Below are 288,358 nucleotides of genomic sequence, written 5' to 3' on the forward strand. Positions count from 1 at the left end.
TAAAAATTAAACACAATCCTTTTTTTACAATGTATAATAAAACATTTTACAGAGAAATGCTGTGTCAATGATGCCAGAGAAATAGCTCTACAAAGTGAGGATTTGGCGGCCTCTAGTGTTTGAGAGGCAGAAGGAAGAAAACTCAAGACAGCATTTTATCATTGTACTATTGCATATAATTCTGTGTTTATCCCCTGTAAATTGATTAAATACCTAGTTAAAGTCAGCTCCAGAGCAGCAATGCATTACTGTGAGCTAGCTGAACACAAGTGGTGAGCCAATGACGAGAGGCACTGTGTCTAGCCACCAATCACCAGCTGGCTCCTAGAAGTGTAGAATAAATACATATTCTTTTTAACAAAGGATACCAAAAGAACACAATACATCTGAAGATGAAGTAGATTTAAAAGTGTCTTAAAATTACACGTGCTTTCTGAATCATGCACGTTTCGTTATGACTTTCCTATCCCTTTTAATATGGAGTCTGTCAAAACAAGCTCACTTCATCCCTCACGCTGACCTCCTAACACTACTGACAGAGTTAGAAATAGGCGAATACCTATATTTTTATGTTCATTCGACAGAATAAATGTTCCCCTTGACATTTTGATGTTTGAATCTTTAGTTTCAACATTCAGTGAATTGATTCCCATACACTTATACTGAAGTCTATTCCAAAAAAATGTATTGTATAAAAAGATAGATATTTATTACCTATTCCCCAGTTTTGCATAACCACCACTGTTATATTAATATAGCTTTTACCTCTGTGATTACCTTGTATCTAAGCCTCTGCAGACTGCACCTTGATCACATAACTATTTATTTATTATCTATGCACTTGCATTTTAGCCAATTAGTGCTATGACAATTATCTATTGACTTGCATTTTAGCCAATTAGTGCTATGTCCTGCACAACTCCACGGTAGAGAGCACAATGTTATCTATATGGCCCACATGAACTAGCAGTCTCCTGTTGTGAAAAGCTAATAAGAAAGCGTGTGATAAGTGGCTGTCTGTAGTGGCTTAGAAACAGGCAGATATTTAGAGGTTTGAAGTTTATAAAGTACATTAATTTATTAATGTTAGTTGTGCAAAGCTGGGGAATGGGTAGTAAAGGCATTATCTATCTTTTTAAACAATAACAATTTTAGTGTTGACTGTCCCTTTAAACAAAAATCAAAATTTATTTTCTACAATTGAATCCACATCATCGCCTGAAAAATTAAAAACTTACAAATTGTTGAAATAACCACAATTACATAGTATCCGTTTAGTGTGTTTTATGTGAGATCGGCATTATTTACGTGCTCATGTATTTCTGTAATAATGTAATTTGATCCACCAATATTCCTGCGTAGTCTCCTAGCAAATTATATATAATATTCACAATGAAAAGAGATTGTATATAATCATTAAGTCTGATGAAACAGCCACCGGTTGGCTGAGAAACGCGTTGCTAGTTTTTATCTATTTTAATAAAGTACGTTTTTAGACTTACCACCTGCTGCCGTACACTTTATTATCCTATTTATCACTTGGTACTTTGACCGATTGGAAGTTCCTGTTATACCGGGTGTCAGTCTACTGGGTGACTGTTTGATCCCAGCTCGCCCGTGATGCACCAAGGGAGGTGCTCTACCAAATGTGAGTGCAATTCTACTACATCTTCTGACGTATCCTAACAATACTAGGCCATATTGGCGTTTTCTTGTGCTTACATCATTCACAGATTGCTGAATATACACCGGAGGTCAGTCTGCTGGGTGACTGTTATGATCCCACCTTGCATCTTCTGCACCAATAGGGGTGCTGTATCAATGTGAGTGTATTTACCCCATAACATTTGTTATTTATTTAAAACAATATTGGGCCATGTGGCGATTCTGTCTTCTTTTGTTGTCTATAATATTCACAATGTCTAGGTTATTTTTATGTATCAGGCATCCATTTTACTCCTTGGAAAAAACAAATATCTAATTAGTTCTAGAAAAAAAGCAGTTCCTCTCTTCTCATTAGGTAATAAAGTATGTGTATTTTACCAGATTTTATACTATACAGTTAAAAGGACAGTCAAGACAAAATTAACCTTTCATGATTCGAATAGGGCATACAATTTAAAAAAAAACTTTCCAATTTATTTGTATCCATATAGATTGTGCTCACCCCAGTGGAGTTATTTATGAGTCTGCACTGATTAGCTAAAATACAAGTCTGTCAAAAGTACTGAGATAAGGAGGCAGTCTGTAGAGGCTTAGATACTTAATCACAGAGGTTAAAAGTGCATTAATATAACAGTGTTGGTTATGCAAAACTGGGGAATGGGTAATAAAGATATTACATTTTCAAGTAGACTGACCCTTTAAATTAAATTAATACAAATTTAATTCAAATACAATTTGATTATGATCTAATTGTATTTTAGGGTGTTATCTTTAGCATAAATAGTAGTGTAGTATAATGTGTCTCATGGATAATCCTGCCATTAGATACCAGCCTTCCATATAAAAAAAAGTTTGTGCTCCCTGCTCTAAGGATTATTTTAGTTGTATTAAAAAAATAGGGAAAATAGGATGTCTAATTTAAGTTATTTGTATGATATAGCTAGAAAAGAAGAGTTTAAATGTAGTAAATGTTTCTGTGGATTGTGCAATTTTATCACCATAGGGTAAAATTATTTTTGTTCTAATATTTCTAAAGAAAGTTTTGAGATCACTATTTAATTTACATACGATTTCTCATTTGATTTTTACATTTCAGAGTGTGTATGTGGTACCAAGTATGTAGGGAGAACAAGTAGGCAAATTAGGAAAAGATAGGAGAAGATTTGAGGAATTTAAAAGTAAAAAAAACTATTTGTTGTGATAAAGAACATATCTTTTAAAAAAGGGCCTGTCCCTGTGAGGGTGAGATCTCTGCTACATAAAAGTTTGCAATGAAGGACAAAGTACACAGGGAGAACCTGCCCTATGTTTAAACTTTTAATACAAATCAAATTACGCTTTTTCAGTGCACTGTGCCTTAAAACCATTGTTTTTTTCCATATGAATGGGTTTTCTTTTCAGAGTAATTAGTGTTTTGAGTATTTTGATAAAAGCTTGCCACCTTTTAATTTGCGAGAAAAAAGCTGTAATCGTAGGGCAAAAAAGTTTACAAAATTACGCTAGGATTTGAGAGACATTTTTATATACACCCATGTTCAGCTGATTTCAGATAAAAAAACAAACAAAATTATGCTTTGTATTTTATACTTATACGTACGATTTTCTAAGTGTTTTTGCACATCCAGTGTACTCAAATTATGATTTATGCTGAATGTATTTAATACAATCTGTTCCTGTGCAATTTAAATACAATTTTAAAGTTTTTCATTAAATATCTTTTTTTTTATGCACCTTATCAATACAATTTGTGTGAATGTTTCAATTATTCTTTTTGTAGGATGTTTAAATTACGATTTTCATTGTACACTTTTGTAATGTATGTATCACCCTCCCATAAAAAATAAAGAATACGCCTCTTAACAAGACACTCTGTTTTGAGGGTAAAAATTGGCTTTATAGAATTCCACCAGGGAAATAGAAGTACTGGTAAGCATTCTTAACCCCTTACGCCTTTTGGATGTAGGTACTACACCACAGAGTACTTTGCCCAGCATACCGTGTTGACGTAGTACCTACCCCCAACCTTCTGGCTCATGCTGCGGTCCCCACTGTCAGCTTTGACAGGAAGCATCTGCGTTTATATGGCAATGAAGAACTGATCTGTGTAACTGTTTGTATTGGCTTTCAGTAATGCCATGGTCGTTAAGAAGGGAGGTGGGTGGGCAGTGAATTGTGGGAGGGTTCCCTATGCTACAGAAAAAAAGATTTGCTGGGGGCGGGAGGGTTCCCTATACTACAGAAAAGTGTAATGGCATGCTGCAGGGGGGTCCAGAAGTGTGATCGCATCAAGGGGAGGGCAGATCGCTACACTACAGAAACACTTTTTTAAAAAATTAATAAATATATATCTTTTTTTAAATGTATATTAACTAGGTACTGGCAGACAGCCATGATAGCCTAAATATAAAAGTTCAAAGAAGTAGCTACTATCCAAATATAACATTCTGTGAAATGCAAAACTCTATCCAGCACCAAAGTGGTTTATGGGTGTGCATGCCAACAGGTCACTGCAAACCTGGAGCGTCAATAGAAAGTCCAAAAATAGGCAGCACCGCTAAACATTGTAGATAAACTATTTATTCCATCCTTCAGGAGCAAGTACAAAGAAGCAGACTACATTTCGGGTTACATACCCTTAGTCATGACTAAGGGTATGTAACCTGAAATGTAGTCTGCTTTTTGGTGGTGCTGCCTATTTTTGGACTTTCGAATATAACATTCTGTAATTTGCTTATGGGGGTAACTTACCCACCACCAGCTTAAAAGACAGAGCTCACAACTCAGATACTTGTCTATCCAAGGAAATGTGTAGCTAAATAAGCATTTTTCAAGACAAAAAAAATGCAAGTCCAATGAGTGCATGGGCTCTAAATAAGGTGACTCAAGAACCTTCAATTCCAAGTTAATACTCTAGGGGGAGTCAGGGGTTAAACAATCAATGCTAACTAATTCTGATCAAAGGCTGCACAAATACATGAACAGCTGGAAGATTAGCAAATCTTCATGTGGACAGACAGTGCTAAAAACTAAGTCTTCAAGGAGTTAGCTGACAAACATTTGTCCAAATCATCTGAAAGGACATTCAACAGTACCCTTAAAAGGCACCAAGACAAGTAAGCTCTTCATACCTTGTGAAAAAACGTCTGTGAAAGCCTGTATATTTTTATCCATGGAATCTTTCAAAGGCAATACTGTCCTCTAAAGGAATGGTTGTACACTTGTCTAAAGTAGAAATAGCAACATTCACTGTAGGTTTCCCATTTCCCTAAAGTAGAGGAAATATGTCTCACCTCTACAGTGTGCAGCAAATTCCCTTAAAAGAGCATGCATATGCTCCAACCAGAAGTTAAATGATACAGCCTCCCCAGCAGCAACAAGAGGGGCAGTCTGGGACTCAGGCACTAACTCCTCTACCATGAAACAGAAGCTTGTAATGTAATCCACCACAAAGGACACTAGGATTCAGAAGTGAAAACTATCCCAGAAGTTGGCATATGCCTGTTCTTGACCTGGGGAGGCATAGCAGGTAGTAATTCAGCCACTGCAGACTCAATATAGAACTCAAACACAGTTTGGGAGTTCTACTATCTCTCAGGAGTTCTCCCCTGAGAGGCCACAGACCCCTGGACCCGGAGACAAATAATTAATTTTTTTACTGTGGCCCTTTCAAGAAAACAGTTGCTCAGGACATCCAGTGCATAATATGGACAGGATAAACACTGACACAAATATTGAAGAAAGCATAAAATGCTTTATATTTATACAATATTAACTCTGTCAAAGTGCTGTAAAATGTGTCTATAATAAAGTATACCCTCTGGCTACCTGATTACTAAAATAGGTAGTCAGGGAATGGACTACAACAAGCTAAAGAAAACACTTTACGTTATTTACCACAACAGCTGTAGTCCTTATGCAGAAGTGCAAGGATATATTCCAAAGATATATAATAAGATTGGGAAATTGGTGGTCCACATTTTGTCCTGGGGGAATGTGACATCTCCACATCTCATGAACTGGCTAAACTCTCATCACCACCCTAGCAGAACCCTCTGAGGAGGATAATAGGTATTACATTGTTTAGAGAACCTCTATCAATCTTTTAATCCACTGTAGCAAACCAAGTTTCGCCTTGTCCTTGTGGAGGCAAAACTATAACTGAGGCTAGTGAGAGGGAATATTGCTAAGGGAGGAACAAAACGCTGCAATTTTAGAGGTGTTTTTCCTCTTACTGCTGGGCAAGAACTAATGTCCCACAAGAGACTGGCTGTGGACTTTCACCATCTTATGAAAGAAAATCAAATATTCTATGTAGTAATATTAACAGCAAATTTTTATAATTATGAGTTCAAATTGTTTATGTGATTTGAGTTTAAAGTGACATGAAATCCATTTTTGTTCTATCAGGATTCAGATAGAACATACAATTTTAAACAACTTTCTCATTTATGTCTATTATTAAGTTTGCTTCATTCCCTTGATATCTTTTGCTGAAGGAGCAGCACTGCACTACTGGGAGCTAGCTGAACACATCTAGTCAGCCAATCACAAGAGACAAATGTGTGCAGGCACCAATCAGCAGCTAGCCCCAGTAGTGTAGGATATGAACATATTTTTCATCAATGTACCAAGAAAACAAAGAACATTTGAAAATAGAAGTGAATTTAACTGTCTTAAAATAACATGATCTATCTGTATAATGCAAGTTTAATTTCTGGGTTTCCTGTCCCTTTAACTAATAATGTGCCTATGTACAGGAGTAAAAATTATTTTACTAGAGATGGGTCCTCAATACTTTCAAAACCTTGAAATCCCTTAAAGGGACACTGAACCCATATTTTTTCTTTTGTGATTCAGATAGAGCATGCAATTTTATGTAACTTTCTAATTTACTCCTATTATCAATTTTTCTTCATTCTTTTGCTATCTTTATTTGAAAAAGAAGGCATCTAAGCTTTTTTTCTTGGTTCAGAACTCTGGACAGCACTTTTTTTATTGGTGGGTGAATTTATCCACCAATCAGCAAGGACAACCCAGTTTGTTCACCAAAAATGGTCCGGCATCTAAACTTACATTCTTGCATTTCAAACAAAGATACCAAGAGAATAAAGAAAATGTGATAATATGAGTAAATTAGAAAGATGCTTAAAATTTCATGCTCTATCTGAATCACAAAAGAAAAAATTTGGGTTCAGTGTCCCTTTAACAATCACGGGTATTGAGATTGCCAATACAGTAAACAAAAAAAACTAAAATTTGGGAACATTTCGAAAACATTTCAACCTATTTTAATAATCATAGGTTATGTTTAGAATTCAAAGGGAAATAATTTTATAGAACAAATGTTAAAGGGACATGAAACCCAAAATGTTCTTACATGATTTAGATAGAGTATACACTTTTAAAGAATTTTCCAATTTACTTCTATTATCAAATGTTCTTCATTCATTTGGTATCCTTTGTTGAAAAGCATACCTAGATACGCTAGGGAGCAGCAATGCACTTATTGGCTCATGCCTTATTGGCTCATCCAATATGTTCAGCTAGGTCCCAGTAGTGCATTGCTGCCTAAGTTGCTTAAATTTATGTGGTCTATCGGAATCACAAAAGAAAACATTTGGGTTTCATTTTACCACTCATATTACAAAATGATTTTTCCATAACTTTTATTTATTTTAAAAGGACATTCAATAACAAAACTAACCAACTTTAATTTGTTATAGAGTATGTCATTTTGCATGAGTAAGATTAGATAGCTGTGTGTTTAACCTCCACAAAAGTGATTGGTAGAGTTGTGGGATTACTGCTTTTGATTGGTTTATAGGCCCTGTCCTGCTCAAGAGCTGCTAAGCTTTTTGACTCCCTAACTGGACTTCACCTATGTGTTTAACCTCTTTGCAGGAATTAAACAAACAATAATCTAGAGTCACTACTGCAAAAATAATAAATTAGAGCATGTAATGCAGTGGAATGTCCCTTTAACACTGGAAAATGCATAAGAATTCTGATTCTGTAATTATCTGGTTAAGAAGATTCTAACTCAAAACAGATAAGTATCGAGAAATTGTGGTATTTTTAATCCTGTTGAAAAAAAAATCTGCATTCATTAGGAGTTATGCGCTTTCATGTTACAACTTGTTCACACAGGCAACATTTTTGTTGGTGGAAGTTCAATATCTTAAAAAATGTAGATACTGTAAAGCTGTGATACATTTAAAGGAATGGTAAACACTATTCTAACATTGTTTACTAACCATTAGTTTGTCACTGAATCAATTTCCAATCCTATTTTCGTCTAATGTAGTCTGTAAAATATAAAGATAATCTATAATTTACCCCTATGTTCGCCACGATCCCCCGCCGGCCCCCCTGGCAGCAATAAATCATTATCTCTGACACGTCCAATGAAAATGCATGTCTACGGGCGTGTTTGCCCACGTCATTATGGGAGACAATAGCGTTGCAGTTACATATGCGCATGAGCAAACTAAATTCCTTAGCCGCAGGTTATAAATAACAAGATGTTATTTATACACAATGCGCGTCCACAATTTTTTTTGCGCATGCGTACTCCGCTTAATCTAAAATGTTGTGCTTTCATTGCTCATTTTTGATAGGGGGAACATAAGTTCAACAGCGTTCTTGTGCGCTATCCGTGAACGAAGTAAACAATTAATCTCGTGATTCAATGTTTACTTTGTTCATTGACAAATTGGAATTTGCGCATGCGCTCTTTAATGGCCATATCGGGAGCGCGCAGAGGCCGTGACGTATACAGCAGGTGGGACTGCTGCACACGTCACTAAGATTAAAATTAAACCCAACATGGGGCGGAGTTGTAACGGAGAAAGATTAGAAGAGGCGAATAAAAGATAGTGCATATATCTAAAAAAATAAACAACCTAGCGTTTGAACTTGCATTGAGATATATTTTGCATTGATGCATCGCAAATAGCATTGACTTTACCTAAGGGATTAAATGCCCTACTTTTCTTGAGTGGCTGACCATAACCTTAAATAAGTAATAACTCAATAACTTAGCTTAACAGCTGAACTTAATAACTTTTGTCAATAAAGACTCAACACATTAGGTGGGTGAAAGACCTGTGGGTCGCATTTATTAATACCCAGCAATGGGAACTGGTGGCGGCAATTGGGGCCTAGATAACTAATTATATAACCCCTTCTAGAAAATGGACAGGGGACACTGCTGCAGACCACAAGGCGGAGATACTCTACGCAGCTTTTGTCTTAGGGAGTTCTCGGCCCATCTTAACCAGCCAGAGCATGCCCAAGCTACTGAGCCTGGGACATCACCCTGACTGCAATGGCCGTCACTCAAACCTCCTTCCAGCCTGCAGCCGTGATCCTGACCACCCACCAGACTTGGGTGCCATCAATGGAAACTCCAAACCAGTAGGTCCAGCCTTGACGAACAGCATGTCAATTACTGGGGAGCTCAAGCTACCATCCGTGGACTTAAGGAAGTATTTCAAGTAACCCTCTTCCAGCCTCAGACAACCGAGTCTCATATAGAGATGCTAAATAAATCGATTGCCGCCTTTACAATAAAACATAACATTGTATAACAGGGATAGGAGGGTGGGGAAAGAACTTCCAGGGATCCACCGGAACAAAGAGGAAGTGGACTCCCTGCACATCCCATATATAAGGTAAGTAAACCCCTCCCAGCACAATGCAACATTGTAACAAAACACACACACAGCAGCAGCACTCACTCAACCAGGCTTTAACCCTTAGCTACGCTCCGGGCTAATCGCCCTGAACTTCCTAAAGGGATTAAATGCCCTACTTTTCTTGAGTGGCTAACCATAACCTTAAATAAGTAATAACTCAATAACTTAGCTTAACAGCTGAACTTAATTACTTTTGTCAATAAAGACTCAACACATTAGGTGGGTGAAAGACCCGTGGGTCGGACTTATTAATACCCAGCAATGGGAACTGGTAAACGACAGGTAAAAACACGGGTGGCGGCAATCGGGGCCTAGATAACTAATTATATAACCCTTTCTAGAAAATGGACAGGGGACACTGCTGCAGACCACAAGGCAGAGATACTCTACGCAGATTTTGTCTTAGGGAGTTCTCAGCCCATCTTAACCAGCCAGAGCACACCTAAGCTACCAAGCCTGGGGCTTCACCCTGACTGCAATGGCCATCACTCAAACCTCCTTCCAGCCTGCAGCCGTGATCCTGACCACCCGCCACAAGAGACAGACCTGCAAATTAAACGGTCCAGACTCTTGCCGCCACCACACTACAACCTTAGGAGTAATGCCTGCCTGATGTTCTGAAGGAACAGATCTACTGAATTTCTTCTAAATGAACCCCATCCTACCTATATAACCTCTTATGGGCTGCTGAGATGTTCCCATGCTCTATTATAAAAACCCTCAAGGTCCCTAACTTGCTTCCTCAGGTCCCTATTGATCTTTTTGCGGGCCTGAAAAGCAGCTTTGTGACACGTGTCTCCACCTCAACCTAGGGATCACATTCGACCACCCGATTCGTACACCTGGAAACCAGAGTTTAAACTGTCGTAGATCCGCCTGCATTGCTCTGATTAAATCCAATGTAGGGATGGCCCCTACATCGTTGCCGTCAGCATGCAAAATCAAAATGTGGGGCTTTTCCCACCTTCTTGCAGCATCTTGCAACAATGCAGGCAGATCTGCCCAGGACAAATCCCTGCACCCTAACCAGCTGTGGACGATGGGTGTCCTAGCTGTTGTCCTCCTGGCATAGCCGCAGCTCGAATTGCAGCCCAGTGGCCAACGATCCACACAGGACCTGGACGTGTGCCTGAAAAAGAAAGAACAATTAGCTTGCAACCATATTGGACCTGACCTCAAGCTTACCTGGCCAGACCCCTTACCCACCATTCCAAAAACCATAACACATGGGGACCCCCGTTCCAACACTTATGCCACTAAGAATACAACGGCCTGACGTAAGATCTGTACTGCTGTGATCTCCAGCGCCCCAATGAGCGAATACGGTCAGAGGACCAGCTAAATTCCGCTGTCGTCGTGGCTGCCCCCACCCTGAATGAGTGTGGTGCAATACGCGAACCATCAAGACCAGCCCGCTGAGCTACTCAACCCAATATTTTCCTGAATTGTTATTGCATCAACGGATCCCTGTGTGCGTGAATAAGAAACCTAAAAGATCCTCCTGGTCGCACTTCCAGGTATGAAGATACCAACCGCAACGGGCATCAGGTGACACCTGGTTCCCCTGATAGAGAAAGCCAGGCTCCCCGGCCTTCTTGGTCCATCTTAGACCTAGGAATAAAAAGAAGCACCAAATCATCCATCACGCTAACGTGATTGTGCATGATCCCCCCGCTTACAGCTGCCTTAGAAGGCTGAACTAACTCCCCCACTCTCAGCACGCCATGGAATGCCAGCCTGAAGGCCGCCCCGAAAAGCTTGACCTCAAAAGGCGAGGAACAAATTGCCGGCAATACTTCTAACAATTTTACCAGTCGATCCACTGTGATTGGTTCATCTCTTTGCGGATTCTCCAAACGCCCCCAACCCGAATGATCTGTTTCACGAGAAAGGAGCGGGACGCGTCCTGAAACGCGTACAGCCTGCAAAAGTAAGCGACTGTAGAAAGCCTGGACACCACTGCCCCCTTTTTCACCTGCTTACCTCTCAGCTAGCCACTGTAGTAGGAAGCGCTGCTCACCCTCGCAAGAAGGCAATTCATGGAGGTTGCAAAAGCTCACCCATTCGCTCCAATACCTCACAAAAGCCGTCCAAGTAGCCGGTGCCAGTGATGCATGGATTAGAGGAATCAGCCGCTGCAGTCCATCGCCATCTGCCCCATGAAATGAAGGGCAAGGAAGACCATTAAGCCGGAGCCACGGCCCTGAACACCTCCCACTGGAAGCTGGACAAAGCATCTCAAAACTATATTCTGCACCCCGGGTAACATAGTGAGCTCTGAAGTCGATATTCAACTGCAGGCATCTCAACACCAAGTGCCGCGGGTAATGCACCACCACAGGCGATGAGGCCAAAAGTCTATTGATAGCGAAAACCACACTGAGATTGTCCGTCCAGAAAATCACAGCCCGGTCGCGAAAGAAGTGACCCCACAGCTCGATTGCTACTATGATGAGAAACAACTCCAGGAAACATAGGTTGCGTGTAAGCCCAAGGTCTGCCCAACCATGCGGCCAGCAATCCGCACTCCATGCCCCATCAAAATATGCACCATACCCGAATGCTCGGGACCCATCTGAGAAAAGGTGCAATGTCTGATTAGACACTGGATCGCCCCTCCACATGCATATGCTATTAAAGTCCTGCAGGAATCTCTCCCATACCTGCAAGTCCACCACCAGTTCTCTCGTGATCCTGATGCGTGAAGATGCTGTCTTGCTGCCCCCCAACTGCCTTTCAAGCCTTTTACTAAAAATCCTACCCCACGGGATGACTCTCCCTGCAAAGTTTAGCAGGCCTAGGAGCGATTGCAACTCCCTCAATATGCACAATGCTGCCGTGGCCATTGCTATAACAGCCAGTAACATCCTACTCACCTTATCCCTGGGCAATCTACATTCCATTGCTACTGAGTCTACATTCCATTGCTACTGACATGTACAAGGACCTTCTGTCTTATTCTCGGCTAAAGGGACCCCAAACCTGGCCATCATGAACCTCATGATGTTCATCAAGGAGGCACATTCCGATGAACTGGGAGCTCCCACTAACAGGAAATCATCCAAATAGTGGGCGATCCTGTCATTTCCTGCAGCTGATGCTACCGCCCAGTGGAGGAAAGAGCTAAATGCCTCGAAATAGGAGCAGAATATGGAGCAACCCATGGGCAGACACCGGTCCACGTAATAACCCTCTTCGAACCAGCACCCCATCAACCTGAAGAATACTGTAAATTGTTTGCCAGCATTTTGAATAAATGCTCCTACGATCTGATGGTGCTCACCATTGAGTTTTTGAAGCAAGAGATTTCCAAGCAGAAAAATGGAGGTGGCCAGGTTGAAGGATGAGTTACACAAATCTTTGACTGCTGATGCATACAGTACCCTGATAAAGAATGTGGAGAAAGGGGAAGCCGAATATCGTAAAGTATTGGAAAGTAGGAAAAGAATTTGATTCCAGAGGGATGCCGAAGATTATGAGACTGGATTGGTCTACAGATGGTCATGTGACCGGGAGTCGGGTCACCGCCCCCAGACCGGAGAGATGTGTAACCGATGGCGTCCGAGGTACAAGCAACAGGGTGAGAACGCTGTAGGGAGTGAAACAGACTCCTCAGTCATTTTTTTAACCGAAGATTCGGAAGGAGAGTCCATCGGGGTGGCCGCAAACACAAGGGTCACAAGAAATACGGCACCACAATTTCATTCAACCCGGAGGGCTTCAAGGAGACCAGGTCGGGGCCAGAGGTATTAAAGGGAAATAAACAGAACTTTAGGGATTGTGCATCTATTCCGGATGATGGACTACCGATGAACAATCTGGTGATTAATATATCGGACTATACACTCACTGAGGAACAGGTATCAGCCCTTAATAGGGGCTTATCTTATAGCCCTGCACAAAATATAGATTTGTTTAGATTTGAACAAGATTTTTTTAGGTTCTTCAGGTCTATTAAATTGAAAAGTTTTTTTGCGAATAAATGTGTTCAAGATGAAAACATGAGAGCTGATAAACTAAATCTAAAGAAATTTGGCCTTAGAAATAAAAGAAATTTACACTAAGTAATATGAATCATAGCGTCAACACCTATATAGAGCTGGTCAAAAGAGATTTAGATAAGATTCACAAAAAGCTTACAAAAGAACACCAAATTTGCAATATTACTAAGAAAGAGAAAGAGACATTGAAGTCCTTAAAGGACAATAAGAACTTAATAATTAAAACTGCCGATAAGGACAGGGCTATAACAATCATGAATAAGTGTATGTATATCTCTGAAATTAAGAATCAACTGTCTCAAAAGGAGGTATATAAGGAATTAACCTGTAACCCTATATTTTCAATTCAAAAGGAGATTAAATATGTTATTAACATGGCTTTGCATATGGATTTAATATCCAAAGAAGTTTCTGATTTTTTGATTGTAGACTATCCACGTATCCCGGTTTTTTATACTTTGCCCAAGGTGCACAAGCGGTTAGACAATCCACCAGGTAGGCCTATTGTGGCCGGTATAGATTCAGTGTTTTCCAGAATAGTCATATTTTTGGATCAAGTATTGCAGCCACTTGTGCACCTGGGTAATTCATATATTAAAGATACTGGGGATTTCTTGGAGAAAATTCATAATCTGAATCTTAACAGTGATAAATGCACACTTTTCACCTTAGATGTTAGCAGTTTGTATACTGCAATAAGACATGAAAGTGGGATTGCAGCAGTTATGAAAGTACTATGGGCAAATAATGAATATACTACAGCTCAAAAAATGTTTTTTGAAAATCTATTGAGGATCGTATTGTATCAAAATTACTTTCTATTCCAAGATACATTTTTTTCTCCAACTACAGGGCACGGCCATGGGTTCCAATGTTGCCCCCACATACGTGAATATATATATGAACGTCTATGAAGAGAGATTTGTATATGAGAACAACTTGTTCCTCAAGTATGCAGCGGCTTGGTGGCGATATATAGACGATATATTCGGTGTGTGGTGTGGCGACATTGGAACCCTGGAAACGTTTGTAGAAGAATTAAATAGGAGTACTGATCAAATTTTGTTTAACTGCCAGCGAGGTGGAGGTTAATTTTTTGGACACCACTGTATATTTTAAAGATTCGAGGATATATACTGATTTATACACCAAACCCACAGACAGAAATAGTATGCTACATTACCAAAGTTATTACCCTAGAAACACAACTAAATCACTCCCCAGAAGTCAATTTTTGAGAGTTCAACGTATTGTATCAGATGAAGAAAGACATAATAAAAAGGTACAGGGATGTGGCTAAAAAGTTTGAAGCTAGGGGATACTCCACTAACCTTACACAGGGAGAACTTGCACGAGTACAGGCTCCATTATGTTCATCATCAAAAAAAGAAAGCAAACGTTTGATAATGGTGATGAATGAAATAATGAAGACTGCTAGGAAACACTGGCCAATCCTTCAGAATTGCCACCCAGGAGTGGCTGAATTCAGTTCACCCCCAATGCCGGCCTTTAGAAGAAGGAGGAATCTTAAAGATGTATTAGTCCATACTGATCTGGGCAGTGAAAGAGTGTCAAGACAAGGTGTATTAAAGGGGGAAGAGAGACAAGGTTGTTATCCATGTTTAGCATGTGGTAATTGTAAGTCGATGATAAAAGGCCCAATTTTTGTACACCCACTTACTGGAAAAAAATTCTATATAAGGGGGTACTACACATGCAACACCAAGTTTGCAGTGTACCTTATTAAATGTCCATGTGGGAGGGTTTACATCGGGGAGACCACCCGTAAGGTCCGTGAATGAATTGTACAACACAAAAGTAACATTAGGTGTAACAACCGGGAGGCACCTGTCTCTAGCCATTTTTTACAATGTAGACAGTCAATCTAAGTCAAATATGTTTTCAGATAATTGATGCAGTACCCCTGCCTAGGCGGGGAGGGGATAGGGAGTTGTTATTAAAAAAGGAGGCATTTTGGATACACAAGTTAGATGCCATGCAACCGCAGGGGTTAAATAAAGAATTAGATTTTTCTCTATTCTTATAGGTTTAATTTCCCCACCAATATTTGATTCTTTGGTGTTAAAAAATCATGTTAAAGTGCTAAGAAATCATGTTAAAAAAAATCATGTAAATGTAAAAATTATGTGGAATTGATATAACGTTGATGGTAGGTTCCATATCTATATGTATATTTGCTATAATATTGCTCATATTGTTTTTTTAAAATATGTTTGATCTGCATTATGTACGTCAAATGTAACAAAGGTGATGGTTTGTATATCTTGTCATTATGTTACCACTAGGTGGTGTTGTACTAAGGTGTTTATTGAACACCTGAGTGTAGGTGGGCCTATAAAAGAACACACTTGTAGCTATGTATGATTAAGGGTTTTTACCCGAAACGTCACAATTTGTTGTAATCCTGGTATGATAAAATAAAGACTTTATCTGTTGGAAGGTGCTGCCGTCTGTGATATTACTGATTGCAAAGGTATACAGTGCCTTTATATTGGCGTGCACCTGACAGAAGTGCTGTGCTACTGTGAGTGTTTAATCAACCTGAAGGAAGACGGGTGAATGGGAAGGAGCCGGAATGCGGACTGAATGTCCATTTTCGCCATCAAGGCTCCGGGTCCCACTCCCCGCATTATATCCAGCACGTCGTCAAACAACTGGTAGTGCACCGATATCCTTCGGGTAGGATAGGTGCTGTATTAGCCTGAACTTAACAGTCTCCTTCTTGGGCACCACTCCCAGTGGAGATATCACCAAATCTGGAATCTGTAAATCCGGAAAGGAGTCTGCGACCCTGCATAAAGCTACCTCCTTACCTAGCTTTTCCCGGACCGTCTCCGGGAACTGAGAGGTCGACTTCAAATTCCTCCTAACCCTGGACCCTAGCACCTGGCCCACTACCGGAATAGTGAAACCATAGCGCAGACCAGAGTCCAGCAAAAGAGCAGCTGCTCTGTTTGGGTACCTGCTCAACCACTTACCAATGACAGGAACTTTAAGAGGAGAGTCCGCCCTTACCTGCAGCACTTCCCATGGACCTAAACCGTTCAGTTTGGTAGTCCCACTTTTTTGAGCAGTCGACGCCAGGGTGCTGCCCACTACAGAACTTGCACACGTGCTTGAGCATGCAGGACGCACCCTTCTCACACGACTTATCCTGAAAACCCTAGCACACTACCCCTTGCCGCTGTCGAAATCGCGGGGGCTGCCTAGGCCCTGGAGCAACAACCCCAGGGGCAGCCTGTGCCACCCGTTCCGGGTCGAGATGAGCCCAAAAGGTGAAGATCCAAGGTGCCAAAGTCAAGCAATGGGTTACCCACCTTTTTCTTCCTGTAGAGCATATCATAATCCCTCCAGGCTCCATCTGCATATTTTCTCTGGATGGCATCAATAGTGTCTATAGGCTTAAACAGAGCAGTACCTAGCTCTGGGTGCTTTTCTAAATAGCATGTAGCGTACACCCTAAAGCAACGATGCCATTCTTCAAAGGTGTCAGGCCTTTTGAATTTTTTTTTTCGGGCCCGTCCCGTCTTCCGCCATTTCTTTGACCTTAAACGCTTCAGAGGATAATTCAAACATATTGACTTACCATCCTGTATCCGCTTTACCATTTTTGACTTCAGGTGGGCGTGCAAACTAAGCACCGTGCATGAGTATGTATCCCCACGCAATGCCGCCTTTCTGTCCATGGCCTGTGGTGAGCCCACCTGTACCCCTGGGGGGTCGAGATACCTGAGCCGGATAACCGACATTACCCTCCCCAGATTTGCCCCTACTCATTTAACTCAACATCCTGTACATTCTCCTATGGCTTTTTGTGTGCAAACCCAGGGATCTATTGATCTCTGACCCAGACCCAGACCCACTAGAGGTAGATGAGTCATACCCCCCCGGGACAAATCAAATTGACACTCACCTGAAGTTGATGCCAAAGGTTGCGTTGCCGCCGCTCTGGAAACAAGAGCACAAGACCTCTGAGGTGCAGCATCACTGCCAGATGAAGACGCCATGGGAACCTGAAACACAGAGGACAAGAAGGGAGTACCACGGGAAGAGCCAGCCGTCTCCTCCCTATCCTCTCCAGCTCCGTATTCCTGACCATACTCACAGTCACAACAAACTGCAAATTTGGCTCCTCATCGGTGCTGGCAGCCCTGCTACGCCCTTGTGTGCGAGTCGCCCTTACACTACACTCACTGCCCGCTAAACCCTTACCTGGACTGGCGCTGATCTTAGCGTGCCCTCTCTTAACTGCCCCCCTTGTTACCACTTGCCCTGACCCATCCGCTTCGGTTCTGCTGGGCGATACCGAACCCTATAGGCCTGCGGCTTGCAATTCCTGGAAAGCGGCCCCGCTACTCTGGGTTGCAGTTGCTCGTGACCCCCTAGGCCCTGCTCGTGCAGTGGGGGACTTCCCCTTACTTTTTGCCACAGCGCGCGAAGGGGCCGCCTTGGCCTTGTTCACCCCTGATGTAGGCCGCAAGCGCAAGGAGGGGGCTCTAATGGCTTCCCCTCCTTTATTGCCAGCCATGGCAGAAGCCCTGGTACAGACTTGCGATCCACCCGCGTTGCTACCCAGATGCCCTTTTTTCCCCCGCATCTTGAGCCCAGATTGCCCCCTTTTGAGCCTCTGCCATGACCCCCACAGACTTCCTATGGACCCCACCTGCCTCCTGATGGCTAACGGGCATACCCCCTAGAGCGGGTGTCCCCGTCCCTGTGGTGCTCCCTTATTACCTACGGAGACCGAGGGGGGACGATCCACTCTGCTTATTGCCCAAGTTCCGACTGCCGCGACCGGCAATGACATCACCGGAAGTGACGTCGGACCGCGCAACGTAACCGAAAGTCGACGCGACGGTCATCTTGGATGGGGAAAACACTGATGGACCGAGGCCTGCGCAACACATGGAACTGGCACCTGGGACTGCGCCAACGCCGCACTCGATGAGGAACCCCCTGCAAGTACCGACGCTAAGGATTGCAAGAGCGCCACCGCTGTCGTAACGGATTCGGTAGAAAGAACCAACGCAGGTAAGGCCTCACTGCTCCCACTACCCACACCACTGATTAATGGGCCTACCGAGCCCTCGACGGTATGAAGCCCCGAGCTACCCTGGGACCGCCACCTAGCACCTACCACCTGGGACCCCGGCCTACCGCCCGCTCCCGAGCCGTGTACCTCAGGTCCAGTACCCCCAACGTAATGCTGCTTCTTAGCATAAAGGCAACGCATGTGCATTATCAATATCGAAGACACGGATGCCCACAGTTCTTTCTATATGGAGCATCATGCATATTTATAGAGAGACCCGATCTCTACATCGCCATGCTAGAAATAGGAAGTAAAAAAAGGGGGCGGAGCGTATCTATGCCGCAGTATAATATAAAGCAAGTAATTATGCAATATTATATTTAAAAAAATATATATAGGGGCCTATCTATCAAGCTCCGAACGGAGCTTGATGCCCTGTGTTTCTGGCGAGCCTGCAGGCTCGCCAGAAACAGCAGTTATAAAGCAGTGGTCACAAAGACCGCTGCTCCATAACCTTATCCACCTGCTCTGAGCAGGCGGACAGGAATCGCCACAATTCAACCCGATCGAGTACGATCGGGTTGATTGACACCCCCTGCTGGTGGCCCATTGGCCGCGAGTCTGCAGGGGGCGGCGTTGCACCAGCAGCTCTTGTGAGCTGCTGGTGCATGGTTAAATGCGGAGAGCGTATTGCTCTCCGCATTTAGCGAGGTCTTGCGGACCTGATCCGCACTGTCGGATCAGGTCCGCAAGACCTTTGATAAATAGGGGCCATAGTGACTACAGCTATCGCAATACTTTGTCATAAACCGTTATTGTAATTTTAAAAAATACCATCACTTTAAGGGCAGGAAAGTCACAATTAAACTTTCACGACTCAAATAGAGCATACAATTTTAAACAACTTTCCAATTTACTTCTATTATCCAATTTGCTTTTTTCTCTTGGTATCCTTTGTTGTAGACTAAAGCTAAGTAGGCTGATTGGAGCGTGCACGTGTCTATAGCATTCTATGGAAGCAGTGTTTGTAATTATGTATAATATTGCTATAAACATTGTTGCTGCCAGACGTGCACGCTCAGAAACTCACATAGGTCATCACTCATCTTTAACAAAGGATACCAATGGAACTAAGCAAATTTAGTTAGAGAAGTAAAAATCCAATTTGTTTGACATCCTCATCTTTGGAGTTGTAGAGAAGTTAAGAAACAGTTTGTAAAACAGTTACTTCTGAACTAGACGTGTGTATTCAGGTCCTTCGTTAGGATTTGAATGAGGAAGACGGTGGCCGCTAATGGCATTCTGCGCTTTTTTAGAGCCGGAATTATTCTTCTGAAAGTTCAACACAGTAAGATCGCTGCAAATCAAGATCTTAGCGTGTTAAACTTTCACAAGAATAAATCTGGCTCCGAAAAGAGCCGGATGTCATAAGTGGCCACTTTATTTTCCGCCTTCTAATCCTTACAAAGGATACAAACGCACATCTGTTCTTAACTTTCCATTGCAGGATCGTATCTCTCATTTATAAATTAAGGCTCAAAAAAAAAAAAAAAAAAGACCCTGTATGTTTCACAGACTGCAGCAATGGATAACACAGATTTATTTTCAATGCAAACACTTATAGAGATGGACACAGAGAGACTGACTCTGGATGATACTTTCATCAAACAAACGGAGACCCTTTCAATAAGTGATGTCTTTGTGCTACTGGAAAAGACCCTTATAAAAGAATATCGAGTATGGTGGGATAAACGAGCACTTGAAAAATATCAACTTATGAATCTTATACCTAGAGGCCTAAGGCTCAACAAATATCCTTCTTTCAAAGTTGATGATCAGGACTTTATCAGAGACTGGAATATTGTTTTGAGTGAATGCTCACATAGGTTAATGGGTTTAATCATTAAATATAAGGAGGGTGAGCTCAGAAAAACCAGAGAGGAAGTTGTAAATATACAGAAGCACCTTAACACCTTCACAGATCACTCTAAATACACTGAGTTTGATAAGATACTGCAAGAAACAATAAAGAAATTTAGAATTGAACTAGATAACTTAAAACTGAGGAAATACAACAGAGATTATGCAGATCACACAAACAATAGAGTTTATACATGGCATTTACGTTATCAAATTCCAGGTCAAAGATATAAGAAAGGGAAGTCTAAATCTGGCTCTAGCCAACCATCCAAACAAGGGAAATCAGAGAAAAGGGTAACTTTTTCAGATAACGAGACCTCAGATGAGGATCGTTCTGACAATGATACCAGATTTGATTCAAGTGGTCTGTCTGATGAAGAAGTACAACTACCCAGACCAATTATTAAGAATATGAGGACAGATCCCGTTGTCACAAGAAACTCATATAAAAAAAGACAACACTAGTACTAATTTAACCACTAGTGAACAAATTAATAATGAGTTTCTAAATGACAACGGGATGGACAGTAGACCCAAAATTCCTGTAGCACCTTCCCATAACCCGATAGGCACGCAGGGTTTTCAGGATGCCATCAGGGCCACCGAAGGAGGAGGAGAAAGAGGGTCAAGAGGCAGAAGGGGAAGAGGCAGGGGGAGATGGCACAAGTACACCCTATAAAAATTATCAATCTGTCAAATACGGTTTTATCCGAGTCTGAGATGGAAGTGCTGAGTCTAGGTCTGGGCTATGTACCAAGCAAGAAATTTAATCTCTTTGATACTATAGTTGATGTCAACAAACTAATAAGAGATTTAACTTTATAAAATTCTTTTGGAATAGAGATATAACAGACCAGCGCGTTCCAATCTCAGACACAGCTACAACCCAAATGGAGTTACAGACACATGATATAATTGACTTCCAGGAGGCATGTGATATTTTGAGTTTACAGGATTTAGAATATGAGTCACATACAGCATCACAGGGTTATAAGGCTTCTCATAGGGGTTATAGACCCAAATCAATTTTTTACCCGACACGAGAACGGGGGCCATTTTTAGAGGCTTTTCATAAAAGGGTCGAGCAGGATTTAACGGAATTGTTTAAAAATCCAATTAGAACATATCCTAACCTCACTATGGCACAGAATGAAGCTTTAACCAAATTGAAATCTAGAAATGACATTACTATCAAGGACTCTGATAAGGGGGGCAGTATTGTTATACTAGATCGAACATACTATATAGCTGAAGCCCACAGACAGCTTTATGATGATGAGGTATATAAAATACTGAAGTATGATCCAACAGAGGATTTTAAGAAGAAATTGTGGAGTCTCTTGGACGATGGCTTGGAGGAGGGAATTCTAGACCAAGAAACTATTGACTTTCTATATGTAGCTAGACCTGTGGTACCTATCTTTCACCACCTCCCAAAGGTACATAAATCCTTGGAGGTGGTGAAGGGTAGGCCTATAGTCTCAGGCATAGGCTCACTTTTTGAGCATTTATCTAGCTGGGTTGAGTCCCTCCTCCAGCCCATTGTACTTTTAATTCCCTCATATTTGAGGGATACTAAACATCTCCTCAATTGTTTAACCCAGGTAGAATGGAGTAAGGATTGTTCATGGGTAACCATTGATGTGGTAGGACTCTATTCAGCTATACCGCACCATCTAGGCTTACAAGCAGTAAGGTGCCTTTTAGATAACCTAAGTAACTATGATGAGCCCCTCAAGGACTTTGTGGTAAGAGTCTTAGACTTTCTTTTAAACCACAACTATTTTAAATTTGAGGGTCAGTACTTTCTCCAGAGACGTGGGACCGCCTTGGGTGCTAAATTTGCACCCTCATATGCAAATATTTACATGGCTTGGTGGGAGCGGTCCCACGTCTATGGAGAAAGGAATCCTTATAGGGGCCACATAAAAGCTTACAAGAGGTTTATAGACGATCTCTTGATCGTCTGGACAGGCAATGAGACAGACACGACTGAATTTTTGGCCACGCTAAATTGTAATGACGTTGGACTCAAGTTCACATTTGAAACTGACAGAATACAGATTCCATATCTAGACTTAAATCTAAAGGGTGACATAGAGACAGGAAAGATTACCACTAGTCTCTATCGTAAACCTATCTCATCTAATTCAATTTTGCATGCTAATAGCAATCACCCTAGGCATACAGGGTTTGGTATAGCCAAAGGGCAGTTTATACGCATAAAGCGCAACTGCACTAACGAAGCAGATTTTGAGGTTAATAGTGAGACTTTAAAGACACAACTTCTAGAGAGGGGTTATTCTAAGAAAACTATAAACAGAGCACTACTGGAAGTTAGACGCATGGATAGGGATGAGATGCTGTTGACGAAGGACCAGAGAGATTATGGTCTTATTGACCAAAAACCTATATTTGTAACCACTTATAGTCCTCAATATAGGCAAATTTGTAGCATCATAGATAAACATTTACCTATTTTAACTGCAGAAGACAGTTTGAAGGATTTGGTGCGGTCTGGTTGTAAGTTTGTGGCAAGGAAAGGTTGCACGCTTGGCAACATATTGTCACCAAGCATGCTTAGGAAGCCTCCGAGCACCAGTAGTTGGTTACAGGCAAAGGGACATTATAAATGTCACTTTAATAAATGCATAGCCTGTGGCTGTACCAGAACAGCCAGAAATTTTCAATCTATGGTTACACAGAAGGTTGACCTTTTAAAGAATTGCACCAATTGTCGAACCCACAATGTTATCTATCTGGTAAGTTGCACCTCATGTAGGAGGCAGTATGTAGGTTGCTCTACCAGAGAGGCACGGACACGTATCCGTGAACATCTAAACAACATAGATAACAGTATTGAATGTTCTGATCTAGCAAGACACTTTATCCAAGTACATGATAAAAATGTACAGACTTTTCAGTGGCAGATAATAGAACAGGTCAAAACCCCAGAAAGAGGGGGAGATATTGCCAAAAAATTACTCTATCAAGAAGCTTATTGGATCTTTCAGCTAAGAACACGCAGACCTGGGGGTTTCAATATAGAAGGTGATATAATCAACTTCTGGAAAAAGGATTAGTCAGAGGTTTTTCTGATATCCATACTCTATTTACAGGGATTTATTAAGGCATTCCGTTTTTTGCTAACTCCACAGATTGTAGGTAAAAAACAAATAAAAAATATAAAGGGTATTGATTTAAAGTTAATAACACACATATTTGTAGTAATAGATAGTTATTTGGAATAACAAGATAACAGGAAGAAAATTCTGATATTGTAACTTATCTACTCTATTCAAACACACATTTCCCAAATATGCCTCCATTGCCAATATACTCACATTATGTAAAAGTCAACATGAATAATCAGGAGGCCAACATAACATATAACTTTGAAAGAAATGACTTGATTCAATTTGTTATTTGTTAGTAAATAGATTGAGCACGAGAGGATGAAAAATAGAGAGTACTAGTCACGATAGTATTATTTTATCCTATTTAGAACTATGCTTTGGCTAAAAGGATTTTAAGCTAATGTTTTGTATTCGTAATTTTTCTTTATAAAAGTAATGCTCATTCATATCTGATTAATTTGAGTTTTATAAATGTAATTGGTCGAGTTGTGCCACTATATGTACATATCATCCTCATGCGAAAAGAGTTTGTTTGACAGTTGAAACTCTGTTTACATTGTCTTGTAGTGTTACCATGACATTTAAATATATCCAGCTGGAGCAGCTGATAATGGAAGACACTGGGCTATTTAAGCACGGTGCACACCCATTTCAGTATGTCTATGAGTAAGGCTGACATCAAGCCGAAACGCGTAAGACAGTACTGCTCCAGCTGATCTTATGAAAATATACTGTTTTTTAAGAAGCATTTATTCACTTGTTTGTGAAGAGAAAAAGAAAAAACCTTGTTTATAATAAAGCTGCAAGAGTTTTATTCAAAATATGCCTTGAGACTCAACCGGTTTATTTTGCAAAATGTTTCACAAACTACCAACCCTGACAAACATTTAGCCACAAATAAAGTCGCTAAAAAAGGGCACTGAATTACTCACTCAAGGCATGTATACAAACAATATATAACAACTTTGCCCATTCTATAGCTGAGAGTGTCTTATATAATAAAAGTATATACTTAGCGCTGCAGAATCTGTTGGCGCTCTACAAATAACCGATAATAATATATATATATATATATATATATATATATATATATATATATATATATATACACATACACACACACACACATATACATACACACACACAAAACACGGAAGGGAACTACACTCTCATACTGGACCGGGTACACATCCCATGACCCTGCAACATGCTCAGCCCTGGGTGCCACTGGCACTCACAGGAAGCTGTGCTGTTCCCAGAGTCACAGGCAGTTAACCCCAGTCAGGTCTGGGTGCAAGAACCATAGGGAAAATTACAAAACAAATTAATACAACACACAGAGAAAACCCAGCACACATGATTTTTCAACATGAAACAAGCAGATCAACAAAGATCAATTATCAGCAAATTGCAATTGTTCTTGTTTTCTCCATTCAAATTTATATATTCATGCTTCATTTATTTTTTATTTCAACCCCTTAACCCTTCCCTTCAACCCTAAAACCGAATCATAAAACAAAAAAAAGTTAATTTTTTCCCCCTTTTATTTCTACCCCCCACTCATCTCTCACTCCAATCATATCAACTCCTACTTCCTACCATATTCCAAGAAGTACTGTCTCCGTGTTTCTGAAAGGAAAGATTAGCTGATTTTGTTCTTACTGGATGGGCTCTAATAAACAAGGACCATTTTTTAAATAACTTCCATACTTGCCCTTCCTCATGCTCTATTATCAACTGTTTTTGATAATAATAATACTTACCGTGTAAGACACTCATCCACATATAGCAGACAGCCAAACCAGTACTGAAACATATCAGCAGAGGTAATGGTACAAGAGTATATTGTCGCTCTTTAAATGGAGGCAGCAGATGAATCCCAGCGACCGATTTACAGAGAGCCTTATGAAAAGCTTTCCCATAGGCGAAAATATGGTGTCATCAGGCAATACTCCCTTCACATCCCTCAAACACTGTACTTAGAGAGGAACTGGGCTTCAATATGCTTAGAAGTGCCTTTCACTGAAGAAATCAAGAAGAACATCATGCGTCACCACCTTCTATCGAGGCATAGTTTTTAAAACTGAGGTACGAGTGAGGTGAATTTATAGGCAATTGAGGTTTGAGAAACTTTGCCCCAACCTGGTAGGAATGTATATCCCATCAGTAACTAGCTTGTGGACTCTCGCCACCTATATAAATGAAATATCACCCCAATAACTTCAGCTGTGTGGCTGCAATTTGATAAGGTAAAAGTACAAAATAATTTTCTTCTGCTTTTTAGTAGTTAAAAATGTGACCTAAATATATTCCGATATTTGAATTAATGTATTAAAGAAAAACAAAATGTTTTGTCCAATCTCTTTATTTAAATTTTGGTTAAAAAACAAAACAAAAGAAACGCTTGGCATTATGGGTAGGTTTCCTCAACCGAGTCACAGTATCCACAGATCAGTGGTATTTTTTTATTTTTTTTAAACAGTGCAACATGTTCAGAAATTAGAGCAGATTACTTGCGTCACAGAGAATTCAGAGAAAAATAAAAATAAAAAAACAGTGGAGAATCAATTCTTATCGATTACAATTGTTCATATCTATATAAGGAAATATGAAGTCTTAAAAAACCCTTCGTAAAACAAAAAAAAAAAACAGTTTTTAAAAGTTCATAGCAATAGTTTTTCCTTCACGCATTTCGTTAGCATCAAATGTTTGAAACGTGTCTTTACGGAGCGACTCACAGTGGCGTTCTGCATTATCTTATCAAAACTAGATTTTGTTTAGATTCCTGCAGTACAATAAACTTTATTTAAAAGGGACAACAAACACAGATTATAAAATTCTTAATTATGCATAGTAAAACAACTTTGTTAATTACTTACTAAAGGGATATAAAAAAAACCCCAAAAAATTCTTTCATGATTCAGATAGAGCATAGATTTTTAAACAACTTTACAAGTTCCTTATATTATTAATTTTGCTTCATTTGTTTGATATCTTTTTTTGAAGGAGCAGCAATTCATTACTGGGAGCTAGCTGAACACATTGGTAAGCCAATGGCAAGAGGCATATGTGCAGCCACCAATCAGCAGCTGGCACGCAGAGCATACCTAGGTATGGTTTTCAACAAAAGATACCAAGAGAACTAAGCAAATTAGATACTAGAAGTAAATTGGAAAGTTGTATTCTCTGTCTAAATAAGGAAAGAAAGAAAAAGTGTGGGGTTCACTTACCTTTAAGTTTATTTATTTAGCCCAATTTTAAAAAAATCTGTGGATTTTTAAGTACTTAAAGAGCATGTGGCAAACTTTACAAGGCTAATCCTGCCACATATCTGCCCCTAATTTGTGGGATGTTATTTTATAATTTTTTTGCTGACGTCAAACAATGGAGATTTGGTATACAAAATGACAGGGTCAATTCCAGATTGGCTCCACTAATTAAGCAAAGTGGAGTTTGACCTTACAAAAACAATTGCAGCAAACAAGGTGTTAATCTGTTCTAATAATGATCAGACACATTCTGGTATGTTAATCTGTTGGAATACTAGTAAAAAAATACTGTAACTGCAAGTTTCTAACTGTCCCTTTAAGGTGACCGCAAAATTGTATGTAACTTTTTAACTGTAATTAGAATCCTGTTGCACACAACTATGAATTTATTGTGCAGACTTCATGGTGCAAATCATAGTCCCACCAACAGTAACATGAGTGTATATATTTGTTTACTCCATATATAAAAATGGCATATCACAACATTTGTAGGATTGGTCTTTTTATTTGATCTATAAAAGTTGTATTTACTGCAAAGCAACTGTTTACAATACTAAAAGACCAGTAAATACAGAAGATTTGCATAATATACAAATGCATGATAAAGACAATGCAATAGCCCTTAGTCTGAACTTCAGATGAGTAGCAGACTTTTTTTCCTGACACATTTCAAAGTTATGTATATTTCCCCTCCCACTGCATCATGTGACAGCCATCAGCCAATCACAAATGCATATATGTATAATCTGTGAAGTCTTGCACATGCTCAGTAGGAGTTGGTGACTCAAAACGTGTAAATAGAAAAAGACTGCACATTTTATTAAATGGAAGTAAATTTGTTTAGAAAGTTGTTTAAAATTGCTGCTCTATCTGAATCAAAAAAACGTTTTAATTTTGATCTTGAGTGTCCCTTTAACAAATTGCATAAACAATTACAAGTAACATTTTATATATGTGATATATAGAGATTATATATATATATATTTTATCCCATTTATTTGTAAACGGTGGTACCTGAAATGGATCAGTTTAGGTGTCCCATAATCTGTCTTTATAAGCATTTAACAAAAACAAAATCCACTTTTCTAAAACTGTCACAGTCGGTGTTATAGCTGCAGTTGGGACGGTTAGATAAGCCTTGGTTTAAAGCCACTGTTCACTTATAGTTTAACTTCCCACATGGTAGAACTTAAATGTCATCAGTTGTCACGGTCTACTTTTTCGCTTGTCCTCAAAAAGGCTTCTCAACATATACACTTGAACAGCCGACACAACAACCATCACCACCAAGTTGAACACGGACCAAAAGTTTACTCTGTCTAAGTTACTCTCTTGAACGTTCCGATCACGAGCTTCGAAAGCTTTCAGTAGAGTTTGAAGCTGAACGCTTTTGCTTAGCCGACCTTTGACGCTGTTGATAGTTTCCTGCAGGAGCAGAAGAGAAGAATTATTATAGAATATCAAAGTTATAAAATGAGGTCTTGCAGAAATAGCGTTAACATGATGCTTAAAGGGACATTGAACTAAACATTTAACCCTCTATAAATTAAAGGGACAGTCAACTCCAAAATTGTTATTTGTTAAAAAGATAGATAATCCCTTTATTACCCATTCCCCAGTTTTGCATAACCAACACAGTTATATTAATACACATTTTACCTCTGATTACCTTGTATCTAAGCCTCTGCAGACTGCCCTCTTATCACGTGGCTATTTATAATCTATTAACTTGCATTTTAGCCAATTAGTGCTGTGTCCTGCACAACTCCACGGGAGTGAGCACAATGGAATCTATGTGGCTCACATGAACTAGCAGTGTCCTGTTGTGAACAGCAAATTAAAAAGGGTGTGATAAGAGGCCGTCTGCAGTGGCTTAGAAACCGGCAGAAATTTAGAGGTTTAAATGTTAAAAAGTATATTATTATAACAATGTTGGTTGTGCAAAGCCGGGGAATGGATCATAAAGGCGTTATCTAACTTTTTAAATAATAACAATTTTGGTGTTGACTGTCCCTTTAAAACAGGTACAAATCCCCAATTCCAAAACCTGGAATTATTACAAAACGCAGAATTTTCTTTATTAATGTTGGTAAAATAAAATTAAAACTTACTACTTTTCCCACCAGCAAGTCACAATCTTCCCTCTCTGTGTCTTTGTTTTCTTTTTTGTGTTCTAACATGAAATAGTAGTCTATATTAAACAACCATTACCTTTCTGATTACAGTACTGTAATATCTTTACAACTAAAACTACCTTTAGGTTACATGTATGAGAGAGAGACAGAGACAGACACAGAGACAGAGACAGACACAGAGACAGAGAGAGAGAGATACCTAAATGGTACACCCTGTCCCATTTTACAGAAGCAAATATACAGCTATTCCAAAATCCAAACTTTTTTTACCAGTCCCAAGCAGTTTGGATAAATGGTTTTCTACCTAAACGTACAATAATATGTTCTAATATATCATTATCAATCATTTATAAAGTGCAACATATTACACAATGCAAAGAACAATAATCAAGTTAAATGAACCATAAAGGTATAGTCCATGTCTGTAAGTCACAGATGATTAATTAACTAAAATAAATAAAATTACTACATTGTACCATTTAGGTATTTCTCTCTCTCTCTCTCTCTCTGGCATAATTTTTTCCATTCCTCCAGTCAGCCTCATATCCGGAACAAATTCAGAATTACAAAAAGGATATAGAATTATTTTTTATATATTTCAGGAAATCTGCTGACCGCTTCTGTATATTATTGCAGTAGCAGATAAGGGGTGGGGCCAATAAAAATGTACTTGGGAGTTGCCTTATGGTCACCAATTCTTCAATAAAATGACCTGTTGGTGGCGCCTATTTTTACTGTCCATTATCACATAAGGTAATATAGTTCTGGACGATGCAACGCTTTTGTACAAATAGCACAAAAAATACGTGAAACACGTACCATGATATCCTCCAGTTTCATGTCCAGCAGATCGGTACCAACTATGTAATTTTTCCAGTCTTCTTTCTCATTTCCATCATCACCTACGTGATCCAGAATTAATTCAAAGAAAATCACCTTCTCTGATACACGGCTGAAGGTATTGTCAAAGCAGAACTGGTAATCTCCGTCTTCTGTTTCCACTCTGCAAGAAAACAAAGTTTTGTGAATTTTAAATGGTATATAAAGTTGGAGATTTCAAAATGTGCTTATATTTTCATTTTTCATATTGTATATTTTTATTAGTATATATTAAATAGCAAAAGAATGACATTACATATAGTGATATACTGTTAGACCATCATAGACACAGGTTAAATTTGTTTGCAAGCCAACTGCATTAATGATTTTCAATGCATATTTGTTTGTCCATAAACCATGCACAAAATAAGAGGCAAATAAATATTTTAAAAAATAAAATAAAAATAAAATTGGAATAATATATATTTGTGAGCTTCAGTTCAACAGCAAGGTGCTCTACCCCTTGTAGTATTTGGACACAGTAATTCTTTGTGTAGTTTTTCCCATTTTAAAAAGCATCACATATAAAGACAGACACTTGGTTTCTCATAGAAGCAGGTGAAATATGTTACAGATACAAAAGATCTTCAGTGATTTGTTTTTGCTTAAACCATGCACATAAATCTAATTAAAAAGGTATAGAAAGGTCAAAATTAAAATATACATTGGCGTATTTAAAGTTTAAATAGAAGCATTTTTGTAATATACTTCCATTGGGAAATTTTGTTCTAGCAAAAAGATATCAGTGGTTTTCAGATGCATACACACATATGCTGTAAGGGCCTGTGCACTAGTATTCAAAAACTACATTTTCTCAAAGGGTTATCTTTGTCTTGCATGATACAAATTAAAGTCTTCACTGATGCAATACACCCCCGGCCATCTCTTTGAACTTGAATACTGGTGCAAGGGCTCTCACAGCATATGTGCGGATGCCACTGAAAAATAGTAATGACATTTACTAGAAGCAGTTTTGCTAGTGGAAGTATATTGCAAATTTTTTTTATTTATTTTTTTATTGAAACGCAGCCATTTATATTACAATATTGAGCATTCTATCTCTTTAAATACTTAATCTTATACATTCCCTGTAGTAAAGTAAAAAGCTTTATTAAAGTTATAAGAAATCCTTTTCACTTTAAAAAGCTTTTTTTTATTTGCACTAGAAAGAGCCTTTAATACCGATTTGTAATGCTGTGTGCTCAGTCAGTGAGTCAACCTGTCAGGCAGGCGAGATCCCAAACTATAAATCTCAAATACAATCAGATTAAATTTACAAGATCAGCATGAATTCCAAAATCAATATAAGCTGCAGATAAACATAGCTTTAGTATCAAATTCACAAGTTATTTTAAAGGGACATTAAGCACTTGTTGCTTTTGTATAAAAAAATAAAATAAAAATTGTGTAACCTAGGTTTTCATAATTCTGCAAACTTCCTAAACCAGCTGTAGCATGTGCAGGTTATAGAATTTGTGCTTCAGCCTCTCTAGGGAGCTTGAGAAAAAGGACAATTTTTACACAAAAGCAAGAGGTCACCTGTGTATATTATAAAATTACATTTCAGATGATTTTTTATTTCTCAAGTCACAGAAAACCAAGTACTCTGAAGCAATGCAGTGCATAGTGAAAAATTGCATGCTCTGATCCATTAGCATGTAATTTTATCACTAGCTACCCTGCGATTCTATGTGTTAACCCCCCCCACAAACAAGTTAAACACATAGTTAAAGTACCAAACAGAGCCGCAGAGAACTGCTGGTCTTGTGGTCCTGTCCCTTTAGTTTTTTACTACACGAGGGTCCAAAACATTATAGCTCTGGTTTTAGAAAGATTAAAGAGGCTGGAAATTTGCTTTCATAGATTCATAGATATGTGGATGAATATGGCAGCTCTATTGTTTCGTGTCAATCAATAGCAACCCAAAGCTCATCCGACTTACGTGTGAACGCCATCTGACTGCCTTTCCTCAGCTACAAGGGTTTCCCCTTCTGGAGATACGAGGTAAAAATCAACGTCTAGACCTGCTCCATCCAGTACCTGCATAAAGAAGCAAAAAATATTGTCTAGAATCATAACAATGCACAGCAATACTTACTGCAAAACTATTCATAAAAGAGTTAGAGAAATCACAGTTTGCATGTTTTATAAATTGAAAAAGCTCAGTCAATGGAATGTTTACAACCAAAGGGTCTAAATATTTGAATGTATGTTTATGAGAGGGCTTTTCCCTTGGAGAAATATACTGTATGTGTATGTATGTATGTATGTATGTATGCATATATGTAGTAGCAGGTCCAGCACCAGTATGCACAAAAGCAATTCAAGCCTATATGTGAGTGCACGTCTGCCTGAGGTTCCTGCAACTCCTCAAATATGTACATTCAAAGGAACAAAGATGACGTCAGCACTCTTCAGTAAAACAAAATCTTTATTGTGACACTTGAAGAACAGCAACATTTCGAGTCCCACAGACCCTTAGTCATGCTATGAAACACTGCCTTATATAACACCTGTGTCACTTACTAATCATTAACCCTTTAGGCTCTTAAATTCTATCATATGACATTATAATACTGCTATCTGCTGGCAAGAAATAAACATAACATCTAAAGAAAATTATTATCTCTAACACAGATTATATGCTAGCAGAGAGTGATGCATAGCAAGAATAAAATCATACAATATAATTAAAATATTGCAACATTTAAAAGAAGTTACATAAAGAATTATTTATTAAAAAAAAATGGATATCATAATCTTTATTAAGACCTATCGGATGCAAAGTTTTAAAAGGTGTTGAATCCACCAAGCCTCTCTTTTTTTGAGCTATAGCTCCCTTTTACCACCTCTCCTTAGTTTTGGAATGTGGTCAATTATCTGAAATCTTGATTGACTGCCCGTGTGTCCCATTTCAATAAAATGTGATGAAACAGGACGGGATTTGTCCTCACACCTAATTGAGGATTTTTGAGCGCTGATTCTGTCCCTAATGGGGCGTATGGTCTCCCCCACCCACATAGCCCAGCCCACATGGACATTTAAGTAAATAGACCACATAGTCAGTGTCACAGGTATAAAAACCACTTATTTCATGCTTCAGGATATTCCTATCCTGAAGTTGTGCTACAAACTGACCTTTTATTATTGCATAACATTGAGCACAATGTAGACAGGGATAATAGCCCTTTTTTGGAGTGGTTAAATAGTTAATTCTTCTAGTATTATGTCCACATCAGCTTTCACTAATACATCTGATGTTTTTAGCTCTTTTGTAGGAATGCATGAGGGGGGGGAAATTTTGAATTCTGGTATATGTGGATTATATTTATTTAAAAGATACCAATGTTTTCTTATGATCTTCGAAATAGTGTCACTATGAGTGTTATATTCAGAGGTAAAAATTAGTTGTTTATTATCTTTCTTGCTCTTTGGACTGGCATTTGTCAATAGTTCCTTTTTACACTCTGAAATAATGGAGTATGGATATCCCCTCCCCCTGAACTTTTTGTCTTTAACATTTCTCACATTGCAAATAAATTGGCTCTTGGGGATGGAGGAAAATATTCTTTTAGAATGGTGACTGTTGTAATGAAGTAGTGAGTTACAGTTCGTTGGTTTAACATATAAGTCAGTTACAAGTGCAGAATCCTTTTTGCATACAATAGTATCTAAATAATTGACTGAGGTATATGAATGGCTAGTGTAAACCTCAGACTGTCAGTGCATGCAATAATTTCCTCTACAAAACACTCCAAAGATGTTATAAGGCCCCACCATACGCCAAACACGTTACCTATATAGCAAAGCCATATTTTACATTATGTCTGAAATGTAAGATTGTTGTACACAAATCTTTTTTCAAATTGACTGACAAAGATGTTGGCGTATGAAGGGGGCAATTGCGGTCCCTTTCTTTTGTAAGTAGAAAGTGTCTTGAAAGAGGAAATAAATGCGATACAACAGTATGGTCAGCATGTCCTCAATAAAATTGCAATGGAGAAAAAATAGTTTCTTGTTTTATTAATTCTAATGCTGATTGTATACCTGCCTCATGGGGGATGCAAGTATAGAAGCCAACAACGTAAAGAGTATATCACTATCCTTGCTAGATGTGTGTGTTAGTGTCTCCAAAAACTCCCCAGTGTCTCTTAAATATGATTTTTGGACAGATGCCAAGGGATTGGGGATTTTATCATATATTATTATTATTAATTTATAAAGCGCCAACAGATTCCACAGCGCTGTCCATGGGTAACAAAGATAAAAGGACAGTACAATATGAGACACCAGACAACATTTAACAAACAAATACAGGGGGAATTTAGGGCCCTGTTCCTGTGGAAACTTACAATCTAGATGGGTAGGAGGGTGAGAATCAGGAGTTGGGGACTGCAAAGGTGGGAATGATGTTAGTGTGGAGTTAGATGAGGGCAACTATTAGGCAAGTGAAATATATGTATGTGCCGGGTTTTCTGTGTGTTGTGTTGATAATGTTTGTAATGCTTCCCTGCGGACCTGTCACCCAGGCTGCTCTGGGGTTAACTGCCTGGGTTGCTGGGAACTTTGCAGCTGTCTGTCAGTGTTCAGGGCTATGGAATTTAGGGTTGCCACCTTTTGCCCAGAAGATTCCTGGACACTTTATAAATGGGGTGGAGGGGCGTGGCTTGGGGCATGCACCACAGTAGGAAGAGGTCCTCTGTGCTGTTAGTTATGGGAATGGTCACCGGCTGCACGCACCTCTGAACCTCTGCCGTTTGACTGTCTCGTCTCCTCTGCAGCTGTTGCTCCCGATTCTGAGCACTTCACAGTGCTAATGGCGCTAATCTAAGCATCACTCACAGCTGCGCAGCGCAGGCTCATCGCATAAATAGACTGACGTGCACAAGACCCTCCTCTTGCTCCCTCCCACATACTCCAGCAGGCAGGCTCCGTCTCTCCTCCCGCCGGGCTAAGAGCTCCCCAGGCCAGCTAATTTTCTTTCCATCTGAGCTCACTGCTGTGCCAGCCCCAGGGGAGCTCTTAGCCCAGGGCATTTGACGGCAGTTCCGGGACACGGGACATACAGTCCCAGACTGGGACTGTCCCGGTGAAACCGGGGCAGGTGGCAACCCTAGTGGAGTTTGCTGTGGCTTAGGATGTGTACCCAGTCCAGTGTGTGAGTGCGGTCCATTCCTGTGTTTTGTATTTACATAGGGGAGGTTACAAAAGCCTGTTTTACCCTGTGAGGTTCCCAGTTGGTTTGTCTTGAAGTATTCGTTGTGTGGTTGCTGGTTTAGGGTCCCAGGAAGGGGGAGACTTTGCCGTTGTCCTGGCTTGATCCTTTGGCGCCAAATGTAACCGACTTCCCCCAGTTTTGCTTTTAAACATTGCTGTGAATCTGCTGGCGAGTGCTGGGTTTTCTGTGTATATATATATATATATATATATATATATATATATATATATATATATATATATATATATATATATACACACATACATATATATATATATACATACATACGTGTGTGTGTGTGTATATATATACACGTATATGTGGCACGCTCTTTCAATCTTTCAAGCACACAGCTAGATTAAAAGCAAAAATGGAAGAGATTTGGCCATATAGAGACCATGTCAAGGTCTCTTCCTCCCTGAAATTTTTAAATCATTATATATTTTGACAGGTTATAGCCACATTCAGGTTAGGTAAAATCAAAATGGATTATTTTTTTTTAAAGAGATTCAATGATCTAAAAGGTAGCATGTGATGGTTACAAAACTGTAAAATATAACACACATATTTACATTTTACTTTGTTTAGCTTAGGCAATGGAATTTGATATTTGACCCACATTTTATGCCAAGAAAAATCAAGCTCCTTCGGTACATAAAAATTAATTTAGCACAAAGGGTAATGATTTACAAGAACAGCCAGTGAAATAAATCTGCATTTTCTATCTTCTTGTTCAGTGATCTAAGATCATCCGCACCCCTCTTTATCCTCTATTAAAAAGGAACACAGCATCTGATTGTTATTTGATTTTTTTTTTGCGTGTAAAAGCTTAAAGGGACAGTTACTCAAAAAATGTCTCCCTTTTAATTTGTTCCCAATGATCCACTTTACCTGCTGGAGTGTATTAAATTGTTTATAAGTATTTCCATTGCCCTTATATTGGCATTTGAAATAGTTTATGTAGCCTGTGGTATCCACACCTATCCTTAAAATTTTTGGCCTTGAGGCCAAGTTGTGTTAAAGAGACACTGAAACCAAATTTTTTCTTTTGTGATTCAGATAGAGCATGCCATTTTAAGCAACTTTCTAATATACTCCTATTATCAATTTTTCTTCTTTCTCTTGCTATCTTTATTTGAAAAAGAAGGCATCTAAGCTATTTTTTTGTTCAGAACCTTGGACAGCACTTGTTTATTGGTGGGTGAATTTATCCACCAATTAGCAAGAACAACCCAGGTTGTTCACCAAAAATGGCACGACATCTAAACTTACATTCTTGCATTTCAAATAAAGATACCAAGAGAATGGAAAAAAAAAAATAGGAGTAAATTAGAAAGTTGCTTAAAATTGCATGCTCTATCTGAATCACGAAAGAAAAAAATTGGGTTCAGTGTCCCTTTAACACAGCCAGTAGAAGAAATTACACTCCCAGTGGGTTATTGAAGAGATAAGGTAATACAATGTTAATTTTCCATTGTTCTCTCTAAGTATTGGTGATTGGTTTATGGACAGATATAAGATAAAGAAGCAGGTATATGTACACAACAGTGACGTGCAGTGACGTCAGAGGATGGTGAGGCAGGGGCCTTCATTCTTTAGATATCCTTTGTTGAAGAAATAGCAATGCACATGGGTGAGCCAATCACATGAGGTATCTATGTGCAGCCACCAATCAGCAGCTACTGAGCATATTTAGATATGATTTTCAACAAAGGACATCAAAAGAATAAAGAAAATTAGATATTAGATGTAAATTGGAAAGTTATTTAAATTTGCATATGGGTTTCATATGGGTTTCATGTCCCTTTAAATGGTACTACACAATGTGATAAAGTAATGAGATCTGATTATACCTACAGATATAAGATAAAGAAACATGTATATGTACACAATGTGATAAAGTAATGAGATCTGATTATACCTACAGATATAAGATAAAGAAGCAGGTATATGTACACTATGTGATACAGTAATGAGATCTGATTATACCTACAGATATAAGATAAAGAAGCAGGTATATGTACACAATGTGATAAAGTAATGAGATCTGATTATACCTACAGATATAAGATAAAGACACATGTATATGTACACAATGTGATATAGTAATGAGATCTAATTATACCTACAGATATAAGATAAAGACACATGTATATGTACACAACGTTATACAGTAATGAGATCTGATTATACCTACAGATATAAGATAAAGAAGCAGGTATATGTACACAATGTGATACAGTAATGAGATCTGATTATACCTACAGATATAAGATACAGACACATGTATATGTACACAATGTGATACAGTAATGAGATCTGATTATACCTACGGATATAAGATAAAGAAGCAGGTATATGTACACAGTGTGATAAAGTAATGAGATCTGATTATACCTACAGATATAAGATAAAGAAGCAGGTATATGTACACAATGTGATAAAGTAATGAGATCTGATTATACCTACAGATATAAAATAAAGACACATGTATATGTACACAATGTGATACAGTAATGAGATCTGATTATACCTACAGATATAAGATAAAGAAGCAGGTATATGTACACAATGTGATATAGTAATGAGATCAGATTATACCTACAGATATAAGATACAGACACATGTATATATACACAGTGTGATAAAGTAATAAGATCAATATACCTACAGATATAAGATAAAGACACATGTATATGTACACAGTGTGATAAAGTAATGAGATCTGATTATACCTACAGATATAAGATAAAGAAGCATGTATATGTACACAACGTGATAAAGTAATGAGATCTGATTATACCTACAAGCTCAACCCATTTTATTAGGTTGTTGCTTCAAAACACAAAATCAGCTATTTCATATACACAAATAAGCCATAAAAAAACAAATCTCATACATTTTATACTCTGCAGCTGGTAAAAAAAAAAACAATTGGAAACACATTAAGGGAAAAACAATTTTATAGTATACTGTCCCTTTAAAGGGACAAGAAACCCAAAATGTTTCCTTTGTCATTCAAATAAAAAAACATTCAGTTTTAAGCAACTTTTCAAATGATTTCTATTATTATTACCATTATGTATTTGTAGCGCCAACATATTACGTGGAGCTACAACACAGGTGCATCATGTCATGGTATTATAAGGAATTCTGTTTTTTTTTTTTTTTTTTTAAAAGGGGGCTGTCCCTGCGAGTTGTGAGATATCTTCCATAGAAAGTTATAGGGCTCGCTAAAAAGGAATCTTTACTGCAGAGTTTGACGTTAGCAGGGAGCACTTAAATTACAGTTTATCCTGCAGCCAAAACCAATCAGATTACTCTGCTTTCAGTGTATAGCATCTTACAAACATTTTGTATGCAGGAGTTTTTATTTACTCTAAGTGGTTTGAGTACTTTAACACAAGTTTGTGCGAAGAAAAAAAAAAAAAACAAAAAAAAAAAACCACAGGATCTGCAGAGGGAAAAAGTTTACAGAATGCGCCAGCCCTGGAGAATTTCAGCTACACCCCTGTTTAGGCCACTAGAAGTGGTGGGGAAACAAAGTTAAATGAAACCCAAAAATGTTCTTTCGTGATTCTGAAAAAGCATACAATCTTTAACAATTTTCCAATTTATTTCTATTATCTTGTTTGCTTAGTTTTCCTAGTATCCTTTGTTGAAAAGCATACCTAGGTAGGCTCAGGAGCTAGCTGCTCATATATGCCTTTTGTCATTGGCTTACCAATGTGCTCAGCTAGCACCCAGTAGTGCATTGCTGCTCCATCAATAAAGGATATAAAGAGAATGAAGCAAAATTGATCATAGAAGTAAATTGGAAAGCTGTTTAATATTACGTGCTCTCTCAATCACAAAATAAACATTTTGTTTCATGTCCCATTACTTTTACAGTAAGGAAAATAATATGCTTTGAACTTTGTATTAGAAATGTGAATTTTAGAGTTTTTTGCTTCTCCAGTGTAGTTATATCACAATTTCTATAGTGCACCTTAAAGGGACAGTCTACACCAGAAATGTTATCGTTAAAAAATATAGATAATCCCTTTAATACCCATTCTCCAGTTTTGCATAACTAACACGATTATAATAATACACTTTTTTACCTCTGTAATTACCTTGTATCTAAGCCTCTGCATACTGCCCCTTATTTCTGTTCTTTTTACAGACTTGCATTTTAGCCAATCGGTGCTGACTCCTAGGTATCTCCACGGCATGAGCACAATGTTATCTATATGGCACACATGAACTAACACCCTCTAGTTGTGAAAAAATGTAAAAATGTCTTCCGATAAGAGGCGGCCTTCAATGGCTAAGAAATGTGCATATGAGCCTCCTAGCTTTAGCTTTTAACTAAGAATAGCAAAGGAACAAAGCAAAATTGATGATAAAAGTAGATTGCAACATTGTTTAAAAATTACATGCCCTATCTAAATCATGAAAGTTTATTTTTGACTAGACTGTCCCTTTAACCCCTTAACAACCAAGGATGTACAGGGGTCGTCCTACAAAAACTGTCCCTTAATGACCAAGGACGTACTTTGTACGTCCTCAGGGGCTTCAAGCGGTGGAAGCGATTGTCAGTAGTGCAATGCTGTCCCTTCAGTAATGGATAACAAGAGAATGAAGCAAATTTGATAAGAGAAGTAAATTGGAAAGTTGTTTAAAATTGTATGTTCTATCTGAATCATAAAAGAAAATGTTGGGGTTTACTATCCCTTTAAAGGGACAGTCAAGTCCAAAATAAAAAAACTTTCATGATTCAGATAGGGCATCTTATTTTAAACTTTCCAATTTACTTTTATCACCAATTTTGCTTTGTTCTCTTGGTATTCTTAGGTGAAAGCTAAACCTAGGTAGGCTCATATGATAATTTCTTAGACATTGAAGGCCGTCTCTAATCTGAATGCATTTTGGCCACTAGAGAGCCTTATTTTATGTGTGTCAGATAGATAACATTGAGCTTACGCACATGAAGTTACCTAGGAGTTAGCTAAAATGCAAGTCTGTCAAAAGAAATGAAATAAGGGGGCAGTTTGCATAGGCTTAGGTACGAGGTAATCACAGAGGTAAAAATTATATTATTATAACTGTGTTGGTTATGCAAAACTGGGGAATGGGTAATAAAGGGATTATCTATGTTTTTAAATAACAACAACAATTCTGGTGTTGACTGTCCCTTTAACTACTGTTTCAGGTAGTTTTCAGTGAGACTGAATGGCTGGGGCTATCGCCGATTGTCAAATGGAGCCAAAATGTGCTCAAAGAAAAAACTGCCTTTATAAAATTAGAAAATGGGCTTCATAGTATCCGAGAGATTTCTCATAGACTTTCACATGCCCATAGATCTTTACAGAATCCGGCCCTAACTAAGGACTTGTCAATCGCTAGAAGTCACACAAATTCGCCTTTACAGGGTTATATATAGACTGGGTGTATTTCTGTAATCTCATTAGGTGCCTTGAAGGTAAATGGTGGGGAGTTTAGAGCTGTTCTGTAGTAATAATGATCAAAAAGTAAATGGAAAAACGTAGACAAAAAAAAAAAACCTGTTTGGTTTGTAATATGCATTTTTTTAGTATTCTGCAAACAGAAAAGATATAAAGTAACATTATACTCAAAAATGTTCTGTCATACATATGAAAAAGCAATACATAAATGTGCTGAAATTATGTTTTGCACCAAAAGAGGTTTAACCCTTTCATGACAGGGTCAATTTGTCTACATCAGAACAACATTTCAGTTATGGGATCGGGTCAGAGGGGCGTCCCTATGACGCTAGGCATGCCCTCTAGACCGCGATCGCATCCAGGAAGCGCCGTTATGACTCAATAGAATGCCATAACGGCATTAAAAGGTTAAGTTAAAAGAAAGTATATGTTTGTGCATGACTCATTTATAGGGACAGATTGGTTATTGGCTGATAAGGACAACTCTTAAAACTATGCTAATGAATAGTGAAATGCCTCAAAAAAAAAAAATTTCAGCAAAGGAATAAAACAAATACAACACAAAAATTACTTTAAATAAACATTAAATTCATTTTTTCTTTGTATTACATTTTCTTGTCGATTTAAAGTGACATATAACCCCAATTTTATTCTTCCATGATTCAGCTAGAACATACAATTTTCAACTTTCCCATTAATATCTAATCTCACATTTGCTTCATTCTCTTTATATCCTTTGTTGAAGGAGCAGCAATGCACTACTGGCAGCTAAACAGATCAGGCGAGCCAATGACAAGAGGCATATATGTGCAGCCACCAATCACAAGCTAGTTATCAGTATGCTTTTTCAACAAAGGATTCTAAGAAAACAAAGCAAATTAGATAATAGAAAAAAAGGGTTTAAAATTGCTGCTCTATCTGAATCGATACCTTTTAAATTTTCTTCTCTCTTAAATGTTCCTATACAGAGAAGAAAGAAAACAAAAAGATTTGTTTGTTTTTATGCTTGTGAGGTAAGTCAACATTGTCCTCCAATAAAGCAGTACCTGCCAATCAGCACTTAGTCCTTAAGAACAAGTTTTACACAAATAACTTCCAAATAAAAATAAATAGCTTTAAAGTAATTAACATGTATAAAGGTTTATTTTTGTATATGTAATGGCTGTTTCTGCTCATTGAAACTACAACCCAAACAAATGGGCTGAGCATGCTGAGAGAAAAGACTTCCTAAAATAACCCCTCACTGTATACACAAAGATCAATACTTGGGTACTAAAATGTAAAATTTAAATTGTTCTCTCTGTCAACCCCCATTGGGAGTGTGATTTATTCTGCTGTTCTTGTTCACATGGCCAATACAATTTAAATGACAAAACAAAGGTAAAAGGAGCAGTGTGTGTGTGTGTGGACTGTCCCTTTAAGACTAGAATGTCCCTTTAACATTTCAGTCTCTATTATCTCTCACCTCTGTCCTCACACGTGTAATTTTCTTTATCTAACTTTACTTTCTGGCCTTTAATGTCCCCTTTATTAAACTGACAAATGTCTGTCCAATATCTTTACTCAAAAGGTCAATCTGACCTTTATTTATTTACGTATTTATTAACTCTGATGTTGGCACAGAAGTGTTCAGTAAGTGTTGATTCTGGATCATCCTAAGCTTCTAATTGGTGTATATGTAAGAATGCACACTGCATATGCACCAATCAGATATTTAGATATTTTTATTAAAATTTAAGAAACTAGAAACACACACTTCAATGTAATCCTAACTTTACTATCAGCAATAACAGAGATTCACAACACTCAGTGATGCTACATTATGCATGAACCAAAATTACTGACTCCTATAACTTCCGGGGTGCTCTGGGTAGGAAAAGTAAACAAATGAAATAAACAGGTCCTGCACTCTCCGCTGTGAAAACACAAACTTCTTTAATTGAACTGTGACGTTTCGGGGTAGTTCGCCCCTTCCTCAGACAGATGAGGAAGGGGCTAATTACCCTGAAACGTCACAGTTCAATTAAAGAAGTTTGTGTTTTCACAGCAGAGAGTGCGGGACATGTTTATTATATATATATATATATATGTTTTTTTGTTGGGGGGGGGGGTTCATGTCCCTTTAAGATAAAATTAGGTAAAGTAATGGTAAATCCTAGCGCTTGTGAAACGCTAAGCTTTACCAGTGGAAAAAATAAAGGGGACTTTCTTTCATGAAGTACAAAATACTTCTTGCTGAAATTTTTTTTTTTATCCTGATGCGCACTGTGTGTGCCTCAGGCAGCCCATGGCAGAACGCTATTTTGCTATGAAGTGACGTTTCCACCTCTTAGTCAATAGGGTGAAAGTTATACGGCTTGGCGCCAGCTGGCCCACACGGCTATTGGCTAAGAGGTGGAAATGTCACCTCCCAGCAAAATAGCGTTCCGTCATGGGCTGCCTGAGGAGCTCAGTGTGGTGAATGCTTTAGACAAATAAAGGAACTTTAAGCATGAAGTATTTTATACTACATGACTAAAAAAAAACAAAAAACTTTATTTGTTCCAATGGTAAATCCTAGCGTTTCAGAAACACTAGGAATTACTATCACTTTAATATTAAATCTTTTCAATGTTTGTTTATTAAATTATCAGTTTATGTTAAATTATGCAATTAATATGTGTGCGTCACGTGATCGGCTTTCCGCCGACGTTTACCACCAGCCCCCTTCCTGCTGTCGGGTCAGTGGCACTGTGGGAGTAAAAACGGAGACGGGAGACTGTTCAGTGGACTGGAATGAAGCAGGGGCGTAATAAAGGGACAGTATACACCAATTTCCATATAACTGCATGTAATAGACACTACTATAAAGAATAAGATGCACAGATACTGATATAAAAATCCAGTATAAAACTGTTTAAAAACCTACTTAGAAGCTCTCAGTTTAGCTCTGTTGAAAAGGTAGCTGGAAAGCCCACTGCATGTGGGAAATAAGACACTCCCCCCACTTCTTTTGCATATGAAAAGACCCTTTACACAAGCAGGAGCAAGCTGGAGAAGGTAGCTGTCGGTATTCTCCTAAAACTTTGGGGCTTGGTTAGGAGTCTGAAAATCAGAGCAATGTTATTTATTAATAAGCAAAACTATACATTAAAAAAAAAACACAAAAAAACCCAACTTTATGGGCTATATAAATAGATCTACAAAACATTTATGCAAAGAAAAAAATGAGTGTATAATGTCCCATTAAGGCAGTGGAGTCACTTAGTGAGTGACCGTGACCTGTCTGAGGCTGAGCACTGATTGCACAAATCAATATAGCAGGACTCAGGAGTCTCTTTAAACTGTTGTTGAGGCATGGGTACCGTTAATTATGTATTTTGGCTTGGGAAACACTGCTGTAGCGCACACACGTTAACGCTAATATCTGCAGGGCAGTTCCATCCACACACTAATAAGAAATTTACAATCAAACATAGATTGACGTGCACCTCCGAGTTCGTAGTTTACGCCATCATTTGTCCGTGTTCCCTATATTATATAGGCAAAACGGTAACCACTTTCAGAGAAAGACTGGCGAACAATAAATCTGCCATACGACAGGCCATCAATAAAGGCAGCTCCAAACAACCAGTCAAAAGACATTTACTCCAAGCAGGACATTCTGTATAAATGTTAAGAGTGATACTCATTGATCATGTTCCTCGGTTGAGACGGGGGGAAAGAGTATTGGCCCTTTTACGGCTAAAAGCCAAATAGATTTTTGATTTGGACACAGTTGCTCCAAAGGGCCTCAACTCGATGATTGATTTCGGGTGTTGGTACAAGTGAACTACCTACGGGAACCTCCTCCATATAAGTTTCTACCTAGTCTCTGGGCATTGAAGTTAGAATACGCTTTGCTCTTTTTGTGTACATTATATCTACTACGGTGTGTACACTGGCCATTTAAACTTTTGTATAGATTGGCATTCTGGGTAGTATATTTTTGTTTTAGCCCTATAGTAGAAATTACCGCTTATCTTAGCATTCTATCCAATTAATTGCTTCCCAGTTATGGGGATTTTCACTTGCGTTGTTTTTTCTTATAATTAATGTACATATAATATTCTGTATATCATTTACGATATACACCTGTAAATATGTTCCATCTACGTTTTGGATGCAAGTTGGAATATCACTAGTCCTCTCGATCGCTCTCCGATCTCGCCAACACATAGCTTGTCCTGTTTACGAACAGTTGTTTACCGTTACCATGACGACCATCCGGCAGCCTGGGATTCCCATGGCTGCGGCTGATGACATCATTGTTATGCACAGTTGCGCAATCAGCTCCTGTAGCGTGTTCAGCCGGCTGTCGTATGGCGGTTAAGTGATTGTCGGGTATCATGCATACATATTTGTAATATTGGTGATTTAGTAGGGTATATAAGGGGGTTTGGTTGGGGACACTATATGTCTTTGATCGGCTTCATTTGATAAAGGTTCAGATTGGAACCAAAACGTTATGGTTAAGGCCCTTTTGTTTTAATCAAGTACCTTATGGATTAAAGGCTGATTGATATAGCATCCTGTGTTGCCTGCTTCATTCCAGTATTGCGTATTGCTACACACCCTTGGCCAGGTTTGTTATACTGTGGACTGTCTGCATTTACCTAAATCAGCCGTGCACCAGGCAGTTGTGTGGATGGTGTGTGCCACTTTTGCTATAACACACACACTTTATTATTATTATTATTAATATATATATATATATATATATATATATATATATATATATATATATATATATATATATATATATACACACACATACACACACATACATACACATACATATATATACATATACATACACACACACAAATACATACATACATACATACTGGGTGTATGCGCATGTGTTGCAAGTCCTAATGAATATTTCCTTAAAACAGTATTGTTATACCCTGACCAAAAATATTATGGTTAAATTCAGCCTAAAACCTGGGGGGGGGGCGCAGCAGAATTTTGAGTGCCTAGGGCAGCAGTAATCCAGTAATCCTAAATATGCCCTCCGTGAGGGACAGGATGCACAACCAATCAGATGTATGGATTCACCGGAAGTGATGTAATCTTGGAGTTTTCTATTTCTTGGAGTTTTCGATAGAACACCATATAGCAATAAAGACACATACACATTCCTGTGCCTACCTAGGTTTACTAGCCAACAAAGCATATTTAATATTAAAAGTACATTTTAAACTATGTTTTACTTCTGTTTTCTAATTTGCTTTGTTCTCTTGGTATACTTTGTTGAAAAGCAAACCTATGTAGGCTCAGGAGCAGCAATCCACTACAGGGAGCTTGCTACTGGCTGGTAGCTGCATATATATGCCTCTTGTGATTGGCTCCTCTGATGTGCTCAGCTAGCTCTAAACAATGCATTGCTGCTCCTTTTATTAAAGGGACAGTCAAGTATAAATTAAACTTTCATTATTCAGATAGGACTTTTAATTTTAATTGACTTTCCGATTTACTTTTATCATCAAATTTGCTTTTCTCTCTTGGTATTCTTAGTTTAAACTAAACATAGGTAGGCTCATATGCTAATTTCTAAGCCTTTGAGGGCTGCCTCTTATCACAGGCTTTATAAATCTCTTTTCAACACAAAGAGACAGAAAGTACACGTGGGCTATATAGATAACACTGTGTTCAGGCACAGGGGGTTATTTAAGATTTAGCACAAAACAATGCTACATTTAAGACAATAGATAATAAACAGTCACAGTCATGTGATCAGGGGGCTGGAAGAAGGTTCCTAGATACAAGGTAATCACAAAGGTAAAAAGTACATTAATATAACTGTGTTGGTTATGCAAAACCGGGATTATCTATCTTTTAAAACAATAACAATTCTATGGTTGACTGTCCCTTTAAGTATACCAAGAACATTAAACACATTTGAAAGTTGAGTAAAATGTTCTATTTGAAAGAAAAATGCTGGCGTTCAGATTCAACCTTCCTTATACTGTTGTAGCATTAGAATCTATAGAAATTGGTACCTTTTCCAATAATACTGTACATCATCAAAGTTGAAAAAGTGACAAGATTGATACAAATACAAATGAATACACAGAAATGAGAGCTCTGCTTGTCAATACTTAGCATATTTCTTAGTCTATTCCAACAGCTGTGCTAATATAGCACAAACATACTATGTAAAGGAAAAAGGTAAGAAGCTATGGTTACGCAATACTGTAAACATACAGGAACAAAATTAAAATGGAAGAAACTAAATTTAATGATTTTTAATAGTCAGATCAGTAGTTACACATGAAAATATTATAAAATAATAAGTATTTTCTTTCACTATAGTTAAAGGGACACTTAACTCAAATGTTTTCTTTCATGATTTAGTTAGAGCACGCAATTTTAAGCAACTTTATAATTTACTCCTACTATCAATTTTTCTTCATTCTCTTGGTATCTTTATTTGAAAAGCAAAAATGTAAGTTTAGATGCCGGCCCATTTTTGGTGAACAACCTGGGTTGTTGTTGCGGATTGGTGGATTAATTTAACCGAGCAATAAAAAGGTGCTGTCCAGTTTACTCAACAAAAAAATAGCTTAGATGTCTTCGTTTTCAAATAAAGATAGCAAGAGAACAAAGAAAAATAGATAATAGGAGTAAATTAGAAAGTTGCTTAAAATTGCATGCTCTATCTGAATCACGAAAGAAAAAATTGGGTTCAGTGTCCCTTTAAAGTCTTACTTAAGATTAAGCTGCAAATAGCCTCCTGCACCTTTTCTATATCGTGCAGCAGGAACAGTAAAACATTTATTTTAAAATGACTATTGTTTCTGGCCACTTTTAAATGGCTGCCAAGCTCAGCCCACCGATGACATCATGATCTGGGCTGCATATGGCATCCAATCACAAAAGGCTCACTAGTTGGATTCAACAGACTGTCAATGTTATCCCCATCAAATAGAACTCCTACAATAAATTGCTGAAATAGTTGTTAATCACTAACAAAAAAATGTTTTGAAAAAATGTTTTGAATCTAATATATAGTTCCTAACATAAATAAATGTCTGTTATTTTCAATAGCTCTAATTAAACCACTCAACTTACCTACACCCCCCTCTAATTAACATTATAATACCCTCATCCTCTTCACCAATATACCCCTCTGGTTCACTCCAAATAATAATAACTATAACACTGAATACCTTAAAAAACTCTATCTATTGATTTTATTATATTTATTGTATATATATCATTCTAGGTCTAGCAGCATAGACACAGATTCACATAGGTCATTTCTCTTCTTTTCTTCTTTTTTTGTTTTTCTGTTTCTTGTCTTTTAAAGAATAAGACTTTGTTAAAATACCGTATGCATTATCTGTTATTTTAGACTGTGAGCATACTATAGTAGGTGCCTTTTTTAGTATAACTGATATAACAAGGAAATTAAATAGTCAGAAAAATAGGCTAAAATAGAGTAAATAATAGTCGATACGAATAAAGAATCTGTTAAAGCAAGATCAAAATATCTATAATAATATACCGCCTAACTAATGTAACTACAAAAAAACTAATTTTAAGATGCTAAGCGCTCCGATTATAATTGCCATCAAATCTACCAATCAAATTGAAGTACCGGTATTAAAAGGCACCGACATAGTAATGCGAGTAGAGCTTGACAAAGGCTTGTAAGCCGAAACGCGTTTCTCCTTTTTTTCCCTGTGAGGATCCGTAGTTACCTGAAACTACACGCTGCCTAAACCCAGACGCTGTCAATAACGCCATCCGGCAAAATTGCATACAAACAGGATTTACTGCTGTGCAAGGACACCCGGGCGGTAGAAAAAGAAACTGGCAGAAGTGTCTGCAAACACCCAACAACTACAACCGGGCTGTAAGAAGAATACAGCAACCGAGACCGGCACCCAGAGAGCTGCTAGACACCCTCCGGTGTAAGTAAAAAGCGTAAATACCTAACCTGAACAATTGATTTGCTTTTGACAAGTCCATTTCTTGTCTCACGTATCCCCATGCATTAGGATTGATGAGCATTGCAGGGGAAATACAACTTTAAATTGACTCTCTTAAACTGACTGTTTGAACTTTGAAGCATATATCGCTCTTTATATCAAGTTTACTACACTGTGTTATTTTGTACACTTGCTCCTATTGCAAGTTGATTGCATATCTAATGGCCATTTAACTGTATGGTCTCCTGTATTTTATCTTTGTTCTTTATGCATCCTTGTTTTTTATGCATCTTTGTTAGAAGCTGTGTTTTTATTTTTTTGTAACACATACTATTATTTTAACTTATATATCTGTATAGAGTCTATTTTATTTATTTTTATATATGAATTTTGATCATTAAAATTAATATTTTAGCCATCTTATCTTTATATATATATATATATATATATATAAATTGGACCACCACTCACATAGCCATTAGTGATTATTTTAGCTTTTCTTTAAGCGCCACAGATTTTTTTAGTATTGTTTGAGTGTCTTTTAGGACTCCCTACAACCTAAATAATTCCCCCAATAGTCTCTCCAAGGTGTTTTTTTAGGAGATATTCACCTTTGTCTGTAGGCTTATAATCATTTTGTATTGCTAGCGCATTCTCCTGCACACACAATGTTATTCAGCAGAGTGCTTAGATGCAGCCTAGGACGTGATTTCATCAGTGGGCTGTGCTTGGCAGCCATTTCAAACTGGCCAAAAACAATATTAATTTTAAAGTGAAGGTCAATTTGGATGAATTAGTGCCCGGTTTTAAATAAACCTATTAAAAAACAAGGGCACTTTAATTCATCAAAATTGACATTTTACTCCTTTTCTTCAAAAACTTACCTTTTAATCCTGAAAGTCGCTCCAGCGATTCCTCCGGCCGTCGGAAGCCTCTTCTTACGTCATAAATGACTAATCCGGCTTCCTCCAATTATGGCTTTCCCCCCGGGGGGGATCATGGCCTGATGCAACGCCGTGATTGGAGGAAGCCGGATTCGTCATTTTGGACCCGCAAAGAGGGCTTGCGACGGGCGGAGGAAACGCTGCAGCGGCTGTCAGGATTAAAAGGTAAGTTTTTGAAGAAAAAGAGTGAAATGTCAATTTTGATGAATTAAAGTGCCCTTGTTTTTAGTAGGTTTATTAAAAACCAGGCACTAATTCTTCCAAATTGACCTTCACTTTAAAGTAACTTTTTTACTGTTCCTGTTGCATGATGTAGAAAATGTGCAGGAGGCTATTTGCAGCTTAATCTGAGGGAAGACTTTAAGATGACTAAGGTGTAGACTGTCCCTTTAACACTCACTACTAACCACATGATCAAGTCTTATTCTGATTATCAATCGGCTCAACCCAACACACCAAAATCAACAGTGAATAACATGATCAGTTTTATTTCTGGCGATTGCCGCTTCAGTCTGAGAAATAAATTTAGAAATGGGCGCATTTTGAAGAACAAAGAAGCGATCGATGGTCTACAAGTGGCCTACTCTAGGTTTAAATATGTGAGTCACAGACGGGGTTAATTACTCACTGCTCTTTGTGTGGCTGAAATGAAGGGTTATTTAGCTACCTCTATATATGGCTGGGGAAGTGTTTATCAAACCCCCAAGATATATGTGGCTGAAAGAGGGTTAATGGATTATGTTCTATTGCTCACAGATGGTGATAACTACCTATTTATATGACAAAAGAGGATGATCAATGCTCTGTTTGTCTGGCAGTCAGGACCTCCCCAGTTGTGACAAATATATGTAAAGCACATATGATACACAATAAGTATGACAAACATACCTGTGCCTAGGGCAGTGTGAGAGGTATGGAATATTGCTTAAGGTCTAGGTGAAACTTGACATTCACTTTCAACATTTTCCTGACTTTTGGATTTTTGTACTATTATCTACTAACACACACCTTGACAGGAACACAAATATAATGTGTGGCTGGCTCCTCAATACTGTGTATTTATTGTAAGACTGACATAAATGTGAGATGATCTGCTGTAGTATACAGAGGTGGTGGTGCAGGAATGTCACAGGAAGTAAAGAATATTCATCACTGTGCACATCACAAAGGTTTGAGATAGGTCTAATGAATGTAACCCTTACTATGAGTGTCCATTCATGGTCAGTAGAGAGCTATGTTACAATGTATGGAACCCTATACAATGTATTACAATATCACAACAAGTTCCTGTTGCTGGTGATTTCACACAACACTGATATTTAACACAACCAGCAAACTAACATTGTGCATTCCCAGCCATTACAATAACTTTATTGACAAATAACAAAACAATAGTGACAATTACCTGATACTCTATCTCAAGAGATGCATCTTTCTTCATGGGCTGGAAGAAACATTCTTTTTGTCCTGCTCGGAGGGTAAAAGTAAAGTCACTATCTACAGACTGAGAGAAACATAAACAGTCCCATACAGTGGTAAAGCTAAAGATCAGAAGGAGCAGTGGAGCTTTCCCCATTCCAGCCAGGAACTACCCAGTTTATGTCTAGAGATCCTGCGTGAGACTGTGAGAGGTAGAGCAGGCAGGGAGTACACTGACTGGAGGAGCATGTGCTGTTACTTCTCTTCCAGTAGTAGGGTGTGTCTAGAAGAGCCAATCGGAGATCTCACCCAATCACACCAGGACAAACAGCAAAGGGCTGACAGTTGCATGAACTTACTGTATGACTTAATCCCACCCACAGATATGACCTATAAATACCACGTGATGCGTCAATGTACAGTACACACGTTTTCCTTATTCTTAAAGTGCTAGGTAAGGATCATGGGAATTGTAGTCATATTGCGGCAACTTTTAGAAGCATGAAGCTAAAAAGAACTAATTTCCCCAGAAACCAACGCGAAAAACGTAACAGGGTGGTGGGAAATGTAGTTTTGTTTACATAGTCCTTTATGAGCTTTCATCACCAGTTAACTACATACATAACCCAAAACTCCTAACACTCTAGCGAAGCATAATCATAGTAATTACCTCTTACACGTTATTGTATACCTGTCTGAAATCCGTTCCTGATGTGGATATATTAATTTAAATACCGACTAATACATTTTCAACATCACTTAAAATGTTCATTTACAAACATGATAATGTTATCAGCTGACCATAATAGTAAATGTAAAAAAGAAGGTTCCAGTAATCGATTATACAACTATTATAGTCCACTTATTACATGTCAATAAAGTTTAAAACAGTATCATGTAATGCGCATGCGTGACATCTCCATAGAGATTAGTTAGGCGTCGCTACGTTAACGGACTTTAGGCTTATTCGTAAAGCTTTTTAAGGCGGGGCAATGACGTAGACGTCTCTCTTCCAATCACAGCCCTATTTTCTGAAGCTTGTCAGTGTGGGTGGAGCTTTTCCTTTTATGTGTTGTGGAGGCTAAAGGGAAATATGGTGTGTGAAGCCTGTGCTGTGTACTACTGAGTGTTTGGTAAGTGATGCAGGTTATATGTGGCCCCTGTAAACATTCTATATTATGCTGATTACTATTATACCTAACATGTTATGCTGATTGCTATTATCTTTAATATTCTATATTATGCTGATTACTATTATACCTAACATGTTATGCTGATTGCTATTATCTTTAATATTCTATATTATGCTGATTACTAATGGGATAGGAAAGCAAAAATGTATCTTGCAAGAATCAGATAGAGCATCTTATTTTAAGACACTTTTAAATTCACTTCTATTTTCAAATGTGCTTCATTCTCTTGGTATCCCTTGTTGAAAATGAATACACACATATCCTACACTAGTGGGAGCTAGCTGCTGATTGGTGCCTGCACACATTTGTCTCTTGTGATTGGCTGACTAGATTTGTTCAGCTAGATCTCATCAGTGTATTGCTGCTTTTTCAGCAAAGGATATCAAGGGAATGAGGAAAATGTGATAATAGAAGTAAATTGGAGAGTTGTTTAAAGTGTATGTTCTATCTGAATCCTGAAAGAACAAAAATGGGTTTAATTTCCCTTTAATATTCCATATTATGCTGATTACTATTACCTTTAATATTCTATATTATGCTGGTTACTAGTACCTTTAATATTCTATATTATGCTGGTTACTAGTACCTTTAATATTCTATATTATGCTGGTTACTATTACCTTTAATATTCTATATTATGCTGATTACTATTACCTTTAATATTCTATATTATGCTGATTACTAATATCTAACATTCTATACTATGCTGATTACTCTTTATACCTCATTTTATATTATGCTGGTTACTATTACCTTTAATATTCTATATTATGCTGATTACTATTACCTTTAATATTCTATATTATGCTGATTACTATTACCTTTAATATTCTATATTATGCTGATTACTAATATCTAACATTCTATGCTGATTACTCTTTATACCTCATTTTATATTATGCTGGTTACTATTACCTTTAATATTCTATATTATGCTGGTTACTATAACCTTTAATATTCTATATTATGCTGATTACTATTACCTTTAATATTCTATATTATGCTGATTACTATTACCTTTAATATTCTATATTATGCTGATTACTATTACCTTTAATATTCTATATTATGTTGATTGCTATAACCTTTAACATTCTATATTATGCTGATTACTAATATCTTTAACATTCTATATTATGCTGATTACTCTTTATACCTCATTTTATATTATGCTGGTTACTTTACTATCATCCTAGCATTCTATTTCACGCTGGTTACATATAAGGACAGTATACTCTGTTTCTCCCCTTTTTTTTTAATTTGTTCCCAATGATCCATTTTATCTGCTGGAGTGTAATTCAATTGTTCACAAATAGCATCTTTACTTTTATTTCAGCATTTGAAATGGCTGAATTTGCCTGTGGTATCCCTATCTATACTGAAAGTTTCTATACTTAAAGGGATAGTCTAGTCAAAATTAAACTTTCATGATTCAGATAGAACCTACAATTTTAAGTAACTTTCTAATTTACTTCTATTATCAAATTTTCTTCGTTCTCTTGGTATCTTTATTTTAAAAAGCTCAAATGTAAGCTTAGAAGCCGGCCCATTTTTGGTTCAGCACCTGGGTAGCTCTTACTGATGGGTGTCTAAATGTAGCCATCCAATCAGCAAGCACTACCCAGGTGCTGAACCAAAAATGGGCAGGCTACTACGCTTACTTTCCAGCTTTTTTAAATCAAGATACCAAGAGAACGAAAAATTAATAATGGGAGTAAATTATAAAGTTGCTTAAAATTGCATTCTCTATCTGAATCATGAAAGTTTATTTTTGACTAGATTTATCCCTTTAAAGGGACAGTCTACACCAGAATTTTTATTGTTTAAAAATATATATAATCCCTTTATTACCCATTCCCTGGTTTTGCACAACCAACACAGTTATATAAATACACTTTTTACCTCTCTGATTATCTTGTATCTAATTCTCTGCAAACTGCCCCCTTGTTTCAGTTCTTTTGACAGCCATTTATTTTAGCCAATCAGAGCTGGCTCGTGAGTACAGTGTTATCTATATGACACACATGAACTAACACCCTCTAGCGGTAAAAAACTGTCAAAATGCCCTGAGAGGAAAGGCGGCCTTCAAGGGCTTAGCAATTAGCATATGAACCTCCTAGGTTTAGCTTTCAACTAAGAATACCAAGAGAAAAAAGCAAAATTGGTGATAAAAGTAAATTGGAAAATTGTTTTAAAATTATATTCTCTATCTGAATCATGAAAGCTTATTTTGGACTAGACTGTCCCTTTAATTAAATGAAACGCGTTTGGCTTTCCAGACGAATGCAGCTTTGGTTTTAAGATTTGCTAAATAAAGAAGATATTTTCCTTAAGTTTGGCTACCATTTCACTGAGTGCAAGTATTTTTTCATTGTGTGGCCCTTTTAAGTATAGTCTACAAAAAAAGCTGTGTAAACATAACCAGCAGAAGATATTACAATCCTAGTGGCAGGTAGGAGAGATAAGTAATAAACATTCATTTTCAGTTGTTCTCTCTTAGTATTTCGCTTTGTTTTACAGACAGAGACAATATAAATAAGCATGTTGGTGTACAGAAAGTGATAAACAAGAATATCTGATTTCACTGCATTTTATTGGGTTGTGGTTTCAAAGAACAAAACCACCAATTACTCAAAATTTGAGTTGGCTGTCTCTTTAATCTACAAAATGAACCTGAAGGATCAATTTCTCATCCATTTTATACTCTGCAGCTGGTATAACAAGGCATTGGAAATACATTAAAGGAATTTTTTTTTTACAGTGCACTGGCCCTTTAAGTGAAACAATCTTACAGTACATTGTCCCTTTCTATAGTATTCTGTACAATGCCGGTTACTTTACTATTATCCTAGCACATTATAAAATGCTGGTTACTTAAAGTGAAGGTAAAGTTTTATTAATTTGAAGACATCAATGCATCAATTAATATTAGAAGAAGCTAATCGCTAAGCTTATTTAATAATCTTTATAGATTTTGATAGTATATATATATATTTGCCTACCGTTTCCATGAAAACCCCTCCCAACCTCTACTTCCTGATTTTCTTTGCTGTGACGTATAGAGCGGTCCCACCCGCTCCATACGAATCTCTAAAGTGCGTTCACGATGATCGCCACTAATGCGCATGTGCGGATCGGCGAATTCTCCAACTACTGCGCATGCGATACTCTGAAATCTCAGTCTTCAATGCGCATGCGTTAATCGCGGTTTGAAACATAGTATTGAAAGAATAACTATACTGTATTCATTCAATACTATGCTTTGCGAGCAAGAGATATTTTTTTTTTTAGAGGTAAAGTGATGCTCTTCTCCGTTTCAGAGAATGCAGGTATTCATAATAAAATCTACTACGCATGCGCAAAACAGGAGCGCGCTTTTATTTCAATATGGAGAATAAAACTATAGCGCATGCGCAGTTTAAAGGCCACCTAACGGCCAGAATTTCAATTGGATGTTTTCAGAACGTGATCAAGTAAAAAAATAAATAAATAAATAACGTGTTGAATTGGCTAAGCTTAAAAATAGATTGATTAAGGCGATAATTTCATTTACCGATAATTTTGAAAAACATGATGAATTAAAGTCATATTTATTTGGGACAAAGAATGTAATTCCAGATCGTCAAACAGGTAACTTTACCTTCACTTTAACACTTATCCTAGAAAAGCTTTCCAATATAATCCTATTATGAAAACATGCACATTCCTTCTATGTGTACAATTTCTGAGGCTGCAGCTCCTACAGAGCATGTGCAAAAGTGTACAGTGTATGCATTTTGTGATTGGTTGTTGGCTTTCACATGATACAGGGGAAGGGAAACTTTAATTTTGATCTTCATTACACGTCGCTCTTCTTCTTCTCCTGCACCTCTCTGCCAATCCCTTCACTGGTTTTCTTTAGCCTTCAGAATTAAACACAAAATTCTATTTCTGACCGTCACGGCCCTCTATGGCACTGCTCCCCCCTATATGTCAGACCTCGTCTCCAGATACTCTCCCTGTCGTCCCCTTCACTCTGCTCATGAGCTCCTCCTCTCTTGTTACCTCCTCACATTCCCATCTACAGGACTTCTCCAGACTGGCCCCTATCTTGTGGAACTCTCTGCCTCACTCAAGACTCTCCCCTAGTTTTGAAAGTTTCAAGCACACTTTAAAGACTCTACTGTTCAGAGATGCATACAATATACACTGAGCTTTTCCAACCTCAGTTCCTCTCCTCCTTAGTTATCTGCTTGAACCCCTTGGCATGTAGCTTAAGAGCCCAGCTGTTTGTAGATCACGTTGATGAGAGCTGATTTACAACAGCGCAACTCTTGGCAGGGTCCTCTATCTACTATAAATGTTACCTTGCATTCCATACCTTTTTGTTTATAGTGCTGTGCAATATGTTGGAGTTCTACAAATAACTGATAATGATAATAACAATTTATTTTGAAATTTGCCAAACAATATTCTATTGCTCGTTTCAAATTCAAAGTATGTGCTATTGGACTGTTAATCCATGTGGGTCATATCGATAACATTGTGCTCTCTCCCGTGGAGTTGTGCATGACACAGCACTAATTGGCTAAAATGCAAGTCAATAGATAATAAATAAATAGCCATGTGTTCAGGGGGCTGTCAGAAGAGGCTTAGATACAAGGTAATCATAGAAGTTAAGTGTATTAATATAACCATGTTGGCTGTGCAAAACTGGGGAATGGATAATAATGTGATTATCTTTCAAGGAACTTAATACATTTATTTTCATGCAGTTTACTGTCCCTTTAATTACAATATTTAAATTGCATAGCTGATATATTTTTTTACTTTTTATTTTAACTAACAGACTGACTGACTTGTCTTTTCCAAAGAAAACTTCCTGCGGCTCAGATGGAATCAAGTTTGCCAAAGTACATAAATCATAAAGAAGAATTCTTAGTAACGAGTGTTGACAAATTAAAGAGCAAATCGATGCAAACAGAGATAAACTTACAGAGTCCTGAGGATCAGCTATCGAGGTATAGTTTTACAGCACATTCCAATTTAATTTAATTTTTTTCTTCCATGATTTAGAAAGAGCACACAATTTTAAACAACTTTCCAATTTATTCCTATTATCTAATTTGCTTAATTCTCTTCATATCTTTTGTTGAAAAGCATATCTAAATAGGCTCATTAGCTGCTGATTGGTGGCGGCACATAGATGTCTCGTGTGATTGGCTCACCCATGTGCATTGCTATTTCTTCAACAAAAGATATCTGAAGAATGAAGGAAATTAAATAATAGAAGTGAATTGGAATGTTGTTTAAAATTGTATTCTCTATTAAAACCATGAAAGAAAAATTAGAGGTTTTGTGTCCCTTTTTAAATACAATACCTCTAAATCTCCCTCTAAATACTATATCCTTGGAAAGGAGAAGAAGCCTGTATTAGGCCATGCATAAAGAAGGTCTTTCATATAGCGTTACTTCACTGGTATTGATACATGACGGATGTTTTTAGTCCATATTAACGCAGATGTTCACAGATGAGCTCTATATACAAATGATCTACTCTAAATCTTTTTCTACTTCAAACAAGGATATAAAATCTGTTTAAACCTTCTACAATTAGTCTTTTATTTATTACAATTACACAGTGACCCTGATATTACTAAACTACATACAGTATTGCTCTTTATACACATGGTAACTGAATACTTTGATGTTGACTCTGTATGATTCATGTAGATTTAAAGGGATAGAGACGTCAGAATTGAAATGTACAGGGGTGCATTTCAATGTAAAATAAAAGCATTTTTGTTACTGTTTTCCAGAAGCATATGCACATATGCAGTGAGGCACTGTGCACTAGTATTCAAATGCCATGTCTGCTTGTAGAGCTGGCAGTGGTGTGTATTGCGTCTGTGAAGACTTAAACGGACAGTCTACTCCAGAATTTTTATTGTTTAAAAAGCTAGATAATTCCTTTATTACCCAGTTTTGCATAACCAACACTGCTACATTAATATACTTTTTACCTCTATGATTACCTTGTATCTAAGCCTCTGCAGACTGCCTCCTTATCTCAGTTCTTTTTACAAACTTGTATTTTAGCCAATCAGTGCTGACTCATAAATAACTCCACGGAGTAAGCACAATGTTATCTATATAACGCACATGTACTAGTGCTGTCTAGCTGTGAACAACTGTCAAAATGCACTGAGATAAGAGACAGCCTACAAGGGCTTAGAAATTAGCATATAAACCTACCTAGGTTTAACTTTCAACAAAGAGTACCAAGATAACAAAGCAAATGGGATGATAAAAGTACATTGGAAAGTTGTTTAAATTGCATGCCCTATCTGAATCATGAAAGTTTAATGACTGACTCTCTGAGAAGGTCTGGTGTTTGAATACTGGTGCACTGGCCCTCACAGCATATGAGCGTATGATGCTAAAAAAACCCACTAATAACTTTTTTACAAGAAGAATCTTTGCTATTGAAAGTATATTACAAAAAAAATTCTATTTAAAGATGAGATGCACCCATGCACCTTTTCGAGTCTGACCTTTCTATCCCTTTAATTTTGACTTCCATAACCTTTTAATTGTTATTTTGCGTTGCCTAAAGCTGTGATATTTTGTATCAGTGACAGCTCTAGTGAGCCTTCCTACAGTAGAGTTCCTTTGGGGCTTACCTTGGAAGATCTTGAGCAGCCTTCTCATTCTGAAGAGAGAGAGATCCCGCTTAGCAGCAGGCGTAAAAAAATGTCCGTGAAAAATGGCGAATCCCTCAGAAGATCCAGAGATAAGGTATATATTGTTCATGGTCATAGATAATTTAACAGTTTCTGAAGGTAATGCAAACGCAAAACAATACATTGATAGTGTTTTTTTTCCATCCTAAACAATAAAGACAGCTAATATGACTCACAATTATTTTATCCATTTTTTTTGGCATTTTTAAAATCAAATGAATTTGTGAGCAGGATGGCCAACGGTTATGGGCCTTTTGCATTACTTTTTGTGGCCCCTTGGAAATAGCAAAAAGAAGAATGTGTGTCATAGTTTTTGTGGCCCCAAGAAAAAGGGGTTCTAAAAATGTGTTTTGATTATTTCAGCTGGGTTAGTAAACAAGGTGACAACTTAAAGTGATTGTAAAGTTTAATGAATAGGTGCCCGGTATCTAAAACGAATCTTAAAAACAGGGGCCCTTTCATTCATTAAACGTTACATTTAAGCTTCTTTTTAAAAATACTTACCATTTCTTTATAGAAAACAGACCGGCGATCCTCCGCCCACATCTCCTGCTGTAGTTAGCACAGCGATGACGAATCCGCCTTCATCCAATCGTTGTGTGCCTCACAAGCTGGACGCCAAAGGGGGCACTCAACGATTGGAGGAAGCCAGATTAGTCATCGCCTTGCTAACTACAGCAGGAGTTGCGGGCAGAGGATTGCCAGTCTGTTTTCTATAAAGAAATGGTAAGTATTTTTAAAACGAAGCTTAAATGTAACGTTTAATTAATAAAAGTGCCCCTGTTTTTAAGATCAGTTTTAGATTCCGGGAACGTATTCATTAAACTTAACAATCACTTTAAAAAGAAACCATATTTCAAGGAGAACAGCAGGTACCCTGCAATTGTGGTCATTTTAAAAAAATACTTTTGTCTGTGTTTAATAAACAAAATTTTATATACAGCCCTTAAAGGGACGATAAACCTTAAACATTTTCTTTCATGATTCAGGTAGAGAATACAATTTTAAACAACATTCCAATTTACTTCTATTATCTAATTTGCTTCATTTTGTAGATATTCTTTGTTGAAGAAATAGCAATGCACATGCGTGAGCCATCACACAAGGCATCTATGTGCAGCCACCAATCCGAAGCTACTGCACCTATCTAGATATGCTTTTCAGCAAATAATATCAAGAGACTAAAGCAAATTAGATAATAGAAGTAAATTGGAAAGTTGTTTCAAATCGCGTGCTTTTTAAAATCATAATATGTTAAAACCTAAACAATATATTGAACAAATATGCGGACAGACAAGAGAAAAGACTATTTATTGGGGATATCAGAGATGGGTAACATGACAACCACCTCTTAATTCATAGTACCCCATTTAAACGTCAGACAAATAAATTAAAAGCAATTGGGCCATGTGAACAGGGGAGAGGGATAGAAAAAGTGCGGCCACAGTGTATAGGGTTAATGAGAGTCAGCAGACATACATCAAAATTTAGACATGCTATGCGCTCAAAGGCGAGTGAAATGTAAATTTTGATGAATTAAAGTGCGCCTGTTTTTAATCAAATTTTTAAAAACCGGGCACTTTATCATCAAAATTTACATTCAATTTAAGCCAGTGGCTTAAATTGAATGTAAATTTTGATGATAAAGTGAAAATTGCACTTGAACAGTACTTAAAGTGAACGTAAATTTCCAGGATCCGCATTAATGTTATACATTTACGTGTTTGAGATAACTATAGTCGCTAAAAAATAATTTTTCTACAGATAATTATTTTAAAGTTATTTTTACCCGAAAATCTCATACCTTTTTCCATATTCACTCCTCCCACCCAACCATTTCTGTATTTCTATACTTTACACGTCAGAGTGGTCCCACCCACTCTTACGTGTTCATTCGTGCGCGTTCTCGTCCGGCTCCGTATATCACGCATGAGCATATCTCGTCAGTCTCAGTATATCGTGCATGCACATAAAACAACCCCGCTTGGATAAATATTGTAACACTGAATCTGTATATCCATTCATTTAACAAGAACCCGTATATGATACGATCGCAAATTTCAAGACTCACGCGTGCGTATTGATAGTAGTGGGCGGTAATGTTATCTGTTGGGACGCCAGTGGGGGACCAATAGAAACGGTCTAAAGGCTAATCGTCATCAAACAAATTTAAAAAAACTGACAGGCTGAGTTACGACGATAGGAGCGCTCGTTGTGAAAGGTAGTTTATAAATGTTACTAATAGTGTTAAAAAAATTATGTAGGAAACTCATACTTATTTTAGTATTACTTGCAAAAGCTGCGTTGCTGTGTGTCAAAGTTTACTTTTCTTTTAAATGCCTAAAAACGCCTTTAACAAGTGAATGACAATTGTAGCAAACTTAGCTGTACCCCTGCTGACTTTTCACATTTGCCTACCTGGTGACTGTCAAAGTTTTTTTCCTATGAAAGATAGACCAAAGGCACAGAAACAGTGTTACGTGGCTTGCAGACAGACTTAAAGGGACAGTCTGCACTAAAATTGTTATTGTTTAAAAAGATAGACAACACCTTTACTACCCATTCCCCAGCTTTGCACTGTTATATTAATATACTTTATAACATTTAAACCTCTAAATTTCTGCCTGTTTCAAAGGCTCTATTGACAGCCTCTTAATCGCATGCTTTCTTATTTGCTTTTCACAACTGGAGACTGCTAGTTCATGTGGGCCATATAGATAACATTGTGCTCACGCCGGGGAGTTATTAAGAGTTAGCACAACACAGTACCAAATTCAAGTTAATAGATAATAAATACAAAGTCATGTGATCAGGGGGCTGTCTGCAGAGGATTATATACAAGGTAATCACAGAGGTAAATAGTATATTAATATAACAATGTTGGTTATGCAAAACTGGGGAATGGGCAATAAAGGGATTATCTATCCTTTAAAACAATAAAATTCTATTGTAGACTGTCCCTGTCACCTTCCCCCTCAACTGATATGCATTTGTTTTTTGTTGGAGTGTTTGAAGGACCACTAAATACAGTCAAATACACAATAAAAAGACAATGCAATAGAACTCAATTTGAAATGAGCAGTAGAATATATTCTGGAAAATGTCAAAGTTAATCCAATGTATCCTCCCCCTATTTTATGTGACAGTTGTCAGCCAATCACAAAATTCACATGCTCAGTAGAAGCTGGAGCCTCAGAAAGTGTGCACATAAAAATAATGTGCATGTCTTGATAATGGAAGTAATATTGGAGCATTTGTTTAAATGTTATGTTTTATCTGAATCATAAAACTTTAATTTTGACTTTAGTGGTCCTTTAAAAACAAGTTATGGACTGTAAAGCTGAAAATAGTTTCCTGTTCATGACCTTTATTATACATGCTCTTGTGATATTCTCAGTCATTGTTTCTATAATTATTTCTCACGTTGCGCTATTCAAGTTGAGGATTTGTGTACGTGGTTTAAATAACATTTTTTTCCCTCTGGCACAACAGTTGTTTTAACCTTTATGTAATGTCTTTAATGATTGTGCAATCTTCTCAGAAATAAGTCATTCTTTACTGTTTGCTTTTGTGCTTTTATTGTAGTTTTTAACTTTGCCTACTGAGGTGTTGAGAAATATAGAACAAGAAAACAAGGAATTAAGAGACAAACTGAGTTCTCTTCAGGAAAGAAATGCGTCACTTGTTTCCCAGAACCAGTTATTAGTGAACAAAGTGGAGATTGTACAATCAGAGCTGAAGAAGTCTAAATCAAGAGTATGTATTTATGTAACCTTAATCCTTTTTCAACTTCCTAACATTTTGAATAGCAACCCTTGCACTGGTTGCAATGGCCTTTGGGAGGAGTCTGTTTATTTTATCGTAGGGTTTATATGATCTAGCTGGGGGTTAGGTTATTCTGGTGTTAGTTGTTTTATTATATGAACAGGGACAGGGTATTCTGAGGTGGGGTTTGCATGCTATGGGTAGGGTTTGCATATATTCTGAGATTGGTTTTATATAATAAAGGAGGTTTAGTTGGTTTATATGATCTGGATGGGGTGATGGTATTCTGGGGTGGGGTTTATATAATATGGGTGTGGTTAGGGTACTCTGGGGTGGGTTTATATGATATGGGTGTGGTTATGGTACTCTGGGGCGGGTTTATATGATATGGGTGTGGTTATGGTACTCTGGGGCGGGTTTATATGATATGGGTGTGGTTATGGTACTCTGGGGCGGGGTTTATATGATATGGGTGTGGTTAGGGTACTCTGGAGCGTGTTTATATGATATGGGTGGAGTTATGGTATTGTAATCCACAGCTGAGTTTTGAGCTGCACAGATTTCTATAATATAATGTACAAACTGCATAGTCACAGGACCCTTAGTGTGGAAAATATTGAGTTCTAGTTTGAGTACATCTTGAAAAATAACTATATATATATATATATATATATATATATATATATATATATATATATATATATATATATATATAATATAGTAATTTATTATATTTTATGTGTTGTTTTGTAGGTTCGTTTATTTGAAACTGCTTTGGGCCCTCGTACATCAAGAATTCCTGAGCTTGAGGAGCATGTTGTAAGTTTGGAAGCTGAAGTTGAGGCACAATGAGAAAGCCTTTGAGGTAATTCTTCATCGTTTTTTTTTTTTAAAATTTGATTTTAAATGTTTAATATATTTATGGGAAGAAAATGTGTGTGTGTATATATACAGTATCCCACAATGTACTGTGCCCCAGTATAAGATGTTGTTGTATTTAGTGTCCCTTTAAGACTTTTCCAATTTTGAAAAGGAAAAAAAAAAAAAAAAAAAAAAAAAAAAAAAAACATTTCATGCACCCCCCTTCTTATCATGGGTACCCGCCAATTTGGAACCTAGGTTACAGTGCAGCTAACTGAAGGAGAGTTACTGCACATGTGCAAACACATCAGCACTGGAATGCAGTGAAAGATCTATTTCAACATGGCGGCCCGCATGACTAGAGGGAAGTAGGGAATAACCTCAATACTATACTTTAAAGGGTAATTACAAGATAGTTCTGTTTCTTGCTTTAGAATAACATCAGCCAAGTTTAACAGTTTTAAATCAAAATAATATCTTGTTTACTGCAGTTGTTTTTCAATAACCAAACTCCACCCATTTGCCTTATTTGGAGGAGCCAATCCGGTCTTGAGTCTATAGACAACACTGCCACTGTAACAATCTTAGTATAAGATACATTATTTTGCAATTCTTATGTGTTAAACCAATTAGGGATATGCATGTAGCAGAGTTAGCCTTGCAAACTTTTACAGTTCAGAGAATTAAAAAAGACACAATATTCAGAGCTAAATTACATGAAAAGGGGGAATATAAATGATCAATGTATATTGCAAAGTTATTTCAATTTACATAACTAAACTGTGTATATTAAAATATATCCTATCCATCTATCTGTGTATAGACAAAGACAATATCATATAAACAATAAAAAGGCTGCATACAACAACCTGCAATATGAATCCTGACCCAACACACACACCTGTTAATAGGGTGCATGGTCCTAATTTCAACAACATTTATGTAATGATTAATTCTTCCCCTAAAGTGGAGAGAAATAAATGAATGTAAGGACCTCAACTGCAGGTTAAATATATGTGTATGATGGGAGATGGAGAGCACTACCTAGGTAGGTGAAATAGGGAAGAATTAAGTGTAGTGCTTCTTCAATCCCCCTTCAGAATAATATGCGGTACTGGCTGTTTTCACACCTGAGATGGGAGAATATTACTTCTTTGCACAGGGTTTAAACAGCTTAACCGGTAAGTGAGTAGAGATTTAGAGTAAGAAAAATAGAGGAATGATCCCCAAATGTACTTGAATGCAAACTAACTTTGACAATCTGTAAGCAAGGTGTTTAAATACAAAATATTGGAGAGATCACTCTGGACGATAGTGCAAGTTGATATCAAGGTTACAGAGTAACGATTTTACATGAATCTTGTTTCCAATTACTAATCGTTAATATGAGATCCGGAATTATTCCCAAGTAAAGTTATTGTTAGGTCGCTTACCGTAAGGACGATAAGGCTGTCAGGGGATGAAGTCCGGTAGCAAGTTGAGAGTTTGTCTAAAGCGAATTGCGGCTAGTAGCAATGCAGTGAGCCGTTGTCGAGCGCACTTCCGGTGGCGTGTGACGTCACACGATAGGTGCTGGGAGCGGTAGTTTCTGAGAGTTTCTGAATCGAAAAAGTTTGAATCTTAAGTGCAGCTGCTGAGAGTAGGGCGGCACAAATACCAAGCATTTAGAAAAAGGTGAGTTCATCTTTATAGGAAAGGGAAAAAAAAAAGGGAGTGTCGATTTAGGTGCAAGGGCAGAGGGAACAAACGACACTAAAGAACAAGCCAGACAGGAAAAATATGACAGGATCCCCCGCCAAATGATCAACTCCGGGGATCAGGACCAGGGCGGTCTGATGGCGGCTATGAAACTGGCAAGGAGACGAGGAGCTGAGAGGGTTAGCAGCTGGTTCCCAAGAATCCTCAGAGTCGGGTAACCCTTCCAATGTATCAAATATTGCAAAGAACCTCCTTAGGAGACTGGGAGTCAAGGATACTGTGGACCTCATATTCATCTGGAGGTAGAGGTAACGAAGGTAGATGAAGGGTCTCGTACCGAATGTTGACGGGAGAGTGCGATAGGGTTTGAGGGAGGGAAACATGGAAAGTAGGATGAGTTCTCATATGAGGTGGTAATGTTAGGGGTCACAGCATTCGCATTAACTATTCTAGCAATAGGGAATGGCCCTATGTAAGTAGAAGAAAGTTTCCTGGAGGGAAATGGCAGACGAAGGTTACGAGTAGAAAGCCACACGTAATCACCCAGTTGATATTGCGGGGAAGGTGAATGTTTCTTATCATAGTGATGCTTATATCTCTCCTTGGCAAGTTTTATAGTTCTCAGTTGTTAAGGAAAAAGCATCCGAAATAGTGTTTACCAGTTCATTCACGACAGGACAGGTATTTTGGCTGGAGTTCTGCCAATGAAACGTGGGATGGAATCCGTAGTTGATGAAAAACGGTGAAGCTTTGGTGGTACTGTGGTACGTGTTGTTAAAAGCGAACTCAGCAGACGGTAGTAGGTCGACCCAGTTGTCCTGTCAGGCTGATATGAAACAGCGAAGGTATTGCTCAATCCATTGATTAGTCCTTTCTGTTTGACCATTAGTCTGTGGATGAAATGAAGTGCTGAGGCGGCTGGTGATACGTAGGGTGGCGGCATTATTCCTTCCACAGCCTGCTGGTGAACTGGGTTCCTCTATCAGAGGTTATAGTGGTAGGGAAGACCATGCAATTTGAAGACATGAGAGAGGAGTAAGGTGACTGTTTCAAGTGTAGTAGGTAGTTTATGAAAGGGTATAAAATGAGCCATCTTACTGAATAGATCTACAACCACTAGGATAGTGTTCTGTTTCCTAGAAATTGGTTAGATCTGACAATGAATCGAGGGCAATCTCTGACTCAGGGGACGTTCCGGAGTGGGTAAGGGTATCAATTTCCCTGTAGGCGAGGGTCCTTGAGAATTTTGAGACAGCACAAACCTTACAATGATTTCACAAAAAGAGCTGTATCTGTCAAGAGATTAGGCCACCAGAAAAACCGAGTAAGAAGTTCTTGAGTCTTGTTGATGCCAGGATGTCCAACTAGTAGTGATCATGAAATGTGGCTTAAGACTTGTTCCCTGAGGGACAGGTGGTACGTAAACCTTGTCCATGATGATAGTATAACCCATCGGGGTAACGGTTTTAAGGCAGTTTGGGTAGGGTGGCAATCTTTCATTTGTTCATCTTTGAAAAGCTTTTCTTGTGTTACAGAGAGTCCTATAAAGCGTTCCAGAGGATAAGAGAGGATTCTTCAGGCTGTAAATGTGGTTGAGGGAAATTGGCGAGACAGAGCATCAGCCTTTTTGTTCTTAGGAAGCAGGTCTAAAGGTGATTAGATATTAAAAAACGGGCAAGGAATAAATTCCAACGCACCTGTCTTGAAGAAAGGGGTCCGATTGCTTTTTGAGGTACTCTCAAATTTTTGTGGTCAGGTATATATCAAGATTGGGGATTTCGGGTACGCCTCGAGTAGGTGCCTCCAATGTTCCAGAGATGCCTTAATTGCCAATAGTTCCTTATCCCCTATGGGGGTAGTTTAATTCGGGAGAGGTCATAACCCTGGAATAAAAAGCTACTGGATGAAGGGGTTCTGTGCTAGTTTGTCTTTGGGACAAAATAGCTCCTAGTGCAAAATTGGAGGCATCTACCTCAAGAATGAATTGGAGTTTTAGGATCGGGGGTATCGTAGAATTGAAGCTCGAGGTGAATGTAGACTTCAGGAAGTCAAAATTTGTTGTAATTCTTGATTCCATATGAACCTTCCCTCCTTTTTAGTGAGGTTAGTTAGCGGTCTGGTTAGGGCAGCAAAATTCTTTACGAATTTGCGATAAAAATTAGCAAAGCCATAACCTCTGAACATCCCTCTTTGTTGATGGAGGGGTGGGCCAGTTAAGGATAGCTGCTACCTTATTACTTTCCATTTGTATACCTTCTGGCGTGATTTCATAACCCAGGGAAATTGATCCTTTTTGAGTGGAAAATACACCTTTACTAATTTCACATACAGAGAATTATCTCTAAGACGTGTCAGGATAATTTTGACGTGCTTTATATGCTCCTCAAGAGTAGGAGATTATATCAGAATGTCATCGAGGTAAATGACTACGAAGAGGTCTAGTAAGTCCCTGAATATATCATTGATAAAATATTGAAAAGTGGCAGGGGCGTTACATAGGCCAAAAGGCAGTTACCGTGGTACTCATATAAACCGTAGCGAGTACGAAAGCTGTCAGCCACTCATGTCCTGATTTGATACGTACTAAAATTATAGGCACCTCTGAGGTCTAATTTTTGTGTAGAAGGATGCATGTTTTAATCTATCTATTAGTTGAGGGAATTAAAGGTAGGGGGTATCTGTTTTTTATGGTACGTTTGTTTAGTTTCCCTATAATCAATGATCGGTCTGAGGAGGACTGATCTTTGTTTCTAACAAAGAATATCCCCGCACCTGCTGGAGAGGTGGAGGGACGTATGAATCCTTTTTCTAAATTTTCTTTTAAGTAGTTTTCAGATGTTGTAGTTCAGTATCAGACAAGGGGAATATATGGCCATATGGAATGTCTACGCCTGGCAGTAGGTCTATAGGACAGTCCATATACCCTGTGGGGTGGTAAAACCTCTGAGTCTGTTTTTGCTGAAAACGTCAGAGAATTGAGTGTATTCTTGTGGAACAGTGATAGGTTCCGTGAGAAGGTAACTGTTCGTGGAAAAGGCAATTGTCTCCTGCAATAAGAGGAATTAAACTGAACGTTAGAGTTAGACCTGAATCCTAAAATTACAGGGAAAAGGGGTGATGGTATTACATCGAAAGTGGCAAATTCGGTATGATGTGTTATATTGGACCAGAGGAAATTTGTTTACCATCTACAAAACGAAGGAGACCTTGGTTTTAACTTTTTAAGCAGTGGTATTTTATTTATGTGTACATAGTCTAGATCAATGTAATTGTGGCTGGCACCCAGAATCAAGTATTGCTTGGGTCTGCAGTCGCTGATGTTCCCACTGCAACAGGAATAGGTAGAGAGCAATGGTTAGTTTGTGAATGTTTTAGGGAAAAACATATTTGTACCCTTCCTATGCTACATTCTTAGTTGCAGTTGGGTACATTCTCTGATAGTATTATCCAATCCTCCACAGTACATGCATAAGTCGTTTGCCTTACGCCTGAGTTTTTCCTGTGGGGTAAAGGGTCCTCTTATAAAGCCAAGTTCCATTGGGATTGATGATGACTTGGTGGTAGATTTGGATGGCACCGTGGGAGTGTTGTAAGCCTGTGGATGTTTTTGTACTGTGTCAGAGTAACGTCTCTCAGTTCGTCGTTCTCTAATACGTCTATCTAAGGTTATAGATAAATCTATAAGTTGGTCAAGAGTGTCAGGTAGTGGTTGTCTGGCAAGTTCGTCCTTTAAGGCGTCAGACAAGCCCAAGCGAAATTGGTTTCGCAAGGACAAGTCGTTCCAGAGGGTATCAGCGGAGTATTTTTTAAAATCCGTTATATATTCCTCGACCTGTCTCTTATTTTGGCGTAGGGACCGCATGGCAGTTTCAGCTGAGAGCTGTTTAAAAGGGTCATCATAAAGTTGAGCCATAGCCTTAAAAAATTGCTCAAGTGAGTAAAGTATTGGGTCATCTGTCTCAAAAAAAAAATTAGCCCATATGCGCGGTTCTCCACGTAGATAAGAAATGGTGGTAAGAACTTTTAAGTGGTCATTGGGATAGGTTTTTGGTTTTAACTGGAAGTACAGGTAGCAAGAATTTTTAAATTCTCTAAATTCATTGCGGTTACCTGAAAAAGGTTGAGGGGGGTTGGGCTGTGGTTCGTGGGTACTTAAAGTGACCTTAAGTGTGTCAATTTTATCATTAATGTACTGTTTAAGAGATGTATTCTCTGTCTGTAGGGCAGTCATTCCCTTAGTTAAATTCTCTACAGTCAGTGTGAGTGCCTCCACATGGGAGATTAATCCTGCTGGGTCCATGGTCAAAGGGCTTGGTATTAGTGTAATGATTAATTCTTCCCCTAAAGTGGAGAGAAATAAATGAATGTAAGGACCTCAACTGCAGGTTAAATATATGTGTATGATGGGAGATGGAGAGCACTACCTAGGTAGGTGAAATAGGGAAGAATTAAGTGTAGTGCTTCTTCAATCCCCCTTCAGAATAATATGCGGTACTGCTGTTTTCACACCTGAGATGGGAGAATATTACTTCTTTGCACAGGGTTTAAACAGCTTAACCGGTAAGTGAGTAAGAGATTTAGAGTAAGAAAAATAGAGGAATGATCCCCAAATGTACTTGAATGCAAACTAACTTTGACAATCTGTAAGCAAGGTGTTTAAATACAAAATATTGGAGAGATCACTCTGACGATAGTGCAAGTTGATATCAAGGTTACAGAGTAACGATTTTACATGAATCTTGTTTCCAATTACTATCGTTAATATGAGATCCGGAATTATTCCCAAGTAAAGTTATTGTTAGGTCGCTTACCGGTAAGGACGATAAGGCTGTCAGGGATGAAGTCCGGTAGCAAGTTGAGAGTTTGTCTGAAGCGAATTGCGGCTAGTAGCAATGCAGTGAGCCGTTGTCGAGCGCACTTCCGGTGGCGTGTGACGTCACACGATAGGTGCTGGGAGTGGTAGTTTCTGAGAGTTTCTGAATCGAAAAAGTTTGAAGCTTGAGTGCAGCTGCTGAGAGTAGGCGGCACAAATACCAAGCATTTAGAAAAAGGTGAGTTCATCTTTTATAGGAAAGGGAAAAAAAAAAAAAGGGGGAGTGTCGATTTAGGTGCAAGGGCAGGAGGGAACAAACGACACTAAAGAACAAGGGCCAGACAGGAAAAATATGACAATTTATGACTCATTACAGTCAGGTTTTAGGGATAAGAACATAGTACTGATGGGCAAAAGACAGGGTTGAGTGCTCAGTACTAAACCTTCTTGCCCTCTGTTACATTTGACACTGTGGACTGTGGCATTTTACTACATTGTCAGCAGGATGTTGAGGGTCTGGGGGGGGTACAGTCCTACAGATGGTTTCAAATCATTTCTATCTGACGGAAACTCTCTGGGTGACATGTAGTAGGGGCTAGCTCAGCACCGCTCCATCCTATCTGCCACTTTATTTGCAGTGTATATGCTCCAATGGGAGATAAAATAAGGTTACATGGCCAAAGTTATCACTGTTACTGTAGATGATACGCAAATGTATATTTCCTTCAAGCCAAACTCAAATGTTCCAATAGGAAACAGTCACTTAAAGGGACAGGTATACACTCATTTTCATATAACTGCATGTAATAGACACTACTATAAAGAATAAGATGCACAGATACTGATATAAAAAATCCAGTATTAAAATGGTTTAAAAACTTACTTAGAAGCTTTCAGTTGTAGCTCTGTTGAAAAGGCAGCTCGAAAGCCCACTGCAAGTGGGAAATAAGACACTCCCCCCCCCCCCGTCTCCCTTCTTTGCATATGAAAAGACCCTTTACACAAACAGGAGCAAGCTGGAGATGGTAGCTGGACGGTATTCAAATAAGACTTTGGGGCTTTGGTTAGGAGTCTGAAAATCAGAGGCAGATGTTATTTAAAAATAAGCAAAAATTATACATTTTTTAAAAAAAAACAAAAAACTTTATGGGCTTTATAAATAGATCATCTACGAAACATTTATGCAAAGAAAAAATGAGTGTATAATGTCCCTTTAATGTCTTGCTGATCTCCTGGGATGGATGAGTGTCCAGTTGGGTTGAAACTAAACCGAGACAAAAATGGTGATGGGTAGTAGATTGCATGATAGTAAACTAGGCTACAGGATGATCTTGGTGTTATGCTTGACTGTGAACTTCCCCAAAAATACATATCAGCCACAGTCCAGAGCCTCATTCTTTAGTTTTAAGAATATAGTGAGGGATCACCCACGCTTTAGTGACATCCTGCTTGGACTATTTTAGTGCATTTTATTATGAGTGTCCCAGATAAATTACTCCAATCTCCTTCAGTTGGTACAAAACGGTGCAGCAAGGCTGCTAACTGGCCAGTCACTATTTTGTCATGTGACACCAATCGTCCACCTCCCCGCACTGGATTCCAATAAAATAGCACATTACTATTAAATATGTGCATTTCAGAGGTTTCGTTCACCTCCAAGATGAGCGGAAGAAGATGGCTCTTTGTGCCGCTCGGGCTATTTTCATTGCTGTATTTATTCTTGTGCAACCACAACACACTAAAATCTGGATTTACAAATATTTTAGTGCTTTGCTGTTGCACAAGAATAATGCGGCAACGAAAATAGCCGAGCAGCGCAAAGAGTCTCTGCCTTCTCCATTTGGGGGTGAACAAAAATTCTGAATGCACATATCTACATACTATTGAAGATAGGCCCTGCTATACTACAAAGCTCTGCACAGTCAGGGACCAATCTATCGAAAATAATTACGGTGCTGTTTATATCAACTCACACTCTGATGCAGTACTTGCTCTGAAGCTAATGTGCCAAGGATTCACCAAAAATGTGGTGTTCAAACTTTTAGCCATGTCGTCCCATCTCTATGGAACACAAACACCGTGAAAGAAGCCACTTCCATAGATGTTTTTAAGCAAAGAACTCAAGATCTACTTCTTTACACAAGTCTTTCAGGACTACAATCTCTAACTTCTAACCCTCTTATGTAAATGTACTCAGGAACAAAGAACAGGAGGAAAAGTGCTATGTAAGCGTGATGGTTGGTTATTATTATATACTTGTGTATATGCAATGTGTCTGATTAATGTGTTGACTTTTTTTTTACTAATTACAAAATTTCTTGACAATTTCTTTTACACTTCATGTTTTCTTACCTAATTACAAATTTCTTTCTAGAAATGTCGACGATCAGTTGGCAGAAAGCCAGCACATACTGGCTGAAAAGAGCAAGTTGTGCAGAAATTTAGAGAAGAGTTGAAAAAGCTAAAAATTGAGCTATATGAATGCAGTAGAGCAATGTAAACGGTAAGGAGCATTTTCATTTTTTGTACTTATTAAAAAAATAAAGCCTTGTCACAGCCTCAGAGTACAGAAGAACCTGATTGTGTACGCTGCACACTCCTGCTTACTAACATGTTAATAACTGGGCATAATAACATATTCTGTGGATGTGATTTCCAGGCCTAGAATGCACTAATTATTATTGTAGGGTTTTCATTTTATAATGTTCCCAGCATTCTTGCAACACTAAACAAGAGGGTACTGAAATATAAAAGTATTCTATCTTTTGCATTAACCAGTGGACATTATAGGGCTAGCTTACGAGTGGAACACTATTTATCGCCTTCCTGTTGGAGAGCAACTAATGGTGCTCGACTACGTTTTTTTTTGCCGTTAGTCGGATACCCGGCCATATTACAAGTTGAAAGCAAACAGTTTCGCTCACAGCGCCAAACCCAACACGTGGCAAAGGAGCCGAAGTTAGAATATCACAACCTGCACTAAGTATTCTCCCATAGACTTCAATGGAGCGCAAAAATTAGAAAAAACCTAACACCCAACAAATCCTGCAAACCTGATCACATTTTCTCAGGTGCGCTAACCCCAACATGAAAATATTAATGTTTCACATTCAATGTTCTTCACATAGCAGAGATATGTTCTCTATATTCATAAATACATATTTCTATATAATCTGGGGGGGGTTTTGTTGGTAAAATATATAATCTCCCCTATGTGAAGAAACATTTAGAATGTGAAATATTTACAGTAAATACCTAGTTTAAACACTTTATTAATTATGATTATTGCTTGAAATATGTTTTCAGCTACTTAACTGCATACACCTTATGATGATTTCAACACATTAATAATTAATACGGCTGCTGGAATTACCCAGAGCGTAAAGAATATGGTATATATGGAGGAAGTATTAGTCCTATGTACAGAATCAGCATAGTATCTCCCAGCAACAATGTAGCAAACGTGCGGACGAAGGACAGAGGTTTTCAGCTTAAACCTCATCTCATAAGTACAAATAATGTGGTCCACAGCACCTTATCTTCAAATAAACTCCTTTATTGGAACAGTGTAAAATACATGAAACTTTTTGGGCCTTTCAGCCCTTAATCATGCATCATTAAGAGCTGAAAGGCCCGAAATATCACCTTTACACAGAATAAGTAAAGCAATGGCCTTTTTCTTTGCTACAATCTGAATTAAGGAGTTTTTTTTCTTTGATGGATTGAAGATAAACTATTTTAAAACATAAATACAGTTGTTTTTTTTTAAAAAGGATGCAGTCAGCACCAGTAGTTGTACAACTCAGCTATGTAACTTGCGCTGCTGAATTGGATACTAGCGGCTGTTTCTGCTCGGAACCAGTTTAATTTTGACTTTCATATCGCAATAAGAGGGTTATAAACATAGATAACGTCCAACTGGAGAGCTGCAGAGAACTTCTGGTCCCAAGCAGGAAACAGTATGTGGTGTCTATGTGAAATCTTGCCAGTCAGCTGGGCTGTGTTCAGCTTGGGAACTGCAGGTGTTTACAGCTCCCAATAGGGACTTTACCTTTGTGTTTACCCTTTGCAGGGGTTAAATACAAGAGTTCCACAAGTAGTGCAAAAATCACACTAGCTAATGAATAAGAGCGTGCAATTTTTGCACAACAGTGTCCCTTTAAGGTCTACTATATAGTGCATGAATGGTATTTTTTATGTGTTATTCTGTTTCTATCCAAAGAGCTGAAAAGCAGAGAAATGAAGCATTACTAGTGCTGAAGACTTGAGTAGAGCTTTTCAACAATACAAAAGAATCGTAGCTGAGGAAACCTGGACAAGTAAGAAATCTGTGCATGCGACTGTCAGCTCTTTTATACAAGGTGTTATTGTTCTGTAATTAGGGGGTAAAAACCTTCAACTGCTGCCACAGTCGTAGCAGTATCATAAAGTGAAAGTACATTTTTTTTTCTTCAATATTGATGACATTCACTAATCTTATCTAGATTAACTCAGTCGCTAACTTTATTTTTTTAAATTCATTCATCTTTTGCAGATATTGATATAGTAAATTGCGCATGCGTAGAGAAAAACTTTGCCCGCAGTGATACATATTGAATCAGTAGATTCATTTTTGTGTATGTAGATCACTGAGAGTATGTGCATGCGTGTCTCATGAGAGCGCATCTATACAGTCGAGATTTCCCGAGACACGCTTGCATATTTTGAATTGTGGACGTAGAGCGAGTCAGTTGGGACGCCAGTGGGGAACCAATCATAACGTTTTAGAAAGATATTCGTCATTTGAAAACATTTTTTTTCTATAGCAGGCTGAGTTACGGCGTGAGAAGCTGTCGGTATAAAAGGTAGATGTTTTAAGTTTAAAGGGCCACTAAACCCAAAATCTTTCTTTCATGATTCAGATAGAGACTAGAAATGTAAACAACATTACAATTTACTTCTATTATTTTATTTTGCTTCATTTTTTAGATATCCTTAGTTGAGAAGAAAAGCAATGCACATGGTGAGCCAATCACACAAGGCTTCTATGGTGTAGCAAACAATCAGCAGCTACTGAGCATATCTAGATATGTTTTTTCAGCAAAGAATATCAAGAGGAATAAAACAAATGAGATAATAGAAGTAAAATTAGAAAGATGTTTAAAATTACATCTCTTTCTAAATCATGAAGAAAAAATGTGGGTTTCATGGCCCTTTAATAGTTAAGCATGTAAAAAATGATATGAATGAAAGTCGTAACTAAATTTTGAAGTTATTTAAGAGGCTGCATAGTGGTACTTTATAGTTAACTTTTCCTTAAGGGTTTATTGTGTCATTAAATATTATTATGTTAGTAAATTAACTAAAAAGCTAATTTTATTTGCGTGAGAATATTTAAAGGGACATTAAACACGAAATAAATGCTAAGATAGACTGATGCATTAAAAGAAAAGATTAGTCTGAGAATAACATGCCAGAGTGTATTTGTTAAAGTTTCATTAGTTGTTTAAATATTGACAGAAATAAGTGAAAGTTTTTAGTGTCTATAAAACAATGGGAGCTGGCCCATTTTGTAATTTAGGTTTCTTTCTCTGCTGTGGCCAATTAGGGAAAGTTATAAATAGGTCACTAGTGTGTAGCCATATGTCTGTGTGGAATATAACAATGTTCTGCACTTCCATTCTAACAGAATGGAATTACAGGAAAAAGGGGGACAAAATAAATAATAAAAATTATACTTCAGAGTTTTTTATATATATGATTTATCATTTTATATTACCATCTCAGTGTTTAATGTCCCTTTTTAAAAGATTTAAATACAGTAGAATTGCATAATCAACAAGTTGCTTATTAAAAAGACAACGCAATAGCATTTACTCTGCATTTTAAATGAGCAGTAGATTTTTTTTTTTTCTAACAAATTTCATAATTTACTTTAATTTGCGAGCCCCTTGTATCATGTGACACCATTAGCCAATTACAGATTTATAAAAGTAAACACTGTGAACTCCGGCACATGCACAGTAGGAGCTGTTCCTCAGAAATGTGTGCATATAAAAAGACAATTTGATAATGGAACTAAACCAGAAAGTCTCTTAACCCCATTGGCGAAATGGAAGTAGATCTATGTCATGTAGTAAATAGCCATCGTACTGCATAACGTAGATCTTGGTCCATACTGCTGGAAGCCCTACACTACAGAAAAAATACCTAAATAAAAAAACTTTATATGTGTGTGTGTGTGTGTGTGTGTGTAATATTATATATATATGCACCCCGGGCAGTTGCTGAATTAAGTGAGTGCAGGAGTTCACTTGGGATTATTATTATATATATAACACACACACACACACACATATATTTATATATAATAGTATATATATATATATATATATATATATATATATATATATATTATGTATTTGTGTTATATGTTGTGTATATTATATATATATATATAGTATAAATATATGTGTGTGTGTGTGTATATATATATAAAATTTGTAAGGTAGTAGACCCACTCAATTTGCAGGCTGACTTCATTACACAAATTATACTGTGTATGTATGATATTACCTCCCGTAGGTGGTAATTATGAATTTAAATGCATGAGAGATTGTTTGAGGATTAACTGAACCTAATTTACCAATAACATTAATTGTTACTATTGTTTAACTTGCAGTGTTTTAATGTTTTTTCATTTTTAGGTTCAGCTTGAGGGAGATCTAGCGAATAAGGAATCTGCTAAATTGTGAGAAAGAGAGAAGAAAGTTTTGCTGGAGAAATGTAACACGTTAGAAACGGAACTTAAAGACGCAAAGGAGCGTTTAAGTATACAGTGGTGTATTTAATTAGCTTTTGTGCTGCCCTAAGGCACTAGGGAATCTACGCCCCCCCCCTCCCCGAGTGCGCGAACTCCGGTTTTATGTAATTTTATGCCTCATCCTTTTCTCTCTACCGGAGATGAGACAAGCAGCAATTTATTTATTTGTAGTAAAACATTTAGAGACACTCCATAGAACCTACCCCTTAAAATCTGCTGCCCCCATAAAATGATACAGCCTTAGGGTAGTTGGCTAAGGCCAAAATACATTTTATGTAAGTAAAACCTGGAGATGGACTGCACTGGTAAACTGGAATGAATAAAATTATGGTGATAGGCACAGGAACTTTTCAAGACCTCTTACCTAGGTCTCTATGCTACAGCCACACCTGCTTTCTGTTTTAAAGTGATGGTAAACTCTCCCCTTTTTAAAATCAGATCTGGAATGTAAGGCGCTATTTTAGATGGGGTTTAATTCATCATGTGCAATGAAGATGCGCTATAACTTAGTTTATAATATAGATATGAAATTCAGAATACCCAACGTTACACCACCCACTTCAAAAGTCAATTTTCGCTGTCAGCTAAGGATTGAATTACTCTCCAATCAATGCTCTAGCTACAACAAAAGTGGCCATATGGGGAGAGTGCTGATTGGACAACAAATTCAATCTGTTAGCTCACAGAAAATGTTACTTTTGAAGTGGGCGGAGGAGCATGCAGTATTTTGAATTCATATCTATAATAAAAAGTAAGTTATACTGCATCTTCATTACAGCTAATGAATTAAACTCCATCTAAAATAGGCGCTTACATTCCAGATCTGATTTTAAAAAGGGGAGAGTTTACCATCACTTTAAGCGAACACACAGATAAAAACACGGGTGTCACTGCCCTAGAAACCACCAAGACCCACAGTTTGAAAAAATACACTTGTTTTAATTCACTGGCACACATACTCTATTACCAGGTAACAAAATGGCCTAGAGACCCCTTTTTTTTTAAGGCCGCTAAGCCCCTCTTAAAATATAATCCTTATATTCATTTTTTAATAGCTAGGTGATACTGTGGTATTGGTGGGAATAAATGGTCACTTTATTTTGCATAGAGGATCATGAGTCCCTATTGTGCAGATCAACGTCCCATAACGTATACCGAAAGCCCCTTATTTTTCTTATAGAGTTTAGGGAAAAATAAAACACACACTATTCTTTATAACCTTGTTTATTAAAATTTTGCATTTGTCTACACTTTTTGCTGCAGATTTCTTATACGTGATGATAAATACATAAAATAATGTTTATTTGAATCTGCTGGGGTAGGGCTGCTGAAATTAAATGTAAAAAAAAAGTATATAACTATGTGTGGGTTTCTCACTGAAAAATTACCTACCAGTAGGGGTTAAATATTAGCAGTATCTAAAAACGGCTCAGCACACTGGTGGAAATGGCTTAGCAATTAAAGGGTTAAACTTCTGTGAATCTGCAATCGTGGTTCATATCGTCAGCCCTGTGACTAAATTTGGTCTCAAACCATTGGTAAGGGGGGGTTGCGTGAGCTTAGTAAGTCTAATGAGGAATTAAAGTAGTGAAAAAATAAGAGAGAGAAAAAACAGACACGGGTTGTAAAAGCAAATAATGTAGATGGATGTGACACTGAATAATGCAATTTGCTGGGAATTAAGCAGCAGAAAGAGATGTAGAGACAAATGTATACAAATATCTGCCTGTGACAATGGCCAGTATTAGACCACAAATTAGCAACTACAATCTTGGAGGACAGAGATCTTTTGTTTGTTGAGAGGAGGAACAATGTACTTGAGATTACAATCCTGTACTAAGGGAAGGGGTGTATCCCAAATGGTTAACAAGAGTTTGCCCCACCCCTGAGCAACACAGCGTAGTTGCCATGGTAACATCATGCTTCAGTATTTTGGCAGCTGTATATCGCCATGAGAGCCCATTAGAACTAAAACTTTACAAGGGACATGAACCGCATAATGTTTCTTTCATGATTTATATAGATAGGGCATACCATTTTAAAGAAGTTTCGGTTTACAATCTATTGTGAAATGTACTTTGTTTGTAATGGTATTATTTGCTGAAGAGGATACATAGATAGATAGTGTGCATGTGCTGGAGAATTATACGCATCAATTTTTACAAGAATGCAGCTGTGTTTGTCCAGTGTTAAAGCTTTGTTGCAAAACTGCTACCATATAGGGTTTCTAGGACACGTCCACGCTCCTCGAGCTGCCCTATCTACTTTTCTACAAACAATACCAAGAGAAATGAAGTAAGTTTGAGAGGAGAAGCATTTTTTATTTCTTTTTATATTTATGCTGCATCTGAATCATGAAAGAAAAAGTTGGATTTCATGTCACTGTAAGTAGTAATTTCAACAAAGAAGACAATTTATTCCTTGTGTGAATTTTTTTTATTAACAAAAGATAAATTGTGAGAAATATGTTTAATGAACTCGGTAGATTTAATTTACGTCGTTTAATATTCTATGTTTGCAGGAATCTAAAGTCAGAGAGGAGCAGTGGACAGGAGAGGCAATACTGTATCGAGAGCAAAAATTCCGAACTGATTTCTCGTTCTTACCCCAATCAATCAGAGGATTCTTAAACTCGAGAGTGTACTTGAAAATAAAGAAAAAGTCCTTAAGGAAAACCTTGAAGCTTTATACGTGAAAATACAGATTGAGAATTCTTGTACAACCAACAGACAGGAGTGGAACTGGAAATTTTGGATCAAAATTTGATAGCTCAAAAGTCTGTACGATATTTACAGGTAAGGGGGAGGCACAAACGTCCGTACCATATTTACAAGTAAGGGGAGGCTCTGGTGGGCTGAATTCCGCTGCCGGAATTCAGCCATTGCACACGAGCGCTATTTTGCGCTTGCGTGCAATCTCGCCCCGCTGCCCCGTGCACAGCCAATCACGTGCAGGTAGGAGCTGTCAATCTCCCGGTTGGAACGAGACGGGTGAGATGGAAATTTGCCACATAAGAGGTGGAGAAAGGTTAGGGAAGCAGCCGTCTAATGACTGCTGCTTGTTAAATACGGACTGCAAGTTCTTTTGTGAGAACCTGCAGTCGGGGTGCAAAGCATTTGATAAATCGACCCCTTAGTTGTTTTACTATGGCCATCAGTCCAACACAAATACAAAATTGCATCAATAAGCATCAATAATTTTTTTATTGTTTTTAAGTCATTTGGAATTATCACTGTTATAGTGATCACTAATTTTATGAATCATTTTCACCAACAGGAAGAAAATCACAGAACAATCCTCGGCCACAAAACATATTATTGAAGAATAAGGTATCACCTGCTCCTTTAAAAAATACTTATAAAGCAAAAAAATCCAAAACGTGCTCACAAGACCAATATTTATCATTTGTTCTCAAAGTTAACACTTAACTACAAACACAGATTTTGACAGCAGATAAAAATCATACAAGTCCCAACAAGTCTGCCCGAAATTACCTATAAGTGTAAGCTTATGTAGTACATAGGGTAGCTTTTTGATTATCCCAGACAGCAATTAGTATGTAGGATAGCCTTATGCTTATACCAGGCATTCATTTGTACATAAGCTAGCCTTATGCTTATACCAGGCATTCATTTGTACATAAGCTAGCCTTATGCTTATCCCAGGCATTAATTAGTACATAAACTAACCTTATGTTTATCCCAGGCATTAATTAGTACATAAACTAACCTTATGTTTATCCCAGGCATTAATTAGTACATAAACTAACCTTATGTTTATCCCAGGCATTAATTAGTACATAAGCTAGCCTTATGCTTATCCCAGGCATTAATTAGTACATAAACTAACCTTATGTTTATCCCAGGCATTAATTAGTACATAAGCTAGCCTTATGCTTATACCAGGCATTCATTTGTACATAAGCTAGCCTTATGCTTATACCAGGCATTAATTTGTACATAAGTTAGCCTTATGCTTATCACAGGCATTAATTTAGTACATAAGCTAGCCTTATGCTTATCACAGACATTAGTACATAAGCTAGCCTTATGCTTATCCCAGGCATTAATTAGTACATAAGCTAGCCTTATGCTTATCCCAGGCATTAATTAGTACATAAACTAGCCTTATGCTTATCCCAGGCATTAATTAGTACATAAACTATCCTTATGTTTATCCCAGGCATTAATTAGTACATAAACTATCCTTATGTTTATCCCAGGCATTAATTAGTACACAAGCTAGCCTTATGCTTATCCCAGACATTAATTAGTACATAAACTAGCCTTATGCTTATCACAGGCATTAATTAGTACATAAACTAGCCTTATGCTTATCCCAGGCATTAATTAGTACATAAGTTAGCTTTATGCTTATACCAGGCATTAATTTGTACATAAGTTAGCCTTATGCTTATCACAGGCATTAATTAGTACATAAGCTAGCCTTATGCTTATCCCAGGCATTAATTAGTACATAAACTAGCCTTATGCTTATCCCAGGCATTAATTAGTACATAAGCTAGCCTTATGCTTATCCCAGGCATTAATTAGTACATAAGCTAGCCTCATGCTTATCCCAATCATTAATTAGTACATAAGATAGCCTTATGCTTATCACAGGCATTAATTAGTACATAAACTAGCCTTATGCTTATCCCAATCATTAATTAGTACATACGCTAGCTTTATGCTTATACCAGGCATTAATTAGTACATACGTTAGCCTTATGCTTATCCCAGGCATTAATTAGTACATAAGTTAGCCTTATGCTTATCCCAGGCATTATTTAGTACATAAGCTAGCCTTATGCTTATCCCAATCATTAATTAGTACATAAGCTAGCCTTATGTTTATCCCATGCATTAATTAGTACATAAGCTAGCCTTATGCTTATCCCAGGCAATAATGAGTACATAAGCTAGCCTTATGCTTATCCCAGGCATTAATTAGTACATAAGCTAGCCTTATTCTTATCCCAGGCATTAATTAGTACATAAACTAGCCTTATGCTTATCCCAGGCATTAATTAGTACATAAGCTAGCCTAATGCTTATACCAGGCATTAATTAGTACATAAGCTAGCCTTATGTTTATCCCAGGCATTAATTAGTACACAGGATAGCCTTATGTTTATCCCAGGCATTAATTAGTACACGGGATAGCCTTATGTTTTTCCCAGGCATTAATTAGGATATACGCTAGCCTTATGTTTATCCCAGGCACTAATTAGTACACATGATAGCCTTATGCTTATCCCAGGCATTAATTAGTACATAAGCTAGCCTTATGTTTATCCCAGGCATTAATTAGTACATAAGCTAGCCTTATTTTTATCCCAGGCATTAATTATTACACGGGATAGCCTTATGCTTAGCCCAAGCATTAATTAGTACATAAGCTAGCCTTATGCGTATCCCAGACATTAATTAGTACATAAGCTAGCCTTATGCTTATCCCAGGCATTAATTAGTACATAAGCTAGCCTTATGCTTATCCCAATCATTAATTAGTACATAAGATAGCCTTATGCTTATCACAGGCATTAATTAGTACATAAACTAGCCTTATGCTTATCCCAATCATTAATTAGTACATACGCTAGCTTTATGCTTATACCAGGCAATAATTAGTACATAAGTTAGCCTTATGCTTATCCCAGGCATTAATTAGTACATAAGTTAGCCTTATGCTTATCCCAGGCATTATTTAGTACATAAGCTAGCCTTATGCTTATCCCAATCATTAATTAGTACATAAGCTAGCCTTATGTTTATCCCATGCATTAATTAGTACATAAGCTAGCCTTATGCTTATCCCAGGCATTAATTAGTACACAAGCTAGCCTTATTCTTATCCCAGACATTAATTAGTACATAAACTAGCCTTATGCTTATCCCAGGCATTAATTAGTACATAAGTTAGCTTTATGCTTATACCAGGCATTAATTTGTACATAAGTTAGCCTTATGCTTATCCCATGCATTAATTAGTACATAAGCTAGCCTTATGCTTATCCCAGGCAATAATGAGTACATAAGCTAGCCTTATGCTTATCCCAGGCAATAATGAGTACATAAGCTAGCCTTATGCTTATGCCAGGCATTAATTAGTACATAAACTAGCCTTATTCTTATCCCAGGCATTAATTAGTACATAAACTAGCCTTATGCTTATCACAGGCATTAATTAGTACATAAACTAGCCTTATGCTTATCCCAATCATTAATTAGTACATACGCTAGCTTTATGCTTATACCAGGCATTAATTAGTACATAAGTTAGCCTTATGCTTATCCCAGGCATTAATTAGTACATAAGTTAGCCTTATGCTTATCCCAGACATTTAATTAGTACATAAACTAGCCTTATGTTTATCCCAGGCACTAATTAGTACACAAGCTAGCCTTATGCTTATTCCAGACATTAATTAGTACATAAACTAGCATTATGTTTATCCCAAGCACTAATTAGTACATAAGTTAGCCTTATGCTTATCCCAATCATTAATTAGTACATAAGCTAGCCTTATGTTTATCCCATGCATTAATTAGTACATAAGCTAGCCTTATGCTTATCCCAGGCAATAATGAGTACATAAGCTAGCCTTATGCTTATCCCAGGCAATAATGAGTACATAAGCTAGCCTTATGCTTATCCCAGGCAATAATGAGTACATAAGCTAGCCTTATGCTTATGCCAGGCATTAATTAGTACATAAACTAGCCTTATTCTTATCCCAGGCATTAATTAGTACATAAACTAGCCTTATGCTTATCCCAGGCATTAATTAGTACATAAGCTAGCCTAATGCTTATACCAGGCATTAATTAGTACATAAGCTAGCCTTATGTTTATCCCAGGCATTAATTAGTACACGGGATAGCCTTATGTTTATCCCAGGCATTAATTAGTACACGGGATAGCCTTATGTTTTTCCCAGGCATTAATTAGGATATACGCTAGCCTTATGTTTATCCCAGGCACTAATTAGTACACAAGATAGCCTTATGCTTATCCCAGGCATTAATTAGTACATAAGCTAGCCTTATGTTTATCCCAGGCATTAATTAGTACATAAGCTAGCCTTATTTTTATCCCAGGCATTATTTAGTACACGGGATAGCCTTATGCTTAGCCCAAGCATTAATTAGCACATAAGCTAGCCTTATGCTTATCCCAGACATTTAATTAGTACATAAGCTAGCCTTATGTTTATCCCAGGCACTAATTAGTACACAAGCTAGCCTTATGCTTATTCCAGACATTAATTAGTACATAAACTAGCATTATGCTTATCCCAAGCACTAATTAGTACATAAGTTAGCCTTATGCTTATCCCAATCATTAATTAGTACATAAGCTAGCCTTATGTTTATCCCATGCATTAATTAGTACATAAGCTAGCCTTATGCTTATCCCAGGCAATAATGAGTACATAAGCTAGCCTTATGCTTATCCCAGGCAATAATGAGTACATAAGCTAGCCTTATGCTTATGCCAGGCATTAATTAGTACATAAACTAGCCTTATTCTTATCCCAGGCATTAATTAGTACATAAACTAGCCTTATGCTTATCCCAGGCATTAATTAGTACATAAACTAGCCTAATGCTTATACCAGGCATTAATTAGTACATAAGCTAGCCTTATGTTTATCCCAGGCATTAATTAGTACACGGGATAGCCTTATGTTTATCCCAGGCATTAATTAGTACACGGGATAGCCTTATGTTTTTCCCAGGCATTAATTAGGATATACGCTAGCCTTATGTTTATCCCAGGCACTAATTAGTACACAAGATAGCCTTATGCTTATCCCAGGCATTAATTAGTACATAAGCTAGCCTTATTTTTATCCCAGGCATTAATTAGTACACGGGATAGCCTAATGCTTAGCCCAAGCATTAATTAGTACACAAGCTAGCCTTATGCTTATCCCAGACATTTAATTAGTACATAAACTAGCCTTATGTTTATCCCAGGCACTAATTAGTACACAAGATAGCCTTATGCTTATCCCAGGCATTAATTAGTACATAAGCTAGCCTTATGTTTATCCCAGGCATTAATTAGTACATAAGCTAGCCTTATTTTTATCCCAGGCATTAATTAGTACACGGGATAGCCTTATGCTTATCCCAATCATTAATTAGTACATAAACTAGCCTTATGCTTATCCCAAGCACTAATTAGTACATAAGCTAGCCTTATACTTATCCCAAGCACTAATTAGTACATAAGCTAGCCTTATGCTTATCCCAAGCACTAATTAGTACTTAAGCTAGCCTTATGCTTATCTCGGGCATTAATTAGTACATAAGCTAGACTTATGCTTATCCCAGGCTGTAATTAGTATGTAGGATAGCCTTATGCTTATCCCAGGCTGTAATTAGTATGTAGGATAGCCTTATGCTTATCACAGGTAGTATTTAGTGTGTAGGCTAGCCTTTTACTCATCTCAGGCTGTAATTTGTATATAGGATAGCCTTCTGCTTATCTCAGGCTGTAATTCGCATATAGGATAGCCTTATGCTTATCCCAGGTTCTTATTTGTATTTTAGTTTCTTTATATCCTTCTGCAGATATGGCCTCCACAACGTCACACAATATTCAATATGAGGCCTAACTAGTGATCTGTAAAGTGGCACAAGAACCTTACTATTTCTGCTGCAAATATCTCTACTTATACAACCGATCATTCTGCTGGCCTTACTCTCTGCAATGTTATATCGTTTACCAAATTTCAGATCAGCATAAAATAATTAATTCCCAAGTCCTGTTCCTCTCTTGTTACTGTCTATTAACATGATTCTAAATTCGTAGGAGGAAACTGTCAGTAAAAGAAGCAGAAAACAAAGAGCTTCAAGCCAAGTTATCAACAAATAATGATGGCGTTGATCAACATGAAAGAGATCATTTGTTATCGTTGCAAGAAGAACCTGTGAAATTGATGCCAAATGTAACCGGTTGGTTGACTTTACTCAATACCTAGACTGAGACGGTTTATGTTTAAATGTATGGGTTTTATTTAGTTATAGGGGTAGATTTATTAAGCAGCCGATGCTCCTTCCTACCACCATTGTCTCAGGCTCGAAAGAAGCAGTGGTCGTAAGACCGCTGCGCCTTAAAGGGAGACTGAACCCAAATTTTTTCTTTCGTGCTTCAGATAGAGCATACAAATTTAAGCAACTTTCTAATTTACTCCTATTATCAAATGTTCTTCTTTCTCTTGGTATCTTTGTTTGGAAAGCAAGAATGTAAGCTTAGAAGCCGGACACCAATCAAGTGCTGTCCAGGGTTCTAAACACAAAATTGTCTGCCTCCTTAGCTTAGATGCCTTTCTTTTTCAAATAAAGATAGCAAGAGAGCAAAGAAAAATTGATAATAGGAGTAAATTAGAAAGTTGCTTAAAATTGCATGCTCTATCTGAAGCACGAAAGAAAACAATTTGGGTTCATTGTCCCTTTAACTTCTCCGTCACCTTTTACGTTACGGACTGAAATCATCCCAATCCCATGTGATCGGGATGATTGACACCCCCTGCTAGCAGCCGATTGGCCGCCGGTGAGCAGAGGCCGGCATTGCACAAGCATTTCACTAGAAATGCTTGTGCAATGATAAATGTCGACAGCATACGCTGTCAGCATTTAGTGAGGTCGAGCGGACTAGATACAGCGAATCATATCCGCTCGACCCTTAGTAAATCTACCCCATAGTGTAAACTTTTAGTTTATATAAAGTGCATAATTAGTACATTCACTGTGCATCACCAACACTGTTATATAACTACACTTTTTACCTCTGTGATTACCTTGTATGTAAGCTTCTGCAAACTGCCCCCTTATTTCAGTGCTATTTACAGATATGCATTTTAGCCAATCAGTGCTGACCCATTCATAACTCCTCTGAAGTGAGCACAGTGTTATCTATTTGACACACATTAACTAGCACTGTCTTGCTGTGAAAAGCTTATAAAATGCAAAGAGATAAATGCAGCCTGCAGATGCTTAAAAACAAGCAGAGAATTAGAGTTTTAAAAGGTTATAAAGTATATTAATATAACAATGTTTGTTGTGCAAAGCTGGGGAATGGGTAGTAAAGGTGTTATCTATCTTTTTAAACAATACAAATTTTGGAGTAGACCGTCCCTTTTAAAATTTTTGTTCTTGTTTGAATGTGTGTGCTTTTGTTTGTTTTTTCAACGTTTAGTTAAAGGGGCATGAATGTGAAAATTGAAACTTTCATCATTCAGATACAGAGCGCAAAAAAAACCTTTCATATTTATTTCTATTATCAAATTTGTTCTTTTGGTATTCCGTTTTGAAGAGCATACCTAGGTACTTTTAGGAACTTGCACGTGTGATGAGCACTATATGACAGCAGCAGTGTTCATAGCAAACACAGCTGCCATATAGTTCTCAAGACCTTTGCACGCTACTGACCTACCTAGGTATGCTATTCAACAAAGAATGCAAAGAGAACTAAGACAAATTAATAATGGATGTAAATTAGGGCTGCAACTAACAATTATTTTCATAATCGATTAATCGGCCGATTTTATTTTTTGAACTAATAGGATAAAAAAAAATTAATAATTTTTTCCTATATTTAAAATAAAATCCACTTACTGAGTGGTACGAATATAAATTTCAGACTAAAACTTTCCAATAACACAACTGTTTGTCCAATTTTTTTAACCGGCAGCAGAACAAATTTTTATAATAAAATGAACTGTTTCAAAAGAGTTAGACTATCACTATTTATAACATTCTATTCACTCTTTCAGAAACATTGCATTGAAATGCAAAAATGTCAACATGACCCCATGCTCCTGGCTGAGGCTGGCTCTCTTATTGCAAGTCATTTTGCCTGCAACAGAGAAGAGGCGCTCAGATGGTGTTGAGGTGCCTGAGATGCATAAGTAGGGTTTTTGACAATTTCACCAAGGTGTGATATTTATCTTTGTTAGCTCTTCACCAATGCAAGGGGCTGCTTAACAAAGTAAGCCTGGACTTCATTCTAACATAAAAATATCTTGAATATTTATATGCAATGGTAAATAACCAGCTATAAGGTTAGGGAAAAAATATCTAGTCCGCTCTTAAAATAAAAGATTTATACTTATAGAGGTAATTAATTAGAACAGTAAAAAAACTAAAAATGGCAAAAGCACTAATGACTATATCAATAACAGGACAAAGCCTTACACATTTATCTATACAGTACATATAATCAGCAATAGCAATCAGCTAATAATTGTGCAAACAGATAATAGCGCACATCAATTCAAATAACAACTCCCATCAATCTAGGGCTAGGTGTAAATAACAAGCTCAGCACTATATCATGCAAAGCATAGTCCCAAATCACCTGATTTAATATAAACAACCCAAATGATAACTGCTATTTTATTTCTGGGTTGCACATAAGCCAGGAGTAGTAGTAAATTTATACTGTCCTGAAAAAGTGAAAAGTAAACGTCTGTAGATGTCTTTCAGGCTAAGGACATAACCATAAACACAATACCATTTGCAGGAGCTCATTAGAGTGAAGCCGCTGGTGTGTGCAGACCAACTAATCGATAATGAGATTCGCTGACAACTATTTTCATAATCGATTATTGATTAGTTGTTGCAGCTCTAATGTAAATGAGATTTTATTAATTGCATCCTCTGTCTGAATAATGAAAGTTTAATTTTGACTCTAAAGGCTGTGACACACTGCAAGCGATGCTGTGCGAGGCAAAGCAGCTGTTTCGCATCGCTTCTGAAGTTCAGATATTTCATCTCTGAGCGCTCAGCTACGCAACCTGACGCAGCTGAGTGCACAGCCGCATCTACACGCTGCACACCGCTCCGCTTGCAGTGTGTCAGAGCCTTTATCTCCCTTTAAGAGTTCTGTCCTGAATAAGAAATAGCATCAACTGAGCATGGTAACTTTGTTTAATATATTATAAAGTAAAGGCTGTTAAAATCTATATTGACAGCATCAGGAAATGCTGTACACCTTAAACCCAACTTTTCTTTGGTGAGTCAGATAGAATATACAATAAAAAAACTAAAAATATATATAATATATTTTTTTTTTTTTTTTCACTTTATCTGCATCATGAATTTCTTTTTTGGGGGGCGGTTTATGTCCGTTCAAGTCACTTTCTTACTGATAGAGTCAACACCCACAGCTGCATTAGTGGATGGGGCACATCTCCATATTTATATAAAATAATGTAAATCATAATAAAATCCAATAAAAAATAATGAATAAACATTTTATAAATTTCATGTTTTAAATCTACTGCATTGTATTGGCTTGTTTTTGTTAGAGGAGGAGAAATCCTTACAACTGGAAGCTGTTTGCAAACAGTTACAAACTGAGAGAGAAAATCTGACTCATCGTTTAAAAGATCTAGAGGGGAAGCTGAATAAAGCGCAAACCGAAGTCGCCAACGCCAAGATCTCTATGGCCCAGAGAACCAGCCAGTTTCAGGCTATACAAAACGAACTGCTGGAAAAAGCTTCAAAAACCGCCGGTCTACAGCAAGACGTGAGTGTTCAGATCTCATGATTACAAATACCCAATAGATGATAATGCATGCTGAATGGGTTAATTTAAAGGTACAGCAAAGGCATAATTCAAGTAGAATTGATTGGACAACTTTCTAATTTACTACTATTATCAGTTTTTCTTCATTCTCTTGCTATCTTTATTTAAAACACAGTAATGGAAAACTTAGGAGCCAGCCCATTTTAGGTTCATCACCCTGGATAGCGCTTGCTTATTGGTGGCCAATAATAAGTATAACCCAGGTTCTGAACCAAAAATAGTCCAGCTCCTCAGCTTTACATTCCTGCTTTTTAAATAAAGATAGCAAGAGAATGAAGAAAAATTGATAAGAGTAAATTAGAAAGTTGCTTAAAATTGCTACTCTATCTGATTTATGAAAGAAAAAATGTGGGTTTAGTGTCCCTTTAAAGGTACAGTAAAGTAGAATTGGTTGGATAAAACACAAAATTTTAAACAACTTTTACAATTTACTTCTATTAACAGTTTTGCTTTGTTCTCTTGGCGTCCTTTTTTTAAAGAGTAGTTGAGCTGAGGTGCGTGCTCAGGATTTAAGCCATCATTTTGCAACACTGTTGCCATAGACTGCTAACAACACTTGCACACTCCTAAGCTCATATCAGCCCTACCCAGGCTTACTCTTCTTCCGTAGAGGATACCAAGAGAACAAAGCAAATTTGTTAATATCTTGGTAGGCCCAGGAGTGCATTATTGAGAGCTAGCTGATGATTGGGGGCTGCACATTTATGTCTTGTCACTGGTCACCCGATGTGTTCAGCTATCTCTTAGTAGTGCATTGCTGCACTTGAGTCTACCTAGGCTTACTCTTCAACAAAGGATACCAAAAGAACTAAGCAAATGTGATAATATATGAAAATTGCAAACTATATTCGTAATAGTGAGACACAACGTGAGACAAGATACTTCATAAGGGTAATAGACTCTTTATGAACTCTGCAAACTGGGCCAAGGTATAGGTGAAAAATCCCAATAATGTTTCTGTAGCGCCCCCTAGCCAGGCTCTAGAGACACCTATTGTTCTATCCAGTTAGATTTACCATAACGGGAATATTTTACAGTTTTAAATATTTAAAGGGACAGTGAAATTAAAAATTAAACTTTATAGGTAGGCTCATAGGCTGTTTTCTAAGCCCTTGAAGACCGACCTCTCATCTCAGTGAATTTTACAGTTTTTCTGCAGTTAGACAGTGCTAGTTCAGGTGTGCCATATAGATAATATTCTGCTCACTCCCATGGAGCTATTTTATGAGTCAGCACTGATTGGCTAAAATGCAAGTTTGTAAATAGCATCTGAGATAAGAGGGCAGTCTGCAGAGGCTTAGATACAAGGTAATCACATAGGTAAAAAGTGTATTAATATAACTGTGTTGGTTATGCAAAACTGGGGAATGGGTAATAAAGGGATTATCTTTTTAAACAATAAACATTTTCAAGTAGACTGTCCCTTTAAGTAAAGCATTTGGAAGCTATTTTTCTGCCTTGCATGTATTGGGTCCCTCATGCAACTACGCATTACCACTAAAGATATGCTCAATAAAACTAGAAGAAGCAAGTAAATCTCTTCCATAATCTCACCTATACAACAAGGCCTTTACAAGCTCGCGAGAGAATCACATATAATGTAAAACCGTTCGTCATCATTTTGATAAACCAGGATCCAAATACTTTACTGAACTTGTAACTAGTTTAGGTGTTACAGCGCTTAATGGGTGTAGGCCAAGGCAGGGTCTCCACCACTCAATATGGTTCGCTAATCTAGTGTTTCTTAGTTACGGTCCTCAAAGAAGCAAGATTTAAAGGGACACTGAACCCAATTTTTTCTTTTGTGATTCAGATAGAGCATACAATTTTAAGCAACTTTCTAATTTACTCCTATTAGCAAATGTTCTTCATTCTCTTGGTATGTTTATTTGAAAAGCAAGAATGTAAGTTTAGATGCCGGCCCATTTTTGGTGAACAACCTGGGTTATCCTTGCTGATTGGACAGCACCCATAAACAAGTGCTGTCCATGTATCTGAACCAAAAATTTGCTGGCTCCTTAGCTTAGATGCCTTCTTTTTCAAATAAAGATAGCAAGAGAACGAAGAAAAATTGATAATAGAAGTAAATTAGAAAGTTGCTTAAAATTGCTGCTCTTTCTGAAATCACCTTAAAGTGATGGTAAATCCTAGTGTTTGTGAAACGCTAGGATTTACCAGTGGAGTAAATAAAGGGGACTTTCAGTCATGAAGTTAAAAATACTTCATTCTGAAAGTTCCTTTATTTGTCTGAAGCGTTCGCTGCGCTGAGCGCCTCAGGCTCCTGTAGAGTTACTTATGAGTCAGCACTGATTGGCTAAAATTTAAGTCTGTTAAAAGAACTTAAATAAGGGGGCAGTCTGCAGAGGCTTAGATACAAGGTAATCACTGAGGTAAAAAGTGTATTAATATAACCGTGTTAGTTATGCAAAACTGGAGAATGGGTAATAAAGGGATTATCTATCTTTTTAAACAATAACAATTCTGGAGTTGACTGTCCCTTTAGCAGTAAGTTTAAAGGTAAAATTAAATTAACCCATTAATAGTATAGTAAAATACTGCAATGTACATTCATTATTTATTTATTTTTTCATTTGTCATTTTTTTTTACCTCTTAAAACTTTTTTTGTTGTTGTTGTATTTCCCAGTAATGCATTGCTGCTCCTGAGCCTACCTAGGTATGCTTTTCAACAAAGGATACCATGTAAACAAAGTAAATTTTATTATAGAAGTGACCTGAGGAGTCTTTTAAAATTGAATGTTCTATCAGAACCATGAAAGTTCAATTTTGATTTATTGCATTCAAATAAAAACTCCCATCATGCATATGAAACACCTTAATATTTTTACACCACTGCTTTATTACACTCTCAATAAATGACCTATTCTTTTGTCAGATTACAAGAAAATCTTTGAAGATCACAACTCTGCAAAAGCAGCTGCAAGAAATAACGAACGAACATTCCGCTTGCGCTGCGAGAACTTCAGATCTGGAGCAGGAGCTCACGGTAAACCTCAGTCATGTGACTTGTGTTGTAAACTAGCAAGGGTGTCAGTCTGGGTACATTATGAGTCTGTGTTAAAGGGCAGATGGTAAACCAAAGGATTAACCTATTTTACCATATTTTACTTCAAATTAATTGTTGTAATTATTAACCCTTTACATGTGAATGGCATATGGTATTCCGCTGCACAAAGTATTTTAGCTTTCAGAGCTCATCAGGGGCCCTTGTTCACTTACCCCGCATCCCTGGTGGTCTAGTGCTCCGGCATTGCTTAGGGAATTTAGGAATGCCGGGGATGTCACCGAACCCCAGAACTGCCAGGCAGGACCACAGGGCATTTGGGAGCAGGATGGGGGGGTTGGTATTCAAACCCCACTACCTCAATTTGGATGAATTAGTACCCGGTTTTTAATAAACCTATTAAAAACAAGGGCACTTTAATTCATCAAAATTGACATTTCAGTTCTTTTCTTAAAAAACTTACCTTTTAATCCTGAAAGCCGCTCCAACGATTCCCCCGGCCGTCAGAAGCCTCTTCTTACGTCAGTAATTACGAATCCAGCTTCCTCCAATCACAACTTTCCCCTCGGGGGATCATGGCCTGATGCAACGCCGTTATTGGAGGAATCCGGATTCGTCATTTTAGACTCGCGAAGACGGCTTGCGACGGGCAGAGGAAGCGCTGCAGCGGCTGTCAGGATTAAAAGGAACGTTTTTGAAGAAAAGGAGTGAAATGTCAATTTTGATGAATTAAAGTGCCCTTGTTTTTAATAGGATTATTAAAAACCGGGCACCAATTCATCCAAATTGACCTTTACTTTAAGCTCTAGAAACCCCCAAGGCCCACGTTTTAAAAGATAATCACTGTCTCTTTCAAACGGTATTTGTATTGGGTTAAAGTTTAAGCACAATTTTTAAAAATGGGAATTCACTTGGTTTAATGCACCTTACACATATATACCATTATAACCTGACCATCAAAAAGGCCCCAAATCCCCTCTTTAATATAAAGCTCCTATATGAGGTTTAATAGCAGGAATAAATGTCCATGTATTTGAACAGAGGCTCATAGAAGCCCATACAGGTACGTGCAGAACTAAGTTACATAACTATACAGAAAAGGCCTTTATTTAATGGGACAGTGTACTCCCAGAAGTGTTATTGTTTAGAAAGATAGATAATCCCTTTATTGCCCATTCCCCAGTTTTGCATAACTGACACTGTTATATTAATATAGTTTTTACCTCTGTAATTACCTCTAAGCCTCTGCAGACTGCCCCCTTATTTCAGTTCTTTTATCAGACTTGCATGTTAGCCAATCAGTGCTGACGCCACGGGACTAAGTACAATGTTATCTATATGACACACATAACATAAGAGGCGGCCTTCAAAGGCTTATAAATTAGCATATGAGCCTACCTAGGTTTAGCTTTCAACAAAGAATACCAAGAGAACAAAGCAAATTTGATGATGTTGTTTAAAATCACATGCCCTGACTAGACTGTATTTTTAAATGTGGATAATTCTTTCATTTTACTATAGAGTTTAGCTGGAAAATGCATTTCTTTACATTTATTTTTTCGTTTTTTTTTACGTTGTGATATATATTCATAAAATAATGGTATTGTTTGAATCTGCTGCGACCCCTGGAAAAATATAAATGTGTAAGTTTCTCACTGAAAAATCCCCCACAGTGGGCATTAAATGTAAACTGAATCCAAAAACTGCAATACAGCACCGCACAGTGGTGGAAATGGCTCAGCTGTTAAAGGGTTAAATAAAGGAAAACCATTGAAACACAAAACATATTTTTGTATCTTTCAGACAAACAAATTTTGAATTGATTAAAGGGACATTGTATTGCAATAATTAAATGGCTACCGTAATTCAAGCATTTTATTATTACATGAATGCTTGTTAGTAACGCAAAAGACATCTATTTAAAACTGATACGTATTCATGCACATTTCAATGTTGCCCTTTCTATCCCTTTAATGTTTTAAAATGTATAATATTAAGCCAATTTTTCATTTTGGTTACTTTTACTTTTAGTACCCTTCTATTCTGCATACTGCAGTGTTTTATCAACCGCGTCCCTCAAGTACCCCCAACAGGTTAGGTTTTTGTTTTAGCTGAACCAGTGCACAGGCGAAGTAATCAGCTGATCTGTAACCATGGTTACTAACCTGCTCTCACCCATCAGCTGATTATTTCACCTGTGCACTGGTTCAGCTATAAATAAAACCTGACCTGTTGGGGATATTTGAGGACCGCGGTTGAGAAACACTGCTGCATAGGAGATACACAAATAGATGCTAAATAAAGCACTGTGACATTTGTTATTAAAGGAGCGTTAAGTACAATAGAATTTCATTATCCACAAATGCACAATAAAAATACGACGCAATAGCACTTGCACTGAGAGTCAAAATATCAAAAATATCAGATAGTTTCTATTTCCCTCCCCACTGGATCATGTGACAGCCTTCAGCCAATTACATAATCGTATACGTTTACACACAGAACTCTTCTTGCACATGCTCAGTAGCAGCTGGTGCTTCAGAAATTGTCTATATAAAAACGACAGAGTACAAATTTGATAATAGAAGTCAATTGGAAAGTTGCATAGAATGAAATGCTCTATCTGAATCATGGAAGTTTACTTTTGACTTTAGTGTCCCTTTTTAAGCTTATTAAACACATATAATAAAAGACGCATGAAGAAGAGCTATGACCCTGAAACTGGTTGTGTGTATTGTAGCTTTTTGTTTAGCCTGAAGTTACATTCGCTTGTATTGTGTTTATTATCTGTGTTCATTTATTCAATAAATATTTCATTAGAGATATGAAACCCAAAATTGTTCTTTCATGATTCCTATAGACCGTCTAATTTTAAACAACTTTCCAATTTACGTCTATTATCTAATTTGCTTTGTTCTCTTGTTATCCTTTATTGAAGGAGCAGCAGTACTCTACTGGGAACTAGTTGAACACATCAAGTTAGCCAATGACGAGGCATATAGGTGCAGCCACCAATCAGCAGCTAGCTCCCAGTAGTGCTTTGCTGCTCCTGAGCCTACCTACGTATTATTTTCAACAAAGGATAGCAAGAGAACAAAGCAGATTAGATAATAGAAATAAATTGGAAAGTTGTTTAAAATGTATGCTCTATGTGAACCATGAAAGAAAAAAAATTGGGTTTCATGTCCCTTTAAATATTTTATATGTTTTATTATTTTTTTAAATTACACATTGTTTTTTTATTGTACCTTTTTCCTTCTAAAGTAGCACAAATCTGTTGCTCGTGTCTTTCAGGATTGTAAAGAACAAATAATACACTTAGAGCAAAACATCAGCAAAGAGCACGAGGAGGTTCTGCTGGCATTTGAGAAATCCAAACTCATTCACCAGGACCAACACGGGGAGCTCAGGAAGCAGATTGAATATGTAAGATTAATAGCGGCTCTGCAGGGGATCTGATTGTATTAGATGCACGTTTGTAATATATTCGTGTTTGCAATATTTGCTTATTTTGAATGTTAAAGGGACAGTAAACAACTTGTGATTTTTTTTATATAAAATAATTTTTGTTATCCATAATAAAACAATTTTGCAATATATTTCCATTATTTATTTTGCCCCCCTTTTCTTGTAATTTAGCTCTGAAATGTGTGGCTTTTCTATTTCTCAGAACTTGAAATATACCCTGCTGACTTTTCAAGGCTAACCCTACTACATACAGTATATGTCCCTAATTGCCTTTAACTGCGGATTGCAGAACAATGCACTTTATACTAACATTATGAGTGTAGTTAGCCTTGTTGTCTGCAGACTAAAGCCCAGACCTTTATATAAGGCAAAACGTGGCTAGAGATTGGCTATTAAAAAACAATTGCAGTAAAAGGATGTTAGTTTGTTCTAAGAATGTTTTGTCATTACTAGGGTCCCTTTTAACACTTCTTCACAAAATACTTGCGCATGGCTCGCTGCTGATACAGCGGTATGTTGTAATCTCCTCTCGTGCACTCTCAGTATACTGGTACTGATGTCACATGACCTTTGTAAATGCCATACTTGTTCTGGAAATAGCTAATATGTTTCTATGCTTTAATCTTGTGCTGCAGTTTCAGTGTCAAATGGATATGAAGAATATGCAAATATCTGAACAAGACAATACTATAAAATCTCTGCAACATGACAACTTATTAAAGCAGCAACAGCTTGAATCCCTGGATCAGATGCTATCAGGAACTAAAATGGTAAGAACGTTAGAATTATTATTATTATCGGTTATTTGTAGAGCGCCAACAGATACCTGTACGTAGGTTAGGAACACTACATTAGGTTAGTAGGACCTGTTAGAGACATGAACTCAAGTTAAAGCATAGTAAATTCAGGCGTCATTTAGAGAAGCACAGAAAGGGTGGTTGATTCATGGAATAAACTTCCATTTGAAGTAGAAAAGGCAAACACTTAGGGAGCCTACCTTAGCTTTCAACAAAGAATACCAAGAGAACAAAGTAATTTTGATGATAAAAGTAAATTGGAAAGTTGTTTAAATTTGACAGGTTAGCGCTGCGGAACCTGTTGGCGCTCTACAAATACCTGAGAATAATAAAAAATACCTGATAATAAAATTTGCATGTCCTGTTCGAATCTTAAAGGACCAGTAAACACAGTAGATTTGCATAATCAACAAATGCAAGATAACAAGACAATACAATAGCATTTACTCTGAATTTCAAATGAGTAGTAGATTTTTTTCTAACACATTTCAAAGTTATGTATATTTCCACTCCCCTTGTACCATGTGATAGCAACCAGCCAATCACCAATGCATATACGTATAGTCTGTGAATTCTTGCACATGCTCAGTAGGAGCTGGTGACTTAAAAAGTGTAAATATAAAAGACTGTGCACATTTTTTGTTAATGGAATTCAATTAGAAAGTTGTTTAAAATTACATGCTGTATCTGAATCATGAAAATGTAATAAAACCTGAGTGTCCCTTTAATTGTGACTTGATTGTCCCTTTAAAAAGATATGAAACCCATACAAATTATGTTGTGATTCAGACAGAGCATACAATTTCTTCTATTATCAAATTTGCTTTGTTCCCGTGATATTCTGTGTTGCCGGGATACCTAGGTAGCATCTGGAGCGCTACATGACAGGATATAGCGCTGCCCTCTAGTGTTCTTGCAAATGGATAACATTGTTGCAACACTCTTGACTTATAGTGCTCCAGACACGAGCATTCTCCCGAGCTTACGGTACATCCCTGTTTTTCAACAATAGATACCAAGGGGTAGATTTCTGTAATGTCGGACGAACATAATTCACTGTGGCCCCCTGCACATTCGCGGACAATCGGCCGCTAGCAGGGGGTTTGATTGCTGTCCGCCACCTCAGAGGTGGCGAATGAGTTAAGAAGCAGCGGTCTTATGGCTGCTGCTTCTTAAAGGGACACTGAACCCAAATTTTTCTTTTGTGGTTTAGATAGAGCAGCAATTTTAAGCAACTTTCTAATTTACTCCTACTATCAATTTTTCTTCGTTCTCTTTTTTTTGTTCAGAACTCTGGACAGCACTTTTTTATTGGTGGATGAATTTATCAACCAATCAGCAAAGACAAAAAATGGAAAGAGGGCGCCACAATAGCGTAATATCGTTTGGTCACATAAATTCGTGTGTTGATAGGTAATATGCTTACCAGAGCGTATGGCACTGTGCTGTGACCAGTGCGTATAAGCTTGCTAGCACTTAATACAGTAGCTAGTACACTGTAGGAAATGTGTTCCTTGGGATCTCCTCCTGGTTGTTACTCGGTGAACACCTCCTGCTGTGGCCGTGATGTCCTTAATTTAAATTGAACAGATCATCTCTGTGTGTTGTTGTATTAGAATACCACGATATGGACAACTTCTCAGATAAAATGGCTTTATTTAATATGACGCGTTTCTCAACCCCAACCGGGTCGTTTCATCAGATAAAAAGCGAATGCAATCATTTACAATAGTATCCAATAGGAAAACATTTAGGGAAATCAGCTGAAAAAGCCGGTTCAAGCTCCCAGCTGTTACATATTAGAACTGGCAATGATTATTGTAATGAACCACAAATGAAGAAAAAACATATAAACAAAAAAGATTATGCAAAATAAAACATAGCTTGGCATAATTCAATCCATTACATTAAAATATCACAATGCGTCCGATATACATCAAGTAGAAATCAAATATCAAATGAACATTTCTACTTGATGTATATCGGACGCATTGTGATATTTTAATGTAATGGATTGAATTATGCCAAGCTATGTTTTATTTTGCATAATCTTGTATGTTTATATGTTTTTTTCTTCATTTGTGGTTCGTTACAATAATGATTGCCAGTTCTAATATGTAACAGCTGGGAGCTTGAGCCCGCTTTTTCAGCTGATTTCCCTAAATGTTTTCCTATTGGATAGATACCCCAGTGACAACTTCCTTTTTGAGTTACACAATGTGTCTATATTGTTAACGCCCTGGTCACAGCACAGTGCCATACGCTCTGGTAAACATATTACCTGTCAACACACAAATTTATGTGACCAAACGATATTACGCTATTGTGGCGCCCTCTTTCCATCTTTTGTTTCCTAACAGCCTTCCCTCACTCTCCGGGACCAAGAGGAGCTGCCTATATATATATTTTATCCAAGAATAACATCATCAACATTTTTCTTGCACAGACACTGACTGTTACGGCTATATCCAGAAGCCGGGTACGGTAGATCCGTTTTTTTGACCTATTTTAAAGTCAGACAATTGACATTTAATTGTTTTTACTCGGTGCACTTTTTATATATCCCCTTCTGGGTTATTATTTGTAATCATATGGGCCGGCATCTAAACTTACATTCTTGCATTTCAAATAAAGATACCAAGAGAATAAAGAAAATGTGATAATAGGAGTAAATTAGAAAGTTGCTTAAATATTCATGCTCTATCTGAATCATGAAAGAAAAAATTTGGGTTCAGTGTCCCTTTAACTTTTGTTTCCGGCGAACCTGAAGGCTCGCGTGAAAACTGCTGCATCCGCAGCATAGTAAATCTACCCCCCAAGAGTGAGAAGAAAATTTGATTAAAGAAGTAAATAAGAAATTGTTTGCTGTATCTGAACCATGAAAGGAAAATTCTGTTTCATGCCCCTTTTAATCGTTATCCTTTTTGAGGTCTATACATTTATTACCACTGAAATGAATATTAATAACCTCTATTAAAGGGACATGAAACCCAAATATTTTCTTTCATGATTCAGATAGAGAATAACATTTTAAACAACTTTCTAATTTACTTTTATTATCTAATTTGTTTAATTATCTTGGTATAATTTGTTGAAGGAGCAGCAATGCACTACTGGTTTCTAACTGAACATATGGGTGAGCCAATCACAGTCAGTATTCATATGCAGTCACCAATCAGCAGCTCCTGAGCTTTCCTAGATCAACCTTTTTGCAAAGGATAACAAGAGAAGGAAGCAAATTAAATAACCAAAGTAAATTGGAAAGTTGTTTAAAATTTTATTCTCTATCTGAACCATGAAAGAAAAATGATGGGTTTCATGTCCCTTTAATGATCAGTTGCTGGTTATATGTTATATCTGAGGCTATGTATTAATCTTCTTGGGAAGTATATTGTTAGACAAATAATAGAATTATTAAAAAAATAATAATTTACAATCTCACTTACAAATGGGTTAAGTCCTAGTAATACAAAAATATCAGATGTCATTATACTGATTTAATATTGTAGTCTGGGTTATAGGAGTAGATAATATTTTCTAATAAATCCATTAAAGGGACAGTAACATAGATTATTCAGATAGAGCATGCAGTGACTCATCTGATGTGCTCAGCTAGCTCCCAGCAGTGCATTGCTCCTCCTTCAACAAAGGATACCGAGAGTATGAGGCACTTTATCTAATAGAAGTAAATTAGAAAGTTGTTTAAAATTGGGTTTCATGCCTCTTTAATTAAATTAGTAAATGTACAACTTCAGTTGCAAAAAAAAGTTTGCAATATATTCTTAAAGGGACCTTAAACACTTTGAGATAGCAATATAAAATGATAAACTGTGTATATAAGAACAATTCTACAGTATACTTTTATTATTTATTTTGTCTTCTTTGCCTGTAATTCCATTCTGAAATTGTGAGCTTTTCAGTTCCTGTTAGAAATGGAAGTGCAGAACACTGTTAAATCCAGCACAACCATTGGCTACAAACTCTAGTGACCTATTTATAACTGACCCTAATTGGCCACAGCAGAGAAGGTAACCTAAGTTACAACATGGCAGCTCCCAGTGTTTTATAGACACTAAAACTTTACACTTATTTTGTCACTTTTTAAACAACTAATGAAACTTTAAAAAATACATCTACATGTTAGTCATGGACTAATCTTTTCTTTGAATGCATCATTCTATCTAGCATGTATTTAGTGTTTAATGTCCCTTTAAGGTTAATAAAAAAAGACTAAACATTTAGAGAATAGACTCGTCTCAAGTATGTGTTGTTTTATTTTTGACTGAAAAAAGTAGTACAGTTTCTTTGCCCACTTGTGCTGTTTGCAAATTGTTTCTATCATTGAAATGAAAGAGCAGTGTTTAAACATGTAGTAGGAAGTATCTATCAGCCAATAAGCATTAGTAGGAAATACACACCTTTTCAGGCTGTACTGGGTTTGGTTTAAACACCTTTTACTTCAGATTATTTCAGGCAAAAAACTTTATCCTTGAATGATAGAAAATGAGTGTGTCCCTTTAATCATGTGCTGTTTAATTCTGGTTAACCATATGACATAAAGAAATTCATAATACGCGTCTCATGGTTGTATATATTTTTTTTCCATTCTAACGCTGTGTAGGGTGGTTTAAGAAACTGCTATTTGACATCAGCCAGTCTACACCCCGACATCGAGAGGTGTGACCCATCATGTTAAAAATAATATTCTCCTCTTTTAAATTAGGGATATTTTGCTTCTCTAGGTTGCAAGAAGACTTAGGGGATGATTTATTAAAGGCTAGGCGAACTGTCTATGTGCTTCGCCTGTAACTGTGCCCCAGCTCGCCTCCGGAGAAGTGCACATGTGCGCCTGAATTTATAAAAAAAATAGACATAACTGCACGTTTTGTAAAAGGAGAGCTGGGGCGTAATAATGAAAAATTTCGCCTGTCGTAAAAAGCATTTACTCCCTATTTATCATAGTACATCCCTATAAATATTTACACCACCATGACTTGATCATTCAAAAAGTGTTTTTCAGGTATCTATTTTGCGCATATTTATATGTCATATCTTCTACATTTTGTGCAGTTGGGTATGGTACCTAATTTAATGTGTTAATGTTATATTTTCTATTTTTGACGTATTTATTAATGTTGTTGCTGTTTTTGCCATATTTTTTTCCTTGTTGACAATTTAAGATCCCACAGATCAAATTAAATAAAACATTATATATATTGAGCTATAATGTGTGTGTGTGTATATGTATGTGTATGTGTATATATATATATATATATATATATATATAAATATATTTATATATTGAGATATATCATTGTCAGCCAAGGCTTATAAAGACCACAATGGGCATGAAAACTCTTGCAACGAGTATGCGCCTGTGGAAGCGCAAATTTCTGGCACTATCAGTCTTTTCTTGGCGCTTAGCCTTGGATAAAGCAGTTAAAAGAAGAAAGTACCCTATTGGCGCAAAGCAATTATAAATAAGAAACTGGGCGTATTTGTAGGTCGGGTTTTGAAATTACGCCTATTACTAATGTATATTGGTGCGCTCGGGAGCGCGCCTAGGCAAATGCAAGAGGAGTGTGAAGAATTTTCTTTCAGATTTGCGCAATTATAGGCGCAGATTGCTTACATAAATATGGAGAGAGGGTCGTATGCGTAGTTTTGGGCGCAATTGTGGGCGGATTACTTTGATAAATCTCCTCCTTAGACTCCTTTACAGACTATTCATAGGAATTATATTCCATAGTTCTAAAAGGTGGAGGGTATTCACACCTTAAAGGGACAGTCTAGTCAACAATAAACTTTCATGATTCAGATAGGGAATGTAATTTTAAACAACTTTCTAATTTAAATTCATCACCAATGTTGCTGTTTTCTTGGTATTCTTAGTTGAAAGCTAAACCTAGGTAAGCTCATATGCTAATTTCTTGAAGGCCGCCTCTTATCTGAACGCATTTTGACAGTTTTTCACAACTAGAGGGCATTAGTTCACTTCACATGTTCCATATTAGATAACGTGTTCATGCCCGTAGAGTTACCTAGGAGTCAGCGGCTAAAATACAAAGTCTGTCAAAAGAACTAAGATAAGGGGGCAGTTTGCAGAGGCTTAGATACAAGGTAATCAGAGGTAAAAAGTATATTAATATAACTGTGTTGGTTATGCAAAACTGGGGAATGGTTAATAAAGGCATTAGCTATCTTTTTAAACCATAACAATTCTGGTGTAGACTGTCCCTTTAACCTTCCATCCTCGCTCTCGCATGTTAAAATTCGGATGTTTTCTTCCCTCCACAGGAAATGGATCTTCAAGCTAAAACCACACATGATGTAATAAGAAAACTGGAAACCCAAGTTGAAGAAGAAACCATGAAGGTGAATTACCAGGGCTAGTTCTGAAAGCTCTAGAATACGTGCAAATTAAACACATACATAAATTATATGAGCGCCACCAAACGTAATGTAATAATCTGTATAAAGAATTATTATACTGTGTGTCTGTTCCTAGGTAAGGCTCCTTGAATCTGCCTTAGCCGTATGTAAGGAAGAACTGGAGTTGTATTTGCAACAATCGGAAGATAACAGAGAGGCCTTTGAAAACCAAGTCAAGAAGAAGTCTGAAGAGGTACTTGCTATATCTATGGGCATACTGGGCATATTTTACGTCTTGTATGAGCTTGTAACCTGAGGGGTCAGAGATGTAAATCCTGCATAGGAAAGTAGTACTGTAATATTTTCTCACCTTAAAGGGACACTGAACCCAATTTTTCTCACGTGTTTTTTTTATTGCCAGTTAAAACGTGTCGTGTTTACCAAAATACTCAAAACACTATATATTCTGAAAGGAAATTTTGATTTGAATTAAGCGTAATATGTTTTAAAACATGCCAGTTTCCCCTTATTTATTTTGCCCTCCATTGCAAACTTTTACCTAGCAGAGAGCTCTCATTATTTGTATGGGAGACATCTCGCCATTTGTATGGGAGACATCTCGCCATTTGTATGGGAGACATCTCGCCACTCGCAGGGACAACCCCTTTTTTATAGAATTTTTATAGAATTCCATGATTGTTGGAGTGGAAACAACATCTTGACCGGTGTTCTAAATTAAGTTGTCTACCCCGTAGGAATGTGACTACCACGTCACTTCCGGTGACGTGAATCAGCTGCTTGAGGTTTGTGGTGCTCACTGCGCATGCGCTAGAGCCCCAACCCTCTACAAACAGCTGATTTACACGGCAGTTGCTTGCACAGTGCACACAGAGAGCTCAAATCAGCAAACAAAAGCAAAACAATCATTATACAAAACCAGTAGACCATTTACAATCATTAAAATCATTAGACAAAATATGTTAGAATAAAGACTGACCTGTTTACATAAGTGTGAGTACTGTACATAGATATTTAAATTGTTGAAAGCTGGGGAGAGGCAAAACACAACCGAATACAAATGCAGTTTAGTATATAAAATAATATATTTGTCGTTAGATCGTGTATTGCATCAAAGGCATGAGAAAAACTGTGACTTTTGTGTCACTTTTAATCTTTTAAATCGGATCCTATACAGAATTAATTGTTCTTTATGCACTGTCTGCTTTTGTCATCCTTAGCACTTTAATATGCCCAGACATGCTGTAACTCCAATAAAGTCCAATGTGATTTCAATTAAAGTGTCAGAGTTATAAGAACATCCCCTAATTGTATAGAGAATTGTCATCAATTAAACATTACACCATCTAACGACAAATATATTATTTGAGTAATAAAGAAGATGAGGAGAACCTTATGTAAATAAGTAGACAGATAATATGATGAGATATTCTCTCCCTTCAAGATCAGCCCATTGTATTGGGTTGTGGTTTCAGTTAGCAGAAACAGCTATTTTATATAAAAATAAAAACCTAAGGAACAATTTCCCATACATTTTGTACTCTGCAGCTGGTATAACAAGTATTTGGACACATATTAAGGAGAAACCAGTTTTACACTACCAGGTACACTATACCTTTAAGTTGGAGATCTGAATGCCTGGGAATTTGTAAATATTTCTTTATTGATATGTAATTGCTGCATTGCAAAAGATATACACACAATACTACCTGTTGTAAAGGCATTTAAAGGGACAGTCTATACCAGAATTGTTATTGTTTTAAAAGATAGATAATCCCTTTTTTTTTACCCATTCCCTAGTTTTGCATAACCAACACAGTTATATTTATATATGTTTTACCTCTGTGATTATCTTATATCTAAGCCTCTGCAGACTGCCCCTTTATTTCAGTTCTTTGACAGACTTGCAGTTTAGCCAATCAGTGATGGCTCCCAGGTAACTTCACGTGCACGAGCACAGTGTTATCTATAAGAAAAACATGAACTAACACCCTCTAGTGGTGAAAAAGCTGTTAAAATGCATTCTTAAGAGGCGGACGTCAAGGTCTAAGAAATTGGCATATGAACCTCCTAGGTTAAGCTTTCAACTAAGAATACCAAGAGAACAAATAAAAATTGGGGATAAAAGTAAAGTGGAAAATTGTTTAAAATTACATGCTCTATCTGAATCATGAAAGTTTTTTTTGGACTTGACTGTCCCTTTAATGCAGTCCACAAGCACGTTTTTTAATAAACCTATTAAGTATGTTTATCTTAAAGGGACAGTAAATACTTTGCAATTACAATACATTTCTGTTGCGCTGCTATAGAATAACATATCAGACAAGTCAAATTAACATCCGTTTTACTGCAGTTGTTTTTCAAAAGACAAAATCCACCCACCATTTGCCTTATGCAGAGGAGCCAATCTGGGTTTTAGTCCACAGACAACAAGGTTAGCTACAGTCAAGAAGTTTAGTATAAACTACTGTTTTGCAGTTCTTATCTGATAAAGGAAATGAATGACATATATGTAGCACGGTTTGCCTTGATAAGTCAGCATGGTGCTTTTCATGTTCTGAGAAGTAGAAATTGCTCAATTGTCAGAGCTAAATTACATGAAAAGAGGGAAAAATAAACAGTGAAAATATATTGCAAAGTTGTTTCATTGCACTACACTAAACATTCATTTTTTAAAACTCAAGCTGTTTACTGTCACTTTGATTTGTAGGTACAGTGTTTGAAGGAGGAATTGAAATTAAGAACTCTGAGTTATCAGGAAACCAGTGAAGAAAACTTACGCTTGCAGCAAACTCTCCAACAGCAGCAGCAGATGCTGCTACAGGCAACAGCACGAATCGGAGATCTGGAAGATACCCAGGCAGAGCTAGAGAAACAGGTAGACAACAAACACCGAAACGTGCATTTACTTGCTGACAAACCTTTGGGTCGAAATCTGGAAAGGTTTTTTTTTTTTTCTTGTTTTTTTTTCTTTACAGATATTAGATAACATTCAGCAAACCATTAGGTGCAATATTCTACAATGAAAATACCTAACAAAACTAGAAACTGGAAGTGACTTTTACCCAAGCAGTAGTGCATGGTGGGAGTTGTAGTCTACAATAGACATACACAGTGTATAATTATCTTGTGAGTGCCAAGTGAAGTGATCACTCTGGAACTGAATAAAAAGTGACTTTTGTCCAAGCAGTGCATAATGGGAGTCGACACCGGACAATGCCTGCTTGTCTTTATATTTATATTTATATTGTGAGTGCCTATAAAGATCATCAACTTGTTACACTTCTTAGAACCCTAAAAAAAATTCATGGGGCCAAATTAATAATTTACCTAATAAACAAGGGAAGTCCAGATTAAAATATTTTAAGGGCCGCAAATGTCACCAGGGCCAATACTTTGAGACCACTACACTAGAGTCATGTGTAAAAAAAGATAAAACACTAAACAACCTGAGTTTTACTGCAGTTGATTTTGTTATCAGCATTAGATATTAGGAAGCATTTTGTAGGCATCACACATCAAAACAACTCTGTGATTATGAGGAAGCTAGGGCAGAACTAAAACATTGATTAGAGAAATATGATCGTTCAGACAGACTTTACCTGGCAGAATCTACAAAAAAAAGAGCAAAAGTCTACTCTACACATGTTCCCAGGCTACTAATACAGTGTCAGACATTGTAATGCACAGGTTTGCTGAACGGTGTGCACCAAAGCTGTGTATGTATTGTAAAACGATCACTAATTCTTTTGTGAAACAAAAATAACATAAACAATGTAGCAATGACACTTTTTAAATGCGGCACCTGGGTTTGTCGAGCCCTGCGGCTCAACAACTAGATAAAGGGATATTAAACCGTATGAGATTGTGATATATTAAACATTTAATTGTGTAGGTAAAAAAAAAAGTGCAATATGCTTTAATTATTTATTTTGTTCCCATTTCCTGTAGTTTAACTTTGAAAATTGTTGGTTTTCTTAATTCCACGGAGTTTATATAATGTAATGGACGCTGCCATTTTTTAACTTAAGTTGCCACTTATCTGTTTCCCCTTCTGATAACATCTAGGAACAGATATAAGCCAGACAATTTAAAAGAGACTGTCCAAACAAGGCTGTCTGGATAATCCAAAAGGGATTACACACAGCGTTGTTTACACAGAGATAAATAGAAAACTAGTTTAAAAATGGTGGCGTCCATTACTTTATAGAAGCTAAAGTACTTTCTAGAAACTAAAGTAATTTATAGAAACTAAACCTTTAGACCTAGATTTTCACTATTTAAACAACTAATAAAATTGTAAAAAAAATACATCTACATATCATTTTAAGGCTAATTATTGCTTTGAATTTGTGTTTCATATCCCTTTAATAGCTAAATAATAGGAAAATGGTTTCAAGGTTTCGGTGCATCTGTTAGGCAAGAGTGAGATAAGCTCTTTATTATGTAGAAAAATGTTTATGGGCTGTAAATCTAGGGCCCAAGAAAAGGTCCAGAAGATGGAAATAAAGCGCATTATACAATATGAGTGGGACATACAAGTGTAATGCTAAAAATGCTGTTCTTTATTAGAACATTTAATTATTAAATCCTACACAAGCATATTAGATAGATGCTGGTTTTACATTAGACTACACATATGGAATATGTATTAGTCTCATGTATTTTCAGAAGTATCACTTTTTAGATGCTTAATTTATCATCTGCAGCTATTAACTCTTTATAATGTATTGTATTGGGTACTTGTAAAGCACGGCTAATCACCCGTAAGGGTCTCAAGGCGCTGCTCATTTTATCAACCTTGGAAGGATGAAAGGCTGAGTGGACCTTGCCGGGGATTGAACCTGCAACCCTTGGGTTGCTACAGAGCTCAGCCACAGTGCCTTAGCATGCTGAGCTATCTTTCCGCAACTATGTTGCAGCTGTGGTATCCCTGCAATCACGCTAGAACTCATGCAATAACTTTAGAATTCAATCACTCTAGAATTCATGCATGCACTCTAGAATTCATGCAATCACTGTAGAACTCATGCAATAACTCTAGAACTTATGCAATAACTCTAGAACTTATGCAATAACTCTAGAACTTATGCAATAACTCTAGAACTGATGCAATCACTCTAGAACTGATGCAATCACTCTAGAACTGATGCAATCACTCTAGAACTGATGCAATCACTCTAGAACTGATGCAATCACTCTAGAACTCATACAATAAATCTAGAACTCATACAATAAATCTAGAACTCATACAATAAATCTAGAACTCATACAATAAATCTAGAACTCAATCAATTACTCTAGAACTTATGTGATCACTCTAGAACTCATTCAATCACTCTAGAACTTATGTGATCACTCTAGAACTCATTCAATCACTCTAGAACTTATGTGATCACTCTAGAACTCATCCAATCACTCTAGAACTCATTCAATTACCCTAGAACTTATGTGATCACTCTAGAAATCATGCAATCAATTTAGAACTCATTAAATCACTCTAGAATTCATGCAGTCACTCTAGAACTCATTCAATTACTCTAGAACTCAATCACTGTAGAACTTATGTGATCACTCTAGAACTCATGCTGCCACTCTAGAACTCATGTGATTGCTCTAGAACTCACGTGATCACTCTAGAACTCATGCTTCCCCTCTAGAACTCATGCAATTGCTCTAGAACTCATGTAATCATTATAGAACTCATGTAATCACTCTAGAACACATTAAATCATTCTATAACTCATGCAGTCACTCTAGAACTCATGCAAATACTCTAACTCATGTGATCAATCTAGAACTCATGTAATCACTCTAGAACTCATGCTGTCACTCTAGAACTAATGTGATCGCTCTAGAACTCATGTAATCATTCTAGAACCCATGTGATCGCTCTAGAACTCACGCAATGATCCAGAAGAATCCACAGCACCAAAGGTAATCTTTAAAATATTATAACAGAAAATCCATGATTAAGGCCAGAAGGGCCGAAACGTCATATTTTCTGTACAATAGAAGTATAATATTTTAAAGATTACCTTTGGTGCTGTGGATTCTTCTGGATCATTATATGGATTTGGGGTAAACCGTAACCACTAGCCACGGGCACCAACACAAAAAAACTGTAAAGTATATTCCTATATAGTGCTGAGCTCATTTGTACATTCTAGAACTCATACAAACACTCTAGAAATAAGTTCAGTGCATTAATGTGTTTACAAATTGTTTTAGTTATTTAGGTTGGAACACAAAGTTCAGAAGGAAAGATCTGCTTCAGAAGAAGATAAGCGGAGGACGGAAGAGAAGCTCAGTGCGGCTCGCCAGGAACTGGATTCCAAGACGCAACAAGTTCATGAGCTTAGCAGCACTATAAGGTATGTATGAGTGAGCTTATAATGAAACTGAGTAATCACAATATTTATTTATTGTTTTTAAGGAGCCCAGTGGATACTGCTGTATCAATAATTATTTGCCTAAATGGACTATTTCCATAGTTCTTTTGGAGGGCAACAATACTCAATACAGACCTTTCAAGAAAATGTTGGTTTATTCATTAAAGAAACATCCATAAATGCACATACATATATTAATGACTTTTTTTCTTATAAGGAACAAAGATAAAATAAATGCAATGTCCCTTTTTACAAGATACGTCTTTGTAGAAAATTCACATAACGCAGTGAAATTCAAAATTATAAGTCCCCTTGTACTCCTCTTTAGAGAGCTGTATGTTGTTGTTGTTAGCTTGCTCGCAAAAGAAGATTTGTCTGCATACCCCAGTAGACGTGAGTGCGCAGAACTCTGAGCAAAAAAGCACAGATCTTATTTGGGGAGAGGACAAGGGGTTAATTTGTTTTTAATCTCGCTGCATTTTATCCTTAAACAAAAGCATTTTTTTTGGTAATAATATATATGGTGAAAAATCTTACAAATGTATTATTACATATAAACAGCATCATTTTTATCTTTAATGTCTCTTTAATCTGATATAACTAAACACAATGGCTTTATTTAATTTATTATCAGGTGCTGTGAGTTTCTTGTGTCATACTTTTTCTGTTACATCTGTATAAATTAGAGACATTATGCATAATTTCTCCTTGTAGAATATAAGTTTTTAGACCAGTTGGCGAACAGTGAAGAACTACAGGCCTTTAAAATCCATCTCCCATCTGGACTAATATCCTTGTTTCCAAAGCAATACCAGGGATAGCCCCAAGTCCACCCCCTGCATTCCCAACCCTGCCCAATAGCGCGCCAGCAACTCTACCGCTCCAGTATTTGCTCCAGCGCACCTTTAGTTACACATTTATTGAATATAATTATAACTTTGTTTTTAGTCAGTTGAGATCTGAGCTGAACCAGTACAAAGACAAACTGGCCCAAATGGAGGAGAAGATAAATTCTCAGAAACGTGACGGAGAAACAAAGTCCAGGGAACTGAACCACTTGGAGATGACTTTACAACACAAACAAGCAGAGCTAGAGAAGAAAACACAATGCAGTAAGACCCTAAATAAATGTTTATTGATTATTGGTGCATATTTGATCACCTGTAACTTCTTGATCTGCACTTTGTTTTGGGAATGTTTCAGTGTCTTTTTAATATTAAGGGGTCAATTTAACAAAGGCTTTGCCAGCCTTTTGCCCCCCTACAACTGCAGGTTCTCACAAAAGAACCTGCAGTCCATATTTATGAAGCAGCAGTCATGAGACCGCTGCTTCCCTAACCTCTTCGCCACCTCTATGGTGGCGAATTTCAATCTCCTCGGTCTCATCCGACCAGCTCCTACCCGCACTTGATTGGCTGTGTGTGGGCAGCGTTTCACAAGAGCACAAAATTGCGTTCTTGTGCAATTCTGAATTCCGGCAGCAGAATTCAGCCTACCAGAAGAAAAGCTGCGGCGGACAGGGGCGCATATTTACGTACCTGTATGTCGCTGCTTGATAAATCAACCCCTTAATATTCAGCTGACGTTATATAAATATGTTTATAATGAAAGGGATATCTGTCTCATGTTTTTTATATAAATAGTATATATCAGCACTTAAACACTGCATTGTAAAAGATCTGCGTAAAAAATGTTTTGTAAGCATTTAAACTTTAATTTTTGTAGAAAAATATGCTTTGTTTTGCGGCCTGAGGAAACCTTTGAAAAGTCTCTAAAGTATTCATACTTTTCTGTCGGTTGTGGCCAATTGGGGTCAAATATAAATTAGCTCCTGTACAGATCAAACAATCACTGTTTAGTATGTTGAATGATCAGGTTGCAGGATGAACTCCAGTCTCTTTGTGGCAGTAGACAACACAACAAAATACAGGAAAAGCAGGCAAAATAAATCATGAAAGTGAGCTGCAAGATTGTTTTGCTAAATAATTATCTATATCTTATGGGGTGGCGTTACATTTTGAAGGCCAGGCCTATTTAAGGTATACTATCATTGTGTTGTCATTATTATCAATTGTTTACAAAGCACCACCAACCTCCGTAGTGCTGGTACCACACTTGACTATAACCGTTATCTTGGATTCTCTTGTTTTTCAGTAGGTGAGTTAGAAGAGAAATTGCTCTTGGCTGAGAAGGATGCTAGGAGAAGTGAAGAACTGGAGTCTGAGCTACGCACCATGCAAGAGGAGTTACAGGATTGTAAAACACATGTGAAGGAATTGCAGGAGATGCTCACTCACGCTAACTTATCTCTAGAGGAGAAGAAAGTGATCATACAGGATCTCACGGAGGAGCTTAGGTGAGTCACATTTGGTGCAGGTTCTAGACTGGAGAGATCTGGAACAGATTTTTTTTTATTATTATTATTATTTGAACCGCGCAGCAGAAGGATCACATAAAACACTTCTGAAACAATCTATAAATAAAATATGAATGGGTGGGTGTGTCCTGCCTTATGCTGCTATTGTGTTAAATTGTGTGCAAAGCTGACGCTCCTATTCGTAAGTCTAGAGGCATAGCAATATCCTGTTCATGCAGCAACATAAATAAGATTTTTAGCTTTTAGATCATGGAATTTTTATACAAAAAAAATAAAGTTAAAAATGTTTTTTTTTTCTATTTAACCCCTTCCCGCCGTTAAGACATTCCATACCATCCTAACCGTGCTGGGCTTTAGCGCCATTAGGACGGCATGGAACGTCCAAGCTGTTTTGCTGTCCTGAAATCATAACCGCTTCCTAACTGGGATCGCGGGCTGGAGGGGTGCCTAGCATCATAGGTACTCCCCCTGACCCAATCCCATCATTTTAAATCAAGCTATCATATGTACGATAGTGTGATTTCAATTTTTTACTTTTTTTTTCATCAGAACTTTGTTCCAATGTAACAAATAAGTACTGGCAGGAAGGGGTTAAAACGTGCTCTTTTGAGCCAAAGCAAAGAGGTAGGTTATAAACATACAGCAGTTATATCAATGTTTTTTATTCCAAAACAATAAACTTTAATAGTATGAGATAATCTTACTAATATTTTACAAACCTTGATAATGAGTTTAAAGTGATGATAAATGATACTAATAGTAAATCATCCAATTGATTTATAATATCCCAAAGCAAACCGCTATATACATCTTCATTTTCAATACTTTGAATACATTTAGTGAAATATATTTTTTTAACTTGTCAATAATGATCCTTCCCTCCCCCCCAAACTGTTTTGTTCTTCATTGTTGTGACATGTAGAGTGGTCCCACCCGCTCTACACTTATTACACGATGCACGTTCCCGCGCATGCACATAGCGTTCCTGTTACATCGATCAGGTAAACAGAGAATCACGAGATTCACTGTTTACATGGTGCCGCAGCATTGAGGACATCCCCTTGTCGTTATTGCACATTTGCTAGCTTCTCATGCACACGCACAATAATGGGAAAAAAAGATTGATATCATTAGCTGAGAGGCTCATGAAGTTCCATAGCTAAAGTGCATGCGTGCTTTCACTTGCTATACTACAACAATTTTGATTGGATGCCACACACAACTATTGGGGGGGGGAAAGAGAGTAGGAAGGGGGGCAGAGTAGGATTGCAAGGAGGGCAGGAGGATACGGTATGTAAAGAACTTTTATGGTACTAACACAAAAACTAAAAACAGAACTACCATTATTTAACCTCACTAATTCTATAAATACAAAGTCATCAGTTCAAGTTTACCATCATTTTAAGTGCCACCAATGTAATCTACTTACAAATTAGGAATGAAAAAGATGCGTTCCCTCTGAATGTTTTATACAGAGCGAGCCCTCCCTTTTCTACACATCTGGTTATGTATATGCTCAGAAGAGCTCTATGTGTAACATTTGGAGTTACATTAAAGGAACATTAACGTTAAAACTGAATTTCCATGATTTGAAGCGTGTGATTTTAACATACTTTTCAGTTTATTTCTATAATCAAATTTAGTTTTGTGCTCTCAGAGACCCCCAAATAGCTCTCCAACCTGAGAGACTTGCATCTGTAGTGATCACAGTCCAGGTAGGACAAGCAAAAGAAGCTCCCTGAATAATAAACTGATGATCCAGCCACCAAGTTAGAGACTGACTTGTACTGGGATCCAAAAATATATTTTGAGACAGCTGAGTATATTCTCTGCACCATTGATGAAGCATACAAAGCTGCAATTATAAGACCTAGAACTTCCATACAAAGATCAACAGAGGGGAAAGCGAGAGGCTGAAGGTTCAGACAAGTTGACACAAATCTTAACCTTTTCTGCTCTGTTAGAGAAAGACTCATGGAGACTGAATCAATTTGAAACCCCAAAAAAGTTACCTTTGTTTGGGGAATCCAAAGAACTTTTTGAAAAATTGATCCCTCGACCATATTGTTGAAGAAACAACAAGAGTTGGTTGGTGTTAGATTCTGCTAAAGGAAACAAAGGAGCTTGAACCAAGATGCCATCCAGGTAGGGAAACACTGCAACACCCTGATTTCTGATCACAGACAAAAGGGCACCCAAAACCTTTGTGAATATTCTTGGAGCTGTAGCCAGACCAAATGGTAGAGCAACAACTGAAAACGCTTGTCCAGAAAGGCAAACCTCAGAAACTGGTAATGTTCTTTTAGAATTGGAACATGAAGGTGAGCATCCTTTTAATCTATTGTGGACATAAACTGACCTTGCTGAACAAAAGGCAGAATAGTACGAATAGTTTCCATTTTGAAAGCTTGAATTCTTAGACAATTGTTCAGAGCTTTCAGATCCAGAACTGGTCTGAAAGTACCTTCCTTCTTTAAAACAATGAAGAGATTTGAATAAAATCCCATCCCCTGTTACTGCAAAGGAACTGATACAATCACTCCCATAGCTTCCAAATCTGAGCTTTTAAAGGACCATTAGACAGAAAAAACCTTCCTCTGGGAGGCTTTCTTCTGAATCCTATTCAATACCCCTGGGAGACTATATTCAGAACACAGGGATCTGGACTAAAACTAAGCCTTCTGAAAGAGGCTTAACCTACCTCTTACCAGAACCTCTGGAAAAGGGGGCCGCACCTTCATGCAGATTTGGTAGTAAGAGAGAGATTTCTTAGCCTGCTTTGACTTTTTCCAGTTAACACTAGACCTCCAGACTGGGCAAGCGGTGCCTTGCTTCTGAGCAGAGGCATAACCCTTTTGTTCCTTATTCTGACAAAAGGAACGAAAATGATTGGAAGCTTTGGATTCCCCTTTTCACTTCTTGTCTTGAGGAAGAAAAGCCCCTTTACCTCCAGTAACAGTAGATATAATAAAATCGAAATTGGAACCAAACAGTTTCTTTCCCTGAAAGGAAAGAGACAATATTCTGGATTTTGACACCATATCAACAGACCAGGATTTAAGCCATAAGGCTCTCCTGCAAGGACTGCCAAATACATGCTTTTAATATTAATCGTCATAATATCAAACACATCATCACAAATAAAAGAATTAACATTTCTTTCATGTAATTAGCAAGAGTCCATGAGCTAGTGACGTATGGGATTTAACATTCCTACCAGGAGGGGCAAAGTTTCCCAAACCTCAAAATGCCATACAAAATACACCCCTCACCACACCCACAACTCAGTTTTACAAACTTTGCCTCCCATGGAGGTGGTGTGAAGTAAGTTTGTGCTAGATTCTACGTTGATATGCGCTTCGCAGCAGGCTGAAGCCCGGTTTTTCCTCTCAGAGTGCAGTGAATGTCAGAGGGATGTGAACATTCTAGGGGGATCGATTTATAGGTTCTTCTGTTATCGGTCGTAGAGATTTCTTCTCCCTACCTGCCTTTTTCAGATCGACGATATACTCTTATATACCATTACCTCTACTGATTCTCGTCTTCAGTACTGGTTTGGCTATCTACTATATGTAGATGAGTGTCTTAGGGTAAGTAAGTCTTATTTTATTTATGACACTCTAAGTATGGTTGGGCACTTTATATGTAAAGTTCTAAATATATGTGTTTTAACTTATATTTGCCATGATTCAGGATAAATCAGTATTCCTTCATTCAGGACTGTCAGTTTCATTATTTTGGATAATGCATATAAATAAATTTTTTTCTTACCTTAAAAATTTTTCAATTGGCTTTTTTCCCCTGTGGGCTGTTAGGCTCGCGGGAGCAGAAAATGCTCCAATTCATTGCGTCATTCTTGGCGCAAACTTTTTTGGCACAAAATTTTGTCATTTCCGGCGCCAAAATTGACGCCGGAAGTTTGTTCGTGGTTGCGTCATTTTTTGACGCATGTTATCACAGACGTTTTTTTTTGCGCCAAAAAATGTGGGCGTCGTTTTCGGAGTCAGAGGATGTGGCGTCATACTTGGCGCCAAAAAATCTGGGGGCGTTGTGCTTGGCGCCAATAATGTGGGCGGTCATACTTGGCGCCCAAAAATGTGGGGCGTCATTCTTGTCTCCACTTTTTTTCACATTATTTAAGTCTCACTTTTCATTGCTTTCTAGTTGCTAGAGGCTTGTTTATTTTACCTTGTCCTTTTGTGCCTCAGGACAAGGTAAATATAGGGCTGCTAATCGTTGTCGTTCCTTTCGTCAAAATAAGGAACAGAAGCCTGACCCTTCCCCTAAAGGAACGGTTTCCGTTTGGAAACCTTCTCCAGTCTGGAATAATCCAAGCTTTTAGAAAGTCAAACCAGCTCCCAAACACTGGTAGGGGGCAAGTTCGATTTTTCAAAGATATTTGGATCAATTTGATTCACAGTCTTTGGATTCAGAACATTGTTACACAAGGGTACAGAATAGTTTCAAGGTAAGGCCGCCTGTGGAAGATTTTTTCACTCATCATTCCAGTAAACCCAGTGAAGGCTCAGGCATTTCTGAAATGTGTTTCAGACCTAGAGTTGGCTGGGGTAATTGTGCCAGTTCCAGTTCTGGAACGGGGTCTGGGGTTTTACTCAATCTATTCATGTACCCAAAGAAGGAGAATTCCTTCAGACCAGTTCTGGATCTAAAAAATATTGAATCGTTATGTAAGGATACCAACATTCAAAATTGTGACTATAAGGACTATTCTGCCTTTTGTTCAGCAAGGGCTATTATATGTCTACAATAGACTTTCAGGATGCATACTTCATATTCCAATTCATCCAGATCACTATCAGTTCCTGAGATTCTCTTTTTAGACAAGCATTACCAGTTTGTTGCTCTTCCATTTGGCCTCTGCAACAGCTCCAAGGATCTTTTCAAAGGTTCTCGGTGCCCCTTCTCTCTGTAATCAGAGAACAGGGTATTGCGGTTTTTCCCTTATTTGGACGATATCTTGGTACTTGCTCAGGTCTTTACAACTGCAGATCTCTTACGAATACCAACTTGTGTTGTTTCTTTGAAGACCATGGTTGGATGGATCAATTACCAAGAGTTCCTTGATCCTCAGACAAAGGAAACCTTTTTAGGTTTTCAAATAGATTCAGTGTCCATGACTTTGTCTCTAACAGAAAAGAGACGTCTTAAGTTGGTTTCAGCTTGTCGAAACCTTCAGTCTCAATCGTTCCCCTTCGGTAGCTTTGTGCATGGAAATTCTAGGTCTCATGGACTGCTGCATCGGACGCGATCGCTTTTGCCTCGTTTTCACATGAGACCTCTCAGCTTTGTATGCTGAACCAGTGGTGCAGGGATTATACAAAGATATCACAATTAATATCCTTAAATCCCAATGTTCGCTCTTCTCTGACTTGGTGGTTGAATCACCATCGTCTAATTCAACGGGGGCCTCTTTTGTTCGTCCCAACCTGGACCTGTGATCTCAACAGATGCGAGTCTTCAGGTTGGGGAGCTGTATGGGGGATCTCTGACAGCGCAGGGGGTTTGGGAATTTCAGGAGGCGAAATTACCAATCAACATTTTGGAACTCCATGCGATTTTCAGAGCTCTTCAGTTCTGGCCTCTTCTGAAGAGAGAATCGTTTATTTGTTTTCAGACAGACAATGTCACAACCGTGGCGTATGTCAATCATCAAGGTGGGACTCACAGTCCTCAGGCTATGAAAGAAGTATCTCGGATACTTGTATGGGCGGAATCCAGCTCCTGTCTAATCTCTGCGGTTCACCCAGAGGTATTTCTTCAGATTGTTCAATCTGGGGACTTCCAGAAATAGATCTGATGGCCTCTCATCTAAACGAGAAACTTCCAGGTATCTGTCTAGATCCAGGGATCCTGAGGCGGAAGCAGTGGACACGTTGTCGCTTCTTTGGGATTATCATCCTGCTTATATCTTTCCGCCTCTAGTTCTTCTTCCAAAAGTGATTTCCAAAATTCTAATGGAACGTTCGTTTGTATTGCTGGTGGCTCCAGCATGCCTCACAGGTTTTGGTATGCGGATCTCGTTCGGATGTCCAGTTGCCAACCTTGGTCACTTCCGTTAAGGCCAGACCTTCTACTCAAGGCCCATTTTTTCCATCAGGATCTCAAATCATTAAATTTGAAGGTATGGAGATTGAACGCCTGATTCTTAGTCATAGAGGTTTCTCTGACTCAGTGATTAATACTATGTTACAGGCTTGTAAATCTGTGTCTAGAAAGATTTATTACCGAGTCTGGAAGACTTACATTTCTTGGTGTTCTTCTCATAAAATTCTCTTGGCATTCTTTTAGAATTCCTAGAATTTTGCAGTTTCTTCAGGATGGTTTGGATAAGGGTTTGTCTGCAAGCTCTTTGAAAGGTCAAATCTCTGCTCTTTCTGTTCTTTTTCACAGAAAGATTGCTTAACTTCCTGATATTCATTGTTTTGTACAGGCTTTGGTTCGTATCAAGCCTGTCATTAAGTCAATCTCTCCTCCTTGGTGTCTTAATTTGGTTTTGAGGGCTTTACAGGCTCCTCCGTTTGAGCCTATGCATTCTCTGGATATTAAATTACTTTCTTGGAAAGTTTTGTTCCTTTTGGCCATCTCTTCTGCTAGAAGAGTTTCTGAGTTATCTGCTCTTTCTTGTGAATCTCCTTTTCTGATTTTTCATCAGGATAAGGCGGTGTTGCGGACTTCATTTCAATTTTTACCTAAAGTTGTGATTTCTAACAACATTAGTAGAGAAATTGTTGTCCCTTTATTGTGTCCTAATCTAAGAATTCTCTGGAGAAATCTTTACATTCTTTGGATGTAGTAAGAGCTTTGAAATATTATGTTGAAGCTACTAAAGATTTTAGAAAGACTTCTAGTCTATTTGTTATCTTTTCTGGTTCCAGGAAAGGTCAGAAGGCTTCTGCCATTTCTTTGGCATCTTGGTTAAAATCTTTGATTCATCATGCTTATGTGGAGTCGGGTAGGTCCCCGCCTCAAAGGATTACAGCTCATTCTACTAGGTCAGTTTCTACTTCCTGGGCTTTTAGGAATGAAGCTTCTGTGGATCAAATTTGCAAAGCAGCAACTTGGTCTTCTTTGCATACTTTTACTAAATTCTACCATTTGATGTTTTCTCTTCTTCAGAAGCAGTTTTTGGTAGAAAAGTACTTCGGGCAGCTGTTTCAGTTTGATTCTACGGTTTATTATTTCATTTTTTTGATTTGGGTTGTGGATTATTTTTTCAGCGGAATTGGCTGTCTTTATTTTATCCCTCCCTCTCTAGTGACTCTTGTGTGGAAGTTCCACATCTTGGGTATCTGCTATCCCATACGTCACTAGCTCATGGACTCTTGCTAATTACATGAAAGAAAACATAATTTATGTTAGAACTTACCTGATAAATTCATTTCTTTCATATTAGCAAGAGTCCATGAGGCCCACCCTTTTTGTGGTGGTTATGATTTTTTTTGTATAAAGCACAATTATTCAAATTCCTTATTTTGATGCTTTCGCTCCTTTCTTATCACCCCACTTCTTGGCTATTCGTTAAACTGAGTTGTGGGTGTGGTGAGGGGTGTATTTGTAGGCATTTTGAGGTTTGGGAAACTTTGCCCCTCCTGGTAGGAATGTATATCCCATACGTCACTAGCTCATGGACTCTTTCTAATATGAAAGAAATTAATTTATCAGGTAAGTTCTTACATAAATTATGTTTCTCCAACATAGGTGTGTCCGGTCCACGGCGTCATCCTTACTTGTGGGATATTCTCTTCCCCAACAGGAAATGGCAAAGAGCCCAGCAAAGCTGGTCACATGATCCCTCCTAGGCTCCGCCTTCCCCAGTCATTCTCTTTGCCGTTGTACAGGCAACATCTCCACGGAGATGGCTTAGAGTTTTTTGGTGTTTAAATGTAGTTTTTTTTCCTCAATCAAGAGTTTGTTATTTTAAAATAGTGCTGGTATGTACTATTTACTCTGAAACAGGAAAGAGATGAAGATTTCTGTTTGTAAGAGGAAAATGATTTTAGCAACCGTTACTAAAATCGATGGCTGTTTCCACACAGGACTGTTGAGAGGAATTAACTTCAGTTGGGGGAAACAGTGAGCAGACTTTTGCTGCTTGAGGTATGACACATTTCTAACAAGACTCGGTAATGCTGGAAGCTGTCATTTTCCCTATGGGAACCGGTAAGCCATTTTCTTAGTTTAAGTAAAAGAATAAAGGGCTTCATTAGGGCTTAAAAAACTGGTAGACATTTTTCTGGGCTAAAACGATTACTTTACTAAGTATATTTGGCAGATTATTACTTTTAATAGTTGTTAAATCTTGGGGATTGTTTTAATAAAAACGGCAGGCACTGTATTGGACACCTTTTTCACTGGGGGCCTTTTCTAGTCATAGACAGAGCCTCATTTTCGCGCCTCTAATGCGCAGTTGTTTTTGGAAAGCATGGCATGCAGATGCATGTGTGAGGAGCTAAGAACCACTGAAAAAGCTTATAGAAGGCATCATTTGGTATCGTATTCCCCTCTGGGCTTGGTTGGGTCTCAGCAAAGCAGATACCTGGGACTGTATAGGGGTTAAATGTAAAAACGGCTCCGGTTCCGTTATTTTAAGGGTTAAAGCTTTCAAATTTGGTGTGCAATACTTTTACGGCTTTAAGTTACTGTGGTGAAATTTTGGTGAAATTTGAACAATTCCTTCATACTTTTTCACATATTCAGTAATAAAGTGTGTTCAGTTTAAAATTTAAAGGGACAGTAACGGTTTTATTGTAAAACGTTTTTTGTGCTTTGTTAACAAGTTTAAGCCTGTTTAACATGTCTGAACCATCAGATAACGATGTTCTATATGTATGAAAGCCAATGTGTCTCCCCATTTAAATATATGTGATATATTTGTGTCATAATGTCCAAACAAAGTAGGGATAATAATGCCATAGATATGATATTGCCCAAGATGATTCCTCTAATGAGGGGAGTAAGCATGGTACTGCATCATCCCCTTCTGTGTCTACACCAGTTTTGCCCACACAAGAGGCCCCTAGTACATCTAGTGCGCCAATACTTATTACCATACAACAATTAATGGCTGTAATGGATAATTCTATTGCATGCATTTTTTTTCCAAAATGCCTACTTATCAGAGAAAGCGTGATTGCTCTGTTTTAAAACACTGAGGAGCAAGAGGACGCTGATGATATCTTTTCTGACATACCCTCACACCTATCTGAAGGGGCCAGGAGGGAGGTTTTGTTCTGAGGGAGAAATTTCAGATTCAGGAAAATTTCTCAACAAGCAGAACCTGATATTGTAACTTTTAAATTTAAATTTCAACATCTCCACGCACTACTTAAGGAGGTATTATCTACTCTGGATGATTGTGACAATTTGGTCATTCCAGAGAAATTAGGTAAGATGGACAAGTTCCTAGAGGTTCCGGTGCCCCCCGATGTTTTTCCTATACCCAAGCGGGTGGCGGACATAGTAAATAAGGAGTGGGAAAGGCCCGGCATACCCTTTGTCCTCCCCCTATATTTAAGAAATTAGTTTCCTATAGTCGACCCCAGAAAGGACTTATAGCATACAGTCCCCAAGGTCGAGGGGGCGGGTTCTACTCTAAACAAACGCACTTCTATTCCTATAGAAGATAGTTGTGCTTTCAAGATCCTATGGATTAAAGGTTAGAGGGTTTGCTTAAAAGGATGTTTGTTCAGCAAGGTTACCTTCTACAACCAATTTCATGCATTGTTCCTGTCACTACAGCTGCGTGTTTCTGGTTCGAAGAACTAGAAAAGTCGCTTAATAAAGAATCTTCGTACGAGGAGGTTTTGGACAGAGTTCAAGCTCTTAAATTGGCTAACTCTTTTTTATTTTAGATGCCGCTTTGCAATTAGCTAGATTAGCGGCGAATAATTCAGGGTTTGCTATCGTGGCGCGCAGAGCGCTTTTGCTTAACATCCTTTCAAGGGTAAAACACTGTTTGGCCCTGACTTGAAAGAGATTATTTCAGACATCACTGGGGGAAAGGGCCACGCCCTCCCCACAGGATAGGTCTTTTAAGGCTAAAAATAAGCCAAATTTTCGTCCCTTTCGCAGAAACGGACCAGCCTCAAATTCTACACCCTCTAAGCAAGAGGGTAATACTTCTCAAACCAAGCCAGCCTGGAGGCCGATGCAAGGCTGGAACAAGGGTAAGCAGGCCAAGTCACCTGCCACTGCTACCAAAACAGCGTGAAGTGTTGGCCCCCGATCTGGGAAGGATCTGGTGGGGGGCAGACTTTCTCTCTTTGCTCAGGTTGGGGCAAGAGATGTTCAGGATCCTTGGGTGCTAGAAATAGTTTCTCAAGGTTATCTCCTGGAATTCAGGGAACTACTCCCAAGGGGAAGGTTCCACGGGTCTCAATTATCTTCGAACAGGCATTCTTACACTGTGTAGAAGACCTGTTAAGCATGGGAGTGATTCATCCTGTTCCATTAGGAGAACAAGGGATGGGTTTTTACTCCAACCTGTTCATAATTCCCAAATAAGAGGGAACATTCAGACCTATTTTAGATCTCAAGATTCTAAACAAGTTTCTAAGGGTTTCATCATTCAAAATGGAAACCATTCGAACGATCCTTTCTACCATCCAGGAAGGTCAATTCATGACCACGGTGGACTTAAAGGATGCGTACCTACGTATTCCTATCCACAAGGAACATTTTCGGTTCCTAAGGTTCGCCTTTCTGGACAAGCATTACCTGTGGCATTTCCATTCGGATTAGCCACTGCTCCAAGGATTTTCACAAGGGTACTAGGGTCCCTTCTAGTGGTGCTAAGACCAAGGGGCATTGCAGTAGTACCTTACTTGGACGACATCCTGATTCAGGTGTCGTCTCTGTCAAAAACAAGGGCTCATACGGACATTGTCCTAGCCTTTCTCAGATCTCACAGGTGGAAAGTGAACATAGAAAAAAGTTCTCTGTCCCCGTCAACAAGAGTTCCCTTCTTGGGAACAATAATAGTTTCCTTAGAAATGAAGGTTTTTCTGACAGAGGCCAGAAAATCAAAACTTCTAAGCTCTTGTCAGGTACTTCATTCTGTTCTTATTCCTTCCATAGCGCAGTCCATGGAAGTAATAGGGTTGATGGTTGCGGCAATGGACATAGTTCCTTTTGCACGAATTCATCTAAGACCATTGCACCTGGGCATGCTCAGACAGTGGAATGGGGATTCTACAGTCTTGTCTCCGACGATACAAGTAGATCAAATAACCAGAGATTCACTCCGTTGGTGGCTGACCCTGGACAACCTGTCACAGGGAATGAGCTTCCGCAGACCAGAATAGGTCATTGTCACGACCGACGCCAGTCTGGTGGGCTGGGGCGCGGTCTGGGAACCCCTGAAAACTCAGGGTCTATGGTTTCGGGAAGACTCTCTTCTCCCGATAAACATAATGGAACTGAGAGCGATATTCAATGCTCTCAAGGCTTGGCCTAGACTAGCAAAGGCCAAATTCATAAGGTTTCAATCAGTCATCATGACGACTGTTACATATATCAACCATCAGGGGGTAACAAGGAGTTCCCTGGCGATGGCGGAGCATCCGGGGGAGTGGGAACTCCATCTGGAAATCTTTGCCCAAATAACTCAATTATGGGGCATTCCAGACTTGGTTCTGATGGCCTCTCGTCAGAACTTCATGGTCCCTTGTTACGGGTCCAAATCCAGGGATCCCAAGGCGACTCTATTGGATACAATAGTAGCACCTTGGATCTTCAACCTAGCTTATGTATTCCCACCGTTTCCTCTCATTCCCAGGCTGGTAGCCAGGATCAATCTGGAGAGGGCTTCGGTGACCTTGATAGTTCCTGTGTGGCCACGCAGGACTTGGTATGCAGACCTGGTGAATGTGTCATCGGCTCCACCATGGAAGCTACCTTTGCGTCAGGACCTTCTTATTCAGGGTCCATTTGAACATCCGAATCTGGTTTTCCTCCAACTGACTGCTTGGAGTTTGAACGCTTGATTTTATCAAAGCGTGGGTTTTCAGATTCTGTAGTAGATACTCTTATTCAGGCTAGAAAGCCTGTAACTAGAAAAATTTACCATAATATATGGAAAAAAATATATCTGTTGGTGTGAATCTAAAGGATTCCCATGGAAAAATATAAAAATTCCTAAGATTCTTTCCTTTCTACAAGAAGGTTTGGAGAAAGGATTTTCTGCGAGTTCTCTGAAGGGACAGATCTCTGCTTTATCTGTTTTACGTCACAAAAGGCTGGCAGCTGTGCCAGACGTTTAAGCGTTTGTTCAGGCTCTGGTTAGAATCAAGCCTGTTTACAGACCTTTGACTCTTCCCTGGAGTCTTAATCTAGTTCTTTCAGTTCTTCAAGGGGTTCCGTTTGAACCCTTACATTCCATAGATATTAAGTTATTATCTTGGAAAGTTTTGTTTTAGGTTGCAATTTCTTCTGCTAGAAGAGTTTCTGAGTTATCTGCTCTGCAGTGTTCTCCGCCCTATCTGGTCCATGCAGATAAGGTGGTTTTTACGTACTGAGCCTGGTTTTCTTCCGAAGGTTGTTTCCAACAAAAATATTAACCAGGAGATAGTTGTACCTTCTTTGTGTCCGAATCCAGTTTCATAGAAGGAACGTTTGTTACACAATTTGGACGTTGTCCGTGCTCTAAAATTCTATTTAGATGCTACAAAGGATTTCAGACAAACATCTTCCTTGTTTGTTGTTTATTCTGGTAAAAGGAGAGGTCAAAAAGCAACTTCTACCTCTCTATCTTTTTGGCTTAAAAGCATCATCAGATTGGCTTATGAGACTGCCGGACGGCAGCCTCCTGAAAGAATCACAGCTCATTCCACTAGGGCCGTGGCTTCCACATGGGCCTTTAAGAACGAGGCTTCTGTTGATCAGATATGTAAGGCAGCGACTTGGTCTTCACTGCACACTTTTACCAAATTTTACAAATTTGATACTTTTGCTTCTTCTGAGGCTATTTTTGGGAGAAAGGTTTTGCAAACCGTGGTGCCTTCCATCTAGGTGACCTGATTTGCTCCCTCCCATCATCCGTGTCCTAAAGCTTTGGTATTGGTTCCCACAAGTAAGGATGACGCCGTGGACCGGACACACCTATGTTGGAGAAAACAGAATTTATGTTTACCTGATAAATTACTTTCTCCAACGGTGTGTCCGGTCCACGGCCCGCCCTGGTTTTTTAATCAGGTCTGATGATTTATTTTCTTTAACTACAGTCACCACGGTATCATATGATTTCTCCTATGCAAATATTCCTCCTTTACGTCGGTCGAATGACTGGGGAAGGCGGAGCCTAGGAGGGATCATGTGACCAGCTTTGCTGGGCTCTTTGCCATTTCCTGTTGGGGAAGAGAATATCCCACAAGTAAGGATGACGCCGTGGACCGGACACACCGTTGGAGAAAGTAATTTATCAGGTAAACATAAATTCTGTTTTTTTATGTAGACCCAAAAGATTTTCACTGACGCTGAGTCCTCTGAACACTTTTCTGAAAGACTCGATAACCAGTAAGTAGAAGCAGCAGCCACGTCCGCTATAGAAATGGCTTGCCAAAGTAAATATCCTGCTTGTAAAAATGACCTTCATGGAAAAGACTCTAATTTTCTATCCAGTGGATCCTTAAAAGAAGTATGATCTTCCAAAGGGATAGTAGTACATTTAGCTAGAATGGAAATGGCCCCATCAACCTTAGGGACAGTTTTCCACAATTCAAATTAGCAGCAGGTAAAGGATATACCTTTTTAAACCTTGCAGAAGGATTAAATTAATTACCTGGAATATACCATTCCGTAGAACTCATGTCAGAGATAGGAAAAACTTCAGGGAGCTTATCAACAAACTGAATTTAAATTATTACAAGGCTTATCATCAGAAACCTTAGGGTCTTTAACCCTCCTTCAAAAGAGAACGAATATGTTCAGTTTTAAACAAATAAGAGGAAATATAATTTACAACATCGGATGAAGACTCCTTATCACCAGAGGAAACTTCACCATCTAAAGTCATAACAGTATCCTTTGCTTCAGGGCACATAGTACTAGTAGAAAATAAAATCTGAACTGACCTTTTACGCTTGTATAAAGATAGGAGAGCCTCCAGCACTTTAGAAACTGCAGCCTTGATGAGTTTTTTGACACTGGGTGAAACATCATTAACATTCTCCTGTACTAAACAAACAGAAGAAGCATTAATACCCAAAGAAGTAGCATTAGGTTGGTCTGATTACATTAATAAATTAAAACATAACTCACATAAATGAGCTGGAGCAGGTACCTTTAGCTCTTTTACAATAAGCACACCTAATAATAGTAGAAAGGTGTAGAGGGGACACGACTTCTATGATAGATTCAGGGACAGAAGCAGACAGCTCCATTATAGTATTTGACAATGAAAAACAATAAACACTCTCCTTAAAAAAACTCTTGAGGAATGGAAATAACCTACCCCCTTCTAAGTAGCTTTTAAAATAAACTACAGGTACAATGCGTGCAAATCCGAACTGCAAAACAAAGCATGAGACATTAACAATACACCAGAAGGACAGAATGCACAAGAAACTTGCATGAAAAGAAATAACAGCTATAAAGGATGTGACACGCCAAAATCCGAAGTGCACATAGCCAAGAACGTACGTGGATAAACCAGCCGAAACGCAAAGAGCAACACTGACGCACATTAGCCTAAGTGCCGACATGCGAAAAACAAAACTAAGCTTGCCAGAAATGACAACTCACGCACCTGCATTATTTGCATACAAAATAATGGTTGTCAAAATCCTTTTTACAAGGATTTACAAATCAAGAGTAGTTCAGGGATATACCCCTTGGCTGAATTCAGAAATAGATAAGCATGTGCTCTGATCTAACCAGTCACTGTGTAGCATGTTGCAAGGCTCAGTTCAATTTAATTTCAACCGCTGCAGAGAACAAGCACAATTTTTAGAGACATTTTAAGCAAAAGCAGACAAAATAGATAATGACTGTATATTGCAATATTCTTTTATTTCCTTCATGGTAACTTCATGGCAGATTCTATTTTGAGTTTTATGTCCCTTTTTTGATCCGCAGAACATGTAGGAGTGAACTGGATGACAGAGACCATGAATTACTTGACATGGACCAGGCACTAAAGGACAGAAACTGGGAACTGCAGCAAAGAGCTTCACAGGTGAGACATCCGGTTAAAGTAGACTAATACCTGAATAGTAAACGTTTGCCCAGGGTTAAAATGTAAGTTCTCACTTGTAATTCCTCGCCGATGCCACAATATTGCAAATGCGGTGTTGGCCCAGACATAAAATGGCGGCAGCTATGTCGCCTGTGTATCAGTGTCACAAGAAACCTGTTCCCAGCTTTGCTATGCATTGTAGCTATCTTTTCCATCAAAAGGGTTAACAAAATCTACACCTGCAGCAATGACCAGGATGTTATGGACGGCTTAATCTCAGTGTAGTTGAGATTTCTTGTGTACAAGTTTATGGTCAGTCATCTTGTGGCTGTGAAAAAGCAGTTGTAGTCCTTTATTATGTACAGAGAAGGCCTCTGCTGGGTGATATTCTGTGACAGGCGGACAGGGACATGTCTGTGTGAGTATAATAATCTTATCATGTTATATAGTGGCATCTATTTACAGGTTGCACTGCAAGTCCTTTAATCACATGGTCTTAGAATTAAAGGGGACATTAAACACTTTGAGATGGCAATATAAAATGATAAACTGTATATATGAGAACAATTCTGCAATATTATTTTCATTATTTATTTTTTCCCCATTTTTCTGTAAATTGTGAGCTTTCAGTTCTGTTAGAAGTGAAGTGCAGAACTCTGTTAGAATCTAGCACACGCCATTGCAGCACACTCTAGTGACCTATTTATAACTGGGTCTCTAATTGGCGACAGCAGAGAAGGTAACCTAAGTTACAACTTGGCAAGCTCCCCCCATCTTTTATAGGCACTAAAACTTTACACTTATTTTGTCACTATTTAAATAGCTAATGAAACTTTAAAAAATACATCTACATTTTATTCTCAGACTAATTTTTTCTTTGCATCATTCTATCTAGCATTTATTTAGTGTTTAATGTACCTGCAAAGAGGCATAATACTAAATTTAGTAATTTCATTATGTAAAACTTCAGGTTTTATAGACTAAAGTAAATTCGACCTTTCTTTAAAAAAATAATAATTCCCTACTCACTCAAAATGCTGTAAACTCAGCAACCTCCAGTGCTTTTTATTTACCCACTATAAAGTCTGAGGATTCAGCAGCTAATTAGCAATATCTCAACTAAAAATGCTGACCACAATGGTATCTAGAGATTATCTCAAAGTATTCTCTGTTATTTATTCTTCATATGCTTATACCACACAGTTTTAAAACTTTCTTTTAAAGGACATGATACCCAGATGTTGACGCACTTGAAAGTGATGCAGCTTAACTGTAAAAAGCTGTTTAGAAAATATCACCTGAACATCTCTACGTAAAAAAACAAATATATTTTACCTCCAAAATTCCCTCAGTAGCCACATCCCATTGTAAATGGACTTTAACGGCTAGATTTATCAAAGCTGAGGCGGACAGGGGCGCGTATACGCGCCCCTGTACGCCTCAGCTCGCCTGTGGCAGGGCAAAATTACCCGCAGGTAATCACCATTGCACACGAGCGCAATTTTGCGCTCGCGTGCAATCCCGCCCCCTGCCCGCGCACAGCCAATCACACGCAGACAGGAGCTGTCAATCTCCTCGGTCGGACTAGACCGCGGAGATTGAATTTTGCCACCTTAGAGGTGGCGAAGAGGTTAGGGAAGCAGTGGTCTGGTGACCGCTGCTTGTTAAATTATGGCGAGCAAGTTCTTGTGGGCTTTGATAAATCGAGTCCTAAGCAGCCAATCAGGATGCTAGTCCCGGGACTTGCAAGGGAGCGTGCACCTAGCACGTGGAGGCACAGTCAAGTTATTTCCCTCCTCTGTTTAAAGGGCAGTTTACCTATGAAATTTTGTGAGATTTCAGTAAAATCTCTTGAGATCACAGGAAAATCACTAATGATGAAGCTGATTGGCTGGCTGGGTTTTCTTTCAACTGCAACTGACAGTAGCTGAAGTATAACTGTTCTCAGGGCACTTACTATTTAGGGTAAAATATCAGTCTAGTTTTACATAGAGATGTTCAGGTGGGAAATTTTCTTCTCAGCTTTTTACAGTATATGCTGCATTATTTTCAAGTGATTTTTGCTTATGGGTATTATGTCCCTTTAAATGATTTAAATCTCATTTGTTTCCTCCTCTTCAGTGCACTGTTTTTTCTTACAAATGTAGAAATGTTTTAGTTTCAGTATTGTTTTTGGTTTTTTGTTTCTGTACCACGACCCTTGTAGCTGAACCAACTCGACATGTCTATTCGGGAACACAAGGAAGAAATGGACACAAAATTACTCAGACTGGAAAGTGCTTTGGAGAAATCTCAGCTGGAGACAAAAAGAACATATTGCCCAGGTTAGTAACAATTATAAAACTGTGTTTTATATTTTCCTACATCTAAATTACAGCGGCCAGCTTGAAAGAGCAGCATGGACGAGCCCAGTAATGATGCGAATTTAAAGAAACTAAACAATAGCTTTTTGGAGCTGGTACACAACCATATGCATATGTTGTAACTCAATTTGCAATACAAAGGGCCAGATTACAAGTGAGTGCTAATATTGCTTGCATGCACTTATAAAGTGTGCTGGTAATAGAAGTTAATCGCAATGCGAACGGGAGCGTGTGTTCACATTGCTTGGAATCATTGCCCTAAACGAGAGCACTCTTACAGAGCAGCATTTTTAAATATATATGTATATGATTATATCCATATATAGTTTGTGTTAATATGCGTATATACACGTATTAACACATAAATATAGTGATAGGGTAATCCCCAGAGAGAGAGACAAAAGGCGGCTGAGAAATCATCCACGGCTGGTTCAAAAGAGGTTTTTTATTGAAGCAAGGTGCTAGTACATAAGGTGAGAGCAAAAGCTTAACACCTGGAGCCGTTATCGCGCATGCGTACATTGCGCTTCATCAGTATATAATTATATACATACAGGTAGTATATTTACATTGCGGTCTATGGGAAAATGCAGTTCCATAGACCGCAATGCTAAAGGCACTTTTTAGTGCCTTTACCCCACCTCCCCACCAACTTTAAAGCCCCAAAACTCCCTCGCTAGTATTTTTTAATTTATTTATTTACAAAAAAAATGCTGACATTTTTTTATTTATTTTTTTTAATAAATAATATCATGCCCCTCCATTTTGAGGGCATTTGGGGCACTTTTAGAAAAATGACTAGAGATCTAATCTCTGATTAATTTTCGGAGCGCTAATTGCTACCATCAGCCTCGCGGTAGCAATAACCAGCCACGTTTAATGGCTGGTTAATTATTGCGCTCCCCCGCAAACAGGCAAATTTGCACCTTTTTATATGCTATGAGTGAGGAGGAAGCCAGTGTGTGTCAGTCGTGTGGTTCAAGATAAGTTCAAAGGAATTGAATGATCCGCAAATACTATGCTAAAAAGACAATGCAATAGCATTTACTAGAATTGGAACGTTTCTTAAAATCGAATTCCTATATCTTATATCATAAATGTTTATTTTGATCTTTATAGTTTTTGTTTAAAAACAGCTTGAAATGCCATGCAGGAATAAAATGGTTCCTGAGGTTATTAAAGTCAATGCAACCACTTGGTATCACTGCATTTCTTCATCTTGCTTTATAATCAAGATCAGTAACAGCAACCGATAATATTCAGGGTGGGGGGTCATCTCATATACTGACCCCCCCTCCCAATTCAAGGGCCCACTCTGTTATTAACTCACATCCACCCACAGCAAAAAATAAATAAACCTAATGGTGTGTTGGGAGAAATAAATTGAGCAGGAAAACGGGGAGTGCAGAGGAAGTGACGGTATTATGTATCGTTATACAAGAGATATTTATAGTTTCATTAAAATGAGAATATTTCTTGCAGTAGAGGAAAGGGTGGGAGCAGCTTCTGAACTATTGGAGGGGTAACATATGACACTGGGGCTTACACCGCTAATCTAAACTAGTGATTTACTTCTGAAACTAAATGAGGGTAACATGACTCTGGGCTTACACCGCTAATCTAAACTAGTGAATTACTTCTGAAACTAGTGAGGGTGACATATAACTCTGCGCTTACACCGCTATTCTAAACTAGTGATTTACTTCTGAAACTAATGAGGGTAACATATAACTCTGCGCTTCACAACGCTAATCTAAACTAGTGATTTACTTCTTTAGAACATTCTTTATTCTGCATTGCAGTCAATAAGATATGTTTTGGTTTGTTCTTTCTCCAACAGATTCACATTACAAAATCATAAGTATGTGAGCTCCGAAGTATGTATCAATTATTTCACAACCTATCGCTAAAGCATTAGAATGTTAAAGGGACAGTGTACTGTAATTTGTTTCCAATTATCTATTTTACCTGCTGAGTGTATTAAAGGGACACGCAAGGTCAAAATTACATTTCATGATTCAGATTAGATCATGTAATTTTGAACAACTTTCAATTTACTTCCATTACAAAATGTGCACAATCTTTTTATATTTACACTTTTTTGAGTCACCGGCTCCTACTGAGCATAAGAATTCACAGAATATATCTATATGCATTTGTGATTGGCTGATGGCTGTCACATGATATAGGAGAAGTGGAAATAGACAGAACTTTGAAATTTGTCAGAAACAAAATCTATTACTTATTTGAATTTCAGGACTAAATGTTATTGCATTGTCTTATCTTGTATTTGTTAATTATGTAAAAACCACTGTATTTACTGTCCTTTAAATTGTTTACACAGTGTTCCTTTATATTTATTTTGTCATTTGAAATAGCTTTTGACTTTTGTGTAAATATAGAGAGATAAGCTTAAACATGTCTGCACTCCCTGCTAGCTCAGCCTAATTGATTTGGTTTTGGATTAAATGAGCAGAGATGGCTTTTCTATAACCAGAAATTAAGTACTACATGTGTGTGTTAGTAATTAAAATATTCTATGTAAACAAGAGGGGCTTATAAATAATGCTCCCAGTGGGGGTTTGATAGAGGGGTACCAAAATGTTAATTTTCCATTGCTCTCTTTTAATCCTTATTGTGTATCAATATATTTTAAGATCACCTCTGTGATTACCTTGTATCTAAGCCTCTGCAGACTGCCCCCTTATTTCAGTTGTTTTGACAGACTTGCATTTTAGCCAGTCAGTGTTGACTCATAAATTATCTCCACGGGAGTGAGAACAATGTTATCTATATGAACTAGCGCTGCAATAGAGTGCTAAAGGCGTGCACGCTCCTGAGTCTACTTAAAGGGCCATTGTAGTGACTTACTTAATGTAGTGTACTTAATTTATCACTTTCAACCCTGTGAATCAGCAAAAGTTGGTTATACACATAAAGTATTGCTGCAACTTCACAAAGGGGGTTAAACACATAGTTAAAGTTTTCACAGGTTGGTTGTGCAACTAGCGGTGCCAGCAGCAGTTTCCATTTGGGACCCTGCAGTTTTACTGCAGCTCCATAGTGATACTTTATATATGCATTGAACCCCCTTTTGCAGGGGTTTAGCACAGAGGTGCAGGGTCACTAGGGGGTAAAATCACATGTTCTTACGAATAAGAGAATGTAATTTGTTGTTTTCACTAATGGCCATTTAAGTTTATTCTTCAACAAAGGATACCAAAAGACCTAGGCAAATTTGATATTAGAAGTAAATTGGAAAAGTTTCTTTTATTTTGTTTAATTGCATTCTCTATCTGATTCATGAAAGTTAAATTTGACATTAGTGTGCTTTTTATAAGTGACAGCAAAATGTAGTTTGCTTGTGAGTAATGATAGTGCATTAGATGTAAAATATATTATTACTTCTGTCCTGTAACAGATCACATCTTTGGATGAAAAATTACAGTTAGCAAGAGAGAAGCTTTGTGAAAAAGATTTTGATTTGCTACAAAAAGATCAAACTATAAATCAGCTAAAAAAGGACATGGAGAGAACACAGCTTATTATGTCCGATATGGAAAAAGTAAGTGGCTGAATTCCATATTATTTCTCAATAAATCCTTCACTATTGTTCTTGCCTAGCAAATTCCTTCAGCGAATGTCTGACTGTATGTATATTAATTATACTGGGGGTTTGAAAGAAATGTCAGTTTTACCATATGCAACATATATATTGTTAATTAAGCCCTGCGTTGCAAAGATGTTCATGCAAAGTAAGAATAAAAGCAGTTCAGGGATACACCCCTTGAAAAGTTTCTCTTGTCTGTTTACCTAGTTTCCTTTGCTGTGGCCAATCATAGACCAGATGTAAATAAGCTCTTGTACTTATGGAGTCTAAATGTAGTATGTAGATGGGTCAGGAATACTGCAGCATACGTAAGTATGCAGGACGCCTTTTAAAATGTCTTTTGCAGAGCGACATGCAGCAAATATACAAAAATGTGCACTACATTTTTTTTAGATCTATACTTAACCCCTTAAGTGCTAAGCCATTTAGCCTTGTGTTAAGCTGTTTTGGCGTTTTAGATGCTGCTCATATTTAGGCCCCACTGTAGGTAATTTTTCCATGAGAAAACCACACGGATATATATATTGAATTTTTTTTTTTATTTCAGCAGATTCAGATTATAACATTTTACTATGTACACATATCATAGCACTGGAGAAATCTTTAACAAAAAGTGTGTACAAATGCATATTTTTATTAACATTTTTAACCTCTTGTTATTTAGCGTGGATGATGTAACAGGTGTGGTCATCCGGGGGGCACTTTCAGAGGTCATGCCCCCCCCCAGCACTTACCCTGTATCCCTGGTGATCTTCTAGGGCCTTCCGACAATTTTTGATCTATCAAATAGCTGTGAAGGACACAGTAATATTTCGGTAGTGAAATGAGGTTTATTGGATTAACAGAAATGTCTAATAGGCATCAAAACGAAATTGGGTGCATAAATTTGGGCACCCCAACAGAAATATTGCATCAATATTTCGTAGAGCCCTCCTTTAGCAGAAATAACAACAGCCTCTAGATGGCTTCGTATAGCCTGTAATGAGTGTCTGGATGAAGGTATTTTGGACCATTCCTCCTTCTAAAACATCTCCAGTTCAGTTAGGTTTGATGGTTGCCGAGCATGGACAGCCCACTTCAAATCATCTCAAAGATTTTCAATGCTATTCAGGTCTCGGGACTGTGATGGCCATTCCAGAACATTGTACTTGTCCCGCTGCATAAATGCCAGAGTAGATTTTGAGCAGTGTTTTGGGTCGTTGTCTTGTTGAAATATCCAGCCCCAGCGTAACTTCAACTTTGTGACTGATTCCTCAACATTATTCTCAAGTATCTGCTGATATTGAGTGGAATCCATGCGACCCTCAACTTTAACAAGATTCCCAGTACCGGCACTGGCCACACAGCCCCACAGCATGATGGAACATCCACCAAATTTTAATGTGGGTAGCAAGTGTTTGTCTTGGAACGCTGTGTTCTTTTGCTGCCATGCATAACGCCCCTTATTATGACCAAGTAACTCAATCTTTGTTTCATCAGTCCACAGCACCTTCTTCCAAAATGAAGCTGGCTTGTCCACATGTGCGTTTGCATACCTCAAGCGACTCTGTTTGTGGCGTGTGTGCAGAAAAGGCTTCTTCCGCATCACTCTCCCATACAGCTTCTCCTTGTGCAAAGTGCGCTGAATTGTTGAACGATGCACAGTGACACCATCTGCAGCAAGATGATGTTGTAGGTCTTTGGAGGTGGTCTGTGGGCTGTTTTTGACCGTTCTCACCATCCTTTGCCTTTACGTCTCCGATATTTTACTTGGCCTGCCACTTCTGGCCTTAACAAGAACTGTGCCTGTGGTCTTCCATTTCCTCACTATGTTCCTCACAGTGGACACTGACAGCTTAAATCTCTGCAATAGCTTTTTGTAGCCTTCCCCTAAACCATAATGTTGAACAATCTTTGTTTTCAGGTCATTTAAAAGTTGTTTTGAGGCCCCCATGTTGTCACACTTCAGAGGAGTCAAAGAGAACAACAACTTGCAATTGGCCACCTTAAATACCTTTTCTCATGATTGGATGCACCTGTCTATGAAGTTTCAAGGCTTAATGGGCTCACCAAACCAATTGTGTGTTCCAATTAATCAGTGCTAGGTAGTTACAGGTATTCAAATCAAGAAAATGACAAGGGTGCCCAAATGTATGCACCTGTCCTAATTTCGTTTTGATGCATATTGCACATTTTCTGTTAATCCAATAAATCTAATTTCACTACTGAATATTACTGTGTCCTTCAGTTATTTGATAGATCAAAATGAAATTGCTGATCCAAACACCCAATTGTTTATAAATGAAAATCATGGAAATTGTCAGGGGTGCCTAAACTTTTGCAGAGATCCCAGTCTGTTCCACTTAGCACAATTGGGTGCTGCCCCTTTTGTGAGTATGGTTTTATAACCTGCACTGCCTTATAATTAAGACACCACATTATTACACCAGGAGACGCCCTCTTTTTGTGATTGTTCACAGAATTAAGTAATCTAAAAAATGTTTTTGTTTCACACTTTTTGTTGTAGGTTTCTTACATAAATAGCATAAAATAATGGTCAGTGGTGGCTCTAGAATTGGTGAGGCCTTAGGCAAAAATGTAAATTTTTATTACCTATCAATTACTACACTGCACTGTATACCTGGTTATGTACAATACTTTTCCCTTTCCCTTTTTTTTTTTTTTTTTTTCATTTTATTTTAGATAATTTATGTTTTGGTCTTCCATTGTACCTAATCTAACAATAATAATGCAAGGAAAAGTAGAGAGGGGGGAAAAAAGGAGAAAGAAAGAGAGAGCGAAAAAGAACACGTGAGAGAGAGAGAGTGCAGGGAGAAATAGACAGAGAGAGATGGAATAATGTAAAAGAGAGGTGGAAGGCTGAGAGCGGAGAGAGTAAAGAGAGAGGGTGTGAAGGAGGGATAAGAAACAGTGGAAAGAGAATGGTTAGAGAGAGAAGACGGAGGGGATAGAGAAGGTACAGAGAGGGAGAGACAAAGAGGAGAGATAGCAGGGAAAAGAAAAGGGAGAGAGAGGTCAATAAGAGAAGACAGAGTAGAGTCTAGAAAAGAGAATGCTGAGAGGGGGAAAGAGGGAAAAAAAAGGATGAATAAGAAAGAGGAGAAAGAGAGAGGAAGGAGAAATTGAAGTGAGAGAGGAGGGAGAGTGGGTAAGAGGGAGAATGAAGCGAGAGGAGAGAGATTGAATAGAGAGAAGAAAGTGAAGAGAGGGGAAGTAGTAAGAGAAAGGAGAGGGAAGAAAGTGACGTTAGTGAGATAAGAGAGAGCGGAGGGGAGAGAGGCAAGGAGAGGCAATAGAGGAGGGAGAGAAGAATGAAAGATAAAAGGGGAGTGAGTGAGAAAAGAGTAAAGAAAGAAGATGAGAGGGGAGAGTGTGAGAAAAGAGACAGAGGAGAGAGAGTATAAGAATTGTTATCACCTCTGGTTTCAGAGATAAAATGCAGCCCCCCTTTCCTTTTACTACTTTATTGCTGCCTGTCCCCCTCTGGCTCCTGAGTGTGCTGAAGCTGACCGCACCCGCACAGGGGCAGACAGGAGGTGGAGGGAAGTGAGGAGTCTGTACTTGACAGCCAGAGAACTTGTAATTGTGCAAGAGGCTTCAATAAAGGATACCAAGAGAACAAAACACATTTAACACTTAAAGAATTAAACATTTAAAATCTATAAGGGATTTAAAGGGACAGCACAGTCAAAATTTAACTTTCATGATTTAGATAGATCATGTGATTTTAAACCACTTTCTAATTTACTTTTGCTTTAGAAATTGCTTTGTTCTTTTGGTATCCTTTGTTGAAAAGTAAACCTTTAGTAGGCTCAGTAGCATCAATGCACTACCGGGAGCCAGGACTGGACTGGGAACAAAAATAGGCCCAGGCATAGCTGGTGATTGATGGCTTTTGTAATTGGCTTACCCAATGTGCTCAGCTAGCTTCCAGCTTCTTTAGGTTTGATTTTATTCTCACTTACAAATAAAAAATTTTTAGTCTATTAAAGAACAGGAGACGCACATCACAGAGCAACAGCAAGAGAGAATGGATTTAAGCCAGCAAGTAAGGCTTGCGCGAGAACAAATGCAGTTCACCCACCTACAGCTGAATGAGACCCGACAGCAGCTCGCTGAAGCGCAACAAGAATCGCAAAGACTTGCCCGCAAACTGGAAGAAACCACCGTGCATTCTAGACAAATGGTAACCGAACCAGGCCTGATTTGTTCATTTATATTTTGCTTTTTTTATATATAAATAATCTAGTTTGTCCCACACCTGTAAACCATATTTTCTTATTATTTTAAAGCGAAACATCCTGCAATAAATAATGCAGCTAAATTAATATATTTATTATACTTTTTCTTTTCACTGATTGCCTTGTTGTGCGGAACAAAAGGACCCTTGTTAACCTTATGAATGGGGTATGAATGTGCACTGTGGCTCACACATGCAGTAGAAGCATAAGAATGTTTATCTTCCTGTAAGATGGCTGTGTACTGATTATGCTTAGTTAACTTATTATAATTTATCAAACAAACAGACCCAGACTAATTATGAATATATATTTATATATGCATATTCATCTGCTTATATTTATAGGACTGGTTCATATCCTTACAGATTCACATTCTATAAGCACGTTTTCTTGTTCTGATCAGCAAGACTGTTAACCCTTTAAGGACACAGCTTTCAGTTTGCTCTATTGTTTTATGACGGAAATATTCCGTCACATGTCCTTAAGAGGTTAATAAGCTTTTAAAGGGACAGTAAATCTTTGTATTTGTTTAGGTCATGTTACTTATTTACTTTCTTTTTAATGACACGATGAGTCCACAGATCATCTTAATTACTAATAGGAAACTAATCGTTCCATTCTCACTTTGGTCAAGGAGGGTCAATTTAATGACAACGGTGGATTTAAGGACGCGTACTTGCATGTTCCCATTCTCAGGGATCATCACTAGTTTCTAAGGCTTGCCTTTCTAGAAAACATTTCCAATTCGTGGCTTGCCACAGCTCCCAAAATTTTCACAAGGGTTCTGGGATCACTGTTGGCGATGCTTCGGTCACGGGGCATTGCAGAGGCACCCTATCTGGATGACATCCCTAGTCCAGGCTCCATCCCACACGGACATGGTGTTATCCTTCCTGAGATCTCACCGATGGAAGGTAAATTTGGGAAAGAGTTCCTTAGTCCCAAGTTCATGGGTTACTTTCTTGGGAACAATAATAGATTCCCTATCAATGAAGATTTTTCTGATAGAAGTCAGGAAATCAAAGTTGTTCGATACTTGTCTAGCTCTTCAGTCCTCTCCTCGGCCTTCAGTGGCTCAGTGCATGGAGGTAATCGGGCCGATGGAAGCGACAATGGACATCATCCCGTTTGCTCGGTTCCATCTCAGACCTCTGCAGTTAAGTATGCTCAGGCAATGGAACAGAGATTATGCAGACTTGTCTCCTTGAATACTTCGGGAGCAGCAGACAAGGGATTCTCTTCAATGGTGATTGTCTCTGTATCATCTCCCCCAGGGAACCTGCTTTCACAGACCATCTTGGGTGATTGTGACAACAGACGCCAGCCTTCTAGGGTGGGGGAGCAGTCTGGGGTCCCCTAAAGGCTCAGGGGAGTTTGGACTCAGTCAGAGTCTGTTCTTCCTATAAACATCCTGGAGCTGAGAGCGATCTTCAATGCTCTTCTGGCCTGGCCTCAGTTAGCCTCGGTCCAGTTGATCAAGTTCCAGTCGGACAACATAACTTCAGTGGCTTACATCAATCATCAGGGAGGAACGAGGAGTTCCTTAGCGATGACAGAGGTAACCAAGATAATTCAGTGGGCGGAGCCCATTCTTGCTGCCTGTCGGCGATCCACAACCCAGGGGTGGAAGGGTCAGCTGGAATTAGATCTCATGGCATCTCGACAGAATGCCAAGCTCCCAAGATAAGGGTCGAGGTCCAGGGATCCCCAGGCGGAACTGATAGATGCTCTGGCGGTTCCTTGGACCTTCAGTCTAGCATAGTTATTTCCTCCGTATGCACTTCCTTGGGTTATTGCTCGAATCAAGCAGGAGAGGGCATCGGTGATCCTCATTGCTCCTGCTTGGCCCCACAGGATTTGGTATGCAGATCTGGTGGACATGTCATCTCTGCCACCTTGGAGACTTCCATTGAGGTAGGACCTTCTAATTCAAGGGCCCTTCCTTCACCACAATCTAGTTTCTCTGAAGCTGACTACTTGGAGATTGAATGCTTAATTTTATTCAAGCGGGGTGTTTCTGGCTCGGTCATAGAGACCATGATTCAGGCTCGTAAACCTGTAACTCGAAGGATTTACCATAAGATATGGTATAAATATCTCTATTGGTGTGAATCCAAGGGCTACTCATGGAGTAGAGTTAGGATTCCTAGAATATTGTCTTTTCTCCAAGAAGGTTTAGAGAAAGGTTTATTGACAAGTTCCCTAAAGGGTCAAATATCCGCCTTATCTATTTTGTCATTAAATTGACCCTCCTGGACCAAAGTGAGAATGGAACGAATAGTTTCCTATTAGTAATTAAGATGATCCGTGGACTCATCGTGTCAAAAAAGAAATACATTTATCAGGTAAGCATAAATTTTCTTTTTATTAAGCCCCCAAATACATCTTTCAGGTCTAGAATCTATTTGTTTTTCTGCTTTTTTATACCCCAAAGGTGCTTATTTACCCACTTCCTCGGCTGTCATTACTTTTCTTTTTAAATAACTTCTATGTCATGGGGCTGAACAACAGACCCTACGCTCCTGATAATAAACTGATGCAGAAATGACATGCTGTAATTAATTTCTGCATTACTGGCCCCCGCTAACTATAAGCCCCACAAATGGGTTAAACACATAGGTAAAATCCTGCACGGTCATTGCAATCCTTGCAAAAATGACTTGCTGCAACAAGTTAGATCATGTTGTTTTTGCTTTTGAATGTCCATTTAAATTTTCTCTGCAAATCCAGCATGGAAGCAGTGTTTGGTGTCTCCAGGGGGGATCCATACTGATGTGGTTTTTCCTTCCTAATGAACCAACATAATTATTTTTATAGATTTGGAAAACATTTGGAAATACCATTGGATTCTTCAAATGTTATTGGATGTAACAAACTGTGAAAAAAAAAAATGTGGTTCATTGAAATGTGTCAAACACTTGATAACTGCTTATTAAAGGGATATGGAACAAAAATCCACCTTTCATGATTCAGATTTAAAAAAAATAATGTTATTATAATTTATTAACTTCTATCAAATGTACCTCATTCTCTTGGTATCCTTTGTTGAAATTTAGCTCCTTGTATGAGAGCATACTGAGGTAGGCTCAGGAACATTTCATTTGACTTCCTGTCCTTGTAAGTTATGTTGAATTGTATTTTAAAGGTCATAAAAACCTGAATTCCACATTACAGTGAAATTGTTTTTTTATATGTTGAGTAACATAATGTTCACCTTTCTGAATCACCAGCAAGAGCAAATGAAAGTGCAGTTAGAAGAAGCGCAACATTCCATTTGCAGTTTGAAGACAGAACTTCAGGCCAGGAACGAGGTTATCAAAGCAACTAACGAAGTGCTTTTTCTAAAGGTGAGTTGGAAAAAAATGCAGCAAGGCTTAATACGTTTTAATATAAATAATCAAAATATGCAACATACCTGTATAATGAATGTGTTGATTATCTTTACCATCATTAAAGGGACAGTGTACATAAATGTTCATAGAACTGCATCTAATAGTCACAACTATAAAGAAGAATATGCACAGATACTGATCTAAAAATCCAGTATAAAACCTTTTAATAACTTACTTAGAAGCTCCCAGTTTAGCACTGTTGATGATGTTAGGCTGGGAAATTAGGAAGAGCAGACACCCCCCACCTCCCCTGCATATGAAAAGACAGATTACACAAACGAGAGGAGCAGGAGTCTGTAGACCTGGGTCTACATTTGATACTTTGGGGCTTGGTTAGGAGTCTGCAAATCAGCACAATGTTATTTAAAAAATAAGCAAAACTATACATTTGTTACAAAAACACACCCAGATGGCCTATAAAACATTTATGCAAAGAAAAATGTAGTGTACAGTCTCCCTTTAAGAAAAGCAACTGCTGAATGGGATTTGAGATGGGAAAACGTTTCAGTATATAAAAACAACAAATATTAGCCAATTTGTTAACATTCATTTTTTTCTATATTGCAAATTTATATTTTTAATTCAAATACACTAAAATGTACTTGAATACTCAACCAAGACATTTGCTTTGCTACGTATTGAAAGATGTTTATTAGTCGGGTACGGAGCTTTCAAAACTCAAAGAAATTTTCTGGTTTTGGTTTTTAATGAGGGACCTTGTTGATAAAAATTATATAAAGTAGGTTTAGGAAAATAACATCTTTTTTTGGAGCCTTTGTCAAAATAAATGGTGCCACCTTCACCTATTTCTTTTGAATACCAAGAAACGTTACTAAAAGAGATTGAGTATATAGTTTGGAATACAACGTCATGTTTTGCTGATAAAGTATGTGTCAGAACCCCCCAGTTCTGGACTCCCCTAGCTGGCAGGTGGTACAGTCTATTGAATGCCTACAACCTGCCCTGAATACATCTGTCTCATTAGTGGTCATGTATGTCTACAAGAAAATGACAACTAGACTATCAGCTTGAGATGGCCAGGACCCAGGATAAACACGCACCTAAGGGCATTCAGAAATCTACTTTGTCTGCCTTTCTTTCAAGAATGCAGTTAGCCTGCGGTATGCAATGCTGTGCAAAAATTGCTGATATAACTGGTGTTTTATTCTCTCTTTAGTGTATTTTTTTTTAAATTTGGTTTTGTGTATATCTACAGAATTAAGTTATTCTTGAATTATTTATTTATTTAAATGTTTGTTTTAAAAGGTGAACTGTATTTGAATATTTGTAGCGCGTCACTTATGTTCATTGTATTTATAAACCGTTACTTAACAAGTTAACTAATCTCCTTAAAAATATAGAAAGGTCAAAATTTAAAAAAATGCATCTGTGCATTTCAAATTTAAATAGAAGCATTTTTTTTCTCTGCATTTCATTTACCAAAAATGCTTCTATTATAGTAATTACTGTGTTTCGGGGGCATACACACACAGAGGCTGTGAGGGCTTGTGCACCAAGTTCAGATTGCTAGCGGTGGTGTGTATTGTGCATGTGAAGACTTAAAGTGATAGTAAATTTCAGACTTTTAAGAATGTTGCAATGAAACATATTAGTGTGCAAGCAAAACCGCATCATTTTTTTTTAAAGTGTATACATATTTTATAGTAAAAGATTTATAATCCTACTTTGTATCTTCTGTTCCTCCGCCCCCTTAATTTCCTCTTTTGGCTGGGCTTTGACATAGAGAGTTGTCACACCCACTCTTTACATAGGCTTCCTAAAGGCATTCATACGGCTGGAGTGTCATATGACACACACACTGATTGGATGTTCATTGGAATTGTCATAAAAAAATAGAGAGTTCATCCCAGTGGGCCGGCATAACATTGTAATATTAACATTACTATAAGCACGGATTTAACCCTTTTATCAAATAGATTAAAAAAAATGTACATTACATATACTTTTTAAATGGCAAAGATTAGATGTATGGCATTTGATTATCTAAAGTTTACCATCATTTTAATTTGTGTAATAAAAGCCATTGCTGACTCTCTGAGAAAGTGTAGTGTTTAAACACTAGTCTAGTGGCCCTAACAGCATATCTATGTATGCTGTTGAAAAACAGTAATTACAATAAATAACTATAAGCATTTTTGCTCATGGAAGTAAATTGCAAAAATGCTTCGGTTTAACATTGAAATGCACCCATTCACTTTTCAGTTTTGACCTTTCTATACCTTTAATACCAGTTTTTCTTACTTTATTTTTAGGAATCTGAATTAACAAGGTTAAAAACCCGTATATCCGGCTATGAGAGAACAATAACCCTCATGCAGCAGCAAAATTCAACGGCTTTTACTGAACATAATTCAATGGATTCAAGTAAACATTACCAAATGTCGGATTCTAAAGCATTTGGGATACGTAGATCTGTAAGCACTAGTGACATAAGCTTGAATGACATCAGTTCATTGGATCTACCGAAGAGCATGATGGAGGATTTAAGGAATATGCTTCTGCCGGATTCCACACCAATGAAAAGCGCAGAAGACAAGTTTTCTTGTTTGTCATCAGACAGTTTCAATGACTCTTCATTCAACCCTCTTTCATATGCGGTAGACGAAAACTGTGATGTAGCCTCCGATTCCACAGACTTAGATACACTCAGTGGGATGCTTAAATATATAAAGAAAGAAATGAAAATATCTGAAACCTCCAATGCACACAGCACAGGCCAAGGATACGTAGGCTGAGAATAGACGCCAAGAATAGCAGGTTTGTTGTAGAGTATATTAGTTAACTCTTTCTCTCTTTTCTCAAACCATATTTGAGACGGATGAGTGTAGTCTCATCCCTGTTTCGTGTATGCAGATACCTCTTAGAAGCCTGTTTATATCCCTTTGTACACAAGAGTTGTTTCCATAGTAATATGTCTAGGGGGTTCTGCTGCACACTCTGAGTATACCCCATTGCTGCGCCTTCTTGGACTGTGTGGTTCTGCAGGGGCGGGATTATTATACATGGGATACTCTATCTTGTTAGATTCTTCACTCAAGTGTTGTGGGTATTTTGTCTTCTCCATTTATATGGTAGAGGGTGGGGAGTCATGAAGAGAGAGTGGGTCATTTAAAATTCTGGGCCCGATGAGCTAAAGTTGTCCACTCAGGTGTTTTTATCTAGGAAGTCTTGTTTCTACAGCAAGATCCCTTAAATATTTTTAGAAATACTAATTTTACATTGATAAAGGTTTAGTCTAGTCAAAATTAAACTTTCATGATTCAGATAGAGCATACAATTTTAAGCAACTTTCTAATTTTCTCCTATTAGAAATTTTTCGTTCTTGGTATCTTTATTTGAAAAAGCAAGAATGTAAGCATAGGAGCCGGCCCATTTTTGGTTCCGCATCTAGGTAGCGCTAGCTGATTGGTGGCTACATTTAGCCACCAATAAGCAAGCGCTGTCCAGGTGCTGACCCAAAAATGGGCTGGCTCCTAAACTTAAATTTCTGCTTTTTCAAATAAAGATACCAAGAGAATGAAGAAAAATTGACAACAGGAGTAAGTTAGAAAGTTGCTTAAAATTGCATGCTCTATCTATCTGAATCATGAAAGAAAAAATTTGGTTTACTATCCCTCTAACTATGCAGTGTATGCGCAAAAAAAAAAGTTCCCAACCCTAAGATTCTGCGTAATTTCCCTCCATGCTGGCAAATTTGTGTTGATCAGACGCTCAGTCTTTAAGAAGACTTTACCATCTCCAAGTGGGTAACGAGCTAATTACTCATTTTTATTTTAGTTTTTTCATCCTGTCACTCCAAACATATACAAAAAAAAATGATTTTAGCATGTACAATTCTCAATGGTTGTTACAGTCTTATATATTTTATTACTTTAATTCTTTATATGCCCGGTCTGCATTTTCAGTGATTAGAAACTGGCGTGAACGTTTGCTTTTGTTTGGTTGTATGTGTGTGTGTGCATATAGATAGATAGATAGATAGATAGATATTTATATAGTATAATAAGAATGTTTATTTACTGTCAACTTCTAAAATTTCTTTCAGGGGCAAAACCACTTGAACCTGAGTTGGATATCAGCATTAAGAAAATGAAAACAAATCTTTGTATTTTTATAAATTTGTTGTAATTTATTTGTATAACTGTTTATTATTTATTAGTATTGGTTTAAAAATGCTTTTTATATTTATTACATGTGCAGCCAAACAATATTTATAAAGTGGAGATCATAAAATAAAGTTTATTTTATTATTTGTAATACATTTGTTTCATTATTAAGAGTTCCTTCAATTAAAAGTTCTAAAATGATAATTTGCTCTGCACAAGATTATAATAATTATTATTATTAATACTATAAGCATATGACATCCCAGTACTAGTAACATATCATGAATGTAGAACAACAACAAAAGCAGACAATGCAGAATTATGACTATCTCCTAAAAGCCATGAAAGATATAGGGGCCGATTTTAACATTGTGCGAGCGGACATGATCCGATATTGCGGATCATGTCCACTGCACATCGATAAATGCCGACAGCATACGCTGTCTGCAGTTGCACTGCTGGTGCAACGCTGCCCCCTTGTGGCCGCCAACAGGGGGTGTCAATTAACCTGATCGTATTAGATCGGGTTTGTTTCCGGCGATGTCTGTCTGCCGCCTAAAAGCAGGCGGACAGGTTATGGAGCAGTGGTCTTTACGGAGCTTGATAAATATGCCTCATAGTGTAAACCCACAGCCAGTTATTACTGCACACCCTCAAATCTAACATTTTTTACATAAAAAGATAGATTCTGACTGCAGCTAATTCTTAGAAAGTGTAAACTTACTGTAATTAATTCATAGGATTTACCTTATACATATCTCAGGTACCCTTAAAGGGACACTCAAGTCAAAAATTATACCTTAATCAATCAGAGCAGCAATTTTAAAAAACTTTTCAATTTACTTCTATTAACAAAATGTGCACAGTCTTTTTATATTTACAGTTTGAGTCACCAGCTCCTACTGAGCATGTGCAAGAGTTCACAGAATATACGTATTTGTGATTGGCTGATGGCCGTCACATGATATAGGAGTGGAAATAGACATAACTTTGAAATTTGTCTACTTCTCATTTGAAGTTCAGACTAATGGGCCGATTTATCATGCCCTGTATGCTGCGGAAACGACAGTTATGAAGCAGTGGTCTTAAGACCGCTGCTCCTTAACTCGTCCGCCACCTCTGAGGTGGCGAACAGCAATCAGCCCAATCGGATACGATCGGGCGGATTGACACCTCTTGCTAGCGGACGATTGGCCGCGAATGTGCAGGGGGCGGCATTGCACAAGCATTTCACTAGAAATGCTTGTGCAATGATAAATGTCGACAGCGTATGCCCGCACATTAGTAAATCGGCCCCTAAGTGCTATTGCATTGTCTTTTTATTATGTATTTGTGGTTTATGCAAATCTACTGTATTTACTGGTCCTTTAAAGCCCCCCACAGTATTTGCCTTTACCACCTCTAATGGAAGTTTATTACATAAATAATCCATCCTTTCTGTGCTTCTGCAAATTACTACTCTACCAACTGCCCTTAAAGGGACAGTTCACTGTAAAATTGTTGTTCCCTGAATGTGTTCCCCATGACTTGTTATACCAGCTGCAGAGTATAAAATGTATGAGAAACTGCTCATTTATCCTTTTTTTGTGCAAAATAAATAGCTGGATTTGTTCTTTGAAACCACAGCCAATCAAAATAGGCTTAGCTTGCCGACAGATCAGATCTCGTTATCGTATCACTTAAATGCTTCCCTTTCTTATCTCTATGTTCAATACTTAGTAAGAACAAACTAAAGTGAACATTATAGAGCTTTATCTCTTCCACCTCCCACTGTGAGTGTAATTTCTTCTGCAGGCTATGTTTACATAGTTTCTCAATAGCCTATACCTAGGTATAGAAACTTTCAGTATAGCTAGGGATACTGCAGGCTAAATTAGCTATTTTAAATGCCAATATAAAGGCTAAGGAGCTATTTGTAAACAATTTAATACATCCCAGCAGGTAAAATGGATAATTGGGAACAAATTAAAGGAGAGAAAGTTTTAGGGTAAATTGTCCCTTTAAGATTGAGAGCATGACTCCTTGTTCTGGTGTTCCTGTTTTTGTGAAAAATGCTTACAGCGTCAGCTTTATTAAGTCCCTTAAAGGGACATTAAACACTTGTTTAATAAAACAACAAGATAGAGCAGTAATTTTAAGCAACTTTCTAATTTACTCCTATTATCAATTTTTATTAGTTCTCTTTGAATCTTTAATTGAAAACACAAGAATGTAAGCTTAGGAGCCGGCCCATATTTGGTTCGGCACCTGGGTAGCGTTTGTTGATTGGTGTCTAATTGTAGTCACCAATCAGCAAGCGCTATCCAGAATGCTGAACCACAAATGGTCTGGCTCCTAAGCTTACATTCCAGCTTTTCAAATAAAAATACCAAGAGAACAAAGAAAAATTGATAATAGGAGTAAATTAGAAAGTTGCTTAAAATTTCTGCTCTATCTGAATCATGAAAGTTTAATTTTGACTTTACTGCCCCTTTAATCTTCAGCACGTGGGTCTGGTACTGTCAACTAAACCACTTTATTACATAATTAGTTAATTACTTAAATTATTGGAGAAACTGCACACACTTCTCCTATGAGACTTACTCTATCACTGACCTATTTCATTTTAATTTCAAAATCTAAAGCTGCTACTTAGATAATACCTCACACCACAAAAACTGAAATGTATCTTTCCAGGTGCCATAGAGCTGCGTGGGAGAGCGATGTTTCATATTTGGTGAGAAGAATGCCCAAATACTGTTACTTTCCTTTTTTACAAATACATAAATGTTGTATTTAAATATCAAATTAAATGAAAAAGCCATTTTAGTGAAACAAATTATATGCTCTAATTTGTTAGAGCAATTCATTTTAAGACTAGCAACCCTGCAAATCTATGTTTTTAAATAAAATCCAAAGGATGTGGCAGCAATAGGTGAAGTCAAATGATTTTATTTAAGCACAGCAAACACAGCGACGTTTCGGGAACATCTTCCCTTAATCATGCATAAAATATTGTGGTAACAAGCATCCTAATATACCCTACACCACCAGGGGGCAGTAGAGGGACATTTTACTAATTCACAAATTTTTAACTCTTTCACAAACTTGATAATAGCAATAGGATGGTACCACACAAATACAAAACAATGATACATACAATATATATACATACATACAATATATGTTTTTAACCCTGCAAATGGATTAAACACATAGCTAAAGTAACATGGATTTTTTTAGGCTATTAAGCAGCAATATATGTAAAGCACATTAATGTTTTTTAATTAGCAGAACAGTAGTGCATAAGTGACACTGCGAATACACATCATTATTATGCAATATGGAGGAAGCTATATTTGTAAAGCCTGCTAATTGCTGAAAATCACTATTATCTGTGCTGCTGGCACTAAGGGGAAAATAAATTATATAAAATGTGACATAAGTACAGGTAGCCCTCAGTTTACGCCGGGGTTAGGTTCCAGAAGGAATGGTTGTAAATCGAAACCGTTGTAAATTGAAACCCAGTTTATAATGTAAGTCAATGGGAAGTGAGGGAGTTAGGTTCCAGGCCCCTCTCAAAATTGTCATAAGTAACATCTAATACATTATTTTTAAAGCTTTGAAATGAAGACTTTAAATGATAAACAGCATTATAAACCTAATAAAATAATTACACAACACAGAATATATAATTAAACTAAGTTACACTACAAATAAATAAATTAAAAACAATTAAATTAAATTGGCTAAATTACAAAAAAACAAAACACTAAATTACAGAAAATAAAAAACAAATTACAGATCCTTAAACTAAATACACCTAATCTAATAGCCATATCAAACTAAAAAAGCCCCCCCAAAATTAAAAAAAATAGCCCTTAAAAGGGCCTTTTGCGGGGCATTGCCCCAAAGTAATCAGCTCTTTTACCTGTAAAAAAAATTTCAAACACCCCCCAACAGTAAAACCCACCACCCACACAACAAACCCCCCCAAATAAAAAGCTAACTAAATAAACCTAAGCTCCCCATTGCCCTGAAAAGGGCATTTGGATGGGCATTGCCCGTAAAAGGGCAGTTAGCTCTTTTGCGGCCCAAACCCCTAATCTAAAAATAAAACCCACCCAATACACCCTTAAAAAAAACTAACACTAACCCCCTGAAGATCGACTTACAGTTCTGAAGACCGGACATCCATCCTCAAGGAAGCGGCAGAAATCTTCATCCAACCGGGCCGAAGTCCTCAACGAAGCCGGGAGAAGTCTTCATCCAAGCCGGGCGAAGTGGTCCTCCAGACGGGCAGAAGTCTTCATCTAGACAGCATCTTCTATCTTCATCCAACCGACGCAGAGCATCCTCTTCTTCCGACGACTACCCGACGAATGAAGGTTCCTTTAAGTGACGTCATCCAAGATGGCGTCCCTTAGATTCCGATTGGCTGATAGAATTCTATCAGCCAATCGGAATTAAGGTAGAAAAAATCCTATTGGCTGATGTAAATCAGCCAATAGGATTGAGCTTGCATTCTATTGGCTGATTGGAACAGCCAATAGAATGCGAGCTCAATCCTATTGGCTGATTGCAATACATATAATACATATAATCGTAATCTAGCCGCAAGTGAGTTAAAGGACCACTAAATACAGTAAAACTGCATAATGAACAAGGGCATAATAAAAATACAATGCAATAGCACTTACTCTTAATTTCAAATAAGCAGTAGATTTTTTTTGTGACAAATGTATTTTTATACATGTGACAACCATCAGCCAATCACAGACTAGTATATATGTAAGAGGTTTATATTCAAGCACTCAGAAGGTGCTACTTCACAAAACGGATCGACCTCTATAACCAATCACATAAATCAAATTTAGAGAAAACTATGAAAAGTGCACTAACAAGCTATCCCACTAAACAGCATGTAAATTCTAATTGTTGACTTATAATGGACACAATATACATAAAAACATTATAATATGATCAATAAATTTATTTGTATAACACTGGTGGGTTAAAAACTATATTGTGTACAGTCCGGACCTGCTAGCTAGCAAAATAGCAAACTTAAAAACAGCAAAGTCGAAAGCAAAGTTGCTGTATCAGTAAAAAAAACTTGTTCAGTTTTGTGAGCACTTTGTCCAGTCCAAACTTACTCTGTGTCGTTGTCCTTAGGTGATTGCGGGTACAGCTGCTTTGGCGTTTGTATTCCACTTTGCACACTGCATACACAACTGCAGAGTGCTCTGTATTTTCGAGTCAGGAACTTATCCTGATGAAATCTACACGTTTCCGCCACTTTTAGGCCTTTATCAGATTTTGTGGGAGGGGTCAATTAATTTTCCTTAGCTTTTCTTAAATCAGCAACAACGTTTCATATATAAACATATACATTGTTACTGGGTATAATAAACTTTCTGTTACTTTCAAAGTTACAAGCATCTTCATAATTAGATAAAAGTCTTCTGAGCACAAGTAAAATAAAAATGAATAAATAAATAAACATACTGTATATAAATATAATCTAAAGCAGAGTTGCAAGTTAGAGTAAACATATATAAAAATGTCCATTATAATTTTAAAATGCATTAGAAATAAAATCACATTAACATCTTTTTATATAAATGCTTTCTCCTAAGTAAAATATAATCAGAGAAAGGGGCATATTTATCACAGTGCGAGCGAACATGATACGATGTAGCGTATCACGTCCGCTGCACATCGATAAATGCCGACAGCATACGCTGTCAGCATTTATCATTACACAAGCTGTTCACCAGAACTGCTTGTGCAATACCGGCACCCTGCAGATTTGCGGCCAATTGGCCGCTAGCAGGGGGTGCCAATCAACCCAATCGTATTGTCTTTAGACCGCTGCTTCATAACTTCTGTTCTGTCGGAAATAAGGGGCATCAAGCTCCATTGGGAGCTTGATAATTCGGCCCCAAAAAGTGAATATATATAGTATAGCCATTTAAAATTGTATTTGTGTGTGAAAGGATTTAGATCCATTTCTGCATTTAATCCCTCTGGTTGGAGGGTACCGATACAATCATTTCTTCTCATAGTCACCTCTTCTCCAATCTCTAGCTACTTTTAATACCCCAATATTTTAATCTCTTCTTATTTTGTGTACTTTTTGAAAGTGTTTAGAGAGGAGGTGTCCTTCAAACCCATTTCTTATATTTCATAAGTTCTCTCTTATTCTGTCCCTCAAAATTCTCTAGGTTTGCCCTAAGTATTGTTTCTGACATGGACACTGTATAATATACACAATCCCCTTGTCTGAGCACCTAATCGTATCCATTATCCTTAACTTAAAGGGACACTAAACACACATTTTTTTTCTTTCATGATTCAGATAGAGCATGCAATTTTTAACAACTTTCTCATTTACTCCCATTATCAATTTTTCTTCGTTCTCTTGCTATCTTTAGCTAAAAAGCTTAGGCTTAGATTATGTAAAGCTTAGGAGCTGGAACATTTTAGGTTCAGCACCCTGGATAGTGCTTGCTTATTGGTGGATACATTTAGCCACCAATAAGCAAGCATAACCAAGGTTATAAACCAAAAATGGGCTGGCTCTTAAACTTTACATTCCTGCTTTTAAAATAAAGATAGCAAGAGAACAAAGAAAAAGTTGATAAAAGGAGTAAATTAGAAAGTTGCTTAAAATTGCATGCTCTATCTGAATCATGAAAGAAAAAAATGTGGGTTTAGTATCCATTTAAAAGTTTAAAATCTCTAGTGCTAGAGGATATTTCTTTTTTCTTCTCACTTTGTTTATTTGAAACACAACTGTAACAAGGGGAAAAACTCTTACTACACTCCCTTATAAGTCCCTAGCAATCATATTTGGCCTGTTTCTCAATTCACTAGGGGCTAGCATATTTTTCAGGTTGCTAGCTTTTTTTTATAAATAATTTCTGGATATTTTCTTACATGGTCCATTAGGACAGTGATGGAAAACCTTGGCACTCCAGATGTTTTAGAACTACATTTCCCATAATGCTTAGGCACTCTGAAGTCCAGCCGAGCATCATGGGAAATGTAGTTCGGAAACATCTGAAGTGCCAAGGTTTGCCATCACTGCCCTAGGACATAATCTTTTTTTAATTAAGTGCCAATGTCTAGTTAATATTGATCTCATGAATTTATGTTGTTCATTATATTGAGTGATAAAAGGTACTCATAGTTTTACCTCATCTTTGTTTTCTTGTTTGATTTTTGGGGTCAAAAGATCCGCTCTACTCTCTAATCATATCAAGTTTATTGTCTCATCTATTCTTTCCTCATAATAGCCTCTTTCATAAATATTAATTTTAGAATTTCATCTTGAGTATTATAATCTTCTATTTAACTACAATTCTTTCTAATCCCTATAAATTAACCCTTAGGAATGTTATCCACCCATTTGTCAAGGTGACAACTCACTACTTGTATATAATTGTTGGCATCAACATTCTTGAAATAGGTTCTAGTTTTTATTTGATGATCCACAACTACAATCTCAATATCCAAAAAGGTTATTTTCTGTTTACTTATTGCACTAGTGAAATTCAAACCTAGATTATTACTATTCATATCTTCTAAAAATAATTGGCGTAGTTCATTGCCACCTCTCCAGATGATGAAAATATTGTCAATTATTTTTTTATAGAGTACGAGGTTCGTATCCCAAGGGCCCTCATTGATAAAGGATTCTTCAAAAAATAAAAATAAACAAAGTAGCGTAACTGGGTGCGAACTTGGTACCCATGGAAGTAATTATTTATCAAAATTAAATTTATAAACTGAAGAATGAAATCTGCTTGTTCTTTCTGCAGATGTTAACTCTTTTCTGGATAATACTTGACTTCCTTTTGCCCTAAGTCATGATCAATACTTGTATACAATGAAGAAACCTTTCTGGTTCCCATGGTTCGATTGTCATGCCATTTTACTTTCTCTAGTTTTTTCAGAAATTGAGTTGAGTCTTTTAGATGAGATGGAAGATTTCTTACATATTTTTGAAGGAACTGATCTACATATTTTGATAAATTTACTGTAAGGGCATTAATACCCAATATTATAGGGCAACCTGGTGGATTCAATATGGATTTATGAATTTTTGGTAAATGTTGTTATTTCATCACCAAAGAGTGTCATTGATTCTTTCATATAGTTTTCTGTATTCATAATCACGATTCTGTCTGCATCACAAAATACATTTTTGTGTTTCATATTCCTTACACTTCAGGGAAACTATCAGGTAATGTAGAAGCCAGGACCTGAGGTCAACGTCTAAACCAGTCATTCTAGTTCACTATCCAGATTATATCATTACACTGTTCATATCCATTAATGTCAAAGAAGAGATTATCCAGCTTCAGTGACCGTTTGCATTTTTAGCTTCGCTGAGTCAGCCCAGATTCATATAAAGTATTAACTAGTGCCCAGATGCGCATAAAGTATTAAGATCGAGAGGCTTAAGCATCAGATGTAACTATACCAACGCAGAGATTCACATTTGCTGTTAACTGCAGATTGCTTGGTGAACAAAACAACAAGGAAATGGCTCAGATGGCTCAAAAAACAGTGCTGATTACAGGATGTTCCTCTGGAATAGGTCTGGCTATTGCTGCAAAGTTAGCAAAGGACGAGCATAAAAGATTCAAAGGTAACGTTTTTATTTTATTTGTGCAATTAAACTATAAAAACAAAGATCATGCTCCTTAAAGCATTGATGGTGATCTAATGGAAAGACTTTTTTTTTACATATAATTTACCATGTGTATGAAAAAGTAAATATATAGAACACCCCTTTATTAGGAATATGCTCGTGTCTGGCTGTTTTCTATTAATTAATGTTCAGCTAATCAGGGAGTGTATTCAAACAGACCTCACAAGCTCCTTTTCTTTAATAAAGTGATAGTACTGTGCAGGCATTTATTGTGCATGGTTCAGCACTAGTGATTTTGGCAATGCCACCACCAGTGCACAGCTACATATACTCATATTGAATGTGCATGCCCATGGTTTACTCCTCTAAATGGTTAAAATGAGATAATTATAATAATTTAATATTTAGTTGCTATGGCAGTATTCATATTGACAACACAAAGATCGCCATTTAGTCAAAAGTCACCAATGTCCCTAAACCGGTCTAATTATCATAATTTCTCCATATATGACTTAATCAAAGAAAAATTTATCTTGATAATTCATCTGTGTTTAAGCAGAAAGAGATTGAAATTCGTGCCTTTTTATGGCTTTCAAACAATGGATTTGGATAGCACTGATATGAGGGTATATTTAATGTAAAAAATATTGTGATAGATTTTGTGTGATAACTGGATAATTATGTTATGATATATAAGATCATATCATGACCCTTTGTATGTAGTGTTAGGAAGAAATTGTTGGACAGATTCAGCATTTGGTGGGATGGACATCTGCAGAATTTGTTCCGGGGGGGGGGGGGGGGTAAGCAAAACAGAATATTTTTCAAACATATCATTTAAAGGTAGACAAACAAATACAGTTATAGTTTTAGTGATAACCCAAAAATATATATTTCACAAGCCATCTTAAAGGGACAGTAAAGTCAAAATTAAACTTTCATGATTCAAATACACCATGTAATGTTAAACAACTTTCCAATTTACTTCTGTTATCAAATTTGCTTCATTCTCTTGGACACTTTTGTTGAAGAGTAAAACTAGGTAGGCTCATAAGAGCTCAGGAGTGTGCACGTTTCTTTAGTACTCTATGGTAGCAGTGTTTTGCAACATTGTATAACAAAGCTACAAATAATTGGAAAGTTGTTTAACATTGCATGCTCTATACAAATCATAACCGTTTAATTTTTTTGACTTTACTTTCCTATTAAGATCAAAAGTAATTCAAACAGATAAATGCACAATCCAAAGTCCACAATGGATGTGTGTGGTTCACTTTAAGGACTAACTCTTGTCCGACTACTGGCTGTGAAGACTCTGTTCATAAACAGTAAAAGTCTGTAACTCACAATAATCCAAGTATTACATTGGCATTGTTGTGGGTAATAATTATAAGCAGTTAGTGTGAGCTCTGTGGTCACTAGCATGAGAAAGCACGTGTGTGCATGTGCAAAACGCGTCAGATCTGCAGGAGATCCTTTTTGAGCTGATGTACTTTGCTAAGTACTATTAAATTATTGTTGTTGACTTGTATTATTATTATTATACTTTATGAAGCGCCAACATATTCTGCAGCGCTGTCCATGGATACAATTCATTTAAATAAAATAATGATATAAAACTTGTAAGAGACAGGACAAAAATTACAAACACATACAGGAGGAATTGAGGGCCCTATTCCCGTGGGAACTTACAATCTAGAAGGGAAGGAGGTTGAGAAACAGGAGGTGAGGACTGCAAGATTGAGAAAGATGTTAATGCAGAGTTAGATGAGGGAAATGTTGTTAGGTAAGAGAAATATTATTGAGTTGGGTGGCAGGCTTTCCTGAACAGAAAAGTCTTCAGGGAGCATTTAAAGGAAGAAAGATTAGGGCAAAGCCTAACAGCACGAGGGAGAGTGTTCCAGAGGGTAGGTGCTGCACGACAGAAGTCCTGCCATCTAGCATGGGAAGAGGTGATAGTCGCGGATGCAAGGAGCAGGTCATTGTTGGATCTTAGTGGACGGGCTGGAGTATACTTGTGTATTAGAGAGGATAGGTAGAGGGGAGCTGCGTTGGTGAGAGCTTTGTATGTAAGGGTGAGAATTTTAAATTTAATTCTCCTGTGAATAGGGAGCCAATGAAGGGACTCACAGAGAGGTGCAGCAGATGCAGAGCAATGGGAAAGGTGGATCAGCCTGGCAGAGGCATTTAGGATGGATTGAAGGGGGGAGAGGCGGGAAAGAGGAAGGCCAGTAAGTAGGTTATTGCAGTAGTCAAGTCGAGAAATAACAAGGGAATCGATCATTTGCTTTGTGGTCAAGTGGTGGCCTCACTATTTCTTTATATAATTTTAATGACCACAGTTTCAGCACCTTCCCTTTATTACTTTAAACATGGTCTATAATGGGTTAAGAAATCACAGGTTTGTTTATTTTTAATTGACCAAATGTTATCTAGTGATGACCAACCTCATAATACATATGGGCTACTAATCAATATTTTATAAACCTTAAGGGTAACATGCAGATGTAACACTATTAATCATGCAAATGATAATAATTTACCTAAAAGGAAGCACCAGATTTATATTGTACCCAAGTCTGCTGTTCTCTTCCCTAGTTACCACCCTTGTGGGTTCATATGAGTTGAGCAGCCTTGATTGTCTGCCCTATGGAATTCCCCAAAGCACATATTCTCACTACTGTGTTTCCTAGGGCCACAAAAACTAGTGCTAAGGGCCTCCTGCAGCTAGGGTTGTCAGCTCTCCACAAAAATACTAGATGACCTGTACATAACTGAGCACAGGTTGAAGTTGGGGGTCACACAATAGCTCCTCCCCAAAGTGCTACCTTAAGCTCCACCCTTGAAACCACCATATATAGATTTCGCAACTAAGCAGTGGTTTTATCCCATTAGCTGCCAGTAACACACAAACCAATGATTTTACCTATTTGACTGGCAGTAACACACACATTAGTGATCTGACCTCCTTTCACTGCCAGTAGCACCCACAGAACAATGTTAAACCCACATGGTTCCCTTTTAAAAACACAGAGAATTAATTGTAACCTAGTGGCTATATGTAATTCACTTAGAGCAGTATTTTAACAATCCCAGGTACACATAAGACAGGGCTTTTTTCCCCATTATTGGTGGCCAGTAACACATTGAGTAGTAGCTTCTTTTGAGGCCATATTTTTGATATACAACGGCAAGGGAGGTATTTAAAATTTAGCTGCCTCTCAAGAGACTTTAAAATATTGGACATTTAAGTGTTCAGTATTTTTGTATAGATTTTACTGGACAGCTTGCTGAAATACTGGACTGTCCAGTTGAATACTGGACACCTGGCATCCCTAGCAACAGCCCACAGGTTCCAGTTGGCCATCCCTAATCTAGAAGATCATGTGACTCCTCATGTAAAAGAGGTCACATGCCTATCTGTGTTGCACAAGTGCTGGGGGTTATTTTACTTCCTATACCCAGGATAAGACACTAGACATGTGGCCAAGTCAGAGCGGTCATTTGCCATTTCTTGACCCCTGTGGACAATTTCTAAATTGAATTCTAAACCAATTGGCCATCATTGCATGTACTAAAGGGAATTCACCTAGATGATTACAACATGTGCTTCCCATAAAATGCTTGTTATGCATAGTCTAAAAACATTGTAGTGCAGTTTAATTATTTATATTGTCAGCTTTCCCTATAAATTATCTCTGAAAACTATAGTATTTCTACTCCTCCCCAGAGGGACTGGAGTTTGTTCCATGGAATGTAGAACCCTGACGGTGTACAATGATTGGTTGATATGTGCAGGAGCTTGTTTAGATCTGTTCCCAATTGGCCACAGCAAAAGAAGTAAGATATTCAACAGTTAACTTAAATGGACCAGTAAATATAGTAGATTTGCATAATCAACAAATACATGATTAAAAGACAAAGCCATTGCACTTTTTCTGAATTTCAAATGAGTAGTAGATTTTTTTCTGACAAATTTCAAAGTTTATGTCTATTTCCACTCCTCCTGTATCATGTGACAGCCATCAGCCAATCACAAATACATATATGTATATTCTGTGAATTCTTGCACATGCTCAGTAGGAGATGGTGACTCAAAAAGTGTAAATATAAAAAGACTGTACACATTTTATTAATAGAAGTAAATCTGAAAGTTGTTTAAAATTGAACGCTCTATCTTAATTATGAAAGTTTCATTTTGATTTGAGTTTCCCTTTAAAAGCTTTTTTTCAAGGTGTGTGTCTTGGACTCCGAAACAATGCATTGTTTTCTGACAGTTTTAAATTCTTTTAACATTTTTATTTTAGACGAAATGTAGAAAATAATATGATTTTAATGCCCCTTTAACATTACTTCTCTTTATTTATTTTAATACATTTTTCTCTTTTTTTTATCACTCACTCTCTACTTTTACATTAGCAGCACAAACTGATAACCTGTACATTTCCTTTGAGCAAATTTTTGACGTGATGAGCAATGACCTATGAATTTAATTCTGTTATAAAGCAGACAAATTGTTTATTTGTTTTATCTACCTTTAAGGGCTCGATTTATCAAGCCCTTCTCCTTCCTACGACTGCAGGTTCTCACAAGAGAACCTGCAGTCAGTATTTATCAAGCAACGGTTATCAGACTGCTGTTTTCTAGACGCTTTTCCCCCTCTTAGGTGGGTTATTTCAATCTCCCCGGGCTCGTGATTGGCTGTGCGCAGGCGTGCAATCTTAAATTCCAGCAACAAATTGCTGTCCACTAGAGGCTAGCTGGGGCGGACAGGGGCGCATATGTACGCCCCTGTTTGTCCAAGCTTGAAAAAATCGAGCCCAATGTATCACATTATTAAAATATGTTTCTTAATCCTACTCTGTATTGTAGTTTTAAAAGAAAATTCTTATATAATAATGAAATGTTCTAATTCATTTTCCCCTGGCAAAGACGTTAAAAAGATAATTAAACTCAAACACAAATCACATTCCCATGAGAAACCTGAGCAGGCCATCTACACATGACACATACCCATAAGGAACCTGAGCAGGCTATATACACACGGCACATACCCATGAGGAACCTGAGCAAGCTATATACACATGGCACATACCCATGAGGAACCTGAGCAAGCTATATACACACGGCACATACCCATGAGGAACCTGAGCAAGCTATATACACATGGCACATACCCATGAGGAATCTGAGCAAGCTATATACACATGGCACATACCCATGAGGAACCTGAGCAAGCTATATACACACGGCACATACCCATGAGGAACCTGAGCAAGCTATATACACACGGCACATACCCATGAGGAACCTGAGCAAGCTATATACACACGGCACATACCCATGAGGAACCTGAGCAAGCTATATACACACGGCACATACCCATGAGGAACCTGAGCAAGCTATATACACACGGCACATACCCATGAGGAACCTGAGCAAGCTATATACACACGGCACACACCCATGAGGAACCTGAGCAGGCTATATACACATGACACATACCCATAAGGAACCTGAGCAGGCCATATACACACACAACGCATACCTATGAGGAACCAGGGCAGGACAGATCCAGTGATTGGTGTTTACATGAATATGTAGTTTCTTGTTGGCTCACTGACTCAAGAGAGGCAATGCATTGTGGCTCCTAATCAAGAGTTTAATTGTGCAGGGGCATCCAATGTGCGTTTGTGCAATAACAAAATGTTCTAATGTATTACAGCATTGTATTATTGCATTAGAATTTACCTTTATAGGGCAAGGGGACATTGTTAAATTGCATTCACTTTATCTTGTTGCCCATTCTATAATTGTTTTCTGTGTAATTGTTAAAGAGATAGTAAACACCTTGTAATTACAACATTTTTCTGCAGTCTTCCAATAGATTAACTTGTCAGCAGAATCTGAACATTTTCAGAAAATGATCAACACTGTGCTTGCTGCAACTGTTTTTCACTGATTACACTCAGCCCACCACTTGCCTTATTAAAAAAAAAGTCTGTCATGTGCACTTATAACTGGAAAATTAACGTTTGTGACTTAAGGGGACAGTTTACCCCAAAATGATCTCCTCTTTAAATTGTTCCAAATGATCCATTTTACCTGCCAGAGTGTATTAAATTGTTTACAAGTAACTTGATTAACCCTATTTTGGCATTTGAAATAGCCGATTTAGCCCGTGGTATCCTCTAAAGGGACAGTTTACTCAAAAAAATGTCTCCCCTTTAATTTGTTCCCAATGATCCACTTTGCCTGCTGGAGTGTATTAAATTGTTTACAAGTATTTACATTACCCTTATATTGACATTTGAATTAGTTTATTTAGCCTGTGGTATCCCCACCTATTCTGAAAGTTTTTGGCCTTAAGGCCAAGCTGTCTAAACACAGCCAGCAGAAGAAATTACACTCCCAGTGGGGTATAGAAGAGATAAGGTAATAAAATGTTAATTTTCCATTGTTCCCTCCAAGTATTGGTGATTGGTTTATGGACAGATATAAGATAAATAAGCATTTATATGTACACAATGTGATAAAGTAATGAGATCAGATTATACCTACAAGCTCAACCCCTTTTATTAGGTTGTGGCCTCAAAACACAAAATCAGCTAATTCATATACACAAATAAACCTTAAAGGGCCATGATACCGAAATGTTGAAACACTTGAAAGTGATGCAGCATAGCTGTAAAAAGCTGACTAGAAAATATCACCTGAACTCTATGTAAAAAAAAAAAGATATTTTACCTAAAAAATTCCTTAGTAGCCACATCCCATTGTAAAGGACTTCTAAGCAGCAAATCAGTATGTCTGTCCCGGGACAGCTAAGGGCTTGAGCCTCGTGCACTCTCATGTTATTTCCCTATTCAGTTTAAAGAAGTTTACTATGAAATCTCTTGAGAGTTAAGTGAAATCTCATGAGATTACAGTAAAATAGTTCATGACCTCAGCACTGCTGATGCTAATTGGCTGCTGTTCATTTCTTTTATTTTTTTTACCTGCAGCTGAGCAGCAGCTGAGTATAACTTTTTACACAGAACTTAATCTGCTGAGCTGAGGAGATTGTGAGGTAAAATATCTTTCTTTTTTACATAGAGATGCTCAGGTGATATTTTCCTGTCTGCTTTTTACAGTTATACTGTATCAGTTTCAAGTGATTTAGCATATGAGTATTATGTCCCTTTAAAAAGCAAATCTCATACATTTTATACTCTGCACTTGGTAAAAAAAGAAATTGAAAACAGATTAAGGGAAAAACAATTTTAAAGTATACTGTCCCTTTAAAAATTCTAAACTTAAGTTTAGGCTACTGACAGGTTATGTAAACACATCCAGCAGAAGAAATTACACTCCCGGTGGGGTGTAGAAGAGATAACTAATACAATTATAAATTTCCATTGTTCTCTCTAAGTATTGGGCTTTGGTTTACAAACAGATATAAGATAAAGAAGCAAGTGTGTGTACACAAAGTGATAACATAATGAGATATAATTTGACCTGTAAGCTCCACCCCTTGTAATAGGCTCTTGTTTCAAAGCAGAAAACCAGCTACTTCATATACACAAACAAACCTGAAAATGCTATTTCTCATACATTCTATACTCTGCAGCTGGTATAACAAGTCATTAAAAATACATTCATACAAAATTAGTTTTACAGTGTACTGTCCCTTTAAATTACAGATAAAGATGGAAAATAAATAAAGTATATAATAAGCATTTTATTTTACAATCTTAATGTGTTTACTGTCCCTTTAAGTTATTAATTAGAATACAGCTGGACTAACATCCTCATGCACACGCAAGAAGCTATTTACTCTGTATGCTGTTTTGTTGGCTGAATGTCTCTGTGTCCTCATCTGACTGAATAAGCTTTTTTATTCTGCCTGTCAGAATCATATATAAGCTGCTATAATTATTGCCTCCAGGGGTGACCAACTATGGTCCTTCAGGGACTTATTCTTTTTTCAGACACAAATGAATCTGTCAGGTTCAGTTACTTTGCTTTCTCAAGCAGTAAGATGATTTAACCCTGACTTGCATTCTACAAACTCTAATATTTAAAGTTACAGATAAGTGATTATAAACCTTGGAGGGGACATCAAACCCAAACTTTTTCTGGATCACTATATGGCCACAGTTTTGCAAAAATGTTATGTATTTGCAAGAGAACTAGAGGGCAGCACTATTTCCTGCCATTAAGTTCTCCAGATGACTACCTAGGTATCTCTTCGTCACAGAATATCATGGGAACAAAACTAATTTGATAATAGAAGTTAATTGGAAACTTTTTTTTTTCAAATGGTATGTTCTGTCTGAATCACAAAATAATTTTTTGGGATTCATATAACATGAATATTAACCCTTAAAGAGACAAGAAACCCAAACATTTTATTTCATGATTTAGGCAGTACATACAAATTTTAAACAACCTTCCAGTTTACTTCTATGATCAAATTTGCTTCATTCTCTTGGTATCATTTGTTGAATCAGCAGCAATGCACTACTGGTTTCTAACTAAACACATGGGTGAGCCAATGATATTCGGTATATATATATATATGCAGCCACCAATCAGCAGCTAGAACCCAGGTTCTTTGCTGCTCCTAAACTTTCCTAGATAAACCTTTCATCAAAGGATAACAAGAGAAGGAAGCAAATTAAATAATAGAAGTAAATTGGAAAGTTGTTTAAAATTGTATGCTCTGTCTAAATCATGACTTTACAGTCCCTTTAAGCTGCTGGTAAAATAATAATATAGAGATTGAGCTCCAGTGCAGAAATGCACAGAATACGTAGGGACAAATCTAACATAATAAGAGGGAGCTACACTTTCTGCAATCGCATTTATCTGATCTCGCTGAGTGTAGTACTTGCACTGGTTTTTGCTTTTGAGAGGAACCCAATTACCCCACTTATAACTATATAGACTATAGAGAGAGATGGCGCATAAGAAGGGCTACTGAGCTATACATACACAGTGATTGTGAATTCTTGCTAAAGAAAATATAGAAACACCAAAAAAATGTAAATGAAAAACATTTTTCACTTTAAAATTATAGGATATAGTCCTTTGAATTTCAACAAGTTGTAAAGGAAAGAACGACTTTTGAATGTAGCAGCGAGATTACCTCGAGAAGGAATAAGAAACTAATACTAAAGTTATTTCACACATAAAGTTATATACAGTTGTGCTCATAAGTTTACATACCCTGGCAGAATTTCTTGGCCATTTTTCAGAGAATATGAATGATAACACAAAAAAACTTTTCTTTCACTCGTGGTTAGTGTTTGGCTGAAGCCATTTATTATCAATCAACTGTGTTTACTCTTTTTAAATCATAATGACAACAGAAACTACCCACATGACCCTGATCAAAAGTTTACATACCCTGGTGATTTTGGCCTGATAACATGCACATAAGTTGACACAAAGGGGTTTGAATGGCTATTAAAGGTAACCATCCTCACCTGTGATCTGTTTGCTTGTAATTAGTGTGTGTGTATAAAAGGTCAATGAGTTTCTGGACTCCTGACAGACCCTTGCATCTTTCATCCAGCGCTGCACTGACGTTTCTGGATTCTGAGTCATGGGGAAAGAAAAAGAATTGTCAAAGGATCTGTGGGAAAAAGGTTGTTGAACTGTATAAAACAGGAAAGGGATATAAAAAGATATCCAAGGAATTGAGAATGCAAATCAGCAGTGTTTAAACTCTAATCAAGAAGTGGAAAATGAGGCGTTCTGTTTGATAACATCATACTGCATTCATCTTGCAATCAATTCTGATCAAATTTCCTGTGCCTTTTATAATAGAAAATACCAATGGCACTCCTTAGATTGACTTGACCCTCTATCCTTAATATAGCCCCTAAGTTCAGCAAGGAGTGGGTGCTGTGTATTGATTAATTTAGTACAAGATGAAAAAACAAAAGAATACACTTAAAGCACTCCTGGGTCATGAGAAAAGTTAATTTTGTGAAGAAGATAACTAATTACTAATATTACATTGGAGAATTACAAAAAAACAGGGAGTAGCAAAAAATTAAAACATAACGTTTATTGGGGTATTTATAAAATTAGGAAAAAATGACTAAAAACACACTTAGGTACCGACCAAAGTGTTATGTTGATTGTATTGCAGGGTAATCAAGGTGTATATCCAAGTGTCATCCCATGTGTTTGTTATGGGATATTACTCTGCTTGTGCTATCAATTTATAAGTATCAATTTAAATTGAAATTGCAGCTGTGTAGCCCCTGCTGTGTAACAGATCGTTAATCAGTGATACACAGAGTGAAGATATAGCTGGTATACCGCTTTAATTAGGCATGAGAATGGAAAAAAATGACAACATAGATGTCACTAAATGCTACTCTGTGATAGGTAAATGGCTCCGTGGTTAGTAATGGGTTACAGCCAGTACGCGCAGCTGCTGAATGCTTATAGTATGCTAGTATCTCTCAGCGTTATTGTAGCTAAGCACTCAGATTGTATTGCAGGGAGCTCAGTTTACTGTTTCTACTCACTGCTGAAGTAATGCTTGGACTGAATATATTGATGTTGACATATACTAAAATATGTCAACATCAATATATTCAGTCCAAGCATTCCCCATGACTCAGAATCCAGAATCGTCAGTGCAGCACTGGATGAAAGATGCAAGGGTCTGTCAGGAGTCCAGTAACTCATTGACCTTTTATACACACAGACTAATTACAAGCAAACAGATCACAGGTGAGGATGGTTACCTTTAATAGCCATTCAAACCCCTTTGTGTCAACTTTTGTGCATGTTATCAGGCCAAATCACCAGGGTATGTAAACTTTTGATCAGGGTCATGTGGGTAGATTCTGTTGTCATTATGGTTTAAAAATGGTAAACACAGTTGATTGATAATAAATGGCTTCAGCCAAACACTAACCATGAGTGAAAGAAAAGTTTTTGTGTTATCATTCATATTCTCTGAAAAATGGCCAAGAAATCATAAATTCTGCCAGGGTATGTAAACTTATGAGCACAACTGTATGCTATAACAGTACTCACACTTTCTAGAGCTATAACTAAGTAAACAAGGTATCCGATAAAATACACATTTATTAAAACATTAAAAACACAGCAATTACCGGGTTTAACATTGACTAGGTACACAATACCGCTAAAGATTTAGGGCCAGATTAACGTGCTCCCGTAAAGGGACAAATTTGTCTGTTTACCGGCGCACCTTAAATAACAAGCCATTAAAAGTGGTTTCACTTTGCGCTAGAAATAAAAATATGAACATCTTTATTTTTTTTATAAAATAAGTGCACAAAGCAGTTATAAGGGGTTAAAGTGAGGAGATGCGGGGTGTAAGAAAAAAAAACAACACTGAAAGTGCCTTTACATGGATGTCAGTGGAGGACTTATAAATATATATGTATATGCTTATATACATATATATATTTATGTGTTAATATACACATGTATACACATATAAACACATAAATATATATGTATATACACATAAACACATAAATATATATGTATATACACATATATACACATATAAACACATATATATGTTTATACACATATAAACACATACATATATATGTATATACACATATATACACACACATAAACACATACATATATATATGTATATAACCATATAAATACATATTTATTGCTGCTCAATGCTGCACGATTTGCCCCCTGTGCTGCGCTAGATGGTTTGACGTGTCTGTCGGCATGAAAAGGAGGCTCCCATTGACGCCTATGAAAGCACTCTCTCGTGCATTGTGACGCCCTTGTAATACCAGAGCACATTTCCGTTCACTGGTATTATTTATTATAAGCGCAATGTTGAGCTCCACTCGTAATCTAGCCCTTAGTAGCTTGAGCTCATCTCGGCATTCTCAGAAGATCCTGTGTCAGTGGACGAGTGTTAAACCTAAAAGTCTTATCCACTGGGATGTCATTTTCCATAAATTGGAAGAACATTTCTACATCAAATCTTGATGGTGAAACGTACGTCGGATTTACAAACATTGACATTGCAGTAGATCGTACTTTTTGGTGTAAATTAAAATAAATTGACAATTAGCATATAGATTATTTGACATAATACAAAACATAATCTATTTTCAGAAATGCACATTGTATCATAAATATCTTTTGAAAATATGCCTCCTTCTATTACAGGCAGAGCTTTTGCTCTGCATTAGTCTAAGCAACCTGTTAGATGACTCCTGCACTGGCAGAAGCTTGTTAAACAAATCAAAGGCTTCTGATTGGCTGCCATCTGTCAGAAGAAAAAAGTCTTGCAATGAGGTGCAGCCGAGGACCATTGTCTATCAATAAATTGGCAGAAGTTGCTCTTGTCAGACAGCAAGAAAACTGTCCTTAGGGCTGAGTTGTGAAATAGCTTACACTTCCTGTTAGTTTCAAAATTAATTTAAACAGCTTTAAAGGGACAGTCTAGTCAAAATTAAACTTTCATGATTCAGACAGGGCATCCAATTTTAAACAACTTTCCAATTTACTTGTATCATCAAATTTTCTTTGTTCTCTTGGTATTCTTTTTTAAAAGCTAAACCTAGGCAGGCTCAAACTGATTTCTAAACTGTTGAAAACAGCTTCTAATATCTGTGCATTTTGACAATTTTTCACAGTTAGACAGGGTTAGTTCATGTGTGTATTATATATAATATTGTGCTCACTCCTGTGAAGTTATTTAGGAGTCAGCACTGATTAGCTAAAATGCTAGTGCTTCTATTATGTGTCTTAAAGGTCATTATCACTACTATAGTGTTCATTACAACATTCAGTTTAACATGTTAGACTGACAGTTTTGTACGTATTTCTATTCAGTGCCCTTATCTTCTTATGACACTGCCAGGCACACTTATGGAGTTATAATCCTATTCCAGACACTCACTTGACTGGACATTGCGTTTAGGATGTCAATGTATGTTATCTGGCACTTGTATTATGTGGTTTATTCTTACTACAAGTATCCTAGTGATTATTAATAAAGCAATAAGGGATTTACCGTGCAGGAGATGCAAACTATGCAGATGTCAGGAATAAGCCTAGGACATCACCAGATAAGCAGAAACAGATGTCAGCACACAGGGTTAATCCAAGCGCGTAGTAGATAGCCAAGTTTAATGTCAGGAACCAAATGTCGCAGCAAATGGAGAGTTAAAAGTTCTGTCCCAGAGTTCAGTAGCAAGTAAATCGGTCCTTAGTTCAGGGTACAAACAAGGACGAGGCTTGAGGAGTAAGCAGGGGTCATCACAAAGAAAACAATGAAGAGACAAGAATGCTAAAAGAATTACCAAGCACCAGACTGGCATCAGCAGAGCCCTTTAAAAACACCTCCCCCATCTGTCTTGGCACCGAAACCACTGCAGGTTCACTTCTGACATTCAGGTCACAAATAGCTTTACCTTTAGCACAAGTACCGTAGTCGATAAAGTTAATAGAAGAAGCATGAAGCTCCTAAGCGCTAAACTTAGCAATTCCAGAACCATTATAGTCACAGAGATGCCCATTGGACGCACCATGCTAACCCCAGCGCTAAGCCTCCTCTCTCCAGTGCAGCCCTGTGTTCCGCTGCACTAATTATTATTATTATATTTATGTATTTGTATAGCGCTGCAAAATTCCGTATTGCAACCCTGAAATTTGCTACAAGGCTTAGAATTAATGCAACCCATACTGCGCTTAGGTGAGAACCCAAATCCCTTACATTATTACTATTTTTGGTTAAATATGTTGGAGTTAAAGTTTTTTTGTTACTACTTGTCAGGGAGATCCACAATGATCTCTTACATCAGCCAACATGGCGCAGCTGCAATGAGAAAGGGATCAAGTTAACATCACTTTGAAATTTTTTTATTCTTGAAGTAGATATTTCAGAACCCATCCCTGAGATGATCTAAGCACTTCTAAAGGCCACTGCCGTTTTTGTAGGAGGAATGCCTAAATATGTACCTACAGAATTGTGCAAGGAACACCAGTCGTAAAATAAAGGACAGTCTCTGTGGATATATATTTGTTACATTCCATCAGCTGTCTGTGGGGCATATTTAACAATGTACGAGCGGACATGATACGAAGTAGCGAATCATGTCCGCTGCACATCACGGCCCATCGATAAATGCAGACAGTATACGCTGTCGGCATTTATCATTGCACCAGCAGTTCTTGTGAACTTCTGGTGCAATGCTGCCCTCTGCAGATTCGCGGCCAATCGGTCGCTAGCAGGGGGTGTCAATCAACCCGATCATATTGATTTTATCACCCGATTGTCTATTTTATCACCAAGCAGCAAATTATTTTTTCCACTCCTCAAGGAAGGCTGAATTTCATGTTGCATATTGAAGTATGCTGCATTTTATCTTATCTGACTATATGCTAGTGAATGCTCAGATCAGTGCAAGAGCCTACTTCTATCTGTGCCCTTATTGCCCAAAGCAGAAGAGATAACTACTCTCTGAAGGGTTTTCAAGGGGTGTATCCCTGGTTTACTGTGGATTTGCAAAAACCCTGCACATTTTTGCTGATAAAATGTTTATACAACATTTGTTTGAAGATGTTTTGCAATTCAGTGCATTCTTGCTGATATATATCATACATTTAAAGGGACACTGTACTCAAAAATTTTCTTTCGTGATTCACATAGAGCATGCATTTTTAAGCAACTTTCTAATTTACTCCTATTATCACATTTTCTTCATTCTCTTGGTATGTTTATTTGAAAAGCAAGAATATAAGTTTAGATGCCGGCCCATTTTTGGTGAACAACCTGGGTTGTCCTTGCTGATTGGTCAGCACCAATAAACAAATGCTGTCCATGGTCCTGAAGCAAACGTTTGCTGGCTCCTTAGCTGAGATGCCTTCTTTTTCAAATAAAGATAGCAAGAGAACGAATTAAAATTGATAATAGAAGTAAATTAGAAAGTTGCTTAAAATTGCATGCTCTATCTGAATCATGAAAGAAAAAATTTGGGTTCAGTGTCCCTTTAATAATTTTACTAGTAGCAAAATATGTCCATTAACCATATTTACACAATTATCTTTTTTAGTCTATGCAACAATGCGAAATCTGGGGAAAAAAGACAGTCTAGTAGCAGCTACAAATGAATGCCTGGATAAATCATTGGAGATTAAACAGCTTGATGTGTGCTGTGAAGAATCAATAAGAAACTGCGTAAACAGTATTCCAGATAGAAGAATTGATATTTTAGGTAAGCTGTGCTACTTTTAGTAGAGATACGTACTACCATTCATATTTCAGAAGTTCTCTCTCTCTAAAGAGACATTGTATTGGAAAATGTATTTGCTCTAGTTTGCTGGAGCGTGTCATTTTATAATTACTTGCTGTGTAACTAAATGTAGAGGTTAAATGGAAAGACACTAAATACATGGTTAAAGTAGCACTGAGGAGCCACAAAGCACTGCTGGTTCAGAGTGGAAACTGCCAGTGACCCAATCTGCAGCGGCAGTCACACAACCCAGCTGTGTGATTACCACTGCTGATTAGGTGACCTGTAGTTTCCGCTTGGGATTTGCAGTGCTCTGGGGCTCCCAGGCTGTACTTTAACTGTGTGTTTAACCCTTTTTTGAGGTATTAAACACATAGAGTTGGAGTGTTGTTAGTGTTACATTTATATGTTCTTACAAATCAGAGTGTATATTTTTTCATTATTATGGTTCTTTAGACATTTAAAAAAATAAATAAAAAAAATTAAAACCCTGCAAATAGCCGAAAAATGCAGGAGGCTAAAATTGGTTATCAAAAGTTCAATGTAAGCCACTTAGAAAACTGCATGAAAACTAAGGTTTCTAAATGACTAGATATTGTCTTGAATTTGAAAGACATGGAACACTTTATTTATTGGAATAGATCCCAATGTGTATGTGTATATATATATATATATATACACACACAGGTATATATATATATATATATATATATATATATATATATATATATATATATATACACATTGGGATCTATTCCAATATATAAAGTGTTCCATGTCTTTCAAATTCAAGACAATATCTAGTCATTTAGACACACAAAACACGGAAGGGGACTGCACTCTTAATTTATTTTGTAACTTTTCCTATGAGCCTTGCAACCAGACTTGTCTGGGGTTAACTGCCTGTGACTCTGGAGACAGCACAGCTTCCTAAAAGAGTGCTATTAGCACCCAGGGCTGAGAATGTTGCAGACTCATGGGATGTGTACCCAGTCCAGTCTGAAAGTGCAGTCCCCTTCCGTGTTTTGTATATGTCTAGGGTGATTACATAAGTCTGTGAACCCTGACTTGTTCCCAGTTTGTTTGATTGAGTGCTGGAATTTGTATGTCTGTATTAGGGACCCAGGTTTTGGATGAGACTGACGTTGGTCCTGGGCTTGTCCCATTTGGCCAGATCCAGATGCGGTAACTAACTCTTCCAGTTTTGCTTTTAATCTTAGCTGAGAGCTTGTAAGCGAGTGCTGGACTTTCTCTGTGTGTTGTATTAATTTATTTTGTAACTTTCCCTATGAGCCTTGCACCCAGACTTGTCTGGAGTTAACTGCTTGTGACTCTGGAGACAGCACAGCTTCCTGAGAGTGCTATTAGCACCCAGGGCTGAGAATGTTGCAGACTCATGGGATGTGTACCCAGTCCAGTCTGAGAGTGCAGTCCCCTTCCGTGTTTTGTATATGTCTAGGGTGATTACATAAGTCTGTGAACCCTGACTTGTTCCCAGTTTGTTTGATTGAGTGCTGGCATTTGTATGTCTGTATTAGGGACCCAGGTTTTGGATGAGACTGACGTTGGTCCTGGGCTTGTCCCATTTGGCCAGATCCAGATGCGGTAACTAACTCTTCCAGTTTTGCTTTTAATCTTAGCTGAGAGCTTGTAAGTGAGTGCTGGACTTTCTCTGTGTGTTTATATATATATATATATATATATTTGTAGCACTTATCTTGCAAATGCATTGCTTATTTAAATTTAATCAAATTTTTAAACGTGTTAACCAGCCCTGAAAGTGAGCAAAAAAAATAAAAATCTATTGTGCCTCCTTAAATGGAAATGTTGGACACCTGTGGTATATTTGGAAAGCAAAGCCCCAGTATCAATTTAAAACCTCTGTTTCATGTTCACCTCTCTTTACCGCTCACAGTTAGTAATGCTGGAATGGGACTTATCGGTCCAATTGAATGTCAGACCATTGAAGAAATGAAAACCGTGATGGATACAAATTTCTTTGGACTTGTTCGACTGCTGAAGGAAATACTCCCTGATATGAAGAAGAGGAAAAGTGGACACATAGTAATAATTAGCAGTGTTATGGGGATTCAAGGTAAAGAAATGATAATAAAATAGTAATGTGAATGTTTATGTAGCTGATAGACACCATTAGAAAGCTCCTTATAGTTTAGAGTTAACATCTGTTCTAAAGACTCTTTGTGAGGGGGTGTGGCTATTCATGTGACCTACTCACTCTGCACATGGCATGCACAATAGAGCCGTTTTTAAGTGGTTGGCTTTTGTGCGTCTGATTTATGCTATTTCTCCCTCCCTAAGTACTTTAAACACATGGGGCTCGGTTTATCAAGCCATTCGCCCCCATACGACTGCAGGTTCTCACAAGAACCTGCAGACAGTATTTTTCAAACTATTCTCCACCTCTTCAATGGATAATTTCAATATCCCTGGTCTCGTCCGACCGGGGAGATTGACAGCTCCTGTCCATTCATGATTAGCTGTGTGCGTGCAAAACTACTCAAAATAGTGCTCACGTGCAATGCTGAATTCTGGCAATAGATTGCTGTAGGCCAGAGACAAGCTGAAGCAGACTGGGGTGAATATGCACGCCCCTGCCCACCCTAGCTTGATAAATCGAGCCCAAAGTGTGACTGCATCATATGGTCCCTCCAGGGGAGGTTCTAAAACCTAAAATTTGCAGGGGAGGGCAATGAGTTAAAGAAGTCTGTGGAGCAGTTGAGTGTGTACTGTATGTACATGGGTGGCTGTGTGTGTTCAGTGGTGGATTTAGGGTGGGCAGAAAAGTCACAGGTGTTATCAGTAGCGGCTGTTAAAGTTGTAAGTTGTTGTTTTTCATTGTTTTAATACAGAAACCAGATATTTATTAAGTAATTTATGTCAACTTGTATTAGAATTCAGCTAAAAAAAGGTTGACATCATAATAAGGATCTCCTTCATGATATTTATTCAGAAATAAATCACTGAATGAACCAAAACTCTCCAAAAGTTAAAGAGATATGAAACCCAAAATTGTCTCACAAGAGAACCTGCACACCGTTAATTATTAACATGCAGCGGTCATCAGACTGCTGCTTCCCTACCCTTTCAACGACCGGGGAGATTGACAGTTCCTGCCCGCTCGTGATTGGCTGTGCTCGGGCAGGGGGTGGCGTTGCACACGAGCGCAAAATAGCGCTTGTGTGCAATGCTGAATTCCGCCAGCAGAATTCAGCCCACCAAAGGCAAGCTGTGGCGGACAGGGGCGCGTATGTACGCCCCTGTCCGCCTCAGCTTAACAAATCACCCCCTATGTCCTGATTCAGATAGAGCAGACAATTTTAAACAACTTTCTAATTTACTTATTGTATCAGATTTTCTTCGTTCTCTTGGTATCGTTTGTTGAAAAGCAGAGACATAAGCTCAGGAGCGTGCATGTGTCTGGAGCAATATATGGCAGCAGTTTTGCTAGAATGTTATCCAATTGCAAAAGCATTAGACGGCAGCACTATTTCCTACCATTTAATGCTCCAGACACCGACCTTGATATCTCTTCAACAAAGAATACCATGAGAATAAAGCAAATTTAATAAAGGAAGTGAATTGGATTTTTTTTTAAATATGTGTTCTCTCTGAATCACAACATACATTTTTTTTTGGGGGGTATTTCATTAATGTTGTTACCGGATGCTGCCGGATGTATACTGGGTACCAGGTAGAATAAAACCAGGGGTGTGTCATTTCCATAGCGGGTTGTGGGTCTCTTATACGAGAGTAGCCCTTTTGCAGTGTTTGGGTGAATTTATACTTTTAGGAAATATCTGGCAGACTTGCTGGGCTTATGGCTGTTATCTGCCGTCAATATCTATGTTTCTATTTACTAACGGCTAGATTTAGAGTTCTGCGGCCAAAGGGGTGCGTTAGCTACGCTTGCTTTTTTTCTCCCCCACCTTTTAAATACCGCTGGTATTTAGAGTTCACAGAAGGGCTGCGTTAGGCTCCAAAAAGGAGCGTATAGCATATTTACCGCCACTGCAACTCTCGATACCAGCGGTGCTTACAGACGCGGCCAGCTTCAAAAACGTGCTCGTGCACGATTCCCCCATAGGAAACAATGGGGCTGTTTGAGCTGGAAAAAAAACTAACACCTGCAAAAAAGCAGCGTTCAGCTCCTAACGCAGCTACATTGTTTCCTATGGGGAAACACTTCCTAAGTCTGCACCTAACACCCTAACATGTACCCCGAGTCTAAACACCCCTAACCTTACACTTATTAACCCCTAATCTGCCGCCCCCGCTATCGCTGAACCCTGCATATTTTTTTAACCCCTAATCTGCCGCTCCGTACACCGCCGCCAGCTACGTTATCCCTATGTACCCCTAACATCGCCGACCACTATGTTATATTTATTAACCCCTAATCTGCCGCCCCCGCTATCGCTGACACCTGCATATTATTATTAACCCCTAATCTGCCGCTCCGTACACCGCCGCAACATACATTATAGTTATGTACCCCTAATCTGCTGCCCCTAACACCGCCGACCCCTATATTATATTTATTAACCCCTAATCTGCCCCCCACAACGTCGCCGCCAGCTACCTACAATAATTAACCCCTAATCTGCCGACCGGAGCTCACCGCTACTATAATAAATGTATTAACCCCTAAAGCTAAGTCTAACCCTAACACTAACACCCCCCTACGTTAAATATAATTTAAATCTAACGAAATAAATTAACTCTTATTAAATAAATTATTCCTATTTAAAGCTAAATACTTACCTGTAAAATAAACCCTAATATAGCTACAATATAAATTATAATTATATTGTAGCTATTTTAGGATTAATATTTATTTTACAGGTAACTTTGTATTTATTTTAACCAGGTACAATAGCTATTAAATAGTTAATAACTATTTCTTTCATGTAATTAACAAGAGTCCATGAGCTAGTGACGTATGGGATATACATTCCTACCAGGAGGGGCAAAGTTTCCCAAACCTCAAAATGCCTATAAATACACCCCTCACCACACCCACAAATCAGTTTTACAAACTTTGCCTCCAAGGGAGGTGGTGAAGTAAGTTTGTGCTAGATTCTACGTTGATATGCGCTCCGCAGCAAGTTGGAGCCCGGTTTTCCTCTCAGCGTGCAGTGAATGTCAGAGGGATGTGAAGAGAGTATTGCCTATTGAATGCAGTGATCTCCTTCTACGGGGTCTATTTCATAAGGTTCTCTGTTATCGGTCGTAGAGATTCATCTCTTACCTCCCTTTTCAGATCGACGATATACTCTTATATATACCATTACCTCTACTGATTCTCGTTTCAGTACTGGTTTGGCTTTCTACAAACATGTAGATGAGTGTCCTGGGGTAAGTAAGTCTTATTTTCTGTGACACTCTAAGCTATGGTTGGGCACTTTATTTTTAAAGTTCTAAATATATGTATTCAAACATTTATTTGCCTTGACTCAGAATGTTCAACTTTCCTTATTTTCAGACAGTCAGTTTCATATTTGGGATTATGCATTGAATTATCATATTTTTCTTACCTCAAAAATTTGACTTTTTTCCCTGTGGGCTGTTAGGCTCGCGGGGGCTGAAAATGCTTCATTTTATTGCGTCATTCTTGGCGCGGACTTTTTTGGCGCAAAAATTCTTTTCCGTTTCCGGCGTCATACGTGTCGCCGGAAGTTACGTCATTTTTTTGACGTTATTTTGCGCCAAAGATGTCGGCGTTCCGGATGTGGCGTCATTTTTGGCGCCAAAAGCATTTAGGCGCCAAATAATGTGGGCGTCTTATTTGGCGCTAAAAAATATGGGCGTCGCTTTTGTCTCCACACTATTTCAGTCTCTTTTTTCATTTGCTTCTGGTTGCTAGAAGCTTGATATTTGGCATTCTTTCCCATTCCTGAAACTGTCTTATAAGGAATTTGATCTATTTTGCTTTATATGTTGTTTTTTCTCTTACATATTGCAAGATGTCTCACGTTGCATCTGAGCCAGAAGATACTACAGGAAAATCACTGCCTGCTGGATCTACCAAAGCTAAGTGTATCTGCTGTAAATTTTTGGTAGCTATTCCTCCAGCTGTTGTTTGTAATAATTGTCATGACAAACTTGTTAAAGCAGATAATATTTCCTTTAGTAATGTACCATTGCCTGTTGCAGTTCCCTCAACATCTAAGGTGCAGAATGTTCCTGATAACATAAGAGATTTTGTTTCTGAATCCATAAAGAAGGCTTTGTCTGTTATTTCTCCTTCTAGTAAACGTAAAAAGTCTTTTAAATCTTCTCTCTCTACAGATGAATTTTTAAATGAACACCATCATTCTGATTCTTTGGACTCTTCTGGTTCAGAGGATTCTATCTCAGAGATTGATGCTGATAAATCTTCATATTTATTTAAGATGGAATTTATTCGCTCTTTACTTAAAGAAGTACTAATTGCTTTAGAAATAGAGGATTCTAGTCCTCTTGATACTAATTCTATACGTTTGGATAAGGTTTTTAAAGCTCCTGCGGTTATTCCAGAAGTTTTTCCTGTTCCTAATGCTATTTCTGCAGTGATTTCCAAAGAATGGGATAAATTGGGTAATTCATTTACTCCTTCTAAACGTTTTAAGCAATTATATCCTGTTCCGCCTGACAGGTTAGAATTTTGGGACAAAATCCCTAAAGTTGATGGGGCTATTTCTACCCTTGCTAAACGTACTACCATTCCTACGTCAGATGGTACCTCGTTTAAGGATCCTTTAGATAGAAAAATTGAATCCTTTCTAAGAAAAGCTTATCTGTGTTCAGGTAATCTTCTTAGACCTGCTATATCATTGGCTGATGTTGCTGCAGCTTCAACTTTTTGGTTGGAAACCCTAGCGCAACAAGTAGCAAATCGTGATTCTCATGATATTATTATTCTTCTTCAGCATGCTAATAATTTTATCTGTGATGCCATTTTTGATATTATTAGAGTCGATGTTAGGTTTATGTCTCTAGCTATCTTAGCCAGAAGAGCTTTATGGCTTAAGACTTGGAATGCTGATATGGCTTCTAAATCAACTCTACTTTCCATTTCTTTCCAGGGAAACAAATTATTTGGTTCTCAGTTGGATTCTATTATTTCAACTGTTACTGGTGGGAAAGGAACTTTTTTACCACAGGATAAAAAATCTAAAGGTAAAAACAGGGCTAACAATCGTTTTCGTTCCTTTCGTTTCAACAAAGAACAAAAGCCTGATCCTTCGTCCTCAGGAGCAGTTTCAGTTTGGAAACCATCTCCAGTCTGGAATAAATCCAAGCCTGCTAGAAAGGCAAAGCCTGCTTCTAAGTTCACATGAAGGTACGGCCCTCATTCCAGTTCAGCTGGTAGGGGGCAGGTTACGTTTTTTCAAAGAAATTTGGATCAATTCTGTTCACAATCTTTGGATTCAGAGCATTGTTTCAGAAGGGTACAGAATTGGTTTCAAGATGAGACCTCCTGCAAAGAGATTTTTTCTTTCCCGTGTCCCAGTAAATCCAGTGAAAGCTCAAGCATTTCTGAATTGTGTTTCAGATCTAGAGTTGGCTGGAGTAATTATGCCAGTTCCAGTTCCGGAACAGGCAATGGGGTTTTATTCAAATCTCTTCATTGTACCAAAGAAGGAGAATTCCTTCAGACCAGTTCTGGATCTAAAATTATTGAATCGTTATGTAAGGATACCAACGTTCAAGATGGTAACTGTAAGGACTATATTGCCTTTTGTTCAGCAAGGGAATTATATGTCCACAATAGATTTACAGGATGCATATCTGCATATTCCGATTCATCCAGATCATTATCAGTTCCTGAGATTCTCTTTTCTAGACAAGCATTACCAATTTGTGGCTCTACCGTTTGGCCTTGCTACAGCTCCAAGAATTTTCACAAAGATTCTCGGTGCCCTTCTGTCTGTAATCAGAGAACAGGGTATTGTGGTATTTCCTTATTTGGACGATATCTTGGTACTTGCTCAGTCTTTACATTTAGCAGAGTCTCATACGAATCGACTTGTGTTGTTTCTTCAAGATCATGGTTGGAGGATCAATTTACCAAAAAGTTCTTTGATTCCTCAAACAAGGGTAACCTTTCTGGGTTTCCAGATAGATTCAGTGTCTATGACTCTGTCTTTAACAGACAAGAGACGTCTAAAATTGATTACAGCTTGTCGAAACCTTTGCTCGTTTTCACATGCGACCTCTTCAGCTCTGTATGCTGAACCAATGGTGCAGGGATTACACGAAGATATCTCAATTAATATCTTTAAAACCGATTGTTCGACACTCTCTAACGTGGTGGACAGATCACCATCGTTTAATTCAGGGGGCTTCTTTTGTTCTTCCGACCTGGACTGTAATTTCAACAGATGCAAGTCTCACAGGTTGGGGAGCTGTGTGGGGATCTCTGACGGCACAGGGAGTTTGGGAATCTCAGGAGGTGAGATTACCGATCAATATTTTGGAACTCCGTGCAATTTTCAGAGCTCTTCAGTTTTGGCCTCTTCTGAAGAGAGAATCGTTCATTTGTTTTCAGACAGACAATGTCACAACTGTGGCATACATCAATCATCAAGGAGGGACTCACAGTCCTCTGGCTATGAAAGAAGTATCTCGAATTTTGGTTTGGGCGGAATCCAGCTCCTGTCTAATCTCTGCGGTTCATATCCCAGGTGTAGACAATTGGGAAGCGGATTATCTCAGTCGCCAAACGTTGCATCCGGGCGAATGGTCTCTTCACCCAGAGGTATTTCTTCAGATTGTTCAAATGTGGGGGCTTCCAGAGATAGATCTGATGGCCTCTCATCTAAACAAGAAACTTCCCAGGTATCTGTCCAGATCCCGGGATCCTCAGGCGGAGGCAGTGGATGCATTATCACTTCCTTGGAAGTATCATCCTGCCTATATCTTTCCGCCTCTAGTTCTTCTTCCAAGAGTAATCTCCAAGATTCTGAGGGAATGCTCGTTTGTTCTGCTAATAGCTCCGGCATGGCCTCACAGGTTTTGGTATGCGGATCTTGTCCGGATGGCATCTTGCCAACCATGGACTCTTCCGTTAAGACCAGACCTTCTGTCGCAAGGTCCTTTTTTCCATCCGGATCTGAAATCCTTACACTTAAAGGTATGGAGATTGAACGCTTGATTCTTAGTCAAAGAGGTTTCTCTGACTCTGTGATTGATACTATGTTACAGGCTCGTAAATCTGTATCTAGAGAGATATATTATAGAGTCTGGAAGACTTATATTTCTTGGTGTCTTACTCATCATTTTTCTTGGTATTCTTTTAGAATTCCGAGAATATTACAATTTCTTCAGGATGGTTTAGATAAGGGTTTGTCCGCAAGTTCCTTGAAAGGACAAATCTCTGCTCTTTCTGTTCTTTTTCACAGAAAGATTGCTATTCTTCCTGATATTGATTGCTATTCTTCCTGATATTCATTGTTTTGTACAAGCTTTGGTTCGTATAAAACCTGTCATTAAGTCAATTTCTCCTCCATGGAGTTTGAATTTGGTTCTGGGAGCTCTTCAAGCTCCTCCGTTTGAACCTATGCATTCATTGGACATTAAATTGCTTTCTTGGAAAGTTTTGTTCCTTTTGGCCATCTCTTCTGCCAGAAGAGTTTCTGAATTATCTGCTCTTTCTTGTGAGTCTCCTTTTCTGATTTTTCATCAGGATAAGGCGGTGTTGCGAACTTCTTTTGAATTTTTACCTAAGGTTGTGAATTCCAACAACATTAGTAGAGAAATCGTGGTTCCTTCATTATGTCCTAATCCTAAGAATTCTAAGGAGAAATCGTTACATTCTTTGGATGTTGTTAGAGCTTTGAAATATTATGTTGAAGCTACTAAATCTTTCCGAAAGACTTCTAGTCTATTTGTCATCTTTTCTGGTTCTAGAAAAGGCCAGAAAGCTTCTGCCATTTCTTTGGCATCCTGGTTGAAATCTTTAATTCATCTTGCCTATGTTAATTCGGGTAAGACTCCGCCTCAGAGGATTACAGCTCATTCTACTAGGTCAGTTTCTACTTCCTGGGCGTTTAGGAATGAAGCTTCAGTTGATCAGATTTGCAAAGCAGCGACTTGGTCCTCTTTGCATACTTTTACTAAATTCTACCATTTTGATGTATTCTCTTCTTCTGAAGCAGTTTTTGGTAGAAAGGTACTTCAGGCAGTGGTTTCGGTTTGAATCTTAGGCTTATGTTTTTCATTAAACTTCATTTTTGGGTGTGGATTATTTTCAGCAGGAATTGGCTGTCTTTATTTTATCCCTCCCTCTCTAGTGACTCTTGTGTGGAAAGATCCACATCTTGGGTATTCATTATCCCATACGTCACTAGCTCATGGACTCTTGTTAATTACATGAAAGAAAACATAATTTATGTAAGAACTTACCTGATAAATTCATTTCTTTCATATTAACAAGAGTCCATGAGGCCCACTCTTTTTTGTGGTGGTTATGATTTTTTTGTATAAAGCACAATTATTCCAATTCCTTATTTTATATGCTTCGCACTTTTTTCTTATCACCCCACTTCTTGGCTATTCGTTAAACTGATTTGTGGGTGTGGTGAGGGGTGTATTTATAGGCATTTTAAGGTTTGGGAAACTTTGCCCCTCCTGGTAGGAATGTATATCCCATACGTCACTAGCTCATGGACTCTTGTTAATATGAAAGAAATGAATTTATCAGGTAAGTTCTTACATAAATTATGTTTTAATAGTTACCTAGTTAAAATAATTACAAAATTACCTGTAAAATAAATCCTAACCTAAGTTGCAATTAAACCTAACACTACACTATCAATAAATTAATTGAATACAATACCTACAATTATCTACAATTAAACCTAACACTACACTATCAATAAATTAATTAAATAAAATACCTACAAATAAATACAATGAAATAAACTAACTAAAGTACAAAAAATAAAAAAAGCTAAGTTACAAAAAATAAAAAAATATTTACAAACATTAGAAAAATATTACAACAATTTTAAACTAATTACACCTACTCTAAGCCCCCTAATAAAATAACAAAGACCCCCAAAATAAAAAAATGCCCTACCCTATTCTAAATTAAAGTTCAAAGCTCTTTTACCTTACCAGCCCTGAAAAGGGCCCTTTGCGGGGCATGACCCAAAGAATTCAGCTCTTTTGCCTGTAAAAAAAAACACATACAATACCCCCCCCCAACATTACAACCCACCACCCACATACCCCTAATCTAACCCAAACCCCCCTTAAATAAACCTAACACTAAGCCCCTGAAGATCTTCCTACCTTATCTTCACCTCGCCGGGTATCACACCGATCCGTCCTGGCTCCGATGTCTTGATCCAAGCCCAAGCGGGGGGCTGAAGATGTCCATGATCCGGCTGAAGTCTTCATCCAAGCGGGAGCTGAAGAGGTCCATGATCCGGCTGAAGTCTTCTATCAACGGCATGTTCAATCTTCTTTCTTCCGGAGCCATCATCTTCCAGCCGACGCGGATACAACCTCTTCTACCGACGCCTACTCGCCAAATGACGGTTCCTTTAAATGACGTCATCCAAGATGGCGTCCGTCGAATTCCGATTGGCTGATAGGATTCTATCAGCCAATCGGAATTAAGGTAGGAAAATTCTGATTGGCTGATGGAATCAGCCAATCAGAATCAAGTTCAATCCGATTGGCTGAACCGATCAGCCAGTCAGATTGAGCTCGCATTCTATTGGCTGTTCCCATTCTATTGGCTGTCCAGAGTTCTAAACCAAAAATTGTCTGGCTCCTTAGCTTAGATGCCTTCTTTTGTCAAATAAAGATAGCAAGAGAACAAATAAAAAAATTGATAGTGGGAGTAAATTAGAACGTTGCTAACAATGTCATGCTCTATCTGAATCACAAAAGAAAAAAGTTGGGTTCAGTGTCCCTTTAAGTAACTTATTTGCTACATCACAAGTGATCACTGTACTTTTATTTTATTATTGTACTATTAGGAAAGCCTGGACAACCACTTAGCTATGCTTTGTATGAGTGTTCATCTTCAATCCTTTAAGTATGTCCCGAGTTTCAGATGTCCCTTTTTCTAACAAATATGGCTTAAGATGTTAAGACACAGGATAATGACCTTCCCTCTGACTAGATCAGTAATCCTCATAATGAGAAACTACAGATCTGTGCTCACCACACGGAGTTCCATGAGGAGTGTATCTGCTCTAGTTAAAGAAGAAAAGCCCAGATGCCTCTTACTGATGTCTCTGATACAATGAGAGATTGTCTGGCACAGATATACTAGACACATGTATAGCAGCTTAGCCTGTTTAACTTATTAATGTGTATTTGGGGGATTAATCCTATATAATACCTTTGTGTCTGCAAGAAAAAAATCATTCTTTACCTTATATAACCTACTATTGGTTTATAATTCTATCTATCTACTTATCTATATGTCTGTCTGTCTATCATCAATCTGCCTGTTTGTCTATATAAAGTTGTAGTGGAAAAAAAACTTTAGAATTACAATAAAACTAGAACTGTTACAATCATAAATAGCTTTTTCCTAGTTACCTATTTGTGACATTGAGTTACATACAAATTAAATGTGTACTAGTCATTCATTGTAAATGTAAATCACACACGTGTGCATTGACGTTATATGAATTACTGTATGGTGAATGTAATAGTTTTACACCTGCTGCTGCGGATATACTCTGTCTGTCTGTATGGCTTTCTATCTATCTATCTATCTATCTATCTATCTATCTATCATTTTAACTGTTTTATATGTGAAAAAAAAAATGTTTTTCATAGAATGTCATGAGATTTAATTTGTACTTTTTTTCCTGGTTTAATTTAAGGCATTTTGTTCAATGATGTTTATGCTGCCTCAAAGTTTGCAGTTGAAGGTTTCTGCGAAAGTCTGGCCATCCAAGCGCTCAAATTCAAACTGCAGTAAGTGCTGTGTGTTTGTAATGTTCCTGGTTATCTTCCCTGGCGCCAAACCCAAGTTGCACTGTCCCCCCTTTTAAATTAAAGGGGCATCAAAGTATTAAATTAAAATAATTATTATTTAAACTACTATTGTTTTATGCATATGGTAATTATTACCTTTGGTAAAACTCTGGTATTGTTCATTTTCACCACACTGCAAGCAGAAAACCTATTACTTATATATGCCTATATGAGGCTATTGGTGCATACCCATATTACTCAAAAATTGTATAAAGAAAAATAGAGCAAGAGAAAATGGATAAATTATATATGTTTATCAAAAAAGAAAGGAATTACAGCACTTTCTTTTAGAAAAAGATAGGAAAAAAAAAACTTTATTCATTAATACACAAAATTTGTATCTTGCAAGGAAATAAATAGTTAATATAGGTCACAAAAAAACATATCTAACAAACATCTGCTAAAACCAAATAGGTAGACCGGTCACTTCGAGAATAATGGGCTGTTGCAACATGACAAAAAAGCATTAAAACAATATGGTCACTTTAATTAGTTTTAGATTAATCCTTGCCTATCCCTTTACATATACTAGTTCTTGAGATATACTGTATACTCTCGTCCAGGGGTAGCAAGTGATAGTCTTCTGAAGAAAGAAAAAAAAAATACTCAAGTTTTTTTTAATTTTATTTAAAGAGGGATGAAATAAACAAAGTTATTTTTTTATTATAAATCTATAAAATATATCAATTGGTTCACCACAAGTGCTCTTGTCCCTGCATGACTTAGGGTGCTAATATTTAACACCAGATTATTGTGGGTAATTGAAACAGTGTAAAATAATAAGAATAAGCATTTTAGTTCACTAATGCATAGTCTTTTCCATATATACCTTGCTTATATATTTTCATCATACGTTCTTTAGTCCAACTCCAAAAACAAACAAAACCACAAAACAAATTAAAAACAAACAAAAAAACATAAAACATATGGATGTCTCTCGAGGGGGGCCCCATTGTCTAAGAATTATTGTGAATTCATAATGTATACTGAGTCTGCATGATCAAGCACTCCCTGGCAGCCAGGCTGCTTTGCTATCAGGCTCGTCATCTTCTGGATACGTTACCCTCCCCAAGTGACAATTATTCATCTCATCAAAATAAAGTCCCCCATGTCCTCCTAGATGTTCATGCAATATATCTGAGTTTCTAAAACGCTTGTAACCGGAACCACTTGCACCACTTTAATTTAATGAATGCTCCATAAGGTTGACACATTCAATCATCCCCCCAGAACTAGACTGTGCAGCAACCATAATGGCAAAATAAAAATGTGACATCCCAGAATCCCTCATTGTATTGATTACTTATCGCTTGCATTAAATGCCATCCCTTCATATGAAACTTTCTGTATCTACCATTGACTTTTCTGAGAAGGTAAATTGCCCCCTTTAAGAGTTTAGAATATTTTTTTGAGATTCCCTATGTTGATGTAGGAAATCAGTTAGCTAAAAAGGGACAGTCTACCCTAGAATTGTTATTGTTTAAACATTTAGATAATCTATTTAAACCCATTCCCCAGTTTTGAATAACAAACACTATTATATTAATATGGTTTTTACCTCTGTGATTACCTTGTACCTAAGCCTCTGCAGACTGCCCTCTTATCTCAGTTCTTTTGACAGACTTGCATTTTAGGCAAGCAGTGCTGACTCATAAATAACTCCAAGAGAGCAAGCACAATGTTGTCTGTTTGGCAAACATGAATTAGCACTTTCTAGCTGTTAAAACCCCCCTGATAAAATGCACTGAGATAAGAGGTGGCATTCAAGGGCTTAGAAATTAGCATATGAGCCTACCTAGGTTTAGCCTTCAACAAAGAATATCAAAAGAACAAAGACAAATTAATGATAAAAGTAAATTGGAAAGTTGTTTAAAATTGCCTGTCCTATCTGAATCATGAGTTTAATTTGACTAGACTGTCCCTTTAATGTTATTACCTGATTATTGCTTTTGTTATTTTCTTACAAAATTATTTTTATTTTTTTGTGAGATTCCCTCAAAAAGAACGTAACTCCTTATCTGCCTGTGGTCCCTGTAATATTCAAGCGCAATTTGTGAAGAGGAGGTTGGCCTCTCATAAACTAAAGGGAATCTTTTGGGATTTATTTATTTAGTGTATAATATTATGTAAAATTCACACATTCCTTTTATACATCATTGTTTGTGACCAGTGAGGTGACTCACATAAATGGTGCCAAGTATGGTGTTGTTCCACAATGTGCAATGAATCATTCAGAACAGTTCAACTTTGCAGTATAGAATTTGTATACCTTAAAGGGACACCAAACCCCAAAAAAAATTTTTTAATGATTCAGACAGAGCAGCAATTTTTAGCAACTTTATAATTTACTCCTATTATCAAATTGTCTCCATTCTCTTGCTATCTTTATTGAAAAAGCAAAATGTAAAGCTTAGGAGCTGGCCCATTTTTGGTTCAGACCTGGGTTATGCTTGCTTATTGGTTTACTAAATGTAGTTACCAATAAGCAAGCGCTATCCAGGGTGCTGAACCTAAAATGGCCTGACTCCTAAGCTTTAAATTCCTGCTTTTTAAGTAAAGATAGCAAGAGGACGAAGAAAATGTATAATAGGAGTCAATTAGAAAGTTGCTTAAAGTTGCATACTTTATCGGATTTTAAAAAAAGGGTTTAATGTCCCTTTAAATATTGCACTCAAACATCATACCCTTTGTGTTTGCTTACTTTAAAAGACATTAAATTGCCATATTGCTTCTTACAGACTAAGTCTCATTGAGCCGGGCCCAGTCATCACAGAATTTGAAAGAAAAGTGTATGATGATGGAATGAAAATGGACTTATCTGCTGCCGACAAGGAAACAGCTGACATGTTTACTCATGTGTATCTTAAAAACTACAAATCCATTTTCCAAAGCTTGGGTCAAACAGCCGAAGATGTAGCAGAGGTAACTCAAATTATATCCAATACTTAAAGGGACATGAAACCCAAAAGGTTTCTTTCATGATTTAGGTAGAACATACAATTTTAAACAGCTTTCTAATTTACTTCTATTATCAAATTTGCTTAGTTCTCTTGGTATCATTTGTTGAAGGAGCAGCAATGCATTACTGGTTTCTAACTGAACAAATGGGTGAGCCAATGACAATTGGTATATATATATATGCAGCCACCAATCAGCAGCTGGAACCTAGGTTCTTTGCTGCGCCTGAGCTTACCTAGATAAACATTTCAGCAAAAGATAACAAGAGAAGGAAGCAAACTAAATAATAGACGTAAATAGGAAAGTTGTTTAAAATTGTATTCTCTATCTGAATCATAAAAGAAAGAATTTGGGTTTCATGTCCCTTTAAAATAAAATACTTGCAATAATTTAGAAAGCAAAACCCAGATTTTATTACCCGAAGCTACAAGAAAAAAAAATTCACCTTGTTTTCTAGTAGGTTTGTACAATATAAACAGTACTAGACATGCATTCTTCAATTATTTGTTATTAATTTGAACAAAAAAAGAATGAATTCAATTAAACCAACAAATGAACAAATACAAAATCCGTGAATCTATTTACTTAAAGGGACAGTGTACTTGAATTTTTTATTGTTTAAAAAGATAGATAACATCTTTACTACCCATTCCCCAGCTTTGCACAATCAACACTGTTATATTAATATACTTTATAACCTCTAAACCTCTGCCTGTTTCTAAGCCCCTGCAGGCCGCCTCTTATCTTAGTGCATTTTATTAGCTTTTGAAAGCCAGGTGGTGCTAGTTCATGTGTGCCCACTCCTGTGGAGTTACGCAGGAACCAGCACTGATTGGGTAAAATGCCAGTTTGTAAAAGCAATGAGATAAGGGGGCAATCTTCAGAGGCTTATCTACAAGGTAATCACAGAGGTAAAATGTGTATTATTATAACTGTGTTGGTTATACAAAGCTGGGGAATGGGTAATAAAGGGATTATCTATCTTTTTAACAACTTAATAACCACAACGTACCCTGTACATCGTTGGTTGTTAAAAGTTTTTCACGCCATAATAGCACAGGGTTTCGCACTATTGTGATCTCCCTCCCTCCTACAGGCATCCTGGCGAGATCGCGCTTTCAAGAAAGCAATCCACAAGCAATACAAGATTTGTTACTGGTGATTAAGGGGTTAAACAAACATTTTCAAGTAGACTGTCCCTTTAAGTTTCTCTGTTGAATAAAACAAATATTTAGGCGCTTCTATCTTGTGAGATTTGTCAATCCCTAATTTATTACATAATCATTTTTATCTCCTTTTTAACAGCATACAATGAAGATAATTCTGGCTGAAAACCCACCATTCCGTCACCAGACCAACACGCTGTACACGCCAATGACAACTCTCAAATATGCGGATCCCAATGGCGACTTGCCCATTGATACTTTCTATAATATGGTCTTCAAACACGATAAAGTTTTCAATGCCAGTCTTAATTTTATCAAACTCTTAAGATGGAGGAGTAAAAAGAGTTTTGACTTTGGAAAACCATCATCATAGATATATCGAATACACATGAAAAAAGATTCATTCTGGTTAAAGAGACTTTTTTATTTTAATATTAATTTTCCCCCTAATGTGTCTCCAATAACTTTGTATACCAGCTGCAGAATTTGATTTGTGTGGAAAATGTTCCTTTAGATTTATTTTTGTTTATGAAATATTTGAATGTTTGTTTCTAATAATTGTAAACACAAACAGTGGGTTGAGCTTTCAGGCAGAGCAGACCTCCCTCTCTAAATATACACAAAGTCATATTTATATTATCTCTCACTGTATACCATACCCCCCCAACTGTCCCGATTTTCGGGACAGTTCTGATTTTAGGGGTCTGTCCCCCTGTCCCGGGTTGCTAGCCATCTGTCCCGATTTGCCCCAGGCATTTTTATTCTATTGGGCCCATACTCAGTAGCAGCTAGTTTTGCCCTCACATGGTTAGATACCTGTTAGAATCCCTGTGGAAAGGGAATGGTGTGTGGGTTAAGCAGGAGTAAGAAGGCTGTATACACTCTGACCACGGGTAATGGAGACCTCTCTAACCTACCTCTGATAGTGATGATGTCTAACCCCTGGTGATAATACTAGCATGCCTTCAGTTTTATAGAATGAGCAGTGCTAATACCAGGGTAATGAACAGTGGCAGCCGCAGACTGCCAGCTAATGTGCTTGCCAACCCCAGGACCCCATAAAATGAATTACAGATACCTATATATGATGTAGTGTGTGTGTCTATCTGTATCCATAACTGTGTGTGTGTGTATCTGTATGTATAAGTTTATGCTATGTAGTGTGTGTATGTCTGCATATATAAATGTAAGCTATGTAGTGTGTGTATGTATCTGCATGTATAAGTGTATGCTATGTAGTGTGTGTTTGTCTGCATGTATAAGTGTATGCTGCATGTGTAAGTGTATGCTATGTAGTGTCTGTGTATCTGCATGTATAAGTGTATGCTATGTAGTGTGTGTGTATCTGCATGTGTAAGTGTATGCTATGTAGTGTGTGTGTATCTGCATGTTTAAGTGTATGCTATGTAGTGTGTGTGTATCTGCATGTGTAAGTGTATGCTATGTAGTGTCTGTGTATCTGCATGTATAAGTGTATGCTATGTAGTGTGTGTATGTCTGCATGTATAAATGTATGCTATGTAGTGTGTGTGTGTGTGTCTGCATGTATAAATGTAAGCTATGTAGTGTGTGTATGTGTATCTGCATGTATAAGTGTATGCTATGTAGTGTGTGTTTGTCTGCATGTATAAGTGTATACTATGTAGTGTCTGTATCTGTATGTATAAGTGTATGCTATGTAGTGTCTGTATCTGTATGTATAAGTGTATGCTATGTAGTGTGTGTGTATCTGCATGTGTAAGTGTATGTTATGTAGTGTGTGTGTGTGTATCTGATTGTATAAGTGTATGCTATGTAGTGTGTGTGTCTGCATGTATAAATGTAAGCTATGTAGTGTTTGTATGTGTATCTGCATGTATAAGTGTATGCTATGTAGTGTGTGTTTGTCTGCATGTATAAGTGTATACTATGTAGTGCCTGTGTATCTGCATGTATAAGTGTATGCTATGTAGTGTGTGTGTATCTGCATGTGTAAGTGTATGCTATGTAGTGTGCTACTGTGCATTTTTGCTGACTTTAAAGGCCAGAATCTAGAATGTTAATGGGGAATGCAGAGAGCAGTTTTAAATAATTTATTATTAAATGTCCAATTAAGATAAAAATAGTTAGAACTGTCTCTACAAAGGCTAATTAAATACAGAGCTCACATAGCCATACCAGTGGTTTGAGCTTGTGTTTGATTTGCTGCCTAAGTGTATTAAAATATATGACTTTATTTAGAATTTTATTTATATTACTTTGGTCTTATGATTTTTTTAAGCCCCGCCCACCACATTTCAATTTTTTTGCCGTGGGGGGGGGGGTCCCTCTTTTGTATTTTGAAATGTTGGGAGGTATGGTATACTCAAAGACCAATGCTTTGAGAGAGCAATAGATCATTAACATTTTAGTACCTCTCTGTCCCACCCCCACTGAGAGGGTGATTTATTTTAAACATTCTTGCTTACATAACTTTTCTAAAACCAGTACTTAAGTACTGAGATGTTCAGTATAGTTAGTGATACAGCAAGCAAAATGAGCTGTTTTAAAGGACAAATAAAAGGTAAAGGACCTATCTTTAAACCATGTATACAACCCATCAGGTAAAATGGATCATTAAAGAAGAAAATAAAATCACAGTAAATTGTCACTTTAAGCTGGGAAAATGTATCGGATGATCCGATTCGAATCCGTCACCATGCAAAATTTAATTAATGCAGCAGTCTGGGCTGCTGCCTTGTCTAAAATCATTCAATTGCCATATAAGCAGGGTTTAAATCCTTAAAAAAAAGTGTGGGAACTCTCCAAGACTTCCACCCCCTCCCAATTAATATTGTTTTATACACACACACTGTATTTATATATGTATATAATCTATACACTTTGGTTGATGAAAGCAAATTAAATCCAATGAAGGGTTGAATGGTTGCCTTTGGGCCTGAGACTCCTCCTCTGTCACAGAGTCTCACCCACTTAAGGTGCAATAGTCCTATTTCTGCTGAGGGGAAGGAAAAAACGCCCGAGGATGCCACACAGAAATGTAAGCACCATGTGTTTCACACAGTGCGGGGTAATCACTTAACTGGGCAGCTGACAGGCTTGCATTTAGTGTATTGTAGGAAATGTTACTGCTCATTATTAGAGGGTCTCACTATCCCTCTAAACAGACTGTGCTCCAGCTCCTTCCACCAGCAGCAGCAGTGTTTACTGAAGCGTTTCTGTTCTCTGTCCAGGGGAAACTGAGTTCCTCCTGCAAAAATAGTGCAGGAACTCCGTTCCAATGCGTTCCCGCTCGACTTGAAACCAGCATATAAGAAATATATCAGAGTTATACTTCTTAAAGAGATTTAAAGGGCATTAAACACCTTGAGATTTTAATATAAAATGTCTAGTTATATGCAGTAGAACAACTTTGCAATATAATTTAAATTTTTTTTGCACTCTTTTATGTAATTTAGCTCTAAATTTGTGTCTCATCCAAAAAAGGCAAATTGTGGGCAGAGGCTGGCTATTGAAAAGCAATTGCAGCAAACATCATGTTATGTTTTTTTAACTTTAAAGTAGTAGAATTTTCAGTAAAGGTGGGGATACCAAAGGCAAAACTAGCTATTTGAAAGAAAAAAAAGGTAAAGGATACATTTGTAAACACTTTAATGCACTTCAGCGGGTAAAATTATTTGTTGGGAACATATTAAAGGAAAGAATAAAATCACAGTATAATGTCCCTTTAACCAGTTTTGGGGAGGTTATACCAGAAAATGATTATAAAGCCTTTAAATACACTTACAAAGTATGCTACTGTTAAAAATTTGTCTTTTTTTTCTCTAACCCTAAAGTATTAAAATGTTAGTTTTCATTGGTCAATAGTTGTAAAAAAATAACAATTCTCTATTGATTAAGGATAATATATATTTAACAAACCTTTGTTGTATTTTATTACTATTATCGGTTATTCTTAGAGCGCCAACAGATTCCGCATTTAGAAATATGTGTTCAATTATTCAGTTGTATTTAGTAAAAGTTCACTGCTTTTTATATAAAATTAATCAAAGTGATGTTTTTGTTGAGCACAGACTGTGTTTTACATCCATACTAATTCATTATTAAAAGTATATTCAATAATAATAAAAAAGCTTTAAATTTTCATAACTCAATAGATTATTTATGGCAGCAGCAGTATTTGCAACCAAGTTATCCATACAGTAATCACAATACACGATTGCTCCTGAACCTACCTTTGTATGTTAAAGTGAGTCAAGTCAAAATTTAACTTTCATGATACAGATAGGGCATGCAATTTTCCAGTTTACTTTGATCATCAAATTTGCTTTGTTCTCTTGGTATTCTTTGTTGTAGGCTCAAACTAATTCTAAGTCGTTGAAGGCCACCTCTTATCTAGTTCATGTGTGCCCTATAGATAAGAAAGTGCTCCCTCCTGTGTAGTTACCTATGAGTCAGCACTGATTGGCTAAAATGCAAGTCTGTCAAAAGAACTGAAATAAGGGGGCAGTCTGCAGAGGCTTAGATACAAGGTAATCACAGAGGTAAAAAGTACATTTATATAGCCGGGTTGGTTGTGCAAAACTGGGGAAAGGTTAATAAAGGGATTATCTATCTTTTTAAACAATAAACATTTTCAAGTAGACTGTCCTTTTAAGGAGATTTGTTTGAAATAAAGTATACCAAGAACAAAAATGTAATTTTGATAAAAGATGTCAATTGGAAAGTGTACACTATCTGAATCCTAAAAACTGATTGTTTACATCCATGTCGCTAGATAATGTAACTTTTTGTGTTTTGTGACTGCACACCCTTAACCAGTTGGCTGTAGCTTAAAAAGGCTTCAGCTAAACAATTAACATTACGTAAATAAAAAAACTTTATTTTTTTTCTATATTAAATTTTATGAGGTTCTTCACATAGAAATAATTTAAAACAATATAAGAACAATGAATACAAAGGAATACAAGTGGCACGTTACTGTTGCCAGAAGCGAAAGGGGTTTATTGCGGCTCTTTGAGCGTATTAACAGGTTGAAAGTAAATGCGTTTGCTTGAGCAATAGTGCGACTTTAGAGCTCTGGTTATCTGTTACCTCAGACAAAAAGTTACACAAAACGCATAAAAATTATAGTTAAAACTACAGTTAAAACGCAGAATAACACTAATAAAAATTATTTAAAAATAAATTGCAGTAAAAAGTTATAAGGGCTTAAAGATATGAGATCGCAGGTGTTGGGAAAAAAAAGGGCTTGATCATAGTGATGCGTATGTATGTAGGTGTGTATAAATATGTATTTATATATATATATAGAGATAGATAGAGATAGATAGATAGATAGATAGATAGATAGTTAGATATGTGCATTGGAGCCCTTTGCAGTCAAGTAGCTGAAAACATGAGAAATTGTTTATGCAATTTTCATATTCAATAAATATATATATATACATACCTATAAATCATATAAATGTATAGATATATACCCCCCCCCAAAAAAAAACAGCTATATATAGAAATATGTATTTATAAATAAATCATATTATTCTATGTGAAGAACATTGGAATGTGAAATATTAATATTTCATGTTGGGTTTACACACGAGAAAATGTGATCAGCAGGTGTTTTTCCCACTTTTCCCACTACATTGAAGTCTATGGGGAACACGTTAACATGGTCGCGATATTCAAAGTTTGGCTTTTTGCATGCTTTAGTTTAGTGCGTGTGCAAAAACGTTTTACCTTCAACTTGTAATACATGCGGTACCTGAAACACGCAAAAAGCGTCCATCTAGAAGAGTTAATGCGGCAGTGCAAAGTATTACTCCACTCGTAATCTAGCCCCCCAAAAAAAAAAAATACATATAAAACATAACCTGAACAGGTGTAGAACATAACAAGAATTTCCAAAATATAACGAAATCCAGTAACTGGAACCTCTTAAAAGTACAATAGAGTAGAAGAGACTGCAAAAACAAAGAATTTGTAAATCACAACCCTGATGTATAAGAAAGGAATGCGAAAAATAAATAAATAAAACCATAAGCAAATCTGTAAAATAAAAAATGAGAGGGAAAAGATAGTGGGAAGGACCTGCGTCATATTGAGAGGGATAGTCTGTATTTCAAAAATGCCTTCCCCTAGATCCCAAGTCAAACAATGCGTCTCCTTTCTATTGGAAAACATAGAAGCATAAGATTCTATAGAACGAAAAGAACAACCTGATATCAAAAAGAGCCTCTGCCTGTGCTACACTCACCTGTCTCTAGCATCTGGCTATGTGCGTTTCAGACAAATTTTGGCCTATTCGGAGATTCAAATGCACCCAAATTTCCAAATCGGCAAATCCTGAAAAATTCCGAAAATGAATAAATCAGTTTCTGAATTTTCGGATCCATTATTCATATTCAGAATTTTTCATTGTTCTATCTAAATCGCAGTTCCCCGACATTGCCGACACTAACTAAACCTATTAACCCCTAGACCGCCGTTTCCAAACATCGCTGACACAAACAAAACGTATTAACCCCTAAACCGCAGTTCCCCGACATTGCCGACACTAAATAAAGCTATTAGCCACTAAACCGCCGTTCCCCGACATCACTGACACTAACTAAACCTATTAACCCCTAAACTGCAGTTCCCAAACATCACCGACACTAACTAAACCTATTAACCCCTAAACCGCAGTTCCCAAAGATCGCCGACTCAAACTAAACCTATTAACCCCTAAACCGTAGTTCCCAAACATCGCCGAAACTAACTAAACCTTGTAACCTCTAAATCGCCGTACACCCACATCGCCAACACTAAATAAACCTATTGACCCCTAAACTGCCGGCCCCCACATTGCAACAACCTAAATTAAACTATATTAACCCCTAAACCTGACACCCCCTAACTTTAACATAATTAAAATAGACCTAAATTAAAGTTAAAATTAGTAAAGGGACAGTCAACACCAGAATTGTTGATGTTTAAAAAGATAGATAATCCCTTTATTACCCATTCCCCAGTCTTGCATAACCAGCACTGTTATATTAATACACTTTTTACTTCTGTGACTAACTGGTATCTAAGCATCTTCTGACCGCCCCTAATCACATGACTTTTAGTTATTATCTATTGACTTGCATTTTAGCCAATTAGTGCAGTGTCTGCCACTAGCCACGAGCGTGATCACAATGCTATCTATATGGCCTACATGAGCTTGCTCTCCCCTGCTGTGAAAAGTAAATAAAAAAGAGGCGGCCTTCAAGGGCATAGAAATTATCATATGTGCCTTCCTAGGTTTGCTTTCAACTAGAATACCAAGAGAACAAAGCAAAAATGTTGATAAAAGTAAAATTGGAAAGTTGTTTAAAATTACATGCCCTATTTGAAAAATGTAAGTTTTTTTGGACTTGACTGTCCCTTTAACTACAGTACCTATTTAAAAATAAATACAAACTTTCCTGTGAAATAAAACCTAAGCTAGCTACAATATAACTATTTACTAACTACCTAGTTAAAATAAATACAAACTTACCTGTGAAATAAAAATAAAACCTAGACTTACACCTGTAAAACCTAACATTACAAGTAAATTTAAACTACAATTACAAAAAATAATAAACACTAAAATTACAAAAAAATAAAAAACTACCATTACAAACAATAACAAATGAAATTATCCAAAATAATAAAAATTATTCTTATTCTAATACCCCATTTAAAAAAAAAAAGCACACCCCAAAATAAAAAATCCCTAATCTATAATAAATTACCAATAGCCCTTAAAAGGGCCTTTTGTAATGCATTGCCCTAAAGTTAACAGCTCTTTTGCAAAGAAAATAAAAACAAATACCCCTAACATTACAAACCCCCACAATAAAAAAACCTAAGTAAAAAAAAAATGCTTAAATCCTATTGGCTGTTCAAATACATCAGTATTCTCCTAAAACTTTGGGGCTTGGTTAGGAGTCTGAAAATCAGTGCAATGTTATTTAAAAATAAGCAAAACTATACATTTAAACAAAACAAAACAAAAACTGCATGGGCTATATAAATGGATCATCTACAAAACATTTATGCAAAGAAAAATCTAGTGTACAATGTCCCTTTAAGCTATTCATGAAGGAAATTATCGTTTCAGTGGCATTGCTTCCAGGAAGACAGAAAAAGGAACTCTACATCTGAGAAAGGAACATAGTTCTTGTTGAAGTAAGAGATCATTTCAACCAAAAAAGCAGGAATAGAAGCTTAAGAGCCACCCATTTTTGGTTCAGAACCTGGGTAGCACTTGCTGATTGGTGGCTAAATGTAACAACCCAATCAGCAAGATCTACCTAGGTTCTGAATAAAAAATGGGCCCGCTTCTAACCTTACATTGCTGCATTTTTTAAAAAAAAAGATAGCAAGAGAACAAAGAAAAATTAATAATAGGGGTAAATTAGAAAGTTGCTTAAAATGACATTCTCTATCTGAATTATGAAATAAAAAAGTTGGTTTCGGTGTCCCTTTAATGAAGAATGAATGGCAAAAGTGTCTGTGGTCTGGTATTTGCACGGATATTTGCACTTTTACTCTAATAACTTAAAGGAACATGAAACCCAAATGTTTTCTTTCATGATTTAGGTAGAACATACAATTTTAAACAACTTTCCAATTTACTTCTATTATCAAATTTGCTTCCTTCTCTTGTTATCCTTGGCTGAAAGGTTTATCTAGGTAAGCTCAGGAGCAGCAAAGAACCTAGGTTCTAGCTGCCGATTGAAGGCTGCATATATATACTGATTGTCATTGGTTCACCCGTGTGTTCAGTTAGATACCAGTAGTGCATTGCTGCTCCTTCAACAAATGATACCAAGAGAATGAAGCAAGTTTGATAATAGAAGTAAACTGGAAAGTTGTTTTAAATTATGAAAGAAAAATGTTGGGTTTCACATCCCTTTAAAGGGACACTGAACCCTTCTTTCTTTCTTGATTCAGATAGAGCATGACATTTTAAGCAACTTTCTAATTTACTCCTAATATCAATTTTTCATCGTTCTCTTGCTATCTTTATTTTAAAAGCAGGAATGTAAATCTTAGCAGCCAGTCCCATTTTAGGTTCAGCACCATGGATAGCACTTGCTTATTGGAGGCTTACATTTACCCACCAATAAGCAAGCATAATACAGGTTCTCAACCAAAAATGGGCCAGCTCCTATGCATCACATTCCTGCTTTTAAAATAAAGATAGCAAGAGAACTAAGAAAAATTGATAATAGGAGTAAATTTAGAAAGTTGCTTAAAATTGCTGCACTATCTGAATCAAGAAAGAAAGAATTTGGGTTTAGTGTCCCTTTAAAGGGACAGTATACCATAAAATTGTTTTTCCCTTAATGTGTTTCCAATTACTTTTTTACCAGCTGCAGAGTATAAAATGCATGAGATTCGCTTTTTTTAAGGCTTATTTGTGTATATGAATTAGCTGATTTTGTGTTTTGAAGCCACAACCTAATAAAATGGGTTGAGCTTTTAGGTATAATCTGATCTCATTGCCGTATCACATTGTTTACATATACCTGCTTCTTTATCTTATATCTGTAGGTATAATCAGATTTCATTACTTTATCACATTGTGTACATATACCTGCTTCTTTATCTTATATATGTAGGTATAATCAGATCTCATTACTTTATCACATTGTGTACATATACATGTGTCTTTATCTTATATATGTAGGTATAATCAGATCTCATTACTGTATCACATTGTGTACATATACATGTGTCTTTATCTTATATATGTAGGTATAATCAGATCTCATTACTTTATCACATTGTGTACATATACATGTGTCTTTATCTTATATCTTTAGGTATAATCTGATCTCATTACTATATCACATTGTGTACATATACCTGCTTCTTTATCTTATATCTGTAGGTATAATTAGATCTCATTACTTTATCACATTGTGTACATATACCTGCTTCTTTATCTTATATCTGTAGGTATAATCAGATCTCATTACTTTATCACATTGTGTACATATACCTGCTTCTTTATCTTATATCTGTAGGTATAATCAGATCTCATTACTTTATCACATTGTGTACATATACCTGCTTCTTTATCTTATATCTGTAGGTATAATCAGATCTCATTACTGTATCACATTGTGTACATATACATGTGTCTTTATCTTATATCTGTAGGTATAATCAGATCTCATTACTGTATCACATTGTGTACATATACATGTGTCTTTATCTTATATCTGTAGGTATAATCAGATCTCATTACTTTATCACATTGTGTACATATACATGCTTCTTTATCTTATATCTGTAGGTATAATCAGATCTCATTACTGTATCACATTGTGTACATATACCTGCTTCTGTATCTTATATCTGTAGGTATAATCAGATCTCATTACTGTATCACATTGTGTACATATACATATTTCTTTATCTTATATCTGTAGGTATAATCAGATCTCATTACTGTATCACATTGTGTACATATACATATGTCTTTATCTTATATCTGTAGGTATAATCAGATCTCATTACTTTATCATATTGTGTACATATACATGTATCTTTATCTTATATCTTTAGGTATAATCTGATCTCATTACTATATCACATTGTGTACATATACCTGCTTCTTTATCTTATATCTGTAGGTATAATTAGATCTCATTACTTTATCACATTGTGTACATATACCTGCTTCTTTATCTTATATCTGTAGGTATAATCAGATCTCATTACTTTATCACATTGTGTACATATACCTGCTTCTTTATCTTATATCTGTAGGTATAATCAGATCTCATTACTGTATCACATTATGTACATATACATGTGTCTTTATCTTATATCTGTAGGTATAATCAGATCTCATTACTTTATCACACTGTGTACATATACCTGCTTCTTTATCTTATATCTGTAGGTATAATCAGATCTCATTACTTTATCACACTGTGTACATATACCTGCTTCTTTATCTTATATCTGTAGGTATAATCAGATCTCATTACTTTATCACACTGTGTACATATATATACATGCTTCTTTATCTTATATCTGTAGGTATAATCAGATCTCATTACTTTATCACATTGTGTACATATACATGCTTCTTTATCTTGTATCTGTCCATAAACCAATCACCAATACTTGGAGAGAACAATGGAAAATTAACATTGTATTACCTTATCTCTTCTAAAACCCACTGGGAGTGTTAATACAGCTTGGCCTTGTGGCCAAAAACTTTCAGAAGAGGTGGGGATACCACAGGCTAAATAAACTAATTCAAATGCCAATATAAGGGTAATGAAAATACTTGTAAACAATTTAATACACTCCAGCAGGTAAAGTGGATCATTGGGAATAAATTAAAGGGGAGAATTTTTTTTTGTAAACTGTCCCTTTAAGTACAGAAATTAGCCAAATACAGACATGTTGGCTTTTGTTTCACAACCAATACTGAAATAATACACAGATCTTATAGGCACTATAACCTATAGGAAAAATAATGATTTGTCTCCAGCCCGCTACCTTGATTTCCTGGCTGATAGCTGGTCTCCTCTCCATCAAGCAGGGTTTGCAGGCTTAAAGGGATATGAAACCCACCATTCTTCTTTTGTGTTTGAGACAGAACATACCATTTAAAAAAAAAGGTTTCCAATTTACTTCAATTATCAAATTTGCTTCATTCCCATGATATTCTTTGTTGAAGAGATACCTAGATAGGCTTTTGGAGCACTAAATGGCAGGAAATAGTGCTGTCATCTAGTGCTTTTGCAAATGGATATCATTCTTACAAAACTACTGCTATATAGTGCTCCTGAATTGAGCTTCCTTACTAAGCAAACGAAGAACCATTGATAATAGAAGTAAATTAGAAAGTTGTGTAAAATCGGATGTTCTATCTGAATCATGAAAGAAACACTTTGTAATAGAAGTGAATTTAAAAGTGTCTTAAAATGACATACTCTATCTGAATCATACAAGTGTCATTTTGACTTTCCTATCCCTTTAAGGCAGGGGGGCTGCTGTTGATTACTGACTGCCTGAGAGTCCTCCCAACCCATTTCCCCAGGTGCAGAAGTGGAGTTAAATTTAATTTATTGGAGGATTGCCAGCTGTCCTCTCCTTGAATGACAGTAACACAAAATCCTATGATTTTTTTTAACCCTCTTAGCCTTGGTCATAATGAATATGAAGTCAGCTATGTAATGAATAAAGGAGAATAATGTCTTAATAATTTAGCTGCCAATCATGAGACATTAATTAAAAATTACATTTAAGTGTCAACTTACTCCTGCAATATGACTGGTCCCTATAATGTTTGTATTTTGTGTAGTTAGCCAGACTTTCCTTCTATGTTGTTTACTAATCTGAGCAGCTTTAAAAATTCAAACACCAGCTTTTCTAATGAAGTGGAATGGCTTAAAAATGAAACAAAAACACTAATAAGTTGTTTCACAGAAATCTGTAAAGATTGGAATGAGCTCTGTGTTGTTAAACCCCTGCTGATGAGTTAAAGGGACAGTCTACCATAGAATTGTTATTGTTTTAAAAGATAGATAATCCCTTTATTACCCATTCCCCAGTTTTGCATAACTAACACTGTTATATTAATGTACTTTTTACCTCTGTGATTACCTTGTATCTAGGAACCTTCTTCCAGCCCCCTGATCACATGACTGTGACTGTTTATTATCTATTGTCTTAAATTTAGCATTGTTTTGTGCTAGATCTTAAATAACCCCCTGTGCCTGAACACAGTGTTATCTATATGGCCCACATGTACTTTCTGTCTCTTTGTGTTGAAAAGGCAATTATAAAGCAAGTGATAAGAGGCAGCCCTCAAAGGCTTAGAAATTAGCATATGAGCCTACCTAGGTTTAGTTTAAACTAAGAATACCAAGAGAATAAAGCAAATTTGATGATAAAAGTAAATTGGAAAGTTGTTTAAAATTAAAAGTCCTGTCTGAATAATGAAAGTTTAATTTATACTAGACTGTCCCTTTAAAGTGCATCTGGTACATTACAAATAATGAACCAATCAGAGGAGGCATATGTACATATTCTCCAATTATTGTCTGTATTAAAATCTAGAGTAGCACAGGTTATATACATTTAGCAATTAAATTGAAGTTGTTTAAAAATAAAAATGCCCTTATAATATATAGATAAATTAATGTATTTTAAACCAAATAATTCATTTTAAATAAACAAGACACAGGTTTTAGTTTCAACAAAACAAAAAAGCAGGAAAAGCGACCAAAATCTTGAAAACACTTCAGTCTTCTGTGGGGGGGTTTCGCGCATAACCAGTTATAGTCAGTTTTATCTTCTGAGTTATGACAGAAAACGTGCGGACCCCTTTATCGTTTATTATATTAAAACAACACAGACGAATACATTTTTTTTCCACATTTTAAGACCACTTTGTGAAGCTCAATACGTGCACGCGCGGCCCATCCATCCTTCAGGCTATGGAGCCTAACCCCATGACGTCACCGAAAGGCTCGCGCAGCAGAGAGAGCCATGGAAACGCGAATGTCTCGCGCTCCGAGCACGCGCCACCGGAAGTGGAAACCCAGTGCGCCGCGTTCCCTCAGACGCCGCTTCCGGCGGGACGGGACAAGGAGCTCCACCGCCCATGACCGGTAGCTCCGCCGGGATGTTCTCCTAAACCGGAATAATAATTCCTTGTTGTTTTTTTTCCCTTTTGGATTTTAAATACCCGCCTCCCCTTGGTTTTGTGCTGTTGGTGAAGGAGCCTGACGATGGATTAAGGAAGGCCGGGGAGCCGCGGACGGCGTTTTTCGCCCCGGTATTTTTTTGTTTTCGTTTTTTTTTTAAGCGACCCATTGAGTGATTTGCTTTGTTTTTATCGATGATGTGTTTTTGATTTCATTCATATTTTTCTCTATTATTGAAAATATCCAGGCCCCACGTTTCTAGTCTCCGTTACCGCACTGTCACCGTTAGCTTCTTTTATAAACTAGAGCTGCTGCTGCAGAGACAATGGCTTCTTCTTCAGGGAACGATGACGATCTTACTATCCCCAGGGCTGCAATTAATAAGATGATTAAAGAAACTCTGCCCAATGTCAGGGTGGCTAATGATGCCCGGGAGCTGGTGGTGAACTGCTGCACCGAGTTTATTCACCTTATCTCCTCGGAAGCCAACGAGATCTGCAACAAGTCCGAGAAAAAGACAATCTCCCCCGAGCATGTAATACAGGGTGAGTGTTTTCATTCAGCACATGTGCACTGCTGGCTTTATACACAGTATACCTGACTGTACAATGCATGAGAACAGCTGGCTGAGAACTAATGAACTGAGCAACCACTGGCAAGAAACGAGATAAAAGCGAAAGTACAAGTCATTAAACTCCTGGTTTAAGTAGTGCAAGTGATTCTAAGAGAGTTCAATTTACATGTAGTGTCAAATGTACTTTGTTCTTTGGTATCCTATGTTGAAAAGCATACCTAAGTAGGCCTAGGAACGACAGCTAGCACTCATGTCTTTTAAAGGGACAGTCTACACCAGAATTTTTATTATTTAAAAACATAATCTCTATTACCCATTCCCCAGTTTTGTATAACCAACACTGTTATATTAATGTTTTACCTCTGTGATTACCTTGTATCTAAGCCTCTGCAGACTGTCCCCTTATCTCAGTGCTTTGACAGACATGCAGTTTAGCCAATCAATGCAGACTCCTAAATAACTCCACAGGACTGAGCACAATGTTATCTATATGACACACATGAACTAGTACTGTCTGAGCTAAGAGGCTGTTTTCACCGGTTTATTAATCAGTTTGAGCCTACCTAGGTTTAGCTTTTCAAAAATACCACCAAGGGAACAAGGCAAATTTGATGATAAAAAATCATTTGGAAAGTTGTTTAAAATTGCACGCTCTATCTGAATCATGAAAGTTTTTAATTTTGACTAGACTGTCCCTTTAACTTTGGCGTAGATGTGTGCGTTGCTGCTCAGTCGCTGACTTTAACTATGTGTTTACTACCCCATTTGCTGGGAATAAACACACTGTTTTTGTTTAAAAAGATAGATAAGGCTTTTACTACCCATTCCCCAGCTTTGCACAATCAACATTGTTATATTAATATACTTTATAACCTTTAAACCTCTACATTTCTGCCTGTTTCTAAGCCACTAGAGACAGCCTCTTATCACATGCTTTTCACAACAGGGGATGCTAGTTTATGTGAGCCATATTGATACCATTGTGCTCACACCTGTGGGTTGTGGCAGACACTGCACTAATTGGATAAAATGCAAGTCAATAGATAATAAAGTCATGTGATCAAGGGGCTGTCAGAAGAGGCTTAGATACAAGGTAATCACAGAGGTTAAACGTGTATTAATATAACTGTGTTGGTTATGCAAAACTGGGGAATGGGTAATAAAGGGATTATCTATCTTTTTAAGCATAAAAAAAATGTGTTGACTGTCCCTTTAAACAATGTCTTGCATTATGGGAAATGATAACATAATACAAGGCACAACCATTGCTCTGCATAGCCACATAGTTTAACATGCTGGAGCATAAAGCATATCTAGAAATGCTGCACATGCACAGTAAAAGCTCCAATTAAAACGTGATAGCTTTTGATAGAAACATTTTTGTGTATTTCAAAAATGCTTCAATTCAAATTTGAAAAGCAACAATATACTTTCAGTTTTGTCTGGAATGTCCCTTTAATGATTCTACAAGTCCCATCTGTCTTTCTTTGGATGATCTCATTTACTGCAGAGGTTGACATATTAAAGGGACAGTAAATACATTGTAATTACAAGACCTTTCTGTTGTGGCGTTCTAGAATAACATAGCCAATTCTTAGCGTTTTTAAAACAAATTTAACATCCATTTTACTGCAGTTATTTTTAAAGAGACATGCAACACAATTTTTTTCATTCATAATTTCAATAAAACATACAATTTTTCAACTTACTTCCTTTATCTAATTTGCTTCATTCTCTTGCTATCCTTTGTTGGTAAGCATACCTAGGTAAGCTCAGGAGCTGAGCTAGCTGCTGATTGGTGGCTGTACATATTTCTCATGATTGGCTTACCATTGTGTTCAGTTAGCTCCCAGTAGTGCATTGATGCTTCTTCAAGATAGGATACCAAGAGAATTAAAGGGATAGGAAAGTCAAAATTAAACTTGCATGATTCAGATAGAACATTTAATTTTAAGACACTTTTAAATTCACTTCTGTTTTCAAATGTGCTTTGTTCTCTTGGTATCCCTTGTTGCAAAATGATATGCACATATCATACACTAGTGGGAGCTGCTGCTGATTGGTGCCTGCACCTACATTTGTCTCTTGTGATTGGCTAACTAGATGTGTTCAGCTAGCTGCCAGTAGTGCAATGCTGTTCCTTCAGCACTGGATAACAAGAGAATGAAGCAAATTTGATAAGACGTGAATTGGAAAGTACTGTAGTTTAAAATTGCATGTTCTGTCCAAATCATGAGACATTTTTTGGGTTTCCTATCCCTTTTAAGCAAAATTGGTAATAGAAGGAAATTGGAAACAAATGTTTAAAAATGTATGTCCTATCTGAATCATACAAGAAAACAATTTGGGTTTCACATCCCTTTATTAGCCAAACTCAACCCGATGTTTGCCTTATTTGGATGAGCCAATCTGAGCTTTAGTCTGCAGACAACAAGGGTTGTCTCATCATAGAGTTATTATAAAGTGAATTGTTTTGCAGTTGTTATCTGATAAAGCCATTTAGAGACAGATATAGCGCAGTTAGGGGTCAATTTATCAAAGGCTTCGCAAGCCTTTCGACCCACTACGGCTGCAGGTTCTCACAAGAGAACCTGTACGCAGTATTTAACAAGCAGAGGTCATCAGACCGCTGCTTCCCTAATCTTTGGCCACCTCTAAATTGGCGAAATTCAATCTCTGCGGTCTAGTCCAACTAGGGTGATTGACAGCTACTGCCCATGCGTGATTGGCTGTGCAGGAGGCAGGATTGCATGCAAGCGCAAAATAGCGCTCGTGTGCAATGCTAAATTCAGGCCGCCAGAGGCGAGCTGCGACAGACATTGGCGCTGATGGGCGCCCCTGTCTACCTCAGCTTGATAAATCGCCCTCTTAGCATTGAGAAGTTAGCATGTTACATTCCAAGCTCTGAGAAATAAATTGCTACATTTTTAAAGCAAAATAAGTCATGAAACTATATTGCAGAGTTGTTTATGCATAACTAAACATGTAATCAAAATAATGTAGGTACCAAATATTTTATTAGTCATACTTGATATAATATAAAAAAAAAACCATAGGTGCCAAAAGTAAATTTCTAGGATCTGTTCAATTCTTTCTCCCATGATTTTTGAAATTGTACGTACCACTGTATACTGGCATTCATATGTGTATGAGAAAATATTTACCAGTCAATGGTGGGGTGTTCTATTGGCACAGGGGGCATTAGAGGCCCTGACCCTTATGCCAAAAATTTTTTGGTTCAAGAATTTGGGAGACAAAATTCTTTAGTTTTCAAGCATTTACAATTTTTTGGAATGATCTTTTTTGCTTTCTTATGCGCCTTTGCTAAATGGTGGGAAAGATCAAAATTGAAATGTGCACGGATAAAAGTAAATTTTTAAATAGTATTTCTTTGCAATATACTTCCCAGTGTTCTGCACAGAAAATGTTGGCATCTGGGTGGGGGGTAGTATAATACTTATATTACACCATTTTCTGCTGTTCAAAGCAGAAAATAATTTAACAAACTTTTAATTAGAATTTGAGCAATAAACATTGAAACCTGTTGCTAGCTAATTTTAGCTTATTTTTGGCTAAAATTTGAGCTAGTTGGTAAGTAAAATCAACCAGGTGGTGCATCCATTATTAAAAAAGGTTCTGCAGAGACCACCGCTTCCATTGGCAAAAAGGCTTGTCTTTTAGCAGCATATGCACATATGCTGTGAAGACCAGTGCACCAGTATAACACCTCAGAGTCAGCAATGGCTTGTATGATACGAATTGTCTTCACAAACACCACTGCCAGCTCTTCCGAGCTTGATTACTGGTGCATATCGGCCCTAACAGTATATGTGCGTTTGCCACAGAAAAAACGTAAACGTGTTCTAGAAGCATTTTTGCTAATGGAAGTATATTCCAAAAATGTTTCTGTTTAACTTTGAAATTCACTGATTAGACATTTCAATTTTGGCCTTTCTGTCCATTTAAAGTGCTGTGATTTGAATATATTGGTGTATTACACTATATAATAACTTGTGCAGTGTTGCAAGCCAAGCAAAACCACCAGGGTACAAATCTTTCCATAATGGTACAGCTTGCACTCTGTCAGATAAAATGCATGTGGTCTGTACTATATGTATAGTTATTTAATCGGTGTTTACATGCAACTAAAGCGTTTTGATTAGCCCTTTTTAGTTGTTTACACTTGTTTCTTTAATATTTATTTTAAAGGTGTGTTTTTTTTTTTTAAGTTTCAATAAACTTTCCTTTATCTATTCCCTTTTTTGAGTGCAAATAGGCGAATATAAGTGCACACAATGGCTGTTTGGTATATAACAGTTATTTTGTCACTGAGGTGGTGATAACTATACAGCATAATGCCAACTGTCCCGCATGGTTATTGGCTAAGAGCTGGAAACGTCACCTCGTTGGAAAAAAAATAGTGTTTTGCCGGGGGAGGCCCAAAGACACTCTGTGCATACGCGGCAGGCAAATAAAGGAACTTTCAGCATTAAAGGGATAGAGTAGTCAAAAATAAGCTTTCATGATTCAGATAGAGCATACAATTTGATGCAACTTTCTAATTTACTCCTATTAATTTTTCTTTGTTCCTTTCTTATCTTTATTTAAAAAACTTGAAAGTAAGATTAGGAGCCAGCCCATTTTTGGTTCAGCACCTGGGTAGCGCTTGCTGATTGGATGGCTACATTTGCTGAACCAAAAATGAGCCGGCTTCTAAGCTTACATTCCAGCGTTTTAAAATAAAGATACCAAGTGAACAAAGAAAAATTGATAATAGGAGTAAATTAGAAAGTTGCTTAAAATTGCTGCTCTATCTAAATCGTGAAACTTTAATTTTGACTATACTATCCCTTTAAGTATTTTATACTTCATAACTGAAAGTCCTCATTATTTGTAGCACTGATAAATCCTAGAGTTTCTGAAACACTAGGATTTGCCATCACTTTACAGAATTAAAACAGATGTTTACTTTTTTTAATTGTAAACCCTTTGCATTCATAGAAGTGATTAATCATTAGTAACTTAAGTTCTGGCTGCTTGGTATAATTTGTTTTACAACCCCCCCCCCCCCAAGGGCCAGCAATATCAGATGCAGCTCTGCTCCTTGCCTTTTGTCTGACATGATGTAACCACAACAAAGTTAAGGAGGTGCAGGATCTGTTCCGTGCCCAGTGATCCCCATTCCTAGCCCTGGCTTTTGCTGCTGCCTTTATTACTTATGAGTACTGCTTGCCAGGGCTAGAAGTGAGAGGGGTGTACTGTCCAATACGCTCAGCCTCAACATGGGGAATGTTAGCACCGAGCGTAGGCTAGGCCCATGTTAGTGATCCTAATATGACTAATATCTGAACCTAGTCTTCATATGGCAGACAATGCTCAAGCATTCTAGACTGTAAACCTTCCATGCTATCGCCAGCCTTGTGACGTCAGTAGGCCACGGGAAGGAGGCAAATTTTATTTTATTGTGCAATGGAAGAGCAGTCGCCATATCATTGTTTTCCGTTAGAGATGCCAGCTGCACATTGGCGCACTTTTTTTCTGCCTAGAATGTCCCATTTTTCCAGTTGCTGTGTTGACCTGTCACCTGGTATATGCCAAGATGTGATGTAGTAGACCATTTTCTTGAGGTCCTTGTCATCTTTCTGTAGTGATTAGTACAGGGGGTCAACAAATCTGTTTAAAATTTAGGAGACGGTGTGGCATTTGTATATAGATAAATGAAGAATAACTGAAAAAGTTAGGAGCCAGTCAAATTCCTTTTGACTAGTGGCTCCTGATTTTGTTGAGCCCTACATTGGTACAAGCAATTTCCAAATCTTTCTCTATGAAACATTGGGAGATATGCAAATCATTTCAGACTTTTTTTTTTTTTTCTTTTTTTTTTAGATATATATGTAACATTTTTTTTTTTGATAGTTTACATAGATTACATGTTTCTTTAGTTTTGAGAGGTTTGTGTTAAAGGTTATAAGCAAAATAAACCATAGCAATAATAGTTGTTAGTTTTATGCATTACATCTAAACCAGTCCTCTGACCTCCCTAACAGGCCAGAGTTTAAAAGGATATTAAACCCAATTTTTTTTTTCTTTCATGATTTGGAAAGAGAATGTAATTTTAAAGAACTTTGTAATTTACTTATTATCTGTTGCTTCATTCTCTTGTCATCCTTTGCTGAAAAGTATATCTGGATAGGCTTAGTATCTGTTGACTGGTGGCTGCATATAGATGCATTGTGTGATTGGCTTATCCATATGCATTGCTATTTCTTCAGCAAAGGATATCTAAAGAATGAAGCAAGTTTGATAATAGTTAGAGCCAGACAGATAGCTCAGCATGCTAAGGCACTGTGGCTGAGCTCTGTAGCAACCCAAGGGTTCCAGGTTCGATCCCAGACGAGGTCCACTCAGCCTTTCATCCTTCCGAGGTAGATAAAATGAGCTGCGCCTTGAGACCCTTATGGGTGATTAGCCGCGCTTTACAACTATACAATACAATAATAGAAGTAAATTGGAATGATGTTTAAAATTGTATTCTCTACCTGAATCATGAAAGAAAAAAATTAGGTTTAGTGTCCCTTTAAAGATATCTGAATTGGAGCACAGGCTGATTAGTAAAAAATAGTTAACCGGCTCTCACCCATAGTAATCCTGAGAATCTGCCCTGTTAGGGAGGCCTAAGGAAAGGTTTGAAAACCCATGATCTAAAGGGACACTGCTCTAAGAAATGCTCTGTGTGCATGGAAACTCAATACCAGTGACCAGAACCTGCACTCTAATGCTGTCAGTGTGTGTACTGCAGGGTCACTACACCAGCTTATTTCCTAAACAATAAATCAAATAGTCTGTCCCTTTTATTAAACCCAAATGCTTTCTTTCATGATTCAGATAGAGCAGCAGTTTTAAGCAACTTTCTAATTTACTCCTATTAGCAAATTATTATTTTTGTTCTCTTGGTATCTTTATTTAAAAAGCAGGAATGTAAAGCTTAGGAGCCAGCCCATTTTAGGTTTAGAACCCTGGATAGTGCTTGCTTATTGGTGGCTACATTTAGCCACCAATAAGCAAGCGTAACCCAAGTTCTTAACCAAGAATGGGCTGGCTCCTAAGCTTTATCTGACCTCTATTTTGTATGTAGATCTCACAAAATACTACTTAATTGCATAACTGTGTGTGTGTATATATATATATATGTGTGTATATATATATATATATATATATATATATATATATATATATATATATATATATATATATATATATATATATATATATATATATATATATCTATATATATATCTATATATATATCTATATATATATCTATATATATATATATATATATATATATATATATATATATATATATATATATATATATATATATATATATATATATATATATATATATATATATATATCTCTCTATCCAGCTTAATGTCCATGTCATGCAGCAGTCTCTCTTTATATTTTGGGTTAAAAACTATTTTTTTCTCTCTCCTTCTTAGCCTTGGAGAGTTTGGGCTTTGGCTCCTACATCAGCGAGGTAAAAGAAGTCTTACAAGAATGCAAAAAGGTGGCATTATCGAGACGAAAAGCGAGTTCTCGTCTAGAAAATCTTGGAATTCCAGAAGAAGAGCTTCTACGGCAACAGCAAGAATTATTTGCAAAAGTAAGTATTTTGTTTGTCTAGTTTTGGTCCCATGGTTTTACCATTGAACGCAATATTATTACATTTCTGTTAATCATTGTCAGACTAACCCCACTGTTACTGTGCTTTTAAATTTATATTTTTTACTCCCCCCCCCCCCTAATTTTTCCTTTATTTTTATAATTTCAAATGTTTTTGAACCCACCACTTATACTGAAAGTATAAATACTTAAAGGGACAGTCTACCCCAGAATATTTGTTTTAAAAGATAGATAATCCCTTTATTACCCATTCCCTAGTTTTGCATAACCAACATAGTTTTATTAATACTTTTTACCTCTGTGATTATCTTGTATCTAAGCCTCTGCAAACTGCCCCCTATTTTATTTATTTTGACAGACTTGCATTTTAGCCAATCAGTGCGAGCTTCTAGGAACTACACGTACATGAGCACAGCGTTATCTATATGAAACACTTGAACTAACACCCTCTAGTGGTGAAAAACTGTCTGAGCTAAGGGGCGGCCTTCAAGGGCTTAGAAATTAGCATGTGAATCTCCTAGATTTAGCTTTCAACTAAGAATACCAAGAGAAAGTAAAATTGGTGATAGAAGTAAACTGGAAAATTGTTTAAAATGAAATGCCCTATCTGAATAATGAAAGTTTGTTTTGGACGAGGCTGTCCCTTTAATTATTCTCTAAAGAAAACAATCAAGTTCCCAGTGTAGGGTGGAAGAGATTAAAGTGAATGTAAATTTTGATGCTAAAGTGCCCGGTTTTTAAAACTTTGATTAAAAACAGGGGCACTTAAAGTCATCAAAATTTACATTTCACTCCTGTTGTGAAAAAAAAAAACCTTACCTTTTAATCTTGACAGCAGCTCCAGCTTCCTCCACCCGTCGCAAAGCCTCTTCCTGGGTCTAAAATGAGGAATCTGGCTTCCTCCAGTCACGGCATTGAATCAGACACTGATTCCCCCTGGGAGGAAGCCGTGATTGGAGGGTGACCTATCCATCATTTCTGACATCAGAAATGGCTTTAGACAACCGGAGGAAGCTGGAGCTGCTGTGAAAATTAAAAGGTAAGGGTTTTTTTTTTTTGGTTTTTTTTTGTTTGTTTTTTTCCACAACATGGGTGAAATGTAAATTTAGATGAATTAAAGTGCCCCTGTTTTTAATCGAATTTTTAAAAACCGGGCACTTTAGCCTCAAGATTGACATTCACTTTAAAGGGACAGTCTACCATAGATATGTTTATAGTTGTAAAAGATAGATAATCCCTTTATTACCCATTCCCCAGTTTTGCATAACCAACACAGTTATAATAATACACTTTTTACCTCTGTGATTACCTTGTATCTAGGAACCTTCTTCCAGCCCCCTGATCACATGACTGTGACTGTTTATTATCTATTGTCTTGCAGTTAGCCTTGTTTTGTGCTAGATCTTAAATAACCCCCTGTGCCTGAACACAGTGTTATCTATATGGCCCACGTGTACTTTCTGTCTCTTTGTGTTGTGCTAGATCTTAAATAACCCCCTGTGCCTGAACACAGTGTTATCTATATGGCCCACGTGTACTTTCTGTCTCTTTGTGTTGAAAAGAGATTTAAAAAGCCTGTGATAAGAGGCAGCCCTCAGAGGCTTAGAAATTAGCATATGAGCCTACCTAGGTTTAGTTAAACTAAGAATACCAAGAGAAAAAAGCAAATTTGATGATAAAAGTAAATTGGAAAGTTGATTAAAATTAAAAGTCCTATCTGAATAATGAAAGTTTTATTTATACTAGACTGTCCCTTTTAAGTAACACAATTTTCCTTTTTCAATTGCTCTCTCTAAGTACTGGCCATTGTGTAAAGACAGATAAGATAAAGATGTATTGATCCATAGGAGGAGGTCTGCTATTTCTGTAGGCTCAGATCATTTATATGGGAATACTATTGAGAACAATGGATTGTGGCTTCAATCAGCAAAAAGTTATTTCTTGTACAAAAATAAACATTAACAATTTCCCATACATTTTATACCATGCAACTACTGTATGAAGTTATTGGGAACATGTTAAGCGGGAACCAATGTTGCAGTGCAATGTCCCTTTTAATGTGACAGCTTTTTGTTTCATTTGAGCGGGTATTTAAAGGGATACACAACCAAATGATTTATTTCATGTTTCAGATAGAGCATACAATTTAAACAACTTTCCTATTCACTTCTATTATAACATTTTCTTTTCTCCCTTGTATTTTTTGTTTGTTTAAAAGCACTATATGGCAGCAATTTTGCAAGAATTGTATCTATTTGCAAGTGCATTAGATAGCAGAGCTATTTCCTGCCATGTAGTTCTCTAGACGCCTACCTAGGTATCTGTTAAACAAAAAGTACCAGGGGAACAAGCAAGTTTGATAATAGAAGTAAAGGGACAATATACACCAAAATTGTTAGTTTAAAAAGATAGACAACGCCTTTACTGATGTGTTCAGCTAGCTCCCAGTAGTGCATTGCGCTCCTTCAATCAAGGATACCAAGAGAACGAAGTAAACTAGAAAGTTGTTTAAAATTGGTATCCTCTATCTGAATCGTGAATGGGAAAAAGTCATATCCCTTTTTAATAATGCATAGTAAAACAACTTTGTGTTTTATATTACAATCTTAATGTTTACTGTCCCTTTTAAAGGTATAGGAAACCCAGAATTTTTTTTTGTAAATTTAAAAACATTATATAATAAAATTCCAGTCTTCAATTAACACCTATTAAATGTTTTTTTTTTTTTACCGTTTCCCTGTAATTTCTATTGCTAAATATTGTTGCCAAACCCATTGTTAGGCTCATTATGCAAGCCCAGTTCTACCTGGGTAGAACAATCGTGGTACTGTATGCGCAGTTCATCCCCTTCTGCGACTCAGGCATGCGCATAAGGCATTTTTGACCCCTCATATAACCAAATCTTGAAACGAATGCACGCTGGGTTAAACAGCATTGCTTTTATGACGTACTGTGTGCGCAGCTTGTGAGGACATGCCAGCGTCTAAGTGCACATGCGATAGATCATAAAGATTACTGCACATGCGATTTGTAGAGCGTGTTTCTATGACTGATATAATTGCACTCTGCCTACTGCAGCGGGATTGGAGGATGCGCTATTGTGAACTTGGGAAATTTGCAGCAGATTTTTTGATAAAATATATATATATATATATATATATATATATATACACATTTTACCTATTTAGAAGCTTTGTTTGAACTAAAAAGTAGAGAATATATATTCATGTTTGTAATACATGTTTTTTGAAAATGGTAGTGTGCAAAGATAAATAACCCTTTAAGTGGAACTGTATGAAAAATTATTACTAACCGACACATTTTTGATTTTTTTTCTCCCCTAGGCCAGACAGCAGCAAGCAGAACTAGCCCAACAAGAGTGGCTCCAAATGCAGCAAGCGGCACAGCTTGCAGCTGCGTCTGCCAGTGCATCCAACCAGGCAGGCTCCTCTCAGGATGAGGATGACGATGATATTTAAACGTTGCCTGCTGTGTTTCTACTCGCCTTTACAAATATTTTTCGCATGCACAAACCATGAAGAAATGCTTACTTGTACATTTTTTTTTTTATGCGTTATGGTGGACTGATTGGTATTCTAGGGATGTCTGCTAAGTCTCCGCTATTGTATGCTTTATGTTGATGTATGTAAATTGTCCTTTTGAACTGTCAACAATTTAAGGTTCAGTATCATAAGTAGAAGATTTTTAATGGTCTTTATGAAAATTTTATATTAGCAATGAGTCATTTACTTGATCAGTAAACAGTGTTAAACAAGACTACAACTTTATTAAGTATAGTGAGATTTATACAGAAGCTCTAAAACATTTGCATATTCCATTTTAACTAAGATTAAAAAAAAAAGAATAAAAAAATATATATCTTAGGGGCTTTTTTAATTTTTGGGAATTGGGCAAGGACATTGATCTGGCAGGCAAATGATCAAGTTCGAAAGATGTCCGTAAAGCATGTCTTAAATGCTTACTTTTTTAGGGGAGGACTAAAACCATTATACATTGTAATACAGATCAGGTGTTGGGTGTGCACATCCACGTGTAAACAGAATAAACTAAATTAGGGTTTTGAAAAGAGGAAAATGTAAATTACCCTTTAAATTTTCATGAGTTGAGTACATTTCTAGGATATCTATTGGCTGTGGGTTTTTTTTGTTTGCTTTTTAATATAACTAAGAACTTGTTAATAAAATATGTATGTGAAATCCACTCAGTTTTCATGAGCGATTCACAGAATAAACATTTTGAAATTTTCTCATAGGCCAATGATGTGGTTAAGAAAGCAGATTACTTTAAAATATATTTAACATGGCACAGCAATTAACGTGCATTACTTAGGCAATAACAAAATGTGCCAGAAATCCTGTAATATCTTCACTTTGGTTTGTGCGGGTACATCCCATTTACCGTGTAGATTTGTGCAGGGAGTGACAACTTTTTTTTTTTTTTTTTTTTTTTTTTTTTTTTTTTAGGAAAAATGAAAGCATATCGAGGTTAATCCCTGCACATTTTTCCATATAAACACTTTAACTATCTTTAGTCAGGGTGAAATATTACTGGGGTAAAAAATGTACACACTTTCTGTAATTTCCATGTTTTAAAGCGATACCCCGGTTAAATAAGGCTTTTAAAATGTATTATTTTATTAAATTCCCAACATTATTAATTGCCTGAAACCATTTTGTACATTTTAGCTTTCATTTGTGATCAATTCAAAGTTTAGGGAATATTAAAAAAAAAAAAAAAGCCAAAATACACAGAAGTTAGAGAGAAATGTGAATATGGGTCGCTGTTGCTCACACAATACCTTTGTGTTTAACTTTGTGAATGAAAAGAAGCAAACTATAAATATGTGAAGATTTCACCAGAGGAGAAAAAGTTTCTGTTTACTTAACCCACTTAGGTGTAAAGTTTAAATTTCTTACAGTCATAGCCAAAAAAATAAATAAAATGCTTGTGGAAAAAGTGTCAAACTAGAGTTCGTTCAGGTAAAAAATAATTCACATGGTGCATAGGTTAACTTGTCGGAACTAAGGGCCTTATGTAAATATTGCACGCTTTACATGTTTTTAGTTTCACTTTTATACAGATTTGTTTTCATATTTTGGCTCTTAATTTTTTTTTTTTTAATCTTTTTTTTTTTTTGGTCCAATGCATCATTGTAATATGTAGATGATAACTGCAGGATACTATGAAAATCTGCAACATTGTGTCATATTATCAAATTATTATTATTTTTTAACTCTACCAGGCGGGGAGACATACATACACATATATCTATATATCTTGTGTATATAATCAGGCCATGTGGACAACAAGGGTTTGTTCCCCAGTGTTTCTAAGGTGTTTTTTTTTAGACTTGTGCTGTAAAACCTTGTTCATGACTTTTTAGTCCTCTGCGTAAGTTTAAAATATTGCTTAGAGACAAATACTTTAGTGCAATATTTGTATTCAAATGAGGCAAGGATTAAGTAGACTTTTTCCTAAGAGCATAATTTTCTTAGTTTATGAGCTACCTAAGAAATCTTTATTTGATAGGATATTGAAGTGAAAAAGGAACTGATGGGTATTGTTAGCGCTAAACACCCCAATAAATGTATTTTTTTTTTTATTCATTTTCAGCGCTGGAAAAAGTTTCAGGCCAGCCCCCTGCTGGGATGACTGCGAAATTGCTGCATTCAGTCTGAATAGCTGTTAAATGACAGGTCACTCTGAAAGTAGGCGTTTTTCAACCCTGCAAACGGGATATGCCCAAAATCCAGTTCTTTTTTTATGTCTTCTTCACCTACAGCTAGTTGCACTTTTACGGGGCAGTTGCTAAAAAAAATGCTCTGTTGATTTAGAGCATTCATTTTTTTTTAATTTTATCACTCTTTAAGACCTCATTGAATGAATATATTTTATATTTAAGGAAAAATGTGCATAATTGTATAATTTAGGTAAAAAGTGTCCTAAGAATATGTATTACCAACCTTTGTTTACATTCTTTGTAGGCAAAAAATCCTGCTTAGTAACGTTTATCTGAACTTCAAATGTTTGCCTTTCTACGTAGCATCTTTCCTTTTAAAAAGAAAAATCTACAGAGGACGTAAATGTTTTCACTAAAGTTGTATTCTAATGGTTTGAAATATCACTGCATTATATGTTGCCTGGAACCCGGTGATGTTTTCTTTTGAAAGGTTTTTTTTTTCTTTAATTTTTTTTCAATATGCTGTATTCTCCAAGCAATAAAATTTCTGTGTTTTTATAAAAAGTATCTTGTTTTCCATATTGGCTAAAAAGGAAAATTGTGTTTCATTAAAGCTGCAAACTGCTTAGAAATCTAATGACATTTTAGACAAAAGCTGATGAACTACTTCAACATTTGACCAATTCATTGTCACTTTTTTTTTTTTTTTTTTTTAAATAATCCACACTCATGTCCCTTTAATAAAGACCACATGTAAAGGGATAATGCAAAATGAGAAAAGGGGTATTTCAGGTCATGTGAAGAAATCAGATGGTTGAAAATAATATTGTTAAAGTGCAAAAGACAAATGTGGAAATCCAGATAAATATACAATCTACAAATTTTACACATACTCCCAGAGGCATTTTCTGCAATAAGATCTTTTTAGTGAAAACATTTCTGCAGGTCATTTTTAAATAAAATTCCATTTTAAATTAGGTAGTTACACTAAAGCACCAGTTCAATTGCAATGTGTTGGTTAACTTAAAAAAATTAGGTTCAGTGTCCCTTTCTTTCGTGATTCAGATTGAGCATGAAATTTTAAGCAACTTTCTAATTTACTCCTATTATCAAATTTTCTTCATTCTCTTGGTATTTGAAATGTAAGTTCAGATGCCGGCCCATTTTTGGTGAACAACCTTGGTTGTTCTTGCTGATTGGTGGATAAATTATTCCACCAATAAAAAAAGTGCTGTCCAGAGTACTTAACAAAAAAAGCTTGGATGCCTTTTTCAAATAAAGATAGCAAGAGAACGAAGAAAATTTGATAATAGGAGGAAATTAGAGCATGCAATTTAAGGCAACTTTCTATCTGAATCATGAAAGAAAAAAATTGGGTTCAGGGTTCCTTTAAGAATAAAGCAATTTTTAACGTTTTATAATATAGTGCAGTAGTTGAAAATTGCATTGCAAATTAGCTGCATACATAAAAAATAAATTTTAAAATGTCTCGAATATATTTGTTTCTTGGTCTAACATAGAAATGTAGTAATATAAAAGATGCATTGCTCATATGAATAAACAGCTTTGCAGACTGGTAAAGGGGGGGGGGGCATGTATGAAAAATAAAATCTCCAGTTAACAATCAATGCGCGCTACTGCTTATTTGATTGTTTACTTCAAACAGCACTTTGCTCTGGATCCACTGTGTTAAGGAAAACTTACACCGTGCAGCCAGAGCGAGCACAGCTCTGTTTGAAGAGAACTGTCTAATGTGGAGCAGCACTACAAAGTTAAAGCACTTACAATTCCTGCATGTGTCCTGTTCTTTTTGCAGACATTCTGCATTTTCTGTGATGACATCTCGGATCACTGTATGTTCTGCCTTGAGGCACATACCTATTCATTAGACACCAAAAAATCTTAGGGTGGCTCAATTATATCCTTATTCTCAGTTGTTGACTATATTGATCCCCCACCATAAAGGAGAGCTGCCAATACACAACTTACAAAATTCCCCCCATTCCCTAGTTCTGCATAACCAACACTGTTATATTAATACACTTATCTTTTCTATGACACGATGAGTCCACGGATCATCATAGTTACTAATGGGATATTCACCTCCTGGTCAGCAGGAGGAGGCAAAGAGCACCACAGCAGAGCTGTTAAATAGCTCCTCCCACCCCAGTCATTCTCTTTGCCTACGTTAGTGAGGAAGAGGTAAAGTGAGGTGTTAGATTAGATTCTTCAATCAAGAGTTTATTATTTTTAAAGTAGTGCCAGAGTGTGCTGCTTTGTTCTAGGGTGTAGCCGTAGTGCATATCAGTCTCTACAGTAGAGCTTTTGGTGGCTTTAGAGAAATGGGAATTTGTTGGACATAATTCTCACTGCGCCTCCCATATTGATGCTGCCCTAAGAAAACCTGAAGTATTTTACTCCGGACTTTTGTTTTCTTTCCAGGTCCATGGGAGGGAGAGGACCTCTTAAACCAGGAACTGCCTTACTGCCAGGCAGAACATGAGGTAAGTGCTAACCTTTTTTTCTGGGGGTAGAGATCTCAGAGAAAGTTTGGGCACTTTTTGCAAAAAAACTCATTTAACTTGGCTTCAGACTCCCCTAGTTTTAGCAGGGGATATTTAGGCAGTTACGACGCAGGCACTGGCTTGTATTTCTTTCCCCTGGCTAATAATAAAGGAAAAACTGTCTGGGTGAAGGAGTCAGTATTTCTGCTTACATTTATATTTGGGGTTACTCATGGACCCCTAATACTCTCTTGGGCAAAATAGACCGGACATGTTGCTGGTCAGTCTGTCTGCTTGATCCCGGGGGTGAAAATGGCGACCGTGAGATTACACGTTTACCTTTTATTCATCTTTTTATTCATTTTAGGCTACCAGTGTAGGTACTGTGTGTGCGACGTTACCGCGATAAGCAGCGGTGTCGCATCCTTTAACTTAAGTCTGAAGTTTTAGCCTTTTACTCCCGGCGCCTTTACTCAGAACAATGGCGACCGGGAGGTAAATTGGATGACGCCCATGAGGGACGGAGTTGTTAGACGGCGCCAAGGCTTTCTCTCCTCCCTCCTGACAATTGGATTTGCGCTAGGAGTGGAGGATGACGCCGTGCAGGAGAGAGAGAGACCCTTCTTGTCACTTCCGGTTATCGGAAGATGCAGAGAGAATTTTGGTCTAAATGATTGTGCTTCAGTCAGTGCTACAATGAGTTCAGCTTTCGTGTAGGCAGGTTGTCTGACGCTTCAGCAGGGTCAAACTGAGGGTATAGATGGAAAGTTCCTCATACATCTTCAATGTTTGACTTAATAATAATAAAGATGTTTCTTTTTAACATTTAAAGGGACAGTACCACTTGCCATATGCTGATTTTATTTGAAATTGGTTAAAGGGACACTGTACCCAAATTTTTTCTTTCGTAATTCAGATTGAGCATGACATTTTAAGCAACTTTCTGATTTACTCCTTTTATCAAATTTTCTTTATTCTCTTGGTATCTTTATTTGAAATACAAAAATGTAAGTTTAGATGCCGGCCCATTTTTGTTGAACAACCTGGGTTGTCCTTGCTGATTGGTGGATAAATTCATTCACCAATAAAAAAGTGTTGTCCAGAGTACAGAATCCAAAACAAGCTTAGATGCCTTCTTTTTCAAATAAAGATAGCAAGAGAACGAAGAAAAATTGATAATAGGAGTAAATTAGAAAGTTGCTTAAAATTGCATGTTATTTCTGAATTACAAAAGAAAAATTTTGGGTACTGTGTCCCTTTAAGTTCCTTTTATTTCATATTCTGCTATATGTGAGGCAGGGTGATTAAACGAGTGTGCATTAACCTCTTAAGGACATATGACGGAATTTTTCCGTCATAAAACAATTGAGCAAACTGAAAGCTGTGTCCTTAAAGGGTTAATTTTTCTACTCGCATGCAGTGCCCTGCGGTTCCTTGCTATTTACCATCTGGAATTGTAGCACAAGACATTGTTTCCTTAATGTCATGATGATGTTTATGGACCGCAATGTTGACGTGCTAATTTGCTTGCTTCTGCGCTCAGAAATAAAAAATTACTTTTAAAATTTAAAGAGACAGTAACGTTTTTTTATCTTTTTAATTTTTATTAAAAGAATTTCAACTGTTTATTTGTTTAATTCATCCTTTGTGATAGGATGGAACCAGAGCAAACAAAAAATAGTTACTTTTTAAATTTAAAGAGACAGTAACGTTTTGTGTGTGTTAATTTTTATTAAAAGATTTCACTCTTTTTCTGAACCTACTCCTTCTCAGGCGTTTGCTGTTTAGGAGTCTGTTGAAAATGGTTAATCTATTCCACAATTTTCTCCTATAGTGTCTCACAAAATTTTTATAGCCCTCATGCAGTGTCCTGCGTTTCCTCTCACACTCACACGTGGTAGAAAAACATTACTAGAGGAATTATTTTCAATCATTTAGGGTCATTGATTCAGTAGTGGCTTTTCTGAATGGTTCTTCCCTGTTAACTGAAAAAGGAAGATACTTCGGGATTATCTGAGAGAGAATTCTCAGACTCAGATGAATACTATATTTATTTGATCCTGAGGTTGTTTTTCTTTCATTTTTTTTAGCTTCCCACCTCCATTTGTTGCTTTAGGAGGTTTTAGCTACCCTGGGCGACTCCAACACTACTGGCGTAATCTATCCTAGTGCGTCCAGTAAGTTATAAGTAATGGAAGAGACAGCATTCCCTATATTTAAAAACTACTATACCCTTAGAGGATAGTTGGGTTTTTCAAAGGTCCTATGGACAAAAGTTAGAAAGAAAAAAAAAAATGGCAACCAGTTGTGTACTTTGATACAGTCAGAAGTGTGACGGCATATTGGCCTGATGCTACTAAGTCAGAAACTTCCCTGGATAAAACCCAGGATAGGTTAAAAGCAAATTGACTAATTCCTTTATTTCAAATTCTTCCTTTCAAGTTATCAAACTGGGAGCATAGGTTCAGGTTTTCTCTGTTCCAGCTCACAGAGCCTTATGGTTAGAGCCTTGTTCTACGGATGGATGCTCTAAGTCTGAGCTTTTAGCAATTCCTTACAAGGGGAAGAACTAGTTGGGACCTGGCTTGATGGAAATAATCTCTTTTGAAATTTAAAGAATTTAAAAAAAATATAAAAAAATAAATCCAAGTAGCCTGCTGTTGAATCAAACACAGCATGAAGGAAATTTCTCTGATCTGGGACCAGATCTTGTAGGGGGCGGATTTTCCTTCCTCGTTCAGACTTGGGTTTGAGATGTTGAGGATCCTGGGCAGTAGAAATAGTGTCCAGGGATACAAATTAGAGTTAAAAAGTTTTCCTCCCAGAGGCAGATTTCTGTTTTCAAGATTATCTGCAGATCAGTCAAGAGGAGAGGCGTTCTTACACTGCGTAGACCTGGGAGTGATTGTTCCAGTTCCAAAACAGGTACAAGGTCTGGGTTTTTTATCCCAACTGGTGTGTGGTTCCCAAAAAAGAAGGAACCTTCAGACCACTTTTTAGATCTCAAGAGTCTAAACAAATGTCTTAGTGTACCGTTCTTCAAGATGGAAACTATTCGTTCCATTCTTCCCTTGATCCAAGAGGGTCAATTTATGAGTGGAGTTAAAGGACGCGTTCCTTCATGTGCTATTCACAAGAATCATCTCAAGTTCTAAGGTTTGCCTTACTGGACGAACTTTCCAGTTTGTGGCTCTTCCTTTTGGTCTTGCCACAACTCTGAGTTGTCACAAAGGCTCTGGGATCGCTGTTGGCGGTGCTTTGGTTCCGGAGCATTGCAGTGGCACCCTATATGGAAGTCATCCTAATCCAGGCGCCATCCTTACAGCAAACAAGATTTCACACGAACTTGGTGTTATCCTTCCTGTGATCTCACGGGTGGAAGGTAAATTTGGAAAAGAGTTCCTTAGTCAAAAGAAGATTTAATTATGCTAATTGCAGAGAACTGCCACTAGGTAATTAACCACTGCTGCGCTATCTATACAGACAGCTAAATTAGTGCAGTAACCAAAAAAAGTGAAGGGGTTAAATTTAGAATTAATTTTAATTTTAATGGCTTATATTTGATCCCTATAGGTAAAAGCACATATAATATTAAATACTACACTTATATAATAAAATCCGGTACAAAAACATATACAATAAACATATACAACAAATACAATAGAATATTATAATTGATAAAAAGGGGAGGGGGGGGGAGCACAAGCAAATGCACAGTCTCTTTAGAAAAAAATGGTCCGTATGTTAAAAGTCTTTTAGGAAAAAAGGTTGTGCCGGTTGATGAGTTAAAATAAGCTGAAAGGGCGTCAAGCAAGCTCCTGGTGGATTAGTAGCCAGCGAGAAAGCTAAGTGATAGGGCGAGAAGAAGGATATAACAATCCTTTAAACAATATGGAGATACAAAAAAACATAAGGTGCACACTTTTACTTACACCAGATGTTTAGGAACTGTCTCGGGGGGCTCCTCTCAGGGCAAACCGCTTGTATTTTCTCAGCGTGTCTCCTGGGTTTTGTTGCAGACAGAGGTCCGTTGCGTCTTTTGCTGTATTAACCAGCCTCCAGAAAGCTCAGCCCGCCAGACGGAACTTCAAAATTGCAAGGCGCTCCTGTACGCCAAAGCAGAAACTTCAGGCTACGGAAGCCCCAAACATCCAAAGTACTAAGCAACGCGTTTCGGCTGTTTCACAGCCTTTCTCAAGCTCAATACTGATGTTATCGAAACTCCAACCTTTATACGCTCCCACTTAAAGGGATATTTTCTTTGGAAAGTTCATGTTTGTACGGACAATGATACTAGCAATTTTGCACCTTTTGAGAATCATGCAGTACATTAACACTTTAGAAATTCATATACAAATTAATTTACATTTATAAGTTAATACATGATAAAATATACGAATAAAATATACGAACGGGAACATATAATATTAACTTGAACAGGTGATTTAATCTTTGATTCTTATAAATGAGGGTCATTATTTTAATCTTTTGTTATTTATATCTAATATTAGAATCACTTTTATAATTTCTCTAGATCGTCTCTCTAGAATACCTATTTAGATAACGTTGGGGATTTTTTATTATTATACTTTAAAATCACTGTTATTATTATACTTTAAAATCACTGTTATGAGATATACCTAAAACGACTCCCTATTTCATAATGAGTATGATTGATCCTATTATGCCACTTTTTATAAACAGGATGACTAGTTAGATATTGAAAAACCTATATATGAATTAGAATTAAAATAGTAAACTATAATAGGGGGGCCCTATGCTACAAATATATATGTATATATATTATATATATATATATAAAACTTGTATGTTGTTTTTGGAGAGTACTAGATGTTATGGTGATGGGCAAAAATATATATATACAATCTTCAAGGAATAGACTCCTATACATGATATGTGGAGCAAAATATCCTGCTGTGAGCACTTCTAAGTGGGGTGCAGTATATCTGTCAAAAAAATCTTAATTAGAGGACTCATGGATGGAGAAAACTAAATTATAAAATATAAAATCAGTATAAACTTATAGCCTTTCATTAAGTTATTCCTGACTTAATCTCGGATTGAATTATTATTTTTTACAACATATAGGGTTTGGAAAAAAGAGTTCCTTAGTCCCAAGCACCGGGGTAACTTTCTTGGAAACCATAAGAGATTCCATATCAATGAAGATTTTTCTGACAGCAGTCAGGAATTTTAAAGATTATCGATACTTGTCTAGCCCTTCAGTCCACTCCTAGGCTTTCAGTGCATGGAGATAATCGGGCTGATGGTGGCGGCAATGTACATCATCCCGTTTGCTTGGTTCCATCTCAGACCTCTACAGTTAAGCATGCTCAGGCAATGGATCGGAGATTATACAGATTTGTCTCCTTGAATACTACTGGAGCAGGAGAAAAGGTATTCTCTTCAATGGTGGTTATCTCTGGGTCATCTCCCAGGGAACCTGCTTTCTCAGACCATCTTGGGTGATTGTGACAACAGATGCCAGCCTTCTAGGGAAGCAGTCTTGAGTTCCCTAAGGGTTCAGGGGGTTTGGACTCAGCCAGAGTCTGTTCTTCCTATATACATTCTGGAACTGAGAGCGATCTACAATGTTCTTCTGGCCTGGCCTCAGTTAGCCTTGGTCCAGTTTATCAGGTTCCAGTCGATCAACATGACGTCAGTGGCTTACATCAATCAGGGAAGTTCCTTAACGATGACAGAGGTTTCCAAAATATTTCAGTGGGCGGAGGCCCGTTCTTGCTACCTGTTGGCGAGCCACATCCCGGAGGTGGAACATTTGAGAGGCGGCTTTCCTGAGCAGGCAGTTTTTTCATCTAGGGGAGTGGGAACTCCATCCGGAAGTGTTCTCCAGCTTTTCCTCCATTTTCTATTCTTCCTCGGGCCATTGCTCGAATCAAGCAGGAGAGGACTTCAGTGATCCTCATAGCACTGACTTCGCCTTGTAGGATTTCGTATGCAGTTCTGGTAGACATGTCATCTCTGCCACCTTGGAGGCTTCCGTTGAGAAAGTACCTTCTAATTCAAGGGCCCCCCTTCTTCACCCAAATCTGATTTATCTGAAACTGACTGCTTGGAGATTGAACACTTCTTATTATCCAAGCAGGGTTTTTCTGACTCGGTCATTGTGACCTTGATTCAGGCTCGAAAGCCTGTTACTAGTCACAATTTATCATAAGATATGGAGTAAATATCTCTTAGTGTGAATCCATGGGCTACTCAGGGAGTAGATAGGATTCCTAGTATTTTGTCTTTTCTCCAAGAGGGTTTGGAGGAAGGTTTATCGTCAAGTTCCCTAAGGGGTAAAAATTCTCTTTTTTGTTACACAAACGACTGGCTGATGTGCCAGATGTACAATAATTTTGTCAGGCCTTGATCAGGATCAGGCCCTGTGTTCATACCAGTTACTCCTCCATGGAGTCTGAATTTAGTTTTCAGAGTTCTTCAAGGGTCTCTGAGCCTATTCTTTCCTTTAGATATTGAGTTGTTATCTTGGAAAGTTTTTTCTTGTTGCTATTTCTTCTGTTCGGAGAGTGTCAGAGCTCTCGGCTTTTCAGTATGAGTCTCCTTATCTTATTTCCATTCAGATAAGGTAGTTTTACGTACTAAATTAGGATTTCTTCCTAAGGTTGTTTCTGATTGGAACATTAATCAGGAGATTGTTGTTCTTTTCTTGTGTCCTTATCCTTTTTCTCAGAAGGAAGGACTTCTGTTCAATTTGGACGTGGTCCGTGCTTTAAAATTTTCTTTACAGGCCACTAAGGACTTTCGTCAGTCTTCTTCTTTTTGTGTGGTTTTTCTCAGGAAAACGTAAGGGACAGAAAGCTACGGCTACTTCTCTTTCTTTTTGGCTGAAGAGTATAATACGTTTTGCATATGAGACTGCTGGACAGCGGCCTCCCGAGAGAGTTACGGCTCATTCCACGAGGTATGTTGCTTCCTCATGGGCGTTCAAAAATGAAGCTTCTGTGGAACAGATTTGCAAGGCTGCAACTTGGTCCTCTCTAAAACACTTTTTCAAGGATCTACAAATTTGACACTTTTGCCTCAGCTAAGGCAGCTTTTGGGATAAAGGTTCTTCAAGCAGTGGTGCCTTCCGTTTAGGTTCCCTGTCTTGTCCCTCCCGTATCATCTGTGTACTCTAGCTTGGGTATTGAATCCCATTAGTAATTATGATCCGTGGACTCGTGTCATAAAAAGAAAAGAAAATGTATGCTTACCTGATAAATTTAAAGGTACAGTCTACACCAGAATTTTTATTGTTTTAAAAGATAGATAATCCTTTATTACCCATTTCCCAGTTTTGCATAACTAAGTTATAATAATATACTTTTAACCTTTGTGATTATCTTGTATCTAAGCCTCTGCAAACTGCCCCTTTTTTCAGTTCTTTTGACAGACTTGCAGTCTAGGCCAATACAGTGCCTGCTCCCAGATAACTTCCTCGTGCACGAGCACAGTGTTATCTATATGAAATACGTGAACTAACACCCTCTAGTGGTGAAAAACTGTTAAATGCAATCTGAAAGAGGTGGGCTTCAAGGTCTAAGAAATTAGCATATGAACCTCCTAGGTTAAGCTTTCAACTAAGAATACCAAGAGAACAAAGCAAAATTGGTGATAAAAGTAAATTGGAAAAATGTTTAAAATTACATGCTCTATCTGAATCATGAAAGTTTATTTTGGCCTAGACTGTCCCTTTAATCTCTCTCCATCCCATTCTCCATCTTTGTCTCCACAGGAGAAAGGTGAAGAATAGAGGTGCTTCATATTCTTTGTTTTAAGGGGTTCTCCAAGCTATGTGAGACTTCCCCCCCCCCACTCCTAACAGAGCTGGGAACATAAGAGAGGTGAGCATGGAGTACTGGGCAGTGATAGACTAACACCCTCTTGGAGTTAGTCACAAGCCTGCCACAGTTGTTGTGGGGACTTGGGTCAGTCTGTTACAGTTGTAGTGGGGGCTTGCTGATTAGACTCAGGAGTGCACACGCATTATCACGTTGACATCGATCTTGCAGATCAGATTTGCAAATCTCCCTAGATAAGAATCAGCAACCTCCTCCCTGAATAAGATTCCCCTAATAACACAATCGCACGGTGTTGTACTACAATGACAGTCACTTATATTCTAAACATTCTTTATAAAATCTTTCATTATAAAATTATTTTACCAAGTAGCTTCCAATTTTTTTTTTATTCAGAGTATTCATAAACCTATATTATAACCCATATTCTATTAAAAATAATTTAAATAAAAGGATTTCTCTTGTAAGGTGTATCCAGTCCACTGATTCATCTATTACTTGTGGGATATTCTCCTTCCCAACAGGAAGCTGCAAGAGGATCACCCACAGCAGAGCTGTCTATATAGCTCCTCCCCTAACTGCCACCTCCCAGTCATTCTCTTGCAGCTCTCGACAAGGGAAGCAGCTAGAGAGATGTGGTGCATTAATGTAGTTTATCTTCAATCAAAAGTTTGTTATTTTCAAATGGTACCGGAGTTGTACTATTTTAGCCTCAGGCAGAAAGTTGAAGAAGAGTCTGCCTGTGGTCTTTGATGATCTTAGCAGGTTGTAACTATGATCCATTGCTGTTCTCACACATAACTAAAGAGATGGGTAACTTCAGCTGGGGGAATAGCGTGCAGGGTCTCCTGCTCTGAGGTATGTGCAGTTTTAAATTTTTTTAGAGAAATGATAAGCTTGAAAATGCTGACAATACAGGATTTATTTAAGGTAAGCCTGATTACAGTGATTTAATAACGACTGGTATCATGCTTGCTGTAAAGGGTAATATTTTTATCATTTACTCACATTACTGAATAGATATAACGTTTGCTTGAGGTGTATAAACGTCTATTTCATATTGGTGATAAAACTTTATTCTAGGGCCCAGTTTTTTTCCACATGGCTGACTAGATTTTACCTAGGGATAGTTTTTTAAGGCCCTCTCACTGTGAGTACAGGTTGGGAGGGGCCTATTTTCCATTAGTTTTTGCAGCTTGAGACATCCAGCTTCCCTGAAGGAGTCCCCTGAACATATAGGACCCTCTCTAAGGGGTTTTTGTGCCTTCCAAAGTCGTTGTATGGGCAGGTAGGGCCACAGTAGAGCTGTGGCAGTTTTGTTGTGACCTGTTTTAAAAACGTTTATCATTTTTTGATCTGGTTTTGAAACTAAGGGGTTAATCATCCATTTGCAAGTGGGTGCAATGCTCTTTCAGCCTATTATACACACTGTAAAAATTTCGTAAGATTTACTGCTTTTTTCACTGTTTTAGCAGTTTCTGTGATTGTTTTTTTCTCTTAAAGGCACAGTACCGTTTTTATTTTTTGCTTGTTCACAGTTATTAAAGTGTTTTCCATGCTTGCTGGTCTCATTACTAGTCTGTTTAAACATGTCTGACATAGAGGAAACTCATTGTTCATTATGTTTAGAAGCCATTGTAGAACCCCCTCTTTGAATGTGTACCAAATGCACTGATTTTACTATAAATTACAAAGACCATATTCTGGCTTTAAAAAATTTATCACCAGAATTGACAAGGAGGAAGTTATGCCGTCTAACTCTCCCCACGTGTCAGATCCTACAAATCCCGCTCAGGGGACGCCAAGTACATCTAGCGCGCCCATTGCGTATATCTTGCAAGACATGGCGGCAGTTATGAATCATACCCTTACAGAGGTATTATCTAAACTGCCAGGGTTACAAGGAAAGCGAGACAGCTCTGGGACTAGAATTAATACAGAGCTCTCTGACGCTTTAGTAGCTATCTCTGATACACCCTCACAATATAATGAAGCTGAAGCAGGGGAGCTTCAATCTGTGGGTGATTTTTCTGGTTCAGGGAAAATACTTCAATCTGATTCTGATATGTCTACATTTAAATTTAAGCTTGAACACCTCCGCGTATTGCTCAGGGAGGTTTTAGCAACTCTGGACAACTGTGACACTATTGTAGTCCCAGAGAAATTATGTAGATTGGATAAATACTATGCAGTACCTACTTAGACTGATGTTTTTCCAATCCCTAAAAGGTTTTCTGAAATTATTACTTAGGAATGGGATAGACCAGGTGTACCGTTCTCTCCCCCTCCTGTTTTTAAAAAAGATGTTTCCTATAGACGCCGCTACACGGGACTTATGGCAGACGGTCCCTAAGGTGGAGGGAGCAGTTTCTACTCTAGCTAAGCGTACCACTATCCCTGTCGAGGACAGTTGTGCTTTTCTAGATCCAATGGATAAAAAAATTAGAGGGTTACCTTAAGAAATTTTTTTTTTTATTCAACAAGGTTTTATTCTCCAGCCTCTTGCATGCATTGCCCCAGTCACTGCTGCCGTGGCTTTCTGGTTTGAGTCCCTAGAGGAGGCTCTACAGGTTAAAACCCTGTTGGAAGATATTATTGACAAGCTTAGGGCCCTTAAGCTAGCCTATTCATTTGTTTCTGACGCTGTTGTTCATTTAACCAAGCTAACGGCTAAAAATTCAGGTTTTGCTATTCAGGCGCGTAGGGCGCTATGGCTTAAATCCTGGTCAGCTGACGTGACTTCAAAGTCTAAACTTCTCACCATTCCCTTCAAAGGACAGATCCTATTCGGGCCTGGACTGAAGGAGATCATTTCTGACATCACTGGAGGAAAAGGTCACGCCCTTCCTCAAGACAGGTCCAACAAATTAAGGACCAAACAGTCTAGTTTTCGGCCCTTTCGAAACTTCAAGAGTGGCGCAGCTTCAACTTCCTTAAACACAAAACAAGAGGGAACTTTTGCCAAGTTTAAGCCGGTCTGGAGACCTAACCAGGCTTGGAACAAGGGGAAACAGGCCAAGAAGCATGCTGCTGCCTCTAAGACAGCATGAAGGAGCAGCCCCCGATCCGGAAACTGATCTAGTAGGGGGCAGACTCTCTCTCTTCGCCCAGGCTTGGACAAGAGATGTCCAGGATCCCTGGGCATTGGAAATTGTGTCCAAGGGAATCTGGAATTCAAAACCTCTTCCCCAAAAGGGAGATTTCATCTCTCACTTTTATCTGCAAACCAGATAAAGAGAGAAGCATTCTTACATTGTGTTCAAGACCTCCTAGTTATGGGAGTGATCCACCCAGTTCCACAGAAGAACCAAGGACAGGGCTTTTATTCAAATTTGTTTGTTGTTCCCAAGAGAGAGGGAACATTCAGACCAATCTTAGATCTCAAGATCTTAAAACAAATTTCTCAGAGTCCCATCCTTCAAGATGGAGACTATTCGAACCATCCTTCCTATGATCCAGGAGGGTCAATACAGGCACTACCAGTTTGTGGCTCTTCCCTTCGGGTTGGCCCCGGCACCAAGAATTTTTACAAAGGTTCTAGGGTCCCTTCTAGCGGTCCTAAGGCCGCGGGCTATAGCAGTAGCTCCTTACTCAGACGACATTCTGATACAGGCGTAGACTTTTCAAGTGTTTCTGGCATTTCTGAGGTCGCATGGGTGGAAAGTGAATGAAGAAAAAAGTTCTCTATCCCCTCTCACAAGAGTTTCCTTCCTAGGAACTCTGATAGATTCTGTAGAAATGAAGATTTACCTGACAGAGACCAGGTTGTCAAAACTTCTAAATTCCTGCCATGTTCTTTATTCTACTTCTCGCCCTTCAGTGGCTCAGTGTATGGAAGTATTCGGCTTAATGGTAGCGGCAATGGACATAGTGCCGTTTGCCCGCCTACATCTCAGACCGCTGCAACTCTGCATGCTCAGTCAGTGGAATGGGGATTACACAGATTTGTCCCCTCTACTAAATCTGGATCAAGAGGCCATGGATTCTCTTCTCTGGTGGTTATCTCGGGTCCATCTGTCCAAGGGTATGACCTTCCGCAGGCCAGATTGGTCAATAGTAACGACAGATGCCAGCCTTCTGGGCTGAGGTGCAGTCTGGAACTCCCTGAAGGCTCAGAGCTTGTGGACTCAGGAGGAGACACTCCTTCCGATAAACATTCTGGAACTAAGAGCAATAGTCAATGCTCTTCAGGCTTGGCCTCAGCTAGCTGCGGTCAGGTTCATCAGATTTCAGTCGGACAACCTCACGACTGTAGCTTACATCAACCATCAAGGGGGAACAAGGAGTTCCCTAGCAATGTTGGAGGTTTCAAAAATAATTCTATGGGCAGAGGTTCACTCTTGCCATCTATCAGCTATCCATATCCCAGGAGTAGAGAACTGGGAGGCGGATTTTCTAAGTCGGCGGATTTTTCATCCGGGGGAGTGGGAACTCCATCCATCCGGAGGTGTTTGCACAGTTGATTCAACTTTGGGGCAAACCAGAACTGGATCTCATGGCGTTTCGTCAGAACGCCAAGCTTCCTTGTTACGGGTTCAGGTCCAGGGATCCTAAGGCAGCGCTGATAGATGCTCTAGCAGCGCCTTGGTCTTTCAACCTGGCTTATGTGTTTCCACCGTTTCCTCTGCTCCCTCGTCTGATTGCCAAGATCAAGCAGGAGAGAGCTTCAGTGATTTTGATAGCTCCTGCGTGGCCACGCAGGACTTGGTACGCAGATCTGGTGGACATGTCATCCTTTCCACCTTGGACTCTGCCGCTGAGGCAGGACCTTCTACTTCAAGGTCCCTTCAAACATCCAAATCTAATTTCTCTGCGTCTGACTGCTTGGAGATTGAACGCTTGATTTTGTAAAAATGTGGTTTTTTCCGAGTCGGTCATTGATACCTTAATTCAGACTCGAAAGCCTTGTCACCAGGAAAATCTATCATAAGATGTGTAAATATCTTCTTTGGTGTGAATCCAAGGGTTACTCATGCAGTAAAGTCAGGATACCCAGGATATTGTCTTTTCTCCAAGAAGGATTGGAGACGGGATTGTCAGCTAGTTCCTTAAAGGGACAGATTTCTGCTCTGTCTATTCTTTTGCACAAGCGTCTGGCGGATGTTCCGGAAGTTCAGTCTTGAACAGATTTGTAAGGCGGCGACTTGGTCTTCGCTTCATACTTTTTCTAAATTCTACAAATTTGATACTTTTGCTTCTTCGGAGGCTATTTTTGGGAGAAAGGTCTTACAGGCAGTGGTGCCTTCCGTTTAAGCGCCTGCCTTGTCCCTCCCCATCATCCGTGTCCTATAGCTTTGGTATTGGTATCCCACAAGTAATGGATGAATCCGTGGACTGGATACACCTTACAAGAGAAAACAAAATTTATGCTTACCTGATAAATTTATTTCTCTTGTGGAATATCCAGTCCACGGCCCGCCCTGTCATTTTAAGGCAGGTGTTTTTTAATTTTTAAACTACAGTCACCACTGCACCCTATAGTTTCTCCTTTCTCTTGCTTGTCTTCGGTCGAATGACTGGGAGGTGGCAGTTAGGGGAGGAGCTATATAGACAGCTCTGCTGTGGGTGATCCTCTTGCAGCTTCCTGTTGGGAAGGAGAATATCCCACAAGTAATGGATGAATCCGTGGACAGGATACACCACAAGAGAAATAAATTTATCAGGTAAGCATACATTTTGTTTTATATCAAGTTTAGCATTTAAACCATTTAGTGTTAAAATACAAAATGAGTTCAGCCTCTGTTTTTAGTAATCTAAATTGTAGCTTACCCCCTTCTCCAGTCATTTTTAACATTTCTTAAGCCCCAATACATTAGGCCCTTTATTGTTTTTGTTATGAAATAATTTAAAATGGCGAGAGAGAGATGTCCCTCAAAAACAAACTCAATATTTAAAAGATGTTCTGGAATCCTATTGTAGTAAATCTAGAGGTCTGGCCCATGTAACCTAGAATTTAAACTGCAACAGAAGCTGAACTTCATTTTGCATTTTAATTAACACTGACACCAAGTGGTTTTAATGCTTTTATTTAAATTATTTTGAACAGAATATGGGTTATGATCAATGTTTATTAATACTGTACTCTTATAATTTTAAATGTTTTTTGGAAGTTCGTTGTTAAAATAATTTTACAATTAAATAGTTTCTAAAGAATGCTTATGGGGGATATTTATTTATAAATTTATTCTATCTAAGGCTTTTTAATACATATGCTGCAGTTGTTTTTATGTAATAAAAAAGAACAAGGTTCTTTTAAAGGGACAGTCAACTTAAATGTTTTATTGTTTAAAAAGATAGATAACCCCTTTATTACCCATTCCCCAGTTTTGCATAACCAACATTGTTATATTAATGTACTTTTCACCTCTGTGATTACCTTGTATCTAAGCCTCTTTTGACAGCCCCCTGATCACATGACTTTTTATTTATTATCAGAGCCCTTCAGTCTTGGCCTGTCTCGTATAGAGTCTTCTCTTCGTTTTCAGACAGACAATGTCACAGTAGTGGCTTACGTTATTCATGCAGTTCCCTAGCTATTAAGAAAGTGTCTCAAATTTTTTTGTTGTGCAGAAGTTTTTTTGTTGTCTGATTTCTGCAGTTCATATTCAGGAGTGGACAACTGGTTAGCAGATTTTCTCAGTTGTCAGTCTCTGCATTTAGGGGAGTGGTCTCTTCATCTGGATGTTTTAAAACAGATAGTGGATTTTTGGGGTCTCCCAGAGAAAGAACTGATATAAATAACAAACTTTCCAGGTATTATGTAAGGTCCTGTGACCCTTAGGTGGAGTTTGTGGATGCTCTAGTAGCCCTATAGGCATTTTGGCTAGCCTATGTTTTTTTTCTCCTCTGGTGGTTCTTCCAGTATGAGTATCAGGATCAGACAAGAGAGATTATCAGTAATCCGGATTGCTCTGGCTTGGCAGTTTTTTATGCATAATTGGTTCAGATGTCCAGTTGCCCTCCATGTTCACAGACCTTCTGTCTTAAGGTCAATTTTTTCATCAGAATTTCAAATCTCTAAACTTGATGTCATGGAGGTTGAAGGAATAGTTCTCAGGCAGAGACTTTTTCTGTTTTTGAGACTTCTTTACAGGCACACACGACCTGGGAATAGGAAGCTTTATTATTAGGTCTGGAACACCTTTAGTTTTTAGATAGAGGTTTATCTGCCAGCTTTTTTTGAAAGGTCAGATTTTGGTTCTTTCAGTTTTGTTACACAAGAATATTGCTAATCTTCCTGATATGGTTTTGTTCTATCTTTTGTTAGAATTTCACCAATTTCTGCTCCTTGGAATCTTAATTTGGCATAGAAGGTTTTTACAGGCCCTCCTTTTTGTGCCTATGCTCAAAGGGACATTAACCCTTTAAGTGCTAAGCACTTTCCCACCTGGGTGCTAAGAGTTTTTAATGTTTTTTTTTTTTCTATTTTTTAAACTTTGTTTTTAAACTTTAAGCAGCATGCCCCCTGCTCCTATACTTAACATTGTTAAGTATAAATAAAGTTGCGCGGTGACGTCATCACGTTATTGCGCGTGACGTCACCTGTCACTTTACAGGCACGATCGCCGGGGTAGGAGCAGGTGGGAGCCCCCAGATTTCCCTCAAGGTGGGAGAGTGCTAGTGACGGCTCTGAGTAGTCATTAGCACCAGAGTGGGAAACTCTGTGACGGCTCAGAGCCGTCATTAGCACTCAAAGGGTTAAACATTTTTAGATGGTAATATAAAATGATAAATAGTATAGATAAAAAAAATACATGCAATATACTGTATTTCTCTTGTTAAGTGTATCCAGTCCACGGATCATCCATTACTTATGGATATTAACTCCTCCCCAACAGGAAGTGCAAGAGGATTCACCCAGCAGAGCTGCTATATAGCTTCCTCCCCTAACTGCCATTACCAGTCATTCTCTTGCACCCAACGAATAGATAGGATGTGTGAGAGGACTGTGGTGATTATACTTAGTTTCATACCTTCAATCAAAAGTTTGTTATTTTATAATAGCACCGGAGTGTGTTATTCCTTCTCTGGTAGAATTTGAAGAAGAATCTACCTGAGTTTTTTCTATGATTTTAGCCGGAGTAGTTTAAAGGGACAGTTTACTCAAAAATGTTCTCCCCTTTAATTTGTTCCCAATGATCCACTTTACCTGCTGGAGTGTATTAAATTGTTTACAAGTAGCTCCTTTACCCTTATATTGGCATTTGAAATTGTTAATTTAGCATGTGGTATCCCCAACCTATTCTGAAAGTTTGTGGGCCGCGCGTACCAGCTATAGATAAGCTTTGTAAACACAGCCAGCAGAAGAAATTACACTCCCAGTGTGATAAAGCAGAGATAAGGTAGTAAAATGTTGATTTTCCATTGTTCTCTCAAAGTATTGGTGATTGTTTTAAGGACAGATATAAGATAAAGAAGCAGGTATATGTGCACAATGTGATACAGTAATGAGATCTGATTATACCTACAAGCTCAACCCATTTTATTAGGCTGTGGCTTCAAAACACAAAATCAGAGCTTTAATATACAGAAATAAACCTTAAAAAGCTAATTTTCATACATTTTTTACTCTGCAGTTGGTAAAAAAAGCAATTGTAAACACATTAAGGAAAAACTATTTTACAGTATACTGTCCCTTTAAGATCATATTGCTGTTTCTCGGCCATCTGAGGAGAGGTAAACTTCAGATCAGGGGACAGCGGGCAGATTAATCTGCAAAGAGGTATGTAGCAGCTTATTATTTTCTGACAATGGAATTGATGAGAATATTCTGCCATACCGATATAATGTAAACTCAGCCTTAAATGCAGTAGCAGCAACTGGTATCAGGCTGTCATGTATGTATATTTTACACTTCAGTATTCTGGGGAATGGCACTTCACTGGAATTATACTGTATGCATAAAACTTTAGCCTAATTTGCAAGGACTAGCAACAGGCTTTTTAATAACACTCAATTTATTAATGTTAAACGTTTTTTGCTGGCATGTAAAATCATTTAATTTTCTGAGGTACTGGGTGAAAAAATGTTTTGGGCGCTATTTTTTTTCCACTTGGCAGTCGTTTTATTTAATTTATGACAGTTTACTGATCTCTCTCACTGTTAGCTATCAGGGTTAGTTATCCTTTGCTAATGGGAGCAATCCTTTGCTAAAATTGTGTTTTTTACAAAGATTTGATGCTATAACTTTTCAGTTTATTAATTTTCAACTGTCATAACTTTTTTCTGTGCTTCTTATAGGCACAGTACGTTTTCATATTATAGTAAATTACTTGAAAAGTATTTCCAAGTTGCTAGTTTATTTGCTAGTGTGTTAAACATGTCTGATTCAGAGGAAGATATCTGTGCTATATGTGCTAAAGCCAAAGTGGAGCCCAATAGAAATTTATGTACTAACTGTATTGATGCTACTTTAAATAAAAGTCAATCTGTACAAATTGAACATATTTCACCAAACAACGAGGGGAGAGTTATGCCGACTAACTCGCCTCACGTGTCAGTACCTGCATCTCCCGCTCGGGAGGTGCGTGATATTGTAGCGCCGAGTACATCTGGGCGGCCCTTACAAATCACATTACAGGATATGGCTACTGTTATGACTGAAGTTTTGGCTAAATTACCAGAACTAAGAGGTAAGGGTGATCACTCTGGGGTGAGAACAGAGTGCTCTGATAATATTAGGGCCATGTCAGACACTGCGTCACAATTTGCAGAACATGAGGACGGAGAGCTTCATTCTGCGGGTGACGGTTCTGATCCAAACAAACTGGATTCAGATATTTCAAATTTTAAATTTAAGCTGGAAAACCTCCGTGTATTACTAGGGGAGGTGTTAGCGGCTCTGAATGATTGTAACACAGTTGCAATACCAGAGAAAATGTGTAGGTTGGATAAATATTTTGCGGTACCCGGCGAGTACTGACGTTTTTCCTATACCTAAGAGACTTACTGAAATTGTTACTAAGGAGTGGGATAGACCCGGTGTGCCGTTCTCACCCCCTCCGATATTTAGAAAGATGTTTCCAATAGACGCCACCACACGGGACTTATGGCAAACGGTCCCTAAGGTGGAGGGAGCAGTTTCTACTTTAGCTAAGCGTACCACTATCCCGGTGGAGGATAGCTGTGCCTTTTCAGATCCAATGGATAAAAAGTTAGAGGGTTACCTTAAGAAAATGTTTGTTCAATAAGGTTTTATATTGCAACCTCTTGCATGCATTGCGCCTGTCACGGCTGCAGCAGCATTTTGGTTTGAGTCTCTGGAAGAGACACTTGAATCAGCTCCATTAGATGAGATTACACACAAGCTTAAAGCCCTTAAGTTAGCTAACTCATTTATTTCAGATGCCGTAGTACATTTAACTAAACTTACGGCTAAGAATTCCGGATTCGCCATTCAGGCACGCAGAGCACTGTGGCTAAAATCCTGGTCAGCTGACGTTACTTCTAAATCTAAATTGCTTAATATACCTTCAAAGGGCAGACCTTATTCGGGCCCGGGTTGAAAGAAATTATCGCTGACATTACAGGAGGTAAAGGCCATGCCCTGCCTCAAGACAGAGCCAAACCTAAGGCTAGACAGTCTAATTTTCGTTCCTTTCGTAATTTCAAAGCAGGAGCAGCATCAACCTCCTCTGCACCAAAACAGGAAGGAGCTGTTGCTCGCTACAGACAAGGCTGGAGACCTAACCAGTCCTGGAACAAGGGCAAGCAGGCCAGGAAACCTGCTGCTGCCCCTAAGACAGCATGAATCGAGGGCCCCCGATCCGGGAACGGATCTAGTGGGGGCAGACTTTCTCTCTTCGCCCAGGCTTGGGCAAGAGATGTCCAGGATCCTTGGGCGTTAGAAATCATATCTCAGGGATACCTTCTAGACTTCAAATTCTCTCCCCCAAGAGGGAGATTTCATCTGTCAAGGTTGTCAACAAACCAAATAAAGAAAGAGGCGTTTCTACGCTGCGTACAAGATCTTTTATTAATGGGAGTGATCCATCCGGTTCCGCGGTCGGAACAAGGACAAGGGTTTTACTCAAATCTGTTTGTGGTTCCCAAAAAAGAGGGAACTTTCAGGCCAATCTTGGATTTAAAGATCCTAAACAAATTCCTAAGAGTTCCATCGTTCAAAATGGAAACTATTCGGACAATTTTACCCATGATCCAAAAGGGTCAGTACATGACCACAGTGGATTTAAAGGATGCTTACCTTCACATACCGATTCACAAAGATCTTTACCGGTATCTAAGGTTTGCCTTTCTAGACAGGCATTACCAGTTTGTAGCTCTTCCATTCGGATTGGCTACGGCTCCGAGAATCTTCACAAAGGTTCTGGGTGCTCTTCTGGCGGTACTAAGACCGCGGGGAATTGCGGTAGCTCCTTACCTAGACGACATTCTGATACAAGCTTCAAGCTTTCAAACTGCCAAGTCTCATACAGAGTTAGTACTGGCATTTCTAAGGTCGCATGGATGGAAGGTGAACGAAAAGAAGAGTTCTCTCTTTCCACTCACAAGAGTTCCCTTCTTGGGGACTCTTATAGATTCTGTAGAAATGAAGATTTACCTGACAGAAGACAGGTTAACAAAGCTTCAAAATGCATGCCGTGTCCTTCATTCCATTCAACACCCGTCAGTAGCTCAATGCATGGAGGTGATCGGCTTAATGGTAGCAGCAATGGACATAGTACCCTTTGCACGCCTACATCTCAGACCGCTGCAATTGTGCATGCTAAGTCAGTGGAATGGGGATTACTCAGACTTGTCCCCTACTCTGAATCTGGATCAAGAGACCAGAAATTCTCTTCTATGGTGGCTTTCTCGGCCACATCTGTCCAGGGGGATGCCATTCAGCAGGCCGGACTGGACAATTGTAACAACAGACGCCAGCCTACTAGGTTGGGGCGCTGTCTGGAATTCTCTGAAGGCTCAGGGACAATGGAATCAGGAGGAGAGTCTCCTACCAATAAACATTCTGGAATTGAGAGCAGTTCTCAATGCCCTTCTGGCTTGGCCCCAGTTAACAACTCGGGGGTTCATCAGGTTTCAGTCGGACAACATCACGACTGTAGCTTACATCAACCATCAGGGAGGGACAAGAAGCTCCCTAGCAATGATGGAAGTATCAAAGATAATTCGCTGGGCAGAGTCTCACTCTTGCCACCTGTCAGCAATCCACTTCCCGGGAGTGGAGAACTGGGAGGCGGATTTCTTAAGTCGTCAGACTTTTCATCCGGGGGAGTGGGAACTTCATCCGGAGGTCTTTGCCCAAATACTTCGACGTTGGGGCAAACCAGAGATAGATCTCATGGCGTCTCGACAGAACGCCAAGCTTCCTCGTTACGGGTCCAGATCCAGGGATCCGGGAGCGACAGCACCTTGGACCTTCGGGATGGCTTATGTGTTTCCACCCTTCCCGATGCTTCCTCGATTGATTGCCAGAATCAAACAGGAGAGAGCATCAGTGATTCTAATAGCGCCTGCATGGCCACGCAGGACTTGGTATGCAGATCTAGTGGACATGTCATCCTGTCCACCTTGGTCGCTACCTCTGAAACAGGACCTTCTGATCCAGGGTCCCTTCAAACATCAAAATCTAATTTCTCTGAAGCTGACTGCTTGGAAATTGAACGCTTGATTTTATCAAAACGTGGTTTTTCTGAGTCAGTTATTGATACCTTAATACAGGCTAGGAAGCCTGTTACCAGAAAGATTTACCATAAGATATGGCGCAAATACTTATATTGGTGCGAATCCAAGAGTTACTCATGGAGTAAGGTTAGGATTCCGAGGATATTGTCTTTTCTACAAGAAGGTTTAGAAAAGGGTTTATCCGCTAGTTCCTTAAAGGGACAGATTTCAGCTCTGTCCATTCTTTTACACAAACGTCTGTCAGAAGTTCCGGACGTTCAAGCTTTTTGTCAGGCTTTAGCTAGGATCAAGCCTGTGTTTAAAACTGTTGCTCCACCATGGAGTTTGAACTTAGTTCTTAATGTTTTACAGGGGGTTCCGTTTGAACCCCTTCATTCCATTGATATCAAGTTGTTATCTTGGAAAGTTCTGTTTTTAATGGCGATTTCCTCGGCTCGAAGAGTCTCTGAGTTATCTGCCTTACATTGTGATTCTCCTTATCTGATTTTTCATTCAGACAAGGTAGTTCTGCGTACTAAACCTGGGTTCCTACCTAAGGTGGTCACTAACAGGAATATCAATCAAGAGATTGTGGTTCCATCTTTGTGTCCTAATCCTTCTTCGAAAAAGGAACGTCTGCTACACAATCTAGATGTAGTCCGTGTCCTGAAATTTTATCTACAGGCAACTAAGGATTTTCGACAAACGTCTTCCCTGTTTGTCGTTTATTCTGGTCAGAGGAGAGGTCAAAAAGCTTCGGCTACCTCTCTCTCCTTTTGGCTTCGTAGCATAATACGGTTAGCCTATGAGACTGCTGGACAGCAGCCTCCTGAAAGAATTACAGCACACTCTACTAGAGCTGTGGCTTCCACTTGGGCCTTTAAGAATGAGGCTTCTGTTGAACAGACTTGCAAGGCTGCAACTTGGTCTTCTCTTCATACTTTTTCCAAATTTTACAAATTTGACACTTTTGCTTCTTCGGAGGCTGTTTTTGGGAGAAAGGTTCTTCAGGCAGTGGTTCCTTCCGTATAAAGAGCCTGCCTGTCCCTCCCGTCATCCGTGTACTTTAGCTTTGGTATTGGTATCCCATAAGTAATGGATGATCCGTGGACTGGATACACTTAACAAGAGAAAACATAATTTATGCTTACCTGATAAATTTATTTCTCTTGTAGTGTATCCAGTCCACGGCCCGCCCTGTCACTTTAAGGCAGGTAATTTTTCCATTAAACTACAGTCACCACTGCACCCTATGGTTTTCCTTTCTCTGCATGTTTTCGGTCGAATGACTGGTAATGGCAGTTAGGGGAGGAGCTATATAGCAGCTCTGCTGGGTGAATCCTCTTGCACTTCCTGTTGGGGAGGAGTTAATATCCCATAAGTAATGGATGATCCGTGGACTGGATACACTACAAGAGAAATAAATGTATCAAGTAAGCATAAATTATGTTTTTGTCCCCTTTGCCTGTAATTCCATTCTGAAATTGTGAGCATTTCAGTTCCTGTTAGAAATGTAAGTGCAGAACACTGTTATATCCCACACAGCCATTGGCTGCACACTCTAGTGACCTATCTATAACTGTCCCTAATTGGCCACAGCGGAGAAGGTAACCTAAGTTACAACATGGCAGCTCCCATTGTTTTATAGACACTAAAACTTTACACTTATTTTGTAAATATTTAAACAACTTTTCAAAATTTTAAAATAATACATCAACATTTTATTCTCAGACTAATCTTTTCTTTGAATGCATCATTCTATCTAGCGTTTATTCAGTGTTTAATGTCCCTTTTAAGGTGATTTTTAAGCCTATGTCATGGTAGGTTTTTGTTCATTTTTGCTAGAAGAGTCTCTGAATTGTCTGCTCTTTCACATTATCCATTTTATTTTCTTTCATCGAAATAGGGCAGCTTTGAGAACTATATTTGTTTTGTTACCTAAGGTTGTGTCTGGAACTCAGGAGTTTGCTGTCCCTTCTCTATGTCCTAATGCTAAGAGTTCTTCAATAAGGCTTCTTCTTAATTTGGATATTGGAGCCTTGAAGTATTATGAACATGCTTCTAAGGTTTTCAGGAAACTCCTAGTTCCTTTTTTTCTCTTTTCCGATTCCAGAAAGCTTCTGCCGTTTCTTGGCTTCTTAGTTTTAATCCGTAGACTTACTTGGCGGTGGGTCAGCCTTCTCTTATATGGATTACTGCTTATTCATCCCTTCCTTATTTCTCATTACTTGTGGACTTCACTGCTTAGGTATTCGTTCACAGGAGTAATGGATTGTTGACCTCACCACCTGTATGAAAGAAAATATAATTCAATGCTTCTACAAACAGAAAGAGAAGCAGTCTGCTAGGAATAAACAACAGCTCAGTGGCTTGTTCTTTGACCGGTTTGCCACCTGGGAGTAGCTTCTTTTTGTCTGATTGTGCTTTTCACAGAGGAAATCTTTGCCTGATTGTGCTTTTCACAGAGGAAATCTTTCCTTAAAGGGACAGTCAACACCAGAATTTGTGTTGCTTTAAAAGATAGATAATCCCTTAATTACCCATACCCCAGTTTTGCATAAAAAACAGTTATACTAATACATGTTTTACCTCTGTAATTGCCTCGTATTTAATCCTCTGCAGACTGCCCCATATTTCAGTTCTTTTGACAGACTTGCATTTTAGCTAATCACTCCTCTGTAAATTCACGTGCATGAGCTCAATGTTATCTATATGAAACACAAACTAACGCCCTCTAGTGGTGAAAAACTGTCAAAATGCATTTAGATTAGAGGCGGCCTTCAAGGTCTAAGAAATTAGCGTATGAACCTCCTAGGTTTAGCTTTCAACTAAGAATACCAAGAGAACAAAGCAAAATTGTTGATAAAAGTAAATTGGAAAGTTGTTTAAATTACATGCCCTATTTGAATCATTAAAGTTTTTTTTGGACTTGACTGTCCCTTTAAGTATATCAGTCGGATCCCGCCTAACAAGGTCAGTCCAGCCCCAAAATACCAGGCAATTCTCCTCTGAACAAGGGAAACTGCAACCCAAGATTATCATTTGAAAGGACCAGTCAACACAGTAGATGTGCATAATCAACAAATGCAAGATAACAAGACAATGCAATAGCACTTAGTCTGAACTTCAAATGAGTAGTAGATTTTTTTTCTGACAATTTTAAAAGTTATGTCTTTTTCCACTCCCCCTGTACCATATGACAGCCATCAGCCAATCACAAATGCATACACGTACCATGTGACAGCCATCAGCCAATCACAAATGCATACACACTTATTCTTGCACATGCTCAGTAGGAGTTGGTGACTCAAAATTTTAAATATAAAAAGATTGTGCACATTTTGTTAATGGAAGTAAATTGGAAAGTTGTTTAAAATAGCATGCTGTATCTGAATAATGAAAGTTTAATTTTGATTGAGTGTCCCTTTAACCTCCTTTGGGCCTAGTCAGTGAGGTGCAACCATATCCCTCTAAGCACATAGGGCAAGGAGTCTAAGTCTGGTTTCCGCCATCACCCTTAGGGAGGCTTTCCCCAGGGTTATAATACAAATACAATCAGACTGGATGTATTGAATTCCCCCTGTGAGATGATATGGTACACTGCCTATATCATGCACCTATATGGGGTAAATAATTTGTCCCCTATGATGTACTAAACTATGATATTATACCTCAGGGATTGTGTGTAATTGTTTAACATATGTGAGTGTGTGTGTGTGTGTGTGTGTGTGTGTGCGTGCACTGTAATTCTTTTTTTGCTCTTAATAAATGTCCTTTTTTAAGTTTTGCCTTTGTCTAATATTTGAACCATGTTACTGGAGAGACTGGTAATAACAACTATTGTGTTTTATAGATTTTGCCAAATTTGTGTTTTGGGATTTTTAATCTGTAGTCTGGGTTTTTTCTTTAGGATTTCCCATATATATAATAATCTTAAAGGGCTGGCAGCATAGAGATAGTTTAGTGTGGGTGGCATTAAAGGGGAGTTAAGGGGATTTTTCTAGGTCTAGAACAAAATAGAGACTGTTAGTTAAATCTTGCACCCACTGAACTAAGTCACAAGCTTGCCTGGAGTACATAGACTGTGACAAATTGGTTAAGGTGGAAAGAGTCTGTGCCAAACTGGTGACTGGCACAGGGTTGGTTAACCCTGTACATCACAAATGGGTTATTGACATCACGTAACGAAAAGAGCTTTGGCCAGGTGAGGGACCAATTCGGCTGCAAATGTGCAGAAATACTTAACAGTCTTGACCTGGGCTTTTGCCTAAAGGCAGATCTTAAAAAAGGCTACTATTTCTGAATATCTATCTAGACAGTCAGCCAATTTTACAGTTGATCTATGGAGAGGATCCTTTTGAATCTAAGTAGAATATTTCTGGAAGTACCTAGGGTCAGGAGGATAGACATTATATAACTCATAGTATTGATGGAATTTAGCTGGTGATAGATGTAGTATCTTCCGACTTTTTAATATTATAAGTACATGTTTTAAGTTTCTTGCAACCTAATGTTCAGGTAACCTTTTTTCCTGCCCTGTTTTTCTAAAAAAAACCACTCAAAAAACGCAGTTTACCTATGATTATCCTAGCTAAGGAGGTCATGTAGGGCTGTTCTGGTAGAAGTCTCATGTTGGGGGATAAATAATTGCATCTGAGGGGTTTAACATTTTTATAGTTGAAATATGTAAGCTAAGCAGATAAATCCAAGTACCAAGCTTGTTTATTAAGATGCACTTCATTGTTAATAGTGGGAAGAAGAGATTTTATTAACCCCTTTCTCTCAAATGGCAATGCAAATCCTTTCCTGTCAATCCCACAAAGTGATCTGTAAAAATCAGCTACACATACATAGGAATGAACCTCTTCATATGAGACAAAATCATGGATAACTGCAAAGTATCCCTTCCTGACATCCAATCAGCTGAATTACCCTTTATTGTTATCTATTGACTCATCACTGAACTCATTAATCCTGACACATAATGAGACAATTAACCTTTACCTGTCATGCTCAGAAAATGCTTTTATCCCCTAATTATCAATAAGCTGCTTTACCCTGCATTAATGCATTTAAGCTGTTTTAGTATGTTACCCAAATGCCAAATCACTTGAAAGTGATGCAGCATATCTGTAAAAAAGATGACTAGAACATATCAACATGTAATTGTATTACTATCAAACCTAGACTATTGTTTAACCCACACAAAGGAGTTAAACCCACAGTAGAAATGTGCTTGCTAGTTGTATGACTCATGTGCAACTAGCACTGCTGATTGGATCAGAGGGCTTTCCACTAGGGACCAGCAGTGCTCTGCAGGTTCAGAACAGCACTTCTCTGTGTTTAACCTGTTTGCGGAGGGGGGTTAAATACAAACTAGAGCAGGGTCGATAGCCATAAAATGACTTGCACTAACAAATTAGAGCATGTCATGTTTTTCAACTAGAATGGCTCTTTAACCTCTGCCTTTCACAAATATATTAAAAGTGTGTCTAAAAATAATAACTTTAAAAATTCTTATGAAATTTCCATAAGTTACACTAACACAGACAGAAACATCAGTAAATTCTTGTCTGTTCTTATTACCAATACTATAATACACATAAAGACTCCAAATAATTTGGCCCTAAATACAATTAGACATTTAAATATGTTTCATTTCCATTGTTCTTTTCAGTTTGTTTAATTAAACAAATAGAAACTAAGTTTTTCTCCCTTATTTTCTTACACATCCAGATCCACATTTTAAATCCAGGGCACTAACCAGTGTGCCAGCGGAGAACCCCTTGGCACACTGCCCACACCCACGTGTCCAGTGCTTCTCCAATGAATGAATAACTAATACTACAGGGTTGGTAGAATACTTTATACAGGATCCAATCTGACAAGCTCCTGCTTCCTGTATTTCATGTGTCAGGTGAATACAGCGGTCACGTGGCTAAAATGACGTCACATGTCCTCTTGCTGGATGGGAACTAGCTGCTTCCCTGTTGGATTGGTTGGGGGTGGGAATGTGTGATGTTGGCAACCGGAGGCTGGCGACCGTGTGGCAGAGGTGAGAGTGAGGGATGGACCGGGCACGGAACGGGAGAGGGCATTAGATCTAACAGAGGGACTGAGTCCCTTCACGGATATGTTGTCTGGGATATGCTGTGTTTTCACATTTCGGTGGGTAACTGAGGGGTTACTTCTTGGCCCAGAAGAGGTAAAGTGTCTCTGCTGCACCAGTATCTGCTTCATGGGGGGCAGTAGCGGGACCTGAGTTAAAGGACTGAATGGAGTGAACTGGGGGTGTCCTTGCTGCTGTAACCAAATGAATGTGATTTCATTTATTTGTGTGTGCATGGGGTTAAAGGGGTGAGGGTTAACCCTATGGTTGCCAGAGAGGGCTTAAGTGGTCTGTGACAGTCAGGGAGTACATAAGGTATCCGTGCTCTGCACACTGGGTTACGGGGACATCAATAAGCAGTGTGTATTGTGTATTACAGGGTACTGATGGGTAGCAGTGTGTATTACAGGGTACTGATGGGTAGCAGTGTGTATTACAGGGTACTGATGGGTAGCAGTGTGTATTACAGGGGTACTGATGGGTAGCAGTGTGTATTGTGTATTACAGGGGTACTGATGGGTAGCAGTGTGTATTGTGTATTACAGGGGTACTGATGGGTAGCAGTGTGTATTGTGTATTACAGGGGTACTGATGGGTAGCAGTGTGTATTGTGTATTACAGGGGTACTGATGGGTAGCAGTGTGTATTGTGTATTACAGGGGTACTGATGGGTAGCAGTGTGTATTGTGTATTACAGGGGTACTGATGGGTAGCAGTGTGTATTGTGTATTACAGGGGTACTGATGGGTAGCAGTGTGTATTGTGTATTACAGGGGTACTGATGGGTAGCAGTGTGTATTACAGGTACTGATGGGTAGCAGTGTGTATTGTGTATTACAGGTACTGATGGGTAGCAGTGTGTATTGTGTATTACAGGGTACTGATGGGTAGCAGTGTGTATTACAGGTACTGATGGGTAGCAGTGTGTATTGTGTATTACAGGGTACTGATGGGTAGCAGTGTGTATTGTGTATTACAGGTACTGATGGGTAGCAGTGTGTATTGTGTATTACAGGGGTACTGATGGGTAGCAGTGTATATTACAGGTACTGATGGGTAGCAGTGTGTATTGTGTATTACAGGGTACTGATGGGTAGCAGTGTGTAGTGTGTATTACAGGGGTACTGATGGGTAACAGTGTGTATTGTGTATTACAGGGGTACTGATGGGTAGCAGTGTGTATTGTGTATTACAGGGGTACTGATGGTAGCAGTGTGTATTGTGTATTACAGGTGGTACTGATGGGTAGCAGTGTGTATTGGGTATTACAGGGTACTGATGGGTAGCAGTGTGTATTGTGTATTACAGGGGTACTGATGGGTAGCAGTGTGTATTACAGGGGTACTGATGGGTAGCAGTGTGTATTGTGTATTACAGGGGTACTGATGGGTAGCAGTGTGTATTGTGTATTACAGGGGTACTGATGGGTAGCAGTGTGTATTGGGTATTACAGGGTACTGATGGGTAGCAGTGTGTATTGTGTATTACAGGGGTACTGATGGGTAGCAGTGTGTATTGTGTATTACAGGGGTACTGATGGGTAGCAGTGTGTATTGTGTATTACAGGGTACTGATGGGTAGCAGTGTGTATTGTGTATTACAGGGGTACTGATGGGTAGCAGTGTGTATTGTGTATTACAGGGGTACTGATGGGTAGCAGTGTGTATTGTGTATTACAGGGGTACTGATGGGTAGCAGTGTGTATTGTGTATTACAGGGGTACTGTTGGGTAGCAGTGTGTATTGTGTATTACAGGGGTACTGATGGGTAGCAGTGTGTATTGTGTATTACAGGGGTACTGATGGGTAGCAGTGTGTATTGTGTATTACAGGGGTACTGATGGGTAGCAGTGTGTATTGTGTATTACAGGGGTACTGATGGGTAGCAGTGTGTATTGTGTATTACAGGGGTACTGATGGGTAGCAGTGTGTATTGTGTATTACAGGGGGTACTGATGGGTAGCAGTGTGTATTGTGTATTACAGGGGTACTGATGGGTAGCAGTGTGTATTGTGTATTACAGGGGTACTGATGGGTAGCAGTGTGTATTGTGTATTACAGGGGTACTGATTGGTAGCAGTGTGTATTGTGTATTACAGGGGTACTGATGGGTAGCAGTGTGTATTGTGTATTACAGGGGTACTGATGGGTAGCAGTGTGTATTGTGTATTACAGGGGTACTGATGGGTTAGCAGTGTGTATTGTGTATTACATGTACTGATGGGTAGCAGTGTGTATTGTGTATTACAGGGGTACTGATGGGTAGCAGTGTGTATTACAGGGTACTGATGGGTAGCAGTGTGTATTGTGTATTACAGGGGTACTGATGGGTAGCAGTGTGTATTGTGTATTACATGTACTGATGGGTAGCAGTGTGTATTGGGTATTACAGGGGTACTGATGGGTAGCAGTGTGTATTGTGTATTACAGGGGTACTGATGGGTAGCAGTGTGTATTGTGTATTGCAGGTACTGATGGGTAGCAGTGTGTATTGGGTATTACAGGGTACTGATGGGTAGCAGTGTGTATTGTGTATTACAGGGGTACTGATGGGTAGCAGTGTGTATTGTGTATTACATGTACTGATGGGTAGCAGTGTGTATTGGGTATTACAGGGTACTGATGGGTAGCAGTGTGTATTGTGTATTACAGGGGTACTGATGGGTAGCAGTGTGTATTGTGTATTACAGGGGTACTGATGGGTAGCAGTGTGTATTGTGTATTACAGGGGTACTGATGGGTAGCAGTGTGTATTGTGTATTACAGGGGTACTGATGGGTAGCATTGTGTATTGTGTATTACAGGGGTATTGATTGGTAGCAGTGTGTATTGTGTATTACAGGGGTACTGATGGGTAGCAGTGTGTATTGTGTATTACAGGGGTACTGATGGGTAGCAGTGTGTATTACAGGGGTACTGATGGGTAGCAGTGTGTATTGTGTATTACAGGGGTACTGATGGGTAGCAGTGTGTATTGTGTATTACAGGGTTACTGATGGGTAGCAGTGTGTATTGTGTATTACAGGGGTACTGATGGGTAGCAGTGTGTATTGTGTATTACAGGGGTACTGATGGGTAGCAGTGTGTATTGTGTATTACAGGGGTACTGATGGGTAGCAGTGTGTATTGTGTATTACAGGGGTACTGATGGGTAGCAGTGTGTATTGTGTATTACAGGGGTACTGTTGGGTAGCAGTGTGTATTGTGTATTACAGGGGTACTGATGGGTAGCAGTGTGTATTGTGTATTACAGGGGTACTGATGGGTAGCAGTGTGTATTGTGTATTACAGGGGTACTGATGGGTAGCAGTGTGTATTGTGTATTACAGGGGTACTGATGGGTAGCAGTGTGTATTGTGTATTACAGGGGTACTGATGGGTAGCAGTGTGTATTGTGTATTACAGGGGTACTGATGGGTAGCAGTGTGTATTGTGTATTACAGGGGTACTGATGGGTAGCAGTGTGTATTGTGTATTACAGGGGTACTGATGGGTAGCAGTGTGTATTGTGTATTACAGGGGTACTGATGGGTAGCAGTGTGTATTGTGTATTACAGGGGTACTGATGGGTAGCAGTGTGTATTGTGTATTACAGGGGTACTGATGGGTAGCAGTGTGTATTGTGTATTACAGGGGTACTGATGGGTAGCAGTGTGTATTGTGTATTACAGGGGTACTGATGGGTAGCAGTGTGTATTGTGTATTACAGGGGTACTGATGGGTAGCAGTGTGTATTGTGTATTACAGGGGTACTGATGGGTAGCAGTGTGTATTACAGGGTACTGATGGGTAGCTGTGTGTATTGTGTATTACAGGGGTACTGATGGGTAGCAGTGTGTATTGTGTATTACATGTACTGATGGGTAGCAGTGTGTATTGGGTATTACAGGGTACTGATGGGTAGCAGTGTGTATTGTGTATTACAGGGGTACTGATGGGTAGCAGTGTGTATTGTGTATTACATGTACTGATGGGTAGCAGTGTGTATTGGGTATTACAGGGTACTGATGGGTAGCAGTGTGTATTGTGTATTACAGGGGTACTGATGGGTAGCAGTGTGTATTGTGTATTACATGTAATGATGGGTAGCAGTGTGTATTGGGTATTACAGGGTACTGATGGGTAGCAGTGTGTATTGTGTATTACAGGGGTACTGATGGGTAGCAGTGTGTATTGTGTATTACAGGGGTACTGATGGGTAGCAGTGTGTATTGTGTATTACAGGGGTACTGATGTGTAGCAGTGTGTATTGTGTATTACAGGGGTACTGATGGGTAGCATTGTGTATTGTGTATTACAGGGGTATTGATTGGTAGCAGTGTGTATTGTGTATTACAGGGGTACTGATGGGTAGCAGTGTGTATTGTGTATTACAGGGTACTGATGGGTAGCAGTGTGTATTACAGGGGTACTGATGGGTAGCAGTGTGTATTGTGTATTACAGGGGTACTGATGGGTAGCAGTGTGTATTGTGTATACAGGGTTACTGATGGGTAGCAGTGTGTATTGTGTATTACAGGGGTACTGATGGGTAGCAGTGTGTATTGTGTATTACAGGGGTACTGATGGGTAGCAGTGTGTATTGTGTATTACAGGGGTACTGATGGGTAGCAGTGTGTATTGTGTATTACAGGGGTACTGATGGGTAGCAGTGTGTATTGTGTATTACAGGGGTACTGATGGGTAGCAGTGTGTATTGTGTATTACAGGGGTACTGATGGGTAGCAGTGTGTATTGTGTATTACAGGGGTACTGATGGGTAGCAGTGTGTATTGTGTATTACAGGGTACTGATGGGTAGCAGTGTGTATTGTGTATTACAGGGGTACTGATGGGTAGCAGTGTGTATTGTGTATTACAGGGGTACTGATGGGTAGCAGTGTGTATTGTGTATTACAGGTATTGATGGGTAGCAGTGTGTATTGTGTATTACAGGGGTACTGATGGGTAGCAGTGTGTATTGTGTATTACAGGGGTACTGATGGGTAGCAGTGTGTATTGTGTATTACAGGGGTACTGATGGGTAGCAGTGTGTATTGTGTATTACAGGGTAACTGATGGGTAGCAGTGTGTATTGTGTATTACAGGGGTACTGATGGGTAGCAGTGTGTATTGTGTATTACAGGGTACTGATGGGTAGTAGTGTGTATTGTGTATTACAGGGTACAGATGGGTAGCAGTGTGTATTGTGTATTACAGGGGTACTGATGGGTAGCAGTGTGTATTGTGTATTACAGGGGTAGGTACTGATTGGTAGCAGTGTGTATTGTGTATTACAGGGGTACTGATTGGTAGCAGTGTGTATTGTGTATTACAGGGGTAGGTACTGATTGGTAGCAGTGTGTATTGTGTATTACAGGGGTAGGTACTGATTTGTAGCAGTGTGTATTGTGTATTACAGGGGTACTGATGGGTAGCAGTGTGTATTGTGTATTACAGGGTACTGATGGGTAGCAGTGTGTATTGTGTATTACAGGGGTACTGATGGGTAGCAGTGTGTATTGTGTATTACAGGGGTACTGATGGGTAGCAGTGTGTATTGTGTATTACAGGGTACTGATGGGTAGCAGTGTGTATTGTGTATTACAGGGGTACTGATGGGTAGCAGTGTGTATTGTGTATTACAGGGGTACTGATGGGTAGCAGTGTGTATTGTGTATTACAGGGGTACTGATGGGTAGCAGTGTGTATTGTGTATTACAGGGGTACTGATGGGTAGCAGTGTGTATTGTGTATTACAGGGGTACTGATGGGTAGCAGTGTGTATTGTGTATTACAGGGGTACTGATGGGTAGCAGTGTGTATTGTGTATTACAGGGGTATTGATGGGTAGCAGTGTGTATTGTGTATTACAGGGGTACTGATGGGTAGCAGTGTGTATTGTGTATTACAGGGGTACTGATGGGTAGCAGTGTGTATTGTGTATTACAGGGGTACTGATGGGTAGCAGTGTGTATTGTGTATTACAGGGGTACTGATGGGTAGCAGTGTGTATTGTGTATTACAGGGGTACTGATGGGTAGCAGTGTGTATTGTGTATTACAGGGGTACTGATTGGTAGCAGTGTGTATTGTGTATTACAGGGGTACTGATGGGTAGCAGTGTGTATTGTGTATTACAGGGGTACTGATTGGTAGCAGTGTGTATTGTGTATTACAGGGGTAGGTACTGATTGGTAGCAGTGTGTATTGTGTATTACAGGGGTAGGTACTGATTGGTAGCAGTGTATATTGTGTATTACAGGGGTACTGATGGGTAGCAGTGTGTATTGTGTATTACAGGGTACTGATGGGTAGCAGTGTGTATTGTGTATTACAGGGGTACTGATGGGTAGCAGTGTGTATTGTGTATTACAGGGATACTGATGGGTAGCAGTGTGTATTGTGTATTACAGGGGTACTGATGGGTAGCAGTGTGTATTGTGTATTACAGGGGTACTGATGGGTAGCAGTGTGTATTACAGGGGTACTGATGGGTAACAGTGTGTATTGTGTATTACAGGGGTACTGATGGGTAGCAGTGTGTATTGTGTATTACAGGGGTACTGATGGGTAGCAGTGTGTATTGTGTATTACAGGGTACTGATGGGTAGCAGTGTGTATTGTGTATTACAGGGGTACTGATGGGTAGCAGTGTGTATTGTGTATTACAGGGATACTGATGGGTAGCAGTGTGTATTGTGTATTTCAGGGGTACTGATGGGTAGCAGTGTGTATTGTGTATTACAGGGATACTGATGGGTAGCAGTGTGTATTACAGGGGTACTGATGGGTAACAGTGTGTATTGTGTATTACAGGGGTACTGATGGGTAGCAGTGTGTATTGTGTATTACAGGGGTACTGATGGGTAGCAGTGTGTATTGTGTATTACAGGGGTACTGATGGGTAGCAGTGTGTATTGTGTATTACAGGGGTACTGATGGGTAGCAGTGTGTATTGTGTATTACAGGGGTACTGATGGGTAGCAGTGTGTATTGTGTATTACAGGGTACTGATGGGTAGCAGTGTGTATTACAGGGGTACTGATGGGTAGCAGTGTGTATTGTGTATTACAGGGGTACTGATGGGTAGCAGTGTGTATTGTGTATTACAGGGGTACTGATGGGTAGCAGTGTGTATTGTGTATTACAGGGGTACTGATGGGTAGCAGTGTGTATTGTGTATTACAGGGGTACTGATGGGTAGTAGTGTGTATTGTGTATTACAGGGGTACTGATGGGTAGCAGTGTGTATTGTGTATTACAGGGGTACTGATGGGTAGCAGTGTGTATTGTGTATTACAGGGGTAGGTACTGATTGGTAGCAGTGTGTATTACAGGGGTACTGATGGGCAGCAGTGTGTATTGTGTATTACAGGGGTACTGATGGGCAGCAGTGTGTATTGTGTATTACAGGGGTACTGATGGGCAGCAGTGTGTATTGTGTATTACAGGGGTACTGATGGGTAGCATTGTGTATTACAAGGGTATTGATGGGTAGCAGTGTGTATTGTGTATTACAGGGGTACTGATGGGTAGCAGTGTGTATTGTGTATTACAGGGGTATTGATGGGTAGCAGTGTGTATTGTGTATTACAGGGTACTGATGGGTAGCAGTGTGTATTGTGTATTACAGAGGTACTGATGGGTAGCAGTGTGTATTACAGGGGTACTGATGGGTAGCAATGTGTATTGTGTATTACAGGTACTGATGGGTAGCAGTGTGTATTGTGTATTACAGGGGTACTGATGGGTAGCAGTGTGTATTGTGTATTACAGGGGTACTGATGGGTAGCAGTGTGTATTGTGTATTACAGGGGTACTGATGGGCAGCAGTGTGTATTATAGGGGTACTGATGGGTAGCAGTGTGTATTGTGTATTACAGGGGTACTGATGGGTAGCAGTGTGTATTGTGTATTACAGGGGTACTGATGGGTAGCAGTGTGTATTGTGTATTACAGGGGTACTGATGGGTAGCAGTGTGTATTGTGTATTACAGGGGTACTGATGGGTAGCAGTGTGTATTGTGTATTACAGGGGTACTGATGGGCAGCAGTGTGTATTGTGTATTACAGGGGTACTGATGGGTAGCAGTGTGTATTACAGGTACTGATGGGTAGCAGTGTGTATTGTGTATTACAGGGGTACTGATGGGTAGCAGTGTGTATTGTGTATTACAGGGTACTGATGGGTAGCAGTGTGTATTGTGTATTACAGGGGTACTGATGGGTAGCAGTGTGTATTGTGTATTACAGGGGTACTGATGGGTAGCAGTGTGTATTGTGTATTACAGGTACTGATGGGCAGCAGTGTGTAATGTGTATTACAGGGGTACTGATGGGTAGCAGTGTGTATTGTGTATTACAGGTACTGATGGGCAGCAGTGTGTATTGTGTATTACAGGGGTACTGATGGGCAGCAGTGTGTATTGTGTATTACAGGGGTACTGATGGGTAGCAGTGTGTATTGTGTATTACAGGGGTATTGATGGGTAGCAGTGTGTATTGTGTATTACAGGAGTACTGATGGGCAGCAGTGTGTATAGTGTATTACAGGGGTACTGATGGGCAGCAGTGTGTATTGTGTATTACAGGGGTACTGATGGGTAGCAGTGTGTATTACAGGGGTACTGATGGGTAGCAGTGTGTATTACAGGGGTACTGATGGGTAGCAGTGTGTATTGTGTATTACAGGGGTACTGATGGGCAGCAGTGTGTATTGTGTATTACAGGTACTGATGGGTAGCAGTGTGTATTGTGTATTACAGGGGTACTGATGGGTAGCAGTGTGTATTGTGTATTACAGGGGTACTGATGGGTAGCAGTGTGTATTGTGTATTACAGGGGTACTAATGGGTAGCAGTGTGTATTACAGGGGTACTAATGGGTAGCAGTGTGTATTGTGTATTACAGGGGTACTGATGGGTAGCAGTGTGTATTGTGTATTACAGGGGTACTAATGGGTTGCAGTGTGTATTGTGTATTACAGGGGTACTGATGGGCAGCAGTGTGTATTGTGTATTACAGGTGTACTGATTGGTAGAAGTGTGTATTGTGTATTACAGGTGTACTGATGGGTAGCAGTGTGTATTGTGTATTACAGGGGTACTGATGGGTAGCAGTGTGTATTGTGTATTACAGGGGTACTGATGGGTAGCAGTGTGTATTGTGTATTACAGGGGTACTGATGGGTAGCAGTGTGTATTGTGTATTACAGGGTACTGATGGGTAGCAGTGTGTATTGTGTATTACAGGGGTACTGATGGGTAGCAACGCTGCAAAGGTGTGTTACACACATAGTTAAAGTCAGCTCTAAAGCAGAAATGCACTACTAGGTTTGAATAACTAAATGATGCGCATCTCCGGTCGATAGGGATAAAATGACACATGCTAACAAATAAGTGCGTGTTATTTTTCACTATAATGACCCTTTAAGTTGGCTTCTCTGCAGGAAGTACTGGTAGACTTGATAAGCATTCTGGTTCTTATCTGCTTTCAAAATCTGTTTCTTGTATCTGTAACAGTTGTGTTTACTTAATATTGTTTTTAAGCCTGTGCATTCAGCACAGTTGAGTCAGCAACAGATACTTATGAAGCAATGGTTTAAACCGCTACTTCATAAACCCCCTCGCCAACTCAGTGTTGGTGGATGAAAATCACCCCAGTCTCATTTGACCGGAGTGGTTGGCAAGCCCTGTCCTCACGCAATTGCTTGCGCAAAGGTAGAGGGGCGGCATTGCACTTGCGTTCACTCATGCAATGGTAAATACGGGGAGCAAATGTGCCCCACAAAATGTGTGATGAAATGCAGACATGTTCACAACACATGAAACCTGTCTGTTTGCGAATTGATCAATCTAGCCCTGAGAGAAGCTACTGCGCAAATAAATTGCAAAGTGTTATTCGTGGTGATAAAGTTTAAAAAGAACAATATATATGTATTTCCTTAAAGGGACACTGAACCCAAGTTTTTTCTTTCGTGAATCAGATAGAGCAGGCTATTTTAAGCAACTTTCTAATTTACTCCTATTATCAATTTTTCTTCGTTCTTTTGCTATCTTTATTTGAAAAAAAAGGCATCTAAGCTTGTTTTTTTTTTTGTTTTTTTTGGTTCAGTACTCTGGACAGCACTTTTTTATAGGTGGATGAATTTATCCACCAATCGGCAAGAACAGCCAAGGTTGTTCACCAAAAATGGGCCGGCATCTAAACTTACATTCTTGCATTTCAAATAAAGATACCAAGAGAATGAAGAAAATTTGATAATAGGAGTAAATTTGAAAGTTGCTTAAAATGTCATGCTCTATCTGAATCACAAAAGAAAAAAATTGGGTTCAGTGTCCCTTTAATACTTTTTTTTATTTATTTATACATAAACAATTATTCACTGCATTTCAAAATAAAAGCCACTTGAATGTTTAAATTTACTTTGCGTTAGTCAGTTAGGAGTATATATAATTGAGCTACTAGACATATCCGCTAAGTACTGTGCAGCACGTAAGAGTGTCAGAGTTCCGCATTCAACAGAATGGACTCTCCGCGGGAGTGAAATCACTACAGTTTTCAGTGTTAAATTACAGTAAAAGCAGGCTAAATAATGAGTGTTTAGATAATAAAAAGTTCATAGCAGTCCAAAAAAGCCAGAGGTGAAACTTCTTGAATAAAATTAAAGCAAAATTTATTTTAGCAATTTATAAAGGAAGGCAGACTCCAAACAAAGGGAAGAGATGAACAAAGAGTCTGACCGGTTTCGGCCTCACAGACTGTAGTCATAGATGTCAGCCACTTCCTCTGATGTTTTTGAGACTAGGGGATGTGTAAAGTGTAAAAATAAGTTTGTGATCTATCTTATTGAATGCACAATTTGCTTTCGGCGGTATATTGGAAGGACAACTAGGAAAGTTGGTGCTCGCATCAGGGAACATCTCTCATACATCACTAATGATAGGGCCGTATCTGCCCTGTCTAAGCACTTTTTGTAAGTCCATGATGGAAATGTGGGTTCCTTTAGGTGGCAAGCTATTGAACAAGTGACCATACCACCTAGAGGGGGAGACAGGTTTCAGATCTTGTGTAGGCAGGAGATTTATTGGATACAGAAGTTGCATAGCCTGTCACCTAGAAGTTTCAATTCCGAATTTGACATCATCAATTATTGGCATAGGTGATGTGTATTGATTTGTACTTATGCTCTGCATTATATTATTATTTTATTCCAATATATACATTATTTTTCAGTATTCTTATCAATATGTTTATGTATACATTGTATAAGCATTACATGTGGCGCTAATTAACATCGGACAGAACATTTATCTTTCAATATTTTGTATTAGCGTCTTTGATTTGACTTTATGTATGCATTTATTTATTTCTATATTCATTATACTGTTCTATACTGCGCTAGGGGGTAGGGATCCTATCAACTTGCTTTTTAGCATATCCATTCACATGTATATTTAGATTTTTTGTTTGTTTGCACACACATATATTTATCTACATGCGAAGGTGTGCTTTATACCTGTTGATAAGTATCGCCTATGTTACAGTTATGCTCTCTAGACTTTTTAGGCATATATATATATATATATATATATATATATATATATATCTCAAAAGTCCAAATAGCATATAGCCCAGCACTCCAACCAGGTGGGGCAGCCACAACCTGGGTGCAATCCGTATGAGAGATAGTTAGAGAACAGTGTGGAAGAAGGGCACTCTCAGGGTTTGTATAGAGAAAAATATTTTCTTTATTCTTAGAACATTAATACATGGTCGACGTTTCGGCCCTCAGTTGGGCCTTCATCAGGACAGGTATTATCTTTAAACTGCCGAGTGGCAGTAATCACAGATCCAAACAACAAACGCTTGTTTGGATCTGTGATTACTGCCACTCGGCAGTTTAAAGATTTTTCTCTATACAAACCCTGAGAGTGCCCTTCTTCCACACTGTTCTCTAACTATCTCTCATAAGGATTGCACCCAGGTTGTGGCTGCCCCACCTGGTTGGAGTGCTGGGCTATATGCTATTTGGACTTTTGAGATATATATATATATATATATATATATATATATATATATATACATACATACACAGAAAGATGCAAGATAGCCCATATGGAGCGATCAAATGTGAATACACACACACACACACATATATATATATATATAATGTGTGTGTATTCACATTTGATCGCTCCATATGTGTGTATGTTTGCATTATTTGTATTGCACTGCTTTGTACCATATTGTATTATATCATGTATTATATTTTGTATAATGAAAGTGTTTGGTTGTTTTTTAAGGACAGTACACACCTTGTAATTAGAAGATTTTCTTGTTGTCTTTCTATAGAATAACATATAAAGTCTAAGCATTTAAAAAAAAAAAATTTGGAGGATCGAATCCAGTCAATACATTAAATTTGCATAATCAACAAATGCACGATAAGAAGACAATGCAATAGCACTTAGTCTGAACTTCAAATGAGTAGTAGACTTTTTTTAAAAAAAATAAATTGCAAAGTTATGTCTATTTCCACTCCCCCTGTATCATGTGACAGCCATCAGCCAATCACAAATACGTATATGCTGTGAATTCTTGCACATGCTCAGTAGGAGTTGGTGACTCAAAAAGTGTAAATATAAAAGCAGTCAACAACAGAATTTGTGTTGTTTTAAAAGATAGACAATCCCTTTATTACCCAATTCCCCAGTTTTGCATAACCAAAACAGTTATAGTAATACACGTTTTAGCTTGTATCTAAGCCTCTGCAGACTGCCCCCTTATTTCAGTTCTTTTGACAGACTTGCATTTTAGCCAATCAGTGCTCACTCCTCAGTAAATACACATACATGAGCTCAATGTTATCTATATGAAACACATGAACTAATGCCCTCTAGTGGTGACAAACTGTCAAAATGCATTTAGATTAGAGGCAGCCTTCAAGGTCTAAGAAATTAGCATATGAACCTCCTAGGTTTAGCTTTCAACTAAGAATACCAAGCGAACAAAGCAAAATTGGTGATAAAAGTAAATTGGAAAGTTGTTTAAAATTACATGCCCTATTTAAATCATGAACTTTTTTTTGGACTTGATTGTCCCTTTAAATAGGTTATGCATAGATTAGTTAATAAATCCGGAACAATTCTGTATTTATAAGTTAGAAAAATCTATTTGATCTAGAATTTCCCCTGCTTTTTTGCCTTGTGTCCCAAGATAAGGATTTAGAAGTAATGCAGTAATACAATATTATGCACGGGGATATGTTAAAAGCATGAGAGAGAACAAACAAACTGATAGGAAACAATTATTGTTTTAAGGAACAGTAAACGTTAAAAATAATGTTTACGAAAGCTTTAAAAAAACAACAAAAAGGTTCGAGAGATTTTAGCCCCCAAAGTTATACTTACCTTGTTTACTCTCCATTCTCTTCTGATCAGGTCCTCTTTTCAAAAGCGATTCTCTGGAGCACTGTCTAATCACAGTGTACCTGATCGCGCTGTTGAACTAAATGTTGCGCACTCCCAATACCAGACCAGAGTGGGAGCTCACTACATTTAGTTCAATCTCACAGTTGGGCACAATTGGATTAGACAGTGCGCCCGCAAATCGCTTTTGAAAATCAGTCCTGGTCAGAAGTGCCTGTAAAGGAAAATAAGGTAAGTACAACTTTGGGGGCTAAAATCTCTCAAATCTTTATTTTTTTTTTCTTCAATCTGCTGCTAAGATAATGCTACATAATTCTGCACTATGTGCATTGTTTTTTTACGTTTACTGTCCCTTTTAAGTACCTATTTACCTATTGATGGAAACCCTGAATTTCCTTCGGACATTAATATGAAACCTTATGATAAATGGGGGGAGGGTTTGGGGATTATGTATAAGAGATTTTCTGAATTTTGAGAATAGAATTGTAAGATCTTTTGAAGACTCAAAAAAATTATTCCTCCAGGTTACACATTACATCTGGCAATTAAGAAGAATTGTATTAATTTTTTAGATAAATCTCCAATGTTTAAAATATTTTTGCTCTTTCAAATTGGAACATTTTCTATATCTGATTTAAATAGGTTTATGAACAAATACATTTTGGATATTATGTTAACACAGAAAGTCAGTGCTTGGGGATATGACTTATCTGAAGCTATTGATTTTGGAGTGGTAAAGAACTACATTAGAAGTATACTTCCGGGAATCACAGATGAGATTAATACAAAGGGACTATTTAAAGGGATAGTCTGCTCCTAGAATTTTTATTGTTTAAAAAGATAGATATTCCCTTTATTACCCATTCCTCAGATTTGCATAACCAACATTTCTTTCATGTAATTAGCAAGAGTCCATGAGCTAGTGACGTATGGGATATACATTCCTACCAGGAGGGGCAAAGTTTCCCAAACCTCAAAATGCCTATAAATACACCCCTCACCACACCCACAATTCAGTTTTACAAACTTTGCCTCCGATGGAGGTGGTGAAGTAAGTTTGTGCTAGATTCTACGTTGATATGCGCTCCGCAGCAAGTTGGAGCCCGGTTTTCCTCTCAGAGTGCAGTGAATGTCAGAGGGATGTGAGGAGAGTATTGCCTATTTGAATGCAGTGATCTCCTTCTAAGGGGTCTATTTCATAGGTTCTCTGTTATCGGTCGTAGAGATTCATCTCTTACCTCCCTTTTCAGATCGACGATATACTCTTATATATACCATTACCTCTGCTGATTCTCGTTTCAGTTCTGGTTTGGCTATCTGCTATATGTAGATGAGTGTCCTGGGGTAAGTAAGTCTTATTTTCTGTGACACTCCTAGCTATGGTTGGGCACTTTGTTTATAAAGTTCTAAATATATGTATTCAAACATTTATTTGCCTTGACTCAGAATGTTCAACTTTCCTTATTTTCAGACAGTCAGTTTCATATTTGGGATAATGCATTTTAATTTAACATTTTTCTTACCTTAAAATTTGACTTTTTCCCTGTGGGCTGTTAGGCTCGCGGGGGCTGAAAATGCTTCATTTTATTGCGTCATTCTTGGCGCAAAAATTCTATTTCCGTTTCCGGCGTCATACGTGTCGCCGGAAGTTGCGTCATTTTTTGACGTTATTTTGCGCCAAAAATGTCGGCGTTCCGGATGTGGCGTCATTTTTGGTGCCAAAAAGCATTTAGGCGCCAAATAATGTGGGCGTCTTATTTGGCGCGAAAAAATATGGGCGTCACTTTTGTCTCCACATTATTTAAGTCTCATTTTTTATTGCTTCTGGTTGCCACAATCTTTGGATTCAGAGCATTGTTTCAGAAGGGTACAGAATTGGTTTCAAGTTGAGACCTCCTGCAAAGAGATTTTTTCTTTCCCGTGTCCCAGTAAATCCAGTAAAAGCTCAAGCATTTCTGAAATGTGTTTCAGATCTAGAGTTGACTGGAGTAATTATGCCAGTTCCAGTTCCGGAACAGGGGATGGGGTTTTATTCAAATCTCTTCATTGTACCAAAGAAGGAGAATTCTTTCAGACCAGTTCTGGATCTAAAAATATTGAATCATTATGTAAGGATACCAACGTTCAAGATGGTAACTGTAAGGACTATCTTACCTTTTGTTCAGCAAGGGAATTATATGTCCACAATAGATTTACAGGATGCATATCTGCATATTCCGATTCATCCAGATCATTATCAGTTCCTGAGATTCTCGTTTCTGGACAAGCATTACCAGTTTGTGGCTCTGCCGTTTGGCCTAGCTACAGCTCCAAGAATTTTTACAAAGGTTCTCGGTGCCCTGCTATCTGTAATCAGAGAACAGGGTATTGTGGTATTTCCTTATTTGGACGATATCTTGGTACTTGCTCAGTCTTTACATTTAGCAGAATCTCATACGAATCGACTTGTGTTGTTTCTTCAAGATCATGGTTGGAGGATCAATTTACCAAAAAGTTCTTTGATTCCTCAGACAAGGGTAACCTTTCTGGGTTTCCAGATGGATTCAGTGTCCATGACTCTGTCTTTAACAGACAAGAGACGTCTAAAGTTGATTACAGCTTGTCGAAACCTTCAGTCACAATCATTCCCTTCGGTAGCCTTATGCATGGAAATTCTAGGTCTTATGACTGCTGCATCGGACGCGATCCCCTTTGCTCGTTTTCACATGCGACCTCTTCAGCTCTGTATGCTGAAGCAATGGTGCAAGGATTACACAAAGATATCTCAATTAATATCTTTAAAACCGATTGTTCGACACTCTCTAACATGGTGGACAGATCACCATCGTTTAATTCAGGGGGCTTCTTTTGTGCTTCCGACCTGGACTGTAATTTCAACAGATGCAAGTCTCACAGGTTGGGGAGCTGTGTGGGGATCTCTGACGGCACAAGGAGTTTGGGAATCTCAGGAGGTGAGATTACCGATCAATATTTTGGAACTCCGTGCAATTTTCAGAGCTCTTCAGTTTTGGCCTCTTCTGAAGAGAGAATCGTTCATTTGTTTTCAGACAGACAATGTCACAACTGTGGCATACATCAATCATCAAGGAGGGACTCACAGTCCTCTGGCTATGAAAGAAGTATCTCGAATTTTGGTTTGGGCGGAATCCAGCTCCTGTCTAATCTCTGCGGTTCATATCCCAGGTGTAGACAATTGGGAAGCGGATTATCTCAGTCGCCAAACGTTGCATCCGGGCGAATGGTCTCTTCACCCAGAGGTATTTCTTCAGATTGTTCAAATGTGGGAACTTCCAGAAATAGATCTGATGGCGTCCCATCTAAACAAGAAACTTCCCAGGTATCTGTCCAGATCCCGGGATCCTCAGGCGGAGGCAGTGGATGCATTATCACTTCCTTGGAAGTATCATCCTGCCTATATCTTTCCGCCTCTAGTTCTTCTTCCAAGAGTAATCTCCAAGATTCTGAAGGAATGCTTGTTTGTTCTGCTGGTAGCTCCGGCATGGCCTCACAGGTTTTGGTATGCGGATCTTGTCCGGATGGCCTCTTGCCAACCGTGGACTCTTCCGTTAAGACCAGACCTTCTGTCACAAGGTCCTTTTTTCCATCAGGATCTGAAATCCTTAAATTTAAAGGTATGGAGATTGAACGCTTGATTCTTGGTCAAAGAGGTTTCTCTGACTCTGTGATTAATACTATGTTACAGGCTCGTAAATCTGTATCTCGAGAGATATATTATAGAGTCTGGAAGACTTATATTTCTTGGTGTCTTTCTCATCATTTTTCCTGGCATTCTTTTAGAATACCGAGAATTTTACAGTTCCTTCAGGATGGTTTAGATAAGGGTTTGTCCGCAAGTTCTTTGAAAGGACAAATCTCTGCTCTTTCTGTTCTTTTTCACAGAAAGATTGCTATTCTTCCTGATATTCATTGTTTTGTACAAGCTTTGGTTCGTATAAAACCTGTCATTAAGTCAATTTCTCCTCCTTGGAGTTTGAATTTGGTTCTGGGAGCTCTTCAAGCTCCTCCGTTTGAACCTATGCATTCATTGGACATTAAATTACTTTCTTGGAAAGTTTTGTTCCTTTTGGCCATCTCTTCTGCCAGAAGAGTTTCTGAATTATCTGCTCTTTCTTGTGAGTCTCCTTTTCTGATTTTTCATCAGGATAAAGCGGTGTTGCGAACTTCTTTTGAATTTTTACCTAAAGTTGTGAATTCCAACAACATTAGTAGAGAAATTGTGGTTCCTTCATTATGTCCTAATCCTAAGAATTCTAAGGAGAAATCGTTGCATTCTTTGGATGTTGTTAGAGCTTTGAAATATTATGTTGAAGCTACGAAATCTTTTCGTAAGACTTCTAGTCTATTTGTTATCTTTTCCGGTTCTAGAAAAGGCCAGAAAGCTTCTGCCATTTCTTTGGCATCTTGGTTGAAATCTTTAATTCATCTTGCCTATGTTGAGTCGGGTAAAACTCCGCCTCAGAGAATTACAGCTCATTCTACTAGGTCAGTTTCTACTTCCTGGGCGTTTAGGAATGAAGCTTCGGTTGACCAGATCTGCAAAGCAGCAACTTGGTCCTCTTTGCATACTTTTACTAAATTCTACCATTTTGATGTATTTTCTTCTTCTGAAGCAGTTTTTGGTAGAAAAGTACTTCAGGCAGCGGTTTCAGTTTGAATCTTCTGCTTATGTTTTTCGTTAAACTTTATTTTGGGTGTGGATTATTTTCAGCAGGAATTGGCTGTCTTTATTTTATCCCTCCCTCTCTAGTGACTCTTGTGTGGAAAGATCCACATCTTGGGTAGTCATTATCCCATACGTCACTAGCTCATGGACTCTTGCTAATTACATGAAAGAAAACATAATTTATGTAAGAACTTACCTGATAAATTCATTTCTTTCATATTAGCAAGAGTCCATGAGGCCCGCCCTTTTTTTGTGGTGGTTATGATTTTGTATAAAGCACAATTATTCCAATTCCTTATTTTATATGCTTTCGCACTTTTTTATCACCCCACTTCTTGGCTATTCGTTAAACTGAATTGTGGGTGTGGTGAGGGGTGTATTTATAGGCATTTTGAGGTTTGGGAAACTTTGCCCCTCCTGGTAGGAATGTATATCCCATACGTCACTAGCTCATGGACTCTTGCTAATATGAAAGAAATGAATTTATCAGGTAAGTTCTTACATAAATTATGTTATTTATATCTGTGATTACCTTGTATCTAAGCCTCTGCAGACTACCCCCTTATTTCAGTTCTTTGGACAGATTTGCATTTTAGCCAATCAGTGCCCTCTTATAAGTAACTCCACAGACATGAGCACAATGCTATCTATATGGCACACATGAACTAACACCCTCTAGCTGTAAAAACTGTCAAATGCATTCAGATAAGAGCCAACCTTCAAGGTCTTAGAAAATAGCATATGAGCCTATTAGGTTTAGCTTTCAACAAAGAATACCAAAAGAACAAAGCAAATTTGATGATAAAAGTAAATTGAAAAGTTGTTTAAAATGACATGACTCATCTAGATCATGAAAGTTTTTTTTTTTAATTTTGACTAGACTGTCCCTTTAACACCAATAAAGGTATCAAAATGGAACAAATTGTGCCTAAATAAAAGTTATAAATGTCAAGCTGAGGGAACAATCTAAAGCATTGTTTTTGGTTCTATCCTAAGATTAAAGTGATGGTAAATCCAAGCGTTTAACAAAGCTAGGATTTACCATCACTAAACTCACCCTTTCTGTGCTGTTGCACAGCGTTAAATTCCGCGGCTCCGGCCGTCCACGGCACAACAATCTTCTTCAATAAGGTGACGTTTGCACCTCTGAACCAGTAGTGGTGCGTGTCAACTGACAGGTTTCTGTATGCACGCAACGCTATTGGTTCAGAGGTGCAACAGGCACCTCATTGGTAGAAGATCATTGTGACGTGTGCTGCCGGAGCCAATTAATTTAGCGCTGTGCAACGGCACAGAAAGGGTGAATTAAACTCCCCTTGATTTTTAGTGATGGCAAATCCTAGCATTTGTTATAATTAACGTACTAAATTTTCTTTTTGAAATGGGATTATTTGAAGAAGAAAAATATAATCCCTTTTTTAATATAGCGATACTCCTGTGTTAGAAATCATAGTTATCTAAACTTCCAAGTATGGGTCAGATTAACGAATGTTTAATTGCACAGCTAATACAAAAGGAATATGATGTTTTATATAATGTTAATGTGAATATTACAACTTTTATTAATAGTGGAAATCCTTTGGTGACTAGAAAATATCTACTGAACATCTCTATGGATAGAACTAATATATTTTACCTGAAAAGTTACTCAGTAGCCTCATCCCATTGTAAAGAGACTTAAAACAGCCAATCAGGATGCTAGTTCCGGGATCTGCAAAGGAGCATGCATTATGTTATTTCCCTCCTCAGTTTAAAGGAAGTTTAGTATGAAATCTCACAAGATTTCAGTGAAATCTTATAAGATCAAATCAAAATAAAGTGTGACATCAGCACTGATGAAGCTGATTGGCTGTTTCTATTAACATGCAGCTGACAGTAGTTGAAGGATAACTGTTCACAGAGCACTTACTATTGTGAGCTGAAGACATAGAGATGTTCAGGTGATATTTTCTTGTATCTTATGGGGAATTACATTTTGTTAATGCCCCTTTATGTAAACTCTACTTATAACATTTGGCATATTGATGCTAATGGGTTATCCTTTACCTTCTAGGTTCCAGCTGGTGTCAATCCGAGCAATGTCTTCCAGTTAAGAAACCTGAAGTTATCTTTTCACTCTACTAAGACCCTCTCCTCTGGGTCACTATGAAGTTGAAGCAGAGGGTGGTGGTTCTGGCCCTCCTGGTGGTAATCCTGGTTCTTACAAAGCTTCTGTTGCTGGATCGGTTTGAGACCTCTGCTGCCCAGCGACAAGACCAGCTATCTTACCAACACATGATGTCCAAACTGCAGCTCACCATGGACTCCCGACTGGAGCACACCCTACAGTCCCCTTGGGAGATTGCATCTCAGTGGGTTGTCCCACGGGAAGTATATCCTGCGGATACCCCAGAAATGGGAGCCGTCCTGCATGCAATGGCCACAAAGAAGATTGTGAGAGCTGACGTGGGATACAAAGGCACCCAACTGAAAGCCTTACTGGTCCTGGATGGAGGTCAAAAAGTAGTGTTCAAACCCAAGAGGTGAGAGTCTGGTGCGAAAATGCTTTAACGGGACATTAAACCATATATATATATTTATTGAACATTCTATATGTTTGTATATATCTAGGAAAGTTTAGACATGTCCGTGAGTCCCTTGTTTGTATTTTAGGGTTTGATTAGAAGCTAGTATGTGTGATTGTAGGCTGTTGACCTAAGTATGAAGAAGCCTTGACTAGGCACTTGGGTCTATCACCATTTGGCCGAATGCTGTGGGACAGTATAGTCCAAATTAAACTTTCAGGATTCAGGCAGAGTGTGTCATTTTAAACAACTTTCAAATGTACTTCTATTATTAATTTACTTTGTTCCCTTGGTATCATTTGTTGAAAAATGTGCTCTTTATCCTGCGTATACTCGAGCTTATTGAATGTGTGATCGCCATATAAAGTGCTGAGCGCACTGAGAAGGGGCTGTTTGTGGTTCTGCGCTCTTTATCCTGCGTGCACTCGAGCTTATTGAATGTGTGATCGGATCGCTATATAAAGCGCTGAGCAAACTGAGAAGGGGCTGTTTGTGGGTTGCGCTCTTTATCCTGCATACACTCGAGCTTAGTGAATGTGTGATCAGATCGCTATATAAAGCGCTGAGCACACTGAGAAGGGGCTGTTTGTGGGTTGCACTTTTTATCCTGCATACACTCGAGCTTAGTGAATGTGTGATCGGATCGCTATATAAAGCGCTGAGCACACTGAGAAGGGGCTGTTTGTGGGTTGCACTCTTTATCCTGTGTACACTCGAGCTTAGTGAATGTGTGATCAGATCGCTATATAAAGCGCTGAGCACACTGAGAAGGGGCTGTTTGTGGGTTGCGCTCTTTATCCTGCATACACTCGAGCTTAGTAAATGTGTGATCGCCATGTAAAATGTGACGTGTTCATGCACTCTTACATGTAAACTGCTTCACGCATGAACTGACAGCAGAACGCTCACACCCCGCCATGACGGCAGCACGAGTCTTTGCCCAGAATACAAACTTTCTGTGAGCTTAGATCATTACATATGAATATGATCAACAAACTAACAAAACACTGAGATTAATTTGGTGTATAAAGTAATCTCAGATTCATTCCTTATAACAACTTTACACAGTCTGTAGGCTGCATTCCTGGAAATATACCTTTAAGGCAAATATGATTTATGACGTTATCTCAGAGATCTAAGTCTGCAGGGTGTGGTAAAGGAATGTGATCAATTGCCGATCACATACACAGTCTAAAGACGCACCTGTGGTACAAGCTGTGAGCCAAAGTCCTGAAATTCTATGTAAATTGGCTTTGTATTGGCTGTGTCCATTCCACAACCTGCATTATCCTGGTGAGGTTTTGTGGATACGCTGCCCATTCTTCTGAAAAGGCCATGCTTTTGTTTATCTGATAATGCCCCTGACACTACTGGCCCTGCTCATACTTTATTAAAGGGACATAATATTTAGTTTTCTATCGTGCTTATTGAAGGGATAGAAAAGCTCAAATTGAACTTTCAAGATTCAGATGACGCAAGTAATTTTGAAGTCATTTTTAAATTAATTTGTGTTATCAAATTGACTTTGTTCTGTTGGTATACTTTGTTGGAAGCATATGTACATATGCTTTGCAACAACATTTCACTACTGGGAGCCAGCAGGTGATTGGTGGCTACACACATATGTCTGTTTTCATTGGCTCACCAAATGTGTTTAGCTAGCTCCCAGTTGTGTATTTCTGCTCTTTTTGCACTTTTTTGTCCCTTTAAATAAATCTTGTTCTGAACAACATTCTTAGTTATATGTGTCCCCTTTATAACTGTTACTTTCTATGTGCAACATTTGAGAATATAAGTAAATTGGAAAGTCTCTTAAAACTGCTGCTCTGTCTGATTTATAAAAGTTTAATTTTGACTTTAGTGTCCCTTTAAGATGACTAACCTTTTATTTTTCCTTTGAAAGTGTCAGATGCACCACTGTCTTTAATGCCTCCCACTGCCTTCCAAAAGCTTATTCCTGTTACTCTTGTATCAGGTTTTCATTGGCTATAGACCTTCTTGCAGCCAATTATGGGTTTACACAGCCGTTAAAGTGCCATAAAACATGTCAAGATCTGTGCATATCATAAAAAGGCTAATTAAGCAAAAGTAGTTTGCATAAAAAAATGTTTACACATTGCTGCAAGTATTTTAAAATAATTTTCAAAAATACTTAAATAGCCATGCTGCCTGGAGCAGTCTACTCCACCCCCCTTATCAGTGTTTAGACACAGTTCACAGCTTCTAGGCATGCTCCAGCAGATAATCCCTATGCATTTTTGCATTCTACCAAAGCTAAAGCTACAATAGATATAGATGCAGCCATAAAAGGAATTGTGTGGGGGGAGTTGGAGCTTTACAATTCGGAAACTTAAAAGAAAGGGTTAATGGTGAGGCATGGCAGGTAAAGTAATTAAAGTAAATATTATTATATTTTGTCTCTATCCCAACTTGTTTTGTTTCAAATCATTTTTATTATGGTTGAACAATTGTGTCCCAACTTGTTTTATGTCCCTTTAAGTCAGATTGTGAGCTGAGATTAACATCTTTATGAAATGTTAAATCTGGCGTCTTATATGTGTCTTTTATACGTGTCCTTCGCAAAAGCAGCGAAGCATGGCATGATGGGTGCACATTTTAATTTATAGGTTTAACCACTTTTCTGGGGTTTAACACATAGTAAAAAAAAAAAAGTGTCCTCCATACTCTTTTATATCCCTTTTAATGTGACCTGTTACAGATAATGACAAAAATATATTCAATTAAAGGGACACTGAACCCAAATTTTTTCGTTTGTGGTTTTTTTCTTTTTAAGCAACTTTCTAATTTACTCCTATTATCAAATTGTCTTCATTCTCTTGGTATCTTTATTTGAAATGCAAGAATGTAAGTTTAGATGCCGGCCCATTTTTGGTGAACAACCTGGGTTCTTGCTGATTGGTGGATAAATTCACCCACCAATAAACAAGTGCTTTCCATGGTTCTGAACCAAAAAATAGCTTAGATGCCTTCTTTTTCAAATAAAAAAAAAAAAAAAGCAAGAGAACGAAGAAAAATTGATAATAGGAGTAAATTAGAAAGTTGCTTAAAATCGCATGCTCTATTTGAATCACGAAAGAAAACAATTGGGTTCGGTGTCCCTTTAAGGATGAGCCAGAAACGCATTTTGTAAAAAAACAGACAAGGAAGTTGGTCTGAATATAATAAATAGAATAATAAAAAAAAAAGCTATGAGCTAGAGGTATCTTAAACTTTTAACCCTTAAAGGGACAGTCAACACCAAAATTGCTATTGTTTAAAAAGATAATTACTTTACTACCCATTCCCCAGCTTTGCACAACCAACATTGTTATATTAATATACTTTATAACATTTAAACCTCTACATTTCTGCCTGTTTATAAGCCACTATAGACAGCCTCTTATCACATGCTTTTTTATTAGCTTTTCACAACAGGAGTCTGCTAGTTCGTAGGAGCTATATAGATAACATTGTGCTCACTCCCGGAGTTGTGCACTAATTGGCTAAAGTGCAACTCAATAGATAATAAATACAAAGTCATGTGATCAGGGGGCTGACAGAAGAGGCTTAGATACAAGGTAATCACAGAGGTAAAAAGTGTAATAATATAACTGTGTTTATGCAAAACTAGGGAATGGGTAATAAAGGGATTATCTATCTTTTTAAACAATAACATTTTTGGAGTTGACTGTCCCTTTAATATATATGTTGCTATTTCAGATACAGTCGAGATCATGTTGTGGAAGGTGAACCCTATGCCGGGTATGATCGCCATAACGCAGAGGTAGCCGCGTTTCATCTAGACAGGTGAGTCTTCATATTTTGTGCATCATTTGATCTGTCCTAGCTCTCTATGATCTGTTCTTGTGCAGAGGTTGGGAAATTTAGATGGTCAGACCTTCAACTTTTTTAATTTTTAAAACTTTGTGCTTCCTCAACTATAGTTCATCACTTTTTGTCATTTGTATGAACGATCAAAATCTAACGGTGTTGTGAGATGTTTTAGATATAAATCACCTTAAGACTTTTGGTGAAAATGAATTTCAAAAATAAAATACCTATAATAATTAATTTAACAAGATAATATTATTTGGACCTGTCTATAATTTCATAGACTGGCCCTTAGAATATTCTCTTCTTAAAGGGGTATGAAACCCAATTGTTTCATGATTCAGATAGAACAGGCAATTTTAAGCAACTTTCTCATTTAAACCTATTATACAATGTTCTACGTTCTATTGCTCTCTTTATTTGAAAAAGCAGGAATGTAAGTTTAGGAGCCGGCCCATTTTTGGTTTGGAACCTGGGTAGCACTTGCTGATTGGTGGCTACATTTAGACACCAATCAGCAAGTGCTACCCAGGTGCTAAACCACAAATGGGTCTTTGCATTCCTGCTTTTTAAATAAACATAGCAAGAGAACAAAGAAAAATTTATAATAGGAGGAAATTAGAAAGTTACTTAAAATTGCTGCGCTATACGAATCGTGAAAAAAAAAAAAGGGGGTTGTGTCCCTTTAATATCCTTTGCTGAACACATCTAGTCAGCCAATCACAGTCAAATGTGTGCAGGCACCTATCACCAGCTATCTCCCACTAGTGTAAGATGTGTACATATTACAACAATGGATATCAAAAGAGAACAAAGTTCATTTGAAAATAAAAGTGTATTAAAATAACGTTCTATCTAAATCACGCAAGTTTAAAGGGTCATTAAACTGCTGTGCACAACTACAAAAGAATAGGAACTACTCACTGTTATTTCATCCTGTTCCTGCAGCTCTTTACAAATCCGTTCTCCTGTTTTAATAATAATAAAGATACCAGATACTGAAGCTCCGCCTCTTTGTACTGGGGCCGCCATCTTGGAGCTCAGATATTCTCACAGCCTGTGACAGAAGCTGTTCTCACTCACAGATCAGTGATATTAACCATTTATTTACAGCTGTATAATGTGCTTGGGGTTAGGTTGCCTGATACAAAGCAGGAGCTGTACATTCTGTTGTTGCTGCATTGCTCTATATTATTAGGTGCTTTTCAAAATCTGTTTTGTGTAGCTGTAAAACGGTGTAAAGATACAAAAATGTACAGCTCACACGACGTATCGTGCACACTAACCAGAGGCACATTATACAGCTGTAAATAAATGGGTAATGTCACTGATCTGTGACTGTGCACGGCTTCTGTCACCGGCTGTGAGAATACCCCATCTCCAAGATGGCAGCCCCCAGTAAAAAAGAGGCAGAGCTTCAGTATCTGGACATGAGACCCAAACATGTTCTTTCATGATTTAGGCAGAACATACAATATTAAACATCTTTCCAATTTACTTCTATGATCTGATTTGCTTGATTCTCTTAGCATTCTTTGTTGAAGAAGCAGCAATGCATATTGGGAAGCCAATAACATGAGGCATATATGTGAAGTCAATTGACAGGGTTAGACTGTCTAGCTGGTAGGGAATCAAGCACACCTGAAATAAACTTTATCCCAAAGTTTTTAGAATTACATATAGTCGTGGTAGGTGGCGCAAAAAAAGGATTGCTATTCCCTATATGTCCCTACAGTGTATGTGGATGAATTTAGGATGAGTTTGTCTAATCCAATATATATATATTAACTGTGTATTGATTGAACTATTATGTTCCCAGTTTTATATTCTCTTTTGGATAGATTGATATTGACACAGGTTATATATAAAATCGGTCCCTTTATTTATATCTGGTAAATTTACCAAATGTTAGTAAAACTAAGAAATAAAATACACGATATACAATATACAGAAGATTTGCAAATTATATAATATATTATACAAAAAATTCTTTAAAACCTTGACACCGGTGTCCGTTACTTGCATAAGGGTATTACCTTGTTTTCTATGTGTAATACAAAACGTTAAAAATGGCTAAATGCTTAAAACAATATATTCATTGCTAAAAATGATCGCTATAACAATCGCTAAAACAATGTAATGGTTGCTAAAGATACAAAAAAGTTGCATTAATCGTAATGTTCATGCGTCAAAGAATTTGCTTGAAAATTGTATCAATTTGAGGCTGTTATTTCAGTGTATCCGTATGTTGCACACTGATTAGATAATTCTATAGTTAATAATGTTACCTTTGTAGTGTATCTGATAGATTACACTTGGAGAAGAGAATAGGTCCGTGGATGAAAACTTTAAACAGAATTGATGGGTTGATTATTATCCTGGAGTAAGGTGTTATGGTGAGAAGTGTAATTCGTTTAGTGATCTGTTTGATCTGACACTTCTGGAATCCAAGGTGGGTGTTCTTTCGGTCGGTGACCGATATCCTTTTGATGGAATTGAAGATCAAGCTCTCGATGTTCCTATGGCACTGGTATTTCAAGGTGGGTGTTCTTTCGGTCAGTGACCGATATCCTGATGGTGAAAAATGAATACCAGGCACTCGATGTTCCTATGGCACTTGCTATCCAGACGCCTTTACTTTGTGTCTTTGTTTCTTTGGACGTTCCAACACACCATGGCACCGTTCGGAGGTAGAGGTTGTCTCGTATAATCTGCTGAAGTTCGTGGTCTACTGAACCTTTCTGGAACCATAAATTGAGGTAGCGACGTAGGTCTTTGTCAACGATCCCTCCTCTGTCCCTAATTGGACACAGCAAAAGAGACAATCGGCAGCTACTGAGCCTACCTAGTTATGCTTTTCAGCAAAAGATACCAAGGGAACAAAACAAATTTGATCACATAAGTAAATTGGAAAGATGTTTAAAATTGTATGCTCTATCAAAATCATTAAAGAAAAAAATGTTTCATGTCCCTTTAAGTTTTTTAAAACAGCAAAACTGATTTGTAAAGAGCAGGAGAAGTGGACCAAGCGCTACACCCAGGGCCTTAAGCTTACTAACTATATAGCCTCCTAGTAGGCTAACAATACAAAAGTTAAAATGGGGAGAGAGTAAGCGCTAAAAAGCTTAAAAGGCTAGTAAAAGGTACATTTTAATACATATAAAAAAATTTAATACATATAAAAATTTACAAATGGCAATCAGACGCATGGATCCATGTCTGACTTAACAAAAAAAATATATATATATATAATAAACAAATCTAAAAATATCTAAAAATATCCAATGGAGTATAGCATGTGACGCTGACTTAGTGAGCCAGTGATGAGGAGTTAGGACATGTACATTCAATAATATAAACAACCTAAGTGAGTGATTGAGTGCACACAATAGCTTTCAACAAAGAAAAATAGCATTCACAAAAAATAGTGTTCACAAAAATTGGCGTACATAAAAAATGTTCAAATGTTCAACCGGTTATATGTAAGTGAATCCAGTAGTGTTTCCTCCAAAGTGACGTGTAGAAATATAACGTGAAGTCAATAATAGTAGAATGTAAACGTTGAGTGGGTCAAATTATTGTGGTTCAGCTGCTAAATTAAAAAATTGTAAATCCGTGAGGTGTATAAAAATAAAAATAACTTGTGAAAAAATCCACGTGGAAAACTTGAATTCAAATGATAAACAAAGGTCAAAAATCAAAAGACAAAAATCAAAAGACAAAAATATCAAAAGACAAAAATAGAAAATCAGTGATAATATTAAAAAGCACTAAAGATCTAGTGAAAACAAATCCTTAATTCAGATGTTAAAAATCCTTGGTAAGATCCATAACAAACAAATACATCGATAAAATACCTAAAAGGGAACAAAAGAGAAACAAATAGTGCAACACTGTATATGATATATAATATAGGTAATTAAAACCAAGCTCACCAGTATGCCAACACGTTTCGGCCTAGACTAGGCCTTTCTCAAGACTATATTATATATCATATACAGTGTTGCACTATTTGTTTCTCTTTTGTTCCCTTTTAGGTATTTTATCGATGTATTTGTTTGTTATGGATCTTACCAAGGATTTTTAACATCTGAATTAAGGATTTGTTTTCACTAGATCTTTAGTGCTTTTTAATATTATCACTGATTTTCTATTTTTGTCTTTTGATATTTTTGTCTTTTGATTTTTGTCTTTTGATTTTTGACCTTTGTTTATCATTTGAATTCAAGTTTTCCACGTGGATTTTTTCACAAGTTATTTTTATTTTTATACACCTCACGGATTTACAATTTTTTAATTTAGCAGCTGAACCACAATAATTTGACCCACTCAACGTTTACATTCTACTATTATTGACTTCACGTTATATTTCTACACGTCACTTTGGAGGAAACACTACTGGATTCACTTACATATAACCGGTTGAACATTTGAACATTTTTTATGTACGCCAATTTTTGTGAACACTATTTTTTGTGAATGCTATTTTTCTTTGTTGAAAGCTATTGTGTGCACTCAATCACTCACTTAGGTTGTTTATATTATTGAATGTACATGTCCTAACTCCTCATCACTGGCTCACTAAGTCAGCGTCACATGCTATACTCCATTGGATATTTTTAGATTTGTTTATTATATATATATATATTTTTTTTTTTGTTAAGTCAGACATGGATCCATGCGTCTGATTGCCATTTGTAAATTTTTATATGATTTGTAAAGAGCTTCAGGAACAGGGTGAAATAATATAGTGAGTACTTTCTATGCTTTTGTAGTTGTGCACAACAGATTAATGTCCCTTTTAAGTTTGACTTTCCTATCCCTTTAAATTAATTAAAGTATATTTTTTAATTTGCTTGCTTGCCACTATATAAATAATTCTTTATGAGAAGTGCAATATTGAATAGGTTTTTTACCCATCATTTTTTTTTTTGTTTTGTGTTTTTTCCTCCATAAAAAATCCTGATATTTAAAATATTATGCAGTGAATTAAAGGGACACTAAACCCAAATTTTTTCTTTTGTGATTCAGATAGAGCAGGCAATTTTAAGCAACTTTCTAATTTACTCTTATTATCAATTTTTCTTCCTTCTCTTGCTATTTTTATTTAAAAAGCAGGAATGTGATGCATAGGAGCCGGCCTATTTTTGGTTGAGAACCTGGGTTATGCTTGCTTATTGGTGGGTAAATGTCAGCCTCCAATAAGCAAGCGCTATCCATGGTGCTGAACCTAAAATGGGATGGCTGCTAAGATTTACATTCCTGGTTTTAAAATAATGATAGCAAGAGAACGAAGAAAAATCGATAATTGGAGTAAATGAGAAAGTTGCTTAAAATTTCCTGCTCTATTTGAATCATGAAAGAAAACATTTGGGTTCAGTGCCCCTTTAAGTCCAGTCTGTTAAAGTCTTAAAGGGACAGCTTAGTCTGAAAATAATACTCTATTTTGTTAGACCCTTGCAAAAAAAAAAGTTAAATGCATAGTTATAATCTCCAACCATTCTATTTAATTCCTGAGCAGGGCGTAGTCGGTGACCCTTCTGGCTCATCATATCCTTCTCAGGAGAGACAGTGCATTGTACCTGGGAGCACATCGTGAACAAGGGCATTGGTTGTAAAATAAAATAACTAACTAGAGGATTTTATTTTTATACTAGAATTACCCTTTAAACCTTCCCTCTGACATTGTCGTGTTTGGTTATTTCAGGAGCAGCCAATCCTATACTGCACAGACATCAAGTTGTGTTTTTTTCAATACGTCATTTTACTGGTATACGTTTTCCTGTAATTATATTCTAAACAACCTTTAAAGTACACAGAGTGGGATGGGAACTTGGTCCAGTTTATTTTTCAAAACAAGAAACATAAAATTACCGCTACTAAAATGCTATTAATTTATGTTGATTGACTTTAAGCATAACTTAAATATAGCCCTATGTATATTTTACAAGTACAAGTCAATTTTATCATTATCTGCCACATGTTTAAAATGGTTTTTCAGTATTAGATAATTATGTGCAGCCACCAATCAGCAGCTACTGAGCCTATTTAAATATGCTTTTCAGCAAAGGATATCAAGAGAATGAAGCAAAGTAGATACTAAAAGTAAATTGGAAAGTTTTTTTAAAATTGCCTGCTCTTTCTAAATCATGAAAGAAACAAAATTGGGTTTCATGTCTCTTTAAAGGAAAATAGATGTGATGTGTTGACTTTAACATATCTCTTCAAGTCCCTTCAAGGCCTCCTCTTTGCAAAAAGAAAAAGAAATAAAAATCTTATTATAGGTTGCTCCTTCGCATACTATAAGCACAACAAATCAGAGTCATTCTTCTTATTGGCAGGGTATATATAGCTTGCTAGCTGCTCTGGGTTTAGACATAGACTTAAAGGGACAGTAAACACATTGGGCAAGATTAAAAGTCGCGTGGCAAATCAGTTGCGAAAACTCTGCGCGCATTATGGCGTTTTCGCATTTGGGGTTGCGCAGCTATTACAAGTTGAGAAATAACTTTTTTTGCCCATAGAAGTCAATGGAGAAGACAAATAAAAAACCCACCACAAAAACCCTAATCTGTTGCGCAAAGCCCATGACGTATTCTCCTAGAAAAGTGTACATGAAAATGCGAATATTTCATATTCCAAACATTTTCGCAACAGAATATGTTCTATTTAATTCTAAATAAATATTTCTCTATATATGTGATGATTTTTGGACTGAGATATTGTATAATGTGCATAAGATTGTAATGTGAAATATTTTCATTATCTCCCTAGTTAAACATATCTCTATACATATAAATCCATGTTTCTCTATGTACGTGTATGTATGTCAATGTAACATCCCTTTGTCGGCCGAAATCTCGTATCTTTGAGGCCTTATAACTTTTCGAGCACGGAAATGATTGTTGCCTAAAAGGCGAATGCGCGCAATCTCGATTTTTCAAGACTTGTAATACCTACGCAATGTAAATTGATTTCGAAAAGACCACGTCGTGTGCGGAAAACTCAGAACGCACTACTTGTAATCTTGCTCATTGTAATTACAAGACATTTCTGTTGTGTTACTATAGAATAACATATGGACCAAGTCTTAACATTTTTAAAACCAATTAGCATCATTTTTACTGCAGTTATTTATCAATAGCCAAACTCCACTCACTGTTTGCCTTATTAGGAGGATCCAATCTGGGCTTTAGTCTGCAGACAACAAGGCTAACGACTCTTGTAAATTTAGTATAAAGTACTGGTACTTTGTTTTGCAGCTGTTATCAGTTAACTCCAAAGTAAATGATACTTACTTAGAAGGGTTAGCCTTAAAGGGATACTGAACCCAAATTTTTTCTTTCGTGATTCAGATAGAGCATGGAATTTTAAGCAACTTTCTAATTTACTCCTATTATCAAATTTTCATCATTCTCTTGGTATCTTTATTTGAAAAGCAAGAATGTAAGTTTAGATGCCAGCCCATTTTTGGTGAACAACCTGGGTTGTTGTTGCTGATTGGTGGATTAATTTAACCAACCAATAAACAAGTGCTGTCTATAGTTCTGAACCAAAAAAATAGCTTAGATGCCTTTTTTAAATAAAGATAGCAAGAGAACGAAGAACAATTGATAATAGGAGTAAATTAGAAAGTTGCTTAAAATTGCATGCTCTATCTGAATCACTAAACAATTGGATTCAGTGTCCCTTTAAGTCAGCAGCTGCTTTTTATATTATGAGAAGTAGAAATTTCTCAATTTTCAGAGCTAAATAACATGAAAAGGGGGGGAAATAAATAACGGAAATTATACTGTAAAGTTGTTCCATTATGCACAACTAAACATTTTATTTAAAAATCTCCTGGTGTTAACTGTCCCTTTAAACGCAGTGTACATGCAGATCTCTCTCACCCTCATGGAATAATTACACTGGCAATATGAGATAATGCATTTCACTTCAGCGTCCCTTTTAAATGTTCAAATAAACCTCTGGCTTAGTCATTTCCCCTTCTCAGGTGATGCTTTTGAATTTAAAGACAATTAAAAAGAACTGTTATGTATATTTTTATTTCTTACGCATCCGATTACATTTGTGTTACTGACCCATTTAATTCCTGGGTGCTTATGAGTTGAGTTGTGAGAACAAGCTCCTGGTTTATCAATGATACTTTTGCAGGATCCTCGGATTCAGACGAGCTCCCCTTGTAGTCGGCCGTTTTGTGAATCTTGTAACTGAAATTAAACCTGTGGCCACGGAACAGCTGCTAAGCACATTTCTTAAGCAAGGTAGGTAGGAAATTGGGCTGTATATGTGTTTTCTTCCAGTTCTCACTGATATATGTACTGGGATATGTACACGAAAGAAAGAGATTTGTTTTCGTTTCATTCAGTCTCTCAAAATAATGAAAATTTTTGGTCTCTTAACTGCCCTGGAGATACAGAACAATTAAATGGCAACTAAATACAGTAGTATTAAATAACTGATAAATACACAATAAAGAGACGCTGCTGTAGTAATTATTTTGAATTTGAAATGAGCAGTAGAATATTTTCTGGCAAATTTCAAAGTTATTATTATTATCGGTTATTTATAGAGCTCCAACAGATTCGGCAGCGCTATAAACAAAGGGGGAGTACAACAAAACAATTATAGGGATCAAATGGGTAGAGGGCCCTGCTAAGAGTTGCACTGTTGTAGTCAGCTCTTAAGAAGGTGATCTACAAACAGCTGGACTCTTAGGCTTACATGCTAAGAGGGTTCAGGGGATTGCAGTGGAGGAGAGGAACTGGTATTAGGAAAGGTTAGCGTAGGTTGTATGCATTCCTGAACAGTAGAGTCTTTAGGGAGCGCTTGAAACTTTCAAAACTAGGGGAGAGTCTTATAGAGCGAGGCAGAGATTTCCACAAGATGGGAGCCAGTCTGGAGAAGTCCTGTAAACGGGAGTGTGATGAGGTGACAAGAGAGGAGGAGAGTAGGAGGTCATGAGCGAAGGGGACAGGAGGGAGAGTATCTGGAGACAAGGTCTGAGATATAGGGGGGAGCAGTGCAGTTGAGGGCTTTGTATGTCAGAATGAGAGTTTTGTGTTTGATCCTAGAGGCAAGAGGAAGCCAGTGAAGGGATTGGCAGAGAGGCGCAGCAGATGAAGAGCGACGTGTAAGGAAGATGAGTCTGGCAGAGGCATTCATTATGGATTGTAAAGGAGCTAGGCGGCAGGTGGGGAGACCAGAGAGGACAGAGTTGCAGTAATCAAGGCAGGAAAGAATGAGAGAGTGGATTAAAATCTTAGTTGTGTCTTGTGTAAGGAAGTGTCTAATTTTAGAGATGTTTTTAAGGTGAAAGCGGCAGGCTTTAGCCAAGGACTGAATGTGAGGAGTGAATGAAAGATCTGAGTCAAATGTGACCCTGAGACATCGGGCATGCGGGGTAGGGGTAATGATGGAGTTGTCGACAGTCATAGAGAGATTGGGGGTTGAGATTTTGGTAGAAGGGGGAAAATGAGGAGCTCAGTTTTGGAGAGATTTAGCTTGAGGTAGTGAGAGGACATCCAGGAAGAGATGTGAGAAAGATAATTAGTGACACGGGTTAGCAAGTAAGGAGATAGGTCTGGTTCAGAGAAGTAGATTTGGCTGACGTCGGTATGCAAATGATAATGGAAACCGTGGGACTTTATTAGGGAACCTAGTGATGACGTGTAGATTGAGAAGAGAAGGGAACCGAGGACAGAGCCTTGCGGTACTCCGACAGAAAGTGGTGACGGGGCAGAGGAGACCCCAGAGAAGGCTACACTAAAGGTACGGTTTGACAGGTAGGAAGAGAGCCACGAAAGGGCTGTGTCACAGATGCCGAAGGATTGGAGGGTTTGGAGCAAAAGAGGGTAGTTAACAGTGTCAAAGGCTTCGGACAGATCAAGGAGGATAAGCAGAGAGAAGTGGCCTTTTGATTTTGCTATAAGTAGGTAGTTGGTAACCTTAACAATAGCTGTCTCTGTGGAGTGATGAGGACGAAATCCAGATTGCAGTGGGTCAAGAAGGGAGTTTAACGTAAGGCAATGGGATAGGCGTGCATATACTAGTTTTTCTAGAAGCGTTGAGGCAAGAGGTAGGAGGGAAATAGGGCAGTAGTTGGATGTGAATGTAGGATCATGGGAAGGTTTTTTGAGGCTAGGTGTGACCAGTGCATGTTTCAGCGATGAGGGAAATATACCGGTGCTGAGGGAGAGGTTGAAAATGTGTGTTAGTATAGGGGTAAGGATAGCAGAGAGGGAATGGAGTAGCTGTGAGGGGATAGGGTCAAGTCGACAGGTAGTGGGGTGAGAGCGCAGTATAAGTGCCGAAACTTCTTCCTCAGTAACAGGGGAGAATGAGCTAAGTTTAAGGTTATGTGGGTTGTGGTTGAGTGAGAGCATTTGAGGGGGGGGGGGAATGGAATTATGTTGAGAGCTGATTTCATTTCTGATGGAGTCGATTTTGTTAATTAAGTGGCTGGAAAAGTCCTGAGCCGACAGAGAAGTTGTATTCGGAGGTGGGGGAGGGCGGAGGAGAGTATTGAAAGTGGAGAACAGACGTTTTGGGTTTGAAGAAAGATAAGAGTAGAGAAGTAGTGTTGCTTATGGAGATTAAGGGCAGAATAGTAGGAGTTCAAGATGAATTTGTAATGAAGAAAATCATCTGAACTCTGAGATTTTCTCCAGTGCCGCTCAACAGTATGGGAACATCTGGAGTATGCCAGGGTTGAGGATGAGTGTGTGATTTCCGAGCTATGGTAAGAGGGGCGAGATTGTCAAGGACGGATATAAGGGTGGAATTGTAGTGGCAGATAGATTTTTCAGGGCAGGAAAAGGAGAAGGATGAGAGGAGAGGTTTGAGGGAATTAGCAAGTTGTTGCTGATCTAAAGACATAATGCTTCTGTGAAGTTTAGTGTGAGGAGTAGAAGGAGGGAGAGTTGTAGGGAGGGAGGTGATGTTGCAAGTAAGGAGATGGTGGTCAGAAAGAGGAAAGGGGGAGTTTGTGAAGTTTGAGAGAGTACATCGATAGCTAAAGATCAGGTCAAGAGAGTGACCGTCTTTGTGAGTGGGAGAATCAGTCCATTGTGACAAACCGAAAGATGAAGTGAGTTGCAGAAGTTGATTTGCAGATGAGGCAGTGGGATTGTCAAGAGGAATGTTGAAGTCACCAAGAATGAAGGCAGGGGTGTCTGAGGAAAGTAAATAAGGTAGCCAGGCAGCCAAGTGATCTAGAAATTGAGTTGAGGAGCCAGGGGGTTGGTATATGACTGCAACACGTACAGAGAGAGGGGAGAATAAGCGAATCATGTGGGTTTCGAATAAGGGAAAAGTGAGGGAAGAGATGGGATGTATTTGTTGAAAGGTGCAACGAGAGGAAAGTAAAATACCTACACCACCTCCTTGTCTATTGCCAGACCTAGGAGTGGGGCTGAAGTGGAGACCCCCATGTGACAGAGCAGCAGTGGATGCAGTGTCTAGGGGAGAGAGCCAGGTTTCTGTTAGGGCCAGAAGGTTGAGGGAGTGGGAAATAAAGAGGTCATGTATAGAAGTGAGCTTGTTGCAAACAGAGTGAGAGTTCCAGAGTGCACAAGTGAAAGGGGAAGTGGCTTTTGATGCAAGATGAATATGAGTATGGTTTGCAGAGTTTTGTTTTCTGAGTCTATGGGATGGTACACATGGATGTGCACGGCTAGGCAGTGGTTGGGGACCAGGATTAGGGGAGATGTCACCAGCAGCTAGTATAAGTAAGAGGGAGAGTGACATGAGATACGGATTTGCAGCAGTGAGACTGCTTTTGAGACAAGCTGCAGGGGGTAGAGAGAGTGATTAGGAATAGGTAAAGTTCATGAGTACAAAAGTAAGGTGAGTTTAAGAGAGATGGGCTAATGAACAGTTAATCCAATTTTCCCTCCCCCTGTATCATGTGACCGCCATCAGCCAATCACAAAATGCATAAACCTATATATTGTGCCCTTTTAAACATGCTCAGTAGGAGCTGTAGCCTCAGGAAGTGTGCATAAAAAAATAATGTGCACTTTTTGACAATGGAAGTAAATTAGTTGTTTTTTTTTTAATTGGGTGCTTTATCTAAATCATGACATTTTGATTTTAGTGTCCCTTGTGTGCCTTCTTCAGCCTGTCTGATCTTTCATTCTACAGAAAACTGCATCCTTTTTATATTAAGAAAAAGACTACATTTTATATATAAAAATGAAAACTTCCCCTTTTATTATGAAAATAGACATAAACGTCCCAAACAGTTTGCATTTGCCCTTTATTAAGCTTTTAGTATTAAAGGGACACTAAACTCAAATATTTTCTTTAATGATTCAGATAGAGTAGGAATTTTAAGCAACTTTCTAATTTACTCCTATTATCAATTTTTCTTTGTTCTCTTGCTATCTTTATTTCAAAAAGCAGGAATGTAAAGCTTAGGAGCCAGCCCATTTTTGGTTCAGAACCTCGGTTGTGCTTGCTTATTGGTTTGCTAAATGTAACCACCAATAATTAGCAAGCACTATCCAGGGTCCTGAACCAAAAATGGGCCGGCCCCTAAGCTAAGATTACAGACTTTTCAAATAAAGATAGAAGAGAACCAACAAAAATTGTTAATAGGAATAAATTAGAAAGTTGCTTAAAATTGCCTGCTCTATCTGAATCCTGAAAGAAAGAAAAATGGGTTTAGTGTCCCTTTTAACCTTTTGTAATGTATGTTGTTTAAACTTGTTACTTTTTATATATATATATTTATGCTATTTAAAGTGAATGTCAACTTTCATGATAAAGTTCCTTTTTAAAAAAAAAAATAATTTTTTATTAAAAACAGGGGCATGAAAGTTTACATTGCACTGGATTTTACGAATACTTACCTTCTTCTTCTGAAATGCCGGATCGCCGATCCCACGCCTGCAGATCCTCTGTACTTCGTCAGCAATAACGAAACCAGCTCTCTCCAATCCATGGCTTCATCCCCCCCCGGGGAGCGTTCATATGGTGAGGCCATGCCTTGATTGGAGGAAACCGTTTTCGTCATTTTTGGGTAAGTACAGCAGGAAGAAGCAGGCGGAGGGGTTGGCAATCCGGCGTTTCAGGAGAAGACGGTAAGTATTTGTAAAATCCGTTGAAATGCCCCTGGATATATATATATATATTTTATTTTTTTTAAACTGGGCACTTTATCATGAAAGTTTACATTCACTTTAAAGATTTACCACTTTCCATCCGCTCTCTTCTCCAGGATCACATTTTTCAGCCATATATTATTGTAAATTTGGTACAACAGTGCTCGCTGGTATTAGGCCAATGTGTGCAACAAACTTGTATAGATGGAATCTTGTAATCTGGTACCTGATTAGCTGCTGATACAAAGATGCATGGGATGGACGTGCAAGGAATGTGGGATATCTTTAAATAATATACATTAATATGTTTATTAGAAATTATTTTATAGAGACAAATATTAACTGACGGGCCCCTTTATTTATTTTTTTATTTAAAGAGCATTGTTTTTTTAACTTAATTTTCTAATTTCTGGTTCTTCACAGGCAATAACAGCTGTTTCTATGGGAAGTGTTATTATTGTCGTGAAACCGAGCCTGCATGTGCAGACAGGGAAGTTATGGAAGGTTCAGTTACTCTCTGGCTGCCTGATGTGTGGCCCCTTCAGAAGCACAGACACCCCTGGGGAAGGACCTACCGTGAGGGCAAACTGGCAAGGTAAAAATGTAGGGCAAGTGGAACTTTTGTATCTCTGACAAATTGGTTTACCATCCCCACATATTTACATTTTTGTTCTTTACCCCCAGGTGGGAATATGATGAAAGTTACTGTGATGCTGTGAAGAAAACGTCGCCATACGACTCAGGCCCCCGACTTCTGGATATTATCGATACAGCCATCTTTGATTACTTGATTGGAAATGCAGACCGGCATCATTACGAGAGCTTTCAGGATGACGAAGGAGCTAGCATGCTCATACTGCTAGACAACGCCAAAAGGTCTGGAAACATTGTTGTTTTAAAGTTGTATGAAAGGAAAAATTAAACTTTCATGGTTCCGATAGAATATACAATAAAAAAAAAAAAAGCTTTACTATTTACTTATGTCAAATTTGCTTAATTCACTTGGTATTCTTTATTGAAGAGCATACCAAGGTATGCTTAGTAGTGGGCACATGTCTTCAGCACTAAATTACAGCAGTGATTGCAACAATGTATAATACCACAAGAACTGCTGCTAAGCCTAGGCATTCTTTTCAGCCAAAGATACCAAGAACACTAAGTATATTTAATAGGGTGAAAAGGAAAATAATTTTTAAATTGCATTCTCTATGTCTTAACAGATTTTTTTTTTTCGTTTGCGTTGCTTTAAATTAATTTGTTGCTATATACGTAGCTTGCGAATTATAAGCTGTAAACCGTAGGAATATGCATTCTGAGGATTCTTTACCAAACTAATGACGGATATAGCAGCCACCAGCGGCATTCAACTCTTTCCAGATCTTCGTGTGTTTCACTTTCACAAGAAGAAATACGTCCCCGAAAATAGCCAAATGCCGCTGGTGGCTGTCATATTTGAAGGTATAGTAAACCCAATTTTTTATTTCATCATTTAGACAGAGCGTGCAATTTTAAGCAGCTTTCTAATTTACTCCTACTATCCGTTTTTCTTCGTTCTCTTGATATCTTTATTTGAAAAAGCAGGAATGTAAGCTGAGAGCCGGATCATTTTTAATTCAGCACCCTGGGTAGCACTTGCTGATTGGTGGCTACATTTTTAAGCGCTTCCCATGTGCTGAACCAAAAATGGTCGTTGCTAAGCTCTACATTCCAGCTTTTCAAATAAAGATAGCAAGAGAATGAAGAACCATTGATAACAGGAGTAAATTAGCAATTTGCTTAAAATTGCCTGCTCTATCCGAAACATGAAAGAAAAAAATGTGGTTTAGTGTCCCTTTAACATTCATTAAAACCCTTGAATGCACATCCCTAGTAAACAGACTGTTTGTGTAATAATAAGAGTGTACAACATATTATCAGCCTGTCTGTGCTCACCTACTAACAATGGTTACAGGGCTAGATCAAAAGACAGAACACTGAGATCTGAGTTATCTAAATATCTATGGGCTTGTCAGATTCTCTAAGAAAACGGTTCCTGGCGTTTATGTATGTGAAGGAGATCTATACATTACAATTACAATAGGGCAGACAAACAAATTGTAAATTTCAATGTATGAAATTTAATGGATGAGTCATTGGGGAAAAAAAAGACCACAGTATAAAATCTGTATTGTTAAATCACATTAAAAATCGTAACTAAATTGTTCTGCAAAAATCACAGTTTATGAAAAAATGAAAATTTGTATTGAAATTACACAGGAAGAAGACATATTTAATGCACACAGTAGAAATTGTAATAAAACTACATTTCACATGCAAAATATTATTTTCCTTATTGTAGGATGCCTCTGCTACTGGACTGAATAGGACTGTTCCATGGGCATAGCTAAAAGTTCTCTGCCAGGTCTGGCAAATTTTTTAAATATTTGCCCCTGCAGATCTTGCTGTTTTTTCTCACAAACTGAAAGGTGGCGAGATTGTGTCAAAATACATAAAACACTTAGTACCCTATTATAAAGACAGGATAATCTGATTTGGATTGGCTGCAGTATTTAATTTTTAAAGTGTGCTTCCTGCTAGCTTTGCTCTTGCCAGCAAAGTTTCCCTTTACAGCTAACTCCATTACTTTGTATGTGAGTTATAGCGCTGCGGAACCTGTTGGCGCTCTACAAATACCTGATATTAATAATAATGTGAGGCACCTGCAAATTTGCATGGAACGCCCTTTTTTTAATTAACCTTTTAAAGACCGATGTACCCTGTACTTTTGAGGTTGTTAAGAGTTTTACTAGCGCAACTTTGCCGGTAGCGGTGAAGCTGTGCTAGTAATTTATGCCGCACTTCTAGAGGCATGCAGATATAGTGCGGTTGTGCCGACATCGGTAAAACCTATGCTTTTTCCACCGCATGTATAGGGATATGTAAAAGACCACAGAAGTGGTTAAGAGAGAATTCCCTGTGGCAGCATCTGCAAATGTCAGTAGGATTTACACCTGATCCGGAGAATATTAGAATCAGCCTCTGTGTGAGATTTTTTATTAAAACACATTTAAAGGGATATTCCAGCCAAAATTGGAAACCACATGGGTGCATTTCAGTATTGAACAAAAGCAATTTTGTAATATACATGCATTAGCAAAAATTCTTCTTAAAAAAATTGTTTCAAAAGTGTATTTAAGTATGCACCATGAACCAGCATTTTAAACACAACACTTGCTCAGAGAGCCTAAGGTGCTTATAACCATCTGGTAATGACTCCATTTGTTAATTGCTGACATGATACAGGCCCCACTGATGATTTGAGCAGCTGCAGTATTTAAAATGTGGGTGCACTGAGAATATCTAGCTATGCTTCACATGCACGTGCAGAAAAAAATGTTAACACTAAAACAGTGATAACATTTACTAGAAGGATTTTTGTCTTTAGATGTATATTGCAAATATGTTTCTATTTAAAGATGGAATTAATCTATGTGCATTTAAATTTTGACCGCAATGTCCCTTTAAACAAGAATGGAATAATATTTCTCTTGTAAGATGTATCGAGTCCACAGATTCATCCTTTACTTGTGGGATATTCTCCTTCCCAACAGGAAGTGGCAAAGAGAGCACACAGCAGAGCTGTCCATATAGCTCCCCCTCTAACTCCACCCCCCCATTCATTCTCTTTGCCTGCTCTAAGCAATCGGAAGGGTAAAGTGAATGTGGTGGAAAAAATGTAGTTTTTATTTTCTACAAGCAAGAGTTTGTTATTTTAAATGGTACCGGTGTGTACTATTTACTCTCTAGCAGAAAGGTGAGGAAGATTTCTGCAGGCAGGAAGATGATTTTAGCATGTTGTAACTAAAATCCACTGCTGTTCCCACAAAGGACTGAGGAGTGCAAGAAAACTTCAGTTGGGGGGAACGGTTTGCAGGTTAGGCTGCAATAAGGTATGTTCAGTCATTTATTTCTAGATGACTGTGATAATGCTAGAAAAGACTGATAATATCCCCATGAGGGAATGGTAAGCTGTATTCAGAGACTTATGGAATTTCAAGCTTACATAACAGGGCTAGTTTATGCTGGTTGACACTACTTTCTTGGCAAACGGTTTTTATTGAAAATATCGTTTTTTTGAGACACTTTGAAGGTTTCTTTCAGGGGTTGTTACCCACATGGCTATTATTAAAACACTCGGGAGTGTTTCTTTAGGCCTCACAAGCGCCGTAGTGAGGCAGGAGGTGCCTAATTTCGCGCCTCAGATGCGCAGTTATATTTGACTAGAAGTTCAGGCTGTTTCACATGGAGGGTCCGGCTGCAGTTTGAGGGCCTATAAGAAGCTTTTTCCCCACAAATCTGGTTACTAAGGGCAGGTAGGGCCACAGCAGAGCTGTGGCAAGGTGCTGAACGTTTTTTTAACCGTTTTTTTGGCTTACTGTCGATCCGGTTTGGGCATTAAGGGGTTAATCGTTTTTATTGCTAGTGGTGCAATCTTACTAATGCTTTAGGTACATACTGTAAAGATTTCGAAAAGTTTGCTGCATTTTTTCACTGTTTTGCAAAAAAAACAGATTTGTAAGGCGGCGACTTGGTCTTCGCTTCATACTTTTTTCAAATTTAAATTTTTTTATACTTTTGCTTCTTTGGAGGCTATTTTTGGGAGAAAGGTTCTACAAGCAGTGGTGCCTTCTGTTTAAGGTACCTGTCTTGTTCCCTCCCTTCATCCGTGTCCTAAAGCTTTGGTATTGGTATCCCACAAGTAAAGGATGAATCCGTGGACTCGATACATCTTACAAGAGAAAACAGAATTTATGCTTACCTGATAAATTACTTTCTCTTGCGGTGTATCCAGTCCACGGCCCGCCCTGGCTATTATAAACCACTGCACCCTATGGTTTCTCCTTTTGCTTCCTAACCTTCGGTCAAATGACTGGGGGGTGGAGCTAGAGGGGGAGCTATATGGACAGCTCTGCTGTGTGCTCTCTTTGCCACTTCCTGTTGGGAAGGAGAATATCCCACAAGTAAAGGATGAAACCCTGGACTCGATACATCACAAGAGAAAGTAATTTATCAGGTAAGCATAAATTCTGTTTTTCTAACATTAAAAAAATAAATAAAAAAATAATAATCTTGTAATATATAGAATTGCAGCGATTTGAAACGTTTTGTGCTTCTTCGCTTGCACCATGTATATTTTTGCATAAGCAATCTGGAGTTCTGTACAACCGTCCATTTTTTCAGCCTTTTTTGGGGGGGAGAATAAATGATTTACACATTTCAATAATTTGATTGACTTGCAGCTGTTCAATTGCACAGTGTACACATTTTATAATATTTCAAACATGCTTTAAAGGGACCGTCTACTTTATTTATTTTATTGTTTAAAAAGATAACACCTTTACTATCCATTCCCCAGCTTTGCATAACCAACATTGTTATATTAATAAATGATCATAAATGAACTTTATAAACTCTATATTTGCCTGTTTCTAAGCCCTTGCAGGCCGCCCCTTTTCTCAGTTCTTTTTACTGCCAGACGGTACTAGTTCATGTGTGCCATATAGAAAGCACTGTGCTCACTCCTAGGGAGTTATGCAGGAATCGGCACTAATTGGCTAAAATTTAAGTTTGTGAAAAGCACTGAGATAAGGGGCAGTCTTCAGAGGCTTAGATACAGATAATCATAGAGGTAAAAGTATATTAATATAACATTGATGGCTATGCAAAACTGGGCAACAGCAATAAAGGTATAATCTATATTTTAAACAATGACAATTTTCAATTAGACTGCCCCTTTAAATATGAAAATGTAGGAGTTAAGTGTATTTTTTAACCATTTGAATTCTAACCGTCTTCTTGGATATTGCGCAAAACCTGCAAAATATAATGTAAAGGTCTAGGTTTGGTCATGTAGAAATTGTAGTCACTTTACTTATCTATTTAAGAAGTCTAATATAAGATATTTTGTGTTTTTAGCTTTGGAAATCCATCCCTAGATGAGCGTAGTATTTTGGCCCCTTTGTACCAGTGCTGCATGTAAGTAAAGCTATATTTTTCTATTTATTTCTTGTTTTTACTTGTTATGCTGCTTTTCCCCTCACTTTTTGCGACTTTCCCCTCCCTTGCAGTATACGAGTCTCCACTTGGAATCGCCTATCTCATTTGAAGCGAAGCTCCTTGCGTTCAGCGCTACTTGCAGCCACATCTCACGACCCTCTCTATCCGGTGCTGTCAGAAGCGCACCTGGAAGCCTTGGAGCGGCGCCTGCAAGGGATTTTGGGAACTGTCCAGCAATGCATAGACCAGTTTGGTGTGGATACAGTGATGGTGGAGGACAGAATGTTGACCAATAGAAACTAGCTGCCCATCAGTATCACCTAGGGAGGTGTAACAATGGTTTGCTGTACACCTAGAGACTTGGTGTGTGGGGATTGGAACCCTTAAATCAGCACAGGACACCCACAGACAGTAATACGAGATCCAAAAATGTGCAGTTGTCTTACGCCTTGCGTCCTGGTGGTGAGATGGTATCAAAATTAAGGAATTATTTGCTTTTCCCATGTTTTGTCTTATTTGTGACACTCTGCAAGGGATTTTTTTTATTATAAGAAGACGGACATCAAGAACCCTTGTCGGTTCCGTGGGTGCATAATTTGGACAGATTTTATGTTTTCAGTCCATAATTTATTTCCTTGCTGGTGATGTCTGTTTTTTTGTTCTATATATAATGATTTTTTTGTTTTGTTTAAGGATACGTCTTTTTTTTTTTTTTTTTTTTTTTTTTTTTTTTTAAATCTGTGGGTGTTGGGTTTTTACCATGCGGTATGCACATTGTCCTCAGGGTGGCGCTGCCACTTTATATATTACCATCTGGTGCAACAAACCCAGTGGGTATGTATTTTATCTAGTTCTGTTAAATTATTAGATTAATTTATGGAATGATCTAATGGGTATTAATGGTTATATGTTCCTATTCCATGGTTTTAGCATTCTGCAGAACATTTCATCATTAATCTTTCTAATTAAAAAATGTGTTGGTTAGCTATTTGCAGCGGAATCTTCTATCGAAGAGCTGGACATTTAATCCACCGTTTGCCAAAATTGAAAGCCAACTGTAGTTTGGTTAAAGCCTTTTGGTCAACACAGAACTCCTCAATATGACTGTTGCATTTTTACAGGTAGCCTCTTCAAATGTACAATACTGCACAAGGAACAAGGAAACCGTGTGGCTTTTAAAAATATTATTTATGATAAGTGAATCTAATATAGGATCCATTATTCCTAGCAAAATACTTAGACGCAGGATCTGCTTTTATTTATTATACACACACTTCATAAACCCCGAATGTTCAGCATTATTTTGGGCAGCTACAACAGTGTTTCATTCAAACTAATGAAAAGTATTTTCCGCTTCCTACTTTGGCCTAGTTTCCATTGAAGTGCTAAAGTTTGGAAATAGACTTTAAAGGGACAGTATACACCAATTTTCCTATAACTGCATTTAATAGACAATACTATAAAGAAGAATATGCACAGATACTGATCTAAAAATCCAGTATAAAACCTTTTACAAACTGACTTAGAAGCTCCCAGTTTAGCAGTGTTGATGAAGTTAGTCTGAAAGGGGCTGGGAAAGCAGGAACAGCAGACCCCCCCCCCCCCCCCCCTGCAAATAAAAAGTCCCAATACGCATAATGGAGCAAGCTGGAGTCTGTATACGTCAGTATACAGCTAAAACATTGGGGCTTGGTTAGGAATCTGAAAATCAGCACAATGTTGTTTAAAAATAAGCAAAACTATTTATTTTTACAAAAACACTCCCAGATGAGCTATATAAATGGATCATCTACAAAACATTTATGCAAAGAAAAATCTATTGTACAATGTCTCTTTTAAGGCAGATAAATGTTTTTATCACCAGTTTCCAAAATAGACCACATCAATGGAAGCTAAGCCTTAGTCGTCTGCTCTGTTATGGTGCTTTCATATTTGTTTGTTTTTTGTTCATTTTATTCCCCTGCTACTAATTCAAACATAACAAAAATCCAGTCCAGCACCCGTGTCAGACAAATAGTGTGCATGCTGTAGGAGTAACCGCACACACTCCCAGGATATCCAAAGAAAGCACCAAGGAAGATGCGACATTCACTCACAGTTTTAAAGGGATATTAAATAGTATGAGATCCTAATATAAAATGTTTAATTGTGTGTAGTTAGAATACTTTGCAATTTACTTTTATTATTTATTTTGTCCCCTTTTTCTGCAATTTAAAGAGCTAGAAAGGTAAAAAAAGAATTGTGCATTTCAATTTTAAATAGAAACATTTTCACAGTATTCTGTCATTAGCAAAAAGGCTTCTAGTAAAATATATTACTGTTTTTTTCTGCAGCATACGCACATATGTTGTGAGGGGTCCCGTGCACCAGTATTCTAACACCTCACTTTTTCAGAGGGTCAGCAGTAGTCTTCAGAAGCAATA

General features: G+C 37.8%; 5 protein-coding genes across 6 annotated transcripts in view; 4 read left to right on the forward strand and 1 right to left on the reverse strand.

Annotated features, from left to right (window-relative positions):
- Positions 1–25,822: 25,822 nt before the first annotated feature.
- On the reverse strand, positions 25,823–51,034 carry TMED5 (transmembrane p24 trafficking protein 5). Its single transcript, XM_053693958.1, has 4 exons — positions 50,729–51,034; positions 31,699–31,796; positions 29,697–29,880; positions 25,823–28,167 (listed from the first exon to the last, which is right to left on the reverse strand). Exons 1-4 carry the CDS (start codon positions 50,897–50,899, stop codon positions 27,949–27,951), a joined length of 672 nt encoding a protein of 223 aa, XP_053549933.1. The 5' UTR covers positions 50,900–51,034; the 3' UTR covers positions 25,823–27,948.
- A 789-nt stretch (positions 51,035–51,823) lies between these two features.
- Positions 51,824–144,726, forward strand: CCDC18 (coiled-coil domain containing 18). The gene is given in 27 exon segments (XM_053693120.1): positions 51,824–51,875; positions 56,764–56,935; positions 58,550–58,712; positions 62,243–62,413; positions 63,176–63,265; positions 68,443–68,570; positions 79,118–79,193; positions 79,195–79,361; positions 85,423–85,565; positions 88,922–89,142; positions 92,097–92,207; positions 95,520–95,651; positions 96,329–96,463; positions 102,788–102,865; positions 102,999–103,115; positions 105,591–105,758; positions 109,112–109,254; positions 110,221–110,384; positions 111,427–111,628; positions 126,743–126,842; positions 129,049–129,144; positions 129,146–129,166; positions 132,627–132,770; positions 136,798–137,001; positions 140,287–140,403; positions 142,722–143,226; positions 144,515–144,726. Coding segments are annotated over 25 exon segments (3,702 nt in total). The 5' UTR covers positions 51,824–51,875; positions 56,764–56,807; the 3' UTR covers positions 143,205–143,226; positions 144,515–144,726.
- Positions 144,727–153,116: 8,390 nt separating this feature from the next.
- LOC128641128 (retinol dehydrogenase 8-like) lies at positions 153,117–186,237 on the forward strand. The gene is made up of 6 exons (XM_053693699.1): positions 153,117–153,213; positions 168,291–168,452; positions 170,386–170,565; positions 181,325–181,418; positions 184,217–184,400; positions 185,742–186,237. Exons 1-6 carry the CDS (start codon positions 153,117–153,119, stop codon positions 185,973–185,975), a joined length of 951 nt encoding a protein of 316 aa, XP_053549674.1. The 3' UTR covers positions 185,976–186,237.
- Positions 186,238–199,156: 12,919 nt separating this feature from the next.
- Positions 199,157–213,803, forward strand: DR1 (down-regulator of transcription 1). The gene is made up of 3 exons (XM_053693959.1): positions 199,157–199,820; positions 207,355–207,518; positions 210,883–213,803. The coding sequence occupies exons 1-3, from the start codon at positions 199,601–199,603 to the stop codon at positions 211,015–211,017; spliced, it is 519 nt and encodes a 172-aa protein (XP_053549934.1). The 5' UTR covers positions 199,157–199,600; the 3' UTR covers positions 211,018–213,803.
- A 28,358-nt stretch (positions 213,804–242,161) lies between these two features.
- FAM20B (FAM20B glycosaminoglycan xylosylkinase) overlaps positions 242,162–288,358 on the forward strand; it is a 50,885-nt gene continuing 4,688 nt past the window's right edge. Inside the window, exons 1-8 of one of the 2 annotated variants that reach the window (XM_053693960.1) lie at positions 242,162–242,248; positions 262,449–262,917; positions 266,680–266,766; positions 274,948–275,057; positions 280,323–280,494; positions 280,584–280,775; positions 285,855–285,914; positions 286,007–288,358. The exon at positions 286,007–288,358 is cut by the window's right edge and continues 4,688 nt beyond it. In XM_053693960.1, the coding sequence (XP_053549935.1) occupies positions 262,541–262,917; positions 266,680–266,766; positions 274,948–275,057; positions 280,323–280,494; positions 280,584–280,775; positions 285,855–285,914; positions 286,007–286,238 (1,230 nt within the window). In that variant the 5' untranslated portion in view covers positions 242,162–242,248; positions 262,449–262,540 and the 3' untranslated portion in view covers positions 286,239–288,358. Of the gene's footprint in view, positions 242,249–242,369; positions 242,399–262,448; positions 262,918–266,679; positions 266,767–274,947; positions 275,058–280,322; positions 280,495–280,583; positions 280,776–285,854; positions 285,915–286,006 lie in introns of those variants that run through there. The other variant, XM_053693961.1, reaches the window with a different exon arrangement.

The sequence above is a fragment of the Bombina bombina genome, chromosome 10, assembly GCF_027579735.1.
Source record: "Bombina bombina isolate aBomBom1 chromosome 10, aBomBom1.pri, whole genome shotgun sequence".
Taxonomy (NCBI): Eukaryota; Metazoa; Chordata; class Amphibia; order Anura; family Bombinatoridae; genus Bombina; species Bombina bombina.

What these genes read in the sequence shown, in the direction of transcription:
- TMED5 (XM_053693958.1), bottom strand. Translation starts at nt 50,899, where the DNA reads ATGGGGAAAGCTCCACTGCTCCTTCTGATCTTTAGCTTTACCACTGTA. An exon ending in CAGTCAGATGGCGTTCACAC is followed by an intron (nt 29,881 to 31,698) that starts GTAAGTCGGATG and finishes GTTTTCTTGCAG; the next exon opens with AGTGGAAACAGAAGACGGAG. An exon ending in TGAAACTGGAGGATATCATG is followed by an intron (nt 28,168 to 29,696) that starts GTACGTGTTTCA and finishes CTGCTCCTGCAG; the next exon opens with GAAACTATCAACAGCGTCAA.
- DR1 (XM_053693959.1), top strand. Translation starts at nt 199,601, where the DNA reads ATGGCTTCTTCTTCAGGGAACGATGACGATCTTACTATCCCCAGGGCT. An exon ending in CCCCGAGCATGTAATACAGG is followed by an intron (nt 199,821 to 207,354) that starts GTGAGTGTTTTC and finishes TCTCCTTCTTAG; the next exon opens with CCTTGGAGAGTTTGGGCTTT. An exon ending in AGCAAGAATTATTTGCAAAA is followed by an intron (nt 207,519 to 210,882) that starts GTAAGTATTTTG and finishes TTTCTCCCCTAG; the next exon opens with GCCAGACAGCAGCAAGCAGA.
- LOC128641128 (XM_053693699.1), top strand. Translation starts at nt 153,117, where the DNA reads ATGGCTCAAAAAACAGTGCTGATTACAGGATGTTCCTCTGGAATAGGT. An exon ending in CGAGCATAAAAGATTCAAAG is followed by an intron (nt 153,214 to 168,290) that starts GTAACGTTTTTA and finishes TATCTTTTTTAG; the next exon opens with TCTATGCAACAATGCGAAAT. An exon ending in TAGAAGAATTGATATTTTAG is followed by an intron (nt 168,453 to 170,385) that starts GTAAGCTGTGCT and finishes TACCGCTCACAG; the next exon opens with TTAGTAATGCTGGAATGGGA.